This window comes from Equus przewalskii, chromosome 13 (assembly GCF_037783145.1).
Source record: "Equus przewalskii isolate Varuska chromosome 13, EquPr2, whole genome shotgun sequence".
NCBI lineage: Eukaryota > Metazoa > Chordata > Mammalia > Perissodactyla > Equidae > Equus > Equus przewalskii.
Window position 1 is genome coordinate 53,213,045 of NC_091843.1, and position 288,358 is coordinate 53,501,402.

Genomic DNA, 288,358 nt, shown 5'->3' on the forward strand with positions numbered 1-288,358 from the left:
TAAAAACTTTGAGACAAAATTTATGTACAATTAGAGCATCCATTTAAAGGGTATCATTTGCTGAAATTTGACATAAGTATAACTCCTGTGAAACTTCCACTACAATCAATGTATGGAACATTTCTATCACTCCTAAAAGTTTCCTTGAGCCACTTTGCATAGAACCCTTCTTTTGCCCTTGGCCCCATGCAAGCACTGATCTGTTTTCTGTCACTATAATTGGTTTGTATTTTCTAGAGTTTTATACACGTGGAATTATACAGTGTGTCTGGCTTCTTTCACTCAGCATAATGATTTTTAGATTCAACCACATTGTTGCATATGTTAGTCGTAGTAGTTGGTAGTAGCTTATTCCTCTTTTTCTGTTGTTTTTTATTATTCCATTAGTATGGATATAACACATTTTGTTTATCTGCTGGTTTATTGATGAATATTCTTGTTTTTTCCTTCAGTTTTGGATATTGCAAATAAAGTTACCATGAATGTTCAAATACAAATCTTTGTGTGAACATGTTTTCATTTCTTTTGGGGAGGAGTAAACGGTCTACGTGCAAAGGTAGGTATATATCTAACTTTTAAGAAGCTGCCATAGTAGTTCTACCGTTTTCCATTTTTATCAGCAGTGAAAACTCATTTAGGTTTGTACTAACATATATTTTGGGAAGAAACAACATGTTTACTGTATTCAGTTTTTCTACAAAGACAAATGCTATACAGGTTTAGTTATCAAATCTTTCATATTACCCAGTGAAGTTTTATTTCTTTTCTTCATATGGGACTTGCTCACTTCTGATTAGGGTTAGGCCTTGGTATTTTATGTTTCTATCATAAAAGAGAACTTTTTTAGTTTATGTTTTAACTGCTTACAGTAGTCTTTTTTTAAAAATAACTTTATTTTTCAGATGGATTTCAACTTATAGAAAAATTGTGAAGATAATATAGAAAGTTTCCATATATCCAGTACGTAGTTTCCACTATTATTAACATCTGATGTTATTATGGTACATTTGTTACAATTAATAAGCTAATATTAATATGTTACTGTTAACTATAGTCCATATTTTATTCAGATTTCCTTTGTTTTTATCTAATGTCCTTTTTCTATTCCAGGATCCCATCCAGGATTTTGTAATCATGTGTCCTTTGGCTTCTCTCAGACTTTTTGTTTTAATGACTTTGACAGTTTGAGGAATACTGGTCCAGTATTTTGCAGAATGTCCCTCAACTGGAATTCGTTTGATATTTTTCTCATGATTAGACTGGAGTTATGGGGTTTTGGAAGGAAGAGAGCAGAGATCAATTGTGATCTTCATCACATCATCTCGAGGGTACATACTACCATTGTGACTTATCACTGTTCGTGTTGACCTTCTCATCTGGCTGAGGCCGCATTTGTCAGGTTTCTCCACTGAAAAGCTACCCTCCTGCCCACTTTCTTTCCATACTGTACTGTTTAGAAGGAAGTCACTAGGCACAGACTACACTTCAGGAGTGAGGAGTTATGTTCCCCCCTCCTAGAGGGTGTAGTATCTACATAAATTTGGGATTCTACTGCATGGGGGATTTGTCTGTTCTCCCCCATTTTATTTATTTATTATTTATTTATATCAGTATGAACTCATAGATTTTTATTTATACATCGTGTTATGTATTTTGTGGCTCAGAGTGTTCTAGCTTTGGCCATGGGGAGCTCTTTCAGTTGGCTCTTGTGTCCCTTTGTCATACCACCATCATTGTGAATGTTTTAAAATTATTTTTATTTTTATTACCCCATCTTTGTGAATGTTTTAAAATTATTTTTATTTTTATTACCCCATCATTGTGAATGTTTTACAATTATTTTTAGGGGCCAGCCTGGTGGTGCAGCAGTTAAGTGCGCATGTTCCACTTCTCGGCAGCCAAGGGTTTGCTGGTTCGGATCCCGGGTGCGGACATGGCACTGCTTGGCAAAAGCCATGCTGTGGTAGGTGTTCCACGTATAAAGTAGAGGAAGATGGGCATGGATGTTAGCTCAGGGCCAGGCTTCCTCAGCAAAATAAGGTGGATTGGCAGTAGTTAGTTCAGGGCTAATCTTCCTCAAAAAAAAATTATTTTTATTACTTCCTTACTTTCTGGCACTACAAAATGCTCCAAACTCATCTCATATATTTCCTGCCCCAGTCCTAGAATTGTGCATTTTTCCAAGGAGCTCTGGTTCCTTTTATTAGAGAATAGTATTAGCAAGCAAGATCTAGGTGCTAGGTGTGCTCCTTGCTACAAGGATATTGTTCTTCTTGGGCCCTATCAGCTGACAGAGCAAGGACATATAGGGTTATACTAACTTGTGTATACACACGTTTATACATATTTCTCTATATAACCATCTGTATCTATAAACATGAATTTATACTGATGTCTCCAGTTCTGATTCATCACCACGTTTCATTCAAACCTCTACCTCTTGCTTATCTGTAAACTTCTACACCAACAGTGAGTTACCTGGCTCCCAGCCGTTTGCTATCCATTTACTTAATTGTTCAGTTTCAGTATACATGTATAGGAGCATAAGAATTGTTAACCTGTGCTCTTGTAGAAAACAACTTTATCGAGTACAGTGCTTATGTACAGTATCTTTTGCCTTTAGTTTTACACACTGTACTCATTTCCTGCAATGGTCATTTTTTTCCAGTTATTTTATTGAGATCATATTGATTTATAACATTATGTAATCTCAGGTGTACATTATTGCATATCAGTTTCTGTATAGACTGCATTGTGGTCACCACCAACAGAGTAATTTTTTTTTGTGAGGAAGATGGGCCCTGAGCTAACATCTGTGCCAACCTTCCTCTATTTTGTATGTGGGACACCGCCACAGCATGGCTTGATGAGTGGTGTGTAGTTCCACTCCTGGGATCCAAACCCACAAACCACAGGCTGCCAAAGTGGAGTGCATGAACTTAACCACTACACCACCAGGCCAGCCCCAATAGCCTAATTTTTATCTGTCTCCATACATATGTGCCCCTTTACCCATTTTGTCCATCCCCCAACCTCCTTCCCCTCTGGTAACCACTATCTGTTCTCTTTATCCATGTGTTTGTTTATCTTCCACATATGAGTGAAATCATACGGTGTTTGTCTTTCTCTGTCTAGCTTATTTCACTTAACATAATACCCTCAAGGTCCATCCATGTTGTTATAAGTGGGACAATTTTGTCTTTTTTACATATACATTGTATGTATATATCCATTCATGAATTGATGGGCACTTGCGTTGCTTCCATGTCTTGGCTATTGTAAATAATGCTGCAAATGAACACAGATTTATGCAAATCTCTTTGAATTGTTGATTTTATGTTCTTTGGATAAATACCCAGTAGCAGAATAGCTGGATCATATGGTATTTCCATTTTTAATTTTTTGAGAAATCTCCATACTATTTTCCATAGTGGCTGCACCAGTTTGCATTCCCACCAGCAGTGTATGAAGAGGGTTCTCTTTTCTCCACATCCTCTCCAACATTTATTATTTTTTGTATTGGTAATTATAGCCATTCTGACAGGTATAAGGTGATATCTCCTCATAGTTTTGATTTGCATTTTCCTAACAATTAGTGATGTTGAATATCTTTTCATGTGCCTGCTGGCCATCCATATAGCTTCTTTGGAAAAATGTCTGTTCATATCTTCTGCCCATTTTCGGGGTGCCATCCCTTTCCTCTTCTCCTTCCAAGTTCTTATTGTCACAAATTGTTCTTTCCTGTGTTATGAGTTTGTGACTAAATTGAACTGTTTATAGTTATTTTTGATGCTTTCCTTCCTGTTATCTTTTATAAATGTTTACTGACCTATTCTGATGTAGAGCTGCAATTTTCTGATTCTGTTTAACTCCTTGCTTAAGGTTTTATTAAACTTTTGCTTTTTTGTTACAGGTAGGAGGGCTTCCTTCATCATTTCTTATAAGGAAGGTCTAGTGGCGCTGAACTCCCTCAGTTTTTGTTTATTTGGGCAAGATATTTTTCTATGGCTTTCCCCCCCCCCCCATCCATAAAATCTCAGCTCACCTACTGCCTCCTGATCTTAGGGGGTCTCTGACAATTTAAAAACTTTAGCAAATATTTGGTGTCTAGTATGAAATGGTATGCTTGATGCTGAGGAGAAATACCAACAAGTACCAGACACAAGACACAGGTCCCTGCCCTTCTAGAGCATGAAATGGACCAGCTGTGAAACCAATATCTGGTGGGTACAACCGCTCCTTTGTTGGCCCTTAGCAGGTATGCCAGCTGTTACAACTGCTGTGCACACTCACCCAGCTAATTGTTTTTTTTTTTTTGAGGAAAATTAGCCCTGAGCTAACTGCTGCCAATCCTCTTTTTGCTGAGGAAGACTGGCCCTGAGCTTGCCACGTGGTGCCATGTCCGAACCCTGGATCCAAAGCTGCGAACCCAGGGCCTCGGAAGGAGAACGGAAGGGGAACGTGCGAACTTAACCGCGGCGCCACTGGGCAGGCCCCAACATAGATAATTCTTCAACTGCCGTCTTAAGGCGGAATATGCAGGATTCCATTTCACTTTCAGTTTTAAAAGGGTGAAATTAAGGAAGGTATATCCGGTTTTGCTACCTGAAGTGTTTTCCGAGGGAATTCCTTTACCTGTCCCACAGAGGATTACCTAATCTCATGTGCTCCCCAAGAGAAACCCTACTCCTCTTCCTGGTTGTGGGTGAAAGGTCGCGCTGAGTACTGACCAACCAGCTCTTTCCTTCTCCGCTGCGGGGCGGGGCCTCGAGCCCGGCTTCGGAGACCCGCCCCCGTACGTGGCATGCGTGCGTGGTGCCTTGGGGCGCGCACCGGTTTCTCCAGCGTGTGGCGCCCCCCGGCGGCAGCGGGGCCTCCATGGGATAAGCGGACCTGAGCGCCTGCCATGGAGCCGCAGAAAGAGGCGCAAACACCCGGGGACCCCGTGGAGCAGCCGCGTGGGGCCTCGAGGTCTCAGACGCCTAAGGAGGAGGAGCGGCGGGAGGGCGGCGCAGCGCCGGCGGCGGCTGCCCCGGGAGCGGAGACGGAAGGCGCCAGTGCGGACGGGCTGTGGGAGCTGCCGGTGGAGCCGGCCGAGCGGAGGCCCGAGTGCAGTCGCTGCAGGTGACCGCCGGGCGGGGCGGGGCGGGGCCAGGCCGGCGGCGGCCTTCGCGGGCGGCTGCAGCGCCCCCTGCCGCGCAGGCGGTTGCTGCGGCTCCGCCCGGCGCTGCGCTGGCTGTGGCGTCTCGGCGCTTGGGGCCCCGGGGTGCGCTGGTTGGCCTTAGAATCACTGGAAATAGCTGTGGCAACTCGTTGCACAGAAGCCGTTCATCCCGGTTGCTGATATTTAGGCTTGCTTCTTGCAAGACATTGAGCGTGTCATGGGCTGAGCTGACATAAGTTGTGCTGTCAAGAAGCTTGAGTCCGATAGGAGAAGTTAAGGGTAATGGCTAATTCTTGGAATAGTTAACGCTTTTATGCTTAAGTGCCAGGGTTATCTCACAGTAAAGAAACGTAAAATGTATTAGAGAGAGACAATCAAGGAGACTATTACAACAGTTAAGACTGCAGTATTCAGAATTCTGAATTCACTTAAAAACATTTCTTGAGTATCTATTAATGTGCCAGGCGCCGTGCTTTGTCCTGGGAATGCTGCCGTGGATAAAACAGAGCTTGTCTCTGCCTTCACTGGGGCCCTTCCAGTCTAATGAAGACACAATTTATTAAACAATAACAACAACAACTAACATTATTGAACGCTCACAGTATGCCCCATTGTTTAAGGCCTTTTCGGGATTAGCTCATTGTGCTGGTGTCCTTCAGGGTTGTGTGGAGTACTTTCCCTGCTTGTTTGAAGCTCATGCTGTTCAGATATACTATTCTGTCTGCCTGCCGGGTCTTCAGGATCATTGCCCTTGGTTACCGAAGGTCTCTATCTATCACCTGTCTCTCTGTTGCCCTTCACAGTTTTAACTATTAGATAGTGCCTCTACTTGCTCAACTCGGAATCACTCTGCAGTTTATCAGATTCTACACTGCTGTGAATTGACTGTCGCTAAAGTCACCGGTAGTCTCCATGAGAGGAAATCCAGGCGATCCTTTTCTGTTCATTTTTTACTGGACCTCTTAGCATCATTCTGCAGTTGATACTCACTTCTTGAAACACTCTCTTTCTTTGGCCTCCCTTTGATTTATCTAAGTTCTCTATCCTACTCTTCTTTGCCTGTTCTACTGAAACTCTTTTTTTTTTTTAAAGATTTTATTTTTTCCTTTTTCTCCCCAAAGCCCCCCGGTATGTAGTTGTATATTCTTCGTTGTGGGTCCTTCTAGTTGTGGCATGTGGGACGCTGCCCCAGCGTGGTTTGATGAGCAGTGCCATGTCCGCTCCCAGGATTCAAACCAATGAAACACTGGGCCGCCTGCAGCGGAGCGTGTGAACTTAACCGCTCAGGCACGGGGCCAGCCCCTCTACTGAAACTGTTAATGTTGGGCTTCCTCAGGTCTTCACTTCTCCTCTGACCCTACACACTTCCCACAGGTGATCTTGCCAGTTCTCATGGGTAAGTTATCACCTCTGCCCCAATATCTTCAGCCCAGACCTTTCTCCTGAGCGCCAGACCCATGCATTCATTTAACCAGTGTTTATTGAATGCTTTGCTAATCACTGGTGTCTGTATGGAGTGTTCAGTCTGTTATTGGATACAGATAATAAACCAGTAAATAAGCAACCAAACATGTAATTACACTGGGAAAAAAACAGCAGTGAAGGAAAGGAATGATATGCCGTGATAGAAAGTAGCAGGATAGTGTCAGGGAAGATTTCTGGAGATAGCATTTATATTGAGATTTGAAAGATGAGAAGGATCCAGCCAAGAGAAAAGCATTCCAAGAAGGGGAACAGAAGGACAGACTGATTGAATGTCTTTACCACTTGAATACTTGGAGGACATTTTGACCTTTTCCCAGGGCTGGATTGTAAGACCTCAGAGGAGGGGATCTTGCGTGTAAGGATCTTTTTATATTTTCTAAATGTACTGTGTATAGTAGGCACTTGATAGACCTTTGAGGATGATCAATAATTTGTGTCTAGAAAGGACTGTATCTGAACAGAAGGGATGTGTGAATATAATTTATTTAAACAAGTTGTTGGAAGGTGTTAGGAGATAAGACTGAAAATGCTATGAGGGGATCTCAATGTTGAAGGAAAGGATGAAAGGAAGAATGTTGAAAGAAAAGTATTTCAAACGTAAATCCAGGGCTAAATTATGCTAGCTTTATCATATAATTTTTGATCTATTCAGAACTGCTAACTATAGAAGCTGTATATAGTTTAAAAAAAATTAGCCTCCTATGTTTAGCAAATTTTTCTCTTCTGCTCCTCTCCTTTAATAGTCTTTATTCTTTAGAGCAGTTTTAGATTACAGCAAAATTGAGTGGAAAGTAGAGCTTTCCCATATACCCCCTGTCCCCAGATATGCATAGCTTCTCGCATTCTCAATATCCCCCACCAGAGTGGTACATTTGTTACAGTTAGTGAAATACATGATACATCATTGACACTCCATGTCCATAGTTTATGTTAGGGTTCACTCTTGATGTTGTGCATATTTTTAATTTGGGCAAATTTATAATAGTATATATCCACCGTTATGGTATCATATAGAGTATTTTCACTGCTCTAAAAGTCCTCTTTGCTCTCCCTTTTCATCCCTCCCTATCCCCTAACCTCATCTGCTTTTTAAAAAATGAAAACGACTTGCTGAATTTTAGCTTGTTTTCAGATACATTAATTAATGCTTTAGGATTATTATTCATTCCAACATTTCTGCACTTTTCTTTTTCTAGTGAAATTTTCTACCTTTTGAAAGCCCTTCTCCCCCTTGACATGTTGTGCATTTTATTTGTTTTAATTGGTTTGAATACAGTTCTAGAAATATGGAGAATATTTAGGTGTTATCAATACAATATAAACTAATTGATGGCTCTTTATATTTTATTTCATTAGGCTGTTATGGTTTTATTAGTTCCCTGGGTGTGAACTTCTTTACATTTATGCTTATCATAGTTTTAAAAACTAAGATGCTTTGTTAGATTTGAGTGATCAATATGTCACAATTATTTGGCTCTTTACTTAAAAAACTTTTTCTGTTCACTTCTCTAAACATATTGCTGTAAGTGTCGCAGCCTTAGGAGTTCCAGAAATTGGTTTTGTTTAAGAAGTGCAAACTAAATTTAACTTCTCAGCAGAATCTTGCTTATTAGAAATACAACATATCTTAAACATGAGTGGAGTATTCTTTAAAAGATCCCAAACTAATTTGTTACACGATGCAGGTTTTGTGAAAAGTCTGTCCCTGTTAGAGGGGACAGCATGTACAGGAGTACAGGGTGTAGAGAATACTGTATTTGGAGGGCTTGGCAGAGAAGAGACAGTGGTGAGAGATGAGGCTGCAGAGATTAGAGGTGGTTGCTCTGGGAAGGGCCAAATAAGCTATGCTGGAGAGTTTGGGCCTCATGTCCTAGAACCCAACCAACCAGCGCTGAAGTATTTTCCTATTTGAATGTTGGTGACAAGTTTGACTTTTTTTGTGGGTGAGGGAGATTGTCCCTGAGCTAACATCTGTTGCCATTCTTCTTCTTTTTGCTTGAGGAAGATTGTCGCTTAGCTAACATCTGTGCCAATCTTCCTCTGTTTTATGTGGGATGCCACCATAGCTTGGCTGATGAGTGGTGCTAGGTCTGTGCCTGGGATCCTGCAAACCCCAGGCTACCAAAGTAGAGCGTGCAAACTTAACCACTACGCTGCCAGGCTGGCCCCAAGTTTGACTTTTATGGGTAGCTTTTAGCTGTCATAATTTGTATCTATTTTATTAAAAAAATACAAACTGGATGATGATACAGTGGTAAAAGGCTTGACTGGGAAGGGCTTCAATCCAGTAAAGAAGCTAGGCATCTTAATTATATTTTTATATCTTTTGTATATATTGCTGTGAGCCTGTAGACAAGAGTTAGAAACCACTTGCAAATCATTGGTCACAAGAATAATGGAAAATGTCTAAATTAAGAATATTTTTTAATCTGTCTGAGGGAGGGAAACAGCAGGGAGAGCATGCACACAAACTGATGCACATGGACTCTGAGAGAGAAATGTTTCCCTCTGCAATATTTTCTTACCCCCAAAGTTGTAAGGATTGTAATAAACCATTCCAATATATTTAGCTCCCATTTATTAAGCACTGATCATCTGGAGATTACCTACCAGGCCTAGGTATTTTATAAATGATATTTTATTTATTTCTCATAACGACATTCTAGAGTTGATATTCTTAGCTTTTAAATGACCAGGAGGTAGAGGTAACAAGCAGGTAGCAGAGCTGTGTCTCCAGCTCCAGACCACTTGGCTCCCAAGCTCATGCAAGCACTTGACTTTGCTCCGTGCTCCATGCTCTCTGAGTAAGCCTTATGATTTTATTTGCAGAGTGGATGTAGTCACCAGTTGAAGTGGAACCGCTAAGGCTGCAAGCGTAGCTCTGATTTTCATACTTTTCAAGCTAAAGTATGTTTACTTCAAGCTTAGTAACAAGATGCCTGAGCTTTAGTATTCTCTAGCTCCTTTTTAAAAAAACTCGAGATGTAATTGATGTATAACATTATGTAAATTTAGGGTGTACAGCGTGTTGATTTGAGACATTTACATATTGCGATATGATTACCACTGATAGCATTCACTATCATCACATAATTATCATTTCTTTTTTTTTGTGGTGAGGAGATTTAAGAACTAATTTCTTAGCAATTTTGCAGTATATAATACAGTATTGTTGACTGTAATCACTGCTTGTGCGTTAGCTCTCCAGAACTTATTCATCTTCTAGTTCCAAGTTTGTGCCCTTTAACAACATTTAGCTCCTGTATTTCATGTCTTAACCTTTTCATTATTCTTTAGGCTTGGATATTCTGGAGACAAAAGTGATGGGGATAAAATCATGAGAGAGGGAAGGAGGGAAGACTGCGGGGGTTTAAGAATACAGAAGCCACAGACTGGCCGCTTACAGATGTTTTGTTTTGAACTGTTTTCTACCAGTTTTTAAATTAGTTGCTAACAGTTGAAAATCAAGATGTTTTATATAAAAATCTGGGTTTCTGCCCTCTGTGAGAATGGGAAGATCTGGCCGCTTGGGGGCCACCTTCCTGAGCAATACGTAGTTGGCTGAGCTCAGTATTGGCTGTGCGCTTAAATGGGACATGATCTTTCCAGGTCAGCACAACTCCCAGTCATTCCTGCTTAATTTATCTATTGTTAACTGCCTGCCTGGCATAGGGATTTGCTTTTTGATGCTGGGTCTCATGTATGTTATTGTGGCTGGTCTGCCTGAGCAGCAGGGTAAATCAGTGTGCGAGTTTGCTAGGTAAAAGTGAAAAATGGTAATTTCCAAGGCAGTTAGTTTAGAATAATTAGGATTATTGAATTGGTATCAACACTTAAAAAACAAACTTTTGGTAAATTTAAAATCAACTGGATTACTGATGATAATTTTTAGGGTAAAATCTTAGATAATCTGCAAATTTGATTCCTTGTGCATATAAAAAATATCATATTCCGAAGAGAAAATTATTAAGTTAATTTGTTCTTTCCTGTTAGTTTAGAAAATATGTTTATTCTTTGAAGTAGTTCATTCATAATATATGTGGGAAGCTAGCTGATTTACAAATTACTGTGCGAGCTGATCATGTAGTCAAAGTTGAGCAAAGAGGATATATGTCAAGAGGGATTTTGTTTTTAAACTTAATTAAGTCTCCAAAGAGCAGTGACCAGTTTTAAAAACCACATTAGAGTTTTGTAAATGTTTAATTTATTTTCCCCCAAAAAAATAAGAATTATATCATTACTCTCTGAGAGATAGAAGTCTTCTTCAAAGAACATCAAAGCACATTAATTCTTTAATATATTTACCCAAAATTAATTTTTCATAGTTCTGTTAGTGCTTATGTAGTGAGAGAATATATTCAGAAGTAGTCTAGTCTAAAATTTGGTAATTTAAAGAGAGGTCACAGGTTACAAAGTGCTTTACATTTACATTTTTATTTAATACATAAGATAACTTTGTAGTTTAAATAGTTACTGTCTTTTATACTCTCAAGGTCAGGTGACTAGTAAGTGTTCCTATTTTTATTACTGTACCACATAATAATGAATTATACTGAAACCAACAGTATGACTGCCTTTGTTTTCCTATTGTGTATAGTAAGTACTTCCAGTGAGGTGTTTCTTTGCCGCCTTCTAATCTGTAGATTCTTTTCTTTTTCCTTTGTCCCTGGCTATTTTAAATTATTTTTGGATGAGCAGTTTAAATTATTGTTTTTTTTTTAAGGTTGAGCTTTTATCTCCTAACTCCTTTACCTGCCTGTGGTCAGCTTCTCATTTCTGTTGGTGGCTCCTCACTTTTCAGTCTGAAAGATAAATTTGAAGATCTTATTGATAGGAATTTATTTTTTTCCTCTGCTGTTTTTTGTTTGTTTGCTTGTTTTTTGTTTTTCTCTATTTTAAGCCTAGTGAAAGTGTTGTTGGGAAAGAGGAAGCAGTGAAGTGAAGGATGCAGAAGTGTTTGAGGATTACCCAAGGAAAAAAATGAAAAGGTGTGGAATGAGTCTCCTGATCTTGCAGAGGGTTAGAGGGATTGACCTGATAAAAATGTGTTTGATCTGTTTGTTTATGTAGACATCTTACTTGGCAGGCTTATCTTTTTCTTTTAATTGCCTTAATATATACACAACATAATATTTTTCATTTTAACCGTTTATAAGTATACAATTCAGTGGCATTAAATATATTCATAATGTTGTGTAACTGTCACTACTATCTATACCCAAAACTTTTTCATCGTTGCCAACATAAATTCTGTAGCCATTAAATAAGAACTTCCCGTTCCCTTGCTTCCAGCTCCTGGTAACCTCTGTTCTACTTTCTTTTTCTATGAATTCACCTATTCTAAATACTTCATATGATCCTACAAAATTTGTCCTTCTGTTTCTGACATTTCACTTAGAATAATGTTTTCAGGATCCATTAATGTCATTAGTGTTGTTAATTCCTTTTTATGGCTGAATTGTACATATATACCACTTTTGTTTATCCATTCTCCATTCTTTTTTTTATCCATTATCCATTCATTTGTTGATGGACACTTGGTTTGTTTCTACCTTTTGACTATTGTGAATAGTGCTGCTGTGAACATAGGTATACAAATATCTATTCTAGTTCCTGCTTTTAATTCTTTTGGGTCTATACCTAGGAGTTGAATTTCTGGGTCATATGATAATTCTTTGTTTAATCTTTTTAGAAATTGCCAAACTGTTTTCCATAGCACCTGCAGCCATTTTACATTCCCACCAGCAATGCTCGAGGGTTCCAGTTTCTCCACAAAATTGATGATACACAGTTGCTTAAGTAGTTAACAAACAAAGTGTATATATAACCCTTAATGTACTTGAAATTGAGTCTTTAATGCAAACCCCCCATCAGAAGAATTCACTGAAAAAATGCAGTGATTACCATTGCTCTAGCAAATCATGAATTTTTTTTATTGAGGTATAATTGACATATAGCTAATATTAGTTTTAGGTGTGCAAGATAATGGTTCAATATTTGTATACTTGCAAAATGATCACCATAATAAGTCTAGTTGACATCCATCACCATACATAGTTACAAAATTTTTTTTTCTTGTGATGAGAACTTTTAAAATCTATTCTTTTAGCAACTTTCAGATACACAGTACAGTATTATTAACTATAGTCATCATGCTGTACATTACATCTCCATGACTTATTTTATTATGTTATTTTTTAACTGGAAGTTTGTGCCTTTTGACTCCCTTTCATGCATTTCTCCCACCCCCTAACAAATCGTGCATTCTTTGAGAGGAGAACCTAATGTAATATGTACAAATTATACAGCGGCAGTGATGATGCCATCATCATCATCATCATCATTATAATTATTATTTTCTTCTCTTGGAATGGAGTTGGTATTTGGTTACTGATTGATTTAATTTTTAATTTTAAAATAATTTTAGACTTAATAAAAAGTTGTAAAAATAGTACTGAGAGTTCCTGTATATCTTTCACCCAATAAGCCACATGGTGGTTGTACATAACCATAGTACTATCATGAACTGTAAAGGGTTTGAGATTTTATCTTATTTGCAAGTAGACAAGTTAGCCTGCCACACTTTTCATGGATGCTGGCAAAAGACATGAGATTCTTAGGTCAAAGACAAGGGATTTTTTCACTCATGGTGTGGTACCTAGTATGAGCTTTATCTTTGTGGCGATTCCGTTTGGTCTCCCCTACTACCCCAAGTCTTATGAGGGTTTCACAAAGAGGCCTAGGTGGTTGCTGTGGCCCCAGTGGGTTTCCATCATGGCTGAAGAACCCTGAGTTTAGGGTTCCCAAATCTATTATAGTGGCTTGCAAGCAAACCTGCCCTTTGCGCTAGTGGGAGAACTTGTCTCTGTCTTCAGAGGCAGTTCACCCTGCAAACCTCTTTGAAAAGATAGTCCAGAACAAAAAGGTAGTTAGTGCCTCACTCACAAGACAGAGAGAAATGTGAGAGACCTGTGGAGAATTATCTTCCAACAAGTTCAGTTGTCTAAATTAAGAAATGAACGTTGGTACAACACTATTAACTTTCAGAATTCACCAGTTTTCTGATGAGTGTTCTTTTTCTCTGATTCAGGATCTAACCTAGGGTCCCATGTTGCATTAATTGTCATTTCACCTTAGTCTCCTCTAGTTTGTGATGGCTCCTTGGGTTTTTCATGATCTTGATACTTTTGAAGAGTACTGGTTGTTTATTTTGTAGAAATGTCTTTCAATTTGGGTTTAATTCATGTTTTTTCATGATTAGAATAAGATTATGCAGGCTGGCCCGGTGGTTCAGCCGTTAAGTTCCCACGTTCCGTTCCGGCGGCCCTGGGTTCGCTGGTTCGGATCCCAGGTGCGGACATGGTACTGCTTGGCAAGCCATGCTGTGCTCCACATATAAAGTGGAGGAAGGTGGGTACGGATGTTAGCTCAGGGCCAGTCTTTCTCAGCAAAAAGAGGAGGATTGGCAGTAGTTAGCTCAGGGCTAATCTTCCTCAAAAAAAAAAAGAAAAGAATAAGGTTATGCTTTTTTGGCAGGAATAAGTACAGCATGATATGCCCTTCTTAGCACAGAGATACATGATGGTGATATGCCCTATTCCTGCTGAGATTAACCCTGTGAAGGCGGTGTCTGCTGGGTTTTTCTACTGAAAAATTACTCTTTTGCCTGTTGCAATTAATAAGTATCTTGGAGGGGGAGTTACTTTGAGACTCTGCAAATATCCTATTTTTCCTCAAGTTTCTGTCCCCTAATTTTTGCATCCGTCAGTGTATCTTGCCTGTAACAATTATTGCTGTGGTGTTCTAACGGTGATTTTCTGTTTACTCCATTCTTTCTATATTTATTGATTGGGATTTTTCTACATGGAAGAGCTTTCTCTTCTTCCTATTTGTTTATTCAATTTACTTTTATCTGTATGGAATCATGGATATTTATTTTATTTCTCTGGATTATAATCCAATACTACTGTTACTTATTTTGTTGCTCAAATTGTTCCTCTTGGGCCTTTGGGAGCTCTTTCATGAAAGGTTGGCCCCTGGGCCCTTTTGACATGCTTATCCTTTTGTGAGAACTTACTTTCTAGCACTTTAAGATGGTCCAAGCTCAGCTTTTGTTTTCCCTTTCCCAGACCTAGAATCAACCACTTCTCCAAGAAGCTCTGTTTAATGGAGAATGGTATTAGAAACTAAGATCTGGGCTCTAGGTGTGTTTATTTCTACTGGGATGCCCATCTTATCAGTGGACAGAGCTGGGATATTTTTGTATATCTATGACCTGTGCATCCATCTACATCTATACTTATTTCTGAATCTGTGTGTGTGTATGTGTAAATGTGTGTGTGTGTATATATATAATATATATATTAAAAATATATATATATAAATCATGAGTTCCATCCAGTACCACAGGGTTTATTCTATCTTTCTTCCTTTCTTTTTTTTTTTCAATTATTTTTTGAGGTCATAATGGTTTATAACATTGTGTAATTTCAGGTGTACCTTATTGTTTTTCAATTTCTGTATAGACTACATCATGGTCACCACCAACAGTCTAATTTTTATCCATCACCATATGTATGCGACCCTTTATCCCTTTCGTCCATCCCCCAACCCTGTTCCCCTCTGGTAACCACTAATCTGTTCTCTTTATCCATGTGTTTATCTTCCGCATATGAATGAAATCATATGGTGTTTGTTTCTCTCTGGCTTATTTTGCTTAACATCATACCCTCAAGGTCCATCCATGTTCTTGCGAATGGGAGAATTTTGTCTTTTTTATGGCTGAGTAGTATTCCATTGTCTATATGTACCACTTCTTCTTTATTCATTCATCAGTTGAAGGGTATTTGGATTGCTTCTACATCTTGGCTAATGTGAAAAATGCTACAGTGAATGTAGGGGTGCATAAATCTCTTTGAATTGTTGATTTCAAGTTCTTTTAAATACCCAGTAGTGGGATAGCTGGATCATATGGCATTTGTACTTTTAATTTTTTGAGAAATCTCCATACTGTTTTCTATAACAGCTGTACCAGTTTGTATTCCCACCAGCAGTGTATGAGAGTTCCCTTTTCTGCACGTTCTCTCCAACATTTGTTATGTTTTGTCTTGTTAAATATAGCCATTCTTACAGGTGCCTTCTTCCTTTCTTTATTTGTGACTTCTTTCTTTGACAGTGAGAAATATGGCTCTCTTTATCTATAGCACACACCATATTGCATTATCTATAGCATGTAGAGCATATCTATAGCATAATATACTGTATTATTTGTTCAACCTTAGTGTACACATGAAGTTGCCCATACCCCTGTTACTGATGGACTTCTACTGTGTAATTTTGGAGAACTATCAGGGAAAACAACATACCAGTAGATGGATTCTAATGCTGACTACTTTTATTAATTTAATTATCTTTGTATAGCTCCTGATCTTTTCCCTCCATAATTATTTTTGACTTTGTCTTATATATGTCCTGAATAGGTAAGACTGGCATAACATATCATCAACTAATTTGCGTATGATCATAAAAAAGTATTAAACATTTTTTCTGGTGAAAAGGTCTGAAAACCACAGGTTCTTTGAGAAACCTATAGGTGGCATTTATTCAGTGCTTCTTGAAAATGTTTTTTTTTTTCCTGAATACAAAAGTGGTATATGATCTGTAGAAAAAGTTACAGGTTAAGGAAATATATAGTGGAGCATATGGAAATTCCTCATAACCCCCTATGACAACCACCACCTACCCATATATACCAGATAATTTATCAAGTGCTTTTTAAACTTGAACATTTTATAGCCTTCTTTTGAGGTTTACTCTGTAAATCTGCCAGAGTGGTAGAGAAACAGTCCAATCTAGCTATGTATCTAGGAAACTGATAAAGATATTAGAAGTCATTGTGGGAGTTTGATAGTATTAAGATAGCTTTATGGCCAGGGTTCTTTTCTTTTCCTTTATTTTTTATTTTATTTTTGCTATTTTATTGCAGTAACATTGGATTATAACATGTAACTTTCATGTGTACATTGTAATATATTTTGAATTCTCTGTAGATTACATCATGTTCACCACCCAAAGACTAATCACAGTCCATCAGCACACATGTGTGCCAAATCACCACTTTCACCTTCCTCCCTTCCCCCTTCCCCTCTGGTAACCACCAATCCAATCTCTGTTGCTATGTGTTTGTCATTTTTATCTTCTACTTATGAATGAGATCATATGGCATTTGACTTTCTCCCTCTGACTTATTTCGCTTAGCATAATACCCTCAAGGTCCATTCAAGTTGTCATAGGTGGCTGGATTTCATCATTTCTTATGGCTGAGTAGTATTCCATTGTGTATATAGACCACATCTTTATCCATTCGTCCCTTGATGGGCACCTAGGTTGCTTCCAAGTCTTGGCTATTGTGAATAAGGCTGTGAAGAACATAGGGGTGCATGTATCTTTATGCATTTGTGTTTTCATGTTCTTTGGATAAATACCCAGCAGTGGAATAGCTGGATCATATGGTAGATCTATTCTTAATTTTCTGAGGAAGCTCCATACTGTTTTCCATAGTGGCTGCACCAGTTTGTACTCCCTCCAGCAGTGCACAAGGGTTCCCTTCTCTCCACAGCCTCTCCAACACTTGTTGTTTCCTGTCTTTAATGTTAATTATAGCCATTCTGACTGGAGTGAGATGGTATCTCATTGTAGTTTTGCTTTGCATTTCCCTGGTAGTTAATGATGTTGAACATCTTTTCATGTGCCTGTTGGCCATCCGTATATCTTCTTTGGAGAAATCTCTGTTCAGATCTTTTCCCCATTTTTTAATTGGGTTGTTGGTTTATTTGTTGTTGAGACATATGAGTTCTTTATATATTTTGGATATTAACCTCTTATCAGATGTATGGTTTGCAAATATCTTCTCCCAATTGTTAGGTTGTCTTTTCGTTTTGTTGATGGTTTCCTTTGCTGTGCAGAAGCTTTTTAGTATGATGTAGTCTCATTTGTTTGTTTTTTCTATTGTTTCCCTTGTCTGGTCAGACATGTATTGAAAAAATGCTGCTAAGACTGATGCCAAAGAGCATACTGCCTGTTTTCTTCTAGAAGTTTCATGGTTTCGAATCTTACTTTCAAGTCTTTAATCCATTTTGAGTTGATTTTTGTGCATGGTGTAAGATAACCATCTATTTTCATTCTTTTGTGTGTTGCTGTCCAGTTTTCCCAACACCCTTTATTGAATAGACTCTCCTTTCTCCACTGTATGCTCTTGGCTCCCTTGTCAAAAATTAGCTGTCCGGGGGCGTAACCGGTGGCGCACCAGTTAAGTGTGCATGTTCCGCTTCTCAGCGGCCCAGGGTTCGCCGGTTTGGATCCCGTGTGTGGACATGGCACCACTTGCCAAGCCATGCTGTGGTAGGCATCCCACGTATAAAGTAGAGGAAGATGGGCATGGCTGTTAGATCAGGGCCAGTCTTCCTCAGCAAAAAGAGAAGTATTGGCAGTAGTTAGCTCAGGGCTAATCTTCCTCAAAAAAAAAATTAACTGTCCATAGATGTGTGCATTTATTTCTGTGCTCTCAATTCTGTTCCATTGATTTGTGTGTCTGTTTTTGTGCCACTACCATGCTGTTTTTGTTACTATAGCTTTGTAGTATATTTTGAAATCAGAGAGTGTGATACCTCCAGCTTTGTTCTTTTTCCTCAGGATTGCTTTGGCTATTCGGGATCTTTTGTTGTTCCATGTAAATTTTAGGATTCTTTGTTCTATTTCTGTAAAAAATGTTGTTGGAACTTTGATAGGATTGCATTGAATGTATAGGTTGCTTTAGGAAGTATGGACATTTTAACGATGTTAATTCTTCCAATCTAAGAGCATGGCATATCTTTCCATTTCTTTATGTCTTCTTCAATTTCTTTCAACAATGTTTTATAGTTTTTGGTGTACAGATTTTTTTTTTTAATTTCAGTGTCTTTTCATCACAGTGTCATTTTTTTTTTAATTATTATTATTATTTTTTATTGAGTTATTGATAGGTTACAATCTTGTGAAATTTCAATTGTACATTAATGTTTGTCAGTCATATTGTAGGTGCACCACTTCACCCTTTGTGCCCACCCCCCACCCCACCTTTCCCCTGGTATCCACTAAACTGTTCTTGGTCCATAGTTTTAAATTCCTCATATGAGTGGAGTCATACACAGATGATCTTTCTCTCGCTGGCTTATTTCACTTAACATAATTCTCTCAAGGTCCATCCATGTTATTGCAAATGGAATGATTTTGTTCTGTTTTGCAGCTGAGTAGTATTTTTGGTGTACAGATTTTTGACCTCTTTGGTTATGTTTATTCCTCAGTATTTTATACTTTTTGTTGTAACTGTAAATAGCATTGTATTTTTTTTTTTTTATTGAGGAAGGTTAACCCTGAGCTAACATTGGTGCCCATCTTCGTCTACTTTATATGTGGGACACCTGCCACAGCATGGCTTGCCAAGTGGTGCAACACCCGGGATCTGAACCAGCGAACCCTGGGCCGCAGAAGCAGAATGTGTGAACTTAACTGCTGGGCCACTGGGCTGGCCCCAGGATTGTATTCTTTTTTTTTTTTAAAGATTTTATTTTTTTTCCTTTTTCTCCCCAAAGCCCCCCAGTACATAGTTGTATATTCTTAGTTGTGGGTCCTTCCAGTTGTGGCATGTGGGATGCCACCTCAGTGTGGCTTGATGAGTGGTGCCATGTCCGTGCCCAGGATTCGAACCCACGAAACACCGGGCCGCTGCAGCGGAGCGTGTGAACTTAACCACTCGGCTACGGGGTCGGCCCCCAAGGATTGTATTCTTAATTTCTCTTTCTCCTGCTTCATTGTTAGTGTATGGAAACGCAACTGATTTTTGTATGTTGATTTTGTATCCTGCGACTTGACTGTATTTATTATTTCTACAAGTTTTTTAGTGGATACTTTAGGGTTTTTTATATATAAAATCATGTCAGCTGTGAATAGCGACAGTTTCAATTCTTCTTTTCCAATTTGGATCTCTTTTATTTCTTTTCTTACCTGATTGCTCTGGCTGGGACTTCCAATACTATGTTAACTAAGAGTGGTGAAAGTGAGCATCCTTGTCTGGTTCCTGTTCTCTGAGGGATAGCTTTCAGTTTTTCTCCAGTGAGAATGATATTAGCTGTGGGTTTATCATATATGGCCTTTATTATGTTGAGGTATTTTCCTTTTATAACCATTTTATTTAGAGTTTTTAATCATAAATGGACGCTGTATCTTGTCAAATGCTTTCTCTGTGTCTATTGAGATGATCATGTGCTTTTTATTCTTCATTTTGTTAACGTGGTTTATCATGTTGATTGATTTGTGGATGTTGAAACATCCCTGCATCCCTGGAATAAATCCCACTTGATCGTGATGTATGATCTTTTTAATGTATTGTATTCAATTTGCTAGTATTTTGTTGAAGATTTTTGCATCGATGTTCACCAGTGATATTGGCCTATAATTTTCTTTTTTTTTGTATTGTCCTTGTCTGGTTTTGGTTATCAGGATAATCTTGGTTTCATCGAATGAGTTAGGAAGCTTCCCCATCTCTTCAGTTTTTTTTGAACAGTTTGAGAAGGATAGGTGTTAGGTCTTCTTCGAATGCTTGGTAGAATTCACCAGGGAAGCTGTCTGGTCCTGGACTTTTATTTTTTGGGAGGTTTTTGATTACTGTTTCAATCTTCTTACTGGTGATTGGTCTGTTCAAATTCTCTACTTCTTCTTGATTCAGTTTTGGAAGGTTGTATGATTCTAAGAACTTATCCATTTCTTTTGGATTATCCAATTTGTTGGCATATAGCTTTTCATAGTATTCTCTTATAATTGTTTGTATTTCTGAGGTGTCTCTTGTAATTTTTCTCCTTTCATTTCTTTTATCTTTTTGAGGATGATTAGCCCTGAGCTAACTGCTGTCAATCCTCCTCTTTTTGCTGAGGAAGACTGGCCCTGAGCTAACATCCATGCCCATCGTCCTCTACTTTATGTATGAGATGCCTGCCACAGCATGGCTTTTTGCCAAGAGGTGCCACGTCTGCACCCGGGATCTGAGCTGGTGAACCCCAGGCCACCGAGAAGTGGAACGTGCGAACTTAACTGCTGCGCCACTGGGCTGGCCCCTCTTCTTTCATTTCTGATTTTATTTATTTGAGCCTTCTCTCTTTCTTGGTGAGTCTAGCTAAAGGTTTGTAAATTTTGTTTATCTTTTCATAGAACCAGCTCTTGGTTTCATTAATTTTTTCTATTTTTTTGTCTCTATTTCGTTTATTTCTGCTCCGGTTTTTATTATTTCATTCCTTCTACTGTTTTTGGGCTTTGTTTGTTCTTCTTTTTCCACTTCCTTTCAGTGCACTGTTAGATTGTTTATTTGGGATTTTTCTTCTTTGTTGAGGTGGGCCTGAATTGCTATAAACTTCCCTCTTAGAACTGCTTTTGCTGTATTCCATAGATGTTGACATGTCATATTTTCATTTTTATTGGTCTCCAGGAAGTTTTTGATTTCTTCTTTGATTTCTTCATTGACTCAGTCATTGTTCAGTAGCATTTTGTTTAATCTTCACAATTTTGTGGCTTTTCTGGTTTTCTTCCAGTAGTTGATTTCTAGTTTCATACCTTTGTGGTCAGAAAAGATGCATGGTATTATTTTGATCTTCTTAAATTTATTGAGACTTGTTTTGTTTCCTACTATGTGATCAATCCATGGTCATTTGAAAAGAGTGTATATTCTCTGGTTTTTGGATGGAATGTTCTATATAAATCCACAAAGTCCATCTGGTCAAATGTGTCATTTAAGGCCAGTGTTTCCTTATTGATCTTCTGTTTGGATGATCTGTCCATTGGCGTAAGTGGAGTGTCAAAGTCCTTTACTATTATTGTGTTACCATCTATTTCTCCTTTTATGTCTGTTAATAATTGCTTTATATATTTATGTGCTCCTATGTTGGGTACATAGATATTTACAAGTGTTTTATCTTCTTGTTGGATTGTTTTCTTTATCATTATGTAGTGCCCTTCTTTGTCTCTTGTTACAGTTCCAAGCTGGGTACTAGGGGTATTAAAATGAATGGAACTTGACTGTTACCATCAAGAATCTTTAAGGGGAGAAACACACTTAAGCTAGGTGTAGTTATAACATGAATAGTGTGTTTTAGGAGGACAGAATTTGAAGGGACCCACTACTTGGAGTTTCACAGTGGAGGTGGTATTTAAACTATTCTTTACTACTTGGCTTTTCTTAGAGCCATTGCTCTGTCATGAATTTTTACAGTCTTGTACTTATTGAAGTAGTTTTCTAGCCTCCGTTTTGTCATCTATCCAATTCCCTTTCAACAACATTCATTAGATTTTTTAACATCTAGGTCTGCTCATTTTATTCCTTTCCTCGAGAACTTCCGTGCTTGTATTTTACATAAAGAATGAAATCCAGACTGTAGTGTGGCTTCCGAAGCCCACGGGTCACACCTCAGCCTGTCCTACTCTCCTCCTCCAGCAAGGCCTCCACATACCCCCTTCTCCACTATCTGAATGACTCCCTGAAACAGGTGGTTTTATGTTTGCTTTATGCCTTCGTTCTGTTGTTCTCTCTGTATCAAATGCTTCTCCCTCGTCTCTGCTGTCTGAAATCCTGCTGTGTTTCAAGGTCTACCTCGAATACCATGTCTTGCATGAAACCATTTCTCATCCTTCCTGCCGTCTTCCAAGTTTGAATTGTTTCTTCTAACTTCTGACTTTGTCTATTTTCCCCACATACTATTAGCTTCCTGTGAGTTGGCCTTTTCATATTTTTTCGTGTATCTTTAACCACATATCCTAATTACTTGTAGCCATTTTATACTAGAGAATTTTATGAATGTTTTGGCTTTGAACTTTTGCTTGGTTATCTCTTTCAGACTCTTAGGTTTTTTATTTATCACGAAATGTCTTAATTCTTGTGCTAGGCCTTCTGCGACCTAGGGCAGCTGGATATAATTATGTGTTAAAACTTTTCATTGAACACTAAATGCTTATGTGGAATCAACAAAATGTATTGATTAAGGGCATGCGTTTTGAAATTAGACAGAACTGGATTCTAGCCTGAGCTTTGCTTTTTTTTTGAGAAAGTTTCTGAACTTCTCTAAGCCTTGGTTTCCTCAGCTGTAAATTAGGACAGTAATACTTCCTCTCCTTGAAAGGTTTTGTGAGAATTAAATGAAGGTAAAATATTTAGCATAGTGTCTGTAACTTAAAAGTGTGCAGTTAATGTTAAGTTGTTCTTATTTGCCTTTTCCTCCTCATTCTCTTCTTTCTTTTTCTTCTTCTCTCTTCCTCTCCCTTATCCCTTCCCCTTCCCCTCTTTTTCCTCTCTTCTCCCTCTTTCTTTTCCTCCTCTATGAAATATCATTATTATTATTTATGAAGTTGATCTGTTTTGCTGTTAGTCAACTTCTTCCCTTTTAGGGTAGTTTTTCTAGATTCATAGATTAAGGGCAAGTGAATAATTTCACATGTGTGAATGCTGCAGGTCACTGTACATAAATTGCCTCATGATGGAGATTTTGTTATCCCGAGGCTTTCAAAAGAACTCACTTTCCAGCTACAAATAAATGTTACCTTGATGAAAAACGCTTTTTTTAAGGAACATCAGAATCAGTGGCTTATTCATAGCATTATTGTAGTCTCTTATTAGTAAAGTAGCACTAACTTAAACCTTGTTATATCTCTTTCTTATATCAAAGAAAATCCTCAATCTCTTTTACTTTTTTGAGGAAAAGGACATTTCTATAAAATTAGGAGGAATGCTTCCTTAATAAATTAGCTGTACAAAATCTATATTTTAAAGTCTAGGCAGTTTTTAGGTATGGGAAAGGAGAGGAAAGAATAAACAAAATGAACTTTCATAGTAAAATGGTCCCTTCATTCTATGATTTTCCTTGTAAAATATTTCTACTGAGGGATAGCTGTTCCTTGGGATCACTTTAACCTTTGGCTCCTTGCTTGTCAGGATGAACATTCATCCTGTTCCTTTAGTTGGCCGGTGAATAAGGAGCATAGAATTCTGCTACACACAGACCTGGATGCTCACTTTGGTAAATCATGTGGATATTCTTTCTTTATTCAATCATTATTTATTCAGTATTCAATATCCAATAAATGCACAGCTTGAGTGATATAAAAAGTATTAAGAAATTGTTTTCTCTAGTTTTTATAGTGAGTTTAGCGTGAGAGAAAATATGTCTAAGTAACCAGTATTTAAGACAAATTGTGAAAGTATAAAGTAAGAATTTGCAGAGGAAAGAGTGATTAACTTAGTTTGCTATTAAGATAGATGTTTGCTATTTTCTTCTCTTTGTTTACATTTCTGTAGAAGAGGAGAAAGTAAATAGTAGGATAACTGAATATGGATGATTACTTTGTGATAAGATTCTCAGTCAGTTGCTGTGTCACTTTAAGTAGGGGTTTTATATAGCTGCTGTATATAGTCGTCTTTCTGGTCACAAAGCTTTTGTTTTCCAGGCATCTGGCTCCTCTGAAGTCTTCTTTAATTATAATAATACTTAGTAAAGATTTTGTTAATCACAGATCCTGTAGTAGGAATAAGCTTATCTCTAGGCTAGTGATCTCTAAATTATTTTGATTACACACCACAGTTGGTTAAAAACATAGGCTGTAATTCTAATAGATATACATATTTATCTATGATTATATACATTTATTATATACTAATGTATGATGGGCCTCATAAAACAGACACAAAAATAGATATTAAAAAGGAAGAGAATGGTAAAAGAAACTATTTAAAAATGTCTTGCTATATTGTGATGGAGTCATACTATCATTATGCATTATTTTGAGGCATGATATATACTTATGGTGAGGTTCATTGTTGATGATAGTAAGGTGTGAATCCACAGTTCAAATGATCTTCATGATTTCTACTTTTTTTAAGTTATCATATCTGATTAGATTTCTTAACTCTAATGAAGAGTTTGAACTAGGAGTAAGAAAGAAACAGCTCTGCCATGTACTTGTTGTTTGGTGGTGATTGTGCAATCAGAATTTCTTCATTATGGATTCTTTGTGGGTGTATATTGTTTCTTTGTGGGTGCCATTGTGAACACTCCATGTTATGGAACTCCTTTCCTATCAGGATACCACGTAACCATCTGCTTTACCAACCCAATGAGGGAGTGTTATTCTATATACTAAATATTAGTAATGCTTAAGTATAAATAGAAGTGATAATATTTTCTTTTTGCACCCCATTAAGTCATTTTACTTAACTCACTTTGGAGACCACTTCTCAAGGCATGCTCTCTGGGGCACAGGTCTCTGAAGGTGTCATCTAAAGATATTTATTCTCTTTATAAAGTTGCTTCCTCTCTTATAACAGTGATTTTTTTTTCTAAGCCTATCCTTTCTCTACTCCTAAAGGCAGTTATAAGATAAAATAATGTAGTGGTAAAAACAATTTTGGGGAGTATGAGAATATTGTTGTTTACACTTGAAGCAATCGGACATGGTAGATGTTACCTATTTTTCTTCTCCTTATGAGATAAAAGTTTATTATAATGCTATATTAATAATGAAAAGCTGTTTGTTCTTTCTTTGGTTATATTTAATATAGTTTCAGAAATTTAAAAACTAGAGTTTATTTTACAGGTTAAGTTTCTTTAAAACGACAGTAGAGGGCACTGTGGTATTTAGTTTTTCAAAGCCTGTTTTAATATTAGAAAGTTGGCGTTTTTATGTGTAATGCAGTGTATCTATTCAACTAATCTATTCAAAAGCTATGAAACTCTGTTCTTTACTTTTTCACTCTCTTGGGACTATAAAAATTTTGTTGACTATTGGGAAATTTGAGGCACACTGTTTTTCTGGGTTCTATATTTGCTTTTGTTGAGTGAGTAAAAGAAATCCTTTAAAGATAGTAGATTCTTCTAAGTCTATTCACTAATCTTTCAAGTTTCCCTATATGAGATTTTCTTGATTAAAATCAGTACTATGAGAAAAATAACTTACAGTGAATGTTAAGAAATTTAATTAAACTTTTGAAAAATGTTTTTTGTAGGTTCTAGCATCTCTAGTCATAAGTCAGGTATAATTTTATTTGCCTACAGGCTGTCAGAGATAGCATGCTTAGAGTGACAGATTACAGTTGTATTACAGCATTGACTTCGGAAGCCAGTCAATCTTAGTCTGACAGGAAGCCTATGTATTTATTCCTACATCTTTAATGAGAAAAGAAGAAAAAGCTTATTTCATAAAGTTCCCTCAGGAAAATTATTTGAAAATTCCATTTATAGTTTAAGAATATAATTAACATTAATTGGGTTGTGTAGATTTTAAAGAAGATAACCCTCAATGGTGGAAAACAGTATTTATAATGCATTTGCAATGCGTTGTAAATATGGAAGAGGGAAAATTCTCAGCTCTTACTTTGGTCATTCTGTTGTAAATTAGCTGAAAAATAATAGTCACAAATGATTACATTTTTATAACATTTGCCGTGATTCAGTAGTTACTCCCCAGAACTTTCTTGGTGCCTTATTACAGGTTTTATGAAGGAGGAAATTGAAAACCTGTGACGTGCTCAAGATCACATAGCAAGACAATGACATTGTCAATGACGTGTCTTAATAGTTATTCCCCAAACCTATACCTAATTGACCAGTTGATATTTCTTCCGATATTAATTTTTCTTTCTCAGATCTATATAAATTCTAGAAGTAGTTTGATTTTTATTTTAAAATGAATGTTCATTATTTATAACTAATGAGTTTTGATGTGTAGTTGTCCGTATTTTTTTTCCTGTCAATCATAATAGTTCATAGGAAGCCAGGAACTTATAAAAAATTTTCTGGCACAGTAAGAACAAATAAGCTGCATGAAGACAGGAGTCTTTGTTTCTTTATCTAAGTGCCTAATGTCTGGCACATAGTTAGATGTACAGTAAATATTTGAATAAAAATTAATTGAATGTATAAATTCTTTAATCCATTATCGATTTGAAATATTTAAATCTTCAAGAGTTAAGTTTGGGTGTGAGATTTTTTTGTTCTTCGGAAAAAGATTTTATTTTTAGTTTTTAAATTCAATTTATTGAAACTAAAAATAAAGAACAAAAACAGTTCACCCATTTCTTCACTCCCCACCCCCTGCCTCTGGCAACCACCAATCTCTTCTCTGTATCAATGAGCTTAGTTTTTTTTTTTTTTTTTAATATTCTACATATAAGAGAGATTATATGGTATTTCTCTTTCTCTGTCTGACTTATTTCACTTAGCATAATGCCCTTGAGGTCTATCCATGTTGTTGCAAATGGCAAAATTTCATTCTTTTTTATGACTGAATAATATTCCACAGGAGAATTTATATATATATATATATATATATATATATATATATATAATGTTAGTGTTATATATATATAAACACAATTTCTTTATCCATTCATCCTTTGGTGGACACTTAGGTTGTTTCCATATCTTGGCTGTTGTAAATAATGCTGAAATGAACATGGGAGTGCATATATCTTTTTGAATTAGTGTTTTCGTTTTCTTTGGATAAATACCCAGCAGTGGAATTGCTGGATCATATGGTAGTTCAATTTTTAATTTTGTGGGGAAACTCCATACTGTTTTCCATAGTGGCTTCACCAATTTACATTCCTACCAAACAGTGCATAAGTGTTTCCTTTTCTCCACATCCTCACCAACACTTCTTATTTCTAGTCTTTTTGATAATAGCCATTCTAATAAGTGTGGGGTGATACCTTGTTGTGGTTTTGATTTGCATTTCCCTGATGATTAATGATGTAGAGCATCTTTTCATATACCCATTGGCCATCTGTATATCTTATTTGGCAAATTGTCTGTTAGACCTCCTGTTCCTTTTTTAATTGGATTGTTTGTTTTTTTGCTCTTGAATTGTATGAGTTTTTTATATATTTTGGATATTAGCCCCTTATCAGATAGATGATTTGCGAATATTTTTTCCCATTAGCAGGTTGCCTTTTCATTTTGTTGATGGTTTCCTTTGCTGTGCAGAAGCGTTTTAGTTTGATGTAGTCACACTTGTTTATTTTTGCTTTTCGCGTCAGATTCAAAAAATCATCACCAAGACTGATGTCAAGGAGCTTACCGCCTATGTTTCCTTCCAGGAGTTTTATGGTTTCAGGTTTTATGTTCAAGTCTTTAACCCATTTTGAGTTAATTTTTGTGTATGGTGTAAGACAGTGGTCCAGTTTCATTCTTTTGCATGTGGCTGTCCAGTTTTCCCAGCAACATTTATTGAAGAGACTGTCCTTTCCCCATTGTATGTTGTAAGTTAATTGACCATATATGTGTGGGTTTAATTCTGGGCTCTCTAATCTGGGCCATTAACCTATGTGTCTGTTTTTATGCCAATACCATACTGTTTAAATTACTATAGCTTTGTAATAAAGTTTGAAATTGAGGAGCATGATGCCTCCAGCTTTGTTCTTCTGTTGCAAGATTGCTTTGCCTATTCAGAGTCGTTTGTGGTTCCATACAAATTTTAGGTTTTTTGTTCTATTTTTGTGAAAAATGCCATTGGAATTTTGATAGGGATTGCATTGAATTTGTAGATTGCTTTGGGTAGTATTATGGACATTTTAACAATATTAATTTGTCCATTCCATGAGGATAGAATATCTTTCCATTTATTTGTATCTTCTTCAGTTTCTTTCATTAATGTGTTGTAGTTTTCAATGTATAGGTCTTTCACCTCCTTGGTTAAATTTATTCCTAGGCATTTTATTCTATTGGAAAAAGATTTTAGAATAAAGAGAGCAATTACTCTGCACTTATCTGCCTGTTTGGTAAGAGAGAGTTTAACATTTGAATAGCTAGTCACCAGCACAATGCATGCAAACCATTGTGGAGGAGGAAAGTACGAGAAAAATTGCTGTTAAAGTAACAAATAAGCACAAATTCATATTGTTAGAGTGACTTGTTAAATATAAAGTCGGTCAATGGAATGCAAGATGTTTTAAGTAACCATAGTTTTATTAGTTTGAAGTAATTAGAAATAGGTTAATAAAGGGAACACACTTTAAAATAAATAGGTAATGATGTTTTATGGGCATGTCAAAGCATAAGCCAAAACAATTAGTTTTAGCTTGTATCACAGTTATGGTATTTACATATAGTGCTTAGCTGTTTGGTTTTTTTTTTAGTAAATATTTTCTTCAGTAAATATTTTTGCCTCTTATGTGCGATTGCTTACCAGAATGATCACAAATTATAGCAAAAGAAGATCTGAGACTCTGAATTTCACTTATAATAGGAACTAATTGCTTAAGTACTAGAGAAGAAGTGAGGGAGAGATTAATATTTGATATGTAAGGAAATGAAGGGGTAGGATAAGAAATTGTGTAGGAGGAGAAAGGCATCCCAAGGTGGAGGTAAGAGGGAGTGCAAAGGTATTCCTTGATGTACTCAGCAGTGTTTATTGATGGCACACTATACTTGGTGCTGGGATATAAAAGTGAAAAATGTAGGCCATGTCCTTGTCCTAATGTTGCTTACGTTGTAGGGAAGGAAAGCCAGCTTCAGATAACATAATGTCAAATAGTGATACAATGCTTCTCTCTTATTAATTAGGTTGAAGATTCTTTTTCCGTTGCATTTTTACATTTTTTAAAACAACAGCTTTATTAAGATATGACTCACATACTGTGACACTTATCCTTTTAAAGTGTACAATTTGGAGGTTTTTGTTGTATTAGCCAAGTTGTGCAAGCATCATACTATCACAATAGTTTTAGCAGGGTTCTCTTTGAGGGTCTCTTTTCTAGATCTTTCTCTTAAGCTGCCTTCTTCTTTTGGTGTTACATCCTGCCTATTAGACTGCACTAATTACCAGGTGATCATTCTGTTGTTTTGATGCAGTGCCCTAGGGCATAAAGGGCTCAGCAGCTTGATCCAGTTAAATTCAGGCAGGGGTAGCTTTTGAGGGCGCTCGTTGAGGTTTGTTCCCACTGCAGGTGTGCTCTTAGCTGTCTCTTTCCCTAGTCCTTATGATGACCTAGCTGGCTTATGATTTAGCTTGCTGCTCTTAATTAAGAGTAGTTACTGTTTTTGAAAGCACCCGTAGTCTTGAACTTCCTCACACTTTGTTTCAAATAAAACAGTTACTTTGGGGAGCGCTTCAGACCTCTCTTTTCTTACAGTCTGCCTCTCCTCTGGGGCAAACGCTCTGAGCCACTGTTCTGGGTTCAGGGCTTGGCAGTAGCCTCTGGCTTGCTGGTTCTGGTGTGGAATTTCTGTCCTATGGGCAAACTGGGGTGAGGGCATTTGGGGCCCCAGCATTCTTAGCCTATTTCACTGTGGTAAAACTACTGTTTTATAGTTGGAGGCTGGGTGGAGGAAGGGAGCCTTTGCTCCCTTGGCCGCACTCATCAGGAATTTAGCCTCTTCAACATGGACTTGGCGGGGATGAGAAATGCTGATGACATATGGTAAGCTTTGATTAAGAGCTGAGAGGGAGCTCTCTTTTCTTAGCCACACTAGCTGGAGTGGAGCTTCTGTCAGCCTGAGCTGGGGCAAGATAGGAAATGGGTTATAGTTCAAATGCCACAGAGTGTCCCATTACCAAATTTTCATAGATTTTCTTGAATGGTGTTTCTTCATTCAAATATGTCCTTAGGACATTTTCCAGAAACTTTAAACTTTTTTGTTAGCTTTGTTTCGCTGGGGAGTGGGTCTGTGAAGCAACTTTCCTTGTCATCCTGGAAGTGGAACTCTCCATCCCAGGTAACTGAGGTTTTTTTTAATGAACAGAGGTTTTGGTCAGATGTGAAACCCAGGGCTACCAATAGCCGAGTAGTTCTTTGCACTATCCAAACTGTCACACTAAGGACTTTTGTAATCACTATATACGTCACGAGCTTAAAATGTTGTTTTCAGTGTTTATTTTACCTAGTTTTTTGCTGCCCACGGAAGTCTGCAGTGTCTGCCCAGCTTGTTTACTTGATTGGATTTTGCAGTTCTTTGGCTCATTGATATGTGGATGTTTCCTGCATAGGACAATTGATTTTTTTTTTTGCATTCTTTCATATTCTTAGAATCATACGATTTACAGATATTTAAGTTGATATCCAATTAAATTCTGAATTTTTTAAATGGCTTCATCTTATCTTAAATTACTAAAATCTTATCTGAAATTACTTAAGCTTATTCTAAATTATCTAAAATCATCTTATGTGAAATTGTGCATTTCAGTCATATAGAGTTTCATAAAAAAAATCAGAAACTTAAAATTTTAGAGTTTGAATGTAACTCAGCCTCTTCATCGTTTTACTGAATGAGGAATCCTTTCTTTTTTTCTTTTCTTTTTTTGGTGAGGAAGATTGTCCCTGAGCTAACATCCATGCCAGTCTTCTTGTATTTTGTATGTGAGATGCCAACACAGCATGTCTTGATGAGCAGTGTAGGTCCACATCCCGTGTCCCAACCTGGGAATCCTGAGCTGCTGAAATGGAGTGCACAAACTTAACCACTATGTCACTGGGTGGGCCCAAGGAATCCTTTCTGATTGTAGCCCTTGGTCTGTTTATCAGTATACCTAGTGCCATCAATCACTGTCTGCTCCTCTCTGTGTTTGCTCTTCCTGTGACCACTGAAAGACTCTCTCCATCCCTGTAAATCTGCTCACATTCCTGAGAGGGAATCCAATGTAGGGCAGAGTAATCATACTGATCATTTCAGATGTCACTAGAAAGCAAGTATATTGGTTTGTGTTGATTAATCGTCCATTCTAGGTTTGGTGGTGGAGAGGGGAGGTGGGGTTCTGTTGTGCAATACATTTCTACCTCCTTCTAAGATATAATCTAAATAATTTCTTCAGCAGGAACATAGGCTTGACAGTTTCTTGCAGAATGAGGTAGTAGATACAATTGAACCAGTTTACTCACACTCTATGGTTTATTAATATAAGCGTTTCTTACCTCAGGCTCTACAGTAAAATTGAGAAAGGATTGATAGTTGTAAATATGCTGCTGGGAATTCCCTTTAATTTAACATTCACTTGTATACTATAGTAATGGCATGTAACATCTGCCTGTATTAGTGATCTGTTGTGAAAATTTACTTCCATGATATACTGTATCTGGCTGCTTGATGAATTTCATTTTATAAACACACATATCAAATAATGGATTTAATGCTGAAATAAAAATGTATATTCCTACAATGACTTTGGAAGGACACAAATGAAACTGGTCATTGGTTGCGCCTAGGGAAGAGAGTGCCCTAGGCTGGAGGACTAAGATGGAAAGTATACCCTTTTTTTCCATCTGAATTCTGTAATAAGTGTAATTATTACCAAAACAATAGTAAAGCACTAAAAAGTAACAAAACAAAAACAAAGTAAACAGTAACAAAGGGGAAAACAAATGGATAAGGCAGACACTCTGTGGATATAATTTTAACCAAATATAATTTGGCAGTCCCTATTTGGATTTCTTCTCACAACTGGTAAGCTCTCCATGTTGATTGATGGCCAAGGTTGATTAAGAGTCTCTTCTAGGTGGTAATTACGTTCTAATATTTTACCATCATATCGTTCCCTCCAACTCCAAGATGATTTAGAAGAATTGCCAGGTTTCTCTTTGACATGAGATCTGTTCTTTATTTGGAATGAAACTTAGTAGAAGTGTTACTTCATGAATAAAAGAGCATGGTGGTGACTTACAAGTATTCTTCCACCGAAGATAGGTAAGACAAGATTTTTTAAGGTACTTTGAGCTATATAGATGGTAAAGAATTTACTTGAGTCTTTTTCCAAATTCTCATTTATAAATTCTGACTGATTAAATTCATTCTTAGTGTTTCATTTTAAAAGAATGCAGCATTAGCAAATCTCTTTATATAATGAAGTGGGATTATGTTCAAGTTTTAGGTTATTGTTATATCATTGTATTTTAAACATTTACAGGTTTCCTTTTTCTTTCTGCCCTTTAGCCGGCCTCAGAAAGTATGTTTGTGTCCATTTCTACCAGTGCATCCTCTGCACATCTCTACCCACTTGTACATAATTCAGCATCCAGCAGAGGTAAGTTTTGTAAAATACTCAACTTCAAATAGAATATAAGTCCACAAGAGGAAACACAGATAAACATACTCATCCCTCTCAGCTCTTTAGTATTTCTGAAAATAAATTGATGATAAATGCTTTTCTCTTTGGGAGAAAATAATTTCTTTTACATATTATATGATTGTATAGTGTCATATGCTTTAGAGATAAAGACTATGTTATTTTATAAAAGTGTTATTTCATAAAAATGGTCTTATTAAATAGTATAGAAATTTAGAACTCTAACAATTTTGTATGAAGAAAAAATGAGATTTTGTGAGTAAAAAGCTAAGAAAATCATTACTTTCTAAATTTTGATCGTAGCTTATATTCCTTGATCTCTTTTCTTGTTAAAGTAGAAGTAATTCTCAGCATTTTAGTCTTGCAAAATGAATGTATAAAATAAATTTTTTAATTTTCTAAAATTAATAGAACAAATATGTTTATTTTATATTATATATATTGTATTATAAAGACCTTTAATTAATAGTTTCCTATATGCATGTGCTGGTGTGTATGTGTGTTCGTAACTCTTGATTAGCTGCAGTAATGACGAGGGGAGGGAAGGAGGTCATAGAAAGCCACAAAGTATAATCAATAAAAAACTAGTTGATGCATGATACAAAATGGGTTTAATGTAAACTAAAGTTAAAACTCTTCCAGCATTTAGGAACTCAGGACATCATAGATCAAATCAGGCTTTTGAAGAAGGAATCATTTTTTTCTTAGATTTCTGAAGACTATACCACTTGGAGACTAATAAAGAGATGAAAAATATTAATCTTTTTCTTTTTCCAAATGATGCAACACTTATTCTTTTATTCCAAATTATTAAATATTCCATTTGTTGGGTAACCTTTTCTTCAGTGTTAACAAATAACATGCTTTTGTCAGGATTGTGACAATTTTGTTACTAGCATTATTTTACCTTATTTAAACTTACAACACTGTGCAGCTCAAATTTACGTAAAATGATATTATACTAGTCATAACAGTTTTGGCTAAAACCTGACTTTTGATGGTGAATACTGTTTTCATTTTGCCATATACATGGTATGGTGCCTTTTCATTACTGTGTAGCCCAGACATAAGATGGCTTTTAAAATGTAGGTGTTTTCATTGATTTGTGACAGTTTTAATGTTTTTAAGTCTATTTATTTATTTATTCGTTCATTCCTTCTTTCCTTCCTTCCTTCCTTTCATGGTTAATTCACAATTTAGGTGATCCGTCTATAATCTTGTGTGCTATGTAGTTTATGTTTATATAAGTACATTCAGATTGTTTTTCCTTATCACCCAAAGAATTTTCCAGTCTTAATCTAATTTAGTAATACCGGTCTGCCTTGTGCTTAATCTCAGCACACTATTTTCAATAAAAGAATATGCCGATTTGATGACACTCCCTAAAAAGTGATTGAAAATCATTTGGATAGGCTCTAGGAGGGGGCTTTGAGAAAAGAAGACTTAATGGAGTGGATGATAGGGAGGTGGTATGATGGAGCATTTCAAAGAGTAGGGATGTGTGTATAGCAAATTACTTAAGATGAAAACAAGATGCTTATCTCAAAAATAACAAAAAGCTGTACAAGAAGGAAATGTTATGTTAAATTGCTTGGCCTTTTGTGAACAATGTACATGTAGCCATAATGATGTAAACACTTTTTATTGATTTAACTAAAAATATTATAGGAAATGTGAGGGTAAAGAATAATGTAAGAAAGCTAAATCCTCATTTATTATGAGAGGCTTTGGTTATAAAGTGTAGTAGTTAGAAGAGAGGTCTCAGGAGCCAGATTGCTTGAATTTAAATCCTTAATAGCTCTTTAAACTCTGTAACCCTGGGCAAGTTAAATAACCTTTCTGTGCTTCAGTTTCATCATTAGTAAAATGAACATGACAAAAGATGTACTTCTTTTCTGGGCTATTATAGACAGTAAATGAATCAATATGTATATATAATGCACTTAGAATTATGTACATTAAAGTTAGCTATTATGATAATAAATGGTAGTTTGTAGATAATATCTAAAATTGATAAATCAAGAATTAGCAAGCACACATATTATATAGAAATATGGAGATAACTTCCAGAAGAAATAGCTAAAAGAGTTAAATTGATTACCTCTAAAAGTGGTACTGGGGAGTGTATCTGGGAACATTATAAATCTTTTGGCACTATTTAATTTGACGTATATATGCACGTGTTACTTTGATAAAAGTTTTGAAAGTGATTTAAGTATTTGTCAAAGTCTCATAGTGATGGTAAGGAGGGGAGAAAACAGTATGAAACACTGGAAAATGTCCTAAAACTCCCTTCTCACCTTTCCCCTCCTAGTCTCATTCATCATATTGGCTGCTCCAAATTGTTACTTTCAGGCTCCTTCAGAGCTCCAGCATGCTACATATTCTTTTTAGTTAAAATTCCAGCAAATTCTGATTCTTTGGTTTCCTTTTCCAACTTTTTATTAGGTAGATCAATTAACTACTCTCAGCATCTTTAAATGCATCTTTTACATATTATTTTAATCAATACTTCAGAGACCCAGTGGTGAAAGAGATAAACACAAAAATGTCCCTTAAGGGTGTATATATGTGTGTGTTTGTGGTTATGGAATGTTGTCACTATGATATTTTTTGTTTCTGTTACAAACATAATGTAATTATAAATTTATTTTTAATTGCTTTAGTAAATTCATATGCAACATTACTATTTTGTGTATTAATTTGCTAAGTGACTCTGACATTCCTAAAGGAAAGTAAGTAATATTTGACATTCCTTAAGTACATTGTCATTTTTTTGCAGACACAAAAATAGTCAAATTATTCATTGTGAGGATATATAAAGATAACATTGGGCTGTATGTAGGTAAACAGAGTACAGAAGGGCTGTCACTTATTTGATCAAGCATGACATTCCCATTTGGGCCAGTGGAGAAGAGGCAGTGACTGTACACTATACATCAGAATAACCAAGAAAAGTGCGAAGCTAAGGCAGAATAGTTAATCACCTGGCTCTACTAGGATTAAGGTAGAATTCTTGTGACAATACGAAAAGTGGTTTTTAGTGTTGGAAGCTAGGATGTTGAAAAAACCACTGATGGTAGTTAATAGAAGTTACAGAAAGGGTCACCAGACTTCTCCACTCTAAAGTTATTTTTTTTCCCTTCTCATGCTCTTTATTCTTTGGAAGGAAGGCATAAATCCAACCCACACTCAGGTGGGAAGGAGAGATTAAGCTCTGCCCCTTGGAGTGGGGTGTATTTACAGTTATTACTTGAAATTCTCCTAAAAGGAAGATTTATCTTTTCTCTCCCATTTATTTATTCAATCATTTGCTTCTATCAGTCTGGACTCTGTATTTATTTTATGCTTTGGGTTATAATCCAAGCACTATGTTATTTATTTTATTGCTCAAATTATTCTAGTTTGGCCATTGGGAGTTCAAGATTGGCTTCTCTGTCCCTTTGATATGCCCCGTTGTTTAGTTTTTTTGAGAACTTCCTTGCTTTCTTGGCATAAAGATCTAGGCAATTATCTTCAAGCTGACATACTACAAAATGTAATTACTATTGAAATAAGTTTTTCAGAATAAATAATTCGATCTAGTTAAGCAAAATTTACATTTTTGGTAATCTTAACCATTATTTAGATTAACGTTACCTTATTTGATCAGTAAACCTCTAAACATACCCAAATAGAATTAAAATGTACACTTGTATTATATTTAATACTGATAAAAATCAGAGAAACTATAGCTCTTTTTATTAAACTGTAGTCTGTAGTAAAGGACTTATGAAAATTATATATAATGTTATGAGTCAAATGTTCATCATAAAAGTTTTAAAAGTGTGTTTGTCTAAGTAACATCTACATTTTAGTTAATTTTTTAATTAAAGGAAAACAAAGTGTTGCGGACAGTTCCTCTGCTAGCAGCATGCCTCCCTCAGGACAAGTGTAAAGTCAAGATTGGTCGTCGCTTCAGTGAAGAAAGGTAAATAATTTTTAGGGCAATTTAAAGTAATCTTTTCTACACAGATCTTTAAAAATGGTTTCCTTTGACTTATGCATTAGACCCAGAACATGGTACATTGGGAGTGGTCAAAAAATTTAAGTTCTGCCTTTTCCCCTCAAAATAATACAAGACAAAGCAAAACATAAAAACACCCCCCAAAAGCACAGACCAAAATGGAGTAAACAAAGGAATGATAGCATTGTCTAAATTCCACAGTAATAGATGTTGAGCCTAAAAGCTTATATATTTACTGTTTATTTCATTTTTGTTAAAAATGGCTTCAGGATGGTAGGATACTTTTATTAGATTTAGTTCAGTTTTTTTCTCTTAATACAACTATATATGATATACATTTATATAAGTAAACACGTATCTGTCTAGCCCATTAAGGTTTTCCTAAGACGCAGTGACTAGAACTATATTTAGTATTCTGATTTTAGGTACATCTTTTTTTTTTTTTAACTTTTTATTAAGATTATGATAGTTTACAACCTTGTGAAATTTCAATTGTACATTATTTTTAGTCATGTTGTAGGTGCACCACTTCACTCTTTGTGCCCTCCCCTCACCCCCCCTTTCCCCTGGTAACCACCAATCAGTTCTCTTTGTCTATATGTTTAACTTCCAACTATGAGTGGAGTCATACAGAATTCGTCTTTCTCTATCTGGCTTATTTCACTTAACATATTACCCTCAAGGTCTATCCATGTTGTTGTGAATGGGATGATTTTATCCTTTTTTATGGCTGAGTAGTATTCCATTGTATATATATACCATATCTTCTTCATCCAATTATCAGTTGATGGGCACTCAGGTTGCTTCCATGTCTTGGGTATTGTAAATAATGCTGCGATGAACATAGAGGTGCATGGGACTTTTGGAATTGCTGACTTCAAGCTCTTTGGATAGATACCCAGTAGTGGGATGGCTGGATCAAATGGTATTTCTATTTTTAATTTTTTGAGAAATCTCCATACTGTTTTCCATAGTGGCTGCACCAGTTTGCATTCCCACCAACAGTGTTTGAGGGTTCCTTTTTCTCCACAACCTCTCCAACATTTGTCACTTTTTGTTTAGGTTATTTTTGCCATTCTAACAGGTGTAAGGTGATATCTTAGTGTAGTTTAGATTTGCATTTCCCTGATAATTAGTGATGATGAGCATCTTTTCATGTGTTTATTGGCCATCCGTATATCTTCTTTGGAGAAATGTCTGTTCATGTCCCCTGCCCATTTTTTGATCCGGTTGTTGATTTTTTGTCGTTGAGCTGTGTGAATTCTTTATATATTATGGAGATTAACCCTTTGTCAGATATATAACTTGTAAATATTTTTTCCCAGTTAGTGGGTTGTTTTTTTGTTTCAATCCTGTTTTCATTTGCCTTGAAGAAGCTCTTTAGTCTGATGAAGTCCCATTTGTTTATTCTTCCTATTGTTTCCCTCGTCTGAGGAGTTATGGTGTCCGAAAAGATCCTTTTGATACTGATGTCAAAGAGTGTACAGCCTGTATTCTCTTCTAGAAGATTTATTGTTTCAGGTCTAATCTTTAGGTCTTTGATCCGTTTTGAGTTTATTTTGGTGAATGGTGAAAAAGAATGGTCAATTTTCATTCTTTTACATGTGGTTGTCCAGTTTTCCCAGCACCATTAGTTGAAGAGACTTTCTTTTCTCCATTGTATGCCCTCAGCTCCTTTGTCGAAGATTAGCTGTCCGTAGATGTGTGGTTTTATTTCTGGGCTTTCAATTCTGTTCCATTGATCTGTGCACCAGTTTTTGTACCAGTACCATGCTGTTTTGATTATTGTAGCTTTGTAGTATGCTTTGAAGTCAGAGATTGTGATCCCTGCAGCTTTGTACTTTTTTCTCAGGATTGCTTTAGCAATTTGGGTTTTTTGTTGCCCCATATGAATTTCAGGATTCTTTGTTCTATTTCAGTAAAGAATGTCATTGGGATTCTGATTGGGATGGCGTTGAATCTGTAGATTGCTTTAGGTAGTATGGACATTTTACCTATATTTATTCTTCCAATCCATGTGTATGGAATGTCTTTCCATCTCTTTATGTCGCCATCAATTTCTTTCAGGAAACTCTTGTAGTTTTCGTTGTATAGATCTTTCACTTCCTTGGTTAAATTTACCCCAAGGTATTTTATTCTTTTTGTTCCGATTGTGAATGGGATTGAGTTCTTGAGTTCTTTTTCTGTTAGTTCATTGTTAGAGTATAGAAATGCTACTGACTTATGTGTGTTGATTTTATACCCTACAACTTTGCTATAGCTGTTGACTATTTCTAATAGTTTTCCAGTGGATTCTTTGGGGTTTTCTCTCTATATAAGATCATGTCATCTGCAAACAGCAAGAGTTTCACTTCTTTATTGCCTATTTGGATTCCTTTTATTTCTTTTTCCTGCCAAATTGCTCTGGCCAAAAGCTACAGTACTATGTTGGAATAAGAGTGGTGAGAGTCGATACTCTTGTCTTGTTCCTGTTCTCAGGGGGATGGCTTTCAGTTTTTGCCCATTGAGTATGATGTTGGCTGTGGGTTTGTCATATATGGCCTTTATTATGTTGAGGTACTTTCCTTCTATACCCATTTTATTGAGAGTTTTTATCATAAATGGATGTTGGATCTTGTTGAATGCTTTCTCTGCATCTATTGAGATGATCACGTGGTTTTTGTTTCTCATTTTGTTAATGTAGTGTATCATGTTGCTTGACTTGCAGATGTTGAACCATTCCTGTGTCCCTGGTATAAATCCCACTTGATCATGGTGTATAATCTTTTTAATGTATTGCCGTATTTGGTTTGCCAAAATTTTGTTGAGGAGTTTTGCATCTATGTTCATCAGTGATATTGACCTGTAGTTTTCCTTCTTTGTGTTGTCCTTATTAGGTTTTGGGATCAGGCTGATGTTGGCTTCATAGAATCTGTTAGGGAGTGCTTCATCTTCCTCAATTTTCTGGAATCGTTTGAGAAGGATAGGTATTAAATCTTCTTTGAATGTTTGGTAGAATTCGCCAGAGAAGCCATCTGGTCCTGGACTTTTATTTTTGGGGAGGTTTTTGATTACTGTTTCTATTTCTTTACTTGTGATTGGTCTATTCAGATTCTCTCTTTCTTCCTGCTTCAGTTTTGGGAGGTTGTAAGAGTCTAAGAATTTATCCATTTCTTCTAGGTTGTCCAATTTGTTGGCATATAGTTTTTCATAGTATTCTTTTATGATCTTTTGTATTTCTGTGGTATCCGTTGTGATTTCTCCTCTCTCATTTCTAATTTTATTTATTTGAGTCTTCTCTCTTTTTTTCTTAGTGAGTTTGGCTAAGGGTTTGTCAATTTTGTTTATTTTTTCAAAGAACCAACTCTTTGTTTCATTGATCCTTTCTACTGTCTTTTTTGTTTCAATTTCATTTATTTCTGTTGTAATTTTTATTATTTCCCTCCTTCTACTGACTTTGGGCTTTGTTTGTTCTTCTTTTTCTAATTCTGTAAGGTGTCGTTTGAGATTGCTTATCTGAGATTTTTCTTGTTAATGAGGTGAGCCTGTATTGCAATGAATTTCCCTCTTAGGACTGCTTTTGCTACGTCCCAAATGAGTTGGTATGGTGTGTTTTCATTTTCATTTGTCTCCAGATAATATTTGATTTCTTTGTTAGTTTCTTCAATAATCCATTCTTTGCTCTGTAGCATGTTGTTTAGTCTCCACAGTTTTGCCCCTTTCCCAGCTTTATTCTTGTAGTTGATTTCTAGTTTCATAGCATTATGATCGGAAAAGATGCTTGCTATTATTTCAACCCTCTTGAATTTGTTGAGGCTTGCTTTGTTTCCCAAGATGTGGTCTATCCTTGAGAATGTTCCATGGGCACTTGAGAAGAATGTGTAACCTGCTGTTTTTGGATGGAGTGTTCTATATATATCTATTAAGGCCATCTGGTCTAATTTTTCATTTAATTCTGTAATTTCCTTGTTGAATTTCTGTCTGGATGATCTATCCATTGGTGTTAATGGGGTGTTGAGGTCCCCTACTATTATTGTATTGTTGTTGATGTCTTCTTTTAGTTTTGTTAATAGTTGCTTTACATATTTTTGTGCTCCTGTGTTGGGTGTGTATATATTTATAAGTGTTATGTCTTCTCGGTGGAGTGTCCCTTTTATCATTATAAACTGCCCCTCTTTGTCTCTCTTTATCTGTTTTGCTTTGAAGTCTACTTTGTCTGATATAAGTATGGAGACACCTGCTTTCTTATGTTCATTGTTAGCTTGGAGTATTGTCTTCCATCCCTTCACTCTGAGCATGTGTTTGTCTTTGGGGTTGAGGTGTGTTTCCTGGAGGCAGCATATTGTTGGGTCTTGTTCCTTAATCCATCCTGCCACTCTGTGTCTTTTGATTGGAGAGTTCAATCCGTTTACACTTAGAGTGATTATTGAAACGTGGGGGCCTAATGCTGCCATTTTATCGCTTGTTTTCCAGTTCTCTTGCATTTCCTTTGTTTCTAGTCCCAAGTACATTGTATTTTTTTAAAACGTAGAATGCCTTCTCCTGTAATATTTAAAATATTCTTTTTGATGAGGCCCAATATTTTTGTGTGCCGCTTCCCATTAGTTGATATCTTCACTGACAGTTTTATAATGTCCTTGGATCTTATTTTACACTGGATTACAGAACCCAGTATCATAAATATAAATTATATATATGTATATTTAAATTTTTCTGGAAGTCTTTTCTTACATTTGAAGCATATTTGTTGCTTTTCCTCCCATTCACAAAGCCTTCACAAATTACTTTGGTCCTACCTACATAGTTAAATATATTTTTAGTTGCAAAATTTAATTTCTCTTGGAAATATGGAGATTTCTTTTTCAGTTCACTTAGAAAAATGCTAAGTAAGAGCAGTACTAGCACCAAGCCCAGGCAATTGACCACACTTTTTCATTCCGTGGTAATTTAGTTTTCTTTATTATTTAGCTTCATATTATGAAGAAAACTTTATGTTAGAAATTTATAAAATCATTTTTTACCCTTCTCTGAAACTATTGTTTAGGCACACTTTTCTCATATAGAATTTTCTTTTGCAGATTCAGCATCACCTTGCCCCCAGAGGTGAGATTTGTTCTGGGCTTGGTGCTGCTGCTGTGAATTTTGCCATTTTCTTGGGAATGAAAGCGAGATCCAGAGCTCTTCACATGGGGAGTGGCCACATCATTATTTACATTGTGACACTTCTTTCACACAGAAGCTCTTTGTAATGATATTTTCTCTGTAATTCTTGGGTGAATGTGGATGTATAGGTAGAACTGGGTTCCGCCTAATCCACCAATTTGGAGCTAGGTTATTTTATTTCAAAAGTGTTAGCATCTATGGTGGTAGAAGTGGAAACTATCTGGGTTGTCTCTGACATTGAGCTATCTAACTCCTCCACAGATGTGCTTGGGGATAAGAAATTTGACACTTTTTGAAATAGCCCATCCCATTTTGAGCCCATTATGTCAAGTAGTTCAGTTTTTCTATGTTCCTTAATACAGTGCTTACTCAGTAAATTATTATTCACTGATGGATTTTAAACTAAAGCTGATAAAGATTATTGATTTAATATTAAATTGATACTTGAATGATTAATTCAGGCTTTTGTTAGAGTATGTGATGTAATCATGGTGGAATGATTAAGTGATATATTGCTTTTGCTATCTTTTGTAAATAGAATTTAAAATACTTATTTTCAATTTTTTGCTTCTGGTATATAAGAAAACAGTTGGATTTTGTATATCAACTTTGTATCCAGTGGCCTTCTGAATTCATTTGTTAGTTGTGGAAATTGTTTTGTAGATTCCCCAGAACTTTCTATGTAAATAGCATTATCATCTGCAAGTAGGGTTGCTTATATTTCTTCCTTTCTGATCTTTATGTCTTTTATTTCTTTGTTGCCTTATTGCAATAACTGGGACCTTCAGTACAATGTGTATTAGGAGTGGTGAAAGCCAACGTCTTTACCTTGATCCCAATCTTAAGGGACATTTTTAAATATGATATTGGCTGTACATTTTTTGTAGATGCCATTTTTCAATTTAAGGAAGATGCCATTTATTGTTTTTAACTGACACTAACTTGTCTCCTTCCCCCTTAAGGTCGTTTTGTTGCTTGCAGACAGAGATCTCATTCATTATTACATCTCCAGTGCCAAATGCTTTGATATGTAGTTTTGATTGAAGTCCAATAAGAATAATAAAAGTTTTTTTCCCCACAATCTAATAAAGTTTTTCTTTAAACTTTTAGAGATCCTGAACTTTCAACTGTTTGTCGGAAGTCTGGTACATTAATATTGTATCCAGGGGCTGAAGCTGCTAATTTGGAAGAATTTATATTAGATTCTCCTATTTATCCTACCACAATCATCATCATCGACGGTACATGGAGCCAGGCTAAGGACATTTTTTATAAGAACTCCTTGTTCCGATTGCCCACTCAGGTAAACTAATATTTTAACATAGAATAAATACAAATGTATAATTATGTTTATTATATATATTTTTTGTGAGGGAATGCAGTTACTTTTTATATATGAATTTGATAGTATTTGTATGTGTGAGTGTATGTACATAGATATGTATATGCTTGTATGTGTGTTTGATATATATGTAGAAAATTTCAAATTTGTCCTTCTTTCTCAGTTCCTTCTGCCAAACTTCACCATAGATTAGACATTTAGCTATATTAAGAATCTCTCAGACATTTAATCAGAGAAGTCTAAGGATTAGTTATTTCTATATGTATTAGTGTTTTTGTTAAGAAGTATTATGTTTAAATGCTTTTATTTGGTAGCTAAATTACCTTGTTCATATTAGGAATGACTGAATTTTTATGAAATACTTTTTTGTCATTCATTATTATAAGCATATGGTTTATTTTTCAGTTTGTTGATATAATTAATAATGATGATACATTTCCTAATATTGCACAGTTCTTGTGTTCCTGGAATGAACTCTACTTGATCATACTATAGTATTCTTTTTTTTTTGGTGAGGAAGATTTGCCCTGAGCTAAGCATCTGTTCCCAGTCTTCCTCTTTTTGCTTGAAGAAGATTCACCCTGAACTAACATCTGTGCCAGTCCTTCTCAATTTTGTGTGTGGGTTGCCACCACAGCATGGCTCCTGACAATTGGCGTAGGTCCATACCTGGGAACCGAACCTGGGCCACAGAAGTGGGGCGTGCTGAACTTAACCATTAGGCCACGGAACCAGCCCATTATTCTTTTGATATATTGCTGAAGCTTATGCTTTTTTAATAGCATTGAATTATAATTTATATATTTTTTGTACTTTTATGATCAGGTTGGGTACTAAGATAATTTTAACTTCACCAAATAAATAGGAGAGATTTTAATATTTTTCTGTGGACTGGAATAATTTAAATAACATTGGAATTCCTTGCTTCTTAAAAATTAGATGGAACTCTGGTGAAACTACCTGGTCCTGGGCTCTTTAAAAGTGGTAACTTTTAAATCCTTCTTTCAGACTCTTTTGTGGAAATTATGAAATTATTCAAGCTTTCTACTTCTATTTCATTCAGTTTTTAATAGCTTTTATCTTTTCTAGGGAATTATTTCTTTCTTCTGAGTTAACACATTGGTTGCCATATACCTGCATATATTCTTAAATACTGACTTTGGTTTCTTCTGAATGTGTCCTTTCTCCTTTCTAATCATACACTTACAGACACACACACACACACACACACACACACATACATTTTTTTTCTGTGAACAGACTCAAAAGAGGTTTCTCTATTTTGTTGAGCTTTAAAAAGTATTAGCCATTAGATTGTTTTAATGTCTCATACTTTGTTATTTCATTAATTTGAGCTTTTCGCTTGATAAATTTCTTTTACCTTCTTTAGCTTATTTTTTCTGATTTTGTAAGATTTGTACTACGAGTACTACATTCCTTTGTTAAGATTAGTGAGTTCCTTCTTTAATAATAAAGAGAGAGAAGGCTACAATATTTGTTCTTAGTATAACTTTCATTGTATCCTATAGTTTTGGGCTGATATTTTTTGTATCTGTAGCATTGGTATAATTTATAATTCGTTTGTATTTCTTTCTACCCATGGTTTATCAATGAGTTCTATAGTGTTTTAACATTTTTGGTCAGTTTTATTTTTATTTCTGATTTTGTTGGATTGCTATACAAGAACATTGCCTGTGATATTTTGAATAAGTTTATGATTTGTGTGTGGTAAGTACATGGCAAATTTTTGTACAAGATCTATGAATATAAAAAAGTCATGTTCTTTTTTTTTTAAGAGATTTTATTTTTCCTTTTTCTCTCCAAATCCCCCCAGTACATAATTGTGTATTTTTAGTTGTGAGTACTTCTAGTTGTGGCATGTGGGACACTGCCTCAGTATGGGCTGATGAGTGGTGCCATGTCCACACCCAGGATCTGAACTGGTGAAACCCTGGGCTGCCGCAGCGGAGCACATGAACTTAACCACTTGGCCACTGGGCTGGCCCCATCACGTTCTTTATTTAGTGATGAAAGTGTTTACAATTTTTTAAAGTTTGTTATTTGCATTTTTCTTTCTGCTTTTATTTTTGGCATACTTGGGCTGTTTGATAGTGACAAAGGTATGTGAAAAGCTTCTGTTTATGTGTTTTTAATGAAATTAACCCTGCATTTCCAATAGTTTTGTGTTGTATATTTATCTACTCTTTTGTTGGGTGCATGCAGGCCATACATTTAGTTAAAAATAGCACTGAGGGGTTGTCCCGGTGGTGTAATGTTTAAGTTCACATGCTCCACTTCAGTGGCCCGGGGTTTGTGGATTTGTAGATTTGGGTCACAGATATGGACCTACACACACCACTTGTGAAACCATGCTGTGACGCCGTCCTATGTCCAAAATAGGGGAAGATTGGCACAGATGTTAGCTCAGGGATAATCTTCTTCAAGCTAAGCTAAGAGGAAGATTGGCAATGGATGTTAGCTCAGGTCCAGTCTTCCTCACCAAAAAAAAAAAAAAAAAAGCACAGTGAAACCATGATTCTGAGATTTTAATCTCAAATTCTTTACCTTTCACTAAAATGCTGCAGATGTGGTTTTTAGATGAGACTCAAATATGCAAAACAGTTCTGAAACATAGCTAACAGTTTAGTGCTTTGAATGGACAAGTCCCAATTCCAAGTGCTTTACATGTATTAACTTGTTTAATCTTTCCCCAAATACCACAAGGTAAATATTGTCATTATAGGTAACAGATGAGGAAACTGAGGCATAGAGGTGTTAAATAGTTTGCGTTAGATCACATAACTATTTCTCAGCAAAGCTGTGATTTGAACCCATCTAGTTTAGAGCCAAAGCCTCTGGTCTTAATCAGAGAGGTATACTGCTTCCACAATGGAAAACTTCCATCCAGGATATTTATATATAGTGGCTTCTGTGGGCTTATCTAACTTCTTAAATATTCCCTGTGTCCCACAAGAAGCAGCTCATAAAAGGCATGGATACTGTTAGATTGTGGCACATTCCAGGTAAAATTTTATGTTCACATGACATTTAGATATTGCCCAATAGACAAAGTTTAATACTTATAAAATATTTTAGTGAAAATATTGGAATTTTTTTTCTTTTTTGCATGGATATGCAATGCACCGTTTTTTTTTTTTTATTAATGTTATGATAGATTACAACCTTGTGAGATTTCAGTTGTACATTTTTGTTAGTCATGTTGTGGGTACACCACTTCCCCCTCTGTGCCCTCCCTCCACCCCCCCTTTTCCCTGGTAACCACCGATCAGATCTCCTTATCAATATACTAAATTCCACCTATGAGTGGAGTCATATAGAGTTCGTCTTTCTCTGACTGCAATGCACCTTTAATCTTTTATTTTTTGGTAACTACATGGCTGCCACAAAAATGAAGTACATAGTCACATTAAAAAGATTAAAAGGTATTTTAAAAAGTATAATTCACCGAAATTATTTTTCTCCTTTAAATTGAGTAGCAGATAATGAAATAGATAAATTAATTTCTCCAATCCTACTGTGCCATACATTTCTATCACCTTTTCCTGTTTTTATTTTTCCAAATCAGAAGCAAATGTAGGTGGATATTTGTTTAACCTTAAAATGGGTATCTTACAACCATAGGGGAAAATATCACCATAAACTAAAGTGAAAAGGTGGATGGCTTTCTGGAAAACTATGAATGAGATAAAGGCTTCTGATTCTTAGAAATGAGTAAGGTAAAGGTGAAAATCTCAATTAAAAAATGGGCCATAGATATGAAAATAAAGTTCACAAAATAGAAAATAAATATTTTTATAAAAATCATCATTTACTCTAGTAATTATATGACAAGATACTAAGTTGTAAACTTTTATGTTGAAATAACTTTAAACTTGTAGAAAAGTTTCAAGAATAATACAGAGGTCCCTCAAATACCCTTAAATGTTAACATTATGCTGTGTTTGCCTTTTTAGTCTCTCTCTGTATACTTACGTTTTCCAGAACCTTTTTGAGAGTTAGGAATAGATATCCAAATTTTACTTTTTGAAATTGAAATTTTGCCTGCAGAAGAGCATCTTTTTCTAAATATTTCTTTTTGCCTGAAATAAAAAAAGTAATTTAAAATCCAACACAATTTATGAAAACTCATGTTTCTGTATCATTGTCTTGTATTTTTTGGGACTGTATAATTCTTTCCCCCTTTTTATTTTTTAACTTTTATGCAATAAACCACACACGTTTGAAGTGTACAGTTTGCTAAGTTTTGATATATGTATGTACCTGTGAAACTGTCACCACAACGAACATAATAAACGCATATCCATTACTCACCAAATTTCCTCAAGCTTTGTAATTTGTTTCCCACCCTTCCCCCATCCTTAGGCAACCAATGATCTGCTTTCTGTCATTATCAGTTAGTTTACTTTTTTTTTTAAATAAACATTCTTTTTGTTTTTTAAAGATTTTGTTTTTTTCCTTTTTCTCCCCAAAGGCCCCGGTACATAGTTGTATATTCTTCGTTGTGGGTCCTTCTAGTTGTGGCATGTGGGACGCTGCCTCAGCGTGGTTTGATGAGCAGTGCCATGTCTGTACCCAGGATTTGAACCAACGAAACACTGGGCCGCCTGCAGCGGAGTGCGCGAACTTAACCACTCGGCCATGGGGCCAGCCCCAGTTAGTTTACATTTTTTAGATTTTTATGTAAATATAACCATACATTATATACCCTTTTTTGGTATGACTTCTTTTGCTCGGCATAATTATTTTGCAATTAATTCTTGTCCCATGTATCAGAAGTTCATTCCTTTTTATTTGGAGTATTCCATTGTGTGTATAATCCGCGCTTTGTTTATCTGGACATCTGATGATGACTGTTTGGGTTGTTTTCAGGTTTTGGCTATTAACAAATAAAGTGGCTATGAACATTCATTGCAAATCTTTTTATAGACATAGGCTTTCTTTTCTCCTCCTTTCATCTAGGAGTATGTATATTCCTGATAATCTTTTGTTTTACTGGATATGTGTCTGAGAGCAGAGCAACACCCAGTACCCAGATCTTTCAGTTGTCATTGATAATGGCTGTCAGCATAGACTCTCTGCCTGGGGATCATCACATTCCTAAGGACCTGAAAGGAACAAAGTTCTTGACTTATTGCAGCTGAGAGGGGCCATAAAATCTACAAAGCATGTATATCTCCTGGAGGGTGCATATCCAGCTAGGTTAGTTAATCAGATCATTTAACGTTACAGTATGGTTTCTTTTCTACAATATGGCTTATCTCATATCAACTTTCTGTTGAGCTGGTGTCATTTGTGTCTTCAAAAATAGAAACGAGAGTTAAAATATTCTTACCAGGGAAATCACTTATTAAGCAAGACAACTAATTAAAAAAACAGATTTTTTAAGTCCCAGTTAGAGTCATAGGACATCCTGAGATGCTTTGAATCCAGATGACTTGAGAGACTCCTTTGTTACAAATAAACATTTATAAGGATGGTTTTATTGTAGAAAATAGAACAGGATGATTACAGTTGTAACTTAACACACTGCCTCTATACTAGACTTGTGGTGGTCTTGTGAATGCTTTCAGTTTTGTATGTTATCAGGACAGGCCCTCTGACTCAGAATGTTCTGCCTGCTGCAGCTGTAGGAGAAACAGCCTGAGCATCTCTTCTTATCTTTTTTGGGATTCCTTTCACTAGCAATTGCTAATTAGGAGGGCCTGTGTTCTCAAAGGTAAACCAGAAATTCCATTAGTTACTAAGTCCTTGGAGAAAAGAGTAAGGCTGAGAAACTTAAATATTTACAATGTGAAATAGGAAAGGGAAAATTTATTTGAACAAATCAAATGGGTAATGAATGTTCTGCTTTAAAAACATATCCTTGTATAAATATGTATATATGTAAATATAACACATAAATACATTTATATACACTCAAATATGTATAAACTCACACACACATATAATGCATTTGTTAACAGAGGTTGCTTTATCTTTCTTTTTGAGGAAGATTAGCCCTGAGCTAACTACTGCCAGTTCTCCTCTTTTTGCTGAGGAAGACTGGCCCTGATCTAACAGCCATGCCCATCTTCCTCTACTTTATATGTGGGACGGCTACCACAGCATGGCGTGCCAAGTGGTGCCATGTCCGCACCCGGGATTCAAACCGGCAAACCCTGGGCCACCGAGAAGCGGAACATGCGCACTTAACTGCTGCGCCACTGGGCTGGCCCCTGTCTGTTGAGATTGAGATAAAATTGTCCACATTCCTTATCAAGTATGCTGTGGAAGTTTCTGCAAAAATGTTATGGTCACCTGTTTCTGAGTTCCTCCTCTGCTGTACTCTTATCTCCCATGGATGTTCTCTCTTCTCGGCTTCCTGTCTCTCCAGATGTCTCTCCTTTTTCCTACAATTTACCCCACATCGCTCACACAGAGGAGTCATGTGTGTGTATAGTAGACTCTAATGAGTGTTTGGGTAGGTGAAGTTGTGGGACAGCGGAAGGTTGTAACAAGGTGAACTATTTAAAATTGAGTGTTTAATAACCCTCTTCCATCTCCACATGCTCTCATTTCTTGTCTTTTGTCATATTCTCTCTCTCTCTCTCTGCATGTGTGTTTCTTCTGTTATCCTTCATTTTCTTCCCTTTTGCCTCTCAACTTGCCACTGTATCCAAATTCAGGAGAGATTTGGTATGTCTTTGATTCACTGTCTTTTTATATACCTCATTTTGTCTAATGAATTTTCCTAAACACAGGCAGAAACCTCAATGTAACTGGTTAAAAAACAAACAAAAAATGTTTTATTCCTGCTGCATAACTGTGTTTGTTAAAAAAATGGTGCCACATTTGTACATATTACTCTGTAACTTGCTTTTTTTTTTGGTACTTAACATTGTATAGTGAGTCTTTTCCTATGTCAGTAGAGTATGTAAGTATGATAATTCATTTAACCATTCCTTTTACTGGACAGTTAGGGTATTGCTATATTTTAGTGAACATCTTTGAACTCATTAGCTTTTTGAACATATGAGAATTTTTAGTAGATTCTTAGAAGTGAATTTTGGATCAAAAAGTGTGTACATTTTGGACAACAGAGGCGGAGCAAAATGGTGGGGTGAGCTGACCCAGGATTCTCTCCCCTCCAAAATACAACAAAAGATTGGAAGAACTGAATTTCAGAGAATAAACATAATGCCAGCTCGTTAGAGACCTACAATACCAAGAAGGCGGAGATCATAAACCTAGCTTTACACCTTCGGAGGCGCTGGAACGGTAGGAGAGAACATCACTCCCTCCCCTAGAGTCTGCGATCGCTGCGGCGTGGGTCGGGAAGGAGTGGGGGAAGGGCCGCGCGACCGGGGGATCATCCAAGACTCCTGCCGCTGATTCAGTGGAGACCTGCGGACAGGGGGGAAAGCTTCCATCTGCGGGGACCCTATAAATCAAGGGCCTTGGGAGACCAGAGAACGGAACTGATCTGAACCCAGACCGGCGCGTGTGAGTAACAGCCCCTCCCCCCCCAGCAAAGCCAGTGGGCGCAGCCATCTTGCCCCGAAGGCGGAGAGCTAACACACTGCTCTCGACCCCCCATCTAGTGGCGACAGGCTGTAACTGCAACTGAATTCTACCACCATGAGAAAAAACCGCTCCTCTACCATCCAGCAATTTATAAAAGCCCCAGACCAGAAGGAAAACAATAAAAACATAGAATTAAGTCCTGAGGACTTGGAATTAGGTAAACTAAGTGATAATGAGTTCAGAGCAGCTATAATCAAAAAACTCAATGAGGTAGAGAGAAAGATAGAGAAACAAGCCGAGTTCTGGAGTTACTTCACAAAAGAGATAGAAATCATAAAGAAGAATCAAACAGAATTACTTGAGATGAAAAACACAATGGACCAGATAAAACAGAATACGGATTCCCTGAATGCCCGTGTAGACAACATAGAGGAGCAAATCAGCATAATCGAAGATAGACAGGCTGAATGGCACCAGACAGAGGAAGAAAGAGAACTAAAAATTAAAAAAAATGAGGAAAATCTCTGAGAGATAATGGATTCAATGAGGAGTAAGAACATAAGGATCATAGGAATTCCCAAGAATATGGAAAAGGAAAATGGAGCAGAAAGTGTGCTTAACGAAATTATTGAAGAGAACTTCCCAAATCTAGGGATCGACGGAGAAATGTGTGTGGAGGAGGGTTTTAGATCTCCTAGATTTGTCAATGTAAAAAGAGCTACCCCACGGCACATAGTAGTAAAGTTGGCAAAAAGGAAAGATAAGGAAAGAATACTCAGGGAAGTAAGAAAAAAAAAAAGAGAATAACCTATAAAGGAGCCCCTATCAGACTGTCAGTGGATTTCTCTACAGAAACCCTACAAGCTAGGAGAGAATGGAGTGACATATTCAAAGCTTTAAAGGATAAAAATCTTCAGCCAAGAATACTCTATCCAGCAAGAATTTCCTTCAGATATGAGGGAGAAATTAAATCTTTTCCAGACAAACAAAAGTTAAGGGAATTTGTAACTAAAAGCCCTCCATTACAAGAAATCCTCAAGAAGGCTCTCATACCTGAAAAAAGAAAAAAGGGAGAAAGGGGACACAATCCACAGACTAGGGAGACCGATGGATAGAACCAGAACAGGATAGCAAATATTCAATTATAGCATTAGGGTAAAGGTAGGGAAACTACCAAAACAAGGACGATCTTAGCACACTAACTACCAATTAATAAGACAAGTTTTAATAAAAATAATTATTTAGGAGGGGAAGAGCAAAGGGTCTAAATCAGTATTGGTCAAGTAAGTAAGGGACCACCAGAGAATAGACTATATTATACACGAGATTCTAAATACAAACTTCAAGGTAGACACTAAAATAAAGTACAGAACAGAGTCGCAAATCGTAAATAAGGAAAAATCTAAGAAACCCAGCATAAGAAATTGCAGTATTAAATGGGCAGTCTAAAGCAAACAGGAAAAGAAACGCAGGAAAACAAGATAATGAGCGACAGATTGACAGCACTAAGTCCACATGCATCAATAATCACTCTCAATGTGAACGGATTGAACTCTCCAAGAAAAAGACACAGAGTGGCAAAATGGATTAAAGAACACGATCCAACAATTTGTTGCCTCCAGGAAACACACCTCAGCCCCAGGGACAAACACAGACTCAGAGTGAAGGGGTGGAGGACAATACTTCAAGCAAATAGCAAGGAAAAAAAGGCAGGTGTTGCAATTCTCATATCAGACCAAGTGGATTTCAAAATAAGACAGGTAAAGAGAGATGCAGAGGGACAATATATAATGATCAAAGGGACACTTCATCAAGAAGAAATAGCGCTTATAAATATCTATGCACCCAACACAGGAGCACCAAGATTCATAAAGCAACTATTAACAGACCTAAAAGAAGATGTTAAAAACAACACAATAATAGTAGGGGACCTCAACACCCGACTCATATCAATGGACAGATCATCCAGACAGAAAATCAACAAGGATAGAGGAGCTAAATGAAAAACTAAAACAATTGGACTTAATAGACATATATAGATCACTTCACCCTGAAAGAGATGAATACACATTCTTCTCAAGTGCACATGGAACATTCTCTAGGATAGACCATATGTTGGGAAACAAGGCAAGCCTCTACAAATTTAAAAAAATTGAAATAATAACAAGCATCTTCTCCGATCATAGTGCTATAAGGCTATAAATTAATTACGAGAAAAAAGCTGAGAAAGGCACAAAGATGTGGAGACTAAACAACACACTACTGAACAAGCAATGGATCATTGAAGAAATTAAAGAAGAAATAAAAAAATACCTGGAAACAAATGAAAATGATAGCATGCCATACCAACTCATATGGGATACATCAAAAGCTGTATTGAGAGGAAAATTCATCGCAATATGGGCACATCTTAACAAACAAGAAAAATCCCAAATAAGCAAACTTAAAGCACACCCAACTGAACTAGAGAAAAAAGAACAAATGAAGCCCAAAGTCAGCAGAAGGAGAGAAATAATAAAAATCAGAGCAGAAATAAATATTATTGAAATGAAAAAGGCAGTAGAAAGGATCAATGAGACAAAGAGCTGGTTTTTTGAGAAGATAAATAAAATTGGCAAACCACTAGCCAGACTTACGAAGAAAAAAAGGGAGAAAGCTCAAATAAACAAAATCAGAAATGAGCGAGGAGAAATAACAACAGACTCTGCAGAAATACAACAGATTATAAGGGAATACTACAAAAAACTATATGCCAACAGAATGGATAACCTAGAGGAAATGGATAAATTCTTGGGAGTCCTACAATCTCCCAAAGCTCACTCAAGAAGAGGCAGACAATTTGAATAGACCAATCACAAGGAAAGAGATTGAAACAGCAATCAAAAACACGCCAAAGAATAAAACCCCAGGACCAGATGGCTTTCCTGGGGAATTCTACCAAACTTTCAGAGAGGATTTAATACCTATCCTTTTCAAGCTATTCCAAAAAATTAGGGAAGATGGAACACTTCCTAACACATTCTATGAGGCCCACATCACGCTGATACCAAAACCTGACAAGGACACCGCGAAAAAAGAGAGCTACAGGCCAATATCACTGATGAACATAGATGCAAATATTCTAAACAAAATTTTGGCAACCAGAATTCAGCAATTCATCAAAAGAATCATACATCATGATCAGGTGGGATTCATACCAGGGACACAGGGATGGTTCAACATCCGCAAATCAATCAACGTGATACACCACATCAACAACCTGAGGAATGAAAAACCATGTGGTCATCTCAATAGATGCAGAGAAGGCATTTGACAAGATCCAACAGCCATTTATGATAAAAACTCTGAACAAAATGGGCATAGAAGGAAACTACCTCAACATAATAAAGGCCATATACGACAAACCCATAGCCAACATCATACTCAATGGGCAAAAACTGAATGCCATCCCCCTGAAAACGGGAACGAGACAAGGATGCCCTCTATCACCACTCTTATTCAACATAGTACTGGAGGTCCTGGCCAGAGCAATCAGGCAAGAAAAAGGAATAAAAGGAATCCAAATAGGGAGGGAAGAAATGAAACTCTCGCTGTTTGCAGACGACATGATCTTATATATAGAAAACCCCAAAGAATCCATTGGAAAACTGTTAGAAGTAATCAACAACTACAGCAAAGTTGCAGGGTATAAAATCAATTTGCATAAATCAGTAGCATTTCTATACTCCAGTAATGAACCAACAGAAAAAGAACTCAAGAATACAATACCATTCACAACCGCAACAAAAAGAATAAAATACCTTGGGGTAAATTTAACTAAGGAAGTGAAGGACCTATATAATGAAAATTACAAGGCCTTTCTGAGAGAATTGGATGACGACATAAGGAGATGGAAAGACATTCCATGTACATGGATTGGAAGAATAAACATAGTTAAAATGTCCGTTCTACCTAAAGCAATCTACAGATTCAACGCCATCCCAATCAGAATCCCAATGACATTCTTTACAGAAATAGAACAAAGAATCCTGAAATTCATATGGGGCAACAAAAGCCCCCGAATTTCTAAAGCAATCTTGAGAAAAAAGAACAAAACGGGAGGCATCACAATCCCTGACTTCAAAACATACTACAAAGCTACAGTAATCAAAACAGCATGGTACTGGTACAAAAACAGGTGCACAGATCAATGGAACAGAATTGAAAGCCCAGAAATAAAACCACACATCTATGGACAGCTAATCTTCGACAAAGGAGCTGAGGGCATACAATGGAGAAAAGAAAGTCTCTTCAACTAATGGTGCTGGGAAAACTGGACAACCACATGTAAAAGAATGAAAATTGACCATTCTTTTTCACCATTCACCAAAATAAACTCAAAATGGATCAAAGACCTAAAGGTGAGACCTGAAACCATAAGGCTTCTGGAAGAAAACATAGGCAGTACACTCTTTGACATCAGTATTAAAAGGATCTTTTCGGACACCATGCCTTCTCATAGAAGGGAAACAATAGAAAGAATAAACAAATGGGACTTCATCAGATTAAAGAGCTTCTTCAAGGCAAATGAAAACAGGATTGAAACAAAAAAACAACCCACTAACTGGGAAAAAATATTTGCAAGTCATATATCTGACAAAGGCTTAATATCCATAATATATAAAGAACTCTCGCAACTCAACAACAAAACATCAAACAACCCCATCAAAAAATGGGCTGGAGACATGAACAGACATTTCTCCAAAGAAGATATACTGATGGCCAATAGGCACATGAAAAGATGCTCATCATCGCTGATCATCAGGGAAATGCAAATCTAAACTACACTAAGATATCACCTCACACCGTTAGAATGACAGAAATATCTAAAACTAATAGCAACAAATGTTGGAGAGGTTGCGGAGACAAAGGAACCCTCATACACTGCTGATGGGAATGCAAACTGGTGCAGCCACTATGGAAAACAGTATGGAGATTCCTCAAAAAATTAAAAATAGAACTACCATACGATCCAGCCATCCCACTACAGGGTATTTATCCAAAGAGCTTGAAGTCAGCAATCCCAAAAGTCCTGTGCACCCCAATGTTTATTGCAGCACTGTTTACAATAGCCAAGACGTGGAAGCAACCTAAGTGTCCAGCAGCAGACGAATGGATAAAGAAGATGTGGTACATATATACAATGGAATACTACTCAGCTGCAAAACAGAACAAAATCATTCCATTTGCAATAACATGGATGGACCTTGAGAGAATTATGTTAAGTGAAATAAGCCAGCGAGAGAAGGATAATCTGTGTATGACTCCACTCATATGAGGAATTTAAAATTATGGACTAAGAACAGTTTAGTGGATACCAGGGGAAAGGTGGGGTAGGGGGTGGGCACAAAGAGTGAAGTGGTGCACCTACAACATGACTGACAAACATTAATGTACAACTGAAATTTCACAAGATTGTAACTTATCAATAACTCAATAAAAAAAAGGTGTGTACATTTTATGTCTTGAGAGGTACTGCCAGATCAGTTTCCACTAACAGTCTCTGGAGGTGTCTAGTTCCATACTCTCAACAGTTTTGGATATTATATTATCATTTTTATTTTTGCTAGTGTGATGGTATAAAGTGGTATCTGATTATTGTTTCAAATGTCTTTTTAATTGACTTGCCTATTTTTGCTGTAACCTTAGATTTAATGTAGACACTAATGATGTGCATTAAAAGATATTATAATTATATATAATTTAGTTATAATACTAAATAAGGAGATATGGAGATTTTGATCCTCTGTTCTTTGTGACATAATTTCATACTAATAGGTATGTACGATTATCTAACAGAAATGGAAAACAGAATTTTAAGGCAAATGTTATTTCCTCTTAACTCTTCCATTTCATTTGATTGAATTTCAAATATGTGTTATAGATAAGATTATGGTGGTGATAAAGATGGTAGAGAATCTATTATTTCTTTTTCTTGGTACATCATACTTTTTTACATTTCTGAGGAATTCAATTTTTTTAATGGGATTTCATCTTCATAATGATTGTGCATAATGTTTGCAATACTCAACTTTTAAAGAACATGTAGGGATGGTAAGAATCTGCTTTAGATAGTTAGCTAGAGATTTGGAGGTCCTACCCCTTTCCTTGAGCATTCTGATGGGCTTCAGGGGACCAGATCAGATCATACTTGTATTCTCAAAGTACTTTGAATACAGCCAAAGTATTTGCTGAGTTTTTACTGTGTGAAATTGGAATCCTTAACTCCTTAACACTGGTTAGTATTCCTACTAGGTTATAGTTTATAACTAATGTTTTAAGAAAATTAAAGCAAAACAAGCAGAACTATGTGGAGGAGGCTGTTTATTTCTTCTTAGTTACTATGGTATGCAGTGTCCATTTCTCTCTCATAATTTCTGTCTTTACCTTTTTATTTTTTTGTTTTTTTTTTTGGAGGAAGATTAGCTCTCAGCTAACTACTGCCAGTCCTCCTCTTTTTGCTGAGGAAGCCTGGCTCTGAGCTAACATCCGTGCCCATCTTCCTCTAGTTTATACGTGGGACGCCTACCACAGCATGGCTGCCAAGCAGTGCCATGTCCGCACCCGGGATCCGAACCAGCGAACCCCGGGCCGCCGAGAAGCGGAACGTGCGAACTTAACCGCTGCGCCACCGGGCCGGCCCCTGTCTTTACCTTTTTAAAAGAAATATTACTGACATTCTTTGTTACTTCTAAAAACACATTGATAATCCTTACCATTTGTGTAGAAATTTATAGCTTTCAGAGGTATTTAAAATTTATCTTATTTGTTTCCCAGAAAAACTTTTTAGGCAATGTTTTTGTCAACATGTTGGAGGAATACTGACTTAAGTTTGTGTCACTTCTAGCACAGGGAACATTAATAACCAAATTTTTGGTGGAAAAAGTAGAGGTTTAGAATGTATTATTTTCACTATAACTAATAATATTGAAAATATTTTTAATGACTAAGTTAAAAACAAAAATGAATTAGTAGTAAAATCTGGTTTTGATTATGATATGGTATAATGTAAATACACCCAAAAGATATAATATAATGTGAAATATTTAGAAAGATCTTACAGTAATAAAAAAAAAATCTGTTTATGTGGCATAAAAGGATGTCAACAACTTTTTAATGATTTATAAGCTTAGAGCATCTGTTCCTTTGATATCATTAACAACTGTGCATGCAGTCCAAATCTCAAGATCCATATGGCAGTCATTTGTGCATACATGACAGAAGATGTCTCAAAAATTGTTATAGACTCATGAGTTCTAGTAGGTATTAAGTTTACTCTGAGTAATGTTGATTACCATATAAAGGAACAGGCATACTTTTTCCAAATGGTTCCTTGCAGAGGTGATTGTGATCCAAAAAAATGTAGTTCTTGTTTTTACCCTCTGCATTGATCAGAAACGTTTTAAATGTATATCTTCTCTAAGTGTTGAGATAATTATGTTGAAGAAAAATTATGACAAATATTTGGATGTAACTATAAATTTAATTGTAGATATTCAGTCTCAACCTGAAAATGTAGTTCTTTGGTTTATAGAAATCTGGGTACTGTTACCGCTTTTGATATATTATTTCATCTATTTTTAAGTATAAATGAATTATGGTTGTCATATATTAATTTGCTTTATAATTTTAGCTATCTATTCCCACAGATGTACCTCATATATTTTATTTTATTCATCTTATAAATATTTATTAAGTCCCTGTCATGTTTCAAATACTATTCAATGCAAAGTACACATTTTTTTCTTTTTGCCTTTGAACATTTGATAACTGATATTTCAAGTAGCACATTTGCAGTTCTCCACTGTTCAGTACTTCATCAAGTTAAATAATTCCATTTTCATAGATTATTTTGTTTCTCAGAGGGTCACTAGATACAGTAATATATATTTATATAGCATAAGATGAGAAAGGTATTGTTATGTGATCATATAGACACATTATTAGAATATGTTTCATGGTAAATTGCCCAAAACATAGAAACAATGAAAAGGAGTTAAATATGAATCATTAAGAAGAATTTAAGATTACGTTGAACTATCTGATTTAATTTTGAGTTTAACTTGGATTAAAAATAAATATTCCTAATTAAGTCATTTTGATCTCTTGATCTGAATTGATAATCTACTTATTGATAGGAGACCCTTAAAACTTCTCTAATGTATGTTGACGGGTCTGACACATCCTGCAGCCCATTGTAATACTTAACTAGATACAGTATATCTTTCTTTTAAATTCACATAGTATACCATAATATATTGTATACCAATATATAGCATTTTCTTCAACTATATGAAAGATGTGATTTAGGCAAGATAGTGAGCTTTAGAGAAAGAATCATCAGAGGCATTCTGGTCTCTATGTTTTAATTTGATCCTCAGTAAAAATTAGATTGTTAAAAACTGAACTGTGCAGGATTCTGAAACTATTTAGTGTCTGGTTTCCTCCAAATTTTGTTTTAATGCTGCTTCATTATTTTTATTACGTTTTTAACATAATTTGACATTTGACAAGGTTAGATTGACAGGCATACTTTATGGTGTAAGGTATGTAGTTATATGCATTTGCAATCCTTTCCCTTTTTTTCAGTGTTTTGAATTTTGCAGTTTCAAGGGAGATCATAGGTTGTTGATTACATTGTGGCTACCAGAAAATACAGGCAAAATGTCTTAGAGAAAATATATAAACTGATTGGTACTAGAAGTTTTAGCAATCTTTATTATAAATAATTATAAATTTAATTATATTTGCATTTTATATTTTCTAATATAGTTAAATCTTGAGAGAATATAAAATATATGTGAATACATAAATGCTTGGATAGTGATAATGATTTTGAGACCCTCTTCTAGTTAGCACATCAGGAAATAAATTTTTGAGTAGTTTTTCCATCATTGATTTTTATTTAATCTATTAACTCTATTGCCCAGTCCATCTTAAAACAAATACTTTTATCTGTTTTATATCTCAAGGTTATGGCTATACGTAGTTTCTGGATGGATAAAAGTTTTTCTTTTCTGCAAACTGAGCTATCTTTTATTTAGTTCATTGTCACAATTTTGCCCCCATTATCTTCATAGTACCACGTCTGCTAAACTTGTATAAAGTTTTACAGCATTATTTTGTTTACTGTTATTGATTTAAAGATGTTCATATGACAATAAGTAACTTCTCTTATATTTGCATTTAATATAATTTAAGTGGAAACGTTTAAAAATTATTAGGCTAACAAATACAAGAGTGTTCATATTAACACTGTAATAGCCCCAATTCTTATCAACAATAGAATGGATAAATTGTGATATATTCAATGGAATGTTCTACAGCAATAAAAATGAAACTACAAATAACAACATGAATGAATTTCATAAAGATGATGTTGATGAAAGAAACCAGACATAAAAGAGTATGTCTATATTATTCCATTTATATAAAGTTTAAAACTGGCAAAATAGGTTTTAGAGGTCAGGATAAAGGTCACTTTCTTTTTCGAGGGTGAGAGGTTCTGGATTCTGGTTGTATTGTTTCTTGATTTGGGTACTGGTTACATAGGTGTGTTCGCTTTGCGAAATTAATAGAGCTGTACACTTATGATTTGGGCCAACTTCTCTCTCTATATATATGTTAAACTTCAAGAAGAAGTTTATATAGGCAGTTGATTCTTGTTATTTATGATAGTTGAGTTCTGTAAAGTTGCAGTAGACACTGAATTAGTGAATATGGAGCCATTGCCCCTAGGGGAAATACAGGCTTAGTTTCCTGCAAGCCTCTGATCACAACAGTTTTGTCAGTTAATCAATATATAACCTTGTTTTATATGTATTTCTGTTTACATCTTATGTAATATATATCATTGGTTCATTAACTGAACTTAAAACCAACAGCACTTTATAACTCATGCCTGAATGAAGCTTATCTGTCATACGTATTTTCTTCATAAGGCACATCTTCGCCTTTCTGTGCTTAGGAATACTAGATGGGGCTTCAGCACTATGCTGGGGGCCATTTTAAGCAGTGAAATCACCAACAAAAAGCACAAAAATGCACAAAATGTAGCACTAAATACACTGAGAAAAGGACATTTGTTGACAGTATGAGAGCTGAAACAAGAAGACAGAATGTCACTGTGTTCTACCTCAGCTGGGCATGTATGCTGTGGGCAAATCAAATTTTTACTCTTCTGTGTGTGAGCATGTTTGCAAATGACAAATGAAGCCTAGAGTACTGATGTAGGAGTTAAAAATTAATTTCAGTGAGTATGTGAATTTACAAATAGAAAACCGGCAAATAATGAGAATTGACTGTATATGTATATTTCCTACTAGCACTTGAGTAAATATTTCTAGATGAAGTATTCAAGGGAGCTAAGGGTAACTTTTTTCTCCCTTAAACTGAATGTTTTTAATGATAATTTTTGTGATTAAAATTAGAGTAATTGTAGAGTACCAATTTTGTAAATTTTTTTGGTGCCAGATTACACTTTCATAATAAGCATAATTTTTGATGGCAAACCTTATTAGATTTAAAAATTTATCTTCTGATTCTTTACTGATCAGAAATACACTGTAACATTGCATATTAATTTGTTTTTGCCCAGTGGCAACTGACCATTAAATTATTACTTTTCAAGTGTTGTATATTCTTCAGAATAAATTCTTTTCAAGGTCAACCTTTAGGAGACTTCAAATGTACCAGTATAAAAGAATGAGATTAAGGATTAATTTTCAGGTAGTAATTTTACTCTGAGTCTATTTTCAATGATGCCTATTTCAAAAAGAAATATTACTCAGTACATTTTGTTTTATACACTATTCCTTTTAACTTTTTAATTTAATTTTTTCATAGGAACAGAAGACGTGTGATTTTAGGTTAGGTCAGACCAGTGGTTTGTTCAGCCTAGTATATTGTTTTTGAAAGTGATGTGTGACTATTGTTCCAGTTATCTATTGCTGCCTGTGCAGAAAGCAATTAACATAGTAGGTTTGAGACTGCTGGTCCTTAGAAACATGTTTGCAAGAATGGCCTTTGGGTGGCATGTGGGAGTGTGAATGGTAAACAGTTTCCTATAGAGATATAAAACTTTCCTTAAATGATAAGAGTGACCTGCTGTGCTTAAACTCTTTGTGCAAACAATGTGGTACATGATGAACACCTCCTTTTCTCTGAGAGTCTGAAATTTGGTATGTGCCAGGCAGAGGGTGCCTCTGTGACTAGCCGCCAAAGACCTTGAGTGCTGTGTCTAATGAGCTTCTGTGATAGAGAGTACTTCACACAGATTGTCACAGTTCAATGCTGGAGGATTTAAGTGCATCCTGTGTGACTTCACTGGTAGAGGACTCTTGGAAGCTTGTGCCTGGTTTTCTCTGGACTCCCACATGTATCTTTTCCCTTTGCTGATTTTGCTTTGTATTCTTTTGCTCTAATAAATCTTAGCCATAAGTTCAACTATATGCTGAGTTCTCTGAGTCCTAGTGAATCACTGAACCCGTAGGAGGACTTGGGGACCCCTGACACACTGCATAAAAAAATCCCACAAAACTTAGTATCTTAAAATAGCAGCCATTTTATTGTATTTCACATTTTTGTTGGTCAAGAATTCAGTCATGGTTCAAATTGATGTTGACAGAGGTCACTTGGTGGTTTTCATCTAATAGTTGGTCTGGACTGGAGGGTCCTAGAGCTTTTATGTACATATCTGGTACTTTGTCAATGATGGCTGGAAGACTGCTCAGCTGGGACTGTTGACTGGAATGCCTACACGTGTCCTCTCCTGTATTAGCACCCTGAAATGCCAATTAAGAAATCAGACTACTCTGAATAGGTAGCATTCATTCATTTATCTAATACTTCTGAAATAGCTTATATTTTTATTTTTAGCTGGAATAATTGGAATAATGAATTCCCTGTATTACCACATGGTTTATAAAGTTGTTAATTCCTTTTATTTTTCCCCAGACCACCTTCTCCAAATGTTAAGGAATTCTTTTTGTTTTGCTGAGTAATTTTGTCTTCATGTTATGATTTTATTAACATGTAACATCTTCTCTTGGCTCTTATATTTCTAAGAAGAGAAATAATATTTTTATTATAGCCTCTTTTAGAGAGTGACTGTTCTAGTTGTTTTCATCTTAACTATTTCCAGATTCTTTTTTTTCTTTTGAATCACATATGCAGTGTGATCGGTTCAGATGCATCATAATGTTTGTTCTCCAGAAGAACTATGGAAGCATGAATTCCCTTTGCAGAAAATATTACTGCTTTTTATGACTAGAAATTATTCTTACTTAACATGGAAAATTTTCCAACCTGTGATGAGAAATTTTTCTTGTTTATACACTGATTTGCAGTCCTTAGAGAGCCCTTGGAGCCTTTTTTTATGAATAACATAAAAAATTCTTGAATCTTCTCAGTGACTATTACTTATTTTAGCTCATAGTTTGATATTTTCACATTTGAGTTCATTCAGAATTCGTGAGTGAATGTTATTTAATCCTAATTTATTTATATTTATTAATCGTTTATTTTTTAGTATTTAACATCTAAACATTTAATATTAACATATTTTTTAGTATTAACATATGACATCTCTGTGGAGTATTATTGCATGTTAGAAAATAATTTAACATGCATTATATAATTTCGTTCTTTAAGCAAGTTGTAAGGTGGTTTGAATAAGTGTTGTTAATGGTCCCATGTCGTAGATGAGGAACCTGTGGCTCAGGATGGTTTACAAACCTTGAAAATGTAGGAACTGGAATGAGAATGGAGGTCTTAGGATTCCAAATCCCACTGCTTGTCTTTACTTTTCATGAGTGCATATTTAGTATTAGGGGCCCCACTGCTTCTATCCTTAATTCTGGTGTTTGGATTTCTTTTTTTTTTGGTTAATCTTGATCAAGGCAGGCAGGATATTAAAGCATTCCACTTGCATCAGCGTTTGGAACTTTAATGTTATGAGCTTGATATTTGAATACTTGGGGTGAACCCTGAACACTCATGGTCACAGTGAGCTACCCCTCTGCTTTTCCCTCATTTAGAGTGCTCAGTCTAGAAGTGGTAAGTGAAACTGGGCTATGGATGGAATTATTTAGAATGAGAATATACAGTAAAAAGAAAATAGTATTTAAGATTGGACCTTAAGGAACTTGAGTATTTAATGGCCAGAGGAGAATGTTGAAACCACAAAGGAGACAATGTGTAGCTAGATAGGTTGAAGGAAACTAGGGGTGTCTAGTGTCTTGGGAACAGTGGAAGAAGAGTGTCACCAGAGTTGAATGCTCCTGTGAGATCAATTAAGATAAGAACTGAGAAGTATCCATTAGTTTTAGTGATATAATGCTCATTGTTGGTTTTAGTGGATTGATGGGGTCGAAAGCAGGCAGTGTGGCTTAAGCGGCAAGGTGAAGAAATGAATACAGTTAACATGGAAAACTAATGTAGTTTGGGAAGAAGAGAAATGAAGTGGAAACTGAATGGAGTTGTGAAGTTAGTAGAAGGTGTTTTATTTATTATTATTTTTAAATAGGAGAGATTTAAGAATAATTAAAAGTCAGTAGGAAGGATTTAGTTGAGAAGGAGAGGTCAGGTGTATCTTAGAGAGAAGGGATTTTTGGTATTTTAAAATGTTTCCAAGGAAGCAAAAAGGATGAATAAATCCACTCAGTAATCTTTTACAAGTCTTTTTTTGTCATATGATTTCATTTCTCTTGGGTAGATACCTAGGAGTGGAATTTCTGTCTTTTGTTTAACCTTATAAGAAATGGCCAGTTATTCAAAGTGGTTATACCATTTTACTGCCTCAGCAACATTGTATGAGAGTTTCAGTTGTTCTACATCCTTGTCAACACTTGTCAGTGTTTTCAATTTTAGCCAAACTAATGGCAGAGTGGAGATTTAAATATATTCTACAGACAAGTCCTTTCTCAGAGGTATATATTGCAGATATTTTATCCTGGTCTGTGTTTTGCCTTTGCATTTCTTTTTTTTATTGCAGTAACATTGGATTATAACATTATATATCTTTCAGATGTACATCGTAATATATTGTGAATTCTGTGTACATTACATTATGTTCACCACCCAAAAACTAGTTATAGTCCATCATCTCACATGTAAGCCTAGTCACCCCTTTTGGCCTTCCCTCTCCCCATATGGTAACCACCAAACCAGTCTCCATTGCTATGTGCTTGTTTGTCGTCGTTTTTATCTTCTGTTTATGAGTGAGATCATACGGTATTTGACTTTCTCCCTCTGACTTATTTTGCTTCACATAATACCCTCAAGGTCCATCCATGTTGTCACAAATGGCCAGATTTCACCATTTCTTATGGCTGAGTAGTATTCCATTGTGTATATAGACCACATCTTCTTTATCCATTCTTCCCTTGATGGGCACCTAGGTTGCTTCCAAGTGTTGGCTATTGTGAATAATGCTGCAATGAACGTAGGGGTGCATGTATCTTTATGCATTTGTGTTTTCAAGTTCTTTGGATAAATATCCAGCAGTGGAATAGCTGGATCATATGGTAGATCTATTTTTAATTTTCTAAGGGTACTCCATCCTGTTTTTCATAGTGGCTGCACCAGTTTGCACTCCCTCCAGCAATGTACGAGGGTTCCCTTCTCTCCACATCCTCTCCAATACTTGTTGTTTCCTGTCTTGTTAATTACAGCCATTCTGACCGGAGTGAGGTGATATTTCATTGTAGTTTTGATTTGCATTTCCCTGATAGCTAATGATGTCGAACATCTTTTCATATGCCTGTTGGCCATCCGTATATCTTCTTTGGAGAAATCTCTGTTCAGATCTTTTCCCCATTTTTTAATTGGGTTGTTGGTTTTTTTGTTGCTGAGACATATGAGCTCTTTGTATATTTTGGATATTAACCCCTTATCTGATATATGTTTTGCAAATATCTTCTCCCAATTGTTAGGTTGTCTTTTCGTTTTGTTGATGGTTTCCTTTGCTGTGCAGAAGCTTTTTAGTTTGATGTAGTCCCATTTGTTCATTTTTTCTTTTGTTTCCCTTGCCCACTCAGACATGGTACTTGAAAACATGCTGCTAAGACTGATGTCAAAGAGCATACTGCCTATGTCTTCTTCTAGAAGTTTCATGGTTTCGGTTCTTACATTCAAGTCTTTAATCCATTTTGAGTTGATTTTTGTGCATGGTGTAAGGTAAGGGTCTACTTTCATTCTTTTGCATGTGGCTGTCCAGTTTTCCCAGCACTGTTTATTGAAAAGACTCTTCTTTCTCCATCGTATGCTCTTGGCTCCCTTGTTGAATATTAGCTGTCCATAAATGTGTGGGTTTATTTCTGGGCTCCCGGTTCTGTTCCATTGATCTGTGTGTCTGTTTTTGTGCTGGTACCATGCTGTTTTGGTTACTATGGTTTTGTAGTATATTTTGAAACCAGGGAGTGTGATACCTCCAGCTTTGTTCTTTTTTCTCAGGAAGCCTTTGGCTACTTGGGGTCTTTTGTTGTTCCATATAAACTTTAGGATTCTTTGTTCTATTTCTGTGAAAAATGTTGTTGGAACTTTGATAGGGACTGCATTGAATCTATAGATTGCTTTAGGAAATATGGACATTTTAATGATGTTAATTCTTCCAATCCAAGAGCACAGAATATCTTTCCATTTCTTTATGTCTTCGATTTCTTTCAAAAATGTTTTATAGTTTTCGGTGTACAGATCTTTAACCTCTTTGGTCAAGTTAATTCCTAGGTATTTATTCTGTGTGTTGCAATTGTAAATGGGATTGTATTCTTAATTTCTCTTTCTACTACTTCACTGTTAGTGTATAGAAATGCCACCAATTTTTGTATGTTGATTTCATATCCTGCCACTTGACTGTATTCATTTATTATTTCTAACAGTTTTTTAGTGGATTCTTCAGGATTTTCTGTATATAAAATCATGTTGTCTGCAAAGAGTGACAGTTTCACTTCTGCTTTTCCAGTATGGATCCCTTTTATTTCTTTTTCTTGCCTGATTGCTGTGGCTAGGACTTCCAATACTATGTTAAATAAGAGTGGTGACAGTGGGCATCCTTGTCTGGTTCCTGTTCTTAGAGGGATAGCTTTCAGTTTTTCTCTGTTGGGAATGATACTTGCTGTGGGTTTGTCATATATGACCTTTATTATGTTGAGGTATTTTCCTTCTATACCTGTTTTATTTAGAGTTTTTATCATAAATGGATGCTGTATCTTGCCAAATGCTTTCTCTACATCTTTTGAGATGATCATGTGATTTTTATTCTTCATTTTGTTAATGTAGTGTATCATGTTGATGGATGCAGGTGTTGAACCATCCCTGCACCCCTGGAATGAAACCCACTTGATCATGGTATATGATGTTTTTAATGTATTGTTGTATTCGATTTGCTAGTATTTTCTTGAGGAGTTTTGCATCCTTGTTCATCAGTGATATTGGCCTGTAATTTTCTTTTTTTGTGTTGTCCTTGTCTGGTTTTGGTATCAGGATAATGTTGGCTTCACGGAATGAGTTAGGAAGCCTTCCCTCCTCTTCAATTTTGGGAAGAGTATGAGAAGGATAGGTATTAAGTCTTCTTTGAATGTTTGGTAGAATTCACCAGGGAAGCCATCTGGTTCTGGACTTTTACTTTTTGGCAGGTTTTTGTTAACTGTTTCGATCTCCTTACAGGTGATTGGTTTATTCAAATTTCCTACTTCTTCTTGATCCAGTTTTGGAAGGTTGTATGTTTCTAAGAATTTATCCATTTCTTCCAGATTATCCAATTTGTTGGCGTATAGCTTTTCATAGTATTCTCTTATTATCTTTTGTATTTCTAAGGTGTCCATTGTAATTTCTCCTCTTTCATTTCTGATTTTATTATTTGCACCTTCTTTCTTTTTTTCTTGGTAAGTCTAGCTAAGGGTTTGTCAATTTTGTTTATCTTTTTGAAGAACCAGCTCTTGGTTTCATTAATTTTTTCTATTGTTTTTTTAGTCTCTATTTCATTTATTTCTGCTCTGGTTTTTATTATTTCCTTCCTTCTGCTGATTTTGGGCTTTGTTCTTCTTTTTCCACTTCTTTTCAGTGCACTGTTAGATTGTTTATTTTGGATTTTTCTTCTTCGTTGAGGTGGGCCTGAATTGCTATAAACTTCCCTCTTAGAACTGCTTTTGCTGTATCCCATAGATTTTGGCATGTCATATTTTCATTTTCATTGGTCTCCAGGAATTTTTTGATTTCTCTTTTGATTTCTTCATTGACCCAATCATTGTTCAGTAGCATTTTGTTTAATCTCCACATTTCTGTGGTTTTTCTGGTTTTCTTCCAGTAGTTGATTTCTAGTTTCATACCTTTGTGGTCAGAAAAGATGCATGGTATTATTTTGATCTTCTTAAATTTATTGAGACTTGTTTTGTTGCCTACTATGTGATCAGTCCTGGAGAATGTTCCATGGTCATTTGAAAAGAATGTGTATTCTGTGGTTTTTGGATGGAATGTTCTATATAAATCCACAAAGTCCATCTGGTCAAATGTGTCATTTAAGGGCAGTGTTTTCTTATTGATCTTCTGTTTGGATGATCTGTCCATTGGTGTAAGTGGCGTGTTAAAGCCCCCTACTATTATTGTGTTACCATCTATTTCTCCTTTTATGTCTGTTAATGATTGCTTTATATATTTATGCACTCCTATGTTGGGTGCATGGATATTTACAAGTGTATATATCTTCTTGTTGGATTGTTCCCTTTATCGTTATGTAGTGCCCTTCTTTGTCTCTTGTTACAATTTTGTTTTAAAGTCTATTTTGTATGATATAAGTATTGCAACCCTCACTTCGTTTTCTTTGCCATTTGCATGGAATATCTTTTTCCATCCTCTCACTTTCAGTTTTTAAGTATCTTTAGGTTTGAAGTGTGTCTTTTGTATGCAGCATATATATGGGTCTTGTTTTTTTGTCCAGCTGCCCACCCTATGCCTTCTTTTTTGAGGAATATTAGCCCTCAGTTAACTACTGCCAATCCTCCTCTTTTTGCTGAGGAAGACTGGCCCCGAGCTAACATCCGTGCCCATCTTCCTCCACTCTATATGTGGGAGCCTACCACAGCATGTCTTTTGCCAAGCGGTGCCATGTCTGCACCCGGGATCCAAACTGGCAAACCCCGGGCCTCTGAGAAGCAGAACGTGTGAACTTAACCGCTGCGCTTTGGGGCTGGCCCCCACCCTGTGCCTTTTGATTGGAGCATTTAGTCCATTGGCATTTAATGTAGCTATTGATAAATACTTGATAAATATTGATAAAAAAATAGACTTTCTTTAATAGGTTTGATTTCTTTTGTCTTACCTATTTGCTTACTTGTTATAGGTTTGTGATGTGTGATTACCATGAGGATCCTGTATAGTATTCTATGTATATAACTGTCTATATGGAGTTGGTAGACTCTTTAGCTTGACCTCTTTCTAAAAGCTTTATTTTTTCACTCCCTTCCTCCCACATTTTAGGTTTTGAAATCATATCTAATCTCTCATTTTATGTGTGTCTATCCATTACCCTCTTATCATTGAAACAGATAATTTTAGTACTTTTGTCTTTTAACCTTCATATTATCTTCACAGGTGGTTGATCTGCTACCTTTACTATATGTTTTCCTTTACCAGTGATTTTATTGCCTGTTTTTTTTGATAATTTTTTTATCCCTATTTGTGGTCATGGCTTTCCCACTTAAACAAGTCCCTGCAGCATTTCTTGTAGAACTGGTTTCTTGGTGATAAACTCCTTTAATTTTTGCTTGTCTGGGAAGCTCTTTCTCTCTCCTTCCATTATGGATGACACCCTTGATGGACAGAGTATTCTTGGCTGTAGGTTTTTTCCTTTTAGCACTTTAAATACATCATGCCATTCTCTTTTTGCCTGCAGGGTTTCGGTTGAGAAGTCTGCTGATAGCCTTATGGGCTTTCCTTTATATGTCACTTGTTGCCTTTCTCTTGCTGCTTTTAGGATTCTCTCTTTATCTTTAATTTTGGACCTTTTAATTATAATTTGTCTTGGTTTGGGCCACTTTGGGCTTATCTTGTTTGGGGCTCTTTGTGCTTCCTGTACCTAGATGTCTGTTTCTTCCTTAGGTTAGGAAAATTTTCAGCTATTATTTCTCCAAATAAATTTTCTGCCTCTTTGGCCTTATGTAAGAGATGCCTTTTGAGGCCCAGCAGAGTGCTTCCCTCTCGTCACCAGTCCAAAAGATCCAGGAGTGACCCCTTTGTGGGCTGCTTGTGTCCTTCTGCTGTGGCAGGGTTGCTCCCACTGCAGGTGCCCAGGGAGTCTAGTCTTTCCTTTCCTGACTAGCTGTTTGTAAGTCCAGTTTGGGGAGCCTGAGCACCGTTGGCTACGAAGTCTATCGGCACACTCCTATTGCAGTTTTCCTGTTAATTGGGTAGGTACCCAGTGTAGCTGGTTTCTAGACTCAGGGGCTTACAATTGCTATAGGCCTCAGGCCTACAAGGCTGTTGTCAGTTCTCTTAAGAGTGCAGCTGACTGGGACTGCCCGTAGGCATGGGAGCACTCAATTGTTTCAGGTTTTGGAAGGTGGGGCTGATCCTTTTTATGGCTATTTGTGAAGCACAGGTCTTCTCCTACTGATAGGCCTTACCCCCACAGGACCACACACACGCTCAACACAGTCCTGGTCTGTGCACACTTCCCAACCCCCTGGAGCATACCCTGACACCACACTGCACAGTCCCCCATGTCTCCACCAATGCCCCCCACCCACCGACAGTTCACCTGGTCCTCACACAGCTCCTGCCCCATGGAGGCAGACACACTTGCTTGCCCATAGAGGATCCACACACCCAGTCAATGCAGGCTGACATGTAGCCCGAGGGCTTCGTATTGGGTGGGGTGGGTCCCTAGGGCAGGCTGCCTGCCCTGGCTGAACAGGATCAAATCAGTGCTCTTATGGGTGTGGCAGACCCCTGGGCTAACAGGCCAGGGGAAGAATTGCAGTGGCATCTGCTGGGGTCTGTGTCACCATGCCTGGACTATGTGACATCAATGGCCACCACCAATGTCTCAGCCTCTGGAGAGGTCTTTCATCTCACCGAGATGCACCCACAGCCCACCTGGTGAGTCTCTTTTCACCAAAGGACCATCAGCCTTCTCTCTGGTGATTTTAGGTTGCTGAGATGGGTAAGTTTGTGCATGGGCCCTTTAAGGCCTGTGTCTTTTTGGCTTTCCGTCTGATAGCTTTTCTGGGGGTATCCACGCTGCAGTTAATAGCTGGCGAAGCCAGATAGCAAGACCCTCGTCTCAGTTGTGGTGAGTCTGAAGGATGCTTAGAGTAGTATCAGCCCGCTCCAGACCTCACTCCTCCAGGGAGGGCTGCGTGCTTTAGGGTGGCTCCCGCCTGGGTGGCTGAGAAACTCTGCTGCTCCTGAAGGTGGCTTTTTTTCTCTCCAGCAGAAATTTCTGCCTCTTCCGCCTTAGTCAGGACTGTCCCTTGTTGTGGGAGTTCTTTTTATCCAGTTTTCAGTTTTCTATCCATTTTTCTAAATTATTCTAAAATTTTTCTAAAAATAATTGTAACCTGGTTTTGTTTCTGGGAGGAGATGAGTTCAGAGTCTGCTTATGTTGCCGTCTTTGCATTTCTTAATGTTGATTTTGAAGAGCAGAAGCTTCTAATTTTAATGAAGTCTAATTCGTCAGTCTTTTTTTTTTTTATGGCTTGTATGTTTTGTATTCTAAGAAATGTTTGTCTACAAAACAAAGGTCACAAAGATTTTCTCCTACTTTTTCTTTTAGAAGTTTTATATTTTTGGCTGAGTAATGTATTTTGAACTGATATTTATGATCTGAGTTAACTTTTGTGTATTGTGCAAAGAAAGAGTCAAATTTCATTTTTTAAAAATATGGCTATCTACTTGTTCCAACACCATTTGTGGAAAAGATTTGTCATTCCTCTTTTGAATTACTGTGACTCATTTGTTGAAAATGCCTTGACCATGTATGTGTGAGTCTGTTTCTGGACTCTGTTCTGTTTTGTTCCATTTGTGTTTGTGTCTGTCTTTAATGTGAATACCACACTGCCTCGATTGTTGTAGCTTTGTAGTAAGTCTTGAAATCAGAGAGCATAAGCCCTCCAACTCTATTCTTTTCCTCTTTTTTTCTATAAAAATTGTTTTGGATTTTCTTTGCATTCCTGTATACATTTTAGAATCTGTTTTTTATTTTCTAATAAAAACCTGGGGGGTTTGTTTTGGGATTGTATACAATCCCAAGAAGGGGTGGGGAGGAAAAGTGAAGTGGCCTTTTCCAATCAGATTTACATTTTAGAAAGCTCGTTTTTCTGACAGAGTGCTGGAGTGGGTTAAAGAGAGGAAGATTGGAGACAGAACAATTTATAATCTGCATTATAGGTGATGAAGACTAGAGAAAAGGCACTGTGGTGGGCTGTAGAGGAGCAAATACTTTTGAAACCTCTATGTTTCCTATTGCTGCCCTAATAAATTACCACAAACTTAGTCACTTAAAACAACACAAATTTATTATTTTACAGTTCTGAAAGTTAGAAGTTTGGTATAATTCCTAGACTAAAATCAAGGTGTCAGTCTACTGTGTTCCTCTCTGGAGAACCCTGGGCAGAATCTGTTTCCTGCTCATTTGGGTTGTTGGCAAGATTCAGTTCCTTGCACTTGTACATCTGAGATCCCTGACTCCTTGCTGGCTGACAGCTAAAGGCTGTTCCTAGCTTCTAGAAGCTGTCCACATTTCCTGGCTTGCGGTCCTCTTCATCTACTTTCAAAGCTAGCAATAGCAAGTTGATTTCCTGTCATGCATCTTTTTTTTTCAGTCTTCTTTCTCTGACATCGCTGGGAAAGGTTCTCTGATTTTAAGAGCTCATGTGACTAGATTGGGCCCACCCATGTAATCCAGGATAGTCTTCCCATCTCAAGATCTATAACTTAATCACATCTACAAAAATTAGAAGTATATAAAAAGTATACTCAGAGAAGTCTCACTTCTTTCCATATCCTTCTTCCTCATTTCCACATACTCTCTATGGGTAATCACTTTTCCTAGCTAGCTTCTTGGTTATTCTCACGCTATAGCACTTTGCAGATGCATTCATATATATTCATAGTCTTATTTCCACAAAGCTATATAATATATGTATACCTTTGCATTTTTTCAACTTACCAATATTATCCTAGAGATCACTCCATATCAGTTCATAGAGATCTTCCTTATTCTTTTTTATAGTTTCTTTATTCCTTATATCCTTCAAGTGGATGAACTATAGTTTATTCAGTTTCCTTAGAAGGGCATTTAGGTTGTTTCCAGTGTTTACTCTGACACGTAATGCTGCATCAAATAATGTTGTACAGGTGTTGTTTTATATTTGTGGAGGTGTTTCTTCAGGGTAAATTTCTAGAAGTGGGATTGGTAAATCAGAAGGTAAATATGTATGTAGTTTTGTTGAATATTGTCAAATTCCTTTCCATCTATTTTCTATCAACAAGTTCTCAGAGTACCCGTTTCCCAACAGCCTTTCCAACAGAGTTGTTGTCAAGCTTTTGATTTTTTTGTCAGTTGGATAGGTGAGAAATGGTATCTTATTATAGTTTTAAAAATTAACTTTATTGAGGTATAATTTATATGAAATAAAATGAATTTATTAAAAATGTACAGTTTATGATTTTTGACAAATGCATATTCCATGTAACCATCACAACAATTAAGACGTAGAACATTTCTATCATCCACCAAAGGTCTCTCATCCTTTTTGCAGTCAGTTTTCCCATCCATCACCCCAGCCCCAGGCAATCACTGATGTGGTTTCTGCCACAACAGATTAAATTTCTCTCTCTCTCTTTCTTTTTTTTAAGAATGTCACATAAATGGAATTATATAGTGTGTACTGTTTTATGTATGATGTCTTTTGTTTAACAAAATGCTCTTAAGAGTCATCCATATTAATGTGTATATAAGCAGTTTATTTCTTTTTGTTGCTTAGTGGTATTCCATTGTATGGATAATTGTTTATCTATTTACCTATTGATGGATATTTTGGTTCTTTCCAGTCTTAACTATTATGAATAAAACTGCTGTCAACATTCTTGTACAGTATATGTTTTCATTTTTCTTGAGTAGATGCCTAGGCATGAAATTTCTGGTAAGTATATGTTTTTAACATTGTAAGAAACTGTCAGACTATTTTCTAGATATATACTATTTTACATTTCTGCTAGTAGTGTATGAGAGATCCAATTGCCTCACATTGTTGACAACACTCATATAAAAGACAGGTAAAGCTTGTCTTTTTAGTTTTAGCCATTCTAATGGATGATTAGTGGTAACTCATTGTAGTTTAGTTTGGTTACTCACCGTTCATATATCTTCCTATTGGGTTGTCTCTCTGTGATTGAGTTGTGAATATTCTGGATACCAGTACATGGTCAGATATATGCAATGTGAATATTTCCTTCCATTCTGTGGTTTATCTTTCTATTTTCTAAATATTATCTTTTAAAGAGCAAACATTTATAATTTTGATGAAGTCCTAGTTATAATTTTTTTCTTTTATGGTTCTTGTTTTTAGTATTCTAAGAAATTATTACCTACCTCCAAATCACAAAGATTTCTTTTATACTTTCTTCTAGAATATTTGTAGTTTTGCCTATGTAATAGTCAATTTTGAGTTTTTTGTGTAAGTGTGAAGGTTGAGGTTAATTTTTTTTCATGTGAATGTCCATCGTTTGTTCCAGCACCGTTTGTTGAAAAGATTATCTTTTTTTCATTGAATTACCTTAGCATCTTTAAAAAAAAAAATCAATTGAACCTGTATGTGTAGGTCAATTTCTGGCTGCTATATTCAGTTACATTGATCTATGCCTTTCCTTAACTGATAACACATTGTCCTGAATGCTGTAGCTTTATAGTCCATCTTGAAATCTGGTGTTATAAGTCATTCACCTTTGTTCTTTGTGCAAATTCATTTGACTAATTCTCAGTCCTTTGCATTTTCATGTAAATTTTAGAATCCTCTTGTCAGTTTATACCAAAATGCCTACTGTAATTTTGATTTGGATTGCGTTAAATTTCTAGATCAATTTTGGGAGAACTGACATCTTAGCAAAATTGAGTCTTTTCCAATTCATAAACATAAACATGGTATATCTTTTTGTTTTTCTTCCTTAATTTGTTTTAGCAAGTTTGTATTTTCAGTGTTTAGGTCTTACACATATTTTATTAAATCTAAATGTATTTTTTCTTTTTCTTTTTTCTGGTGAGGAAGATCAGCCCTGAGCTAAGATCTGTTTCTAATCTTCCTACTTTGCTTAAGGAAGATTGTCCCTGAGCTAACATCTGTGCCAGTCTTCCTCTGTTTTGTACATGGGATGCCACCACAGCATGTCTTGATGAGCGGCATGTAGGTTCACACCTGGGATCTGACCCTGTGAACCCTGGGCGGCCAAAGTGGAATGCATGAACTTAACCACTCTGCCACTGGGCCAGCCTCTATTTCATGTTTTTTGATGCTATTATAATGAGTTTGTATTTTGTTGATTTAATTTTTGAATTGTTTGTTGCTAATATATAGAAATACAATTCAATTTTCTATATTGACCTTGCTTTCCAGAGATCATTCTAAATTTACTTATTATTTGCAGTAGGTTTTTATTAGAATTCTTAGGTTTTTAAAAACTTACATGATCAGATGAAAGTCATTTTTAGAGGGTGAAGTAGTAGAAGAAATTATTATTTCTGTTGTGGAAATTTTGTTAGAAAATTATAAGGAAAATACTAAAAAGGATATTTTACAAAAAATGAAAGGTTTTCAATTAAGCCACTATACAGTTGCTCATAGGATACGAGACATTTCCCACAATAGCAAAGATCAGTTGATTCAAAATTTGAAAAATTGCAGGTATTTTTATTTAGTTGTAGATGTTGTCTGATAAAAGAGACACAGCCCAATTAATACTTTGAGTAAAAAAAAATTTGGGTAAGCTCAAATATAAGAAGAAAGGTTGTCAATTTGTAACCTAAAATATTGAACTCAGGGCATAGATACTTTTGAATCTTTCAAATCTGTTCAAGAAGAATTTCCACTAAATATGAAAAAATTAGTTTATTTCGTGTGGTCAGTGCCCCAGCTATGGTAGGTCAAAAATTCCGATTTATTGGAATTTTCAAGCAGAAATGATGTTTTCTTTATTGTTTCATTTCATCATATGATACATATTGAGAATAGTTCTACCTTGGTTTTCTAGATTAGTCTCTCTAAAAAGTGTCATGGATACAGTTAAAAATAATTCTGTATATATACAAATGCTATGAATTATCTCTTGCTTGTGAAACTATTGAAGGAACTAGAGAACAATGAATTTAATCATCTTGTGTTATTTGGCACTGCTTGTTGGGTGAGGAGTAGAAGGGTTTTATAAAGAATTTTCTGTACTGTTAACTCCAAGTCAAATGTTTGCCAAATGTTCAATAATCAAAACCAAAAAAAATTGGCATTGTGATTTAAGTTTTTTCACCATAATCATAGTTTATACGGATTAGGTAAACTTGAAGCTCAAGAAAGGGAAACTGTAAGTAAAAATGAAGAATGCTTTGTTGATATTGATAAATTTAGAGTTACTTTTCAATTTATGCAATACTCCTTTGAATTTGACATTAATACAACTGAATTGATACAAGATTTAGTGAATTTACTTACTAGACAGTGATGGTTCTTAAACTGATATGCTTTTGCTTCTGAGTTAAAGCAGTGATTTTAAAAAGATGAAACAGTTTTGTCAATATGGATGCAAATATTGAAGGAATGTGTTTATGTGGTACATCGATGTGTTATTGGAAAACTTTGAGGTATGTTTGGAACAACTTAGATATGTAAACTACTCGTATACTATTTGATAAAATCTAAAAACTGATTAAATATGATTAAAATTTAGCCTCCTAATTGAGATGTTCTGTACATATAATATATACAATGGATTTCAAAGACTTAGTTTTAAGAAAAGAATATAAAATCTCTTAATCATTTTTATAGTGATTACATGTTAAGTAATATTTTATTTTGGATCTTTTTAGTTAAATATATTAATAAAAATAATTTTACCTTTTTTGTTTTACTTTTTAAAATGTGGCTATTAGAAAATTTAGCATTATATGTAGGTTGCAATATATTTTCATTAGACAGCACTGAGCCAGGTTGTTTTATTGTCTTGCTTGTATAGAAGTTTGTGGGTGTTTTCTGGATGCTTGAGGTTAAGAGAAGTTTGAGCGAAGGGCAATTTAATCTTAATTCAGTCAGTAGTAATTTCTTGGTTGTACTGGTCACTTCAATCTGTTAGTAAGATTTATAATGCATTTTATTTATTAAATATTAATTGCTTGATCCAATGGCTCTTAGTAGGTTGTGGTCATACACGAAAGCTTCTTTGTTGTTGTTGTTAGTACTTTCAAATCAATTCTGACTCCTAGTGATGCTGTGTACAGCAGAGCAGAACCCTGCCCAGTCTTTTTGTGTCATCCTCTCACCTTTCTAGTGCTGAATTAGACAATGCTCTGCTGCTATTCCTAGGGTTTTCATGGCCAATTTTCTCAGAAGTGGGTGGCCAGGTCCTTCTTGTGTTGGTCTGGAAACTCCACTGAAACCTGTCCACTGTGGGTGACCCTGCTTATATTTGAAATACCGGTCCCATAGATTTTAGCATCACAGCAACACAGCTGCCACAGTATGACAACTGACAGACAGGTGGTGTGGTACTCTGACTGGGAAATGAACCTGGGCTGTGGTTGTGAGAGCCCTGAATCTAACCACTAGACCACCAGGGCTGGCTGAAAGCAGCTACTAACATAAAATGAATTTGTGTTTCTATATATTAATTACTGTAACTTCTAGTGAGCCCGCATTATGATACTGATGGTGTTTAAGTCTCTAATTGCTCACATTCTTTCAGAGGAGTACATTATTCAGAGATGTTTTGCATAGCCACAATTGAGAGTAGGCTGTGAGCGGCAGTATATGCACTGCAGACTTTCTTGCAACAGCTGTCACAGTTGGCATAGGTAATGCTGGAGAAGCACTGCATTAAATTGGCCCAATGGACACAATTAATTCAGAGAAAGAAGAGCTGTTTGCATAGCAGGCATACTTGACATAGTTTGGCAGCTGGTATGATTATGTGCCTCAATTACAGGGCATGGTGGGTAAAACTGCCTCTGTTTTTGAAGTGATCTGGATTGTGTAGTAGGAACAGATGGTTAAAAAATACTTGACCTTCTAAAACCTCGCCATACTAATAATGAAAGTAATTTTTTTAAAGAATCAGGAGAATTTCTTATAAATTTGGAAAACATCTTGAATATAAGTGGAAAATTTTAGCCAAATTTAGTCAGAAGAAAAAAGACATATTAAAAAATCTCTTTTATTGCATCTAGAGGTCACTAATGAAATCTCATTATTGGTAAAATTGTTGTATAAATATGTAAGGATTTTTTACTCAGCAAGATTTCACATTTAGTCCTCTGCATATTTTTGTCCTATTCTTTTACTTCCTTATAATGAACTATACACATTTTAAAAAACACTTCTTACCTGTGCATTTATTTGACTTCTGAATTAGAGAGTAATTCATGTAATTAGGGCACAAAATGTGAAATCAGGATTTTGCGTTTTAGTGACTTGCTTTAATTTATACTTTTAGGATTGCATTCTGTCTAAAAGTAAGGTGCACCAATTTTCAAAGATAGGTAGAAATTTAAATGAATTAACTAAAAATCTAAGAACTTTAGAGTTAATAAAATGTGAATTACTGATGAGTATATGCAAGACAATCTGCCTAGCACTTTATTGTACCTAGTATAATGAGATGTTTAGGACGGGCCATATGGCACAATGCCAATGAGCCCAAGCACTGATGTCAGACTGCTTGGCTTTATATGTGGCTCCACAGCTTACTTGCTGTTTGACATGGCAAATTACCTCTCTGCTCTTAGATTCCTCGTTTGGAAAATGGAAATAATGATAGCATTTACTTAGTAGATGGTTGTGAGATTTAAATGAGAGAATATATGTAAAGCATTTAGCATAGCTCCTGGCTTACAGTAAGTACTTACCACATATTATTTATTGATAATATATATAATGGCATTTAATGACTTTTGTTGGATAACTAGGGCTTGCCTATTTCAGTTACTTTTTTCTTAGTTAATTTACCAAGTTCCCCATCCTGGAGGTGACCATATATCAAGATTCTTATATATTTTTCTAGATTTATTTTATTTATATACAACTATATACTATATAAATATATACATATATTCCTCTTTTCCTAGATGTGTGGTAGATACCTGCTGTTCTCCTTACTTTTTTCATTTAACAATATATTTTAGGACCTGTTCTATATCTGTATATAAAGAACTTACTCACTTTTAGCTGCCCTGTATTTCATTGTGGATGTACAGTAATTTATTGCTTGATGTTAAATTATTTTTCCTTTGCGACTTGTTTTTCCTGTTCATTTTTCTTCTTAATTTTCTGGTAATAGCTTTGTATGGGTCCTGTGCTGATTTCATTTTTTTGTTTGTCTACTCATCTTGATATGAGGTGAGTTTTTCTTGCCCTTTTATTTGCAGGAGGTACTTGTAAGGGAAGAGCCAGAGCCCTGGAAGGAATTTTCTTTGTCATCTTTGGTTCGTCTAAGATTTCACCAAAATCACCATCCGTAAAATAACAAATTTACTTAGACTTTCATCAACATTAAAAAATTCTGTTCTTCAAAAAACACTGTTAAGAGAATGAAAAGACAAGCCACAGATTGAGAGAAAATGTTTGTAAAGAATAGATTTGAGAAAGGACTTGTATTCGGGATATATGACGAACTTTCAAAACTCAGTAATAAGACAAAAGACATCTCAATTAAAAAAGGGGCAGAAGTTTTGAACACTTTAGCAAAGAAGATAACATGAATGGCAAATATGCACCTGAAAAGATGCTCAACATCATTAGTCATTAGAGAAATACAAATAAAATAACAAGGAAATACTGTTACACACCTATTAGAATGGCTAAAATTAAAAAGACTGTCCACACTATGTGTTAGCAAAGCTGTAGACTAACTGAAACTCTTGTACACTCCCAGTGGCAATGTAAAATGATACAACCACTATGGAAAATAGTCTGTCAGTTTCTTAAAAAGTTAGATATACATCTAAGATTGATCTAGCCATTCCACTCCTAGGTATTTACCCAAGAGGAATGAAAGTAAATGTCCATACAAAAACTTGTATATGAATGTTCATAGCAGCTTTATTTGTAATAGCCCCAAACTAGGAACAGCCCAGATGTGTCTCAACAGGTGTATGGATAAATAAACCGTGGCATATCCGTATAATAGCAAACTACTGAGCAGTAGAAAGCAATGAACTACTGCTATGTATTACAACATGGATGAATCTGAAAATAATTATGCTGTGAGAGAAGCCAGGTAAATGTGAGTACATATGTATGACTCCATTTATATAAAATTCTAGGAAATTCAAATTAATATATACTGTCATAAAGGAGATCATTCCTTGCGTGGATAGGATGGGGCAGGGAGCAAGGGAGACATGAGAACAGATTACAGAGGCTTAAGAGGATGATGACTACATTCATTATCTTGATTGTGGTGATGGTTTCACAGATATATACACATGTCAAAGTTTATCAAATTGTAAATTTTATACATGTGCAGTTTATTCTATGTCAATTTTACCTCAATAAAGTACTAAAAACAAATCTAAATGAAGCAGACAAAAGTCCACATAGCTAGAGTGATTAGCAATGTAGTCCCATACCTCGGAATTCTTGCTAGAGTGTGCACAGTTGCAGATGAAATGTCAAGTGAGTAAGAGTCACACTAAAATGTCTAGAAGTTCAGCCATTCCCCTTCAGGCACAATCTTTTATATACAAAAGGCTAGAGCGGTATATTGATCTGGATATGTGCAGGGAATCATCTTATGTGGCTGGATGTACTCCATCTGTCTCATGGTTAAACAATATGTACTGTGATAGTATAGATCTGTACACTTGGATGTGAACACAGTCTTAATTGATCACCCTTAGCCTTCCCAGACAGTCAAAACCTGGTCCAAACACATGGCTGAACTTACTGCCAGTTATCTAGAACGAGAGTCAAATTAATGGGAAATCTCTGTGAATCATTCTAATAAGGCCCTTTGATCAACTTTATTAGGGTCTATCCCTGTATCTCATATTCTGACACGAACTTTTAGAAGATCAAATGTTGTTATCACAAATTTTAAGTTAAAAGACCACTTAGGAAGTTAACTAAGTGGCAGATCCAGGATTTGAAACTGACCCTAAAGCCTTCATTGTTTCACCATACCATCCAGACGCTCAAACCTGTTAGAAGAAATTTTTGCTAGTAATAGCAATTTCAAATAGTTTTTTCCTAACTTCTTCCTTTTGGGAGAACATCCAGAATAGATGAACACTTTAAAAAAATAAACACTTTATTTTTCCTTTTGTTAATTTGGATTTCTTTATTAATATTAACGTCTTACCTAAATTTCTCACCTGTGTAAAATTATTGGAATCAGGAAATCAGAGGACTATATTTTCTTACTGAACAAAATTTATTTCTAAAGTATTTTTTTTTTTAAGATTTTACTTTTTTCCTTTTTCTCCCCAAAGCCCCCCAGTACATAGTTGTATATTCTTCGTTGTGGGTCCTTCTAGTTGTGGCATGTGGGACGCTGCCTCAGCGTGGTTTGATGAGCAGTGCCATGTCTGCGCCCAGGATTCGAACCAATGAAACACTGGGCTGCCTGCAGCGGAGCGCGCGAACTTAACCACTCGGCCACGGGGCCAGCCCCGTTTCTAAAGTATTTTTAAAAATTCTCACCTAACTTTTTAAAATTAAACTTTTCATTTTGGGGTAATTATAGATTCATATGCAGTTGTAAGAAATACTTCAAAGAAACATTCAGCTTTTTAAACTTTATAATTTCAGTATAAGCTGAATATAGCTGAAATAATATTGAATAGATATAGAACTTGTAGTATATATGGCATCATCTCCACCGTCTCTGTGTCTCATAGTAGATTCTTTGTGGTTCCCTGACTTTGCTATGAGTTCTCTTACCTCTTGGTTTTACATTATATTCCTTGTGTCTAGAAGTCCCCTTCCACATGCATTCCTCTAATTAACTTATATTTGTCCTATAGGTCCAACTTTAAACTTCCTTTCCTCCAGTTGCCTTCCTTGACATGCCTCTACAAGATTAGGCTTTTCATCCAGGTATTTCCATAGCACCCACAATTTACTTCTATCGCAAGGACTTACTACATGCCATAATAATTGCCCATTGATTTGCCCGTGTTTTTCTAGACCGTGTGATAATTGAGATGGACATTGTCTCTTGTCCATCCTTGGATCCCCAATGACTGTTAACTTCTTGATAGCAATTATTCTATTCATTTACTCTAGTGCACAGAACAGTGCCTGTCACATAGAGGAGCTCAGTAGATATTAGAGGATGGGTGAGAAATTATGGAGCAGAGATGAATAGACAATGATATTTTAATTGAAGGGTAAGTCTACTGAATAAATACAGTCTATAGTAAAATAAAGCAGAAACCAGACAGAGTGTATAGTCGTTGTTTATGGGGATCTGGCTTATTAGGAAAGCCTTAGTTTTTAAAAGTTTATTATAACTGCCCAGAGAAATGGTATAGAAAGTATTAGAAGATATTTGAAGAAATAATTTTTGTGAAAAAATAAAAGCTGTGCATAGTTTTTATTGGCTAGAGTACCGATTAGTAGTGAAATATTTTCAGGAAACAAGTTCTTTTGGGTTGGGTAAAGTAATAGAATGCCTTATACTAAAATAAATTTAAATATGTTTTTGATGAATTTTTTATATGAGTATGCTAATAATTTAGTTCAACTTTTGTTGCACCAAACTCGTGTAAGAAGGAACTGTTTTCTAGGTTATTCATGTTCCTAGACATTGATTTCTGAAGAAGGGTAGGAGGTTAATAATATGTTACATAATTAACATTTCAAGGCCTCATATTACGTAGAACAGGATAATATTTTATTTTATGTCTTGAAATAGCCAAAAAGAATGAAGAATTTAGTATTATTCTGGTTCTATTGGTGAGTTTTTGAAATGCATGCAAAAGGAATTTCATGTATATATGTATATATACACACAAATCTGTTAGTGAAGAGAGAAGTGTATGTTTCTCTAAAATGTTAGTGCTTCTGGACAAATTTTATAAAGAATACTCTAGATTTGATTAAACAGAGATGGTGAATGTTCATCGTAGTCCCTGTGTTTGTTCCTTTCTCATCTGGTAACAGCAAAGGCATATCTACCGAAAAAGAACCCTTATAAATTTAGAAAAATATGATATCTAATCCTGAAGTATACTATTCTCTCTCTCCTGCTCATTAGGTATAGAACTGTAAATATTTGTCAAACTCATAGCACCACCATTTTCAAGTGTCATTTCTGTCAACTGTTTATTCTCTCTCTCTTTCCTATAAAAAGATTTTGAAGTAGTTTTATCCCATAAGACCAGTAGTCTTTGATTTTCCTTAATTTTTTAAAAGAAATATTGAGGTTCTAGAAGAATATGAGTTTAAAATAATGCAAGTAGTTTAGAAAGAAATAGTATTTTCAAATTATTAGTACTCTTGCAAACCATGTTATTTCTTAGATATACACTATATCAACTTTCAAAAACTCAAATCTCATCTTTCAAGTAAATAATGAAGATTTAAAAAAAATCTTAATCATGGTATTTGGAGTGATAGGAGTCTATGATAAAAAAGGAAGCAAATACAGCATTTGAGTCATAGTCTTGTAATATTCCTGTCACTCAATAGGTGTGTTTAAAATTGATATGTAGACCTTTGCTATTTGCTTTTTCTGTGTGAATTTGAACGTATGAGAGACACAAGGTAGTTTGCATGTTAATGTTTTGTTGCAGAAATAAAATGTGTATTCTGAAATAGAAGTATATTAGAATTCATTCAAAATCTAACATATACATTAAAATTAAAACTATAAAATTAAATCTGTTGTACAAAGTTACTAATCAGTTAAGATGGTCAAATCATTTGCATATAATATATTTTGCTGATAGCATCAGAGTTTTCAGGTGATTGAAATGATTTTGGGTGTGCTCCAGTAAGCTATACAAAAATACTGAAAAGCATACTTGTTTTACTTGTTAAGAAAAATCCCAAAGCAAAATACTTACTTAAATTAGGGAATTTGAGGTCTTGGTTCATGCATAAGTTTAACTGTGACTTTTGTTGGTTATTTCAGTGTTTACCAGTTTTAGACTGGCCTATGTTAGAAAAGACCATGAATTATAGGAGGAAGGTACTACTTTTTTATGTGTACACAGAAATAACTAGTTAGATAGCATTTTGTTTTCACACGATGAGTACCCTTTAAGTGAAGCTAGCACCATTTGAATGCATTTTAGTACACGCTATTTGCCAGTAGTGTGAGTTTGTAGAGGTCTCAAAGCCCAACAAATATGTGAAAATTGAGGTAATATGTAAATTAATGAATGGAAAAAACCCAAGATGTATTTTTGAAGAGGAAATAAGGAGAAATAATAGCAGTTTAGTTGTGTCCAGAACTGAATAAAAAAAACCCATTCCACTTGAAAATTAGGCACATGCTTTATAGAGATTTTTAAAAATTCCAAAGAGAATCCTAGCTGTTACCATTTGATTATGATAAGTGTTTTTGAGCTCATTAATTTTTAAAACAGGTTGTTTCTGATGTTTGGGAGTCTAAAATTCTCTTTATTATAAGACATGTCCTAATTTTAGGGATGTTAAAATGTGGGGAGAAAATGTGTGTCTGAGAATCAGTGAAATACAAGATTATTGTTCACAAATAGAAAAAGGTAAAAGAATACGTCCCAAGTTAAGAAAAGTGGTTATCAGTCTGAATGTGAATCAAGCTCTAGTCCGGTTTTAGAATTTTTTTTAACTAGTAACATATAGTGCCTCACCTATGGGCTTCTTTGTATGTCAGTACTTCAGCATAAGGTACACAAATGGAAAAAAACCCCTGCTTTGTGGCATTCCATTGAATAGAGGTGCTGTAGTTTATTTAAGCCAGCCCTGATGATCTAGTCGTTAAGATTTGGAACTCTCACCTCTGGGACCAGGGTTCATTTCCCAGTCAGGGAACCACAGCACCCGTCTCTTGGTTTCATACTGTGGCAGCATTATGTTGCTGTGATGCTGAAAGCTATGCCACCAGTATTTCAGATACCAGCAGGGTCACCCATGGTGGACAGGTTTCAGCAGAGCTTCCAGACTAAGACAGACAAGGAAGAAACCTGACAACCTACTTCTGAAAAAATTGGCCATGAAAACCCTATGAATAGCAGCCAAGCATTGACTGATGTGGCGCTGGAAGGTGAGAGGATGGTGCGAAAGACCGGGTATGGTTCTGCTCTGCTGTCCACAGGGTGGCTAGGAGTCAGAATCAACTTGATGGTGCTAGCAACAACAAAGTTTCTTTAAACTATATCCCTACTGCTGTGTATTTAGCTTGTGTCCAGCTCTTTACTGTTATATAAGCAGTGCTACAATAAACATCGTAATGCATGTGTATACATGAATATCTATGGTAGACAACTAGAAGTAAAATAGCTGAGTCAAAGAGTATTTGTGTTTTACATTTTGATAGAAACTATGAAGTTTTCATATCAAGGCTGTGCCAGTGTTTTGGAGGATCTGTTTGTGTACCCCCAACTGAATTAATGATTAAATTCTGACTAAACCGATTGTGGAAAAATAATCTCTCACTGTTTGGATTTGTATTTCTTAATTTACTGTGAAAAGTGAACATGCTTTTATGTTTGTTATTATTATTATCACCTTTTTTTTCTTGAGAGAGAACGGGTTTGGCTTTTAGATTGTAGACAAAAAGCCTCTGCTCCCTAGAGATCAGGATGTAGGGGAGGGTTCTAGTATGAGTCTGAGTGGCTTGGGCTAATCATCATGGGGTAATTAGCCTGAAGATTGTTCTGGGAACCCTCATTGATCTTTCTCTTTTTATTTCGGAGTTTGGAGTTTTGGTGGATCTGCAGTAGTTTTCTCCAGCACTTTTGGGACATGGTTGACTTTGTTTCTACCTATCAGAGCCCATCCGCTTTTTAGCTGTTGTCTATCTTAACAATTTCTGATTAACTGATAGCTCTTTTTATGGTTTTTAAATAATTGTAATAAAATACACATACTGTAAAATTTTCCCTCTTAACCATTTTTAAGTGTACACTTCAGTGGCATTACATTGTTGTGCATTCATATTGTTCTATAACCACCACCATCTCCAGAATTCTTTTTACCTCATAAAACTGAAGCTCTGTACCCACTGAACAGTAGCTTCCCGTGCCCTTCCCCCCGACCCCTGACAACCACCATTCTACTTTCTGTGTTGATGAATTTGACTATTCTAGGTACCTCACATAAGTGGAATCATATGTATTTGTCTTTTTGTGACTTGCTTGTTTCACTTAGCATAATGTCTCCAAGGTATATCCATGTTGTAGATTTTCTTTTGGCTACTTGGGACTCCTTGAAATTCCATATGAATTTTAGGATGGATTTTTCTGTTTCTGCAAAAAACATCATTGGGATTTTGATAGTGATTATATTGCATCCGTAGATCGCTTTGGATCGTATTGACATCTTAACAATATTAAGTCTTCCAACCCGTTGTAGAGGAAGAAAAACTTAGCTTTTTTTCTTTACCTTCCTACTTCTCTGGCTGGGGGCCTGCAAATTAGACTGACAAAAGACAGATTAGCAAGAGAAAAATAAGCACAAGTTTATTAACATGAGCATAGTGCATACAAACGGAAGAACTCAGGGATGAGTAACCTAAAGGGGTGGTTGGAACTTGGACTTATATAGCATAGTGTTTCTTTAAGAAAATAGAAGACAGAGTAGTTAGGTAACTTGCTCAAGGACTTGCTGTTAGAAAGTAGCAGGCCTGGTTTTGATGCAAGAGAGTTCTCTCTCTCTCTTTTTCCCTAAGGAGGATTTACCCTGAGCTAACATCTATTACCAATCTTCCTCTTTTTGTATGTGAGCTGCCACCACAGCATGGCCACTGACGAGTGGTGTAGATCTGTGCCTGGGAACTGAACCCAGGCTGCTGAAGTGGAGCGTGTTGAACTTAACCATTAGGCCCCTGGGGCTGGCCCAAGAGAGTTCTTAATCATTCTATTGTCCTGAAAAATTGTCTTTGTAAAAAGGCAAAAAAGTAGGTAGTGTAAACAATTGACTGAAAAACAGATGTTTAGTAGCCTGTTGTTGTGAGGAAAATATTTTTTTCCTTGCAGAATTGTTTAAAATCTTTCAGAATAATCCTGTCATGGACTTGGGGAGAGAACTTTTTCTTTTTCATCAGTTACTTTGAAGTGTATTAGATTATGTATCCTATTCAGTTTTGAACTAAAGGGCATATTTTGCCTATGAAGTATATAAATCATTACTTCATGCCCTTTATTTTGTTTTGTTGCTCTGCCTGTCTGTTTTGGGCTGTAATAAATTTAGTGTTTTTGGTTTTTTTTTTTGAGGAAGATTAGCTCTGAGCTAACATCTGCTGCCAATCCTCCTCTTTTTGCTGAGGAAGACTGACCCTGAGCTAACATCTGTGCCCATCTTCCTCTGCTTTATATGTGGGATGCCTACCACAGGATGGCTTGCCAAGCGGTGCCATGTCCGCACCCAGGATCCGAACTGGCAAACCATGGGCTGTCGAAGTGCAACGTGCGAACTTAACCACTGCACCACTGGACTGGCCCCTAAATTTAGTTTTTTTAACTATAAGTTTTTAATATGTCTTAACATGTAGTAGAGCTAACATTTTTTGTATTCTTGAGAATTTTTCTGTTTTTTCTGACTGTAAATATTTTTTCAACTATAATAATAATTACAACAACAGCAACATATTCATTGGTTTTTCTTTGAAATTCCATTGGATTTATAGATTAAGAAGAGTTTCTATCTTTACAACATCATATCCTTTCTTTCCTTACAAATTTTATCTATTTCTTTCAAGTCTTCTTTTATGTTCCATTGTAGAATTCTAATGTTCATCTATGTCTTACCTATCTTTTGAACCCCAGCACCACTGTTTTGATCTGTTAATGAATAATACAGAATTTTTGCATCAGTATTATGCATGTAATTGCCGTATGGCAATTTGTCACGTGTATGTATTTCGATAGTTTATCAAGGACTTTAAGGGAAGTTTGAAAAAATATGGCCATGTCAAAATGTGAAGGATCAAATTTTAAGCTCTAATTTCTCTGACTCTAAGTATGTATGTATTTATATGTATAATTCAGTTTGTCTAATACTTTGTTGACATAAGTAACGTTTTTGCTATATGTTATATAAATAAAGTGAAGAGGAAATGAAGATATAAAAGTACATATTTATATTTGTGATCTAAAGAAGTGGTTCTTTTTAAAATTTTTTTGAGTTCATTATAGTTTACATCATTGTGAAGTTTCAGTTGTACGTTATTTCTTGTCCATCCCCATATAAATGCTCCCCTTCACCCCTGTGCCCACCCCCCACCCCCCTTCCCCTGGTAACCACTGAACTGTTCTCTTTGTCCATATGTTTGTTTATCTTCCACGTATGAGTGAAGTCATATGGTGTTTGTCTTTCTCACTCTGGCTTATTTTGCTTAACATAATACCCTCCAGGTCCAATCCATGTTGTTGCAAATGAGACAATTTTGTCTTTTCTATAGCTAAGTAGTGTTCCATTGTATATATATACCACATCTTCTTTATCCAGTCATCGGTCGATGGGCACTTGGATTTCTTCCATGTCTTGGCTGTTGTGAATAGTGCTGCAATGAGCATAGGGGTACACAGTTCACTTTGGATTGTTGATTTCAAGTTGTTTGGATAGGTAATCAGTAGTGGGATAGCTGGGTCATATGGTATTTCTACTTTTAGTTTTTTGAGGATTCTCTTTACTGTTTGCCATAGTGGCTGCGCTAGTTTGCATTCCCACCAGCAGTGTATGAGGGTTCCCTTTTCTCCACACTCTCTCCAACATTTATTTTTAGACTTAGTGATTATAGCTATTTTAATAGGTGTAAGGTAGTATCTTAGTGTAGTTTTGATTTGCATTTCCCTGATGATTAGTGATGTTGAACATCTTTTCATGTGCTTATTGGCCATCTACGTATCTTCTTTGGAAAAATATCTGTTCATATCCTCTGCCCATTTTTTGATTGGGCTGTTTGTTTTTTTGTTGTTCAGTTGTGTGAGTTCTTTATATTTTATGGGGATTAACCCGTTGTCGGATATATAATTTGCAAATATTTTCTCCCAGTTGGTGAGTTGTCTTTTGGTTTTGATCCTTGTTTTCTTTGCCTTGAAGAAGCTCTTTAGTCTGATCAAGTCCCACTTGTTTATTTTTTCTCTTGTTTCCCTTGACTGAGAAGACATCGTATTTGAAAAGATCCTTTTAAGTTTGATGTCACAGAGTGTCCTACGTATATTATCTTCCAAAAGTTTTATGGTTTCAAGACTTATCTTCAATTCTTTGATCCATTTTGAGTTTATTTTTGTGCATGATGTGAGAAAATGGTCTACTTTCATTCTTTTGCAAGTGGTTCTCCAGATTTCCCAACACCATTTATTGAAGAGACTATCTTTTCTCCATTGTATGTTCTTGGCACCTTTGTTGAAGGTTAGCTGTCCATAGATGTGTAGTTTTACTTCTGGACTGTCAGTTCTGTTTCATTGATCTGTGTGCCTGTTTTTGTACCAGTACTATGCTGTTTTGATTACTATCGCTTTGTAGTACATTTTGACGTCAGGGATTGTGATGCCTCCAACTTTGTTCTTTTTTCTCAGGATTGCTTTAGCGATTCGGGGTCTTTGGTTGTCCCATATGAATTTTAGGATTCTTTGTTCTATTTCTGTGAAGAATGTCACTGGGATTCTGATGGGGATTGCATTGAATCTGTAGATTGCTTTGGGTAGTATGGACATTTTAACTATGTTTATTCTTCCAATCTGTGTACATGGAATCTCTTTCCATCTCTTTATGTCATCATCTATTTCTTTCAATGTTGTCTTATAGTTTTCATTGTATAAGTCCTTCACCTCCTTGGTTAAATTTATTCCTAGATATTTTATTCTTTTTGTTGTGATTGTAAATGGAGTTGTATTCTTGAGTTCTCTTTCCATAGGTTCATTGTTAGAGTGTTGAAATGCAGCTGATTTTTGTAAGTTGATTTTGTACCCTGCAACTTTACTGTGGTTGTTGATTATTTCTAATAGCTTTCTGATGAATTCTTTAGGGTTTTCTATATATAAGATCATGTCATCTGCAAACAACGAGAATTTGACTTCTTCATTTCCCATTTGGATTCCTTTTATTCCTTTCTTTTGCCTAATTGCTCTGGCCATAACCTCCAGTACTATGTTGAATATATGTGGTGATAGTGGGCAGGCACCCTTGTGTTGTTCCTGTTCTCAGAGGGATGGTGTTCAGTTTTTGCCCATTGAGTACGATGTTGGCTATAGGTTTGTCATATATGGCCTTTATTATGTTGAGGTAATTTCCTTCTATCCCCATTTTGTTGAGGTTTTTATTTTATCATAAATGGCTGTTGAATCTTGTCAAATGCTTTCTCTGTGTCTATTGAGATGATCATATGGTTTTTATTCCTCATTTTGTTAATGTGGTGTATCACATTGATTAATTTGTGGATGTTGAACCATCCCTTTGTTGCTGGTATAAATCCCACTTGACCACGATGTATGATCTTTTTGATGTATTGCTGTATTCAGGTTGCCACTATTTTGTTGAGGATTTTTGCATCTGTGTTCATCTGCGATATTGGTGTCTAGTTTTCCTTTTTTGTGTTGTCCTTGTCAGCTTTGGTATCAGAGTGATGTTGGCCTCGTAGAATGAGTTAGGAAGTGTTCCATCTTCCCTGATTTTTTGGAATAGTTTGAGGAAGGATAGGTATTAAATCTTCTCTGAAAGTTTGGTAGAATTCTCCGTCTAGTGCTGGGCTTTTATTTTTGGGGATGTTTTTGATTACTGTTTCAATCTCTTTACTTGTGATTGGTCTATTCTGATTATTTATTTCTTCTTAATTCAGTTTTGGGAGGTTGTAAGAGTCTAAGAGTTTATCCATTTCTTCTAGATTGTCCATTTTGTTAGCATTTAGCTTTTCATAGTATTCTCTTATTATCCTTTGTATTTCTGTGGTATAAGTTGTAATTTCTCCTGTTTCATTTCCAATTTTATTTATCTGAGCTTTCTCTCTTTTTTTCTTCATAAGCCTGGCTAGAGGTTTGTCAGTTTTGTTTATCTTCTCCAAGAACCAGCTCATTGTTTCATTGATCCTTTCTACTGCCTTTTTTGTTTCAATTGCATTTATTTCTGCTGCGATTTTTATTATTTCTCTCTTTCTGCTGACTTTGGATTTTGTTTGTTCTTCTTTTTCTAATTGAGTTAGGTGTAGTTTGAAATTGCTGATTTGGGATTTTTCTTGTTTGTTAAGGTGAGCCTGTATTGTGATGAATTTCCCTCTTAGTTCCGCTTTTGCTATGAGTTGGTATGGTATCTTTTCATTTTCATTTGTCTCCAGATATTTGTTGATTTCTCCTTTAATTTCTTCAGTGATCCGTTGGTTGTTCAATAGCGTGTAGTTTAGTTTCCATGTCTTTGTCCCTTTCTCAGCTTTCTTCTTGTAATTAATTTCTGTCTTCATAGCATTGTGACTAGAAAAGATGCTTGTTATTATTTCAGTCTTCTTAAATTTATTGAGTTGTGCCTTGTTTCCCAACATATGGTCTATCCTTGAGAATGTTCTGTGGTCACTTGAGAAGAATGTGTATTCTGTTTTTGGATGGAGTGTTCTATATATATCTATTAAGTCCAACTGGTTTAGCTTTTCATTTAATTCCACTGTTTCCTTGTTGACTTTCTGTCTGGGTGATTTATCCATTGATGTGTTGAGGTCCCTTTCCATTATTGTGTTATTATTAATATCTCCTTTTAGGTTTGTTAATAATTGCTTTATGTACTTTGGTACTCCTGTGTTGGATGCATAGTTATTTATAAGTGTTATGTCTTCTTGATGGAGTGTCGCTTTGATCATTATGTACCGCCTCTCTTTGTCTCTCTTTACCTGTCTTGTCTTGAAGTCTACTTTGTTTGCTATAAGTATTGCAACATCTGCTTTCTTTTGTTTGCTGTTAGCTTGGAGTATTGTCTTCCATCCATTCACTCTGAGCCTGTGTTTGTCATTGGAGCTAAGATGTGTTTCCTGGAGGCAGCATATTGTTGGGTCTGTTCTTTAATCCATCTCTCCACTCTGTGTCTTTTTATTGGAGAATTCATTCCATTTACATTGACGGTGATTATCGATATATGAGGGCTTAATGCTACCATTTTGTCACTTGTTTTCTGATTCTCCTGCAGTTTCTTTGTTTGTCATCCTGTGTATTTCAGTCTACTAAATTCAGTCTACTCAGTTGAGTTACGGAGTTTTTTATGTTGGGTTTCTTAGTTTTCTCATTACTTATTTGTATCTTTGTTCTGCTTTTTTGTTTAGTGCTTACCATGAGGTTTGTATGCAAAATCTTGTAGATAAGATAGTCCATTTTCTGATGGCTTCTTATTTCTTTAGACTAAACCAATTCAGTCCCCTTCCTCTTATCCTCCTGTGTTGTTTTTGTCACATCTTATTTCAGCTTGTGTTGTGAGTTTGTGGTTAAAATGACAAGATTATCTTTGTTTTTAGTGTTTTCCTTCCCTTTATCTTTAATGGTATACTTGAGTATTTGCTAACCTGTTCTGATGTATAGCTACAATTTTCTGATTTTGTCTATGTTTTTATCTCCTTTGTCCAGGCTTTGTAACCCCTTCCTCCCCCTTTCTTTTCAGATATGAGGGCCTTCTCGAGGATTTCTTGTAAGGGGGTCTTGTCGCTACGAACTACCTTAGCTTTTGTTTATCTGGGAAAGTTTTTATTTCTCCATCATATCTGAAGGATGTTATTGCTGGATACAGTATTCTTGGCTGAAAGTTTTGTCCTTCAGACATTTGAATATGTCATTCCAGTCTCTCCTAGCCTGTAGGGTTTCTGCAGAGAAATCCCCTGAAAGCCTGATAGGGGTTCCATTGTAGGTTATTTTCTTCTGCCTTGCTGCCCTTAGCATTTTTTCTTTGTCATTCACTTCTGTGAGTTTCACTACTATATGCCTTGCAGTAGGTCTTTTTACATTGATGTATTGAGGAGTCTGGTAGCCTCTTTCACATGGATTTCCATCTCCTTCCCCAGGTTTGGGAATTTCTCTGCTATTATTTATTTGAAGAAGCTTTCTGCTCCATTCTCCTTCCCTGCTCCCTCTGGAATATGTATAATTCTTATGTTGTGTTTCTAATTGAGTTGGCTATTTCTCGGACACTTTTTTCATTTCTATTTAGTCTTAATTCTCTCTCCTCCTCTATCTAGAGCATTTCAATATGTCTGTCTTCAGTTATGTCTATTCCTCTATGATGTCCACTTGAACATTCAGAGAATCCATGTTTTGTTTTATCTCTTCCATTGTGTCTTTCATCTCCAATGTTTCTGATTGGTTCTTCTTTATAGTTTCAATCTCTTTTGTGAAGTAGCTCCTGAACTTGTTGCATTGTTTCTCTACATTCTCTTTTAATTCGTTCAGTCTTTTGGTGATAGCTATTTTGAATTCTCTGTCACGTGTATTACATATTTCTGTGTCTGTAGGATTGATTTCTGGGTCCTTGTCATTTTCTTACTGGTCTGGAGATTTAATATTTTTGATACTGCTAGAGTTTGTGGCTCTGTGTTTTGTGCATTGTGATATTATTTGGGTGTATTTACCATATATCACCACTGGGTGAGGTTCAAGAGCTGCATGTTCTGAGCCCTCTGTGTTCAGCTAGGATCCCAGGCACTGGAGCCAGGTGCTGGGGGGATGGGGCCCTTTCTTCTGTTTGCTCTTGCAGGCTTATTCACTCTGCTCTTGCTATCTGCTCTCCTGGGGTGTTGTCTTGATGAAGTCACCCCTGCAATAGCTTTCACCTAGGTAGGGGGCTTCCTCCTAGGCTGTGAGGGACTTCGGGGGTCTTTGATGTTCCCACTAATGGGTGCCCCCTTGCCCCTTCCTTCCCTCTCAGGTGTGTGCAGTCCCCTGATTGCAGTCTTTTGGGGAGGGAGCAACACTTTTTCTTACCCCTTTCCATCTCATCCGAGGGGGGCTCCAGTCTCTCTGCCCTCTGTTGTATGGCTGCATGGGTCTCTCAGACGTCTTTTGTGCTGTGTGGATGTTCTCTGTTGGAATATGAGTGCCTTTTCATTGTATTGTGGTGAGGAGAGTTCACCAGGAGAGCTCACTCTGCCATGATGCTGATGTGACTCCTAAAGAAGTGGTTCTTGGGGCCGTCCCCGTGGCCGAGTGGTTGGGTTTGTGCACTCTGCTTTGGCAGCCCACAGTTTCGCTGGTTTGGATCCTGGGTGCAGACATGACACTGCTCATCAGGCCACACTGAGGCGGTGTCCCACATAACGCAACCAGAAGGACCTACAACTAGAATGTACAGCTGTGTACTAGCAGGCTTCGGTGAGAAAGAAAAGAAAAGAAAGGAAGAAGATTGGCAACAGGTGTTAGCTCAGGTGCCAATCTTTAAAAAAAACAAAAAAAAGAAGTGGTTCTTGAGTTGGTAAATGCTTTATTGTTTCCTGCTGTATTTGAATATGGTATAAGATAGTCTTAATGTCACTTAAGATCGATTTTACATTGCCCATATTTTATTTATTTATTTATTTATTTTGAGGAAGACTAGCCCTGAGTTAACATCTGCCACCAATCCTCCTATTTTTGCTGAGGAAGATTGGCCCTGAGCTAACATCCATGCCCATCTTCCTCTACATTATATGTGGGATGCCTGCTACAGCATGACTTGACAAGCAGTGTGTAGGTCCACCCAGGATCCAAATTGGCAAACCCCAGGCCGCCGAAGTGGAGCGTGCAAACTTAACTCCTGTGCCGCTGGACTGGCCCCTGCCCTTATTTTATTTTAAAGTCGTTATTAGTGAAGGTAGAATGAGCCTTAGATTGAGGGCTGCTGGTCGTGAAGGAGTGTTTGCTCTCAAATTCAAATGTATCTTAGAAATTGTAAGTAATCAAGTTTAGCTATGTCTTAAGGTTATGAGATGAATAATTGGTCACTATGGTAGAAAAGTATGTATATTATATACTATCTCAAGGTGTACAGTGCAAGAGCATTGTAATGATTTATTGTCACTGAGTGGCTTCTCAGACAATATCTATTTCTGTAGGCAAAAGGCAAATAATTTGGCATCCAGTAGGGTGCTACTCCTCTGTGTGCCTCAGAAAATACGTAAAAGTAAGCAACTCTGCTTTGGCATCTCAGCAATTAAGAGAGGTGTTTTCAGAAATGAGCATTATGACAACTGGGACCACACCACTATGAAACTTTTACGCATAATAAATGTTTTGGAATTTTAGAATCAGAAATGGGTGATAACATAGCTTTATCTTCTCAGATTTTTTAAATAGCATATGTTTGTTTTGCCACTAATATTTTAAGTGATTCTTAAATTATAATTTCTATGTTACAAACAGCTTCTGTATGGGACTGGCCTGGTGGCATAGTGGTTAAGTTTGCACATTCCACTTTGGCAGCCCAGGGTTTACAGGTTCAGATCCTGGGTGCAGACCTATGCACCACTCATCATGCCATGCTGTGGTGGTGTCCCACGTACAAAAAATGGAGGAAGATGGCCGCAGATGTTAGCTCAGTGGCAGTCTTGCTCAAAAAGAGGAAGATTGGCAACAGATGTTACTCAGGGCCAATCTTCTTCATCAGAAAAAAACACAAAACCCAAACCCCCCCCCCCCACCAATTTGTGTAGTTAAAATATCTGTGCTAATCTTAATCAATTGAAAACAAATAAGTCCTAAGAATGTTTTTCTTTTTTTTAAATTACAGTTTCTCCTGATCTTTAAATGCATTTTTGCTTCTTAGATTTAAAGGTGATTATGGTATAAGAGGCAAGGCTATGAGTCCCTTTTGAGATAACATTTTACACTGTTGTATAGCCTGAAGACTGGAGAAGATAATCAAGACAGAATGGACTTTAATAATCTCTCAGTCCTCCTAGTGATAAGTGGTTGATTGAAAATTCAAATATATATTTAAGAAATATACTTAAGACTTGAACTGCTTGTTTTGTCTATTTCCCCAGTTCTTAGAGGCATTCCTCTAATAGCCACTGTTCATTTCCTTACCCCTCCCATGTAGTGTTCTGACCTCTCCCTATTTCGTGTTCCTCTTATACTTAAGAGTCTATATAATACCAATTAACACTTGGACATTTCCTCTGTTTTTCCTGTATGTATATGTTTACATTTTTCCTCAACATGATTTTAAGTTTCTTGTAATATGCTTTCCTTATATTCTCCCACAGTGTGGAAGGTGTTAAACAACATAGGCAATTGAATTGTACTCTGGACTGATTGCTCAGTAAACATAAAAAATTAAAAATGCTTGTTGATAGGACATTTAAAACCCCATAGCTCTTAATTTTGTAATAATTTGAGGATGTTCTTTATTATGTTACTTTTGAGTTTGTTGTGTCTGAAACAACAATTGTTAAAGATTTAAATCTTTTGCCTGATAGATCTATAAAGAAATTCAAAGATGTAGGCAATTAAAAGGTTGAACTCTTATTTATTTATTTTTGTTGAGGTTGTAATAGTTTATAACATTGTGAAATTTGAGTTGTATGTTATTATTAGTCAGTCATCATATAAATGTGCCCTTTCACCCCTTGTGTCTTTATTTCTTTCACTGATTTTTATATCATCTTCTTTTAAACTTTTTTTGGGAATAATTTACAGAAAATTTGCAAAGAAAGTACAGAGAATGCTTGTATACTACTTCACCCGGCTTTCCCTACTGTTAATATCTTACATAGCTCTGGTTCATTTGTCAAAACTAAGAAAATAATATTGATAGAGTATTATTAACTAAACTACAAATTTTATTTAGATAGCACCAGTTTTTCTACCAGTGTCCTTTTTCTGTTTCAGGATCCAATCTAGCATACCACGTTGCATTTAATCATGTCTTCTTGGTTTCCTGTAATCTTTGACAGTTTTGTAGTCACTGGTTTTCATAGTCATCATTTTTTGTAGTCTTTGTTTTTCGTGACCTTGATACTTTTAAGGAGTACCGGTCAAATATATTGTACTCAATTTGGGTTTATCTGTTGTCTTCTCATGATTATATTTTGGTTATGGATTTTGATAAAGAATATGACAAAGGTGAAGTACCCTTCTATCTTATATCAGGGAAGACGTGATAATAACATGATTTGTCATTGATTATGTTAACCTTGATCACTTGCTTAAGATGGTGTCTGCCATCTTTTTCAGTGTAAAAATCACTTTTTTTTTTTTCATTTCCATTCCTTGTTCATTGGAAATGAACCACTAGGTTCAATCCATATTGAGGGGAGGGGAATTAAGATCCACCTCCAGGAAGGAATATCTAAATATATTATTTGGAATTTTCTGTACAGGAGTATCTACAAGTATTCTTCTCTTCTCCCCGATGTTTTTAGTTTAGTCATTTATTTATATCAGTATTGACTCATGGATATTTGTTTTATTCTTTGGGTTATAATTCAGTTCTATTCGTATTTATTTATTTATTTTTGCTCAAATTCTCTCAGCCTGGGCCGTTAAGGGCTCTTTCAGGTTGGTTCCTGTGTCCTTTGCCCTGCCTCATCCTTTTTTTCCTCTCTTTTCTTAAGCACTTCCTTACTTTCTGTCACTACAAGGTGCACCAGGCTCATCTTGGATTTTTCTTGTTCCAGTCCCAAAATTTTTCCAGCTCAGCCGTTTCTCCAAGGATCCCTGGTTCCTTTTGTTAAAGAATTGTGTTTAGAAACCAAGATATGGGCTGTAGGTATGCTTGCTGCTACTGGGGTGTCAGTTTTCTAGGCCCTCTCAGTTGACAGCCCTAGAAAATTTATCTATACATACTAACCCCTGTATATACATGCCTCTCTACTTATTTCTGTATCTGGCTATCTACAGGTATATTAACTGAGTTCATACTGATATCTCTAGCTCTAATCCCCCACCACAGGCTTCATTTCAGTTTTTCCCCCTTGCTTATTTGTATTTCTTTCTCTGACCTTTCTAACTCCCATTGCCTACAATTTATTATTTGTTCAACCTAATATACATTTAAACTAGTTTCATGATTATTAACTCCTGTCCCTTTAAGAAACACATTTACCAACTAGAGTACTATGTTTATGTACAATTTTTTCAATTTCATATATTTCTGTTTATGCAAAGTAGTCTTTTCAATAGCAAATAAATAATTTGCGCATGAAGTATAAACTCCGGTCAATGTGGGAAGCTGTTCTTTCCTTTCTTTAACTTGTTTAGCACTTTTACTTAAATTTTTTTTTACTGTCATACTAAATCGTTTATAAGAAAATCTCCTTGCTGAAGTTATATTTTAAATATTTACTTAGTGTTTTTAGGGGTTCAGATACCTTCTCCTTTTCTTACTTTTAATAGTAACTCTTATAACAGAGACAGGAAGTGTATCTGGAGCCATGCAGTATTTTATGTTTCAGAGCACTTCTGGAGAGCTGTGCTGTTGAATAATTGTTTTTCATAACTATCCCTAAGTATCCTAGTGTATAAAGCACTTTTCTATTTTCTGTCATTTTCATAAATCTTAGGCATTTTTCTGTCAGTTAATGATACCCTATTCCAGAGTACTTTCCTTAGTGGAGAGGAAAAAGGATAGAAGAATTAGAAGATAAAGTTCCTGCCTGCCCTGGAAGGGGAGTGCGACTGGTTGCCTTCTCTATTTGTTTGCTTGTACATTTATTTATAAAGCAAAATTTTCTTCAGCATCTTTTATGTGCCAGGCCCTTTGTTAGGGACTGTAAAGACAAAGATGAAGAGAAAGCAAGATTTCTTTTCTCAAGGAGGCACAGTTGAGTTGGGGGAACATGATTACATGTAAACATGATTACAGTACTTTGCTCCAAGAACAATGGAAGTAGGTATTTTGGGAGAAGAGAAATATCATGTATCCTTGCAGGGGAAATTATGTAATGTTTCATGTAGGAGGGTGTTACCCACCTACAGAATGTGTTAAGAGTCACTCAGGGGAAGAGTAGCAAAGGGAGGGAAGGACACTTCTATAAAGAGGGGAAAGTGGGAGCAGTGTCTTGGAAAAGAGAAAGAGCATCACATGTATAAGGAACATAAGCAGATCAGGGTCCCTGGAAAATAAGGGGCAAGTAATGAAATGGCAAGAAAAGATGTCAAAGAGTAGGATAGGGCCTAGATTGGGGACAGCTTTTTAATATCATCTTGAATATTAATGCCTGGATTGTTTAATGGAAGAGCCTTTCTGTTTTTTATTCTGTTAAAATACACAAAACATTCACTATTTTAACCTTTTTTTTTTTCAGTGAGGAAGATTGGCCCTGAGATAACATCTCTGCCAATCTTCCTGTTTTGTGTGTGGCACGCCACCACAGCATGGTTTGATGAGTGGTGTATAAGTCTGTGCCCAGGATCCAAACACATGAATCCTAGGCCACCAAAGTGAAGCGTGAGAACTTAACCACTAGGCCACGAGGCTGGCCCTATCTTAACCATTTTTAAGTATACATTTCAAAGTTTTCAACCTTCTTGTTTTAGATGACAGAGGAAGATCTCATTTTAAAATATTGCAAAGCTCTGTGATCACCTTAAGACCAAAAATCTTTTTTGTCATATGAAAGTTTACACAGTGTATCAGTTATATATTGCCACAGTAGTTCTGTGTGACAAACAACCACAAAAGTCTTAGTAGCATATAACAGTAAGTTTATTGCTCACGGGGTCAGCTGAGTGTTGGCTAGGCAGCTCTGCTGGTCTTGGTTAGGCTCACTCTTGTAACTAGTGTAGACTGGCTTTTGGATAGGTCACCAATGTGATTAAACTCTATTCCACTTGCTTCTTATCCTCCTGTAGTCTATCCCAGGCATATTCTCATGATGATAGCAGTTATGTAAGAGGAAGTAAGCAAGTGCAGTTGTACAAACACTTTTCAAATGCTCAGTCTAGGGCTAGTTATTCCCCACGGTGGAGGAAAGATGCTTGTGTATTCTACTCAATACCCTGTGAGTCATGAGATTTTCCAGTCTGGCTGGTGGGAAAAGTCACATCCCCAGCCCTGTGTGTCTGCAAGGTACCGTTATCATTCATCCTTTTAGGTGACTTTGGTGTTTAAGATTCTTTAAACAGAATATGAAAAGCAGTAACCATAAAGTAAAAGCTTGGTAAATTATACTTCATTAAAATTAAGAACTTCTAGTCATCAAAAGATATTAGAAGAGTGAAAATGCAATTCACCATGAGAAGATATTTGTAATACATAATATAAAGTATCCTACAAATCAATAATAGGCAGAAAACCTAGTATTATAAAAAAGGGGACACACACACCGATTATACTTAAGTGAAATAAAAAGCTCACATACAAATAGGAAAGATCACTCACCTAGTTAATAGCAGAGTAGAGACTACTATTGAGGTCTCTTATACTTTTTTAGACTTTTTTCACTCACAGCTTTAATCAGCTTTCTGACTTTTAAAACTACAAATTGCACGATTTAGATGTGCAAGTTTGAACGTTATCAGCATTAATAATAATATTAACTCTTTACATTTGTCAAGCATTTTAAAGTTTACAGAGTGCTTTGTTATAATCATTTTCATTTGATCTTTCTCATAACTCTACCAGGCAGAACAGACATAGAAAACTGAGACTTACAGAAGCTGCGTGGCTTGGCCAGAATCATAAAGATGTATTTGGTGAATTTAGGATTAGAACTTTTGTTTTCTCATTCTCAATCTACTGCCTTTTCCTCTTCATGTGCATATCTTTCCAAAAATGTTCATAAACCTATTATGTTCAAGATAATGTCAGGTTCTTAGGATGCTGAGAGGTACAAATCTGCCCACCTTCATGGTGCAGCAGGTGAGTAGTAAACCAGCAGTAGAATGGAGTAAACCAAGATTCTCCCAGTATGCTGGCTGGGGTTCAAAATGAGATCATTCTTAGTAATAATCACCTTTGTTTCACTGGTTCCTGCTCCTGCCTAATAAGGTCTGACCACCATCACAAGCAAATCTTTCACCATTGGTGATTGCTTAAAACCCTCAAATGGTGTCCTATGTGAGCTCCCAAAACAGTCTAATCTGCTCCCCAGAATTGCTCCTTCCTTACAACTCTGAAGCTTTGTTTCTGGACCAAGCTTGGGCCTATTTTCTTTCCTTTTGGATAGATTTTTTTTCTTTCATAGGTCTCTAAGCCTCTTATATTCATGCATTTCTGTTGGGACTTTTTAAAACTTTTTTAAAATTGGAAAAAAAATGCGTGCACCCACATTTCTTTGTTTGTGAAATGGCTAATACAAATATCTCCTCAGACTCATTGGAATGAAGGTAAAGGATATAGGAAAGCTTTATAAACTGATGAATCAAGTAGAAAAATAGAAAAATACAAAATACCTACAATGAGAAACCATTTTATACCCATGAGGTTGGCAGACATTTTTAGAAGTCTGATAATATCAAGTGTTGGAGATGATGCTGAGCAAATGGAACTCTTACTGCTGAAGGGTATACCAAATTGAGCTACCTTGGAACACAATTTGTCATTGTTTCATGAAGAAAGCATAATCCAATACTTTGATATCAGGTTCACTTGTAGCTGTGTGCTCTGGTGAAGCTCCTGCACTTCTATACTGGGACGCATGAGTTTTTATTACTTTGTTTATAATAGCAAATAACTTTAAACAACTCAAATGCTTCAGTGAATACACAAATAATGGTAAATTCACATACAAGGATACTGTAAGACAGAAATGAAAATGAATGAACAGCAGCTATAGGAATCAATGTAGATGAATCTCTGAAATAAAATCTTGTTAAAAAGACAAGTCATGGAAGAATACAGACCTTTTTAATAGAGTTAAAAATAAGCAAAATTGTGGGGCTCGCCCCATGGTGTTTAGTGGTTAAGTTTGGCATGCTCTGCTTTGGCAGCCTGTATTTGGTTCCTGGGCATGGATCTACACCACTCATTGGTGGCCATGCTGTGATGGCAGCTCACATATAAAATAGAGGAAGACTGGCACAGATGTTAGCTCAGGGCAAATCTTTCTCAGCAAAAAAAAAAAAAAAAAAAAAAGCAAAATTGAACAATGTGTTACTTAGGATACCTAAAAGTAAGAAAAAATTTAGAGTTGTGGTTATCTCAGTGGGTCAAGTTTATTAGGAGAACTTTTACTGTTTTACTAAGCACATTGTTAAGTGAAATTGGTTGTATGGATCTGTTTTGTCTGTCTGTCTGTCTGTCTATCTTATATTTGTGTGAGTGTGTGGAGCATACTGGGAGGAGTATCCTGAGTACGTCAATCATTTTGGTTATATTCCATTTCTTAAATAGTTATTAGAAGATTCAGGGATGTCAATTTTAGTCTTATATTTCATACTCTAATATGGCGTATTTTCTTTTGTAGATATTAAAAATTTCATAATTACATATTAAAAATTAAGGTGTTGGAAGAATAAATACCGTATAGTAAGTAGTCATTATCTCTGGGTGGTGACATTACAGGGCACTTTTACTTTCTATATTATGCATTTCTAAATTTTGTAGGTCTTTTATAATTAACATGTAATTTTTTACATCTGGAAAAGATGTAAATTATAGAAAGTAAAAGCACAAAGGCAAATTTTTTCTAATATTTTGCTAATGAAGATGATAACCTTGAGTTACACGTTATCGTATTAGGCTGTCAGACTTAATACTAAAGATACTCGGTTTTGAAATTCATCAGGCCTAGTATTTACTCTCACTTCCTTTCAGATAAGCATCTTTATCTTTCATCAGAATTTTAAGAAGTCCAAATTTGGGTCAGCATTTTCTACATTGACATAATGTATAGGTAAATTTAAAACTAAAGCTGGCCTTTAAGTGGTCAAAAGACAACTAATATATGCTACATTGTTACAAATATAGTACATATATATATACACTCATATGCAATGTTGTTAACTCCAAAACCACTCACTTTAAGTAAAAGTTTATTTTATAAGTTGTACAACAGATATTCTTTGTCTTCATGACACTTCACCTTTTTTAGAATTTCTTTTAGAATCTGTGACTAAATGTAAATATGTTATTATGAGAAGATAGGGTAAAAGATTATAAACATTTTATTTTTTATTTATTTTTTTAGGAAGATTAGCCCTGAGCTAACTACTGGCAATCCTCCTCTTTTTTCTGAGGAAGGCTGGCCCTGAGCTAACATCCGTGCCCATCTTCCTCTACTTTTTTATATGTGGACGCCTACCACAGCGGTGCCATGTCGGCACCCGGGATCTGATCCGACGAACCCCAGGGCCGCCGAGAAGTGGAACGTGCAAACTTAACCGCTGTGCCACCAGGGCCAGCCCAACATTTTAAAATTAAAGGAACAAAATGTAAATTCTGTGATTATTAAAACAGAGTCTCTATGATGATTTAGAAGTATTTTTAAAAGTTCTAACTTTATATAGAATGTTAAATATCTTAGAAACATATGAATGATATAATTGATCTTGAAGTACTAGCTTCCCATGATATCAAGTTTATACATTCTTCTTGGGTTGGCAATTTAGAAGCTTTTGTTATCTCCATTTTTATGGTAGAATAAACATGTGTGTGTGTGTTTACATATATATGTGATTAGACAAATGTAACAGTGGTAGAAAAGGCTTTTGGGACATCTGTTTTCCTTATATGACTATACAATTTAAAAATTGCATGACATTTATTCCCTTTAGAATTTTTTTCTCCAAATGAGTGCTCTAAAAATGTCACTTTGAATTAAAGCATAAAGTTTGGAAAAGATAACTTATTTATGTTCTTCAAGTGGATTTCAATAATGTGCTGAGTTTTGCTCTGGTTGAATATTTCCTGTATCACAAGAGAAATTGCTGAAAATATTTAGATGTATGATTTTTAGATTTTGCATTATGAAAAACAATGTAAGAATTGCACAGAATAAAAGAAAGTAATCCGTTTAGTATTCCTAGAAAAGGATTGGGTAAGCGTTACATGTTTTATAATTAAACATAGGTCATATTTGATTCAGAAGTCTAAGCGCTTTTTATAGATGTCTCAGCTTAAATGGAGATGTGCTTCTTTTTCTATAATATGAACAACTGGCTAAATTTCTAATTCTTGTAGGATTTGTGTGCCATCAGTAGGCTCTCCCTGCTTCATAAACTTACTGAAGTCTCTCAAAAGAGATAAGTTATGACTAATAATATTTGTTTCCCTATTCCAACTTTCCTTTATAAAAATTGACTAAAACAGTTATCAGCTTCATAAGTTTAAATTCAGACATGAATCCCTAACTTTTTTTATATAGATCTTTCTCCACCTCTCATTTCCACATCTGCTTCCCCAGGAAAGTCACAAAAAAACCCAAAATTTAAGTATTAACTGCTGGGTTTGAATTCGTAGCTATAGTTGTTTATTTTCTGGTGGGTGTGATCAGCGTTCATTAATTTGACCAACATTTATGAACACCAGCCACTGTTTTGGGCACTGTTCTTGACACTAGAATACAGTGGTAAGTAACATAGACAGTCCCTGTCCTAGTGGAGCGTACATTGTATGGAAATAGTCACTTAGATCAGTGTATAATTACAAATTAGAGTAAATTCTGTGAATGGAATACAAGGGATGCTTTAAAATGGGGATTTGATTGAACTTGGGGATTCACAAAGACTTCTCTGGCATTTGATAACTGAAGAATAAGTAGTAGTTAGCCAGGCAAAGAGAATGGTAAAGAAATTTCCGTACTTAGTCTGGCTGGTATGTAGTGAGGGAGGTGGGAAGAGAATGGTATTGATGACACAGGTGATTTATAGATCATGTTAAGGATTTTACTTAGTGGCAAGCTAAGGATTTTAATCTGAGTAGTGAGTAATGTGATCAGTTTGTTTTTTAAAGAATCACTGGCTGACAAGTGGAGAATAATTTATAAGAAGACTAAAGTGGACATAAGATGTCCAGATCGGCATTTGTAGAGATTTAGGCTGGAAATGATGGTAACTTGAATTGAGTGCTGTCATTGGAGAGAAGGTTACTGGGGAAAAAAAAAAGTGTTCTGCTAATAGTTACAAAGGTTTTATATGTTTGTGTCTCTGGCCTAGAATGTTGATCTTATCTAGTAGAAAAAGAACTAATTAATATAAATGGAATTAGGTTCTGGATGTTGCCAGTAAATTAAATATACACAAAAAGCTTTTATATAGATTAAGGAAGTGATGGGAATCTTAATAGGATAATAGTAAGTTCAACTACAGGAGAAGCTTTCCTTGAGCAGATGGTGAAAAACAATATAACAATATACCACAACTTGTGAAATATTATATCTTATCTTAATGATACCTTTATAGTAATTAATGCTTTCCATAAAGAAATGTAGAATTAACATGCCATTATTTTGATTAACCACGTAATACAACTTTCATTTAAATCACTTGAAAAGATGAATGATAAGCTTTGGGAAAATTTAGTTTTAATTTGAAATCAGAACTTTTTCCTACTGAATAGAAAAGAAATCCCTGTAAGTTGATAAAATTCTCTACCTCATATTCTTTTCCCATATTCTTTTCACTCTTTATTGCACTTATTAGTGTTTCACCACTTTTTTGGGTGGTAATTCTTCAGCTTTATATGTATCACTAAAAACTAATTCATTTGTCAAATTCAGTATCTGACATTTATGTAGATATTTTTCATACTACAAAGTTGACAGAATTATACCATCTGTCTGAGTGGAATATATTCTATCATTAATGGCTATTACACAGGATTTTATCTTGTCCAAATTGTGTTTGAATGGATTCATTTAAGGAATAATTAACGCAACAAGTGTAGGCATTATCTAATATCTCAATATGTTGACTACACTTGAATGGACTGTAGTCTTAATAAAATTAAATTCCACAATACCACAAAATATAATGCATGTTATTTTTCTCTTTAATACCTTTTCAGCTCTCACATAGAAAAGTTTTTACTCATCAATCAGCAGCTATCTATTTCCCAGCACTGTGTTAGACTGACAAGAAGGTAGTATATTCAGGGTCACAACTTGGCTGAGAAGAACAACTTGATTGTTCTTTAAATAATAGTGAAATATTATTTTGCATGTGTATCTATTTAACATTTCATGTGCAACTTTTTCCACTTTGCTGTACAATGAAGAACAGAAGAAACATACATGAGATTTAATCAGGTCCCTGATGGTGTTCGCCTGAATTATGGGAGCTAAAGAGACTCTAAGAATTTTTGAACCTGAAGGAATCTCAGACATTGGTTTAAATCAATTATTTCCTGTATTAGGAAAGTGAGACCCCAGAAAGTAAGTAACCTACCCAAGGTCACACAGCTAATTCCCGACAACTATTTTCTGTTTTCCGTTTTGATTTTAGTGTTCTGCATAGCAGAGAAAACTTCTAATACAAAGGAGGGAACTAATACCTATCATGAGAATTTTTAATAATTTCTATCATGAGAATTTTTAATAGCATGTTTTATTTTGAGATTTGCATAAAACATGCATGTAGAGTAAGAAATATTTAACATTCTTATAACCACCCTTAAAGTCAAGAAATAGAACATTGTTGGCACCCAAAGGCCCCTTTTCTGCCATGTGTTACTATCCCCTTCACTACCCTCTTTTTTACCTCCTGAGGTAACCATATCCTGTCCTTTATTGTAATCATCTCTTGGTTTTTGTTTATAGATGTATGTACCCTTAAATAATACAATTTTGCCTATTTTTGAACTTTATATAAATCAAACCATACTCTATGTGCTCTCTTGTATCTTGTATTTAATATATCTTTAAGATTCATCCATGTTATTTTCCATACCTGCACTCCATTCATTTTCATTGCTGTATAATATCCCATTATGTGAATATATCACAATTTATCCATTCTGTTATTGGTAGACATTTGGGTTGTTTTCAGCTTGGAGCTATTATGATACGTGCTGCTATGAATATTCTTGTGCGTGTATCTTGATGCCTATGTGCAGGAGTTTCCCTCAGGCATATACCTCGGAATGAAATGGATGGGTCATGGGTTAAGCCTAGTTTCAGTTTTACTGGGTTTAATAGAACTATTATAAAGTGATTGTAACTGTTTACACTCCCACCAGCAATGTATGGGAGTTGTCCTCTCTAATATTTGGTCATGTCAGATGTTTTAAACTTTTTGCCAAATGTGATGAGCGTTTAGTAGTTTCTCATTTTGCTTTAATTTTCATTTCCATGACTATTAATGTTGTTTAACATCTTTTTCTATATTTATTATTATCCATTTAGATGTTCTCATTTTTGAAGTACCTATTAACGTCTTTTAACAATTTTTATTTTAGGTTTTTAATTTTTTTCGTATTGATTTCTGAGAATTCTTTATGTATTCTGGATATGAGCCATTTGACAGCTACATATATTGCAAATATATTCCCTCTGTGCTTGTCTTTTCACTCTTTTTATGCTGTGTTTTGATAAATTGAATTTTAGATTTTAATATGGTTATATATGTTATGTTCTGCAAACAAGCTGTGGCATGTTATTTCCTTGGATATTTGTTTGTGTTTTAGCCCTAAAGCCTTAAAGACCGTTACTAAACCACTGAACATGCAATGACATCCAAACTTTTAATGACATAAATCACCTGTGGTGACAAAAATAGTAAAGGTATATCTAGGAAGGAGACTTTTGAAAAAACCCTTTTTGGAGGCATCTGAACAGTGAACATAGCCATCAAGCTGTTATCTGTTATTCTTATATATTAAATATATATGTAAGATTTGATGGAAGAGAAGAAAGGACGGGATTATAACAACAAAAGAATTTACAGCAATTCAAATTTTAGCCAATTCAGAGAATCAATGGAAAAGATTTGAAGCTAAGTCTAGAAATAAGATTTGGAAGAGTTGTCTGTTTCTAAAGTGGAAGTTATGTTATAGGCTCACAATTTATACCAGTAGAATTCTAAGCCAACCGATGATTTTCCTGTTTCTGAAGAAGTTATATTAAGAGCACTCAGACAACTTATATCCATAGAGCACGAACTTCCAAAAAAATCAAAATTACTGAAGCATTCTTTGAGTCTGTGTCGCTTCCAAAATTTGGAAATTAAGATTGTATGTATATAATATATTAATTATATAATGTATTAATATTAAAATATATAATTAATATATAATTATAATTAATGTATATATTATATATAATATTAGAATTGATCATTAAAAGATAGGTTTTAACACGATCAGGTCCAGCTATTTGGTTTTTCTAGGTGAGGAGGAACTGAGAAACTAAATGACTTGACTGAGATTAATTAATTATTGTTTGATATAATAATCCTGGTCTTTCAATAGATCCTTATTCTATACTGTACTTTCATTGTATGTTAATTTTTTCCTTTCTTAGAATAGTTAATTTTGCCTTGGAGTTTCTTGAACTTTTATTCAGGAAGACAAGGCAATTTCTGGCAAATTATTTGTTATGATGCCTATGACTTTTCAAGAAGATGAATTAACAGGGTTTCTTTTTGCTCTTGGTCATTTACTCATTGAATCAAGTGTGTTATAAAGGTGAAATAGCACATGAGCATAAAAGGAGGAACTGTGAGACGATCATATTATCATGCTCTAATAACATGTATGTTAATAATATGACAGATCTTAGTCATATACTCGTAATATATCTGGCTACTGGATACTTCCCGGAGAGACTATTTGTGAAGGATATTCTAAAGTTTTTTAACATTCAAAAATTTCAAATTCTGAGTTTTCGTAAGGTAAGAAATAAAACTCCTCCCTAAAGTAGCAAACTGCTTTTAAAAATCAAATTCATTCCAGTAAACAAAATGCTCTGTGAATTTCTCATGTTTCCCAAAGGTTGTGCTGCAATCAGATGTCTATTATAAATTCCTCCAGTGATGACTTGGAATTCAATACTGAAAGCAGTAGTTGGTTGTACTCTGTTCTACTAGTTGACCTGATGAAATATCAAAGCTGTTAGTAATTACAGTTAATCAACGTTATGAATTATTCTTAGTTATTTAATCATAGGCTTTCTTTCATCATTGTGCTTTTCTCAACCATTTTCCTCCATCTCTTTCCCTCCCTGCCTCTACTTTCCATGTTTTTCATTGGTAGAAATGCAGAGTAATTTTAATATGATCATATCTAAAACATTATTAGTCAAATATGCTTTAAATGATGTACTTCAAAATCAAATACATTTTGTAGTGAATCTTTTATGATGCCCTCTTTCCCTCTCTCCCCTCCCCCTCTCCTCCTCTTTCTGTGGAAAGAAATGATATAAGTTGTAGAGGAGAATTCTTTGAACAAAAAGCAATCAGGGTAGAAGAACCATATTTCCCATTGTAGTATGACTGCGTGAGAAACAAAGGAGGAATGGGGTTGAGGGACAGGATGGCATGGATGAGAGAGTTTTAATAAAGGAATGAGAGACTCATAGGACTTTTATTAAGAATATTTTATGAGTGAAAACGGAAATTCTCGTCTACCCACACATCCTTAAATGTGATTCTGATCAGAGTGTGGGCTAGGGAGATGGCTTTATGAGTGTAAGATTTCTTGAGTTTAATTTAATTAAAATAGGAATCAAAAGGCCAACATGTCGGCATTCGATTTTCTATTGCTTTTCTCATGTCTTACTGTGCCTTAGACATCAGGTCTCAGCTACAATATTATCTTCATGGAGACAAGTGTATATAATATGCTACTTTTTATCTAAAAAGAGAGGATATATATACATATGTATGTTTGTGTGTGTATGTCTCTGTGTGTTTATACACAGTCACACTCACACATATACACCTATTAGTTTATATTAAGAAATAATGGAAGAATAACCATAAAATAAAAAAACCAGTTGTCAATTCTCCAAAGTGTTTAAACCATTTTCACGACCGCTGTGATGTATTAGAGTTTCGTTTGCTCCATATCCTCCCCATTCAGTGGTGGTAGTCTTTTTCTTTTTTTTCTTTTTAAAGATTGGCACCTGAGCTAACATCTGTTGCTGATCTTCTTCTTTTTTTTCCTTTTCTTCTTCTTCCCCCAAACCTCCCAGTACATAGTTGTATATCCCGGTTGTAGGTCTTTCTGATTGTGCTATGTGGGACACCGCCTCAGCACCGCTTGATGAGTGGTGCTAGGTCTGTGCCCAGGATCTGAACTGGCAAAACCCTGGGCTGCCAAAGCAGAGTGCGTGAACTCAACCACTAGGCCATGGGGCTGGCCCCTAGTCTTTTTTATTTTAACTGTTTTAGAGAGTGTGAAATGTTACCTCGTTGTGATTTTAATTTGCATTAAATCATGTTGAGAACTTTTACATGTACCTATCTGCCATTGTGATATTTTCTTGTGAAGAGTGACGTGTCTGTTTGCTCTTTTGCTTACTGGGAGGGTGCTATTAGTCTTTTTATTTTTAATTTATAGGAATTTGTATATATTCTGGGTATATTTTCTTTGTCAGATATATGTGTAACTATTGCCTTGCTTCTACTATTTAACAATAACAAAAGGATATTATTATAGAAGATATTGATACATTTAATATTTCTAAACTGGCAATTTTAGAAGGAAATTAAAGTAATTATTATTTAAAACACAGACTTTATAGTTTTAAATTTAAAACAAAAATTGCATTCTATTATTCTGTTTTGGTTTCAGGTGCAGTTAAAAACTAGCATTTCTAGTCAGTATGTAATTCGGACACAGCCAACTAATAGGTGCCTTTCTACACTGGAGTGTGCAGCTGTTGCTCTTTCCATCTTGGAGAAAAATATTTACATACAAGAGGTATGTCTGCGGAAGGTTATATAGTTTTTGAAAGTAGGAATTTGGTTAGCTTTTTCCAGAAAATTTAGATATCCATAACTTGTTAAATTTGTAGCTCAAGTGCCAAGTAGAATGTATCGGGTGATAGAAATTTGTGCACTTTTATAACCTTCTTTCCCCCTCTGGCGTTTTTCTGTGTTGGTTTAGCATTCCAGATTGCATTATTTAAATATTCATTCTAAGCTGTGCAAACAGCATTTGTAATATGCTAAATTGCTTTTAACTAGCACAACAATTAAATATAGTTTTTTTGACTAGATTTTTCTTTTGGTATTTTGTATTTCTCTTTTAGTATATTGTGTTTTCTTGTACTTTTTAATTTTTAATTAAAAGAACATTTTACAGCCACTTTTTTTTCTTGCATTGGTGCTTTGATTTGAGGAGATATACCAATTTTTTGTTTATCTTTTTAGCTTTGCTTAGAGTGTAAAAAAGATATAATTTTTTGAGAAAAACTCCTGCAGAATATGTAAAGGTTATAACCTGCAATCATTATTTTACTTAATTTCCATTAGATTCTGATGATTTCATATATAATTAATAATTGTCAGTAAAGAATAATGTTTTAGTGACCTCACTAAACATCTCAATCTTTTGGAACATGTGAGAAACTTTGCACTTATGGCAAAAGAAAAAAATAGCAAGATAAAACTTAAATTTTTGGAGTTTTTTAATTACTGAAAATTTTTGGTAAATACAACTCAAGAAGAAAAGTCAGAGGAAGCGAACATAACTAAATGGAGTTTTATAACTCCCTCCTCTAACACACACAAACGAACACACACACACACGAAGTACTCTTTCTTCTTTCTCTCTGTCTCATTATATACTATGTCACTATTATAAAAACATGCCTTAGCCATGAAGGAGATTTCAAGAATGGGTAAAAGATCCAGTCTGAGTAGCTGGATAAGTTACCAAGAAAAAGAACAGAAGACTTTGCGAGCAAGGAGAGTTCAGGAATGCCAGGAGCAAGCAGTGAATGGCCCTTTTCCTCTCTCCTACCCAAAGCCATGGAAAATGTCAGAGTTGGAGACTTTTCTTCTTTTGAAAGAAGTTGGCTTTCACTAGTAGGCTTTTTTTGTGTGTATCCGTGTGAGTAGACTTCATTTTTGGTCCAGGGAATTTCTCTTTTTTCTGTTCTCTCTCCTTTGAGGAAAAAAAATTCATGAGGGACCCTAGATCCTTACCTCAAATGCAGGGAGTATTCTCAGACTTTTCTTCCTCCCCTCTAGCCTTGTCACCTACTCCCATGTACTTGGCCATCAACAGAGCACTAAATATACCCATGTGTTTGTCTTTCTATTTTGCTTATTCACCATCATCCCTGTATTTTCTTGAACAAAAAAACTACACTATTTTTACGTGTCTTAAAAGAAAGATAAAACCCAGTGCTATTGTTTAAACTTGCTTTCTGTACAGTCTCTGTATTTTCCTTTTTCTTGATGTAAAACTCTAGGATCAGCCAACACATACCTAGGACCCATTAAAAGTTCAAATCTTGAGGGGAAAATATAATATTCTTTGGCTATAGATTTAAGACTTTCTTTCTTCTCCTGTTTTGGGTGCTGAAGAGAATTCTCTATATACTTATACCTTTATTCCCACAGTTAGAATTGGATCCTTATTGCCATCCTAAACAGCAGCTTGAAGCTTGGTAGTGGTGGTGGATTAATAACAGTAGTTGTGAAAGAACAGGGTTAGGGTTTGGGAAAGGGTTTGTACCACTACTGCTACTGCTGCTAGTGCTCCCGTCTTCCCCATTCTATAAGATATATCATTCTGGTGTTAATGTACTGTCACAGCAGGGATCCTATCTTATGTTCTGAGTATTACATCTAACAACGGGCAAAGGTTAAGATACAGAAAGGTGAGAGGACCCAGCATCTCTTCAGCTTTTGTTATTGTCTATGGGTCAAATTGAACACAAAATCCCAAAGTAAAAGTGAGGTCCTAGAGTTTTCCTTCTGTTTGCTTTGGTCACCAGGAGTAGTCGTACTAAAGTGGCCAGGAGTAGAAAAAGGTTGTTTGATAATGAGATGTGTGATTTGGGGGGTGCTGATAAGGTGGTCAACAGGAGCATGAGCAGAAGAAACACCCCAAGTTGGTTATCATTACAGCTGGCAAAAAATTAGTTTTCTTAGTGGGGGAACCCCAAGCCCAGCCTGTTCAAGTCTGGCTACAATTAAAAAAATAAGTCCATTCCTCTGAGAAACACAGTTACGATCTGCTCTGAACATAGGTGTTTTCTCTCTTTCCTGGGGAGGGAAGCTATGACATACATTTTTTTCCCTAGTATCCTTTTGTTAGGGGCATCCTAATAAAACCTTAAGATGGTGAGGAAGAGTAGCAGTTTTTCAGCTGGCTTCATTCTGTAGAGGTAGGGCTTCTCAAAATAAAGAACTTGGCATAGAATAGTCTTCTTTCTTGACTCTTCCTCATCCTTTATTCTTGAGCAGTGTTCAGACACTTGGAAGTGGCGTGATATGAGCTTTGAAGCAGGTTTGAATTAAAACTTCATCACTTATCATCATTACTTTTTGCCAGTGGGCAATTTCTGTAATCTTTTTATGCTTTGTTTTCTTATCTATAATGTACAAAAAATAGTTGCCTCATAGTATTGTTGTGAGAATTGAATTGGATGATTTGTGTTAATTGCCTGACACCAGGCACTCAGGAAGAGTTGTCCTTTTGCCCCTACTTGCCTCTCTGGTTCTTGATGATAGATTGACAAAAATTATGAACTAAAAGTTGGTGATTTTCATTCAGCTACTATAATATTTACCAGGGCTTTTCATGCCTTGGAAGCTTTGAGCTTGGGGATCTTTTTTCTTATAGAACCTTTTCTCCTTATGCTGTTTTACCTTATGAACTTCTATGGCCCAATGTGGCAAAGGTTTGTGCCCCAGCATAAATACCTCAACTCTACTCAACACCGGAAGATGGGAATGATGGTCCCTTGAAAACTGTCGCTTTAGACCTACAGACAAAAGGATCTACAAAACACTCATTCCCCACAAATAAACTTTTAGAAACAAACTAATTTTGTAAGTGGAAGATTTTCTTTGTTCCTCTAAACCAGTCCGTCCCTCATTTAGCTTCGTTCACATTGCCTCAGATATAATGTTATTAATTTATATAGAAAAATTATCATTTATTATCAAGTAGTGTACTAAACTCTTTAAATGCATTGTTACCATAATAATAACCTTGTAAGGTAGACATTATTTTCCTCATTTTACAGGTGAAGAAAATGAAGCAAAGAGAGGTTATATAACTTATCTGGGAACACATAGCTAGTAAATGATTGCATTAGTCAAGATAGGCTAGATTAGGCTACCATAATTTAAAACTCCAAAATCAGAATGGCGTCACACAGCAAAGGCTTATGCCTCTCTCACGCTGTCTGTCCAGTAGGATTGCTGGGGACCTCTGCTCACAGCAGTCACTTAGGGATCCAGGCTGATGGAGGCATCATCTAGACGCATCAGTTATTCTGCTTTCATCAAGGAAGGAATAAGGGGAGGTGGTGAATCATTCACCATTTTTAAAACTTCTGCCAAGAGGTGATACACATTATTTGTGCTCACATTTCATTAACCTAAGCAAGTTATATGACCATGCCTAACTTCAAAGGAGGCCAGAAAATGCAGTATGATCATGTACCAGTAGGAGGACTGGCATATTTGTGAACAGCCCTGGTGACTACCACAGAGACAGTGGGGATCTAATTCAGATTTGTCTGTCTCCAGAATTGCTTCTCTTAATAATACATCAGAAAATTGATGGAATCTTACCTTCACGAGATAAAAGTTGGAAGCCCTTAACCATGGGAATATGAGTATTCTATCTATGAAGAATCTAATAAATGTCACAAAATAGCAATAGAACCTTCAATTGTCTCAGTCTGTACATAGTCCTAGGTGTGATCTTTCAGCATCCGATCAGTCCATTATGACTGTAAAGTAACATATAGTCATTTTCCCGTTTCCTCTCTTGTTTGAAGTAATGAAGAAACTATGAGAACACACCTAAGGGGCTTTCTACAGGAATGTAATGCAGAGCTTTTCCAAGATATTTGTCTTTTTCTTATAGCGTATAGCAGTTAGGAATTACATTTGGTTGCATGTAACAGAGCCCTTACTGCAGTGGTTCTTTTTCTCCTGTAAATAAGAAATGCTAAAGTGAGCAGTCCAGGACTGGGGATGCAACCTGAAAAGGACGTCAGTGACCCAGATTTCTTCTTTCTGTCCTTCATCATGTGTATTTGGCTTTATCTTCATGTTTATTGCCCTTTAGTCACATGATGGTTATCCGACTTCCAACAGTCATGTTCCAGGCAAGACAAAGGGGTGAAAGCCAGTGCCTGCTAAATTTGTCTCATTTTAAAGGGTATGCCTGGAAGCCCCACCCAAGGACTTCTGCTTACATCTCATTGGATGGACTGTTCCATTAGCCAATGTAATGTTATGAGTTGGACACATTGCTACTTTGAATGAAATTTTTGATTATTTTAACAGAGAAGGAAAGAATGGATATGGAGAAGCAACTCCAGTGACTGCCACAATTTATGAGTTCATTGTAAATTGAAGTTATTAAGCCCTTTGCTATCACTTATGTTGTACATGTGGGGGAATAAATTTTCACGTAGACATTGTGAAATTCTTGTTGTTAAATCATTGAGTGTTTTTGTTTGTTCCTTTTTTTTTTTTTTAGTAATCTGCTCAATCAAGTTTTTGCTGTTGTTTAAGCGATTTAGATTGGGGGTCTCAGGCCCAAGGAAAGAATCTGACTCAAAATATCTTTAAAACACAGATATATTGTTTTTATTTTCTTTTTAACTTTTGAAAATAATAACTTTAGGTAGGATATATGCTCCAGTTTTTTTACAACCTCTTCCATTCTCTGTTATCTTACGGGTCCACTCATTTCGCATGTTTGTGTTATAGGGCTGGCCCTATAGATACTGGAATTTAGACAGGTATATATACAGTTAGAATTATTTCAAATGCACCAAAAACCTGGATATCTTGCTTGTATGTGGTCCATGAACTAGTGAGAGAGAATTAATAAACCAGTTACCCATTGCTGCCATCATCTCATTGTTATCAAGTAGCAGGAAGCTTGCCTCAGTCTGTGAGTGAAACTGAATTAACTAATTAGTGTCTAAAGGTTGCTTTTAGTCTGCTTGTTACAGATTAAATTATTATAATGGCAACAAGTTTTTGTGGTGTTTAGCTATATTAATGTATAAAACTAACTTCAGACTTTATAACCTATATGGAAAATTGTATCTGTGTCTTTTTATTGGAATTCTTTAGTGGTATGTATGGTATGAATTTAGAGAAATTATTTAGAAATAATCATATATTTATTGGAGTGCCTTTTGCTTTTCATAGTTAAAAGCCAATAATAATAAAAAGAAACATAATAATCCCTGTTTCTGAGGAAAATATCTAGACAGAGTATCATGATTTGTCACAGACACTTTTTTAGTATCTCTTTTTATCTTAACAGACATTGCTTCGCCCTCTTCAAGCTTTATGCTCTTTCCAGCTTCAGCATGGTGCTCAAATTCGTCTCAGCAAGGAACATCTTCTGAAAAACGGATTGTATCCTAAGCCAATGCCAAAGAACAAACGCAAACTCAGGAAAATGGAACTGTTAATGAACAGTATTAAAATTTAGTACAATTGTTCTTACGGTGCTAGTTATGGTGTCTTCAGCTGACAATACTAAGTTAAGTTTTCATTTAGTTTAAGTCTGGGTTTTTGGCTGTCTAAAGAATGAGAGTTGCGTACTAAACTTGCCCAGAAGAAGGAAGTAAACCAAATAGCCATAAGAGGAAGCAAAACAAAACAAAAATCGCTGACTCAGTAAAAAGCAAGATTTCATACTGTATTTGTTTTTAAAAATGTGCCTCTACTACATTTTTTAAAGTCTGTAATTTGAAATATGATTAGTTGTTGAACTGGATTGGAAGTTCTTGTTTATAAAATGGAAGGAAATTGTTGTGCCTGATTGGGACAGTATTGTTTCCATTAATGATTATAGATAATTAGGTGTAGACTTATAGTGGAGGATACTTGCATCAGTTTTCAAAATTGTACATGAACTTTGTAGTTTGAAAATAATGATAATCAAGTAGTTTAGATTGAACTTATTTATTTCATAAAATAGTGTAACAGAATAAGGAAACCATTCTTTAGGGACTCAACTTGAGCTCAGTTAATGTGATTAGGTGTTCTATTAATTGCCTTAATTTTTTTTATTAAGGTATAGTTGATATATAACATTGTGTTACTTTCAGATGTGCAACATAATGATTTGATACAGTCATCTGTCACTTAACAACGTGGGTATGTTCTGAGAAATGTGCCCTTAGGCGATTTCATCCTTGTACAAACATCATAGAGTGTACTTGCACAAACCTAGATGGGGTACCTACTACACACCTAGGCTATATGGTACTAATCTTATGGGACCACTGTTGTATATGCAGTCCATCATTGACTGACACGATGTTCTGTGGCACATGACTGTATTTGTATACATTGTGAAATGGTCACCACAATAAGTCTAGTTAACATCTGTCACCATATATAGTTACAACAGAATTTTTTTTCTTGTGATAACTTTTAAGATTTATTCTCAGCAACTTTCAAATATGCAAATTAACTGTAGTCACCATGCTGTACATTACATCCCTATGACTTATTTATTTTATAACTAAAAGTTTGTACCTTTTGATCCCCTTTACCCGTTTCACCCACGTCTCTCCTCTGGCAACCACCAATCTGCTCTCTGTATCTATGAGCTTGTTTTTTTTTTTGAAATTCCACATATAAATAATATAATATGGTATTTGTCTTTTTCTGTCTGACTTATTTCACTTAGCATGATGCCCTCAAGGTCCATCCATGTTGTTGCAAATAGCAAGATTTCCTCTTTTTTATTGCTGAGTAATATTCCATTGTATGTGTATACCACATTTTCTTTATCCATTCATCCATTGACAGACACTTAAGTCTTGGCTATTGTAAATAATACTGCAGTTAACATGGGGGTGCATACAACTCTTCAAGTTAGTGTTTTCGTGTTCTTTAGATAAATACCCAAAAGTGGACTTGCTGGCTTATATGGTAGTTCAATTTTTAATTTTTTGAGGAAACTCCATACTGTTTTTCATAGTGGCTGCACCAATTTACATTCCCACCAACAGTGCACAAGGGTTCCCTTTTCTCCACATACTCACTAACACATGTTATTTCTTATCTTTTTGATAATAGCCAGTCTAACAGGTGTGAGGTGCAGTTTGTAATTGGATTGTTTGTTTTTTTACTATTGCGTTGTATGAGTTCTTTATGTATTTTGAATATTAGTCCTTTGTCAGATGATATGATTTGCAAATATTTTCTCCCATTCATTTTGTTGATGGTTTCCTTTGCTGTGCAGAAGCTTTCTAGTTTGATGTGATCGCACTGGTTTATTTTTGCTTTTGGTGTCAGATTCAAAAAATCATCACCGACTGATGTCAAGGAGCTTACTGCCTGTGTTTTCTTCTAGGGGGTTTATGGTTTCAGGTCTTACATTCAAGTCTTTAATCCATTTTGAGTTAATTTTTATGTATGATGTAAGCTAGTGGTCAAGTTTTATTCTTTTGCATGTGGCTGTTCAGTTTTCCCAATACAATTTCCCAACACAAAAAGAGACTCTCCTTTCCTTATTGTATATTCTTGGTTCCTTGTCATAAATTAATTGACACTGTATGCGTGGGTTTATTTCCGGGCTTTCTATTCTCTTCCATTGATTTATGTGTCTATTTTTATGCCAATCTCTTTTGATTACGATAGCTTTGTAATACAGTTTGAAATCAGGGAGCATGATGTCTCCAGCTTTGTTCTTTTTTCTCAAGATTGCTTTGGTTATTCAGGGTTTCTTGTTGTTCCATACAGATTTTAAGATTGTTCTATTTTTGTGAAAAATGCCATTGGAATTTTGATAGGGATTGCATTAAATCTGTAGATTGCCCTGTCTAGTAGCCCTGATTTTTAACGAGGTGCATGTAATTTTGAAATAGCATATATTTTCATTTGTAATAACTGGATAAGTTTAGATTTTTCAGTATTCATTGAACAAGTTTTTTGACTCTGTGACAAACTAGTTATATTGAAGTTGTCGTATGGAAATAACTGAAGTAGAATATAATACAACTGTAATTTCAAGAACATGTTTCTGTAACTAGAGCTTTTAAATCTTTTTTAGTGGGCAAAAACTTGAATTTAAGAGAATAAATTTTTTCCACACCCTTGGGAAAGTGTCTACTGAGATTTTGTGTAGAATAAGAGATACATATGTAATATATATTTATATCTCACTTAAATCTCCTGCAGAGTGTACACATTTTGGCAAGAAGAGGAGACTTTGTTTTGTTCTTTATTCATGACTTCTGGAGTTTTCTGTCTCCAGTTTTAAGTCATAAGAAAGAACTAAACGTGACTTAAAAGTAAGCTTGATATGTATGTGTGAATATGTGTTACTTGAGCATACACCAGTGGTTATTTCTGACCATTTTTATCCTTTTGTGTTTATTGTTGACCTGGATTAGACCCTTATTAAAAGCTTTAATGCTGGTCATAACTAGGATGCTAATGAATGTGTGGGGAAACTATACCGGAAATATTTAAAAATATTAAAAAAAAGTTAGATTTCTGGGCCTGGCCCTGTGGCTAAGTGGTTAAAGTTCCATGCACTTTGCTTTGCTGGCCTGAGTTCCAATCCTGGGCATAGACCTACTCCACTCACCAGCCATGCTGTGGAGGCATCCTACATACAAAAAAATAGAGGAGGATTGGCACAGGTGTCAGCTGAGGGCTAATCTTCCTGAGCAAAAAAAGAGGAGGATTGGCAGTGGATGTTAGCTCAGGGCCAGCCTTCCTCAGGGAAAAAAAAATTCCTTTAAAAAAAATTAGTTTTCTAACTTCTATTGTTAACTATTTTTTTGCATTTAAAAGCAAGTTAGCTCATTTATAATCTAGAACACCTAATGTCAAATGATTATCTAGGTGTAATAGAAGAGAAATATAGTTTAATGGATTCTTACCAAATAGGTTAAAAATCATCTTGCAATAATTTTTTTCATGTTAAAATTAAATTTTGCAAATTTCCTTTATCCATTATTATTGATTTTTAAAAAAAGGGAAGTTCCTACATAAGACACCATTTAAATCTTAACATATTACTTCAATTTGTGTTGATGTTTTAGAATAATTACTACTTTTATCTTTTAAATACAACATTTTAGGGGTTTTTTTGAACATTTAAGAAAGCTTAAAATTCCGTGGTTTTGGAAATGTATAAAAATTTTAAAGAAAGTACGTATAGTTTTCCAAATTATTTTTCTGACCTCTTGCATTATTTTACAATTTCTTGACTTTTTACTGACCTCTTAACAACATGATACCATTTAATCTTCTCTAGTATACAAGGCTTCTTTAGTCACTTACTTTCATTGAGCAGTTTTAAAAACTATTATTATTACTATTTTTAGTTACTAAAAATTCTCAAAGTGTGTAGTATTATGTGAGGATTTCAACTGAACATTTAACCTGGCTTTTAGAAGTTGTTACTTTTTTATTGTATTAGTTGGCTTTTAAATTCTGATGCTTTATATTTGCTTGCTTTGCCTGGACTAGTACGAGGTTTTGTGGATTTGTAGCTAGTAATAGGCTTTACGTGTATTTTGACTACCCTTTGATGTGGGGTAGATTGTTTTGTGAATTGTTATTTAAACCATGCAACTCAGAGGACAGTATTCCCTTGTATATGAGGTGACCATGCGTTTAATCAGTCCATTTGTGGTGCGTTGAAAATCACTATGTAACGAGTGATCTTATTTTGAGAGTTGCTGCGCATGTGTATAAAGGGTTGAGAACTGCAGTGTATGAAGCAAGTCACAGTGCTTGGCAGCTTTCTATAGCTTGGATTGATTACAAAATGTCTTATGTGGAACATAGGAGTTATGTCTATTAGGAAAAATTATATTCCTCCACTTTAAGACTCCAAACCCAGCTTTCCTAGCTGTGACTCTTACAATGTTAGGGTTTTTCTCCAAGGTTTTAGAAGGAGCAAGCTCCTTACTATCACTATTATTAGTGAATTATGTAGAAGAGCACTTCTGTATAACATCCTCAGCTGCTTCTTCACATATTCCCATTTATTGCCCTAAATTGTCTGGTTAAAAACATAATTGTGTTATTAGACAATCCTTTCCATTGAATAATGCTAAATTTCAGGGAGGTAACTTGTCTGTTAGATACAACTGTCTTTGGTATGTAAGTAAATGTTATTGATGCTCTAAGTAAAAATTAGGTTTGACTTAGTGAACTCTAAAGTGTTATATAACTGGACTTTTATTATGTGGATTTACTCCTTAAAAATAGGTATGAGTGGATATTTTTATAGATAAATAATATTGTGTTTTAGATTTAATGAAACTGCATTTAAATGTGTCCCACACCATAGAATGAATCACTACCTCTCAATTTGTCCAGTCTAAATTTTTATTTACTGGATTTTCTTAGCATATTCTCCTCACTTTCTCTCTCTCTCTCTTTTTTCAGCTTTGTTGAGGCATCATTGACAAATTTGTAAGATATTTAAAGTGTACAACATGATGATTTGATATCCATATACATTGTGAAAGGATTACCACCAAGTTAATGAACACATCCATCACCTCACATATTTACCTTTTTATTTTTTTTTCTGTTAACGTTTAAGTTCTGCCCTCTTAGCAAATTTCACTTATACAATCCACTGTTATCACCTAGAGTTACCGTGTTCTCCCTCCTTTCTCTTCACATTTTCTTCTTCCCAGGTTCCTCCTCTTCCTTTCTCATCACCCTTATTGTCCTCTTTCCTTTTCTACTATCCTTATCCTGTGCACTAGTTGTTTTTATTTTTACAAATTATTTGTGTATCCTTCCATAAGTATTTTTATTTACAAAAGGTCCTTATAGTAGTCTTAGCAGATTACAATTTTATATTTAAAATTTGTGCAGGAAGTCAGGCAGTGCTCTATGCTAATGACTTGGCTCCCTTACTCTATTAAAAAATGCATATTAGAGAAACAAGTAACTGTTTATTAGTCTTTAATAATTGTTCATTTGAGTTAACAACAAAAGAATTATTTATTTAAAGAAACTTTGGGGTTTTTTTTGGAGCAAGGTCATAATTTATTCAGGTAGCATTGGTTTATAACATTATATAAATTTCAGGTGTTCATCATCGTATTTCGATTTCTGTATATACTACATCATGTTCACCACCCAAAGACTAATTCCCATTCATCACCATACACATGTGCCCAGTTACTCCTTTCACCCTCCTCTCTTCCCCCCTTCCCCTCTGGTAACTACCAATCTAATCTGTATCTCTGTGTTTATTTGTTGTTGTTTTTATCTTCTATTTATGAGTGAGATCATATGGTATTTGACTTTCTCCCTCTGACGTATTTCACTTAGCATAATACCCTCAAGTTCCATCCATGTTGTTGCAAATGGCAAAGTTTCATCTTTTTTAGTAGCTGAGTAGTATTCCATTGTGTGTATATGCACATCTTTATCCATTTGTTCCTTGGTGGGCACTTAGATTGTTTCCAAGTCTTGGCTATTGTGAACAATGCCTCAGTGAACATTGGGGTGCGTATATCTTTATGCATTCATGTTTTTTGGATAAATACCCAGCAGTAGAATAACTGGATCATATGATAATTCTATTCTTAATTTTTTGAGGAATCTCCATACTGTTTTCCTTGTTGGCTGCACCAATTTGCATTCCTTTCAGCAGTGTATGAGAGTTCCCTTTTCTCCACATCCTCTCCAACACTTGTTATTTCTTGTCTTGTTATCTATAGCCATTCTGATGGGTGTGAGGTGATATCCATTGTAGTTTTGATTTGCATTTCCCTAATAATTAGTGATGTTGAATATCTTTTCAAGTACCTGTTGGCCATCTGCTACAGAGACTTTGTAACATAAGAGAGTCTTAAAAAATTGAGGTAGATATCCTTTGAATAAGAAAGTATAATTTACTGTTATTGTTACTTAAAAGTATATTTAGGAATTAAAACATGTTAAAAAGTACATCTGCCTCAGGATTATTTTCATCACAGATGTACTCCTCATTGATTTTGTATGTGAATAACATTTACCTATTTCTCTAAATATGGTATTTACAAGGTGAAAAATCTCTTATTAGATTTTTTTGTATATGTGTGATTTTATGGGAAATATTAGTTGATTGAAAAAGAATAATTTACAATATAGTCATCAGATTTTATAAATAGAGTTGTGTGTTACCTTGACTTTATTAAATAGTTTTATTTCTAAAGTTGCTTCTTAATAGAATCAATGAAGAAACATTTTTAAATGTACATGAAAAATCTTGATTTTGGATCTAACTTGCAAGCTTTCCTATTTTCCATTTCTGGAATATCTACAATGGTAGAAGCAAAACCGATGTTTTAATGTCATATTTTAATAGTTACTTTTTTTAGTAAGTCTCAAAACTCTTGCAAATTCAAATTCTGTGTGGCAAACAATGACAGATACTTTCATCCATGACATGTATAGTCTCCTATAAAAGAAAAATATCCATTTAGTGAATAAGGTAAAAGTAAAGATTGGTAGAAATAATGACTATCTTTAAGGTAAAATACATTAACAAATTGATGGTTCCTTTAATTTATAAAGTGTTTATTCAGTAATTTAAAGTAGAAAAAATGGATTATGATGTCACTTTTGATTTTTTTGTGCTAATTGTTTGTTGCTTTTTCTTTTTTAAAGGAAAGCTCAGAATTTTTTTTTTTTTTTTGCAGGGAGACATTCACCCTAAGCTAATACCTGTTGCCAATCTTCCTCCTTTTTTCTTCTTTTCCCCACCCAAAGCCCCAGTAAATAGTTGTGTATAGTTGTAAGTTCTTCTGGTTCTTCTGTGTGAGCCACCACCACAGCATGGCTACTGACAGCTGAGTGGTGTGGTCCCACGCCTGGGAACCAAACCTGGGCTGCTGAAGCAGAGCATGCCAAACTTTAACCACTAGGCCATCAGGGCTGGCTCTGAGTTCATTACTTTTAAGAGTATTGGTTTTCATTTTAGCTTAGAGTTTATTAATCTCTTTGCTGATTAGGTATAGTAATAGTTTTTACTTAGAAGTAAACATTTGTAGTTTATAATATCTAATGTTCTGTAAATTATTAATATAATCTTAATTTCCATTTTAAAAGAAATAAATTACTAATGACTTAATAGTTATTTTGGACAATGCTTTTACTATTTTTTGTTGATAACAAAAGTTATTTGAATTGTTCTAAAAAATATAATGGCTATGTTTTATTTTTGTGGTAATTCTCAATGACGTTATTATAAAAATATCATAAATATTTAATTTGAAGTGTATGGATTATTCCTAATATTTAGCATAAAAAAGCAGAGTCTATTGGATAATATATCTTTCCATGCATCTACTGTTATTTTGGATAATGGGCATGATGATGTTAGTAGTGAAATAGGCTTGGGTATCTATAAAAATATCAGGTTTCAGTATATAGTAAAAGTGTCTGTAAGTTCTGTCTTTTATGTCTACTAATAGATGCATCTTGGTTTACTTAGTGTTTCTCAGTAATCAGTCCAGTAAATTATTTATTTAGTAGATACTTTTATTTAGCTCTTATTATGTGTCAGGCACTATTTTAGGTACTAGAGAATACAGTGATGTAGAAGACAGAATCCCTGTGTCCAAGAAGTTGAAGTTCTGATGGTTGGAGACAGACCTTAGTAAGATAATTTCAGGTATTGACAACTGCTATGGAAAAGGGCCCTGTAGTAGAGTATCACAGTAGTTGGGAAAGGCCTTGCTGGAGGAGGTGACATTTCAGTTTTGGGCTAAATGATGAGAAGGAAACAGCATATAAATAACTCTTAAGGAATTTTTCAGAGAAATAATAGTTCAGATGGATCAAATTAGAGGATTTTTTTTTTTAGAGATATGTGATATTAAGGATAGCTATCTGAGTAGATTAGTAGACTTACTTGAAGAAAAAATGAGATAACTTTTATCTGATTGCACTTTTTTCTGTGAAGAAAGTGGCAAAGTTATTGACTAAGTGCAAAGGGGGATATTGAAATGTGTGTATGGAGAGAGAGGGCATGATATAGTTATCTAGAGAGTGGGTTTACCAGGCAAGGGATTAGGATTGTTTGGCATTGTTGTGTGCCCCTTTCAGATATATGAGTATAAATTTGAAGTAGACCTGGTCAGCATGGTTATGTGATGTGTGTGTGTGTGTGTGGGCACGCACCCCACATTCTGCCGTGGTGCATAGTCCTAGAGTAAGCAGATAATTGGATTGGAGTGTCATGGCTGAGCACAAGGGAAGGAGAGAGAGAAGGGAGTTGAGGGTAATGTGTTACAGTGCTAGACCATAGAATCCAGGCTAGCTAGGAGGGAAGAAGGACATTTGGACCATGGATAATGAAAAATGGGTATGGTCATTGATTGGTGGTCATAGTGAGGTCAGAAAAATAATTGGAACGGGTATTCTGCAATAAAGAAGCTGGAAGGTGAGGGTCAGAGAATAGGAAGCTTCAGGTTTCAAAGGTGGTACAGTTAGTACTGATAACAATTTCCAGTGTGTGACCATAGAAATTATACTAAGGTTTGGTAGAGGACTAGATGTTTAGAGCTAGGCAGTAAAGAATCAAGATGCTATGGAATTGGATGGATAACTTTGGGATGTGGAAGTTCCCAAGAATAACATGAGAAGTGGTGTAAAGTAGGTGCTAAATTCATCAGTGAGTGAGGGGAAGTGGCCAGAGGTAAATCAACAAGGAGAGTAAGGGATAATAAAGTCTGATAATACATCTCAAAGAGGCTAGAAGTTTTTAATGAAAAGGGAGGTGAGAGCAAGTGAGTTGGATGGAAAATGACAATCGCCATCAAAGAGGAAAACTACCTTCTCCAGGCTTTGCATATGAGGGATGTGAGAGGAAAAGCAGCCTCCACTTGAGAGGCCTGCAGGGGAGGCAGTGTCCTGAGGGGACAGCAAGTTGCAGTTATGGTGAGGGAAACATCTAGAAGATAGGAGAGTTTACTGATAATTAGGTTGTTGATCCTCTAATTTATTATATAAATGAGGACACTTTTATCTATTGGATGGGATACTGGAAAAACAGTAAAGTGATAAGAGTAGTGTACAAACAATGCATAGTTACCATATTGATGATTGACCATGAATTTTGCAAGACACAGAAGAAAGATTTGTCCATTGTGTGTATTTTTTTTCCACACCACCAAGCAATTAACTCAATTCTCTGCAGAACTGACCGAGTGTCCACAAATTTTTTTTTTTTATTAATGTTATGATTACAACCTTGTGAGATTTCAGTTGTACATTTTTGTTAGTCATGTTGTGGGTACACCACTTCCCCCTCTGTGCCCTCCCCCCACCCCCCCTTTTCCCTGGTAACCACCTATCAGATCTCCTTATCAATATACTAATTTCCACCTATGAGTGGAGTCATATAGAGTTCGTCTTTCTCTGACTGGCTTATTTCGCTTAACATAATACCCTCGAGGTCCATCCACGTTGCTGTGAATGGGCCAATTTTGTCTTCTTTTATGGCTGAGTAGTATTCCATTGTGTATATATACCACATCTTCTTTATCCAATCATCAGTTTCTGGGCATGTAGGCTGGTTCCACATCTTGGCTATTGTAAATAATGCTGCGATGAACATAGGGGTGCAACAGACTCTTGAGATTTCTGATATCAGGTTCTTAGGATAGATACCCAGCAATGGGACGGCTGGGTCATAGGGTATTTCTATTTTTAACTTTTTGAGAAGTCTCCATACTGTTTTCCATAGTGGCTGTACCAGTTTGCATTCCCAGCAACAGTGTATGAGGGTTCCTTTTTCTCCACAACCTCTCCAACATTTGTCACTCTTGGTTTTGGATGTTTTTGCCAATCTAACGGGTGTAAGGTGATATCTTAGTGTAGTTTTGATTTGCATTTCCCTGATGATTAGCGATGATGAACATCTTTTCATGTGTCTATTGGCCATATTCAGATCTTCTTTTGAGAAATGTCTGTTCATGTCCTCTGCCCATTTTTTGATCGGGTTGTTTGTTTTTTTGTTGTTAAGCAGTGTGAGTTCTTTGTATATTATGGAGATTAACCCTTTGTCAGATAAGCGGCTTGTAAATATTTTTTCCCAATTAGTGAGCTGTTTTTTTGTTTCAATCCTGTTTTCCCTTGCCTTGAGGAAGCTCTTTAGTCTGATGAAGTCCCATTTGTTTATTCTTTCTATTGTTTCCCTCAACTGAGGAGTTACAGTGTCCGAAAAGATTCTTTTGAAACTGATGTCAAAGAGTGTACTGCCTATATTTTCTTCCAAAAGACTTATTGTCTCAGGCCTAATCTTTAGGTCTTTGATCCATTTTGAGTTTATTTTGGTGTGTGGTGAAAAAGACTGGTCAATTTTCAATCTTTTGCATGTGGCTGTCCAGTTTTCCCAGCACCATTTGTTGAAGAGACTTTCTTTTCTCCATTGTAGGCCCTCTGCTCCTTTATCGAAGATTAGCTGTCCATAGATGTCTGGTTTTATCTCTGGGCTTTCAATTCTGTTCCATTGATCTGTGGACCTGTTTTTGTACCAGTACCATGCTGTTTTGATCACTGTAGCTTTGTAGTATGTTTTGAAATCAGGGATTGTGATTCCGCCGGCTTTGTTTTTCTTGCTCAGGATTGCTTTAGCAATTCGCGGTCTTTTGTTGCCCCATATGAATTTTAGGATTGTTTGTTCAATTTCTGTGAAGAATGTTCTTGGGATTCTGATTGGGATAGCATTGAATCTGTATATTGCTTTAGGTAGTAAGGACATTTTAACTATGTTTATTCTTCCAATCCATGTGCAAGGAATGTCTTTCCATCTCTTTATGTCATCGTCAATTTCTTTCAAGAAAGTCTTGTAGTTTTCATTGTATAGATCCTTCACTTCCTTGGTTAAGTTTATCCCAAGGTATTTTATTCTTTTCGTTGCGATTGTGAATGGGAATGAGTTCTTGAGTTCTTTTTCTGTTAGTTCATTGTTAGTGTATAGAAATGCTACTGATTTATGCACGTTAATTTTATACCCTGCTACTTTGCTGTAGTTGTTGATTATTTCTAATAGTTTTTCTGTGGATTCTTTGGGGTTTTCTATATATAAGATCATGTCATCTGCAAACAACGAGAGTTTTACTTCTTCGTTACCTATTTGAATTCCTTTTATTTCTTTTTCCTGCCGAATTGCTCTGGCCAGCACCTCCAGTACTATGTTGAATAGGAGTGGTGAAAGTGGGCACCCTTGTCTTGTTCCTGTCCTCAGTGGGATGGCTTTCAGTTTTTGTCCATTGAGTATGATGTTGGCTGTGGGTCTATCATATATGGCCTTTATTATGTTGAGGTACTTTCCTTCTATACCCATTTTATTGAGGGTTTTTATCATAAATGGGTGTTGGATCTTGTCGAATGCTTTCTCTGCATCTATTGAGATGATCATGTGGTTTTTGTTTTTCATTTTGTTGATGTAGTGTATCACGTTGATTGACTTGCGGATGTTGAACCATCCCTGTGTCCCTGGTATAAATCCCACTTGATCATGGTGTATAATCTTTTTGATGTATTGCTGTAATCAGTTTGCCAAAATTTTGTTGAGGATTTTTGCATCTATGTTCATCAGTGATATCGGCCTGTAGTTCTCCTTCTTTGTGTTGTCCTTGTCAGGTTTGGGGATCAGAGTGATGTTGGCTTCATAGAATGTGTTAGGGAGTTCTCCATCTTTCTCAATTTTCTGGAACAGTTTGAGGAGAATAGGTATTAAGTCTTCTTTGAATGTTTGGTAGAATTCTCCAGAGAAGCCGTCTGGTCCTGGACTCTTATTTTTGGGGAGGTTTTTGATTACCGTTTCTATTTCCTTACTTGTGATTGGCCTATTCAGATTCTCCATTTCTTCCTGATTCAGTTTGGGGAGATTGTAGGAGTCTAGGAATTTGTCCATTTCTTCCAGGTTGTTCAATTTGTTGGCATATAGTTTTTCATAGTATTCTCTTATGATCTCTTGTATTTCATTGGTATCTGTTGTGATTTCTCCCGTCATTCCTAATTTTATTAATTTGCGATTTCTCTCTTCTTTTCTTGGTGAGTCTGGCTAGGGGTTTGTCAATTTTGTTAATTCTTTCGAAGAACCAACTCTTTGTTTCATTGATCCTTTCTATTGTCTTTTTTGTTTCAATATCGTTTATTTCTGCTCTTATTTTTATTATTTCCCTCCTTCTACTGACTCTGGGCTTTGTTTGTTCTTCTTTTTCTAGTTCTGTTAGGCGTCGTTTGAGGTTGCTTATGTGAGCTTTTTCTTGTTTAGTGAGGTGAGCCTGTATTGCGATGAATTTCCCTCTTAGGACTGCTTTTGCTGCATCCCAAATGATTTGGTATGTCGTGTTCTCATTTTCATTAGTCTCCAGATAAAATTTGATTTCTTCTTTAATTTCTTCAATGATCCATTGTTTGTTGAGAAGCGTGTTGTTTAGTCTCCACATGTTTGCTCCTTTCTCTGCTTTTTTCTTGTAGTTGATTTCTAGTTTAATAGCATTATGATCAGAAAAGATGCTTGATATTATTTCAACTCTCTTGTATTTATTGATGTTTGCTTTGGTTCCCAAAATATGGTCAATCCTTGAGAATGTTCCATGTGCACTTGAGAAGAATGTGTAACCTGCTGTTTTGGGATGAAGTGTTCTATATATATCTATTAAGTCCATCTGGTCTAATTTTTCATTTAATTCTATTATTTCCTTGTTGATTTTCTGTCTGGATGTTCTGTCCATTGGTGTTAATGGTGTGTTGAGGTCCCCTACTATTATTGTATTGTTGTTGATGTCTTCTTTTAGTTCTGTTAAGAGTTGCTTTACAAATTTTGGTGCTCCTGTGTTGGGTGCATATATATTTATAAGTGTTATGTCTTCTTGGTGGAGAGTCCCTTTTATCATTATATACTGTCCCTCTTTATCTTTCTTTATCTGTTTTGCTTTGAAATCTACCTTGTCTGATATTAGTATAGCGACACCTGCTTTCTTTTGTTCATTATTAGCTTGGAGTATTGTTCTCCATCTCTTCACTCTGAGTCTGTGTTTGTCTTTGGGGCTGAGGTGTGTTTCCTGGAGGCAGCATATTGTTGGATCTTGTTCTTTGATCCATCCTGCCACTCTGTGTCTTTTGATTGGGGAGTTCAATCCATTTACATTTAGAGTGATTATTGAGATGTGGGGGCCTACCACTACCATTTTTTGTCTTGTTTTCCGGTTTTCTTCAGTTTCCTTTGTTTCTCGTCCCATGGTTTAATCTGTTCTGATGTAGAGCTGCTACTCTCTGTTGTTGTCCTTCTACTTATCTCCTCTGCTCTTGGTTTTGTAGCCCCTTTCCTTTTTTGGATTTTTCAGGAATGAGGGTTTTCCTGAGGATTTCCTGAAGAGGAGGTTTTGTGACAATGAACTCCCTTAATTTTTGTTTATCTGGGAAAGTTTTTATTTCTCCATCGTATTTGAAGGGTATTTTCGCTGGGTAGAGAATTCTCGGCTGTAGATTTTTGTCCTTCAGATTTTTGAATATATCATTCCACTCTCTTCTAGCCTGTAAAGTTTCTGCTGAGAGATCTTCTGATAGCCTGATGGGGGTTCCTTTGTAGGTTAGTTTCTTTTGCCTGGCTGTCCTTAGTATTTTCTCCTTATCGTTGACTTTTGCTAGCTTCACTACTATATGCCGTGGAGTTGGTCTTCTTGCATTGATAAAGTTTGGAGATCTATTGGCTTCTGTCACCTGAAGATCCATCTGCCTCACCAGATTTGGGAAGTTCTCAGCCATTATTTCTTTGAATAGGCTTTCTGCCCCTTTCTCCTTCTCTTCTCCCTCTGGTATACCTATAATCCTTACGTTGCATCTCCTAATTGTGTCTGATAATTCTCGGAGAGTTTCTTCATTCCTTTTTAGTCTTGCTTCTCTCTCCTCCTCTGCCTGCAGCAATTCTATATTGCCATCTTCCAAATTGCTAATTCTTACCTCCATATTATCGGCCCTACTGTTCAGAGCATCTAGATTTTTCTTAATCTCCTCTATCGTGTTCTTCGTTTCCAATATTTCTGTTTGGTTCTTCTTTATCGTATCAAACTCTTTTGTGACATAGCTTCTGAAATCATTGAGTTGTCGGTCAGAATTCTCTCTTAACTCATTGAGAATTTTAATGATGGCTGTTTTGAAGTCATCATCATTTAGGTTATATATCTCATTTTCTTTGGGATTGTTTTCTGTGTATTTGTTACTTTCTTTCTGTTCTGGAGATTTAATGTATTTTTTCATATTGCTTGATGTTGTTGATTTGTGCCTCCACATGGAGATAGAGTTTAGTTGCTCCTTTCACTTGTTTCAGCTGCTGCGGTAGGGGAGCAGCTGTTTATACTGCACCAACCAGGAACTCTGTCCGCAGTTGCTAACTGGGCCTGGGCCCTTCCTCGTAGCCACGGTGGCCCTTTGGATTCCCTCCTCTGCCGTGGGGGCCGTCACAGTGGGGCTTCAGGCTGCTGGTGCCTACTGTTGCAGCCCACCTAGATGTGCTCTCTCCTTGGGGTCTGCAACGGTGTTATGGGCTTTTCCAGCGGCCAGGGGTGGGATCACTTATATTTGTCTCTCCGTTGCTGTCGGCACCCACAAAATCTCACTTGTCCTCTATGGGTCGCAGGAGAGCTATTGGCATCTTCTACAGTCTGTGGTTAGTTCACCTAGCTATGCTGCTTTTGCCCTGGGGTCTTCCAGCCTTATGGCTGGGGGCTGGGTGCCTTCTACTGGTGCTGAGCAGAGGCTTTCCCTAAGGCTGCTGTGAGCCTGTAGGGTTTCCCTCTAGGCTACGAAGCTGGGTCTCTGGAACTCCCCCCAGCCCCAGTCCTCCCCGAGATCTCCGGCTATCCCTAGTCTCACGGGGCGGGCAACAGCTGGGGGTCGCCCCGCCCTCTGGGATTCTCTCCGGGCCTCTCCCGGAGCCGTGAATGCTCGGCGTGGCCCCTCTGCTAATGGCAGACAGAGAGTTTTGTCTGCTGCCCGGGCGGAACTCCGGCGCTTCCCCTCCGGGTCGCAGAGCCGGCCTTTGAAACTTCCCCCAGCCCCGGTCCTCTCCGAGATCTCCGGCAATCCCTAGTCCCACGGGGCGGGCAGCGGCAGCTGGGGGTCGCCCTGCCCTCTGGGATTCTCTCTGGGCCTCTCCCGGAGCCGTGAATGCTGTGCGTGTCACCTCTGCTAATGGCAGACAGAGAGTTTTGTCTGCTGCCCGGGCAGAACTCCGGCGCTTCCCCTCCGGGTCGCAGAGCCGGCCTTTGAAACTTCCCCCAGCCCCGGCGGGCAACGGCAGCTGGGAGCCCTCCGTACCCTCAGCGACTCTCTCTGGGACCCTCCGGGCGCCGCGAACACCAGGCGGGGTCTCCCCACCAATGGCGGGGAGAGACTTTCCCCGTGGGCTCAGGTGTGCAACTCCAAAGTTTCCCTCTGCGTTTAGGAGTAATTGCGGGGGGTTTAGGTAGGGTTCTGGTCACCTGTTTCCACCGTCACTCCTCTGTTGTGTGCTCGCTCCTGCCCTAGATGTGTGTAGATCCTCTGGGGGCGTCCATTGGAAGAAAGCCGCTTGCGGGTACTAGGCTGCTCGTCGGGGTCGGAGAGTTTTCATCTATTTCCACATCCTCCCGGAGGAAAGTCCGTCCGCCTTCCGATGTATAGTCGCGTGGGTATCTCAGGCGTCCTGAGATGCTGTCTGGATATCCTTTGTCAAGTGATAAGTGTCCAAATAATTGTAGACTCGAAGGGGGAGAGACAAAGAGGACTACTCACGGCGCCATCTTGGATCCCATCCTCGAGTGTCCACAAATTTAACGCTAATCTCCAATCCAGGTTGTTGGCTGTGCTTCTGACCAACCAGCTATAGATTGGAAGTTCCAAAGACCCCCTCCGTAGGTTTGATTAATTTGCTAGAGGGGCTCACAGAACTCAGAGGAACATTTTACTTACTAGATTACTGGTATTATAAAAGAATATAACTCAGGAACAGCCAGATGGAAGAGATACATAGGGCAGTGTATGTGGGAAGGGGCTTGCTCTGTTAGCGTACTGCTCTCCTCTAATCTCCATGTGTTCACTAACCTGGAAGCTCTTCAAACCCTGTCCTTTTGGATTTTTATGGAGGCTTCAGTACATAGGTATGATTGATTAAGTAGTGGTCATTGGCTATTGATTCAGCCTCTCCCCTCCCTGGTCTTTCTCTTTCTGGCTTATTTCACTAAACATAATGCTCTCCAGATTCATTTATATTGTTGCGGATGGCAGGATTTCCTTCATTTTTATGCCTGAATAATATTCCATTGTATATGTATATACCACATTTTCTTTATTCATCAATTGAAGGACACTTAAATTGTTTCCATATCTTGGCTATTGTGAATAATGCTGCAATAACATCAAAGTTCTAACCTTCCAATCACATGGTTGCTTCCCCTGGAATCCAGTACCCATCCTTAGGTGCTTTCCAAAATTCACCTTAGTAACATAAACTCAGGTGTGGTTGAAAGGGGTTTGTTATGAATATCACTTAGGAATTTCTAAGGGTTTTAGGAGCTCGGTGCCAGAAATGAGAAAGAAGAACAAATATATATTTCTTTTTATTTTTTCTTTCTTTCTTTTTATTTTTTAATTTTTTTGCTTTTTTCCCCACATCCCCCTAGAACACAGTTGTGTGTTTTAGTTGTGGGTCCTTCTAGTTGTAGCATGTGGGATGCCACCTCAACATGGCCTGATGAGCGGTGCCATGTCCGTGTCCAGGATCCTAACCAGCGACACCCTGGGCTGCTGAAGCAGAGCACACTCAGCCACGGGGCCTGCCCCTATATTTCTTTTTATAAATCACAATATCACAATTTGTTAAGGATAGGAAGAGTATGAAAGGGGGTATATTAGAGAAGCCTAGTGGTGAGTTTATATGATGAGAGATGATCTGAGAGGTTTGCATTTCTGATTGAGTTGAGATGACTAGACTTATAAGATATGGTGGGATACATCCTGAGGTCAGAACGTGCAGTAAATATTTATCCCAAGAGTGATTTTTTTCAACCTTATAGAGGAAAAATTGACAAATATGTGGGACCGGCCCAGTGACATAGTGGTTAAGTTCAGTGTTGTCCGCTTTGGTGGCCCGGGTTTGCAGGCTTGGATCCCGGGCACAGACCTACACCACTCATCAAGCCATGCTGTGGCGGCACTCCACATACAAGAATGGAGGAAGATGGGCATGGATGTTAGCTCAGGGCCACTCTTCCTCAAGCGAAAAGAGGAAGGTTGGCAACAGGTGTTACGTCAATCTTCCTCACCAAGGAAAACAAAAAAATTTACAAATATAATGTATGTATTTAAAGTGTACAATGTGATGATTTGATATATGTATACAAGATCAAGATAATTAACATTTCCATCACCTCACATAGTTAACATAGGTAACTCTTTTTTTGGTGTGTGTGGTAAGAATGCTTAAGATCTAATGTACAACATAATGATTTGATATTTCTATAGATTGCAAAATGATCACCACAGTAAGTCCAGTTGACGTCTGTCACCATACATAGAAATTTTTTTTCTTGTGGTGAGAACTTTTAAGATTTACTCTATTAGCAACTTTCAGACATATAATACAGTATTCTTAACTATAGCCACCATGCTGTGCATTAGATCCTCAGAACTTATTCTTCTTGTAACTGAATATTTATGCCCTTTGACCTACGTTGCCTTATTTTCCCCACCCCCAGCACCTGGTAACCACCATTCTATTCTCTGTTTCTATGGAATTGGCTTTTTCTTTTTAGATACCACATATAAGTGATACAATAGTATTTGTCTTTCTCTTTCTGGCTTGTTATACTTAGCATAATGCCCTTCAGATTAATCCATATTGTTGCAAATGGCAGACTTTCCTTCTTTTTTCTGGTTGAAAAATATTCCATTGTGTGTGTGTGTGTGTGTGTGTGTGTGTGTGTGTGTGTGTGTATATGTATATGTATACTACATTTTCTTTATCCATTCATCCACTGGAGGACATTTAGGTTGTTTCCATATCTTGGCTATTGTGAATAATACTACAATAATTCAAAATTTTGGTTTCAATTCCTTTGGATATATATGCAGGAGTTGGATTGCTGGTTCATATAATAGTTCAATTTTTTATTTTTTGAGGAACCACTATACTGTTTTCCATAATGGCTGCACCATTTTACACTCCCACCAGCAATGTAAAGGGTTCCCTTTTCTCAACATCCTCAACAACACTTGTTATCTCTTGTCTTCTTGATGATAGCCATTCCAGCAGATGTAAGGTGATATCTCATTGTGGTTTTTATTTCTAGTTCCCTGATGTAGTGATAATTAGTGAAGCAACACCCAACTGTATGCATTTTATAAGAAGCACCAAACACTTTAAGACAAAGCTAAAAGTAAAAGAATGGAAAAAGATATACCATGCAGACCTTGATTTTTGTCAGGTTCTAATCCATCTTCTTTATCATTCATTCCATAAATATATGTTTAAATATGTTTAAATATATGTTTAACACCTAGTAAGTTGTTAGACACTCTCTTAAGTACGATTCATGTAAAAAAAATCTAGCTATTTGAGAAATACCATATGACCCAGCTATCCCACTACTGGGTATCTACCCAAACAACTTGAAATCAACAATCCAAAGTAACATATGTATCCCTGTGTTCACTGCAGCACTATTCACAATAGCCAAGACATGGAAACAATCCAAGTGCCTATTGACTGATGATTGGATAAAGATGATGTGGTATATATACACAATGGAATACTACTCAGCCAGAAAAAGAGACAAAATCATCCCATTTGCAACAACATGGATGGACCTGGAGGGTATTAGGCTAAGCGAAATAAGCCAGACTGAGAAAGACAAACACCATATGATTTCATTTATATGTGGAATATAAAAAAATACATGAACAAAGAAAATAGTTCAGTGGTTACCAGGGGAAGAGGGGTGGAGGGTCGGCATATCAGGTGAAGGGGAGCACTTATGTGGTGACAGACAAGAAATAATGTACAACTGAAATTTCACAATGATGTAAACTCTTATGAATCTCAAAAAAATTTTAAAAATCTAGCTATTTGGATTTTCCAATATTTTGGGTTTTCTATAGGAAAATTTGATAGTGATAGGGAATTTTCACATAAGTGATTCTTCCTAAAAATCTTGTTCTTAAAAGCAAAAAGCCAACTTCTGCAGCCTGATTGTCTAGTTAGTTCTCTTTTTGTAGTTATAAATGTCTGTTAGAAAAAAATAGAATACTATTAATCACAGTGGTAGGCATCGGTAGTCTTTAGTAAATCCTTTAATCCTGTCTAGATCTTTATAAGGACGGATACAACAACAGTAATATTTTATATATACTTGTTCGATTAAAATATTAGTCTCAATCCTTGTGATCTAGTTGTTAATTCCTTAGTTTATTATTTTAGAAACCATGTCACATCCACTTCCTTTTTGAATGAGGAATGGAATCTGATTTTTCCTCTTGAGCTCAGGATGTTGCTCTCAACATGTGAATACCTTTCAGAAGTGAATAAAAGCTTCATTGGATGTTTTTTACAAAGAAAATTAATTTTCTTTACCTACTTTATTATCAGAATATAATTCAGAAAAAAGATTGTAATATATGTTGACAGGGCCTTCCTACAGAGAAGGTTATTCCAGTTAACTTGCTGATTTCTGCAGGAAAATGCCTTGCCTAGTGCATAATTCAAATAAGATAGTAGCAAGGCATTGGATTGACCAGTGATTTCAGTGAGGAAATCACGTTGGAACCAAGATATTCTATGTAAAATGTATGATATTCTTAATGCTCATATTTAATATTTTATAAATTCAGTCCTGAAGGATAATCTTTGAAACGCAAGTTCAGCTACCTGACTGGCATTTCTGTTTGCCACAATTAGAGCTGTCAAAACAATCTCTTTTAAAATAGAACCAGAAGGAGCTTGAGTGCTTGTTGTCTGGAGTTGTACCAGCATTACTTGATGTGAATACAGAGTTTTCCCAAAAGGTTAGGCTGAAAAAATACTTTCTGGTTATAAGAACGGCATATGCCAAAAGAAGTGACATATTTTTCAAGGATAATGGTGAGATCTTTTTCTTTAATTATTTAGATATTTATGAATAAGCAGGCATAACCAAAAAATTTATGAAGAAACATGTAGATAAACATTTCTGAAATTAACTACGGAATAGAGAGACCTCAAATATATTGTTACAATATGGAAAAGAAAATAGGGTGACGTATGAAGAATCCTAAAATAATTGTGTTAACAGACATCGTACTCTTGAAAGAACTGCTTTTAATTTTTTTATCTTAGGATAGCATAGAGTAAGTAAGTGGAGTAAGGTAAGAAATGGCTCAAAGATCTCTAATCTCTTCTTTCTGCAAAATATTTTCTTGAATGATGAAATCTGAAATTTGAGTTTCCTAATTCACAACTAAAATTCTCACTGTTTGTTGCTAGGATTCCACCAATCAGCCATGCAAAATTGCAGTAACATCCTGTGATCTGTGTTAAGGTTGCCTTTCTAGATGCAGGGTTTTCCTTACGGTATCTCTGGAGCTCCTGATGAAAAATGGTTGTGCTTTCTCAAAAGGGCCAAACACATATGACTAAGAAAGAAAAAATAAGTGTTCACTGGTCTATGAAGACCCTCATAAATTGTAGGTAGCAGGAGAGAAGAGGGACATAAAGGTAGTTTAGAAGAGAAATAGTTCAAGCCCCCTAAAATGCTGCACCTACAGCCATCAGTCTTGAGAACATTGAGTGTCTCTCTGGGTCACACAGATTCCTTTATGAAATTTTCATGGTAGAAAATTTTTATAAAATTTTTAAAGTAATTAAAAAAAATACACCTGCCTATGTACATCCCAACATGTCCTGTTTCCATCAGAATAATTAGGTCAGGAGGTTACACATATATTCCACAATATTTTAGGAATCTTCCTGGAATTGCTTCTGGAACCCAGATCAATTTTTTTCTATATTCTTAAAGGTAAGAAAATTATCTCTTGATAAGTATTCAAAAATTTTAGCTCAAATTAAGAAGAAAGTGGAAATCGACCTAGTTTTACTGTGAAAATATGGTGAAGAAATTATAGTTTATATCTTTTCCATTAAAAGGAAAATCCAAACACTTCACTGTTTCTGTACATCAAGCCTAATTGCCCATGTGGCATAAATTCTTCACGAAGGATTCCAGTGATTTGAAAGAAAAAGTCAACATTTACATTACTTATGAGTCAGGCACTTAGAGTATTGAGGATTTTTTTCTAATTTAGTTACTGATTAATATTTTCTATAACCTTAAAATTTTTGGCCAAAAAAAAATCAAGGCTTCATTTTTTTGCTCAAAGTCTATGATAAAATTATTGTCAAACTTTTTTCATGTTAATTTTATTTCACAGTTATCTTTCCTTTCATCTAAATTCGACTCCTCAATAATTTGATCTGTCTTAATGAACTCACTCTTACCTTGTCAACATTTTCAAGTTGAAAATTTTCATGGATCTTGCAGGTAATTAGATAACATTACATCATGTGTGTTTGTGGATATCTTTTCTTCTTACTTTAAAACTTTTGGAGAGCCCCCAAAACTCTACCTTAATTCATCTGTATAAGCTTTTAACAGGTCAAAATATCTTTCAAGAAAAGCTTATTATCTTTTTGACCACTATTATAACCAGTCACCTTTATGCTGACTTGAGTCAGCAGGAATGTATAAGAAGGATAGCAAGACTTTACTAACTGATTTTGGCTGATCTTAGAGATGAGCTGCAAGTTGTAATGTTGTAGCATTGTCTAATCAGTCTTCTTTTCTATTAAAAAAGTAATTAGCTTCCCATTGTTAGTTGTGAATCCCAGCCCACTTTCTTTCACTGGACCCTGTTCTGGTCACTGATTACTGAGAGTTCTGACCAAGGGAAGTTGCTAGTAAATGCATTTGTGGCTAGATTTCTGTCCTGCCTAAACCCACATTTTACAGTTAACCCTAGGGAGCTGGGCTTGACCATGTTTAAACCCCAGAGACTCTCCTTTCGTCTTTCTCATCTAAAGCCTAGACCTTGCTTTCTCCCTAAAACCTCATCTATGTCCGTTTAAAGGCCTCGCAAGAGTGGGTGACCAGACAGCACACCAGCCCTGTAATAGCATATGCTGGAGAAAACCCAGAGAGGGGAGGAACAATAGGAGATATGAGTTCCTCATTGCCTTTCACCTTCTGGAGCAAAGCACAGAAATATAACAGGGCTGAATGGCAGGCTTTGGGCGAGGGACCCAGCCTTTGGAATGTAGGACTTTGAAGATGAATTATTGGGGGGAAGCATCAGCCATTCCCCTGGAATGATCAGGAGCTGGGAGCCAAGCCTTAGGGTTACAGCTGTATAACATGGTAGAATGTTGGCCTCCAGCCTTGTTGTATCCCCTCAGCATTCTTTTTTTTTTTTTTCTTCTTGAGATTGGCCCTGAGCTAACATCTATTGCCAATCTTTTATTTTTTTTCCTCCTTCTCCCCAAAGTCCCCCAGTACATAGTTGTATATACTAGTTGTAGGTCCTTCTAGTTGTGGTATATGGGATGCCGCTTCAGCATGACCTGATGAGTGGTGCCGTATCCGCGCCCAGGATCCGAATCAGTAAAACCCTGGGCCACAGAAGGGGAGTGTGCGAACTTAACCACTTGGCCACAGGGCAGCCCGCCCCTCAGCATTCTGTACAGGTGTTTGCTAAATCATCTATCTCCAAAAGCCCAGCCCCGTCAAATTAGAGCCTCCCTACATTCTCAGCCTCATTCCCCTTTTCTCTCACACACTAGGGTGGCTGTTGATAGAAGAGAGTGAACAATGCCTTAGTCCACTTCTAATCATGACCCCATGTTCCTCTTACCAAAGTGTCCAGTCATTAGTCCTAAGGAAGGTGGTCCATGGGCCATCATTCTGTGGTACTTTTTGTGTCTGTTTTGTCACAGACTCGTTCAAGAAAGTTGCTCCCTGATGGTAGAGGTGGCGGGTCTATGATAAACAATTTCTTTTAGATATGTAGATATGACAGACTGGTGACCCATGAACAAACAGGTTTTTTACAGTCTGCACACTGATTAATTTTTTAAAAAAATAGTTGCTAGCATTTCCCATTGGAAAGTTCCCTTAAAAATCCGGATTTATGGCTACTTTCAAAAAATTAAAAGATTTGGCCTCATTAAGGCTGTATTTCTCCATCACAGCAAGAGCATCAGATGGAGGTCGGTGTTGCCTGCCCGGTTTAAATAGGCCTTCTTTAGTTCCCACTTCTGCCTGGCCTACCACAGTCACCTGTGTTACCTGCCTGGCTCCTGTCTTCTTTTGAGCCTACAACTTTTGTTTTAGAATGCCCCTGAGCACTTAAATATAACTCCTTGTAGTTAAAGAGGATACTAAGAAAGGTGTTTTCATGCTCCCAACAGTATCTTTAGGTTGTTTATTGTAGGTCTAGCTGCTGACCTAGTGCTCTCACTGTGTCTGTTTAATCTAATGGTGCAAAAATGAAATAGAGTAACAGTCATAAGAATTTTGTTTCTGGCTGAGATTTTTTTTCAGTTTTTACTGTGAACATGGAAGTTTGCTAGAAGTATTAGGATAAGTTTTTGGTGGGAAACAATTATATTTCAATATTTCAATATGAACTGAGTTCCTTGGCTCAAAATGTTTGTTCCTTGGGGCTGAGGCAGGGTTAGTGAGGACATCTCCTGCTGCTTCTGTCTGCACTTGAAACATTTTACACAATTTCGATTCCAACTAGAGAACTTGAGGAAGAATGTCACTGTATAGGAATGATGAGCAAATTGCTTTGAAGGAATAGTGTTTGTTGGTCTTGAACAGACACCAAGCAATGTATAGTAATCAACTTAAAAATGAACAAACTCTTTAAAAGTTCATTAGTTGCATCATAAAGGACTACACGAAGAAGTAGCAGGTTAGTACCCTACGAAGAACTGCATCTAACTGATCCTAGATTCAGAGGCTGCTCGCCTTCCACTGTTCTTTACACCTTCCTAGAATGTTTATGTCTGGGAGGGAAGTAGGGGATATTGAAGATTCATGCCAGAGACTAAAGCAATAGTGGCTATGATTCTGTTGCTTTCCTATAGATCTGGAGAGTTTTTATGTGAGATCTTGATACTTTGTTTTATTTTTACTCCTAAATTGAGATAAGGTGTTAAAAGCATATGTTACAGAGTGAGCATCTGAGGAAGCATTTTAATTTCAGAAGATGAATGTAACAGTATTGAAGTAGTCAGCTTTTCTGGAGAGCATCACGAGTAGGGTGGGTAAATGAGGGAGAATATGGGAGGGCGGGAGGAAGGGAAGGAGAGAGAGAGAAAATGTGTGTGCACGTGAGAGTAATGTGTAGGATTTCAGGGAAGAATTCAGACTGAATTGGAAATAGGGCACTTGGGAGATGCAACTGAGGATAGAGTTCAAATGCCCAAAGCCTCTTTCTCTTCTCTGCTTTTCCACACATCTGTTCTCCTGGCTGCTACTGACATTTACTTTTTTTTTTTTTAAGTCTTTTGAGGAATTTCAAGGTAGAGTAATTGATCAGATCAGTAAGAATCACTCAAAAGATGGAGCAAATCACAGTTTCATTGACTTTTTGAAAACTGTTTATCTGAATGTGAAGTGGCATCTAAAAGACAAATGGGGCAGAGCTGCTAACAGATTGTAGACAATTCATTTCCAAGGCCATGCAGTTATTTAAGTGTCGACTGAAGTCTGCAAAAACTGCACAAAAGTACCCATTTCCTTTTTATTTTCAATTTCTAACAAATCATTAAGTTGCAGTACATTTTGGAATCATCAATTGCCTTTCATGATGAAGTCAAAGATATATAATTTGAGCTCTTAATATGAAAATCTTAGTGTATTAAATAGTTTTAAATGATTATATTCCTGCAAAACACTCCCATTTATAACTTGAAGATATAAAAATTAACTGATAAGCTTATTTGGTTAGTCATAAAACAATCTAAAATTGACAACACATTAATGGTAAACAATGTGATACAATGTATGTCAGCCTGATCTGTGTATTTTTATACTAAGTATTAAGGGAGGAAAATTTAATTAGGATGTTTAGAAGCTAATCTTTAATTGAAATAGTTGTTAATCTAAATGTGATTTCTTGGAAGGAATAAAAATGCGAGACAGAGAAAATACTTCATCTTAATGGAAGCCTGAAACCTGAGAGAAGAATCATCTAATGTTCTTGTCCAATGAATGCTTCTGAAACCCTATAAATTGTTGTAGAAAAGATCATGGTTATGAAGCCATAATCAATTATAGGGACCAATTTCTCTAAACCAGCTTCTAGTGTATTGATATCTTTTTAACCCTTGATATAGGTTTTTAACCCTATATTGTCACACAATAAATAATGAGAATGAATGATTTATTTAGATGCTAAGATTCTGGTTCTGTGTGATGGTAGCTAGTAATTCAGAGAAGTTTAAACTTAAGCATATTATTGAATGTACAAAACTCGACTAACTTAGATAACCTAAAAATTCATATGGTTAAGAAGACTTTTTTTTAAAAAATTTTTCCTTCTTCTCCCCAAAGCCCCCCAGTACATAGCTGTATATTTAGTCTTGGGTCCTTCTATGTGGCACGTGGGACGCCACCTCAGCATGGCTTGGCAAGCGGTGCTAGCTCCACGCCCAGGATCCGAACCTTAGAACTGGTGAAACCCTGGGCTGCTGAAGCAGAGGACTCGAACTTAACCACTCAGCCACAGGGCCGGCCCCTAAGAAGACATTTTTAAATCCCTCTGAAAGCGTGAGTCTTGAAGGGAGTCCTAACCTTGGAAGGAAAGAAGACTTTGAGGAAATCACTCTCTGTACTTCAACTTTCCCTCCTAGTATTTTTATTTGGGTGAAACGAGATTAATAGAATCATAAAAGAAAGTCTTGAAAGAATGAGGAAGGACTAGGGAATGAGACGAAGTCATAAAGCATTCTCCTTAATGGAATCCGTGTGGAAGAGTGGAAGCACCAATTTTGATCAGTTTCCTTTGTTTGTAATAGGGGTTTTATGGTTGATTTATGTCAAATTGCAGAACTTTTCTCACTGTGGTTTCTGGAGCTTCCTTCTCCCCATGCACTCCTCTTGGGGTTACTGCTCATTCAGTGGTTGTGGAGTGCTTCAAAGCAAGGGTCAGCAAACTGTTGCTCAAGGGCCAAATTGGGCCTCCCACTTGTTTTTGTAAGTCCCTAGAATTAAGAATGGGTTTTACATTTTTAAATGGTTGGAAAAAATCAAAAGAATAATGTTTAGTAACATGTCAAAATTGTATAAAATCCAAATTTCAGTGTCCGTAACTATATTTTTATTGGCACATAGCCATATTCATTAATTTACGTACTGACTGTGGCTGCTTGCACATTACAACAGGGGAGATGAGTACTTGCAATAGGAACTGTACAGTTGTTGAAGCCTAAATTATTAACTATCTGACCCTTTACAGAAAAAGTTTGTCAACCTCTACCCTTAAAGCATGGAACTTAGGAAGAACACCTTAATGTTCTTTCTCAAGATCTGGGCATCAGTGACATAAAATCACCTGTGGCAATTTTAAAAATGCAGATTCCTGGGTCCAGTGCTATGCCTTCTACTAAATAGAAATCCATGGAGCTATGCAAATTATGGACTCTGCATTTTTAAACAGCACTCCAGGTGCTTTTTCTGAGCACTGTGGAACCGGAATCTTTGCTTTGTACAGGGAAAGGAAACTGGGCTTCTGGATGCCTAGAACTGACTTGGTCTAGGCACGCTCCCTGGGCCTACATGAAGTGTCATTTATGGATTATTTGAGATAGGCTAGAGCATCCTCTCTGAATTGTACATTTTTCTCTAACCCGATTCTCACTTGTAGAGCTCCTAGGAAGCCTTGCTATTGAAGTAAGATCTTATTTTTCTTTTTGTATAAAATGATGGTCTCCAAAGTAGAATGTGCATACTCAGAGTCCCTAATCCTCACACTTCCAGGAAGAAAATATTGGAATTATTAATTTTCCTCTGTAACCTAATTTTTTTGTGAATTAAATAATGCACAAAGGTTAAAAATTAAAAAAGCTATAACAGAAAAATACTGTTTTGCAGTTACACCCATTGCCACTCTCATTCCTTTCCCCCTAGAGTCTATTTCCTTTGCCGCTTACCCCAATATTTCTAAATAGTATGCAAAAACTACTATTTCTTGATTTTCATATTGTAGACATTATCTGATGACTTTTATTCTGAAAGATGAGGTTTTTGTTCTATATCTGCTTACTCATACTTTGTCCTACTGCCGTTGTCTCAGTATGGTTATATAAAAATTTGGTTTAATAGTCAGTGTTTGTTTACATTATTATGGCAATGGAATGGTTGCTTTCTAGATCTGCTGCATAGCTATCATCCTTTGACATTTCTTTACCATCTTGGAATTCTCTTTGCCTCTTTTCTGGTTTCCTACTTTGGTTTCCCTACTTTGTTGTATCTCATGTCTTCCTTTTTCTTGCTTTTATCCCTCATTTTGGTGGATCCCATTCTCCAATGTCTTCCTAGGAGAAGGCATTTGGGAGAGAAGCTTTTCAAGAACTTGCATGTCTGAAAATGTTTTGATTAATAGTTTTGATGAGGATAGTATTGTAGTTTAGAAATATTTTTTTCTTTTGTCTACTTCTAACTTCCAGAGTTGCTATCAAGAAATCCAATGCCATGTTGATTCCTGATCCTTTGTTTCTATCTGGAAACTTTTAGAAATGTTCTTTTTCCTCCAGTGATCTGAAATTTCAGGATTATATGCCTTATTGTAGATCATTCTCCGTTTATTGTGCAGAGCACTTGGTGGTTCCTTTCAGTCTAGGCACTCATATCCTTCAGTTTTGAAAACTTTTTTCTTGTATTATTTTTGTTTTAGTTCCCTCTCTTTTCTCTATTCTCTTTCTCGAACCTCTATTAATTAGATATGAGAACTTCTGTATTGATTTTAATTTTCTTATTTCTTTCATGTTTCCATCACTTTATTTTTTAGTTCTGCTTTCTGCAGATTTTCTAACCCTTATCTTCTAGTCCTTATACTGAAGTATGTTTGGTTAGCATTTTTATTTCCAAGAGTCTTTCTTTTCCAATGAATATTCTTTTATTATAACGCATTATTCTTGTTTCATGGATATAATGTCTTCTCTTAGATCTCTGATTATAGTTTGCCTTTTTTTTTTTTTTTTTAAGCCTGTGCTCTATTTCTTCTGAGTGCCTTTTTTTCTCTGTTAGTTTTGACCTCTGTTTTTCATGTCGGAGGCCTTCTTAAAATTTCTGGTGACATCTGGCTCTGTGTTCATATTAAAGAATGAGACACTAGAAAGCTTAATGAAATTTCTATGTGTATGATTGAGGCTTATCTGTTGATGAGCTTCATGATAGGGTAGTAAGACAATGAGCAGGTATTTCCTGCTGTGAAATAGCCAACTAGTGTAACTATTCTTTTAGCAGCACCATTTCCTCAGAGGAATCTCCAGTCTCATGCATAAATAGAATAAACTTGACTTCTAGTATTCTGGTAGCTGGGTAACGGAAGGGGCCTGAAGGTCTCATCTTTCTGTATGTAGAATTTCTCAGTATAGTGTCTCACTCAACCATGGAAAGCTTTCTAGAAAGTAAACTTAGTGTCTTCTGCTAGAATGTATAGGTTGAGGTGAGGTGTGAGGGGAGTCATTTAGCTACATAGGGTGCAGATGGGATCTTCCAACCAATTCTCATGTTCCAACCAAGACTTCTACATGGTGACTCCAGTTTCCAAGTCCTCCTGGAAATCTGTGTTGTGAATTGACCTTTCTAGTCAGTTTACTTGTCTTAACACCCTACCCCTACCTCTATTACTTGCAAGATTTAAGTTTTCTGTTATCTCTAAATTTTTTACTGTCACTTTTGTGGGATTGGGAAGAGAGTAGTGATAATATGTATATATATAATCCACTATGTTTAATGGGTGGTATGGAACTCCATATTTTCCTAAATCATATTATTAAAAATTAATATTGATATATGTTTTATATTAACACAAGAGTAAAGAAACATGTATATCATTTATAAATATATATATTTGAAGGTGTGCTCCAAAATATTTACTGATGGAAGTATTGGATAAGACATTTAGAAGCTACTCATTTTAAGGGTATATAGTTATATATTTTTGAAAAGTATTTATATATAAAGATAGAAGTTGAACTGAGGCTTCCTTAAATCAGATATACTAAAAATTCATAAGAACAGAACATAACAAAGTTTAGTTAGATAGCTTTGTATGCACACAAAAGTAAATGTACTAGATTAATCACAGGCATTTCTGGAAGGTGTCATTGGGTGGAAATTTCAAGAATCATATTTAGCCCTAATTTATGGGAGAATTTTCTTCTAATTAGAACTATTCAAAAATGAAATGTGCTGCTTTGAGATTTTTATTTTTACTTTAATAATCTGTTCAGATTTTATTTTTACTTTAATAAGGTGTTTTTTTCTCTTCTCTTGCATCATGCACATTTATGTCTAATTCCCCGAGATATTGTACATGAGGTTTCTCTTTTGGGTGATTCATTAAGCTAGAAAAGTTTTAAAGTCCCTCCTAAGTCTAATATTCTATGATTTAAAATTGTATCTAAAGTTATACCACACTTGGGGCTGGCTCCGTGGCTGAGTGGTTGAGTTCGCGTGCTCCACTGTGGCGGCCCAGGGTTCGGATCCTGGGCACGGACATGGCACTGCTCATCAGGCCACGTTGAGGCAGCGTCCCACATCCTACAGCTAGAAGGACCTGCAACTAAGATATACAGCTGTGTATGGGGGGTTTTGGGGAGATAAAGCAGAAAAAAAAAAAAGATTGGCAACAGTTGTTAGCCCAGGTGCCAATCTAAAAAAAAAAATAAAAAAAAAATAAAGTTATACCATACTTGAGTCGGTTTTGAATAAGCAAAATAGAATTCAGAGTAATAGTTACATGTATAGTATATTTTGTAGTTATAATTTCATCTTTACTGTTTGTAGCTGAAGATTTATCTCACTGGCGTGACTTAACAGAAGGTGTTTCTCAATAGAGCTTAACACAGAGCTCCTTGACAGTTTCAAAACAAGGGCTTGTCTTAGTGGGAGAGACACCCATCCATTTCACTGGGCTATCTTTCATGTGGAACGAAAGTAATTAGATGTCTGGCTTTAGTAGTAGAGTATTAAGTCTTGTCTTGAGGACACTTAGGGATTATATAATACCTAGGCATCAGTCAATTAGACCAAGAAAAAACAAGTCAATTTTATGAGTCTACATGAGTCAGGCATTTGATTATTCTGAGAAAACAGGGGTCTGGCTCCTTTCACTGAAGCTTTCCTTTTGCAATCGATTAACTGCTGACTCTTGTTCTATTGACCCTCACTAATTTTGTTGCATGGTCTGTCATTCCTTATCTGGAGCGAGAGGGAGACTCCTCTGTAAATATCAACAACTGATGAGTTAAGGGAGACTTCATCTGTTCTGGGGCCAGTGTTTATTGTGTGTGTCTGTGTGCAGGGCCAGGTCTGGAGCTTGCTGCCTAGCTCATTTTCTAAGACCAAATTACAAGTTATAGCTCTCTCTTTTACACATACAACAAATTGTTGGATAGCCAACACCAGTATAGATAAGTACAAATTAAAATTTGATTTTGTCTTCGACTCTATTATTTTATTTTTTACATTATATTCTTACTAATATAAAATCCTGCCTTTATGTGGAATTGGAGTTTAGAGACTCAGTAAATAAATTACACTTGCCAACTAAGGATTAACTTGTGCTGTTTTATTTTGCTCGCAGTTTCTTCATATCAAAAAATTTAGTGGCTTGTTTAAAACAACAACATTGGACCTGATCCTTTAATTAGTATAAACAATTAGTACACTCACTTAAGGTCTAATGCTGCTGGTTTCATGTTATTTGTTGGATGTCATTCAGATCTCTATATCCAATTCCCAAATCATCTAAAATTTGTTTCAGTCATATGAGTTATATTAATTTTATGAAAATTTTTAAAAATATAGGTGAATTATATGATGTTAGATATTACACATAGAATGAAGAATTCACTAGAATGAACTTCTTGATGAATGAGCTATCCAAAGTGGGATATAATACAAAAGTGCCAAATACTTCTCCCCAACTTGATACTTTATCATCTAAGATCAAACTGAAACATGACATTTATAAACCATGATGCATTTAGACCCAAACAAGGTGAACATTCTAGAAAGGTAGGATAGTGTAGCCTTAAGAGCACAGACTCACTTTTCTTCTGACTCTCCTGCGTAATATCTGTAAAATGCAGATCCTAAGAATTTATTTAGTCCTCACCAGCATCTGAAGAACTTCATCTTTTGCTTCTTTCCAACATCTGCCTGTACTCTTACTGGATAAAATCATGTGCAGGTTGCTGAACATCCTGCTTTATTTCTTATCTCTACACCATCATTGTTTCCTCTACCTATTAGAATCTTTTTCTTCTTAGTCTGCCTGGTCATTTTTCAGGATGAGATTCGTGTATTTTCTTTCTTTTGAAACCTCTGAGTAACTAGAGTAGAGAACTCCTTCCTTTGTGCCTCTACCTATCAAATATTACAGCCCTTGTCACAGTATATAGTGATTTTTATTAACACAAGAGTCTCTCTTCAGGACTGTATACTCTGTTCAATAAATGTTGAATGAATGCTATTTTTTATGCCTAGGATGTGTTGGATCAGTTATCAATTGCCGCATAACAAACTCCCTAGATTTATGGATGAAAGCAACACTGATTTGTTGGCACAACTTTTCTGTTGGTCTCACTTGAGCTCACTCATGTGGCTGCAGTCGGCTGGCAACTTGCCTGGGGACAGAGGGTCTAATATGGCCTTACTCGTGTGTCTGGTGCCTCAGTTGGAATAGTTGGGCCACTGACCCTCTCTCTCTTTGCGATCTTTCATCTGGGCATCTTCACATGATGGTAGGCAAGTCCTAATGGACAGGTACTTATAAAGCCTTCACAGTGTCATATTTGCTGCTATTCTTTTGGCCAAAGGAGGTCTTGTGGCCAAGCTCAGAGTCCGCGTGGGAAAGGACTATACAAGGACCTGGGTGCCAGGATGCATGGTTCTTTGGAGGTCACTAATGTAACAGCTTAGCATGTGCACTTACCTCCATGGTCTGTTAAAGGACTTTTGTTCAAAACTTCTTTTGATCGTTTTTTCTAGTTTAAAAAACTTTTCATGTCCCCCCCCCCCCCATAGCTTTTCTTTCGTGTTTCTATTGCACATGGAGTAGTCTTCGATTATCTCTCCTGGGAGCAGCAGGGAGGTGCTCATCCAGAACTTGAAAAATATATTCATTTATACTTTACCTTGTTCCAAAAAAATTTAAGGCATCAACTTGGAAATAGAGGACATAGGGTCACCTTGGAAACTTTAACTGTATAACATTTAAGATATAATACATATCATCTACCAGGTCAAGTTAGTACTTACTGAAGATATTAATATACCCAAAAGAAATAGATTGTTTTTCGAATTTCAATTTTGAAAAGATAAAAGCAAAAAACCCCAATACTCTGTGCTGATAAGGGTTCAGGGAGAAGGGCACTCTTGTGTGCTATGGGATTGAAATTGCAATTGTTCTGTAAAGCAATTTGGCAGTCTGTATTGAGACCTTAAAAAGTTCACATTGAGTTGAGTCCAATGATTCTACTTCTAGAAAATACTCTAAGGGAATAATCAGAGATGACTTTGTGCAAAGATGTTTATTGATGCATTATTTATGCAGAGAAAAGGGAAAAATTAAAATTGGGAAATGATGAAATTATGGAACAGTTATGTAATGGAATATTATGCAACCAATAAGAAGTGGTCTATAGGGAGAAATTGTTATGACTTTGGAAATTGCTTACAATGTAAAATGTAAGTGATTCAAAGGTATATAAAGGATTAATTCAATTCTATAAAACCCTGTGTGTGTAAGTGTATGTGAATGTGTGTGTCTGTGTGTTCGGTGATCAACAAATCTATTAAACATACTCTGCTTGGTAGTGGGGCTCAGATGAAAAGAAGAAAGACAGAGTCACTTCCCTCACTCCGCTTACAGATTAACTGGAAAAATAAATGCTGAATGGTACTGATCCTGATAGGGTAATAGTCAAATTTACACGGTAAAAGGACTAAGAAGAAAATGCAGTGAGCAAGAGAGCTTTTCAGTTTGAAAAGACTGAGTGAGTTGTGAAGGGAGGAAATGTTTTTGAGGGGTGGGAGAGAATTGTAGTTGTGAAACTTTGAGAGAATGAATCAAATGAGGCAAAAAGGTTTTTAAAAATTTCTGCTATATATATATTCCTGCTTTGTCTTTTTCTTTTTTGCAAGAGCCTATTGCAAATATTTAAGTTACTTTTCAGTTATATTACATGCTGAACTGAAATATCTTTGGGTATGATACCATACTGACATGATACATTGCAGAGCTCCAGCTTACCATGGGATGCACATCCATATATGTATATGTATATACGTATATACATCTATCTATCTACAGAAATGTAATGAAGATTGGGGGGGAAATGTGTTCCAAAATCTAGGAGATGATTATAGGTAATTTTAATTTTGTTCTTAATTTGCCTGCAGTCAGAAAAATATGTAAATTGTTAAAACTATATATGTTAAAGCTTTAAAAAAATAGGTCAATAAGGAAGTAGGTTGGTTAGCAGGGAAAGCATGCCATTGCCTGGGCCAGCAGTAGGGTGACTGTTGTCTTACTATTCTGGTATCCTCAGCACGTCTCACTAGTGTGGAGATGAATTCCTCATGCTGTCATAGCCTGAAGTCATCCAAGTTGGATTTCAGTAATTTCCCTTGTTTTGACTCTATACTCATCTAAACATTCTTGTGAGTCTAACTGAGGTTGAGAACGTGTAGGTAGAGCTGTCTTTAGAAGAAAATTGAGCTGGCTGTGTCATCTCAAGTCATTTGTCCGTAATCCTCAAGACAATGCAAGTTTCACTGTAAACTAGTTGATTATAATTAGAATTCCAGGTTATGCATTAGTCTTGGTGAGCTCAGTTAGTACAAGTTAATGTCCCAGAGGCAGATTCATGCTCGGTGTGCTGACAAAATGAGATGTCTGACCTTTCCAGGGAGCAGACTAGGCCATGTACATGGAAATTTACCAAGGTAAGGCCATCCTAAAGCTTCCTGGCAGTTATCCATGTGACCCGTTCTGTTAACATTTGCACCTGAATATATGTTCATTTTCTTTAATCTTCTACATTATTTACTTAAACCTTATAGAACCTCGTGTATTATTTTCTTTACCAGAGGGAGAAACCTTTGAAGGCAAATATCCATTTTTTATTGTTGTATGTACTTAGCATCTACCACAGTGCCTGCATTTAATTAATATTTACTGAATGAAAACATATACATCAATTGAGATTAATTACTAGACATATTTAACCATATATACAAGTACAAATATACATAGATTTTGGAACATCCACTCTTTTGGATTATGTATAACTTACTTTACATACATTAGCCTAATAATCAAATAACTGCATTTCGTAAACTATGATTCCATCTTCTTCTCATCCCCTATACAGTTCTCTGTGTGATCAGTGTTATTAGAAGTGAATGATACTTAAGGATGTGTTAGGCTGTAAATGCCACCATTATTCTGTTCTGACAAAACATCAGTTGTAAGAAATGACAGGACTGGGTGTATATAATCCAGTGCAGCTAGGGTAAGAAATTTGTCTCTCTGTGGATAAAGCTTAAGTCTATTCCAATGACATTTTCTTTTGTTGTTTTAAAAGTCTACCCTTCCATTAAAAAATTTGCAGAATGAATGCACTGAGGGCTCAAGAATGAGGAGAGCATTGGCATTTTCTCTCCTTCTCCATAAAACGGATGAAACAGACGGGGAAGAAAGGTAAATGCCTGTGACCTCCTTTCAGTAGGCCTCTGCTGAAGTCATTTGAAATGAAATGGGGCCTGCAGTGAAGGGTCCTCCGGGAGGCCCTCAGGTTTCCCCTCATCCTATGGGATTTTGTTTTCACTCTCAGTGACTCCTTTGTGCTCTCAGGAGGAAAACAGCTAATAAGCTTAGATGCAAACAATGGGCTCCACATGTATCGTGCAAATTTCTCAAATTTCATTTGCACAAAACCGCTGAATGGCATTTCCTCAGCTCCAACTACTGTCCATACCTCTGGGGAATGTGGGCAGAGTGGTGAGGTCAACCCCACAATGAGAAGGCTTTCTTGGTTTCAATAGACACTTTATGCCCATTGAAAAAGAAACACTTTGAAGGCTTTCTCCATCTCGGGGCCTGTGAGCACTGCTGTGCAGAGAGAAAGAGCCAGCTGAGGCTCAGCCAAGGGAAATTATGCTAACCTTTCCAACTGGTCTCAGGACTGGCTCTGAGGTTGATGGTGGGACTTGGGTTTGAAGCTTATGACCTAAGAGGTGGTCAGTTTAGAGTAACCCTTTGTGCTCGACTCACATTGGTGGATGCAGGACATGTCTGAAATACAACTGACTGTTTTACTCACAGGCAGGTTTTTTTTTTTCTTTTTTTTAATTGGAGACCTACTCACTTTTTAAACTATTTCTATATATTTTATATGCAATTTAATGTTATATAGGTTAAACATAATAACTATCTTTGGGAATAATCCCTAAGAATAATTTATGAATTATCTACCATTTCAAACCCACTATTTTTAGTTATTGCAATTTTCAGGGAAAGTTTTTATTGTAAAGGAAATGTTTTGTAGTAGATTTGAGTGAAAAAAAGTTAAAGAAATTTTAAGAAAAAATTAAGGGAAATTTTAGTGAGAACGAATTTAAGGAAAATTCAGTGAGAAAAAATAATTCTGACTTGGAGCTATAAGAAGACAAGAAGAAATATTCCAGTGTGCTTTAGATTGTAGCTGCAAAAACTGGCAGTCCTATATTCAGGAAGAATGAATCATTTCTGAGTTTTAGCATAAGAGGAAAACAGGATCTAGAGATGTAATGAAGTATTAACTGATGCACAATTATATTGGCTCTAAATTCATCTCCATAGAGTAGCATCTCATTTTACCTGAAATCGTTGCAGCCACTGATTTTAGTGCTTGTTAGAAAACCAACACAAGTGGGCTTAAGCAAAAGGGGAACTTAATGGCTGTTGAAAGCAAAAGGTATAAGTAGGGCTCTTCGTTGAAGGGGCTCGCATGCTATCGTCAGACTCCATCTCTCACTTCTGCTTCCTCTAGATTGTCTTCCCTCCATGGTCAGCAGCAATCCTGCAGCTGTTTCAGCCTCGGAGCTTCACCACCCTCTGCCTCTTTCCCAGTTGATCCTGTAAAGCTTCTGAGATTCTCTCTGACTGCACTGATTTAGATCACATGCCCACCTCTGAACCTTGACTGTGATGTAGGGAAATACTGTGCACTGGTTGACTTAGGCCTCGGTGATTGGCTTCCCCTGGGGCCTGTGGAGCCCTGAACAGTCCAGAAGACTGCAAGAGAGCACAGGATAAGTTCTCAAATGAAAATCAAGGGCATAAGAAGGCATAATGGAAGCTGGAAAGGCAATGATAAATGTCTACCACATGTACCAAAATTTATCTTATTTAAAAGCATATAATTTTTTTGTCTTCTTAAATATTTTATTTAAAAAAGGAATAGTATTTTGTAAAAGCCCTACCTGGGTCAATAAAATTTACTGATCTCAGTACTTGATAGATTTTCAGATTTCCATGCTGACTTGTGTGAGGCTAATCATATTTAATATTCTTCACATATAGGCTTTGCTAGAAAGGTTTACTGAGATGGAGTGAACCAGATAGGAAATACACTTTATATCCTGTCTCCTCCCCATCTCAGTCCTAGGAATCACAGTGAATCTCTCACTGGTGGCATTCCCTGAGCTAGTGTGTCTTTTTGATGTTAACCCATCAGGTGGGGTAGAATGAGCTCTTTTCAGGTGGATGGTAGATTACTCTCTATAGGACTATCACCTATAGGAGTGTGCCTAAGTCAGGGTCAGATGTAGGCAGGTGAATTGGAATGAGAAGACCCTTACCAATGGCCCTGACCACCTGCCTTAGTCAGGAGCCTCCGTACTCTCAGAACCCCCCTCTTGGCTTTAGAAGTGAGGGACGATTGCAGATACTGTGGCTTGATGATTCTCTAATTCGTTCTTTCTGGAATCTTTTTGTATCATGTTATTTCTACAACTAATTCTCTTTCTTTGCCATTGTTGAGAGATACTTGAGTCCCATTCATCTCTGGATTTATATGACATATTAACCCTTTCCACATTTTTTTTTTGCTAACATGGTGACTTCCAATGATCAGCAGCTTTTTTTTTCTGCTGAAGAAGATTCGCCCTGAGCTAACATCTGCCAGTCTTCCTCTATTTTTTAGTATGTGGGCTGCCAGCACACCATGGCATGTAACAGAACAGTGCAGGTCCACGACTGCGAACTTAACCCAGGCCGCTGAAGTGGAGCATGCTGAACTTAACTACTAGACCACTGGGGCTGGCCCTTCAGTGGCTGTTTAATCTTTATTAGCTCTCTTATGCCCTGAGATGCATTTAAGATATTAAATAATTTCGATTACTAGAAGGACACTAATATAGGATGCAGATAATAAAGGTTATGAGGCTTAATTGGAGGTAAGTTTTCCTAAAATCATTTAATCATATTCTGTCTTTTCTTAGTAACTTTCCCTTAATTGTGAACTTTAATTTTCTAATGTCCTGAAGGATTTTGAGACAACTAGAGATTTTTCCTTCTGTGCAGATGACCCCAGGTTGTTAAGCTTTCTTAGTTTTAGGGTATTTCTCTATTTCTAATAACTGTGACTTCTTAGAACTATCAATGTACCTGCTTTTGGGAGTCTCCTGTGCTTCCCTCTTATTTCTGTTTCTAAGGTAGGGTGGACTGCAATGGCTTGCACATAATTCAGATGGCTGTGTTTAATGCACTGTCTTTGGAGTGTTTAGTTTGGCTTCCTGGGTGTCTCCCCTCTTCTTTTTATTTTCTAGTTATTTGTTTGGGTTATGGGTATGAAAAAAAGGTGTGGAGAGGTTAGGTCTCTGCATTTTGCAAAAAGCAAGTGTCTAATTTTTAGTTCAAAACAAATAAATAGAACAATCTAAGTGATTTCATGCTTTATGAATAAACAAATGATTTTCTTTCAGCTATTCTGTTAAGAATAATTTTTTTCAAATGATTGAAGAAACTCACTGAGTGCATGTTCATTTTGCTCTTGGCAAAGAGATGTGAAATACAGAGCAATAGGTGGGCCTGGCCATCAACTGAACTATGATGTGGATGAGGTTTGCCCCAGGGACCCTTGCACATCCCCTCTGTTGCCCTTCTCCTGTTTCCTGGGCCTCATTCTCCACCCATTCTTGCTTCCAGATATGAAGGGCTCTCAGGCCACCCTGCAGTCCAGGCTCCACCCTGATCTGCCTTTCCAGGCCCTCCAGCCCCAGGTAGTACAGCATGCCCTCGTTTGGCTCTCCCAACTGATCATCTAAACTAAACAAAGTAGACTCCTAATCTTGCAGCCTGGATCCCAGCTAGCTGCCTCTACTGGAAATGAGTGCCAATACTGAAACTAAGCTCATTAAGATATTAATGCACTGTGATATTTACTGTATTATTTTTCCCAAGGATGCTTGCATTTTGATAAGGACTTAAGGACGATTTACATTTATGCCAAAAGAATGATCATCCTAAAGTGGAATCTTAGGCAAGTCTGTGGTCCAGTAGGTCTCGGAAGGTGGTGCCTTTCTTGGCTTTCTCCATATCTTGCTCCTTCAGTGGGGTTTTGAGAAATCCTCCCTGATAGCCAGGCTGGCAGTGGCTTGCTTTCCAGCTCTGTTCCTGCCTGGTCCACATCCAGGGTTCAGCTGTGTTTGCAATAATCCCCACCAGTTCTTGGAAGGATCTCCCTTGGATACAGTCCTACTCCAGATTTGGCCCTTTTACCCAACTTGACCATTCTGAAACCACATTCCCTCTGCTTCTTTGTGATAAAACCCTGTTGCCTCCCATCTAGAATTGCTCCAGAAATGCCATATCTAGAATATGAAGTTACTTTGTGAATATTCACACCTTCCTGGGGCTGTTGATTATTGTCCCACGTTTCCTAGTTTTGCTACCTGCTTCTCTCTAGTTCTGCCTCTGTCTCCCAGGATCCTTCATTGCCTACCTTGCCCTGGAGATATTATTGCAAACGATGGAGTTACAATATGGAGCATGGTAAGTGCATGTGGGTGACACAAAGTATTTTGTAGTAAAGGAAGATTCATGATTTGAGCTTTGGTTGCCTCCAAGAGAGTACTCGTTCCACTCTATCACAGATCCATACCTTTCCCCTGCTTCACCGAGAACCTTCATTTTTGTAAGATAAAACATTCCATCCCTCCTAGGATAGGATTACCAGATTCTTCGTCTTTCTGGCCATTTTCTTACAGGAAAATCTACTTTGTCAATGTCTCCCCAAAAATTTGGTGTCCAAAAAGGAACAAAATATAGGCAGCATGAGAGTTCACATAAGTGTTTTATCATACAGCCCACATTTGTCCATCTTGTCCACAAAGATATCATGGGAGACTTTATAAAAATGCCTTGCTGAAATCCTTGTATGGATTCACCATGTCAAAAAGGAAATTGGGCTATTTTACATAAAACATACACACAAACACACAAGCATATGTGGGACAACATTTACACATTAAAACCTAAATGTGCAAAAAAAATTAGTATTCTTTATTTTCCATAAGTGATCTCATCTTTTCCTCAATCTCATATTCTCTTTGGGAGCAGGAAAAATAAATATAAAACTTGCCAATTCATGGTATCTTGGTAACTTGGTCTCTTTTGTTTTTAAATAATCTCTGTTAGGTTAACTCAGTGTCTTTTGGATAAATATTCATTCAAATTCAAGATTTGAACTTTTTACCAGAAAGGGATATTTCTCTCCTTTCAAATATTTGTCCCTCCTGCTCCGTAATAGACCTTGTGGGTATCAGTAAGGGGGGCCTCAAGGAAATCGGTGTAGGGTAGCTAGTCCTTGTCTTGGTCTTTGTGCTGTCTTTGGGGTCTTCTCTGGTTATTGTGGAGATGTTCCTTATCTCTCCTGCTCACTGAATGTCCTGCTGCTGTCTGCTGTAGGAGTCTGTGACTGGTCAAACTCCCTATCAGGGCTCAGTGTATAAGTCATAGTCCCTTTTCTCACCCTGGAAGGGTCTGGGTAAAAGGTGCAGGGAACAGAAAAGATGACAGTGAAGTGATGACTGTGTAGGGCTGTGTTGGACAGTGCATTTCAGGCTGTCAACTTGGCAAGAGTTGGAACAGGTATCGAGGCTCTGGCTGCAGGAAGAGCCATTGCTAAAGCCAGCCCAAACCCACTGGTCCATTTCAGCTGGGAGTCTGGGGGTCAGGAGCGAGCTGTGCCTAGGAATGCCTCTGCAAATCTGTGATCCCAATGTGGAAGTCTGTGATTCAGGTCTTCAGTTCAGAAACGTGAGGATCTCAATACAAGAGCTTAGGTGCAAGCTTTATTTTGTGAGAACAAAGCCACTGCTATAATCCTGGGAGTCGGGGTCAGAGTGGACAGAGCACAGGCTTGGAGACAGAACTGGGTTTTTTTCTCCTCACTCCCTGTTGACCTTGGAAAAGTGACTGAACTTTTCTGAAGCTCAGTTTCATCATTTGTAAAACAGGGGTAATAAATGTCTATCTGTTGAACAAAAAACAGTGTCCATCAATAAATGGCAGCTGTAATTGTAAATCATAGTAGTCTTCTAAACACAAACACTGTTTTTCTAACGTTCTGAAGAGATGGCAGTTTGCTTCCCTCACCATTGGTTAGCTTCATTAAATATGTCATTTCCCCCCACTACGACCATTTTTCTTTGAGACAAATGCCTTTTTTCCTCACAGGGATGCATTTCTCCCTCTTTCTGACAGAGCCCAGAGGATCACTGTGAACATCCTTCCGCTCCCTCCCCTCAGGGATCCTGAGCCACAGTGGCCCTGTGTCACTGCCATCATTACTCTGCCCAGGGAGGACTGGTAGACACTCCCTTTGTGGCTTGTTGACGTCAACTCTGAGGATGTGCAAGATGGATTAAGAAATGGCCTCTAATAGTTTTTACTTTTCAGGAAGCCAAATGTTTTTCAAATCAGAAGCAAAAGGATTTAGCACAGGCTGACCAGGCCCACATCTCTGTCAAGGGAGAGACAGTGAAACTCTCACTTTCCCCCAAGGCCCTGTGTATTTCCCACTGGGCCTCACCTCCCTGTCATGCTTTAAGCTCTCCCTTCCTGATCTTCCTCCTCGAAACCTCTCGGCTGGGCCTTGCTCTGTTCTGTATGCAGAGTGTGACTGAAGATGAAGGCAGGCTAGTCAGAGAGCTCCTGCCTGTGAAGAGCAAGACTGGTTCTATTCTTGTGGTTGTGTAGGTGTGCTTTTCCAGCAGGTTCTGGGTGATTCCTCTGTTTATTTAATCTAATTTCTGCAGCAAGAGTTACAAAACAGAAGAGCAACTACTTTTCCTACCGCTCTTTGATCCCTAAAATACTCTCATGGGGTACCTGGCAGCCTGGCTAAAGAAACTTGGTCCCAAACCTAGGAGTTCCTTTCCTTTTTATCTGGAAAAAGTGGCTGCAAAGAGTAACATACCTCCTATTTTCTCCGATGACTGCCCTTTGCCTGGGTAGCTTTGGGGCATGGGGAGCTGTGAGCAAGTGGAAGTAGTACAATCATATCTCTTTCGCTGACAGAAAATTGTCAAGACTTTGGAGCCAAGAAGGAAGATTAGAAGTGATCCTGGACTTTCCACTGTAGCTAAACTGTGGTCTCAAAGAAGCATTTGTAGCATTAAAAGTCAGTTCAAAGGCAACTTTGTCTGGGATCTCTGTACTCTGTAAAGATCTCTGCAGATCTCTTTTTCTAGGAGTCCATGATTCTACAACACACGTTATTCACTGGGCTGAGGAAAATGAGGCCAACATGTGACTAGGGGCATGCAATAGAATCAGATGACCAGAAGGTGGCACTAGTAGTATTTATAAGGTGCTGCTACAGACCGTTAGGTAACTGATGCGGCACTTGCTTCCTTCCAACTGGCCAAAAGTAAAACAACTGTGTTCTGTTAACACCATGTTACACAGAGCTTTTTTTTATGGATTTCTGCTTTTACCCAAACTATCGCAGCCTACTTTCCTGCGTGTTAGTAGTGTTACTTAGAAGGAATTCAAAAGCCGGAAGGTTTTGTTTATTGAAGTTTGTTCCACGTAATTATGATGCTCCCTATTCTTTGAAGCTTTGACAAAAACAGCGCCCAGTTCTCTGGAAATAAGAGAACTCAATTGTTTAGCAACTGTTCACCCACTTTGGGAATGTTCCAGAGGTCTAGATGCAAGGTTGTTATTGTCTGTCCTGTCAAGCCTTTTGCTTGTCAAGGCTTTTAATATTCTTTGTATGAGTTTAATGTAAAAAGGCACCAAGTTAATGCTGCCTTTACATGACTAATAGACTAGCTCATGAATAAGTAACTCTGTCTATATATTTTTAATAATAAAATAACTTACTTAAAAGGAACTTGAAAGACACCAAGAAACTTGGGAAAACTCAGCCAGGAGCCTCCCTGCCTGTGCTACTTTGTTTAGCAGAGGAAGATCTTCCAGAGAAGTAGTTGGCAGCAGTCCCATTAATGGTAACGTTGAAACTGGTCCTCTTATCCAGTTGCTGGGAGCTTTCTGAAACGAGGGGCTGCCAGTCGGGGGGAACTACAGCAGAGGTTGCAAATTTTTCTTAAAACTCCAAATAGTAAATCTTTTAGGCTTTGTGGGTCATAACTGCTCAGTTGCAGCTATCTTACTCTGTCACTGTAGCTCGAAAACAGCCATAGACAATATGTAATTGAGTGGGCATGTCTTTGTTCGAATAAAACTTTATTCACAAAAACAAGTAGCAGGCTGAATTTGGCAGATGCCATTCATCAATGGGCCATCGTTTGCAGACCCCGGAACTAGAGGAAGGGAGACTTTTCCTTCTCTGAAACAGAGCTTTCCATTTTGATCCTCTTATTTGGTTGAGGATTGTCCTGATGTGTTTGGCCTTGTCCTCAGAGATTTCCCACTGTTACAGGAAAAAAGAAGAGCAGTTTCTGTTTCTATGGCCACTGCAAGTAGGGAAAATCACTGACAAAAGTAGTATTGTCAAACGACCATTTATTCCGTCTCCTACTCAGTTCTCAAAGGTGAGGATTGTATTGGGTCACGTGGATTCAGCGTAATCTTCTGGTGGCATCATATTTGGCCCACAGACATCCTTTAAAATAGGAGTCGGCTTGGGACAGCCTGTGTGTGGGCCAAATCTCGCCCTTTACCTGTTTTGGTAAATAAAGTTTTATTGGAACATAGCCATGCTCATTTGCTTACACATCACCCCTTGCTGTTTTTGCTTTATAGGGACAGTTAAGTAGATCTACAGAGATTTTATGACCCATAGAGCTTAAGATATTAATTGTCTGGCCCTTTCTACAAAAATTTTGCTGACCCGTGCTCTAGAATAGTGCTTTTCAGATTCTGTGATGAAGGACTAGTTTTTCTTTTCTTTTAAGTCCATCATGATGATGTGGGATTCTGCTGTCCATGGCTGGTAGCAGCTTGTGCCACATGCAGGTCACCATACAAGTGCTGAAATCCCACACTGGTCCATTCTTTTTGAAGGACATGATTCCACTGCTGTTGTGCTTGGATGTGGCCACAATGTCAAATGACTATGAAAGTTTTAAATGCTTATATCCAAATTCTGTTACTTATCTAGTAGTGGACTAGGAACAAGCAGGTTGCAGACCAGCAGCATGGTTCAAGGGCAGTGCTACTCAAAGTGCATCAAGCTGTCAACTTATCTCATTAAAATGCAGATTCTGATTCATTCAGTAAATCTAGGGTGGAGCTGGTCATTCAGAATTTCTAACAAACTTCTGAATGATATTGATGCTACTGGTCTGTGGACTATACTTTGAGTGGCACTGCTCTAGAGGTATTTCTAAAGTGGTCAAGTTTGACATCAAATACAGCCTCTGCTCACAGAATGGTGCTGATTTCATTATTCTCACTTGACTGATGAGGACTATGTTACTTAGAGAAGTGCAGCTATTTGCATTCGGCAACCAAGAATGAATGTAGATGCCATTAACCAAGGGATGCCTAAGAAATGTGGATACCCTTATCCTGCCCGATCTATAATATTTTAACCTGGAAATTAGCTTTCCTAGTGCTGACACTGGCCTTGCTTACAACTTTGGCTGAAACCAAATCAGTAGTGATATTGATTATAGCCTGTTAAACAAGTATGGAACATTAGAGAAATGCAAATTGCTCTTAACCTTCCTCTCTTCTTCCTGTTCCACCTCCTTCATTTCCTTCCTCCTCTCACGTTATTATGCGCTGTTTGGAGAGTCTCCAAATCTTCATTTGGACCCGCAGGACAATGGGAAAGAATATATCAAGCAGGAAATGGAATCCTTTTTACATTCTTGTAACATTAACATACAAAAAAAAAGATTTCAGGTAAATGCCTTTGTGTGTCATTTGGGGGCACTGTTGTAGCCACATATGCCAGGGTTTGGATTTGCACTGAGATTTATGTCAGTAGAGCTGAATTTTGCCCATTTCCTGTCCTCCCTTAGCTGCTGTTTATCAGGAGCTTTTTGTGTAGTTCAGCTGCTGCTTATCAGCTTAAATGAACAGAAAAAGAGGCTAATAAGGGGAGCTTAACTTCCTGGGTTGCTTACCATGAAAAGTTTATAGGAACCAAATCTCCTTTTAAAAGATTCATTCCATATAGTACATTAAAAATGCTGATGACCTTTGCCCATCAATTCTACAACAAACATTGCTTTGTTTTTGTATATATGCTGTTGCTGCATAGTTTTTCTTTTACAGAAATGTTTCTATTGGAGTTAATTCATAATGCGTCAAATCAAAATTGTAGCCATGTTCTCCTCTAAGATAAAGTACCAACCTGGGGCAAAGTCATTTGTATCAAATTCTTTGTTAGGAGCATCCTTCTTCTTATAATACCTTGGCCTCTCTTGTGTTTTCTTTTTAATAGTTTGCCAGAGATAATATCAAAAGCACGACAACTTTTTGCTGGTAGTTTGGCCAACGTCAATGTCACAGTGGCATTTGAAATGAAGGATTCTAAACTATTGACAAAGCACAACTATGTTGTTTGTGATGCTTTGTATGTTGAACAAGTTACCTAAGGTGGTAAGGATCAAAATACAAGCATCCTTGTTGCTTGAAATCTCAGAACATTTCATCTTTCGAAAATCCAGAAAACTGTCAAAATGAAATAGATTTCCATAGGCTAAGATCTTAAATTAACCAACAAGAGGAGAAAGAAGATACCCACAACTCAACACATGCAAACTTTTTTCCTTCTTCCCAGCCGTGAAACTTGATTGCCCATCCTTCTTTATACTCTTCTCATCAGCTGCAGGGCCACCCACCTAGGCTTCCTACATAAATGTCAACCTGTTCCTGTCTCCACTGCCACTCTTCTAGTTCAGGTGCTTTTCATCATCTTGCGTCTTGACTTCTGACATAGCTCCTGAGTGATCTAACTGCCTAAAATCTTATTCTTCTCATGTCCCCTTACTGTCTGTCTGGAACTCAAATCTCATATGTCATTCTCTTTCTGAGACTTATCATCATCAAAGGGATGACATTCCTTCACCTATGCATGCTCTGCTAGACCCTCCATTATCAGGCTCCTGTACTTCTTCATTCCCACCTCCCACCACTCCCTGCATTGCACTTCATACTTCAGTAATATGGAACTATGTGTAGTTTTCAGAAATGTCATGCTGTTTCACCCCTTGAGCTTTGGTTTTGATTTCCCCTCTGCCTATAAGACCTATAAGAGTCTACCCAAGTGGTTTTCAACCAGAGGCAATATTGCCCCGCTGGGAGATAGTTGTCAGTGTCTGGAGACATTTTGGTTGTCAGAATTTGGAGAGGTGCACTGCTGTCATCTAGTGGGTAGAGCCCAGGGATGCATAAACAGGCTCCTACAACAAAGAATTATCTGACCTATATGTCAATAATGCCAAGGTTGAGAAACCTTGCTCTACCTCTACATTTCCAGCAGAATAATTTCTGCTTTTCAATTATGACCTAGGTAAGACATTCTCTCCTTTAGCGAATTTCTCTTGATCCTTTCTCTCTTAGGCTCGGTGAACTGCCCCTCCGCTATGTTATGAAAATGTTCTCTATGTATATCTCTACCATCACTGCACAGGTCATATAGTATTATAATTTTTATTTTGTTTTAAAAAAGGTAATACAGATGCAACAAACAGGCTTTCACATCGTCCCAGAATGATGACTGAATACGGCATTCTTGGTTCAGAGCAAAGCCAACAGGTGGTTCAGCTATCTTTCTTCACGCTTAAGACAGAAACAAATTCAGAAACCAGCTCTACTCCGACCACCCTCCCTCCACACAGTCAACACAAGGAGAAGACAGACTATCCCCCCACCCACATTTCTGTGGAGGACATGCTGTCTTTTCCCAAGGCCAAGTGGAGGTCCCAAAAGAATTTCTGTTTAAAAAAACACAAAGTGGGGAAACCTATAAAAAGGGTGACTGTCATTTTTATTCCTTTTTGAATGTCTGCTTTACCAGAGAATTGACGACAATCAGATGGGAGGAGTGAGCATTTTACCAGTAAACCATGTTGGAGTCACCATCTGTCTACAACAGCTACCTGGAGTGCATATACAATGAGGGAGAATGGCAGTTACCACCAACTTCAGGCAGAACTGTGGCCTGGCCCAGTCAGGAAGATATGTTTTGTTCTTTTCCTGCTACCTCAGCCTCACCCTGACAGGGAAGAGAGCAGCAGTGGGTAGAGGAAGGGGAGAGGAGAGAAGTGAAAGTCAGACCATGCAACCCACCCTTCCATTACAGGTCAGTCAAGTCAAAGCTGTGACCTATGCTTGGAGTGGGTGTGGGATAAAGAGAAGAGTTTTGAATCAAATGTAATTTTGAAGTTTTTAAAATAAATAGGGCTGAGTCTTAGAAACTGAAAGGATACTGTTTGTATAAGTCAGAATGTCTGAAAACTTATGGAATTGGGTCAAGATATGAAGGAAGTCATTGCTTATATAAGACATCTAGGCATAGTTACTGGCAAAAAAAAAAAAATCAGGTTTATATCTTAATGAGTCCTCAATAAGCCAGTTGTATATATCCATGATAAAAATTTGAAACAGTACAGAAAGAGATAATAATTATATAATAATGACTAATCTATTTTTCAACACAACACTGGGATCCTTGGCTCCTTCATTCTTCTTATGGGCCAATTTCACTACAGATGAGTGAGTCATGAAGTTTGGAGCTTCTTGGATGCCTCCTGCATTATGAGAGACTCTGTTACTTCAGAAAGCCTCCTGCAAGCCTGGGGGATGAGGGGATAGAGAGGTCAGCACCATTCCCTTTCTCTCTTGGAGCTCTGAAGGAAAGGGACAAAACCAGTTTGCCTATCCCAGCCCTCGTCCCATTAGCCTCCACCGGCCTCACATGGCTCACTCTAAGATCAATATAAAAGGCTCTTTTATGAAGGGTTGAGTATTCTAAGAAAGACTTCGTAGAGGTCAAAGTTCTAGTTAACTCAGAAGTTGACTTATACTCCCCATGGGAAGGCATTTCAAGCTTATGACCTGTATATACTGCCTCCACCCCCTGACTGGCCTCACACCCTATTGTGTGTTCATGTGCATGTGTGTACACACACAGATACAAACACATCCCTTCTCATGCCACCCCATCTTTGTGTCTCTTGATCTGACAGGACAACTCTACTCCTTTCCATGAAAGACTTCTCTCCCTGGCTTCCTTTTTGCTTCTCATAATTTGAGAAATATCTTAGACTATGTCCTCTTGAGCATTGCCCTTCTTCCTCTGCCCTTCACACAGGCTCTGGAGGGAAAGAAGCCGTGTCCTTCCCACTCTGTATGACAGATGACCTACCTAATTTGCTGAGCCTAGTATAAAATGATAATGTGGGACCTCGTTGAAAAAAATATTAAGAATTTCAAGTCAGTGACAAGAGAGCACTAAACCAAACACAGGGCCCTTCTGAGCACGAGGCCCTGTGTGACTGGGTCCTGCCCTTCTGGGAGAGCAGGAGCCCAGCTGCTGCATTTTCTGGGTCACCTAGAAAGGGAGCACAGTTTTCAAAGTCATTAGTTAATTTTCCTCAAAGATAAGGTGGTCATGTACGTCTCCAAGGAAGAACGTTTCCCTGCGGGTATGACTCTGACTTTGCCCTCCAGGAGCGATACATGACCTGTGATGGTGCTGTGATGCATCTGAGTCTTTACCCTCTGCCTGGGCCTGACTGAATCCCAATGGAAAAAACCCACACACTGCTTTTCATACTCCTCTCTTGCTCAAGGAATGATGCTGGTGCTAGCTGATTTATTTTGATTCCTTCTACCTCTGACAGAAGTTGGGGAGGAGAGAGTCTCTATTCCTTCTCTTTTTTTGTAGTAAAATGTACATAACATAAATAGTTAACCATCTTAACTACTTTTTTGTTTTGTTTTGTTTTCTTTTTTTTGAGGAAGATTAACCCTGAGCTAACTGCTGCCAATCCTCCTCTTTTTGCTGAGGAAGACTGGCCCTGAGCTAACATCCATGCCCATCTTCCTCTATTTTATACGTGGAAGCCTACCACAGCGTGACTTTTGCCAAGTGATGCCATGTCCACACCCGGTATCTGAACCAGTGAACCCTGGGCCACCGAGCAGCAGAAGGTGTGAACTTAACCGCTGTGCCACTGGGCTGGCCCCCCCATCTTAACTATTTTTAAGTGCACAGTTCAGTGGCATTGAGTATATTTATACTGTTGTGCAGCTACCAACACTATCCATCTCCAGAACTTTTTCATCCCAAATCTAATTCCTTTTATTGCATCTGTTAGCCTGGACCAGAAGCCCCTTGAAGGCTGAGAACATGACTAACTCATTTTTGAATTCCCATGGCCTTTCATATAGTAGACACTCGATGTGCTTATGAAGCTGCATTTACATTCAGCAGAGGAACACAGAAGGGAAAGCTCTTGAAGTATTACCCATGAAAATGAAACGAAGCCTATGGTACAGTTAGTCATGTCTGACTCTGTTACCAATGCCACCCTTTCTTTTCCCAGGAAATAATGTGTTGGATTTTTTCATATATAGGTTATGGCCTTTATGATGTCCTGCCGGCTTCTAATTATAGAACATTTAGGAATTTCCCATAAATTGAGTAATGTGCCCTAGACATATAAAGCTGTGTCTTAAATCCTTTTATGAAAAAAAAGAAAAAAAACAAGAAAAACCGAGGGAATAATTAACAACCAACCTTGTATTTGCATCTCATCCTGAATTCTTCCATGGGTCCAACCTTTTTCAAATGAACAAGAATTCTATTTTACCTAAAGTTTTTATTGCTTGATGTGAGGAAACCACGTTTTATCTGTTTGAAAACTGTTTGGTCAAATGTGTCTAAAATGTAAGTTTTAGGAAAGAAAGGGCTCAGTCCAGTCAGCGTCTGCCTCTTAAAGGATCGCCTCAAGGAATTTAATAAATATTTTTATATGATTCCTTGAAGCTCAGAGGCGGGGGGGAAGTCTAGTAAATTAGTCAGACCAGATGTTGAAGAAATTTTCTGATGGAAGGAAGGTGGTCAGAGGGTTCTCATAGTCCTTGCTTAAAATAAATAGTTTGAAATGAAAAGTGAAAAGATGCAAAGCAGACAAATAAAGGGAGGGATGTGATTGCTAAATGGAGGAATGGCTAAAAAACTTATCCCTTTCTGATAAATTTAAGCAAATAGATATAGGCCAGAATAAAGCTGCCTATAGGGTTTTTAAGCAAAATTGCTCTGATGTAGTACTGCAGTATACATTTCCTGGAAGCATTTTTGGGAGGTGGAAAAGATGAGGGAAAATAGTACAATTGGGCTCAGGAAAGGATTCTCAATTGCACTGTGGGGGGAGCAGGCTGTAGCTCTTCTCTTCCTCGTAAGAGGAGCCATTATTGCCTGGTGGTCACTTTTTTGAGACCCACTGTTATATCTGGGAATGTGTCCTAGTTCTCAGATGTGTGGGAAGAAAATGGAGGACCATTTGTCTTATAAGAATCACATTGTTGGAGTCAGCAGATAATATTAGTCATATATGACGCTTGCTTAGGAATGTCTTAACATTCGCCCTTGAGTACCAGTCCCTTACATGCTGTTCTAAATTGTAACTATTTTAGGGAAAGATTTATAATTATGTGTGAGTATTTACATTAGGAATTTGTTTCATATTAGAATAACAACTGCCACCACAAATAAGCCGCAAAATTTCAGTTGCATAACACAGTGGGTTTTCCTGGGCTATAGGCAGATGACTTTCTTCCATGTGGTAATTTGGACCCAGACTCCTCCCATCTTGTGGCTCTACTATCTCGTAGAGTCTCAAAGTCCTTTGCATGAAGCCAGTGGAAGGGGGAAGACTATAAGGAGAAAGCACACTCACTTATTTAAATTGTCATTAGATAACACAAAAATGTGATCTTTTACCTTATAAAATAAAGGAATAATATAAATAATTAGATTTTTTTGGCATTCTTAGAATGATAATAAACCCAAAACTACTATGATAGTTTTTTATGTTTACCAAACTTGGGACAAAAAGCCTTGACAAATTTATTTATTTTTTTTGTGAGGAAGATTGGCCCTGAGCTAACATCTGTTGCCAATCTTCCTCTTTTTGCTTGAAGAAGATAGTCCATGAGCTAACATCTGTGCCAATCTTCCTCTCTTTTGTATGTGGGATGCTGCCACAGCATGGCTTGATGAGTGTTATGTAGGTCTGCGCCCAGGATCTGAACCTGTGAACCCTGGGCCACCAAAGTGGAGTGCACGAACTTAACCACTACCCCACCAGGTCAGTCCAAACCTTGACAAATTTAAAGAGAAGTTTGCTTTTCCTAAATTAACTATATATAAGTAAAATGTGTTAACATGTGTTTCAATGCTGGCATACCATTCAAGTTCAAAAAATGCTCATGTTCAAGAACAAAGACTGGAAAAATACCTATCTATAAATTGGTTGCATTTGTAGGTTTCAAGAGCTTTGTCAATCAGAAATAATCATAATACACTTTGTCATAAAAATGAAAAGACCCTGGAGTTTGTCACTGTCCTCACTATTTATTATGTGCCCTTATTTCCAGGATAATCACTGACCAAATCCTTAAAAATTAACTTTGTAGTATGCCTCAGTAAAGGATTCCACTCTCCTCCATGGTTTTATTGTAGTCAGTATAATAAATTGACCAGAACCATTTAGTCTTATTACCCATAGGTTTCCCTAAAGCCTCTGCTATAAGTGGAAGATCAGGAATTCAGACTTCTGGAAGTAATAGCAAGAGAATTGGTATCAGAAATACTTGACTATTGATAATACAGGGACTACATTGGTGGGTACTGCTGTGATATATGGATCTTGTGTAATATACAAGGAGTATATTTATGGGTTCCTGTGACTGAGTCAGGATTTCTGGGATGATTTGGGTCCCATAGCAGGAGACAGGGTGAAGTGGGTGGCTTCTGCCCGAGACCACCAGAAACAGTAACCCAGGGGCTTTATCACTGGACAGGTATAAACAAGTCTCCTCTAATTATTACCTCCACCTTACAGCTAAGGACACTGAGCCTCAGAAAATGTAAGGAACTTGCAAAAATCATTGGTTATTGAGTGGCAGGACAGAGGAGTAGAGGACTGTGGTTTGTCTGATGCCAATTTTGGTTTGTGGTGTTAGCTTTTTAATTGCCACAAGCGCAGAAGAAGAAAGCCTGATGGCTGGTTCATGAGAGACTGGAAAGGATTTCATTGGGGGGAATACTTTGGTGTCCAGAAGTTGGTTTGAAGGTTCCTGAAACCCACCTCAGGGGCTTTGCCTTTTTGTGTCCCTTCTGGTGAGAGTGTGAAACAGGTTAAGGAATGGGGTTCTCTCATCTCTGCTTGTATGCTTCCAAGGGCACCCTGGCTCATAGGCCAGTCTGACTTTCTTTCACATGAACTTGGGATCATTATTCTTTGGTTCTGCCTTTTGAATGCAAAGGAAGGTATGCTTGCCTCATTATGATAATGCAAACAGGATGTTCTTAAAGCCAAAGGACCAACATCACCAGCCTCAGTCACTTACACTAAATTTGTCACCTGCAGTATGTTAAGCTTCTCGTGGAGAAACACCAGCAAAGACAGTTTCTACATATTTTAGATGACAGAGATGATGACAAGCAACAACAATGGTGACAGCAGCGGCAACAACAATAGCAACAACTAATGCTTGTAAAATACTTCCTGTATACCAGGCATTGTTCTAAGCCAGGAGTGAAGATAGCTCTCTACCTGGCTAGGTGATGGGGTCTGAATTTTAATTCCAGCCACATTGTGATATTCCAAAAGACATTGGATGAATTCTTCAAGTAGGATGTCTGTGGCCAGTGTTTGAACAGTGGTTGAGACATCCTCTTAAGTCAGACTGCTTATTTTGTGATGACTCATGGGCCTTTCAGTGGTGTCTGAGCACAGTTCTGCTCAATGTCTCTATTCCAATCATGACAGTTACAGAAAAAGGATGTGTATCAGGTCAGAAGCCCTGAGCTAAGGCAGAGGAACCCTACCATGGAAGGTCTTTCCCTGGGTGATTCGTGATTGCTGGTTCTGCTTGTCATCTTCATTGCTGCAGGGACTTTACTGGCAGGTCATCCAATGCCTTAGAGTCTGGCTCTTCATCTCAATTCATGCTTTCCTTATCTCCTTTTGTTTTGATTATCCTTGAGTTGCAAATATTCCTTGATTTTGTATATTTACTGGGTAGTCTAGGAAGAAGAAACAAAAAAGTAATCTCTTGCACAGCATTTTTCAGTTGATATTCATTTGTCACTATAACCTAGAGGAGAATGGCATGGACAGAGTTTTACTCTCCATTTTCCACATAGGGAAACTGAGTCAAATAAGCAATAACTAGTGAAGACAGTTATAGAAACTAGGCCTGCTGACTTCAGGTGTAGTGCTCTTTCCTGCTGTATCATTAATATTAAAATGTTTTAAACTCTTCATCTTTTTCTTTTCACATAGTCTCTTATGTATGTTTACATTATTATCCATTTACAACTCAAGGCAGCAAAGATCCATTGAGTGCTGGCTGTATAGAAGATTCTGGGGGATATAGAACAATAATGCAAATTCTTCAAGCCTGTAATTTGGTGGGAGTGGAGGTGGAGACAGGATAATATCGGCTACTCTATTCAGTGCCTCAAGTCCAACCTTCAGAGGATTGAAATTAGGCTTGATTTTAGATTTGCTTCTCTTACATCCCTTTCTTTCATTATTATTTATCTTGTGAGTATCTGTTCATCTATCTGAGATCAAGTCAGATGACAGAAGAACTTCTGAGAAGAAGATCCTGCTGACAAACGACTTTGTCTCTTTCCCTAGCCTTGATCCAAAGTGAGGGGCAAGTGGCAATTGAGATTGAGGTGGGTCTTAAACTCGGAAAAGTAAAATAATTATTCATTAATATTTCAATACAGCTTGATGACCTATTGAGAAAACTCTGAGCTTTGTTTTTCACTGCTTCCAACTCATGATGAAAGAACAGAATGAATGTTCACCCTCTGTAGTATAGACTGCCTGTTGCCTTCCCCAATATCTAATCTGGTTTTATGGGATTAAGACTACATTTTCCAACTTCCTTCATAACTAGTCTGACTGTGTGACTATGTACTGGCCAATGAGATGTAATGGAAGATTGTGGCAGCCCTGGGGAATCTTGAAAGGCATCTGGCAGATACTCTTTCCCGTCTTCCATATGGTCAATGCACAAGCAGTTGTCTTAGGTCATGAGATAGTATGCTAAAGCTGGTGGAGCATTAAGATAGAAGCCTCCATACCAGCTCTGGGGGCTATCTTAGAACTTCTTTTAAGGGGAATAAAATAAAAATTTGTCTTTTTTGGGCCATTGTTGTTTGGGTATTTATGTCACAAGCAGCTGAGCCCAATTCTAGCTGAATCCCCCCCACTCTACCACTTTTAGGAATGTCCTAAAGCCTGGGTTTTATTTGTTCCCTGAGAAAGACAATCCAGATCTTTTTGTGTTTCTAAGGCCTGGGGTCTGTCCGTCTACAAGGACAAACTATCAAACACCATTATGAGAGATAGCAAAGCAGGTATAAATAACTTTTTTTTGTTTGAGAGATGGGAAGGGAAAAGACTTAAGAGGAAAATTAAAGGAATTCTGGGATAGTGGATGGATACTTGAGGGCTGGGAAAGAAATTGGTGTTTATAGTTTTCAGTTAGTAGTGGACGTGTGATCTCACTGAAAAGCAATGCCTCCATGGATGCAGGAATCTCACATGGAGATGGCCATATGCGTGTCCATGTAGACTGGGCACTAGATGCTATAGTCTTGGGAGCTTCAGTTAGGATCCCCATGGCTGAGCTTGGGATGAAGGGGGAACTATGGGTGGAGCCATTTCCTTCACCATAGATTGAGACCGCCAGTGGCCAAAATAGAATACCAGGCTCTGTCCCATTTTTCTGGACCTCATGGCTCTAGATTTCTTGTTTGAAAGAATGGAAGGGGAGATAATCCAAGAAGATGACTTTTATTGGATTTCTCAAAAAACTTATTCTGTGGGGGTATTAAGCTAGATGTGATTCATTTTTAAACACAAAGAAACGTTATATTTCTCGCCCATCATGGAGTAATTCATACCATTAGTGTAGGATGGAATGTTCGTGATTTCCTTTTACTTTTCACTCAAAGTTCACAAGGCATTTCTCCATTCACAGTATACATCTTGTTTCAACATGCCAAGTGCCAAAACATTTAGGTTAAACTTCTGTAGCAGGAGATTAATTATTTAATAAACTCAACAGATAAATTGAACTTATACTTTGTGTCAGGCACTATTATAGGGTGTTGAGATTAATCAGAGAACAAAGACAAGTCCCTGCCCTCTTGGAGCTTCCCTTCTAGCTGGTGGACAGACAATAAACACAATATATTCCTAAATAGAATATGCTAGAGAGTGATTTAGTAGGAGTCTCAGAGTGAAGAGACACAACGTACTTTTGTTTCCTGGTTACATTAAACCCAGAGAGAGGCGAATCTGTCTGTGTTAGTGAAAATTTACCAAATGAGAGAGTGCAATCCAGTGCATTGTAAGAGAATGGCCCTTTGTAAGCTTACATTAGAATTCCTGAAATTGGCCAAAACAGTACTCTGAGGTATTACTGAAAACTCTGCCAAAAGTAGCAGATTTGAGGAGCAGACATCTGATCTCAAACATTTTGCAGCTTATAAACAGAGAAGTGCATTGACAAGAGGTAAAGACATTAAAAATACAACACATGAATGAATTTCTTGCTTTCCTGAGGCTAAGAACTGTGGTGAACTTGGGGTGTTAGTGACAGTCTCCAAGGACAGAGATTCATTTCTGTTGGCCTTTGAGATTTTTCCTGTTACAGCAAACTTCCTGAAATGTGTGCAGATTGAGAACACTTTCATCTGTTAGGCTAAGAATGATTATATTGTGTATTGGCTTTAATGTAGGTCAGTGTCTGTACAGACTGAGGATGGCTTGGCAGCTCCTGTTGAGATGGATCTGCTGGATATGGAGTGTTGATTTCAGCAGGTGGCTCTGAGGGAAGGGCCCTAAGGAGTAGACAATTAGGTGTTATCAGAAAAGACAGAATCATTATAAAGTGCGAGGATGTAGAGCAAAGTTTAAGGGTCCCTGGCCATTTTGTAAAATGGAGGGTAGAAGGACTGGAAAAGGGGAGAGCTGGGAAGCCATTATTTAATATGTGCAGAGTTGAGTGGGGCCAGGCCAGGGAGGGTGTTCAAGGGATTTGTGGGGCAAGGAAGGCTAGAAATGAGGATCTTCACCTTGGCATTGGGAGGAGGTGACTCTGGGGGGAAGGAGTGTTTTTTTGAGGAGGATTAGCCCTGAGCTAACATCTGCTGCCAATCCTCCTCTTTTTGCTGAGGAAGACTGGCCCTAAGCTAACATCTGTGCCCATCTAACTCTACTTTTTTATATGCGGGACGCCTACCACAGCATGGCTTGCCAAGCAGTGCCATGTCTGCACCTGGGATCCGAAGTGGCAAACCCTGGGCCTCCAAAGCGGAACATGCGAACTTAACCGCTGCGCCACCGGGCTGGCTCCAGGAGTTTTGACTTGGAACTGAGAGCTAAGTATAAGGACTAATTAAGAATCTTTAGGGGCTTTTGTAGTTCACAGGCTGACTTTGCACATTGCCGTAAAAGGGCAATTTAATCCATGCCTGAAGGGTAAAAAATTACCTGCTAAAGCGTATGCCATGCTTTGGCTGTGATGCTGCTGTTCTAAAGAGAGATGTTGACTTTACCCTGGATACGGGTATCTCAGGATATAAATGCTCCGGCATGGGCTGACTGCATGGAGTAGGCAGTCAAAATTGGTTTTGGAATTTTGGATTCAATGTAGCCATTCAATCAAAGCTGCAATTCAATGGCTCCCTCACCTTTTGGTTATTTTGTCCTCCACTGAGAAATCAGAATTACGCGTTCTCCTGGCATAATATATGAAAAGTTAGATTAAAACCCACAGATTTTTTGTTGTCACTTTGTGTGTGTGTATAGTTATAGTTATATGTGGTATATAGCTATACTATATAATCCGTGAATACATATAGTGATATCTATAGTATATACAGCTATATATATATAGTTATATATGTATAGTTATATAACTATACGTATACAACACAGTGGCAGGAAATACATATGGTTATATGTGTATATGTATATATATGTTGTATGTATATATAGCTATATATTTATATATAAAATATATAGTGTTTTATAACTAAAACATTTCGTGTACTTTTAAAAAAGATTCATTTTACCCTTTAAAGAAGCTAAACTTACAATTTGGAAGTGCTATCACTAAGAGGCAGCTGCCTTGTGTTTGAGCCACAGAATTTTAATTTTTCCCAGTTCAGATGAGGTTTTTTGTTCAACCATCAGAATAGTTTTCCTTATCTCTCTCGCAATCAGTAAAGATATGTATGTATGTGTGTGTGTGTGTATATGCATACACACACACACACACATAAACACCTAGAGATATATGTGCACTCTTATATACACACACATACATATTCATATATACACCTTTAAAAAAACCATTTGAACCTTGGAAACATTGAAAAAAATAGCCTCATTATGTTTAAATACTGTACTTTAGAGTAACTTTCTAATGAAATAATTTGGCACATTTTTCACTAAAAACTTTTATCTGTCACCACTTTTTCTAATTTTAATATATTTCACACCCAGACATGGATTATCAAATTTGATTTAAAGTTCACCCTGTTTCTCTTCCTGGGGTGCTTTCATGACTCTGGGACCTCAAGCTCTTGGATCAAAGCTTTGCGACATCTCAGCAGCTGTCTTAACTACTCTAGAGAGAGCAGTTTGAGTCCTTCCAAGCTCATCAAAGAGAAGGTGTGAGTCTGTCTTCCTCGCACCCCTGCTCTCAGAACATCTGCTTCCTGTCTTCCATATGCAGTAGCCTAATGGGAAGAACGTGCTGTGATAGAGGGCGATTCTGTTGAGGGATAAATGCCCCCTGACCAGATCTTCTTCAGTCCTCAGAGGTCTTCTTTCCCTCTTGCTTTTGCTAAGGTTGAGAGCAGTTGATTGATCACAGTGTACCGGCAGGGTGCTGGGGAAGGAGTCAGGTGATCTTAGTGACTGTCCAACTCTGCCATGAGGTAGCTGTGTCACTTTGGGCAAATCATGGGTTCTCTGATTCTCCATTTCTTCATCTATAAAATGAGACACTGGGATATTATGACCTTAACTTTCTTTAAAATTCTGTGGTACTAATCCATTCCTGATACCCTTCTTATCATATTGATCTTATATATATAGTGATTTTTTTCCCCAACTTATAGCTAACTTCAGTCCTAATCATTACCTTGGTTTACAATCTTTTCCTTATAAAGACTGAAATTACAAGATACCTGCTTATAATTAAAACCCTTGGAACAAATTTAAACAGCCAATTCAGTCAAATTTTATTTTATTTTATTTTTGTTCTAGATTATTCTAGTGAAGAGTCTTTAATCAGATATTTTTTGAAAAGTTGCCTTTACACATTAATGTACTACAGTGTTGAGAACTTGTTCATAGGCATTCACTATAATGTTACAAACTGCCCTTTGAAATGAAAAATCTAAAGTCATATGACTTATAACAAAGTGGTTATTACTATGTTTTTTTGCAGGGAAAGATTCTCCCTGAACTAACATCTGTTGCCAACTTTCCTCTTTTTTTTTTCGCTCCTCAATACCTGAGTGCATGCTTGTATATCCTAGTATAAGTTTTTCTAGTTCTTCTATGTGAGCCGCAGCACAGCATGGCAACTGACAGATGGGTGGTGTGATTCTGTGATCCGTAAGCGAACCTGGGCTGCCGAATCAGTGAGTGCCGAACTTTAACCACTAGGCCATTAGAGCTTGCTCCTGCGTGCTTATTTTAATAAATGCAAACGTGATTTTCCAAGAAAGCATGTTAGTTGGACAGAATAAAGAAAGTCCTGAGAGAGTTTCTGGCTGGAGTGGAGTTGAAGACATGGGAGAGGGTAAGGGCTGCTGGGGAGAGTGGACCGAGGCCAACAGAGATTGGCAGAGAAAAAGGAACCCTCAAAGAAAACTAAGAAACAAGAGGTGGACACAAGGCAGAAGAGCCTCTAGTCAGAGAGGCAAGGAGGGAGAAGCTTTCAAAAAAAGAGGAAGTGGTCAGTAGTGCAAAATGTTATAAGGAGGCAAAATAAATAAGGATTTAAAAGGATCTTTTGCTTGGAAGAAATCCACTCAAGCTACAGTAATTGGGGTTTATTTTAAGGATACTTTATGGAATTTCAGGTAAATTTGAGAACAAAAAGCAAACACAACTGGACCACAAAAAGACTGGCTGCTGGGATCTGGAAAGCCACCAGGAACAAAGCTATTTCCTCCACCCCTTTCCCAGGGGCCCTCCCTGGGCAGCTGCTTCATTATTTGTTTTCAGCCAATACCTTTCTCTGTAGTTTCTATGTGGCCACAGTGGCCTCCTAGGTCCATTGCCTCCCCACCAACTGCCAAATTTCCTTCAATCTTAGTTCAAATTTGTGAGAGAGAGAACCTAGCCAAGCTCTTCTTTTTGAGCCTGTACACACAACTCACAAATTTCTGGCCCATCCTATGGGTTGGCTGCCATTTTCTTTTCATTGTGGAAATAATATTGGCTTACAATATTATATAACTTTCAGGTGTGCATCATTATATTTCGATTTCTGTGTAGATTATATCATGTTTATCACCCAAAGAATAATTACAATCAATCACCACACATGTGCCTAATCACCCCTTGTGCCCTCCTCCCTGTCCCCTTCCCCTCTGGTAACCACCACTCCAATCTCTGTTGCTATGTTTGTTTGTCATTGTTTTTATTTTCTACTTATGAGTGAGATCATACGGTATTTGACTTTCTCCCTCCAACTTATTTCGCCTAGGATAATACTCTCAAGGTCCATCCATTTTTGTCACAAATGGCCCGATTTCATTGTTTCTTATGGCTGAGTAGTGTTCCATTATGTATATATACCACATCTTCTTTATCCATTCATCCCTTGATGGGCAGCTAGGTTGCTTCCAAGTCTTGACTATTGTGAATAATACTGCAATGAAAATAGGGGTGCATGTATCTTTATGCATTCATGTTTTCATGTTCTTTGGATAAATACCCAGCAGTGGAATAGCTGGATCGTATGGTAGCTCTATTCTTTTTTTTTCCTTTTATTTTTGTGAGGAAGATTGGCCCTGAGCTAACATCTGTTGCCAGTCTCCCTCTTTTTTTGCTTGAGGAAGACTGTTGCTCAGCTAACATCTGTGTCAATCTTCCTCTATTTTATGTGGGATGCTGCCACAGCTTGGCTTAATGAGTGGTACTAGGTCCATGTCTGGGATCCAAACCTGTGAACCCTGGGCCACCAAAGCAGTGTGTGAACTCAACCACTATGCCACTGGGCTGGTCCCTATTCTTAAATTTTTGAGGAATCACCATACTGTTTTCCATAGCGGCTGCACCAGTTTGCACTCCCACCAGCTGTATATGAGAGTCCCTTTTCTCCACATCCTCTCCAACACTTGTTATTTCCTGTCTTGTTAATTGTAGCCATTCTGAGAGAAGTGAGGCGATATCTCATTGTAGTTTTGATTTGCATTTCCCTGATAGCTAGTGATGTTGAACATCTTTTCATAAGCGTGTTGACCATCTATATATCTTCTTTGGAGAAATGTCTGTTCAAATCATTTGCCAATTTGTAAACCGGGTTGTTAGCTTTCTTTGTTGTTGAGATGTATGAGTTCTCTCTATATTTTGGATATTAACCCCTTATCAGATATATGGTTTGAAAATATCTTCTCCCAGTTGTTAGGTTGTCTTTTCGTTTTGTTGATGGTTTCCTTTGCTGTGCAGAAGCTTTTTAGTTTGATGTAGTCCCATGTGTTTATTTTTTCTATTGTTTCCCTTGCCCAGTCAGACATGGTACTTGAAAATATGCTGCTAAGACCGATGTCGAAGAGTGTACTGCCTATGTTTTCTTCTAGAAGTTATGTGGTTTCAGGTCTTACATTCAAGTCTTTAATCCATTTTGATTGATTTTTGTGCATGGTATAAGATAATGGTCTACTTTCATTCTTTTGCATGTGGCTTTCCAGTTTTCCCAGCACCATTTATTGAAGAGACTTTCTTTTTTTCATTGTATGCTATTGGCTCCCTTGTCAAAAATTAGCTGTCCATAGATCTGTGGGTTTATTTCTGGCCTCTTGATTCTGTTCCATTGATCTATGTGTCAGTTTTTGTGCCAGTACCATCCTGTTTTGGTTACTATAGCTTTGCAGTATATTTTGAAATCAGGGTGTGGGATACCTCCAGTTTTGTTCTTTTTCTCAGGATTCCTTTGGCTGTTTGAGGTCTTTTGTTGTTTCACATAAATTTTAGGATTCTTTGTTGTATTTCTGTGAAAAATAATGTTGGAACTCTGATAGGGATTCCATTGAATCTGTAGATTGCTTTAGGAAGTATGGACATTTTAACTATGTTAATTCTTCCAAGCCAAGAGCATAGAATATCTCTACATTTCTTTGTGTATTCTTCAGTTTCTTTCAACAATGTTTTATAGTTTTCAGTGTACAGATCTTTTACCTCTTTGGTTAAGTTTGTTCCTAGGTATTTATTCTTTTTGTTGCAATTGTAAATGGGATTGTATTTTTAATTTCTCTTTTTGCTAGTTGGTTGTTAGTGTATAGAAATGTAACTGATTTTTGTATGTTTGATTTTGTATCCTGTAACTTATCATATTCATTGATTATTTCTTGAACTTTTTTGGTGGATTCTTTAGGGTTTTCTATATATAATGTCATGTCATCTGCAAACACTGACAGTTTCACTTCTTGTTTTCCAATTTGCATCCCTTTTATTTCTTTTTCTTGCCTGATTGCTCTGGCTAGGACTTTCAATACTAGGTTAAATAAGAGTGGTGACAGTGGCCATCCTTGTCTGGTTCCTGTTCTTAGAGAGATAACTTTTACTTTTAAATTAGGTGTCTTTTCCTGGTTAATCAGTTGTGACTGGGCTGAAGAGTTGCTTGTGGGGAATCTCATGGCAGAGAGAACATCAAGGTCTACTTGACGGAGCCTGTGGGCCAAGATAGCATAGCAGGTTCATTCACAAGGGGTTTGGACTGGCTACTTCAAGTCAGAAAGAGAAATTTCTCAGCAGGTAAATTGATCAACATGTCCAGTACAGGGTCCATTTGGTTTAGGTACTGCATTGCACATATAATTTTGGGAAGAATGCTTTCAATAAAATGATATAGTGTGGCAATCAGATTATAATGGAATGAAGAATGAATGGGAGGTGTACAAGTGAATGCAATCTGCTTAGACTATATATTTCAGGTAGAGCAGTGGGAATTTTCATATGAGGTAAAGAAATAAAGATGGAAGCTAAAGGAAGTATATAGACCTGATAAAGGACATTTTTAAAAGATTAAAAATATAGGAGTAATTTTAGCAAATTTTTTGTTTTGCTGAATGGAATGAAGGAAAGATTGAAGATAGAGAAATGGAGAGAGAGTATGATCGATGGAGCAGGTTTTCAAAGGATAGAGAGCAAGTGGAAGGATACATCTGAGAAGGCAGGAGAGACAGCACGTTTGGTGAAGTAGCAGGAAAGTATATTAGGGAGAATAGGCTAGATTATGCTGCCATAACAAACACCTCTAAAATCTTAGTGGTTTTTAAAAAAAGGCTTCATTCTCGCTCAGGTTACGTGTCTACTTTTCTTTGCTCATCATAGTTGTCCTGATGGAGCTCAAATATTTCTGATTTCTCTCTCAGAGAGGAAGAGAGCTCTGGAGGGTCTCCCATTGGCAATTAAATGCTCTGACCCCAAAGCAACACATGATTTCCCTTCATGATCATTGGTAAGAACTAGGTAACCACTCTCTAAGTACTAGGGGTCAGATAGTGTGATCTTAACAAGTGCTAGAAAGGTGAGTAGGTGGGATATTTGGTGAACAACTTAATGACTACAACAAATAAAGAAAATGGTAAGAGTGAATGCAGGTAACTGTGAGTGGCTGCTGAGAAATTGAGGGAGTTCTGTAAAGCAGGCAGGGAGGTGTACATCGACAGGGAGGGGTGAATTGGTGAAAGCTTGAAATAGTTGTTGGGAGAGGGAGTAATTAGAGGTGTAAGAAGGATTGTAGGTTATTCCTAAGGACCTGACAGGATGCAGACTGAATTTGTGGCGACACTAACCTGCTGATTCCATGACGTTCTCTAGTAATATTCATGAGCCCAGATGTGGATGGGAAATGTAGATGATTGTTTGATCTAGGATGGGGTTTTGCTGGGCACATGCAGCAGAAGGACAAGTACGCAAGGGAGTTGAGAATATTAGTAAGCATGTGGTTGAATGATGGGTCATGTGATCTAGGCTAATGGGGAAGTTGATGAAAAGATGGTTGGATTAGAGAAAATGGAGGAAAAGCAGGACAGGTTAAATTTAAAAATATCCTTGCCTAGGCATCTAAGAATGGTTTAAGATGGTAAGTCGGTTAGGGTGCTTTGCGGGGCATTTATCAGACAGCTCTACTTTCGTGGCTATAAACCATGAGGGCTTTTATTATTCACTTATTAAAAAGTGTAGAGATGGACCATCTGAGGACAGGTCCAGTGACTCAGTGATATCATCAAGGATCCAGGCTCTATTCATGTATTCACAATGCCAACCTCAGTGTAGTGATGTGCCTTCACAGGCTTGTCCCCTCATAGTTGCAAGATGGCTGCCAGAGCTCTAGGCAGCATATTCCCACACAAAAGTGGGAATAGAGAGTACGGGGTAAGAGATCGTTGTCCTTACAATTCTCTCAGTATCTTGGAAGAACATACTTCCTTTATGTCTATTTGGTCCTAAGTAGGGCACGTGCCCACTTGTAGGCCAGTCACTGGCCGAGAGCAACAGGATTGCCCTGATTGATTTCAGATGGATCATTGCTCATCCCATGGGACTGTTCATGGCTGCCTGAACAACATTGGGGTTCTTTTACAAGGAGAATGGGAGAAATGACTATTGGAGAGCTAACAGTGGCTGCCACAAATAAGGACCTCCCTTCTCAGTGAAGGGTAAGACTACATGCTCCGGATGCAAAGTTGTTATCATTGCTTATTCAGATAAAAAAATGCAGAGATACAGGCTTTGAGCCAGCTAAGACATTTTCACCAAGGGGAAAGCACAGTAATATTGTGTAAAATCTGAATTCATTTTTACAGAATGTTTATTTAGCCCCCTGGGACACCTGATGTTTCTGGATAAAGCCTGCTCATCGGAAGAACTTCTGCCGACTGATTGTGTGAATAGTTCTCCCCCCGTCAGGGTGCTTGAAGTGGCTACCACTAGTCTAGTAAGTCTATGTCCCTGTGGAACTAAAAATACCAGAATAATAAATGTTCACTCATCTAGAGTATTCTTTTAAAAACCTAATAACATATAAGCTTACTTCCTTGCTTAATTTTTTTCACAGAAATGCTGTATGATATGAAGACATATTTCCCAAATTCAGTTCTTCCATAAGGTGTTTGAATTTAAGCGCCCTGTCCTGTCAGATATTGCTTTACAAGTTCTGCGATATATATGGATAGGGATAGAGAATTAGTTTGCTCTGTTTTAGTTCTTTCCTATTTGAATAGGAACAGTGCAGAATTTACCACCATTGTTCCATTCAACAGGAATTTATTTTTCAATTTCAATATGAAATGCAGTTGTTGAGTGCTTCTTGGGACGTAAACATGAAAGACCCACAGTGACTGCTCACAGGGAGCTCATATCTCGCTGCCAGTGCTGCCCTGGTGGGGTGTGGTAATTATTGGGCACATCTTCCTTCACTGCTTGAAACACTTCAGTTGTTAAAGACCCGAGGTGCTCTTTGGGTGTGCCAGCGTATCTTTTTTACACTTTTTCTCATGCTTGGACTCACTTTAGCTTGTTTGTCCTTAAAAACTGAATTTTTTCTTATCTGGGAACTTGTGTCATCTCAATCACCGTAAAATTGTTTGTTTGTCCGTGGTTTGTTCTCTCTTCATGGATTCCTGGTTGTGAAACTCCATGAATATTGACTTAAAAAATCACACACTGTACTGTGAGTCTGTAGGTTGCTTCTTTAATGTCCCTGATCTTTAATCCTCAGTCTCCCAAGTCTGAGGAAAATGAGCAAGTCTTCACCCTGCGTCACCCTGATGCCCAGAGGGCTTGGGAAGGGCTTGATACCAAAGGTCATGCTGAGAGTGCCCTTTGTGAACGACGGATTTAACTTTTAAAACAGGTGCTGTGTTTGAAAAATGACTTCTAGCTGATTACATTTAGGGCTTCCAAAACCACATGTATGGAGATAAGATCTCCCTCTGGGCACCCACAGCCCCAGGTACACTGCTTTTTCATTGCTTTCTAGTTGCTCAATTTTATATGTTCCCCAAAGACAGCAATTTCTTAAGAGCAGGTGCTATTTTCTTTGATTGCGAGCAGGACACTTTAGACGTTATGTCTTTCAAGCTTTGTTCTGAGAGCCACACATGCCAGGTTTCAGTATTAGGATTTGTTCACAATTAGCCTTAGGCTTATCAGTGAAATTGTTACATGTGAACTGCTGCCCCAACTCATACTGTCTCCGCCCCAACTTCTAGGCTAAGTCCAGGGAGACAGATTTCTTTTAATATGATTTGCCTGCTCCCCCCTGAATTTTTCATTCGCTCTAGCCTTACACATAAGCCAGATTTGCTGGTTACCTACCTGGTGTAATTTGACAAACACTGATGAGTTTACCAGAGTCTCTGCTGGATCACTAGTGTCTATAGTTCCACCATTGAAGATGTACTCCTGTCTTAGTTTGTGCTGCGATAACAGATTACCATAGCCTGGGTGGCTTATGAAGAACAGCAATTTTTTTCTGACAGTTCTGGAGGCTGGAAAGTCCAACATCAAATGGCGGCAGATTCAGTGTCTTGTGAGAACCAACTTCATGGTTCACAGACGACTGTCTTCTTGCTGTGTGCTCATGTGGCAGAAAGGCAGAACTCTGGTCTCTTCAGCTCCTTATCAGGGCTTCCACTCTCATGGCCTAATCACCTCTCAAAGGCCCCACCTCCTAATACCATCACATTGAGGGTTAGACTTCAACATATGAATTTTAGGGGGACGTAAACATTCAGCCCATACAACTCTGTTGGGTTAAGGCATTGCCTCCTATTATTATGCTACCTCCATGACCTCCCCAAAGGATAACACGTTTGTCTAAGACAGAACATGTTGGTTTCATCGTGCCTGCTTCCACTAGCTGTGATGATCTATGGCCTCAGGCTGCCCATGGCTTATGCAGATGAGAGCTGTGGGTTGTTGCTGTTCTGGTTCAGTCCCCTGGCCAGTTTGCCGTGCATAGTCCGACCACAGGCTGTCAACATAAGGCTCAGCAGATGAGGGAGGAAAGCTTTGCTTTTTACCAGCCATATGAAGCTTAGTGAGAGTCCTCTTCATGCCACCCTCTCCGCTCCTCCCCATTTCCACCCAGGCCGTAAACGTTTAGCTGACCCTCGCACCACACCTCCCTCTGAGGTCAGCCATCTTTCTGAGAAAATGATGTTTCAGAAACTTCAGTACATTTAAATCTAAATGATATGGTTTGAAGGTAAACATATGTGAAAGTTTGCTTTACCTTGTGCAGCAGCTGTTTACGTGGAAAGCTATCTGTCAGTTGAATTTTTGGAAATGTAAATACGTCTTAAATGCTCCAGGCAAAATTTTTACTTAAAGGAATCCAGCAGTGAGACTTCTAGAAAGTAAAAACTCCCTTTTTGGGATACAAACAATCACAAATTGTCCTGTGAGTTTGGAGTTTAAAGGGAGTCTCTCTCTAATCTTTATAGGTGATATTCTGTTGTGTAGAAATTGGGATCGTGTCCTCATTACTCTGTTGGTGGTTATTTGCAAATTATGAGGCAATAGTTCACAATATAAACCTGAATTAATTCTTAAAATTAATTAATGTCAGTCAATCTCTCTCTTTGTCTCTCACACACACACTTGTGACATATATATATGCTCATAAATTCCCCTGCAGTTGAAGTGTGGAAGAAAGGGAGGGACTGTTTAATTAATTCTGAGTACTGAAGGAGACTGAGAAACTTGAGGAATTTTGAAGAGTAAAAGTTGTAATTGACAAAATGATTTGAGGATCTTGACAGAAATTTTCTCTGAGGACTGTTCTGTCTTTCATTATAGCTAGTTTGAATATTTTTTTAAAATGAAATGTGAATTTTACTTTTAAACCATAATGATTTCAGATACTCTCAGCACAACTGGTACCATCTATGCTTGGTACCTTGTGTTTCATCTACTTAGGGGAATTCATCAGAGAGTCAAAGTCTATTTTTCCTAACTGGTCTTTTTGCTAGAATGAAGTGATATTTCTATTAAAAACAAAGAGTGTATGGGCAAGCTAACTTAATCTCTATCTATTCTGAAGTTCCCTTTTTAAAAAATATTTATTTTGTTGTCTTTAATAACCTCATTGCTCAGACTGTTAAAGAAACCGGGAGAGGAGGATAGGTTTATATTCCAGGTCCTTGGACATCCTGCTACATTTTCCTGTTCCCAGGCACTCAAGGGTTTCGGTGGGAGGATTTTGACAGATGACTGTTGTCCTTCCAAATGAAATTAGTACCTTGTTGTGGCTGAGCACAACTTCCTCCAACGTAGAATTTGATTTGTCTCCTTTAAGTCCTGCAGATTGCTGAGACATAGAACAATGCAAATAAAACCTAAACAGAGGGTGTCAGTCGTATGTGTCCTGCCAAGAACACACCTGCTGCAGAATGAGAAGGATTCTCTCTGAAGTTGCTTTACATCATCTTAGCCACCTGTATCTGAGTTCTTCATGGGGACATAAAACCCAAAACTAACAATAGTATTTACATTTGTTCTGGATTCTGTTTGTGGAAATCCAGAGCTTCTGATAGATCTGAGAATCTCAGGCAAATACTATTCTTTATCATTTTGCTAAGCATAAGTGATAAATAATATTTATTATGTCATGGTGGTCACAGAGACAGACCATAGACTCCCTGAAATTCTCATTGTTCTTAAGTAACCACAAAGAAAGGGGATCATTTTATATCAGTGTTTAACAGGATATTAGTATGAACCCAGTAAAACTAAAAAGATGATAATGGGATATTATAAACCAATGGGAAAACAATAGATTAGTTCACAAACAGCATTGGGGAAATCGGTTAACATTAGTGTCATCCCCTCTTACCTCCTATATCAAAATGAATCCCAGAAAGGCTAAAGAATTTGGAGTAAAACATGAACACATAAAACACACAGAAGAAAGTGCAGGTGGCTATTCATTTTATTCCATTTCGGCTGCTACAACAAAAATGTCCTAGACTGGGTGGCTTAAACAACAAATATTTATTTCTCACAGTTTTGGAGGCTGGGAAGTCCAAGATCAAGGCACTGGCAGATACAGTGTCTGTTGGTAGCTTGCTTCCTGCTTCATAGATGGCCATCTTCTCGCTGTGTCCTCATATGATGGAAGGAGGAAGGGAGCTCTCTGGGGTCCCTTTTATAAAGGCATTAATCCCGTTCATGAAGGCTCCACCCTCATGATCTAATCATCTCCCAAAGGCCCCATCTACTAATACCATTACGTTGGAGGTTAGGATTTCAACATATGAATTTTGGGGGGACACAAACGTTCAGTCCGTTGCACTATTAAACTAAAGGAACAAATTTCCAAGCATGAAAACCAATAGAATAAATGGTGCAAGAAAAATTGCTTTATTTGACATTAACATCTGTCCTGTTTTGGAACCGTGGGAGCATGATCTCTAACAAGTGTGAATTCTATTTAGTTTGTGAGTGGTGGATGAGCTGCTGCTGTTGTAACTTTAAAGAATGTGACCCTCAGAGCCATTGCTGGTAGATCCATTGCTGGTAGACTAAATAAAGGTAATGTGTATGCCTTGGAATGTGAGCTGGGGAAGAGTCATGTAAACAGCCTCATAAGAGTGTTTTAAGTCTATTCGTTTTTTGAAATCTTACAAGAGTAGCAAAAATTATACTTACTTCAGTACCCTTAATTTGTCATTTCTATGTCTCTCCTGTTCTCCCTATTAGAATAATTTGTCACAATTTGACATTTATGAAATCATAGTAATGAAAAGTGAAAGTGGAGAGAGACAGAAGGAGATAAGGGAGAGGAAGCATAAAAGGAGAGGAAGAGAGAGAAGAGGAAGATGAGATGAGAGGTAGGAGAATGAGGAGACAGCCTCTGTGCCAGTTGAAGTTTAGAAAAGCAGGCTAGAGGGTAAAGGAACAGGAGAGATGGAGGGTGATTGAGCAGGTGGGGTGGAACTAGATCCTTCACTGCAGTCTTTGACATCAAGGTGTGTCTGTACAACCCCAAGACACTTGGTCCTATTCTCTCTTCCCAGTATGTTGCATGTGTGTTCTCCTCTCTTGGCATTTTTGGTTCTTTTTTTTTTTTTTAATTTTTAAAAAAGTTTTTTTGGGTGTATTTATTTATTTTTATTTTTTTTAATTTTTTTTTTCGGATGTACATCTTATTTCAAATTCTGTATACATTACATCGTGTTCACCACCCGAACACTAATTATAGTGCATCCCCTCACATGTGACCCTAATCACCCCTTTTGCCCTCCCCCCTCCCCCATTCCCCAATGGTAACCACCAGTCCAATCTCCAATGCTATGTGATTTTTTTTTTGTCTTTTTTATCTTCTACTTATGAGTGAGATCATATGGTATTTGACTTTCTCCCTCTGACTTATTTCACTCAGCATAATACCCTCAAGGTCCATCCATGTTGTCACAAATGGCCAGATTTCATCATTTCTTATGGCTGAGTAGTAGTCCATCATGTATAAATACCACATCTTCTTTATCCATTCGCCCCTGATGGGCACTTAGGTTGCTTCCAAGTCTTGGCTATTGTGTATAATGCCACAATGAACATAGGAGTGCAAGTATCTTTATGCCTTTGTGTTTTCAACTTCTTTGGATAAATACCCAGCAGTGGAATAGCTGGATCATATGGTAGATCTATCCTTAATTTTCTGAGTATACTCCAAACTGCTTTCCATAGTGGCTGCACCAGTTTGCACTGCCACCAGCAGTGAACAAGGGTTCCCTTCTCTCCACACCCTCTCCAACATTTGTTGTTTCCTGTCTTGTTAATTATAGCCATTCTGACCGGAGTGAGGTGATATCTCACTGTAGTTTTGATTTGCATTTCCCTGACAGCTAATGATGTTGAGCATCCTTTCATATGCCTGTTGGCCATCTTGATATCTTCTTTGGAGAAATCTCTGTTCAGATCTTTTGCCCATTTTCTAATTGGATTGTTGGTTTTTCTGTTGTTGAGCTGTATTAGTTTTTTGTATATTTTGGATATTAACCCCTTATCTGATATGTGGTTTGCAAATATCTTCTCCCAATTGTTAGGTTGTCTTTTCATTTTGTTGATGGTTTCCTTTGCTGTGCAGAAGCTTTTTAGTTTGATGTAGTCCCATTTGTTCCTTTTTTCTTTTGTTTCCCTTGCCCAGTCAGACATGGGACTTGAAAATATGCTGCTCAGACCAATGTCGTAGAGCGTAATGCCTATGTTTTCTTCTAGGAGTCTCATGGTTTCGGGTCTTACATTCAAGTCTTTAATCCATTTTGAGTTGATTTTTGTGCATGGTGTAAGGGAATGGTCTACTTTCATTCTTTTGCATGTGGATACCTCAACATAATAAAGGCCATATATGACAAACCCACAGCAAATATCATTCTCAATGGAGAAAAACTGAAAACTATCCCTCTAAGAACAGGAACCAGACAAGGATGCCCACTGTCACCACTCTTATTTAGCATAGTATTGGAAGTCCTAGCCAGAGCAATCAGGCAAGAAAAAGAAATAAAAGGGATCCACATTGGAAAAGAAGAAGTGAAACTATCACTCCTTGCAGATGACATGATTTTATATCTAGAAAACCCTAAAGAGTCCACTAAAAAACTTTTAGAAATAATAAAGGCTTACAGTCCAGTTGCGGGATACAAAATCAATGTACAAAAATCGGTTGGTTCTTAATATTTTAGGCCCTGGGCCTTTTCTATATCAAGGCCTGAGTCTTCCCTGGACATTCCCTTCTCTGACTAAGCTGGTGAACCTTTCCTTTGTACAGACTCCAGACCCTCTCCGGCTCTGGTTTTCAGCTGGTCTTCCCAGGGACGCTGATTTTCCTGATGTCATATATTGCCCATTTGCCTCAAATTGCAGTCTTTTGGCTGGTCTGGCTTGCGCTTTGTTCTGGTGTTGGCCTTTTGGGGAGGGTGTCTCTGATGCCTTGCTGATTCCTTGGAGCAATAGCTTCCTTGACCTCCAGATTAACAGAGGACTTTGGATTTTTTGTGGTCACAAATCAGGCTTTTGGTTCTTTTTCTCTAGTTTGCTTCAGAATTGCCATCCCACTCTTCCTATTACATCCCTGCCTACAATTACAATCAGCCTCATGAAGAGTTGAAAACTACCTGGCTGTACCCCTGAGAGCCTAATTTTCCCTCTAGTTATGCCATCCTACCACCCTGTGTGGGTACCACCCTGAGAGGTGGAGTAACTGGAATGAACAGACGGAAGTTAGGGAATTCTGTGCCTTCCAAGTGACTGCTGCCCATCAGACCATTCTGAACTATGCAAGGGATGGAAGGAGCTAGTGAAGAGCAAGGTGTGTCTGTTCAAATATCTAACATATATATATATATATTTCACTGGTAATTAGCACTGTTGTTTCAATTAACATGATTTTTATCATACCACAGATTGTTTTAGCTAATTAAAAATTTTAGACTTTGACTACAGTGTCTGATGTGAACTAACTGTGCTTGAGAAGGTCATGGTCATAAGGTGCAGTGGCATTGAAGCACTTCCTCTTGGGTGGAACTGCTGAGATTGTAGGTAGAACTTCAAGACCCATTTCCAGTGCCAGCCATGAAAAATGCATTTTTTTTCTTGCCTTTGCCAGTTGGACAACCTTATACCTCAAACTACTTTCCATTCTGGCAAGTACTTTCTTTCATCTTCATTCTTTAATAGACAACGCTGCCTACCCAGTACTTTTGGACTGGCTGAGAGAAGCTGAGGTAACATAAGATCCAGGAGCATTTCCTCTGAACAGAGAGCTGAACATTTATCCTATCCTAGAACATCGCTGGCTGAGTGTGCAAAAATCTAGCCAGGCCAGCAAAGGCGGATGATCCTCTTTCTCTGGAATTGTGTAGCTGGCCCACAGAGAGTCACTCAGAGGTTCTTCCTGCTTTTTTCTGTCCCTCTCCATGCATTTCGTTTTGCTTCCTCTAGCTGTCCGCCCCCTGACACTTTCTAACATACTGTGTTCTCTCATGAATACCTCTCTCTCATGATAGTCTTTTTGATTTCTTAAGCATGACTTGCTGTGAAACTTCAACACTATGGGCCTTTAGTCATGATTTTGCTTTGATCCTGGGCCAAGACTTTTCTTTTGAAAGGATTTTCTTGTATAAATACATTACAATTGCTGAAGGGATCCTCCCCACATTGACGTGGTGAAGACAGAGGACTGTGCCTTCCAGTAACGAAGATTCCCAAGGAACCCTGACTGGCTTCCTGCCCAAAAGATTGCTGTGAATGTTGAACCACAGTGGCTCAAGTATCCACCTTTATCTAGTTAGCAAAGACTGGGCATGTCAGATGGAGGAGTTGCATTGGGTCAATCTCATAAAAGGCAAAAAGCTGGAGACCAGGATAGGATCAAAGAATTGAAATTCAGGATGTAATTTATAGCTCTTGTTTTTTGTGAGAGGAAAAAACATGCCTGTGTTGGCTGGAAAATTAAAAGTTCTCCTACTTGGAAAAGTTATCCAAGTAGGCAACTGATAAGAATATACCCAATATTTCACTCTCTTGAAAATGAAATCGGAGTTATAGTCATCTTCAGAGTTTGGGGTTTTTGAAATTACTTGTGGGGCTCACATTCTGAAAAGGTACCAGTTGATATGCTCCTTCCTCTAGTCTCTTTCAAAATTTGGTTTGCTGATATGTCTGCTTTCTAAGGCATAAGCTAACATACGTGTGAAAAGATAGAATTTTAAAGAATGTAAGCTTGTGTTCAAAGACCAAAGCTACTGATACAGCTACTAAGAGCCATATTATGACATTAGTTGGCATTACTGTTATGTGGCACATTTAAACTAATTTTTAAAAAGGAGAGTTAAAATAGGTTTAAAAACTGGAGGGGCCGGCCCTGTGGCATAGTGATTAAGTTCGGCATGCTCTATTTCAGTGGCCCAGGTGCATGGGTTCAGATCCTGGGTGCAGACCTATGCCACTCATCAGCCATGCTGTGGTGGCAACTCACATACAAAATAGAGGGACATTGGCACAGATGTTAGCTCAGGGCTAACCTTCCTTAGCAAAAAAAAAAAAAAAAAAAAAGAGGATTGGTACAGATGTTAGCTCAGGGGAAATCTTCCTCAGCAAAAAAAAAAAAAAAGGCAAAACAAATGAGAATTTTGTCTGATGTTTGATTTGTATGAATACATTATAAATTCATATTAGAAAACAGCAATACTGAGGTGTAAAAATGTTGGAAATGTGAAGTTAAAACTGAATCACAAATTATGCTGAACTTGAAGTCCAGGTTTTGTGGATGGTAAATAGGACAAAGGAGACATTCAGGAACCTAGACATGCCCATGAATGACTGACTATCATGTTGCTTCTTAAAATGCATGTGAACTGATGGTGAAAATCTATTGTTTTTCTTAAGTTGTATCAATGGTTTCCCATTTTACTTGTTGACCTTAAACAAATAGACTGCAGTTATTTCTCCAGCAAAAATAGGTTTATTCAAGATCAGCAAAGAATTACCATTCGGGGTCTGCAACCCAACCGTGTTAAGCCATGTGCAAGTCCCCAGCAGCAAGAGGAGGAGAGACTCTTTTATAGAGGGGAAGAAGAAGTTGGGAGGGCTGTTGTAAACAAAGAATCCATTGGAAGAGACTGGGGGTTGAAGAGTAGTGGCTTTTCATTGGCTGAGCTGTGACAGTCTCTCATTGGCTGAGCTTCTTGCTGATCAAGAAGAGAAAGTGTTTCTTTTTCCTGTTGGACTCTGCTATCGACCTAGGGTGTGATAGCTCCTCTTTTGCCTTCCCAACTCCATTTTAATGAAGTTTCTGTTTGTTAATTTCCGCATTTCTTCCTTTTGATTGGGATCTTTCTCTGAAAGCATCCCTGATCAAGAGTCAGGTTTTTCTGGTTTCAGCAACCTTTTGTCCCTCAATGCCAAGAAGAACATTTTCTGGCTGTCCTGTTCCATGTTGGAGGCAAGGTGCACAGATTAGAAACCTATTGTGGCCATATTTGCATAATAAAGAGGATAGGAGGGAGAACTCTCAGGCATTTTTCTTTTCTGAAGTCCATATGTTATCAAGATCATAGGCATTGGAGGTCATGCGAAGCATTATGTCATCATCAAAGGTTTGACAGACAAACTCCCAACAGGCCTGGTCCAGACATCTTGACAAAGCTCTCTCATCAGATGTTGTCTGCTTCAATTCCGGGAAATCTTTGCTTTTAAGTCACCAGATGATGTGCGGTTCCCGTCAGGGTTTGGTGCTTTCTATAGGTGTGTCACATGAATTCAAGAGCCTGTTCCCTGCATTGTGGCAGCACAAGGGTTAGTTAGCAGTATCTGATGGGGCCCTTCCAGTGAGGCTGAAGAGAGGCCTTCTGGAGGTGTCTTTTCCAAAAGACAAAATCTCCAGGTTGCAAAGCATGACACTTAAGGTCTTCGTTTCTCTGGAGTGCACTGTGAAAAGATCGCTCTACCAGAACATGGTTATTTTTAGTAGAAGCAGTTAGGCCTTTGCAATACAGGAGTGTGTCTCCTTTTATCAGCTGTGGGTCAAAAGAGGCAGGAACCAAGTGCATTGGGCATCCTGTGACTATCTCAAAGGGTGAGAGTTTATGAGTTCCAGAGGGGATGGATCTGAGATCTAGAAGGACCAATGGCAATGCTTTTGGCCAAGGTATTTGGAGGGTCTCTACAAATTAATAACCATTAGAAGTTGGCGTTACCCAAAGGAATTTCCTGCAGATTATTGCAAGGAGTTAGGGGGTATCTGTCAGCGTAAAGCAGTCCTGAGGGCCTTCATTGGTAATGGAGAGGGGAAGAGTAGCAGGGTTAAGGTTATTACAACATAAAAGAGTTATGTGAGGAGCAGTTGACAAAAGGATTTGATAGGAGATGAGGCGACTGACTGAACTATATTCAGTATGATGAAAACTCACGGGGGCTTCCACAGTGTGAGGTACAAAAATTGTTAAAGGGACCCCACATGATTTTCTCAGTGTCCTTAACCAAAGGGCAGTGGGAGTAATGGCTCTAAGGCAAGGGGGGATCCCCATGCCACAGGGTCTAGTTGCTGGCTATAATGCTCTATGAGGTCCCTGTGTTTTCGGGTGAGTATCACAAGGGCATTCCCTTCTTTTTCATATACAAAACAGAAAAAAGGAAGTTGATAATTGGGATGTCCAAGGGCAAGTGGATTCATCAGACTCTTCTTTAAGGCCTTAAAGGATTTGTTGTCCAGTTCTTCCCATAAAACTAGGTTGGGATTGTTGTTCTTTACTACAGCACATAGAGGTTTGGCCATAGGAGAAATTTGGAATCCAATTTCAGCAATAACCAACTAGCTAGAGAAAACCTAGCAGTTGACTCTTAGTTTTGAGTTTTGGGAAACGTAGGATGCCATGCAGCCTGTGTGGAACTAAGTGGAGGCCTTATTCTAGTATCAGATGCCCTAAATATCAAACCTAGGTTTGGGCAAACTGCAATTTCTCCTTGGTGACTTTATGTGCCTTTAAGGCTAAAAGCTTTAGGAAATGGATGCTGTTTTCTGTGAGGACACTTAAAAAGAAGAGCAAAGAAGCAAATCGTCCACATATTACAACAAAGTCCTTAGGGAACTTCCATCATCCAGATCAGCCTTCAGGATTTGTGAGAAGTAAGACTGAGTTAAACCCTGAGGCGTTACTGTCTGGGTGAATTGTTTTCCTTCCCAAGTGAAGGCAAAAAGGTATTGGCTAGCTTCATCAACTGGAATGCTAAAGAATGCACTGCATACATCAATTACCTTCCGGAAAGAATTTGCTCAGGACAGATGTTAGTAGTGTGTGAGGAGTAGGAGCAACAGGGTGTGGAGGGATAACGATATTGTTTGTTTCTCGGAGGTCCTGGACAAAGCTTCACCCTCAGCCCTTGGTTTTCTCACAGGTACAATAGGAGAATTATAGGGACTAGTGCGAGGGATAATGAGGCCCTGAACCTTGTAATCCTCTATGATGGGCTTTATACCTTGAAGGGCTTTTTTACTTATAGGGTATTGATTAATTCTGGGAAGAGGTTTTAAGGGGTCGATGTGAATTTTACTGGGAGGTGCACTGTGAATTTTACCAATAACAGTTGAAGATTTTGCCCCTAAGGAGGGTGGTAACTGATTCAATGCGGACAAATGATCATTGTTTCCAGAATCAGCTCTAGTTCTCTCAGAGACAGAGCAAATAAAAGGTGTCAAAGGGTCATTTAATTTACCTGGTCGGCCATTTTGATGGCTATTGTCAAATTCTAGAATTACTTCCCCCTTTTGGGAGAAAGAAATACTGGCATGATTCCTTTCCAAGAAGTCTCTGCCTAATAAATGAATATGGGTGGAGGAGCTAAGGGAAAAAGGGTGTGTGTCTATCAAAGGGCCTAAACAAAAGGGCCTAGGTAGAGAGACAGGAACCTTTGAGGTTATAGAGACCCCCACTATTTGAGTTGTTCTAGTACAAAGCAGGGGCTGGTTTATGTAGTAGTGAGGTTGAGCACCGAGAGTGTGGGTCCGGTGTCAATTAGGACAGAAACAGATTCATCTCCAATTTAGAGAAATGTTTCTCCAAGCCGATTAAGAAGGAACATTTGGAAGAGCCCTTGTGGTTTCTCGGAGGCCTGTTACTGAGAATTTGGAGGACAGTAGAAAGGCTGGTTAGAGGGCTGAAAGCACTTGAAGCACTTAAATTGGTAACAATCTCTTTTCCAATGCCCTGGCCCCTTGCAATAATAATAGAAACTAGGAGAATTTTGGATTCGTTTAGGGGCCTTTATTTGCTGGAATCGAAGATTAAGAATTTTGACAGTCTTTCTTTTAGGTGACTCATCTAGAATGTGAGAGAGTTGGTTTGCCAGGTTAACTAAATCTGGAGTGGATGTAGTTTCCCCTTCCATCCTGGTCCTTTTTACTAGAAGAGAAAGGTCCTGGTTCAGTCCATTGATAAACATAGAGTTAAAAGCTACCCAGGTGGAAACAACATGTGAAGGAGGACCAGAATTTTCTTTAAAAACAATCTGAAATCGATTATAACAGTCATGAACAGGTTCATCAGGTTTTTGTGCACAAGTCTGAACTTTGTTTCAATCAACAGGCTTTGGGAAAGCCCTAGGAATTGCCTGATGAAGTCACCTAGCGATTGCCGGAGCCTGATCATGCAACAGGTCAGTGGGTTGGTCTGCTGGTTGTAATTCTAGAGACCTTTTAGGATTTTCCCAGTTAGCTGTTTTCATCCAATGCTGGGCCTGGCCTTCACTGCCAAGCACACGAACTAGCTGATGTAAGTCAGAGAAGCCAGGTTCTTCAGTTTGAATGACTGTATTAAATTCCTCAACAAATCTGCGAGGATCTTCAGTTATTTTGGGAGTCTTTGACTATGGCTCCCTGTTCAGCTTTAGTACAGGGGGTATACGAGATTATGGCTTTAGCCTTTAGATCCTCAGAAGGCTTAATTCTAGACGGACAGCTTCTGATAGGTTCAGAGGAAGAGGGAGCTGGGAGAGGTTCAGGGAAAGGAGAGTTAGTATGGAGGAACTGAGAGTATAGATTGTATTAAAAGTGTAGAGAAGAGGTGTAGGCAGTATAGAAAGGAAGGAGGAAGATGGTGGCAGAGGTGGGGCCTAAGACAAAGAAGCCAGGGAAGTGGAACATGAGGCTTCAGAAGCCATTTTATCTTTCTTTAATGGTTTGTTTGCCTCAGTTAATCTTAAAATTTTATTTTGCAGAGAGGCAATTTTAGATTCCTGGTAATGTTTGGAAGCCTCAAAATACCAATCAAAATAAGCATTTCATTCAGTTTTGGAAATTGCAGAGCTAGGGTTGTCCAATTCAATTTTAAGAAAAGTAGGTTTAGGGAGTTCGGAAGTTCCCCACAACGGCCATTGGTGTTCTCAATTACTTTTGGTCAAGTCGGTCCATTTAGTCAGAAATGCACGTGAAGAAGTGCTGCAGTTTTTAAACATAAAGTCAGCCGGGCTCCCTGTAGGAGGGGCACCTTCAAAATATTTAGATAAATGGGATCCTATTTCTTAGAGGTTTTTCTCTAGAGCAAAGGAATAACTCTCAAACAGCCTAAACAGCTTACAATTCAAACAGCTTGAACAGCTCAAACAGCCTGCAGCCTTAATTCCAGTCAGTTCTCAGGGAACAGTCCAGTTTCCTTGAGGTGGACTGAAGGTTGAATCAATCCAGTTCCAATAATACAGTGTGCTTCCAAAGGGGACTGGCTGAAAGTTGATCAACACAGTTCCAACAGAACAGTCTACTCCAAAGGCAGTTGGGCCAAAGCTGCACAAGCACAGTTTCTCTTTTCTTTTCTTTTCTTTTTTTTTTTTTGAGGAAGACTGCTCTGAGCTAACATCTGTTGCCAATCTTTCTCTTTTTTTTTCCCCTCCCCAAAGCCCCAGTGCATAGTTGTATATCCTAGTTGTAAGTCATCTATGTCTTCTATGTGGGAGGCCACCACAGCATGGCTTGATAAGCAGTGTGTAGGTCTGTGCCCAGAATCTGACCCAGCGAACCCTGAGCCACCGAAGTGGAGCGCATGAACCTACTCACTCGGGCCAGGGGGTGGGCCCCCAGGACTGGCACTGTTTCAACTGAAATAGCTTGCACCCAGGGAGTCAGGCTAGAGTGCTAGCTCAGTTCCAAGTAGGGGCAGTCTGGTTCCAAAGGGATCCGATCAAAGGCTTGGCACAGTTCTGGTAGAAACAGCCTAATTTCAAAAGAATCAGGCTGAAGTGCCAACCAAGTACTCACAGACAAATAAGCCTTAACCAGAAAAGGATGAAGCCTTAACAGAGATCTCCAATAAAGCCTAGAGAGCCTCAAACACAAAAAACAGCTGAAGCTGGGATCCAGGAGAAAAGACTAACCTTCAAACTCCAGGGTTGGCAAGAAAAGCAGTGAGTTCAATGGGCTCTGTTGTGGGTACTGCACCTGTTTCCTCGCCAGCCTCAGAGTCATTGGGAGTCTTCTCTGGATCCCCATATGGGCCACCAAAATGTTGATCTTAAACAAGTAGACAGCCAGTTATTTTTCCAGTAAGAGTGGGTTTATTGATGATCAGCAAAGAATTGCAATTCAAAGTCTGCAAAGATGACAAGTCCTGCAAGTCTCCAGCAGCAAGGGGAGAAGACACTTTTCTGGAGGGGAAGAGAAAGTCGGGAGGGCTATTGTAAGCAAAGAATCCATTGGAACAGACTGGGAATTGAAGTGTAGTGGGTTTTCATTGGCTGAGCTGTGACAGTCTCATTGGCTGAACTTTGTACTAGTCAAAAAGAAGCCTTTTTTTTCCTGTGGGCCCTGCTATGGGTGTAGGGCATGAGAACTTCCACTTTTGGCCTCCTGACTCCGTTTTAATGAGGTTTCTGTTTATTAATTTCCACAACTTCGAAGTACAGAAATAGTATAGGCTCCTAAAACACGTTTTATTAAAACAAATTGTAGCTCTTAGGTATGCTTACATGTATTTATCATATTAAATTTGTGTTTATATTGTTTCCATATCTCAGGAATATATTTCAATTATCTATCACACCTCTGATTTGGTTATGTTGCTCAAATGTCAAATGTGACTCCACGATCATAAATTTCTGTAGAGTTATTTATAAACAAATATAAACATACCTTAACAGATCTCCAGTAATGACAATTGAAGTCACATATTCACAGGCAATGATGACTACATCACAATCCTACCTGGACAACTGTGTTTTTATGATGCAGTCAATTTCAGATATGTTTGAATCTGTGAAAAAACATGTGAGTCATGGAATGAATTCAAAATGGGAATTCTTTTCTTGTCACAAACAGCCCTCCCTCTACCCCTTAACCCAATTGGGCTGGGCACAATGCAACCCACTTAAAAAAATATCTTGGCTATGTATTGTATTATCAAAACTCGTTAATACACTTAGTAGAAAGAAACCAGCTTTGATGGCAATTCCATTGCCTACCCCAGGCTAAGTTGAATATTAGCAATCACTCTTTTTCGCATTTCAGGGGAATACATTTTAATTCAGAGAAGCTGGAGAGTGACTTGATGTGTCTGTCTCAACCTATGATAGGGATGCTGTTGGTTAGACATGCCTGAGATACTCTCCTGGGCCTGTATTACTTGTGGCAAGCCCCCCAGACATTTTCTGGACTAGAACCAATGTTGTGGCTGGACAAGCCCTCATGGTTCTTATTATCATTGCAGGATGTACCTCTGAAACAACCATCAGGGAACTTTGAAAAACCAGGATTTATTACTTGCCAGTCCTGGAGGGTACATGGCATGTGGGAGGGCCACACAGTGAGGTCCAGGTTGCTGTTAGAGAGGGAAGGAGGGAGCTTGGACCTCGCTCGGGCTCTGCCTTTATTAGAGTGGAGGGTAGCGGACCTAGGGTTTTGAGAGTTCACTTTTTATTGGCAAATTTAAAACATAAGAGCAGGAATTAGGGAGCAGGAAGGAAGAAGTGGGGTCACTCAAGAGGTCAGTTATCTAGGTTACCCAGGGCTTTCTAAAAGGGGAACTTCATGGGTGGGTGTGGCTTGGTTCCTTATCTAGTTGGTTTGCCGGTAGCTGTGCCATACACCTGGCAGTATGTTTATTTGAGATGGATGCCTTGGCAATCAAAAGCTTAATATCAGGCGCTTACACTGCGCTTGAAGACAGAGCAAGGATGTGAAGCAGGAGGAAAACCCGGCTCCCATGTCCAGCCGTCTTGAACAGCTCTAAAATCCTCTGCCCTGTCCCCAACACTCACATTTTTAATTTTTTTGTTTTTATTAGAGTATATTCTATGTAGAATTTCAAAGAAAAATTCAAATTAGAATTCATTTTTCAAATTAGAAGATGCTAATTTGCAAGTCATTTCATACTAAACGTTTTTATGTTAGGTTGAACTTCAGATATAAGCAGCATGAGTAAACCATGGCTCAGGTAGATGATTATATGAATAATCGTATGTGTTACTTTTTGGCATGACCTTTAGTGGAAGAGAAAACGGGTTTATCAAATATCTCAGGAGTGGAAAATTCAATTTATAAACTAATTCTTAAGAGGTCAGGATTTTCCATAAAATCCCCTTTACTTTTGCTTTTATGAGTCTGAACAAGGTGGTGTTCTAAATTCATCTATTTTGTGAGGAAAGACTCATCTGTTAGGGTGACAATGATTTTTCCACCCACTTCTTTGCCAGTTTTCATAACAGCTGTGGCAAAGAGCCTGCTGGCAGGCAACCCCAGTTCCATGAATGGGCTTTATTTTTTAATCAGAAAACTTGTAATCCTTGACAGGTGAACTCTAGTGGCTTAGTATTTGACACACATTCTTGAACTAAGGAAGCCTGGATTTTACCCTCTAAAGGGAAAGAAATACTCTCATCAGTGTCCCACTGGGGACTGATGTTCCGGAAGTTTCTATGGTGTCATGGAACTGTTGTTCACCTGTGATTCTGCATGGGGAAGAGGAAATGGATACAGTGTTTTAAAGCTTAGGTGGTTTTTTTGGAAGATTTGCCCTGAGTTAACATCTGTTGCCAATCTTCCTCTTTTTTTTTCCCCAAAGCCCCAGTACATAGTTGTATATCTTAGTTGTAAGTCATTCTAGTTCTGCTAGGTGGGAAGCTGCCATAGCATGGCTTGATGAGCAATGTGTAGGTCTGTCCCCAGGATCTGAACTGGCAAACCCTGGGCTGCTGAAGCCTAGTGTGTGAACTTGACCACTCGGCCACAGGGCTAGCCCCTGGATACAGTGTCTTAATTGATTAAGATGCACAGCCACATTATGAAAGATTTGATTTGTAGACAACCGCTGTAATCTAAATTTCATCTTCTTTAAGGAAAGAGGCATGGACAAGATTGCTAGACTTCAACAGCAACCCAATGCCAGTTCTGGATTGAGAAGACTTTTATGTGTATAAGGGTGGAAAACTCTATGAATATACTAAAATCCATTGGCTTGTATATTTTATTTTATTATTTATTTTTTTTTAAAGATTGGGACCTCAGCTAACATTTGTTGCCAATCTGTTTCTTCTTCTTCTTTTTTTCTTCTTCTTCCCAAAGACCCCCAGTACATAGTTGTATATTCTAGTTGTAGGTCCTTCTGGCTCTGCTGTGTGGGACGCTGCCTCAGCATGGCCTGATGAGCAGTGCTAGGTGTGAACTACGTATCTGAACCAGCCAAACTCTGGGCCGCTGAAGCAGAGCCACAGGGCCAGCCCTGGGCTTGTATATATATATATATATTTTTTTTAAAGATTTTATTTTTTCCTTTTTCTCCCCAAAGCCCCCCGGTACATAGTTGTATATTCTTCGTTGTGGGTTCTTCTAGTTGTGGCATGTGGGACGCTGCCTCAGCGTGGTCTGATGAGCAGTGCCATGTCCGCGCCCAGGATTCGAACTAACGAAACACTGGGCCGCCTGCAGCGGAGTGCGGGAACTTAACCACTCGGCCACGGACCAGCCCCATGGGCTTGTATATTTTAAATGAGTGAATTGTATGATATGCAAATTATGTCTCAATGAGGCTGTTACAAAAAAAAATTACAAAGAAAATTCTCATGTAACTATCTACTAAGTAAAGAAATGGAACATTTATTGTACATTTTCATTTTCATTTCATTTTATTGTACATATTAAACATTTTCATTGTTGCTTCCTATTTATATCAAGAGATACTGGTTTTACATTTACTGTAGTCATATGAAACTTTCTTTCAAAGAAATCTTATTTAGTAAAACCAGTGAGCAATATGGAAAAAAAATGCTATGGGAGAATGCAGATATCTGAAATTTGGGAAACCTAGAGTATGCATGATGTATTTATTGGAGTTCATTTGCTTTAGAATGCAGCATTTTAATTTATTTATTCCCTCATTAATTTGTTTAGTTTTTTGAGTACCTACCATGTATCAGTCATGTGCTAACTGCCTTTCTGGAGCTCAATGTCTAGTAGAGATGTTAGGAAAGACTAAGCACCCTAATAAGACTGTAAATCCTGAGATGCAGGGTGCCCTGTTTTAGAGATTGTTGCAGTGTTTTAAGAATATATGAGACAAATAGCACGGGAGTAAAATCATCAGGGAAATAAACACAGATGGAAAACACTTTAAGGCACAGTCAATGCTTTATGAAGTTTTTCTTCCTTCTTCCTCCTCCCCTCTCTTCCTCCTCCCTTTCTCATCCGTCTCTCCCTTCCTCACTCCCTCTCTTCCTTCCTTCATAAGATAAACTGAGACACATTAAAAATTTTAAGAGTTTATTTGAGCAAAAGTTGATTGGAATCAGGCAGCGCCAAATCAGAAATGGTTAGGAACACTGCCCGTTATAGGAGCCAGGGGAAAGATTTGCATAGAGAGAGTGAAAAGCAAATAAAGGAGATGATTTGATTGGCTATAGCTTAAATCCTAGTAGGCCGTTTGTGATTGGTTGCCCTTAGCATTTTGATTTCGTAACCTAGAGGCATTTACAGGCTTAGTGTCCTCCTTCCTTTCTTGCTTCCTTCCTTTCTTTCTTTTCAGGAGAATCCATATGGCTTGAAAAAATTTTATTCTTAAGATTATTTTGGGTTTCTCATCACTTCAAATAAAGCCCACTACTTGAGCTATAATTTAAAAAGCTATGCAAACAAACAAAAAAACACGTATAATAACCATAAAACCTACTTTTAACCATGGTTGGTGAAACCTAAGGATTCCTTGCTGGTAATATTTCTGGATTCCAGTTTAAGCTTAGCTCTTGACCCTGGAGAGACCAAATGCTGTTACTCTGAGATGTGAAGCGCTGCAGTTCAGAAATCCCTTCCTTCAATACTGAAATATAGGTGTTTTTCTAGGCTTAGTGGTTTTATATGTCCAGCTTTGCAAGAGTGTCTCGGTATTGCAGGTGAAATCAGTTACATTCATTGACATTCCCAGTACCATGAATGGGATAGTCTTGTACATTTCCAAAAGAATTGAAGTCGGAACAAAGGCCAGGTAGCAAATGGTTGTTTTTTGTCTGATTTGGTCTACTAAAATGACAGCTGCATTTTAAAAATTCAAATTAAAAATGTTGACAATTCGGTAAGGAGATTATGACATGTTGTAGTGCAAATATCTAAAATTTCATCTAGTCAGAGCTCAAACCTGTATTATTTAATCAGTCAACAAATATTTATTGCATATTTACTGGTTATGGGAAATGAGCAAAGTGTCACAGAGCTGAGTTCATTTTCATTCCCTGACAGCTTCTCTTTGTTTCTCTATTTCTGTTGCCCTTTTTCTGCTCCTGGAGGCTCACTCTCATGTGTGGAGCTATAGCCAATCAATTAGGTTAATTTTAAATTCTTGGTCTTTTTCTACACATGTGCATTCCATTATCCTTGTCCTTTCATTCTAATTCATACAGTTTCTCCCTTAAACATGGGCCGTTGTGCTTGCTTACCTTACTGGTCTCTGTGCTGTGGGACCAGAGATATTTTTCTCCATGGGACTCACTTTCTGAAGAGGCAAAACAATGAGCCTGGTTGTTGATAGGCCAAGGCAGCCCAGAGGCTGGCCTCAGAGCATGGGAGAGCCTTAAAACAGGGCAAATGATCTGGAAAGGGCCCTTGGGCAGACAAGAAGAGGAAGTCAGGACAGATAAGCTGAATAGCAGGCAGGGTATCATGGTCACAGGTAAGAGGCCGAGGTCAGGGAGGCAAGTTGGTGTCATGGGATCCAGCAGACATTATAGGTCTGGAGTCTAGCATCAGGATTCCAGTTTCTGTGAGGACTGATGAGAGCAAATCCTAGCATTATATATTCTTCTCAAATTAGGCTAATCTCCAACCCTACGCCAATCTGATGTGCCTATCTCTCTCCATATTTACTTTCTTCTTCTCCTCCATGTATTTGATTTCTTTTTGAAATTCTATCTAGCATTCAAAATCCAACTTAATGCTAGCTCTTTCTTTAAGCTTTTCCTGATCACCTTAGCCAGAGAGATTTTTCCCTTTGAAGAAATCACATTTTGAAGAGACAAAGGAATGAACATTTGTTGAGCACCTTTTTGTACAGAATTTTTTATTTGAGCTTTCTTGGTTTAATTCTTATCAGAACCTGGTATAATCTGTCCCCCTATTTTAAAGATGTGAAAACTGATTCTAGAGACTGATAATACTATCTGCTATTTTAAGTTGTTGTGGCCGATCCTTTAGGATTCTGAAATAACATAAAAGTATGGGGAAGACTAGAGACGTCTTAGCTGGATGACTGTTAGGAGATTTTGTTGGCCACATCATTCTCCACTTATTATGGGACTCAGATAATAACCTAGTATAACTTGACTGAAGAAAAGGAAACATCCACTATAGGTTTATAAGCTAATACATACAACTGATATGTATAAGTTAATACACATAACTTATAAGTTAGTACTGACCCGTTGCCTTTATACATACAACCAAAGGGTACAACAGGAGACATTCTGAGATAGGATCACCTCAGGAGGGAGTGAACAGAGAAGAGAGGAGGGCCCACGACTGAATACTGCAGTGTCCTCACATCTAGGGAGCATTCACTTATGGCAGAAGCTTCTCTGAGATTGACTAAAATGAGGGCAGAAAATGGTGTTTGTTAGGGTATAGGTTCATGGTGACTTTGATAGAAGCCCTTTCTATGAAGTGGTGGACAAAATCTTGATTGGAATAGATAAATGAGAGACATAGAAAAGCTTTTCTGTGAAAGGAGGAGAGAAATGGATAGAAGCTGGGGAGAGATGTAGGTCAAGGGATTATTTGTTGAGCTGGGGAATAACACAGCAAATTATTTTTGTCCTTATGGAAATAATGTAGAAAAGAACAATAAAAAACTTTTTTTTTAAAGGCAGGAGAGGGATTAAAATCCTTGAGTAGGAGGGTGGAATGGAGTCTATACACACATTGGGGGATTGACCTTAGACAGGGTCAGGGCATTTTAGACAAGGTCAAGGCCATGGTGCTTATTATAATAGAGGAAAACCAGGTGAGTACAGGTACAAACGTATTAATGGATTTGGTGGGGGAAGATAGGTGGTTCTTATCTGATTGCATTTATTTTATCGTCTCTCAGAGGAATGAAAAGTTTGTTGGAGAAGAGAGGAGAAGGTGTGAAATGATTAACTCAGATAGTAGGAAGGCAGATCTCCTTGGTAAGTGTGACAAGTTTGCTGGTTAAGCCTGAGGGCCCATTTGAGAATTGTGGACATGCATTTAAAAGGAGACATGTCATGGATGATTTTCTCCTGAAATCTTTAGCTGTGTGGAAATAGTCGTATGGTATGTAGAGAGTTGGAATTTTCCAATGTTAGTTTTGCCAGATACATATGATGCCGGGAGAGGGGCAAAAGAGCTAATAGTATTTTCAAGGAAGTTGTTAAAGTTCTAGACCGTGGAGTCTAAGCTGGGTAGGAAGGAAGTGAGAACATGGAAGATTGATGAAAGAAGTGGTAATATCAATGAAATGGAAGTGCCTGCAGGAAGGAAGAATGATTGGAATTGAGCACATAAAGAGGTAATTTGGAAGGGTAGGAGGTAAGAGAGAGTCGGTGCTTTAAATCAAGATTTTGGAGGTGGTGCGATGGCAAGGTCTGGAACCAGTGGATAAGATGTGGAAGAGATTTTTGGAGGTAAGGAAGTTCAGGGACTGAGATGCCAGGATATAGGAAACCTGGTGTACATTGGTACTGAGGTCACCAAGAATGTAGAAAGAGTATGTTAGAGAGAAACACATCAATCCAGATGTTGTGTTCTTTCCTGAATGGAGGGAAGTGACTGCAAGGTCAGTAGGTGACATCAGCAAGTGACTGGTGATACAGCTTTGTGTTGTGGGCTTCAGAGGAACAGAGGAGAGGAAGAAGACAGGCAGTGTCTTGGCAGTGGTAGGTGGGTAGGGATCAAAAATCTTCACTCAGGGTTGAAGGGCTGTTGGAGAAAAAATAGCCACCACTTGAGAAGGCCTCAGGGGAAGCACTCTCTTTGAGGCATAGCCAAGTTGCAGCTGGAGCAAGAAGAGGCTGACGAGAAAGGGAGTTTGTTGATAACTGACCATGAATTTCATATGGTAAGTTGAGGGTTTAGGTGTTTGTGGAAACACAGAAAATGAGGATGCATTAGAGAATATATACATATAGTATTGGGGTAACAAGTGGGGTGAGGATGGATAACCTAGAAGATTATTTAAGTAGAAAATATTGGGACACTGGACAGTGATCATCCTGTAGTCAGGTGGTGTGGGGGCTATGAAGAGGGTGAGGGCCTCTTTCGTGGGACAAGTTTCCTAGGCAGCTCCTATCACTCTGGGGGCCCTGAGGAGGCTGTAATAAGTGATGTGATGGCATCTATGCGGTCTGTTCTGTGCCTTTCAAAGCCATGCTGCCCAGAGGAGATAACATAGATCTTTGTCAGAGAATGAGAGTAGGGGAACACATGATTTTTTTCTGTTCCTATATATGCTAGATATGTGTACACTAATATATACCTCTTATGTTCCTTGGCTTCGCCTCTTGGTCAGAAGAGAGGCGTTTTATGGGCTGAAAAATGGTAGAATTCAGCGTGCTCAGCCCCTAGTGACTTGGCTAACAAGAAGTTCTATCTTTTTTTGCACTCTGCTTCCCAGTTTCTCCTTTTATAGGTCCTTGGGAAGTAGAGCTTCTTGCATGTGAGAGTCTGTCTGCTCTGTGGTCTGCCGTCAGTCACTGCAGTTCATGGTGGGTAGCCTTTGCTGCTACCTGTGCCACTGCTGACCTCCTCCAGGTCCACTGACCCCTGGTGTTCTCTCGCTGACCAACAAAGCAGCCCCTTCTGTTTCTGGCCACTTAGAACTACAGGGTCCCAAGTGACCTTATAGATTTATAGACTCTAGCGGGAGCCCCAGGTTCCCCTAATATTCAGGCCTATTGCTCAGTCTGACCCATGCTGCTGTCCTTCTTCTCTCTGGTTATGTTATTTAAGGAATCCAATTTCATACCCTTTATCTGGCCTAAAACCCAGTTGGAAACTGTGTTCTTATCTCTTCTGTGACCTCATAGACCCTGTGCTAATCAATGCACATGGAGTTATCTGTTTTGGTCTCTCCCAATAGTCAATAATCTGTTAAGAAAGTCCTGAGTAGTTAATGACAGTTGGGAGATGTGTTAGTCTAGAACAATGGTTCTCAGGTTTTGACCTGTATTGGAATTACCTGGAGGGCCGTTAAATCACAGATTGCTGGACCCATCCCTAGGGCTTTTTATTCTGTAGAGTTAGGACAGAGCCAGAAAATTTGATAAGTTCTCAAGTGATGTAATGCTGCTGGTCATGGGACCACACTTTGAGAACCACTGGACTGGAACATATTGAAGACTTCTTTGAAATTATATTGTCTAATGCCAAATGTAAGCCCAATAGTTTCAATTATGACTCAGTAAAAATATGTTATATTATTTTTAATATAATAATATATTACTTAGTAAAAAAATCATATATTATACAAGTTAAATAAAAATTGAATTTATATTCTTAATTGTGATCTTCTTGAGAATAGTTACCCTTTCTTTTTTCGTCTGTGTATCCTTTACAGTACAACTCAGAATCGAAGGAATAAGGTAAAAACCAAGATAAAGGGACATGGTTGGTGTCCTTGTGTATCCGGAAATATGTCTGAAAATGGCTACATCCAGGCAAAAGAGGTTTAACTGGTGAATGGCTTCAGGGCCTACAAGTTCTAGAAGGGCCAGCCTTTCTCAAAGGGGGTAAAGGACTTGACTTTCATCTAGCCATCAGTCAATCCCACCTCTGGGTGTGTTGATTAATCCTATATCTTTCCTTTTCACAGATAGATGAGATCAATTATGTTAAAATAATAGTTTTGCCCACTGAATAATTTAAGTGAGCACAAATAGCACTTACTGCTCTAGTAGATTGAAGCAGATGTAAAGTTTTGCTTTTTTTTCTTTTTAACAAAAGATGGCAATTCTAGAAGGGAGAAAAGAACTAAGAAAATAACATGTTTGTAATCAAAGCGTATAATCATACATCCCAGAGATAGGAATCTTGGGGCTGAAGAGGTAATCTGCAAGCAGGTAGCATTCCTAGCTCCTCTCACCTGGAGGAAAGGAAAAATTATCATATTACCCTCGCAATTCTCAGGCTTCTCATACCTTAAAGATTCCATAATTAGTTATTTCAATGGTTAGTTTTAGAGCCAAGTTCATTTCCATAGAACAGGTTTTTTTTTATTTTGGGGTTTTTTTTTTGAGGAAGATTAGCCCTGAGCTAACTACTGCCAGTCTTCCTCTTTTTGCTGAGGAAGACTGTCCCTGAGCTCCATATAACAAGTTTTATTGTTTAAGAATATGCAACCTGTCCTTGACTCCCTCACCCATCACTGGCCATCAGCCTAGTAGAGTTAAGTCCCACAAAATTGAATAAAAACTTTGTAATTATGCTGAGAGTCATACGTTGTTCAATGAAGATGGGATGAAGTGGAACAGGCAGAGTGGACTCTGAAGTGAGCTGTCGACAGAAGTCTCATGAGGGTGCTAGGGGGAGTGGAGGAGAAGGGAGAGAGGTGTGTATGTGGGGAAGGTTCAGGGCTTTGAAATACATGACTTTGAACTTGGACTTAGTAAATTCTACAATCCCTAGTATCTTTCCCGCTGAGGAAGTGAAAATAGATGGCTTATGTTTAGGAGAATGAATAGCAACATAGAATTGGACAGTGAGTCACTAACTCAAGGGAGAGTCCAAACACTTGGTAGAATCTGGTTTTGCAATGCTTTATTCTGTCACAAGAATTAAATGAGGGGCTGTTCTCCCCTCTCCACTCCCAATATTAGCTCTCTAGAGCCAGTGCAGAATATGGCGCAGTGACTTCCGTTGATATTCTCTTTCCCTTTAGGATATCGTACTCTCTGTTTCGTATTTCCAAGGGCACTTGTTTAGTGGTTTTGAGTTTCTGTTATCAAAACCCTAAGTTCAAAAGACAGAATCAATGTCACCACATAATAGTTCACCAACATGATCCATTTATTTGCAATGCTTAAAAAAGTCCCCCTGAGAACTTAGAACAGTTTGAGTTTCTGTAAGTGATTGCCTGGCATATCTGATACCCTAGCAGAGCTTTTCATCTTAGCTTATATCTTCCTGAGATTACTTTACAGTCCATTTACCTGGGCAAGGGCTAAAATGTCCTGAGTCTCTAACTATGTGTTGAGGGTGAATGTGACTATTAAAGTAGGAGGCTAAAAATGTGAGTTTATTATTCTTGATCTTGTTGTTCTCTGTTATAATTCCTCAGGCTATATATTTAGGAACAAGAAGCAAAGTGCCTTAGATGATCCCATGGTTATCATCTCCACCCCTCAGCAGTCTTGGAAAGCACAGACAGTAATTCCACAATGGCATTGGTGCTACATATTTCCTTTTACCCCATAAGCTTTTAGGTGGCTATGTTTGGGGGTCCACTTATAACTCTGTAAACAACTGTTTTAGCCAAGTGATAGATGGGATGTTTCCATTCAAGGAATGCTATTTGTAGGAGAACTAATTACTCTTTATCAAGCTTTATGCAGATAAAGCCAAATTAGATTTATTAAGATGATGAAAGAGAATAGGGACTTTTTAATGGGTAGCAATGCTGTGTACTGTCTAAATGCAAGGCAGATGTAATGATGCATTAGAAATGCCGAGAAAATTTAATCAGTGTAGAAAAAATATAATGAAATGGTTGTTTAAACACTGTAAAGCTAATGCTAGAGTAATTACTTCCCATTGAGCAAGGCGTGGAGCACATTACCCAGGCTCTGTCTGATTAGTCATCCTGCCTGCAACATCTGGCCCTCTGATCCATTTTGATTTTAAAATAATTTCTAAACTTCTGAATTTAAGCTTTAGAATGAATGAATAAATAAAACAACTCTGTAGGAGATAAAGTTTTTACTAGCTCTTGACAGGTTAAAACCGTGCCCCTCTTGTTTCTTGCTCATTTCTTGGCCTCTCCCTCCCCGTGTTCACGCTAGTGTCTCCATCCTGAAAGAGAACCCTGAAATCCGGAATGGTGGGCTTCCTCACTGTTACCATTAGGTAGCAAATACTTCGAAGTTTTTGGTTTTCATTGGGTGCTCTGGTCTTTCTCTTGATATACAGGTGGTAAATGGAGTGGGGTTTAGAACAATGCTTTTCTTACCTACAGATAGGAAAGGAATGGAAATAATGGGTTATAAAAACTAATATTTCTGTTTTCCCTTTATGAAAGTTTACATGTTTCTTGTAGAAAATTTAGAAAATAAGATAATAAAAATAAGAAAATAAGTATCATCCATAATCCTATTTCCCAGAACTAAACATCATTAATATTTTGGGGGAATTTCTTACTAAAAACTGAGTTAATCTACTCTCCTCCTCTAATCTAATAATTCTGTAACTCAGAAATTAACATTGTGATTAAGAGTGCAGGAGCTGGAGTTCAGTGGCCTGGGTCCAGATCCTGATTTCACCTTGGGCAAGTTACTTGTTTTCTTAGTGCCTCATTTCCCTCACTTATAAAATAAAGAGAGTAATAGTAACTTCTTCCTCACATTGTTGTGAAAATTAAATGAGAAAATATATGCGATGGACTTAGAACAATGTCAGACCATAATGAATATTTATAAATGTCAGCTATTACTACTATGATTACTGTGATTCTTCTCTAATTATAAGAATTATATTCTGCACATATTTTTACAAGATACCTTTTTTCACTTAGTAATATAGCGCGTCTACCTTTTATGTCGGTAGATGTTCTTTTACAATACTTTTTCCTAATGGATATATTGTATTCCATTATAAGAACCATAGTTTGTTTAATTTCTGATTGATAGGTTTTTGGGTGGTCTACAATTTTTTATTTTATAAGTAATGTTTTCTTAGATTCATTCTTAGGAATGAAACTGCTGGGTCATAATGCATGAATATGTAAAAACTTTTGATAGGTAGAGTGAAATTGCCCTCTATAAAGGTGTGAGCATGTCCTTTTCTCTCCTCTCTTCCCAACACTGGTTATTATTATCCCACAGAAAAAAAATTAACAATTTAATTCGTGAAAAATGGTATGTCACGGTTTCTTTAATTTTAATTAATTTTTTTTCCTGTACCCTGGGATTTTCTCTTCTGTCAATTTCCTATTCCTATCCTTTCTTCATATATCTTTTGGGAAATTAGTCTTTTAGTTTTTAAATTGCTGGCATTTTTTAGAACTTAAGGAGATTACCCTTTTGCCGTATATATTGCAAATATTTTCTCCAGTTTATAGTTTGTTTTTAATCTTGTTATATGGTTTTTACTTTGGTTATGCAGAGGTTTTAAAAGTTTTATGTAGTCAAATTACTCATTAGTTTTGTTTATGATTTCTAATTTTGGAGTCAAATTTAGAGAGTTTAGCAAGTCCTTACATGTTTTCTTAGGTAAAATTTTTAGAGTTTTATTTTGATATTTTAATCTTTTAAGTCTATTTGAACTTGTTTGTGTATAGAGTGTGCTGGGGGATCTAAGTCAATCAATCAGTCTGTCTGTCTGTCTATCTCAGTTCTTTTCATTGTATTTTCTTATGTTTGTTCCCTGCTTGATAAGTTTAGCAAACCGCTTTACTCATTTGAATAATTTCTTTTCAGGCAATACTACTGGGATTTCAGGTTAAAATTCTGAGAATGGTTTTACATATGCTATTCAGAGACATGATTGATTACACCTTAAGTGTGTACAGCATCTTCCAACCAACTGTGAGAACCATATTCCTTGAAATTGCATGGCAGAAGAACCGGTGGTTGAAGAAGGGAAGATGTTATGAAAAAAATAGAAGTAGGGAGCCAGTTTCCAAGTAAGCCTGTGAAAGTCCTTTGGAATGGTTTTTCCATTCACCAAATTAAAACAAGTAAGTTCTTATTCAAAATAATGACAAGACCAATGACATTAATACCAAGGGCCTAGTGCAAATCATTATCATTCGCTTCCCTTCAACCTTGGCAGGAGCTCCTTTTCCTCTGGTTTCATTGAGATTCATGTATGTTTGTTTTACTCTGTTTACACAAGATAAATTCAACGAGGAAAGGAATATTTCCCCCTCAAGGATGGATCCAGGTTCTATGGGGCCAGAAGATTATGCAATGTTGGGGGCCCTCTTTAAAAAAGTAGTCCAAACTTAAAAATACACTATTAGGGACTGATTAGGTATGAATGCTTATTTAGAATGAGAGAAGAAATCAAAACAGCACATTTAAGAAAAGCTGGCCAATACTACAAACTTTACAAAATTCAAAAAATAAGATAATACTTTTATTAATAAATTGCATGATACACTTTGACTGCATACTTTTGCCTGTATTTTATATGTCTATTTGATAATCTAGCTTTCTATTTAGAGATATTTCAGTCCTTCCTCTATCATGCTTCTTTTACAGAGAGGTTTGAGGGGGAAAGGGGACACATAACTAGGAGGGGTAGAGGTGGTATGACAATATGAATGTGGCCTACAGTAGCTGGCACTGGAAGTGTAGACGATAGAAGAGATACATGGAGATGACTGTGACCCACATAAATATATCCCAGTGATCCCCAACTAAACATGTCCCTACTCCGCTTTTCTGTATCCGGATCCCCAAAATGCCAGTAGCAACTCCAGTGCCATCTCAAATAAGAAGAGTGATGGCAGGAAGTCTAAAGGGAAGGGACACCAGTCTTAATCAAATGTTGTTAAAAATACCTTACTTTTGCCAATTTTACAAAAACATGTGATCTTGTGAATTTATTACCAAGGCTCTTGCCAGAATCTTGGAAGGGTCCCAAGCAGTGAGGGGCACTGAAGCTTAAGTTTCATTTGCTTCCTAGTAAATCTGTCCCTGTGTATCAGATCTTGCATCCAAAGGTTTAATGGCTTTATCATTTCATGTCTGTCTTACTAACAAGTGACGGCCATTGTAGTTCTTGAGATGTAAAATAACTTGGATAATTGACATAGAAAATACTTTAACTATATCACCTCAAATGAATAGATATTCCCTAGTATGCAGGATTCTTAGGTTTTAACTGTTTCTGAAAACCCTTTCTGCAGGAACGTTAGGAGGATTTATCAGAGCGCAGTGAATTACCTCCTTTACCTCCTCCTCCTGTGCTTCACACATGGCCCAGCTTTACTTTTTGTTTTTAAGATTGTCCTCATTTTGCTTTGTGTCTTTTAAACATCAACTTTGTTGAGATATGGTTTGCATACCATACAATTCACCCATATAAAATGTAGAATTCAGTGGCTTTATTATATTCACAGTTGTGTATCCTTCATTATGATCAATTTTAGAGCATTTTCATTACTCTCAAAAGAAATCCTGCACCCCTTCTCCATCATTCCCCAGGTCTCCCCATCCCTAGGTAATCACCAATCTACTTTGTGTGTCTATAGATTGGCCTATTTTAGACATTTCATATAAATAGAATCTCACAATATGTGGTCCTTTGTGACTAGCTTCTTTCGCTTCACATAATGTTTTCAAGTTCATCCATATTGTAGCGTGTATTAGCACTTTATTTTAATTGCTGAATAATATTCCATTGTATAAATATACCACATTTTAAGTATCCAATTATCTCTTGATGGTCATTTGGGTTACTTCTACTTTTTGACTATTATTAATAATATTTCTATGAAGATTTGTGTACCCATTTTCATGGAGATTTATGTTTTCACTTCACTTGAGTATATACCTAGGTGTGGAATTGCTGGGTCATAAGGTAACTCTATGTTTAACATTTTGAGGTACTGACCAACTGTTTTCCAAAGTGGCTGTGCTATTTTACATTCCCACTTGCAGTGTATGAGAGTTCAGTTTCTCCATATCCTCTGTCAGGGAAGTGGGAGAATTCCCCCCACCGCTTTTCCTTGAGGTTCTTATGGCTGGTTAAATAATCAAAGAGGCAGGTTAGCAAGAGAAAGTCAAACAAAATTTAATAGCGTTTATTCATGGGAGAAACCCAGAGGAAACTGAGTGACTCAGCCATCTGACTGAGTCTGCCTGTTTAAGTATCCTCAGCTACAGACAAGGAGGACATGGTGACCGGGGACTTCAAAGGGGAGGAAGACATAGAAATGGAATGCAAATGTTTGTTAAACAGGTTTTGCTAGGTCCAAAAAAATGGGTTTGTTGATGTCCTTTTATCACACCCATTTTCCATTCTACTATAGCTATCATATGATGTGAGCTCCTTCCTGGAACAGGCCTTCTACGTTAAAGTCCTTTAGGCAGTTTTAGGGGGAAAGTCGGATGCTCTTCCTGAGTCTTTTGAGCCTTCATTGTCTTCAGCTCAAAATAGTCTGCATACCAGAGTGGCACATTTTTTTTTTTTTTTTTTTTTGGTGAGGAAGATTTTTGCCCTGAGCTAACATCTGCTGCCAATCTTCTTTTTTTTGCTTGAGGAAGATTAGCCCTGAGCTAACATCTGTGCTAGTCCTCCTCTGTTTTGTATGTGAGATTCCTCCACAGCATGGCTGATGAGTGGAGTAGGTCTGCACCTAGGATCCGAACCTACGAACCTGGGCTGCAAAAGTGAAATGTGCAGAACTCCTACTGAGTGTGAAGTGGTACCTCATTGTGGTTTTGATTTTCGTTTTCCTGATGGCTAATGACAACTTTACTTTGTCACAATTTTCTCTATCTTTCTCAAAGGTGCCAGCAGGGTTAGGATTGTGTCTCAGTATTGTGTCTCTCAGAAACTTACTGAAGCTTGTAGCCTTGTGTTAATTTCTCTCTTGAGAGCAGTTTACAAATTAAGACTTTAAAATACAATACTTGACTCAGTTGTCTATTTTTAGTTTGGCTCTCAATTTGTCATGTTTAAGTTTGAAAATACCTGAGTTTTAGAAGTGTTCCCTACAAGTTTTTTTTTTTTTAATTTCTTTTCCTAATAGACAAAGGTGGCAGTTGCTTATGTAGAAGAGGGCTTCTCGTCCAAAGATATCTTACCAACCAGTCCATCACCAGTGTCTGAATGCACCAATTGAGAGCTAATCCTTTGATTTCAGCTTTTCTTCATCTCACTATTTTTATTTTAAAATTCATATACCCTTGGAAGGGATAAAGGAAGGTAAAGTGGGTATGAGAGTACAATTTTCACCTACTTGATAATTTTCTCTGCATTCTGACGTTTGGAATGTTGGCCTTCAAGCATTGCAAGGTATTGAGTCATTACTTTTATTCTCTCTACTCCTATTACTAAAGCAGGTTATAGTTCTTAAATTGGATACTGAGTTTATGTGTCTCCTTTTTATTATTACATTTCCCTAACATATATATGTTTCACACATACTCTTTTTGCATGTATCAAATGATATGTATTTATAAATATATTTATTTATCAAATTTATTTAAATAATATTATAAGTATTTTATTATTATAAAATATTTTAAAAATTAAGTTATTGGATGCAACAGAGACTTGAGAATAGGGATCATTTAAAATTTTGATGTGTGTATTTTAAACAAAGCACTTAAAGTATCTTGGCCAAAAGCATGTCAAACTTTGAAAGCTAGCATCTGAACAGGAAGAATCTTTTTTTATTTTTTATTTTTCAACTAATGATTCTTGTTAGGGTCCAGTCTAGCTGGATACTACATTATATGATTTAGTTAAATGAGTCACAGTGGTTCTGGGGACTTCTTTTTTTATTTACTTGTTTTTTAGTATTTTAAAATTTATTTACATTTCTTTTCTTTTCTTTTTTTCCTGTTAATCTGTCATATGTCATTTTGTTTTATATTTTATTTTTTTTATTGAGGTAACAATGATTTATAACATTATGTAAATTTCTGATGTATATCATTATATTTCGATTTCTGTGTAGGTTACATCATGTTCACCACCCAAAAACGAATTACTATCCATCATCATACATATGTGTGAAGCACCCCTTTTGCCCTGCTGCCTCCCCCTTTCCCCTCTGGTAACTACCAATCCAATCTCTGTTTTTAGGTGTTTGTTGTTGTTGTTATCTTCTGTTTATGAGTGAGATCATATGGTATTTGACTTTCTCCCTCTGACTTATTTTGCTTAGCATAGTACCTTCAAGGTCCATCCATGTTGTCGCAAATGGCAAGATTTCATCTTTTTTTATGGTTGAGTAGTATTCCATCGTGTATATATACCACATCTTCTTTATCCATTTGTCCCTTGATGGGCACGTAGGTTTCTTCCAAGTCTTCACTATTGTGAAAGATGACTATAGAGGTACATATATCTTTACGTGTTTGTGTTTTCATATTCTTTGGATAAATACTCAGTAGTGGAATAGCTGGATCATATGGTAGTTCTATTCTTAATTTTTTGAAGAATTTCCTTACTGTTTTCCATAGTGGCTGCACCAGTTTGCATTCCCACCAGCAGTGTATGAGAGTTCCCTTTTCTCCATATCCTCTCCAACACTTGTTATTTCTTGTCTTGTTAAGAATAGCCATTCTGATGGGCGTGAGGTGATATCTCATTGTAGTTTTCACTTGCATTTCCCTGATAGTTAGTGATGTTGAACATCTTTTCATATGCCTGTTGACTATCTGCATATCTTCTTTGGAAATATGTCTGTTCAGATCTTTTGCCCATTTTTTAATTGAATTGTTTGTTTTTTTGTTGTTGAGATTTCTGAAAACTTCTGAAATGCTCCATGCAGATTTCAGACTGGATATGTGACTCCTATTGGCTTTACATCCAAACTTGGTTGTAGAATTTTCAAAACAAGAGAGATCTATTTCAGAAGATTAAAACTAATAATTCGTTTTGGAAACACTTTGCATGATATTTAGTTGATATAAAGTTCTGGGTTTTAATGTGGTTGGAAATGGGGCCCTGGGTGAGGCCTTTCTTGCTCTGAGTTGCTGAGGCTGTGGAATCACAATGCCGGTTAAGTCCAGAAGTACTCAGATGGAAATGATGGCTAGTTCTATTCTTCTTTGATCTATTTTGAACAGATAACCCAGAGTTTGAGTGTTGCCCATTGTATTAGTCAGGGTTTCCAGAGAAAGAGAACTAATAGGAGATATACGTGTGTGTGTGTGTGTGTGTGTGTAGATAGAGAGACATTGAGATTTATTATGAAGAATTGGCTCATGTGATTATGGAGGCTTAGAAGTCCCACAATCTGCCCTCTGCAAGCTGGAGACCTATAAAAGCTGGTGGTGTAATTCAATCTAACCCTGAAGGCCTGAGAACCAGGGGAGCTGAGAGTGTAAATCCCAATGCAAGGATAGGAGAAGATGAGATGAGATGTCCTAGTTAAAGCAGTGAGGTGGGGAAAAAAGGGGGGAATTCCTTCTTCTTCTTCTTTTGTTGTATTTAGGCCCTCAGTGGATTGGATGAGTCCACTGATTCAAATGCTAATCTCATCTAGAAACACCCTCATAGACACACCCAGAAATAATATTTAATCTGGGCACCCTGTGGTCAGTGAAGTTGATGCATAAAATTAACCAGCACCCCTGTGTTATGACTGCAACCTTCCCTGGGACAATTGATATCATTGGGTTTTTCTGTACTTATGAGTTTTTCTGTCAAGCAACTGAAGTGAACTTGTCATGAGTGCAAGGCATCATATGAAACTGTCCACTAATATTACTCTTCTACATAGGAGAAGTATTTTACCTCCTGCTAAATATGTTCTCATGGTTTATTTTGTTGAATCCTCCATCAACCCTAGTAGTTATGTGGCCCAGTTTTTCTTATTCCCATTTTCTGGATAATTAAACTGAGGTTCAGAGAGGTGAAGTGATTTGCCCAAGATCACTTGGCTATTAAGTGGCAGAGCTGGGTCTAGATTACAGTTAAGTCTTCTGATTCTTAATATTGTTCTCTGTTCTCAATAACAATCGTAAAATCATGCTGTTGCTGAGCTGACCACTTTGACTATATGCTCCAGTAACTCTGCTTTCTGCTTTCAGCTTCTAAAGGGGAGCAGGGAAAGGTAGAAATGCCGCTTGAACCTGATGCTTCTTTAGACTAAGATGCTCCACATACTTTCTTGTATAAGTATAATAAGGAACAATTTAAATTTTTGGAATTTCTGCAAGTACTTAGTGTAGAACCATGGAGATTTTGGTTTATAGGAGAGGTTAGTCAGCTTGTCTTCTGTTTTATGGTACTACTCTCAGGGCCACTTAAAGTGGATTTGGGCCTCAGTGGAAAAAATTGCGAGTCTTCCAGTAAGGGAGAGGCATGTATTGAAATGAAAATAGTCAATCAAGACCACCTTGTTGGTTTTCTGGGTCACCCCGAAAGTGTGGGTTTGTACTGATATGCCACACCACCAAGCGGCTATCATCAGCGAGGCCTAATAATTTGTACCTGCTTCTTCCCATGCCCCTGTCCTCTTGGCCCTGATATTTTTTTTAGGTGGGTTTGCATAATCTGCTTTTCTCTAGGGGCTAATTTATCTCTGTTTGCAGGGACAGTGGGTGCTGGGTGTGTTTGTATATCCTGAAAGACCCAGACATTCCTGCCTGTGCCTTCCTGCAGCTCTGCTTTGCTCTGCAGCTGTGGTCAGCATTGCAGCACTTCCTAGATCCCTGATCTGTCCTAACTCCAGAAGCCCCTTGTTCTTTGTGACTGCCTGCTACTGGCAACGCCTGTTGGTCCCAAGTAGACCACAGCTGCTCTGAGCTGTTGCCTCGTACGCTTCCCTGCATCTGGTCACCAGCTTGTGGTCGCCCATGACAGCTTCCCAAAGAGCAGCTGCTCAGGTCAGATGTTAGGAAGGTCAATAAAAATAATAACAAGAAAAATGAAACATTTAAAAGGGTCATTGAACTTCTCGAAATGAAACTGTTATGTAATCACAGATTCTTGTTTTATTGTTCTCATTGGGCTGGAAATGATAAATGTATGCACATAAAATTAAAAGCGTAAGACAAGCTAGGAGAATTGAGTAGAGCCTGTTCCTACTCCTATTTCTAGGGTGAAAGGCTACCCTGCCCCCAACCACCCACCTCATTTGTGGTCATTTATGGTCATCTCTATTGTCTTCCCAAAGGTACAGCAAGGTTACCAAAGTCAAGTACTGACAGAGGACAGCAGGCGGCATATGTGAATGGGCTCACTGGGCGGGGCCACTGTGAGCTGCAGAGCACTACCCCACGCAAGCGGGCAGTGGCTGCTCTGCTCCAGCAGACTCTCGTCCGTTAGTAAACCAGGCCCCATGTTGCCATATCTTCTGATTTCAACTCAAATCAGGAATCTGGGTTTTAAATGTTAGTGACTAATCCAAATTAAAATAATAAAAGAAAATTTAGTGCAGACCAACCAGAACGCATCTATGGGCCAATGTCTCCAGTGTGCTATCTCTGGATTTTGCTTTTCTTCAGACTACAGCCTGAGAAATTCGTTGTTTCCCTTCTCAAGTGGCTATGTGACAGTCAGTGATCTAAAGTGCAAAGAAAATTAATGTAGGAGCGCTCTGTACAGTGTTTTGGTGCTTTCTGGCCTATGCTTTTCTCTTCCCTGCCTCTGAGCATGGCCTGCTTTTACTTTTTAGCTCTCTCCTGTTTCACTGCTGGTCTGCCCAGATCCCTCTCTCTCTGTAGGCTCTGAAAGTTCCCAGGCCTCATACCTGCCTGCCAGTTGAACTGCGTGGCCTGCGGCATTTCCTGAGCGGCTCGAGGTTTTCGTCTGTTAGCTCTTCTCCCCTCCAGAACTCAGAGCCTCTGCCTGTCCCAGAATGAGCACACTTCTCTCTGTTGGTCTTTCCTCCCCACAGTTCTTCAGCTCTCTGCTGCCTGGGTCTCTCTCTCCCCTTTTTTAATCCGTTGTTCCATTTCCTGACCAAAGTTCTCTTGGCTCATGGTCCGAGCATTACAGATGCTGAGACACATTATTATTATTGTTATATATCTAACATTAGGTATGCGTTTTTATATATGCATAATTTTACATATGATTAAGAGTTAGATTACAGAGTTTCAACATCACAGACAATATCACACTATCCCTACATGTAGATGGGAAAGTATTACTAACCGGATCTAAATAATTTTATTAAATACTGAGTAGGTACATACAATGTATGTGGAAGATATTGAAAGTAACACCATAACACACCCATGGGGGTCCTACCTGGTGTAAAATATGGAATGTTCCTAGTACTTTTGAAGGCCCTTGTGTGTCTCTCAAAAACCCATACCTTTCCCTGGCCTTTCAGAGTAACATGTGCTTAATTTTGTGTCTATTTCCTTTTGTTTTCTCTGAATATGTAAAAATTTGTTGTTCATTGCTGCAGGTTTTGAACTCTGTGTATGAGAGATTATACCATATGAAGTCCTCTTGACTTATAGTTTTGCTGAGTTTTGTAGTTTTCTGAGATTTATCCATGTTGGTGGGGCTACCTGTAATTAATTATTTTCTGTTGCTGTATAGTATGTCATTGATTAAAAATTCTACAATTTCTCTCTCAATCTACCGGTATGAATATTGGAGCTGTTTCCTTTTTTTTTTTCTGTTATAAAAACTGTTGTTATGAATTACTCTATAGGTCTCTTGCTGTTGCTAGCTAGGAGTGAACTGTATGTAGATACCTAGAATTGTAGAACATGCATATATCCAATGTATATGAAACAATGCCAAATTGTTTCCCAAAGCAATTGCACAAATTTACACTCCCATCAGAAGTATATAAATTTCTATTGCTTTAAATCCCTGCTAACTTTTGGAATTTTTAGACTTTTTAATTTTTGCCAGTCTGATGGGCTTAAACTAGTATTTGCTTGTGTTTCCTCTTCTGTAAGGTGACTGCTCTTGTCTTTTGCCTATTTTCCCACTTTTGTGTTTTTCCAGTTGCTTTGTAGTTCTCCATATATTCTGAATATGAATCCTTGGTCAGTCCTTTGTGTTACAAATTTTCTTTCAGTTTGTAACCTATCTTTTTATTTTCTTTATGATATCTTTCTACCAACAGAAGTTCTCAATTTTAATTTAGTCAGATACAGTAATCTTTTCCTTTAGGACTTGTGTGTGTGTGTGTGTGTGTGTGTGTGTGTGTGTGTGTCTTTTTAAAGAAATATTTCCACTCCCAAGATCATATTTTTCTCTTCGTAATACATGTTGATATCTAGTGGGGCATCCCTCCACATTGTTCTTCTTCTTCAGGAATGTCTTAGCTACTTTTGACCTTTTGTTTTTTATACAAAATTTATAAACTTTACAAAAAGCCTGGCTTTTTATTGGAATTAACCTCAGATCGCTTTGGGAAGAGTTTACTTCTTTATGATTTTAAGTCTTCCTCTTGGTGAACATATTATATTTTTCTATTCATTTAGATCTTCTTTTATTTCATTTAATGAAGTTTTATTGTTTTACATGTAAGGTGGTCACATATCTTTTATTACATTTATTTCTATGTACCTTGTATCTTTGTTGCTATTGTAAATGGTGTTTTGAAAAACCACGTTGGTTAAATGTGGGGTTTTTTTGGTATAAAGTAAAAAAATAGAATTATATATATTGATCTCTGTCTAGCTACTTTGCTAACCTAATAAATCATCTGCTTCTCTTGGGTTTTGTACATGGAAAATGAAATTATCTGTAAACAATGACAGATTGTTTTTTCTTTTCCAGTCCTTATCTATTTATTTTCCTTACCATAATCTGCTGACTAGGACCTGCAGCACAATGTTGAATAATAATGGCATTAAAGGGCATCCTTGTATTTTTCCTGATTTTAATGGGATTGTTTTCAGTTTTGCCATTATGTATGATGTTTTCTGTGGGCCTTTTGCAGATTCTTTTTATCATATTAAGGAAGTTTCCCTCAATTTGCTCTGATTAAATTTTCTTGATGTGACAAAGAGATGTTGAACTATATGGAAGGTTTTTTTCTTCATCTGTTGAGATGTACATTAGACCTGGAGAATTGCTACCAGATCCGTCTTCAAGGAAGGACTTGCTCTCTAGCTAAGGGCATACAGGTAGCAGTGGGTGTCCGTCAGTCAGTTTTTTTACAGCCTTCTGGCCCAGGCTCACACCCCTCCCAGAGCAGCCTGCAACCAGTGACGGAGCAAGGTAAAGGTAAAGGCCCCATTTCCTCTGATGTGGGATAAGTCTGATGGAGCTTCCTGCTGGTTGTCCTAGGTTTTGTTGGGTCTGTATTGCAGTTCAACTTCTTCCTTTGCCCAATCTTGCTTTTCCTCCCTCCTTTTCACAGGTGTTGACTTCTCATGAATATCCAACACCCCAAACTCAGTGTCTGCTTTTAGGGAACCCAGCTTGTGACAGCATGATTTTTTCCCCTTTACTCTGCTTATGTAATGAATAATATTAATTGGCTTTTCTGATATTAAACCAACCTTGCATTTCTGTGATAAACTCAAATTTATCACTTTCCATGATCTTTTTTTATAAATTGATGAATTTTGTTAATTATTATTATTTTAGATTTTTATCGTCTATAATTATGAGTGAAGTTGGCCTGACATTCCTTATATGTAGTGTCCTTTTCTGCTTTTGTCATCAAAGTTTTTGTTAGACTCATTGAATGAGTTGGGAAATTTTCCCCTCTTTTTCTTTATTTTAGTTGAGTTTATGTATGATTATAATTTTTAAAATAATTTACCTCTCAACTTATCTATCTGATATTTTCTTAGAAGATTTTTTGTCAGATTATTTAGTGTCCTTTATGAAATCATTTTAAAATTAATAGATCCACAAAGAGGAGGAATTTCCCCAGTGATTCTCCTTAAACTGAACCTAGTTAGAAAAAAATGAGAAACATTTTCCAAGTTGATCAACTAAGGCAAGGTTAGCAGGCAACTCTTCTGTGTGGTTATCATAGACAGTTGTTGTCTGGGAATTCCAGGTGTTTATCCTCATTCCTTTCTTGTACTCTATAGGGACTTACTGAAGTTATGTTCCAGAAAATCTCCCAGTGAGCATTGTTTAAGGCAGACATTTCTTCCACCTTGAACTCAAGGATCATGTGCAATGCACTAACCCAACACTACTCAGGCATCTGGAAATCTGAGGTCTAGTCTTGGCTCTGTCATGTGGTAGTTATTGACCTCAGGCAAGTGGTGAAACCCTTACATGGGCTTCTCCATCTGTGATATGAGATATTGGATTAAATGTTCTTGGAATATTTTAAGGTACTGATTCGATTTACTTAATGGTTAGGAGAAATCAGATTTTCTATATATTTTTGAGTTTGTTTGGTATGTTATATTTTTTCTAGGAATCTGACTATTTTATCTGTGTTTGCACGTTTGTGGGCAGAAACTTTTTTTTGTAGTATTCTTTTATTATGTTTATAATTTCCCCAGGCATTCTATCTCCGTTTTCATTTGGATTATTATTATTTCTACCTTCTCTCTTTTTTTCTCTTATTCATGATGGACCTTGTTAGATGTTTATCCATTATATGTTATCTAAGAACCAGCTTTAGCTATGTTGATTTTATGTTTTCTATTTTGTTAATTTATGATCTGATTTGTTTTTTTCTTCTATTTATTTATTTATTTATTTATTTATTTATTTTTTTTTAAAGATTTTATTTTTTCCTTTTTCTCCCCAAAGCCCCCCGGTACATAGTTGTGTATTCTTCGTTGTGGGTTCCTCTAGTTGTGGCATGTGGGACGCTGCCTCAGCGTGGTCTGACGAGCAGTGCCATGTCCGCGCCCAGGATTCGAACCGACGAAACACTGGGCCGCCTGCAGCGGAGCGCGCGAACTTAACCACTCGGCCACGGGGCCAGCCCCTCTTCTATTTATTTTTTTGAGGTGTGGTTGGAGTTCTTTTTACCAAATTCTTAAGCTGGATGCTTAGTTCACTAATTTTAAGCTTTTCTTCTTTTCTTCTTTAAGTCCTTAAGGCTATAAAATTCCTTTTAAGTACCGTTTAGCTACATCATACATATTTTGATATGCCATATTTTGATATATGGTAATTTAAACATTTTATGATTTATTTTAACTTACATATTATTTAAAAGTCTATTTTAAAATTTTCAAACCTGTGCAGTTTTTCTATTTATCACTCTGTTATTGATATCTAATATAATGGCATCATAGTCAGAGAATATGCTCTGTGTGAAGGCTTTGTGATAAAAGATGCTCTGGTTTTATTTCTATCAACTTGTTTTGTACTTTCTATTTGTCCTTTTCTGTATTTCTTTTTTTTTCTTTTTTCTTCCTTTCTTGTCTTCTTTTGAATTGACTGTTTTTCCTTCTTTCACTTTTCCCTTTATATTCTAGTTTGAAAATTTTATATTCTATTTTTTTTAGTAGGTAGACTAAATATGCCTGCTTACCATTGTCTAAAATGGATATCTTATTCTCCTCCAGAACAATGCATAAACCTGAGGGTGCTTTAATTTTGGTTATCTCCCATCTGACTTATCCTTTATTGTTGAACTGTATTTTAGTTTCTTTTTATTTAAAACTTTCAGTTTAGACAAAATTGTTGTTATATATAGTTTGTTCAGGTTTGTCCACATATAGGCCATGTTCTTTATGTACTAATTCCCGTTTACATTTCTGACCTTCCTACTGGTATTGTTTTTTCTTTCTGCCTGAAGTAAATCCTTTAGAATTTCCTTTAGAGAGGGTCTATGTTGGCAAACTGAGATTTTGTTTGTCTGAAAATGTCTGTATATTACTCTTGGTTTTTTCAAAGAAGCTTCACTAGGTACACAATCTTAGTTTGCAGTACTATTCTCTTAGAATTTTAAGTATATTATTCCACTGTCTTCTGGCTTCCATTATTGATATTGAGGGATCTTCCATCAGTTATTAAATTGAGTAGGTCCTTTGTAGATAATATATATTTTCTCTCTGAGTTTTTAAATGTTTTCTTTCTCTTTACTGTCCTCAGATTTACCTATGATGTATCTAAATGTAGATTTTAAAAACTTATTCTTCTGAAAATTCACTGGACTTCTTGAAGCTTATTTATTTTCTTACTTCAATTCTAGGAAACTCTCAGCCATTCTCTCTTAGTATATTTTGTCTCCCTCACTCTTTCTCTCTTTTCTGCTGGATATCTTATTAGGGTATGTTAGACATTTTTCACTCTCTCCTTCGTGGTTTTTAACCTTTGGTTTACTTTTTGGAATAATCTTGACTTTTTATTCTTCTTTTTTTTTTTTTTTGAGGAAGATTAGCCCTGAGCTAACTACTGCCAATCTTCCTCTTTTTGCTGAGGAAGACTGGCCCTGAGCTAACATCCATGCCCATCTTCCTCTATTTCATACGTGGGATGCCTACCACAGCATGGCTTTTGTGAAGTGTTGCCATGTCTGCACCCAGGATCTGAACCAACGAATCCTGGGTTGCTGAGAAGCGGAATGTGTGAACTTAACCGCTGTGCCACCGGGCCGGCCCTAATTTTGACATTTTGTGCTGCACTTTGGATATCTTCAAATCTATCTTCTAGTTTGCAAGTCTCTCTTTAGCCATGTCTAATCTACCATCGATCTCATGCATGGATTTCAAAATTTCAATTATTATATTTTTTATTTCTTAAAGTTTTATTTTTTCAATTTTTCTTCATCTATTTTATATTATTTTCTTCTTATATTTTAAGTACTCTCTTTCCAATCTTTAAATACATTAAATATACTTATTTTGTAATCTGAATTTGATAATTTCAGTGTATAAAATATTTATAGCTCTGACTCTATAGTCTGTTGTTTCTTCTGGCTCTTGTTTCTCTGTGTGTTTTATGGTACAGTTCTGTGGACTGTGAGCTTATATTCCTAAGAAAGTTATTTGATGGGATTTTTGTAGTTGAGAAAAATGTGCATTCCTCCACATAGAGTTCATGTTTGTTTTTGATAGATGTTTGGTGACACTACTAATCTAGGAAGTTAAGTAATTAGGTTGATGTTTTCTGGATCACAAAGGTAGTGCTAGAGCATGCGCAGTGGCTGGTTGTGATGATGAAATACAGATGAGACCAATGCTCAGGTTGGGAAATATTAAGTTTCTTTTCTGTCCACTTCTGAATGGAACATTTGTTTCTATTTCACTCTTACATAGGCCTTTGAAATCCAAGCTTGTGCAAGTGTCTCCTATTAGACTGTAGACAGCTCTAGGCTTATTCCCCCCACCCCCCTTTCAAAACTGAGGCTCAAGGTCACTGGGTTAATTTGATGACCTCAGAATGAAAACCTCCCTCAGAGCTCTGGATTTCAGCTTGACTTTTTTTTTTTTTTCTGCTCTGAAGAGTCCTTATTTTCTTGCCAGGGCAGTGATGAATTTTAAGCAATGTTTTTCACGTATTATTTAGTACTTTTGGTTATTGTCAGTGGGAGGGCCGTTCACAGTATCTGCTCCACTATACTGTTGGAAATGAAGTCCAGTTATTCCCATGTTTAAAGATGAGGAAAACCAAGTTCAGAGAGGCCACGTGTCTTCCTCAGGTCACAGGACTTGAAGGTGTCAAGAAGGAGGATTGCTGATACCATACCAATTATTCTTGTCATTTCCTGGCCCTCTGAAGACTTCAACCATCAGTTAAAAGGAGTACACATAATAAACATACAATTAGAGAGATCATTTTCTACAAGATTTTAAAAGATTTTTTCCTATCTGGGAAGATGCTCACAAATTAATTCTTAAAGAATCTTTTATTAAGAAAACAGAGTAGGGGCCGGCCCGGTGGCGCAGTGGTTAAGTGCGCACGTTCCGCTTTGGCAGCCTGGGGTTTGCTGGTTTGGATCCTGGGTGCGGACATGGCACTGCTTGGCAAAGCCATGCTGTGGTAGGCGTCCCACATATAAAGTAGAGGAAGATGGGCATGGATGTTAGCTCAGGGCTAGTCTTCTTCAGCAAAAAGAGGAGGATTGGCCGCAGTTAGCTCAGGGCTAATCTTCCCCTAAAAAAAAAAAAAAAAAGAAAACAGAGTAGGCATTAATATCTTTTGATTTAGAAACTGGGATAGCAGGAATTCAAAACCAGCTAAGGAAAATGTGTGAGATTTTTTTTCCAAGTCAATTTTGGGAAGTTTGAAAGTAGCTTATAATTTTTGAATAATTTAGAAAAAAGTCTTTAAAATAGTGCATAATGATTATTATGTGATTTTGATATTCCCCCTCGGAAAGCAGGAAGCAAATCATGCTGGCATATTTTCTAAACAAACAACTTGGCAGTTTTTGAAAGTTAAGTTTTGTGACTTTGAGGAACACTTCAGATTGAAGAGTGGACTAGATGACCTCTTTAGTAAATCTGTGGATTTAAGGCAAACTTTTCTTAAATAATTCTATAAGCACTGATCAGAGCATATGAGGTGAGGAAAAAGGGAGAGCCAATCCATGTTCCTGATGTCTGGGTGCCAGTTGGTACAGTTGCTACTTCTGGTATAACTCTATAATGTGAAAAACAATTATAGGATAATTTGAGATGGGAACAGGTGAAGCTCAAATAATTTCAGACTGAGAAGAGATGAACAAATGGCAACTATTCCAAGCAGCCCTGGCATAGTTACTGTGGTGTTTGGACAGGCATGTCTCCTAACGTGATTTCATTATGCTCAGGTTAAAGACTTGGGTTTTAGATCAACAATGTACAAATTTGGTTTATCATCTGTGTTCAGAACAGGTGACAGAATTCTATCCGGAGACCTTCAGTGTTTGCCAAGAACACCAGCAGAAACATTGTTCAGTTTAGGTTTGCCATAGAACAAAAACTCTAACTAGAAATGTGAAATTATTTGTATTGGAGAATAAGGAATGGCTGACATTCTAAGAATGCTCTTGAAACAGTACTCTTCATGTGTGTGCATCTTTGTGTGCTTATATATTTAAAAGTAAGCTTTGCTCTCCATTCGGTGAATTTAGCTCATCCAGGACTTTGTGATTTTGTAATAATTGTACTCAAAGTGAATGAATCACTGAGAAATACTCACTGCTGATCCCACCCAACTGATGCTGTAATCATTGGCACTGCAAAGGATAGGGAACAAATCCTACAGCCCGATTTGTCCTTGTCGGAAGAGCGACAATGCTTAGGACTAAAACCCAAAGTTATACATGACTCTAAAAAGAGCGTTTCCTTGGCACAAATTGAAATGAAATGAGGTCCCGGGCTCTTGAGGTCACTTTGCAACAGGAAGAATTCATTATCTAACTATACACAGAGGAAAATGCCTCACAATTGTATTTGTTTGTAAGGGATGAATGCCCACACATAAAGCCAAAGCGACAGAGGTCACTTACAAGAAATAAACTGCATGAAAGCAAAGACTCAAGTGTCCCCTGGCTGATAGCCTTTTGCTTTTTCCTCCTGGTCAAGGCTGCTTTGGGACATATTGCTTGATGTTCTGAGAGAAATGCTTGGGGAGCTCTTTGTTGTTTATGCAAAATCACTTGCACAGATCCTGCTGGTTTGTCTACTGGAAGCGCAACGCAGTCATGTGTCTTCCATCCTTGGGGTGGGAGGAGTTTCTTCCCCATCCCTCTCTATGTTCCATATTATTCTGAAGTTTCCTCTTAAGGCATTTTCTGTCATTCTCCCCATTAAGTGGAGAAGGTGCAGCCTTGAATATTTAACAGCTCATTGAGTGGTGACTGATGGGAGATTGGTTTCAGTTTAAAGAGTGGAGAGAAGGGAAGTGCATGTTAAACACATCAATTCTGAGGATTGCATTTTTCAATATATTTATAAATAACTTAGAAAAGAGAATTGATTACTACATTTTCAGTTGGGCAGAGCTGATGACAGCTGGGAAGACAACAACAGAAATCAAAGTCATTTTAAATGAAAGAGAAAAATAGCATGCCTAAAGAAGATGCATTTAAATGGAGACAGGGGCAAGGAAGTAGTTGTAGAGACCAACTCTCTTAATCTCTTCCCACACCTCAACCCTCCCCAAATTCAGACCTCAGGAGGGAAGGACTAGAGAGGCTCACATGTCAAGTCCAGTGGCCATTTTTTACTCCTGCCTATTTCCTCTCATCCAGTCAATCTCCTAGACTTTTAAGGCTTTTTTTCAAATTCTTTTCTAATAATGTGGCCTCTCATGTATTCTCTTTTCCACCTTTTTGTGGCTGCCACCTTGATAGGGATTGTATTAAATCATAGATCACTTTGGGAGGTATGGACATCTTAACAATATTAAGTCTTCCAATCCATGAACATGGGATGACTTTCCATTTATTTGTGTCTTCTTTAATTTCTCTCAGCAGCATCTTCTTATGGTTGTCAAATGTTGTTATAGATGACTGCATATTTGTGTTATAGTTTTTCTTGAGTGATGGGCAACTTTGGGCACAATCCTGGTACTCTTCATTGAGATATAGGGTGTGTGAAGAGAATCAATATGCAGGGCATGGGGAAGCCCTTGAGCCCACTGCTGGCCCTGGTGAGTTTTAAGTACTAGTATGGCATCTACAAAATGTACTTGGATGCCCGGATTTGGAACTAGACATTGAGGGTGGATAAAACCATAAGAATGGGTGAAGATGCTTAGGGAATATATATATATATATACAGAGAAGGAGAAAAAAATCAGTTTTTCCTTCATCCTCATTCTCGCCAGTAATAAACCGTCTAAGTGAGACAGTATCCCAACCTGCGAACCCTACTTCTATGTTGAGTGCAAGCCACAGAAGCCAACAGGAAAGGGGGTGACATTAAAAGGAGAATTCAGAGAAATAGTACTAGGTATCAAGGTAGCAAAAGCATAGATACCTTCTTACTGCTTCCTTCTAGCTGCTTGAAGACCATATTTAACAACGATGTTTTATCCATTAAGAGCTCCCTCCAAAGGCTTATAAGTCATGTGATTCTTTTCCTATTTCCCCTGACAGAAATAACTGGTCTTGAAAGCTTGGAGGAAGACACTTAGCTCCATTTCTCCTTGTCTAATCATTTTCTCATTATTCTCTTTGGGCTCCATTTTAATTGACATGACCAAATGATTTCATTAAGACATTTTTTTCTTGTCTAATAGAACCCAATCTCCTTATAATGCCATGAAGACATTTAAAAGTGGAATAGAGTCTCTCTAGTCTAGAATGATTTAGATGTGATTTGGCATTGAAGGAGACTGGACTGGATGGACAACCAGCTCTGTCATTTCAGTCAGTGAAGGGAGATGGTGGGAAAGAGAATGAGCCCCTTCAGATTTCCTCAGCCCCTGCTTCCAGGGGAGTGGTGGAATTTCTTAATTCCTAAGTATTTCTTGGTCTAAATTGCAACCCTTTTCATCATTTTCTTATGATTTAGATGTGATTTAGGTGTGAAGGAGATAGAAGACATATGACAATGGTGATCATTTTCTTCATAGCGCTTATGATAATGGAATGTTATATTTTATATCTAATTGTTATTAGAATGTAACTTCCGTGAGGGCAGGGACCTTGCCTATTTTGTTCACTACTTCATCGGCAGTGCAGAGATCAGTGCCTGGCTCCATAGTAACTCAACAGAGAGTTACTGAAGCAATTTTTATGGTCATAGCTTGTGTGAGATAAGTGTTCATTTTTGGTTTGGAAAATATGGTGAGTGTGGCCACATGATTCTGAGTTAAACACAATTACTAACACATTTTAATAATTTATTTTATGGTTGCTTTGATAACTTCTCCTAATACCTTAGTTTACCGTTGGATCTTGGGTCTGCTATCAGATGTGAAAAGGGAGTGGTTTTTTTTTTTGGCAGGTTTGATTTAGACCTTGCATTCATTGTTACTTGTCTGGTTACAAAGAGACCTTGATAATTGACAGTTGTATTCAAGTCCTGAAAGAACGCAGCGAGCTGGTGATTAGGGGTGCCTTCGAGCTGTCATTTTGATTTTGGTGGAATTGTACTTCAATGCTTTGCCTAGGAGCACTAGGAGAGACAGTTTTCCTTTACAGGCTCCCTGTAGAAAAACTTCACCGGCGTGAAAAAAAAAATGATACCTACTGACTTACTTTTCATCTGAAATTAATGTGAACAGCAACGTCTAAAGAAGGCAGATAAGACATGTTTTCACTTCAGTGAAATCAAGATTTTCAAAGCTTTTGAGCTGCTAATCCCTCTCCTTCATCTCTGCTACTTTTTCCTCTTTTCTCCAAAGCAATGTCTGCATCAAAGCTACATCTCTGACATGACCAGAACAATCAGAGGCAAGGTGAAAATGCAATGCGTGATGATTGAATACTGTTACTTCACAGAGCGGCAGTAGGTCCAGGACGGGGTTTGCAGTAGTGCCCCATCCTGATTACCAACACACCAGGAAGTGGAATGAAAGGTGCCAAATTGATTTATCCCAGGGCTCCTTGGCAGCCATGGAACTTGGTATACCCTTTCATGAGAGATGAAACCCTTAAAAAAAGTCAGATGCTGGAAAATAGTGAGGACATGACTGTTTTTTCTATGGTCAAGACCAGTTTCCAGGTCTCTTGTCATGGTTTTTGGCAATGACTTTGCTCTGACAACTGAGAGAAACAGAGCTGGGGGTTGTGGCAGCGGGATAATGCTCTCAGGATCAGGTGCTCTGGCTTGCTAATTAGGTTAAATTTAGATAGTGTGACATGTTTGTAAGTGAAATACTGTTACAATAGAAGAGGTGGCTATGGATCCCACAGCAGAAACAGAAAGAAACAAAGTTAAACAAGGTCTTATATTTGGGAACTCACAGTTGTTTAAATCAACATCAGGTAGTTGTAACCTTCTATATTGTGGAAATTGGGCTCACTGTTTAAATTGAAGATACCAACAGAGTGGAAGAAAATACTAACTTGGAAAATGTTTTAGCCTGTGCATTATAGAAAATGATCTTTTAGAAAATTAGCTTTTTAGATTGAGTGGAGAATCTCTCACCAAATTTGGAAATGGTCCCAGTTTTCAGCTGGGAGAGCCAACGGGGGAGCTGGCTATGTGGACTTTAGTTTCTCTCCTTTTAATCTTCACATCTAGGGCTCAGGAAATCTTAACTTCTTTCTGCATCACTGACTTGGCACGCCATTGAAAATACGTTGTAAAAGGAGAGATAGGTGGAATTAGGAGAGATTCTCTTAATATGAGATCTAATTCCCACGGATAGAGGGCTGCATGCCTTTCTCTTGTTTACTTAAAATTCTGTGTGTCACTTTGGAGGCAAAATCTTTAGTGAGCCATCTTTCTAGTGAAAAGTAAGGCCTAGATAAGAGGGGATGTGTAGATTATGGTAGGAGTCATGGGGTAATGAAGTAGTAATGGCTAATGGTGGAAAATAGTGGGATGGGGCATGTAAGAGCTCAGGCTCTGGTGACATTCTGCTTGGGTTTGTATCCCCACCATGAGTCCTCGGGTCCTTGAGCAAGTTACTTAGAGTCCAAGGCTGGATTTTCCAGGAAGTAGACTCTGAGATGAGTTGGTCATTTATTCTGGACTGTTTTTGGTCCAACATCTGAGGGAGGGAGAGGACAGAAGCAGGATTCGGCAGAGACAAGTCAGCAGCTGTGCAGTAGAGGGAAGCTCTGGAGCTAGAGTGGCCCTATGGAATTCTACTGAGCTGGGCAAAGATACCTCACACCAGAGGTGGGTTACTCCTGGAGGGCGAGTGACTTTGGACAAGGCAGTTCTGTTCTGAGGCATCCTTGAGTGGCCAGAAGTGGAAGGCTGTCTGCCAGCAGCTGGGGCGACAGGTCCTTCAGTGAAGGGAGATCTGGGGCATCAGTGTTCACAATGCTTAGCTTCTCTGGGCCTCTGTTTCCTAAGAATATTTTTTTGATAATTAGGTGAGATGATATATGTAAGGTGCTTAGAACTCTGCTTGGCAGGGAGTAAATAAGTATTGCTCTGTATCAGGCATAGGTTAAATAGTTTTCCCAGGGTCTCCCCGGTGGTGAGTGATAAAGATGGCTTTGGAACTGACTCTCTCCAGTCTGCTTTTAGTTATGACGTCAAATATCTAACATGCTACAATCCATATTGGTTTGAATAGGTTTATTTCAGCCCTGTTTGCTCCATAACTGTATCTCACCTAAGAAAGACCATGTCTGGTGTTTTTGCCATAAGTATCTTTGTCGTAGACATTTTTGCTGCAAGCATTTTTGCCTCATAACTAATTGGCCAAAAGGCAATTTTGCCATAAAAGAGAAAATAACTGGTTGACAGTTTGGTTTGACAATTTAGCTTCAACTAGAAAAATACAGTGATCAAACTTAGTGGAAGTGTGAAACAAGAGTTGAAAGCCAGACTGCATACTATACTAGAAAATGACAACATATCAGTGTGCAGAGCCTTCGATGAGCACAGTCACCCCTCCCACCTGTCAAAACCAAAAGTTTCCGAGCTATGGCAAATATAAAAGAGGCAGCTAGCCATTCATAAGAGTCTTTGAGAGCATTAATTATCGATTCTCTAGCTAATTTAGATACAATGGTTTGTTCTCTAATGCCGTCTTTAACAAATTTATCATGCAATATTAGAAGTTGGAGGCAAAAGAAGAGTCAAGCTCCTCTTATCCCCCTCCCTCTGAAAAAAGAAATGGTTACATGATTCTGATGAGTGTAAGTTTCTTGAAATTGGTGAAAATTTTTTGCTACTTGATAGTGGAGAACATGATGTGGACAGAATTTTGGTATTTGGTATAGAATCTGGCTTAGATGATTTGGTGAAATATAAGGGCTGGGCATGTGATAGAACATTTAAGTGTAGTCCAGATATGTACCACATGTTTCATTATGTCTTTTTTAATGTCCATCTTTTATTTTGTTTTTTGTTATTTTATCTTTTATGGCAAAATTGCTTTATAGCCAATTAGCAAAAATGCTTACAACAAATCTGTCTACGGCAAAGATGCTTACAGAGATTACCTAGAACCAGGAAAGAGCTCCCTAGCCAGGGCTGACTGCAGGACCCTCCTTCCCTTCACTGTGCTACGGTGCTTCCCCTGTCTCTTTCCTTCTCCTCTCCTTTCCCTCTCTGGATTTCTCTCCTCCCACCTGTAGCCTCCTTCTCTGGCTTCCCACTTGTCTTTATTGATGGGTGGGACCTGATTTGGAGCAGGAGAGCTGACTAAAGTAGCAAGAGTGGAAGGAAGGAGAGGTGAAAACCCTGGAGTACTCTCGTGGTCTCCAGACTCATGGTGCTCTGCCTCTCTCTCGCACATTCCGGCCCCCATTCCCATTCCCCTAGCCTCTACTCTTTACATTTAGTGACCCATCCTAGGTCTACAAATGAAATGCCAGAGTATTCTTTGTGGGGTAAGACAATAGAACTTTCATCTGAAACTTAGATAAATCTTAATTCTAGTTTTTCTGTATCCAAAGCTCTGCCTTGTAGACCTTCTCTGGGAAAATCCTTTCCTGTCACCCCAAACTGACATATGAATGAATGATTAGAACACAGCCTGTTTGTTGCCCTATATTTTCTTCCTCCCCAAATTACAAGTTGAATAGCCAATGAAATTGTTTATTCTTTACTGTTTCTTCCTTCATGTACCCATTGATGGGAAGCATTTGTAAATAAATTACTGTATGTGTAGTGTTCTAGGGAATACAATGAAATAAAAGAATCAGTATTTTTGAGGAGCTTTACAGCCTAGTTCAGGGTGAGGCTGAATTTTTAGAGAACTTTGTTTATGTGATACTTAGTTGTTCTGAGTTCGCAGCACAAACTTAAAACAGAAACATTTTAATTATTGATGTTAAATGCAACATGTATACATTTTACAGATAGGAGAGCAATAGGAATGTAAGTAATTTGTGGTAACTAAGTGTTCAACCCAATGATGAAATCTATCTGCTGTTCTCAGTCCCTCCAGAGCTTTCTCTTCATGGCGTCCAGGTTCTCATTTATCCAAGAGTCACAGCAGGTAGAGGGCCAATCTTCTATGTCCTTTTTCCGCCCTCAATCACTCCTCCTCAAGGGACAAAGAGGGATTTTATTTTACTGGTGACTTGGAAGAAGATAATGGGCAGGGACAATATATTCTTTCTTTTCTCTTTAGGGGAAGACATGCTCGTAAAGTGCCCAAGTTCTCCTACCAGAGGAAGTCCCGTCCTGCTGCAGCACTTCCTAGAACTGAGTGTGTAAGTCTGTCTAACTGTGGAATTCAGTGTTGTGAAGCCTACTGACCCACAAAGATAAACTGCATTCTCCAATACCAGCTTAACCAGTAAAATATTACTGTATTTAGACTCCTTCTGCCTTACTCTTTCCTTATTCCCAATTTAAACCTGATTGGCTCAAAGCCCAGGTGGGATTAGGGATGTCATTTATCAGTCTGCACTCAATCCTAAAGGTCAGGTGTTAGGGTTTCCTAAGGCATTAACTCCAGACCCAGACCACTCTGCACTAGATGGATCAGCATTTATTCAACAACATTTTGTGTATATGTGCATGTGTTTCTTCCAAAGAGAAACTCTTGGGAGGCAGGAATTAGGTAGGAACTGCTGACTTGGGCAGACCCTCTTCAATTCAGCTGAACAAGTCATTATGAAGCTCCTGGGATGGGCTAGGGGGTGCATCAGGCCCAGAGGACACAGATACTAATGGGACACCTCCAAGAAGCTTTGGATCCTATAAAAGGTAGGGGCACGGGGAAGTGGAGGGATGGTAAACCAGGCTGCAGGGTAGAAGAGTGGTTATTCTTTTTCTCTATTTATAACACTGTTACTGAATGAGCAGCATTTGGCTTAGGCTGTAGGGTCGTGCCATCCTGACGATAAGACCACTGAAAAGCAGGCTGGTGGTCTTCCTCCCATGCCAAGTTTTGTATAATGGATACAGTGATCGTATTAATTATATAGAGCAGTGTAGATGAGAGATAAAGAATATGTGCCTTGAAGCTTGCCTTACTAGGTTCACATCCTTGCCTTCTAGCTGTGTAACTTTAGGTAAGTTACTTAACTCCTCTGTGTTTCTGATTCCTCACATGAGAAAGAGGGATAATAGTACCTGCATTGTAGTGCTACAGTGAGGATTAAGTGATCTGGTAGAAGTAGAGTGCTAAGCATAGTGCCTGGCACCGAGGGTCCTCAATAGAGGTTAGCTCCTGTTGTTATTAGCTATTATCAAGAATGTGCATGTGTATCAAGAATTTAGCTAAAGTGCTCCATGATACTGCTGCTTCAGCATCTGTTTTGTGTGGTCAGGTGGCCTGCAGCCTGCAGGGGCCTTGAATTGACACTAGCCCATCCTGCGATCACGTGCCTAGGTAACAGCCCATAGAGAACAGCCTGCAGAGTCACAGCAAATGCAAGTTCCTGATATAACTTCCCCAGCAGCCCTTGGGAGCAACAGTCTCCCCAGGGCTCCCCTCTGTGCCCCTTAGATAAGAACCCCTTGGAGCTTACCAAAACCCTATGCTTTTTGGTTTGAATTGATCAATCTGGCCTTAGCCTGGGAACCCCAAAGCACTTCACCCATGGTCCCTAATAAAGGCATGTGCCCTCAGTCCTGTCACTCTCTCGTCCTGCGCCCTGACTTGACCTCCTGATGTGGCACCTCCAGGCGTGTGCTGTGTACATCCTCCAGGACCTGTGAGTAATAAACTTCTCTGTTTATTTCCCTTGTGGTCTTTTGTTGAACCTAGACTCACCATCTCACATCCTGGGGTTCTACTTAACAAATGTTAATTTAACAAAGTCATAACAATGTGGCACGGGAATGAGGACTAGAAGATAAACCAGGAAGACAAGAGGAGTGGTTCTTTATAGCTCATTGAAAGGCTTTGGGTCTAAGACTTTCTTCACTGTCATGGTGGGAGCAGATACAATTAACAGCCAAAGAGGCTTCCACATCCAGAAAGGAAAATCTACTGCCCAGCCTCTTCATTTCAGCCCAAGGATTTGCTTGCCATCTACTTGACATAGCAGGAAAGTGTGGTGCTTGCACCAGTGGTAAGAAATAAGGTCAACCTGTGGCAGCAAGATGCAGAGTGGTTTGCAGTTTTGCCGAATCCCACCTGTTTTGGATGAGTGGTGAAACATGAGGCCAAACCTTAATCTTCTTTATTCACTTGGGGGCTAAGGATATTTATTTCAAATGCTCGTTCTGGTTGTGTTTGAAAAGTTGGACAAAGTGCATATCATTGAATTAAAAAGTGTTTATTGAATGCCTACTAGGTACATGGGTCCATACCAGGAACTTAGTTATTGTATAGTTTAACCTCATAAAAATCCTTTGAGGTAGATGTTGTTATCTTGGTTTTATAGATGAGGAAATTAAAGTTTAGAATCTTTCTAAAGACAATACGATAGAAGTTGCTCGAATTTGAACTCAGGTCTTCAATAAGATTTCTTAAAAGTTACATGGATTCAATTATTTGCATGTCTACTACTTTATGAATTTTAGAAATACAGAAAATCATCAAGAAGAAAATAAAAATCACCCACGATGTCACAACTATTTAAATTTTGGAGTATTTTCATCCAATTTTAATATGTATGTATATGTTTGTTTTTTTCCTACAAAAATGAACTGCTTTCTATGTTATTTTAAAACTCTTCTTTAAACAATGTTATGACGGCTTTTTCTTATTATTAAATAGTTTTCCAAACCTGATTTTTAATTGCCACATTTCATTATGTGGCTGAAGAAAGCCCTTATTGTTCAACTGTATGTTTTCCATTTTCCCCTATTTTAAACAATGATGCCATAAAAATCTTTGTATGTAATTCTTGTGCATGTCTCCAATTATTCCCTTAGAATAGTTTCAGAAGAATAATTACTACATAAGAGGTTGTTCCAGTTATCTATCGCTGTGTAACAAACCAGCCCAGAACTTAGCTGCATTAAACCACCACCATTTTGTTATGCTCGTGGATGCTGTAGGTTAGGAGTCCGGAAACGACGCAGCAGGCATGGTTGTTCTCTGCTCCATGATGTCTGGGATCTCAGCTGGGAGACTCAAAGGCTGGGCTCAGCCAGCACTGTTGACTCCTCTTCCTACATGTGGCCTCTCCAGCCTGGTGATCTCAGTGTAGTAGCACTTTTATGACTTGGCCCAGGGCTCCAAGAGTGTTTCAGTGGCACAAGGCAGATGTATATGAGCTTTATGAACTAGGCTTGGGGGTCACCTGATGCCACTTTTGCTGTGCTCTATTGGTTGAAGCAGTCACAATCCGGCCCCGATTCAAAGAAGAGAGTATATAGACCCCTACCTCTCAATGGAAGGAGTGTCAAAGAATTTATAGCTGTGTTTTAAAACTACCAGAGAAGACATAAACTATTTTCAGGATTTTGACATATATTATCAGCTTGCCCCAGAAAAATGTTATATAAATCAACACTTTTTCCAGTAGTGGCTCTTACCCACTCTTACCCACAATGGATATTACAGTTTTAAGAGATATTTGTCAGTTTGATAGGCAAAAGATAGCATGTCATGTCATTGCAATTTTCAAGTATCTGAATACTAGTGAGATTTTATATTTTTTTTCAGTTACTTGTCAAAATTTTATGTGAATTTCCTGCATTTTGCTTATTTTTCTGTTGGAGTAGACATCTTTTTCCTCATTAAAATTGGTAGGTGTTATTTATATATTAAGGCTAAATCAAGGTGTTCTGACTCTAAATTTAGTTTTTTCACCACCACTCCTTAGCAACTCTAATCAATAAACATTTTTAGTACGATGTGGAAGGCGCTGTTTGCTTGTAACCCCACTCTGCCTCTTTCAAGCTGTATGACTTGAACAATTTAATCAAGCCTCCTGGGCCTTCATTTCCTCTCCTGTGATGCTGGGATAATAATATTCCTAACGCATTGGTTATTGTGAGGATTCGGTAATGTCCAGTTAAAATGCTTAGAAGAAGGGTTCTTACATGCCAACTGACCCATAAAGGAAGTGTTTATTCTTAATATTATTACTGTCACCGAATGGATGAGACCTGGATACTTGTGGGAATCCTAGCGATTATCTCATTCTTTCTGTTGTCTGATTTGTAACTGTACAACTGCAGATCTGCTGGTCATGTCAAAGCCATTTGGCTTCTGAATTCAAATGAGTCATGGTTACTCTGAGAAAGATTTCATATTTTGCTTATTATTTTAAATTTGATTCTCAAATTTCCCAAAGGAAGTAAGTCACTGACAATGCGGGACAGGCTTTGAAGCAGGTTGTTGAGGCATCTTAGTTAATGGGTGACATGCTTGGAAATAATCACCATCCTTGATTGCCATGCCAATATAATTAGAAAGAATGGGGGAGAGAACACGTTTCTTTGTGAAACGCCTAAGATAAAAATTTAATTAAAAAATTAAATTTGACGGCATTTCCTCTGCCTCTTTCATTTGTCTTTCCATTCCATCAGACTGATTGAGCACAGACTCAAGCATCGTAGAGCGTGTTGTGGAGCAGCATTGATGAAAGAAAAATAAAACCCCTTTCTTTAGAAGGCTAAGTCTCAAAGAGCTCTCATTGCTTCCACTCAGGAGAGACTGTGAAAACAAAAGGCCAGGGCCTGGGTCTGAAGTGATCATAGCAGGGCTCAGCTCCCAGGCTCTCATTACCTCCAAGTGTGTGCCTTCCTCCCAGCCCAGCAGCCTCCTTGTGCTCTTTCCTTTCAAGGCCTCATGGGGGTGTTGGAGTGCCATGCGTTGATATATGGGGGATGGGGATTCAGAGGGGATGGAGAGGCCTGGTGGCCCCATCCTCACCACCCCCAGGACACTGAACATTTGTTGTCTCCAAAGAGGGCTTCTCTGGCTTCAGCCCAGCTGTCCCTGTGTGATAACCAGCATGGCTAATGCTCTAGTGATGAGCCACTTTGAGTCTCTGCCTCAGCACTTCTGATCACTGTGAAATATGAGTTGGGGGAGTTCTCTGTAACACACGCCTGTTTGACTGAGCCCCTATTCAGGCATCCGGTGTCAGCACTTGTCGCAGACAGCTGCTCCAGCCAGACAGTGACAGATTCAGCCTCCTGCTCAGACTGTCAGGGGAGTCTCCCCCTCAGGCTTGGGCTTGTCACAGGAGCGCCTGGCCGAATCCTGCCAGGGCTCTGGGCTGCACCTGTGCTTCCAACTGTCAGTGGGCTTGAAAGCCAGCCGCTTTCCACTAGCCTTCTTGTCAAGGTCAGCTGGCATGGTGGGGGAAGGGAGCTCCTGAATGGAGACAGACTGCCTCTTTTGTCCTTTGCCCCTGCGTCAGAAGTCCAGGGGGGCCAGGATTTGTCAAAGAAAGCATTTGAGTAGATCCTGGGTAAAGTTTAAAAAAAACTTGCCTGGAGGTAATTAGTCTAGACAAGTTTACTTCTTTGAAATGCCCTTTCCAGTTCTCTTTAACATTATCTTGTTAGTCTTGGTGGAACATGAGGTGAAGGAGAACAAAGCTAGTTATGTGTGGTAAGAGAGAAAGGGTTCATGTTAGTGGCTACTTCAGAGATTCTGCCAGGGTTGGCCATCTGGTGATCATAATGATGATTTATAAATCAGAAGTTGCAACTTGATGGCCCACGGACTGAATTTGGCACAAAGGATTTTTATTTGGCCTAGAGTGTTTGTTTGTTTTTAATAGAACTTGATGCCAATTTTTAGAATTCAGAATATTTTACATACAAATGTCATTTCTGGCTTCTCTTCAAAAATCTAGCTCTGGCAACACTGTACGTGTATTCTTGTATAGGGACAATTGGGGTAAACCACACTGTTGCCACTGCTCACTTTAGAGAGGGCACATACTCTCTAGATTGCCACAGTCCTCACCTCTCCCTATTGTTCCACCCAACCTTTGTGACAAGTTTTGGTCTTTCTTCTGAGAGAGGAAGAGAAATACATTAATTGAAAACTATTATATTATTTCTTCCCCCCCACCCCCACCCCCTGCCCCAAGGAAGATTGTCTCTGAGCTAACATCTGTGCCAATCTTCCTCTATTTTGTTTGTGGGTTGCCACCACAGCACAGGTGATGAGTAGCATAGGTCCATGCCTGGGATCCGAACCCTCAAACCTGTGCCACTGAAGCTGAGCACATGGAATTTTAACCACTGGGCCATGGGGCCAGCCTCATATTATCTCATTTTTAATCCTTCCAAGTTAGTGATATGGTCTCCTTTCCATGAATGAGGAAATGGATCTCAGAGTTAAGAACATTTCTCAATATTTTAAAGCTGGAAATTAAGGGAACCAGGATTTATATTTTTGTAAAAGCCCTTGCTCTTCTCTACAACAAACTGGCGCACCCAGTGGAATCCTGTGGCATCTGTTTAGGCTAAAATTCAAGTATTGCTGAAGAGATAAAGTGTGGTAGCTCATTAAATAGGCTGCATTTGGACTTTAGAAGCATGTGTTTAAGAGTCTTTGATAAAAAAATAAAAAAGCCTTATTTATGATGAGGATTTTATTCCTTAAAGTAATTTTTTTAATCCACCTGATTTGCTGATGAAAATGGTGCTGTTTTGATTTTAACAATGAAAATAATAAGATCACACCTTACAGAGCACCTACTAAGTGTTTATATAGATTACCTTATTTAACCGTCTCAACAACCGTACAAAGTAGGTAAATTTATTACACATATTTTATTGATGAGGAAACCGAGGCAGAGAGGTAATGCTGAGAGACTTGAATAAACTGTTTGATAAACCATTAGGTAGGTTGGGATCAGAATCGTCAATGCAGCTTAGCTTTCTACCTTTCTGACTCTTGGTGAATATTAGTCAAGATACTGGACATGCTGTAACCACTGACTTTCTACAGTCTCTATCTAGCTGTACCAATCAGCTGTTTCCTGTTCTCTGGGATTATACTAGAAAAACCCCTTGAGAACTTGTTTGCCCACCATAGAAACCTTAAAGGTGCTTCCATGAAGGATGGTTTAAGAAGGTCATTAGTAGTTCCGATAGCTGTAAATAAATTGTTTTGAAGTGATGGCTATGGGATGGATCACTTATCGTTAAGTGATATGGGAATTGTCTGAATGTTCAAATATAATGAGTTTTATTGATTATGAGGAAAAAGATGTTTTGGATGATAATAACGCCAGAGTACTGGTTTGCTGTTGAAGTCTCCATAGATCGGGTTAGTTTAAATGTCTGAAATATTTGAATTGAATGCATTTGAGGTGTAGGAAAGTGATTAAATCCTCTCTATCCTTGTTCCTGAGGGACTGTATGGAGCCACGTTGCTCAGCTTGAAGTGGAGAAATTACCTTGAATAGATTTGAAGGATTAGTTCCCAATGCCTATCTTTGAAAAATTTCTTGTTGCCGTTCACTCTTAATGCAGTTGGAGGCTGGCCTATATCTTTTGGAGCCCAGAACCCTGTGACTACTCTGACCCTCTGCTGTCATCGAGAACATGTGAGAAATAATTATATCATCCTGCTTCTCCTGTCACTCATCCCCACATTCCTGCACTAAGTTGGGATCTAAGAGGTGTTCATAAAGCTTGTGCGCATGCAACCACACCAATGGCTACTGTGCATTCCTTTCTAGTGACAAAAGTCGTCTTGTTTGGGGGAGTAATTAGGTAGAAAATAACCCGAGCAACTCATGGCTAAGGCATTATGAAACCTCTCACTACAGATTTAAATGGTAGCAATCTGACATACTCTCCTTCCCTCTTTAGAGATGTAATGGATTAGAATCATCAGAAAAGCTATGCTTACTGCTATCTGTGCAGCTTTCTCTGCTAGTTGAGTAAAAGCCAGGCTGAACCCAGTACTTTTTGTACTATTACCTGCCATGTTTCCTTGTGGGCTACTTTTCCTCTGACAATATCCAACATCTTCATGTCCCCAGGCTTACTCTCAGGCCTTTTTTTGTTGCTTCCCTTCTATACCTTCCAGGGTGATTTTCCGTAAAAAACACCTGTATCTTACCTACCACTAAAAGCTGTTGACTCCTAAAGAAAACAACTTTAGACTTTTTCTTTCCCCTGAGCTGAAGTCCTATATTACCCATTGCTCACAGAACCCGTCCTTGTGGATGTTCCGTTGGCTTCTAAAAAAACCCAGGTTTTAAACTAAGCTCATTACCTTTCTTCCTCTCTCACCTGCTCCTCTTCCTGCAGTTCTTACTTTGTGTGTGCATCAAATTTCATCATGCATAGATTCTGACTCATTAAGTCTAGGATGGAGTGAGGAATCGATATTATTTGCAGACACCTCTAGTGATTCTGATGCTTGTGGTCTACATACAACACTGAGAAAAGCAGCTTAGTGAATGTTTCTCTTTCTATTGGTCACGTGACCTAGAAATCTTGGAATCACCCTAGACTCATCCTTTCTGCTCAACCCATGTCCACAGGGCTACTGTGTCCTGTTGATTCTACTTCCTCAGTGTATTTCAAATCAGACCCTTCCTCTCTGTTTGCACTGTTGCTCTCTTCCTTTTATCCTAGATCATCCCGACTATCTCCTTCTTTCTCCTTGGCTTACTCTTTTCCCCTCCAGTCCACTTTTTACTGTGCCTCTAGAGTGATCTTTCCAAAATGCAAATATCATATTGCTACTTCCCCTTCAAAAGTTTTCAAGGGCTCTCTGTTCTAAAGGATAAAAGCTAAAGTCCTTAGTGTGGCATATTAATTCTTTCATGATCCGGTCCTGGCACGTGCATCCAGCTTTACTTCTTTGTCAATTCCTTATTTCAACCCATATTCCAAGTATGTTAAGCCATTTGTAAGCCTGAACATTGTTTAGTCTCTATTCTCCATGCTGTTATGCAGGCAAATCTTTTTGCTTCAAATACCCTTCCTTTTCTTTGGCTGGCTAAGTTTTACTCTGTCATCCAGTGAATCATGTCAAGAATTTCCAATTTGGGGAAGACTTCCATGATCTTTTCTGACTGACTTAGGGTTTCTTTGGTTGAATTTCTCTAGAACTCTGAGTCCATGACGTCAGAGTATATGTTACAGAGTTATATATATATTGGTTTACTTCTTTAAAACTAGAAGGTGAGTTTCTTGAGAGCCTTGACTATGTCTTCAGTTTCTGTACGTCCAGTAGTGATGACAGTGCCTGGCATTTAGTAGGCATGCAAAAGATACCTAAGAATGGATGAATGGCCAAATGTTTTTAAAGAACGTGGTAAGACTTTAGCCACATCAAGACTCAGAATGAAAAGGAATGTCCTTTTGTCATGGCCCTTGCAATGCAGGTGACTCTCTTGCCTTAGCAATGGAGTTTCCACCAGCTTCATTTTGTTCCTCCCAGATTGGGGAGATATATTTGAAGATCTTGTTACCTAGTTTCCCTTCTCGAAGTTCTTTTACAAGGTCCAAGTTCTTAGAGTATGCAAGGAAGGTGGTGTTCCACTGCTAAGGTCAAAAGCCAAGCAGAGCCTCCAAGATGATCTTAAAGTGTGGATTTCAAGTCTAATTTGTAGTGAATCAAAAGGGAATTTCAGGGAAGCTATTTTCAGTTCTATATAAACAGTTGGATTTTCCAGAGCAAGGGAGTGGGCCCTAAGTAGTGAAATAACTTCTCATGGAAGTTAGCTCATTCAGAAGCCAGGCTGTTGTAAAAGTGTTTTCTCCTTTGGGTGGGAGTCTGGGGGTGAATGGCAACTTGCTTATCTAAACGTTGTTCTCATCCAAACATTATGAGGATCTCTGTGGCTGTCTTTTTTCTTATTCAGTATAGTCATTCAGTCAATAATCCACAGCATTTGTTGAGCAACTATGAAGACTCTGGAATTGTGTCACAGGTTTAGTGTACAAAGATGAACAGGACCCTGTCCCTATTACAGAAGAGACCAGCATATAAACAAGCAATCTAGTTTTTAGAAGTCCCTTGCTGGCAATTGCTCAAAAGCCTCCTCCGTATCGAACCAGTAAGAACAGAGTTGGGAATCAGGATGAAAGAAACGTCTGTTTTTTTGTTGTAAGAGAAAAATTCCTTTAAGGAAAGATGACCTCTGCAATGTTTTAAGTGAGAATGTATCAGTGCTCTGGCGACACCTCGTTTTAGTTTTTTAAAAAAGAGCATTTCAGAGGATAGGTGCGTTTGCTTGATACAATAAAGGTGTCCTAAGAAAAAGTCATGTTCATGGAAGCAGAAAACCAGCGTGTCTTCTATCCAACCCAGGCCTTTGGATGGAGAGCAGTACGGAAGGAGCTGCCTCAATGTGGAAGTAGCTATAGAAGCAGCTAGGGAGTGGGCTCAGAGTCCTTTGAGAGCCACCCCAGCAGAATATGTGAGGAGATGAAATGGCTAGTAGGGTCTGCTAGGGGATATCTTTGGTAATGGAGAATTGCATCATCTGTAACTGAATCCTATTCTAGATGTTAAAAGTATGCTATTCCTTTAGTTTAAAAACCATTTTTAAAGAAGTTAGTTTAGACTACCCTATCCAAGAATGTAGAATTGTTAACTTAAATAAAGGAGAAGAAAGTGGAACAATGGTTATGTTTCTTAGCCTCATATCAAACTTATTTGTTTATTTATCATTTTTTCCCCCAGAGAGCAATAATTCTATTGTTTTCTCCATAAGACACATTTATGTCACTGATGAGTTGGTTGCAGATTCTTTCTCTAAATAGACCGTTCCTTGAATATGATATTACCCGCTCAAACATCTGGTGTTTTCGGGATATTTCTGGAGGCAAAGTTGCTCTGTTTCTTCCTACGCTGAGGAGCAGGACATATCTAAGAGCTTCCAACATTGCTGTCTCCTGGGGGAAGCTGTTCTGAGTGACTGTGTTTAGATGATGGAAGCCAAGGACTTTTGCTTACCTGGAACTCAGCCCAGAGGAGCGGACTGTGCTGCTGCCCCTCACCAAGGAGCCAGGAAAGCCTCTATCAGGGAGTGGAAATCAGATTCTTTTAGAACTCAGGAAAAGCCTCAAAGGGAGATTATTTTGAACAGGGAAACTTAGATTTTTAAAAAAGTTCATGATACATTTTAACTCTCATTCTTGTCAGTACCAGAGACCAGGAGCTAGGCTCAGTGGGATCCTGGGTAAGCTTATTAAGGGCAATCACTGAGGACCTTCTACCAAACCCAAAGGGCAACATAGTGTCATTCATTCTTGGGGGGACTCAGCCAGCTGGTGCCGAGCAACCAGGGGCCTCTGATTGTTCCTGTCTGCTCTCATGTCATGGCAGCATGGAAGGACACTGGGAGTTGAGTTCAGCTTCCAGATGGAATATTTGTAAAATCCAATCCACTCAATTTCACCAAATAAAGCAATTTGGATTATAATATGCCGTTAAAATAAATCTCCACAGGAAGCAAATGTAGCATTATGAATTTATGTCAGTTAATGTCCTACACATAATAATATTATCATATATCAACTTGTCATAAATTACTCAATAAATAAGCAATAGAACTCAGACGGGACAGCCCAAGATTTCTCTCTTTGCTCTTTATTATGCTAAACCATAAAGGGATTTTGAGAGTACTGCAATGGACTAAGTCTGGTTGTCCATGTCCATCCTTTCAACACAGAATAAGAACTTGAAAGAACAGTGTGAATCCTTAGAGTGGGTCTCTACTAATATGATGTACCCAGCAGAAGAGGTTAAAGCTGGGGTTTCGTCTGGAGAGAACACCACCGTTGTGCTGTTGAATTTTAGTCTGATTCGAGGCTAGAGTCTTAAGGATCCCAAAAGAAGAAATTATCCCCTTCGTGGTAGATTCTTGAATTTTTTTGTGTTTATGAGGTCTTGCTGGGGAATTTAGGGACCTAGGTTTTACTCAGGCTGGGATTCTAATTGTCAACCAGGCAATCACTTAACTTCTGTGGGCTCCATTCCCTACCTTTAAAGGAAAGAGGGTTGAATTGGATGTTTTATTAGATCTCTTCTTGGTCCAAAGTTTACCTTAGTTACAGGAAAGTCTTTTCCTCACTGTTGATGCTGGTTCACTTTCCTATCATTCAATAGTTATTTATACATTATGTACTTATGTTTCAAGCACTATGCTAGGTTAAGGGATGTGCCTATAATGGTGACTAGAAGAGTCTTGCTTCCAAGGAGCTCAACATATAGTGTGTATGTGGGAAGCGGGGGGTGATAATGGATACAGATAAATCAATAGCAAGTATACAATGTAATGCATGATAATCTATGAGAAGCAGAGGGTGCTTTGGAAAAGCAAAGAGGGATACCTCACTTAGTCTTTGGAGGTGGGACCAGATAAAGACAGCTTCTAGGAGGAAATGACATTTAAATTTGGACTCAAAAGAGTTCTGCTGAGCAGGAGGATGAGGGGTTATAGCTGCGGAATGGGTCACATCAAGGAAAGCATTTGCACAAGGATTGAGAAAGAGAGACAGAGAGAGAATGAATCACGTTCTTGTGGGACTGGAGGGAATTCAGCATGAAAGCCACAGCATAGAGAGAAAGGGGGAAAATGGCAAGAGACAGCTGGAAAGTGGGGTGAGGGCAGGTTATGAAGTGCATTGTACCTGAACCAGGGAGTTTGGCTATTGGCAGAGAAATGGGAGCTTTCAAAGCAGGGGAGTGAAGCTATCAGCACTTTGCTTTAGAAGGATCTTTGGCCTGTGTGTAGAAGGTGTTGCAGGGATGGGGGAGGGGCTTGGCTGGGGAATGCTGCACTGGAGGGGGAAACCGGTGGAGATGCTTCCATTTCTTGACAGGGCCACCAGCTGTGTAATCGGAGGAGTTTTCCAGGCTGGTGGATGCAGATCCTGAGGCTGTGGAGCTAGGTGTGAATGATGAGAGGGCACCAGATGCTGCTCTCTAAACCTGGGCCCCCTCTGTGAGTGCCTCAGCAGGCCAGAGAGGAGCTGCTCACTGCCTCTTCTAACCTGGGTGCTAACCGAGGCGTGTCTTCTGTCCAGATTGGGGCTGGCATTTGCAGCCTCACCAGGAGTGGAGAAAGAAGAGCCAACTCCCTTGCAGGCTGATAGGAAGGAGCTGAGGCTCCACGGGACACCATCAGTCAGGATTTGCTCATTTCTTGGCTGAGCTGTCCAAATGGGCCCATATGTCCCATAATTCCTGTCCATGCCCTTGAATGACCTTGTCACTCTCAGCCTTTACTTTATTAACTCATACGACACTTGGACTTTTGAAAGAATGTGCAGACTCCTCCTTCGTTGGAAGCAGACGTCTTGGTCATGTTTGCAAAGGGCTGCAGGGTCCTGGACGAGGGGTCTACCAGACATCCAGAAAGACGCAGGGCTACAGAGGAAAACAGGTTTGGCTGTATGTCTCAGGGCCTTCCTGAGTCCAAGTAGATGGAAGGCACATGTGGGAGAACACAAATATTTGGCAGCTGTACCATATCCCACTCACACTCGGAGAGCAGAAAGTCCAGTAAGGTGGGCTGGGGTTGGGGGATGAGGGTTGTCAGTTTCTCTACCCAGAGGAGTTAGCGCTTGTATCTCCTCTTTGCTGTGCTTTACTTCTGGGCCTGAGGCATAACCCGTGGGTGTCAGTCCTTGACGAGCCCGTGTAAGGCCCATGGAGGGCTGTGCTTTCTGAAGGGGCTCTGTGGATCTGTTATTTTGGATTGCATTTTTCTGTCACCATTACATATAACTGTATGTTTAATTCCCTCAGTAGATTATAGTTCCTTGAGAAAAGCAAATGTACTTTATCAGTCCTGGCTTTCCTAGAAGCAATAAGCAGAATGCCTTACATCCAGTTCGTGCTCAATAAATGCTTCTTGGAGTAATAGGGACTATGTGGTATGTGCTTAGGTTTGCTCACTCAGCTTCTAAGAGTTTAATGGGTTAGGGAGTCATTTAGTCAGGGTATGCTGCCATGAATCATGTGTTTTAAATTGTTGGATTCTAACCTTTGGTGGTTTCCTGAGATAGGCGAAATCCCAGACACAGAACAATTTCTGGGGGAGCTCACAGCTCACAGCTATGGGCAGGTCTATGGAAAGCACAGTTTCATGTATTCACAACAGCCTTGGAGACCATTCACTGATCATTAGACGTCAGGTGCTGTGTTCAGTGCTTTACACCCAGCATCTCTATGACTCCTCACCACAATCTGTCACAGTAGTAGTGCTATTTTTAAGATGTGGACACTGGGCCCATGGAGATTATGTCTTTTGTTCAAGCTTAAGTCATGTTAGAGCCGGGACTCAGACCTAGATCTGCCTGACTCTAATCTCGTCTCCTGTTATTGCACAGCTTTACTGGTTGTGTTAGTGGAACTGGATCCTGGGCAAGTGGACCAGCCTCCTCGGAAGCTTCACTGACCCTAGAGGGCTGAGGATAGGCATGTGTGTGCAGGGATTTGCTTCTTGGAAGAAGACCTAGCAAGTGGAAGAATATCACAAACTGTAAACTCCCTCTGCCTAGCCGGGGGATAATGACAGATGGTTGCCATAACTTCCAGGTGTGTCCAGGTATAATCTAGAACAGAAGGAAGAGAGAGGTGATTCTGGCAGAGGGGTCATTTCTGGGCAGGACAATAGAAAGCAATGTAGTGAGTGTCTGTTGGGGGGTGTTGCTGACTGCAGGTCTCTGGGCCCTCTGGCTGACAGCTGTAGAGATATAAACAGCAACCTTAGAGCTTGGTGAGTTTGTCTGGACTCTGAGTAAGGTGACCTGAACAGATGGTACTAGTCTCTACCAGATAGTTACATCTGAGTTACTGACTCAAGAATAGTCCACTGGGGCGGGGGGTCAGCAAACTACAGTGTGTGGAGTAGAGAGCTGTTTCCCTGAATGGTTTACCCAGACTGAGGAGTTGGAGGGGAGAAGTGCAGGGAAGGGGAAGGTGTAGAAGTCAGGAAGTCTAGAAACAGCAAGGGATAAAGCAATCCAAGAGCTATTCATTACTTGTGTTGTTGAAATATTCTGTGTTTCAGCTTCAGAGTCTACGACAGGTAGAATCATTCCTTCCTCTTGGGGTCTTGGGGGCATGAAAAATACAATATTCTCAAATGCGCTTGATGTTGGCAGAGTTGTATGAACCCAAGGGGTTATTACTATAATGTAGCAACTTTTGCTCTGCCAACAACCCTGATATTTTCTTCTGAACATGGTCATGAATTTGAGACACAATTTTTCAAAGATCCTGAAGTTTTTATTGAAAAAGTAAAAGATGCTCCTCAATATCACATTTGTGATTCTAGTGAAAGTTCCCCTTTCTGCTCTGCAAAATCCCCCACGGACTATGTTTTGGACGATGAGGGCAGAATTATAGAATTGCGCATGTAGCTTTGACTTACCTGTTTTCCTTATTTTTTCTTGATGGGAGGCAGTGGGAATTTTTGTTTAAAAAGGATATGGAGAGCCAGCCCCAGTGGCCCAGTGTTTAAGTCTGGCATGTTCTGCTTCAGCGGCCTGGCTTCATTTTCTGGGCACAGACCTACACCACTTGTCTGTCAGTGGCCATGCTGTGGTGGTGGCTCACATACAAAAAAGAGGAAAATTGGCAGCAGATGTTAGCTCAGGGTAAATCTTCCTTAGTAATAAAAAAAAGGGGGGGGGATCTGGAAAAACAAACCCCCAATATAATTAAAGGCATTTTCCTGGTTTCCATAGTTTCTTAGAAATCTTTGCCATTGGCAGAAGAAATGGTTGGAATTTTGGGGGGTAATCTACCAAGAGCACTGCATTGCCTGTTTCTACCTGCATAGTGAGGCTGTAGTCATCCTTTTCATCACAGCAGGCTTAATTCATCCAGTGAGACTGTGAGTGGTCACTTTTAGGTATGGCTCTTACATGATCAAGGCTGCTGTGACAGGGAGAAAACAAAAAAGATATATTGTGGTCATGCAGCAGAACAAATGATTATAGCCCTACCTGGCATCACTACTATTCCCCCTAACAAAACAAGTGCTGTGAGAAATTGATCTGTTTACAGAGAGTGAACTTTAGAGTATAATGACCCAGTCCTGGCTTACCACATATCCTAGACTCATTAAATCCATTTCAGTCTTCTTTCTCCTTTGTTGGAAAAGCTGTCAATAGCACTACTAACTGAAACAACTCAAATTAGTAACTTGGCTTTTGAGAATCTGTATTATTTGGTTGGTATCTGCACAACTCACTTAACTGAGTTCAGTTAAAGAAAATTGCCCAATGTTAACCTTATCAAACAAATAAGCGTGAAACCAACTTTTTGATTGAATTTTGGCTGCATTTTACAAACAGCATCTCTTATCTTGAAGTCCCGTTCAAACTGAATAAAATCCATAATTCTGAATGGCACTAGTTGCAGCAACCAGGGCTTATTTGGATGAACTCTTAAGGGCAAATGTCCACTTGTGGCCCAGGCTTGAAATCTGCTGTTTGTCCTTTCTGTGGAGTCCGGTAATCAGCAGACCTCAGACATAGGTTTTAGGGGGAGAAAAGCTGTACTCCTGAGATATCTTGAAATAAAGTTTTGCTCAAAGCTCACTATGGGGTGCTTCTTAACCATTCTCTTGCAATCATTAAAATGATTCTTAGCTGAGAAGTGGATCCATTGAAATGGTATGAACGTGAACTTCTGGCTTCAAGTTCAGTGAGAGCCTGGGGGCAAGGACGCATCTGTGACATCATCAAAATAAAAATTTTTGTGTTTGAAAAAACACCATAAAGAAAGTGAAAGGACAACCCACAGAATGGGAGAAAAGTTTTTCCAATTATGCATCTGATAAGAGGCTTGTGTCTAGAATATATAAAGAATTATTACAGCTCAGTAATAAAAAGACGACACAATTAAAAAATGGGCAAAGGATCTGAATAGACATTTCTCTAAAGAAGATATACAAATAGCCAATAAGTGCAGGAAATGATGTTCAACATCATTAGTCATCAAGGAAATGCAACTCACAATGAGATATTATTTAGTATTCACTAGGATGGCTATAGTAAAAAAGACAGATAATAACAAATGCTGGTGAGAGGTAGAGAAATCAGAACCCTCATATATTGCTGGTGGAAATGTAAAATGATGCAACTGCTTTGGAAAACAGTCTGGCAGATTTTCAAACGGTTAAACAGAGAGACTTAAAAAAAAATCAATTTGAAATCTTGAAGGGAGAAAAATACAAAGATTATGTGTGAAACTTACAAGGTTCACACTTCTGATTTGACCAAGTACAGCTAAATCCCAGAACTGGGTGAAATGGCAGAGGGGAATTGTCTTTCAATACTTTCTGCTTTTGTAACCAAGGAACAAATTTTATAAGAAATGTGATAGTTAAGTAATCCCATAATGGCCAAAGCAAGTAGTGCACAGACCTGGAACTGAAAAGAAAAGAAAAACAAACAGAGAGGAAAAGACCCATTTCTAAAGTGCAAGAAGCCTTTGAATCTCATGTTTTTGTTCCGCCCGATTCAGGGGCTGGTGGTGACTTTCTGCGGGCCTGTTTGTCTGTCGTTGGGAGATAAAGAATCAAAGTTCTGCCCATGGCTACTCTCCTTAAAACTACACCTTACTGAAGGTTTTTATGTGTCAGCTGCCTCTGTAGTGTGTTTGGGACAGGAATTGTTAAAAAGAAAATACAACAGAGAGTATACAGGCCGAGGCAACATTGGAAATTGTCCAATTGTCCAGCCATCCCGCGGAGCACGCACAAAAGAGATGTTTAAAGCAAGGCTTCATTTTGAAAGAAAACCCTTAAGGGAGCATGTTTTAAAATTCTTTAAAAAGTCTTTGTTTGGCTCATGAAAGTGAAAGGACCAGAGGGAAGACGAAGTTAGACGCAGCTGAAGTCCGAACTTCAGGGCAGGTAGCTGTTTTCTGTTCTTGCTTATTGTCTTCCTCACTGGATTGGCGATCCTATTTCCATTCACTGCTTTAGTGAGTGATGAGGGAGAAAAAGGACCCTCAGAAGAAAATGGCATAAAGTCCCTATCAATGAATTGGATTTAAATAGCACCCAGGTGGCTGGCAAAGAAAAAACCCAAGTAGCACAATCAATCAGAAACCTGCTCTAGTTTGGAAGCACTATTTATGCTATGGCTTAAGCAAAAGGGTCAGGATTATTGGAATTTTTGCCCTCCTAACCTCCCTCTTTATTTGGTGCAAGAGTTTGTTTGAAGAACTTAAAAAATATAAAATAAAATAAAAAGTACTGAGGGAGACTGAAACAGAAGTCCTTCAGAGCCAGAGCTCAAAGCTGCTTGCCGTCTGCCTTCCTAATATGGCTTATCTATGCTGTGTGCTTGCTTTATTAGCTGGGGCTGGCTTTTCTGCACTCTAATCAGTGGATACATGCAGATATTGACGTTAATTAGTGTTCTGTTAAAAAAAAAAAGCAAAAGCAAAACCTTTCTTATGTGAGGCACTCTTTGGAATGTGCATTTATAGTTAAATTGGCCCCCACTTGGGCTGACCTCTTTATGACATTAACAGACAGCTTAGTGTAATACCTTTCATGCTATAGATGTTTCTACAAAGGAATTAACAGCAGGACTGTGGAAAAGCCAAGTGGCATGTAAATATTTTCTATGCACGTTGAAATAGTTGTCTACAAGTTGTGTTTTTACTCTTGGGAACAGACAGCAGAAGTGATATCACACTATCTCATTTCAGCAAGAACTCAAAGAAACAGGTAGACACCCGTACTTCAAGATCACATTGTCATATCCACCTTAGGCCTCTGGAGTACATAGCACCTGCCGATGGGGAATTGTTTCTGGAGGAGAGAAACAATTTAGAGAACGTGGATTCCAAACCTTGACACTTTGATTGTGGACAATCAAATTCCTTAATCTTTTTTGAACCCTTGTTTCCCTTTTTTAAGTAGGAAGATTGGACGGGATGAACTCTCACATCCTTTCTAGCTCTCAGATTCCATTAGTCTATGGTTTATATGCTGCTGCCATTCTTATAACAAGCTAGGTCTAATCACATAAATTAAAATGTAAAATAGGTAAAGAATATGGGGCAGGGACGTTGCACTTCTCTTTATTCTCCTTAATAAAAAAGGAAAATATGTTTGCATATATGCAGATACCTAAAGACACATATACACAACACATTAAAAGACTATCTTTTTTTATTAGTAACTGAACTGAACTCTGCAGGTAAATTTTCATCTCATTAGCCCAATTATTTGTGACCCTGTTATAAATTTCACCAGCCTGCAAAACCAGTAGCCCACCAAAGAAAACCACTATCAATCCCTTTCTCAATTAAGAAGCAATTATTCTGGGGCTGGCGCCGTGGCCGAGTGGTTAAGTTCGCGCGCTCCACTGCAGGCGGCCCAATGTTTCGTTGGTTCGAGTCCTGGGCGCGGACATGGCACTGCTCATCAGACCACGCTGAGGCAGCGTCCCACATGCCACAACTAGAAGAACCCACACCGAAGAATACACAACTATGTACTGGGGGGCTTTGGGGAGAAAAAAGGAAAAGAATAAAATCTTAAAAAAAAAAAAATGTAAAAAAAAAAAAAAAGAAGCAATTATTCTGCATCCAATATGTGTTCACATTGTGCTAGGCTACTCTAGGGTGATTGATGAAATTTAAAACTTAGTACAATTAAGAACAAAGCAGTGCTACATTCTTTGGTATTAATTGTGTGCATAATAGAGATTTAAGAAGGAGGAAAAAAATACAAAGTGTTTGTAGTTAGAGAAAGCTTCATTGGGTTTGTGACACATAAGTTGGACTCTTATGTGTTGGGCAAGGTACGGGCATGCCAGTAGGAGGGTGGAAGAAATTAACGTAAGCAAATGAATAGAGATGGTACCAATCATCCTATGAGCAGGGGAAAGGAGTGGAGGGGGTTTACTTAGACAATCAAACCACTTTACTATGGGACACCACCATAAAGGTGTTTTGACTTGAGCTAGTGGCCAACATGGACAAGGTGGTTTGAAGACATCACCAAGGAGTTGTGTGCAGGATGAATCCTCATGTCCCAAGATTACCTCTTCTACGGAACATTCCATATGTTCCCAGATGGAATTAAAATGTCCATTGCATGCTCTTCTTCCACTTATTTCATAAGTGTTGGGTTGCAATTAACATGGTTTTTGTTGAGGAAACCTAAAATATCTGAGAGCTACCTTGGCCCAGCCTACTTCTTTTTGAGATTTTTAAGGGAGATACAATGCACAGAGTGGTCTTTTAAAAACATAAAGCATATAACATCACTCCTGTGCTGAAAATCTTCTAATGGACTTCCACCTCTACTCTAATAGGTAGAGAGCTTGAAAGTCAGCACTTTCATCCTTACAACAAGAAAAAGCTGGACATACTGAAAATCAGTGACTTTTATTGGACCCATCAGAGAACAGAGGTCTCAGGACAAACTACCACCATGAAATCTAGAGAGACAGGCACATCCAGAGAGCCATAGCCAAGATCTGTTTACCCTGAGCAGAAGCTGCAGGAACCATAGAACACTTGTGTGGCATTTTTGATGAATTGTCAGAGGCTGAGTGTGGAATAATTTGATAGTAAGAAACACCTAGGGTACCACACTTGATGGACTTTATATTCGGGAACCCCACCAGGATCTTATGGTGAAGATCTGAGAAAGATCCTCTTATGGCTATGACAGGCAAGGAAAGAGTAATTATTGTGAAATATGCCCAGGGCCTTCTCCATAACCAAGGGAACTCTCCAGGGGAAAAGACTTACTATATTGTGCCTGGGGTAAGGGCATTCCCCTCACTTCAGCTCCCTCTAACCTTTCTGTCTCACCTAAGAATGGGGTAAGTGTAGTGGTGGACACAGTTGACAGGGTGAGGGAGAAAAAGAGTCTGTATCTGTGGAGAAATTCTGTGAAGATTACAAGCCTAAGATGCAGACCAACCAGAACACTAGTGAGATTTAATTGGAAGATGATAGAACACTTCCCCTCTCCCAGACTTTACCACACATCAATAGGGATCCAGTATGATAACTGTCAATTACAGGTGAAACAGCTGTAAGACACAGACTCTTTCTGGGGAAGAGAATTCTTAGTGAAGCCAAGGTCAAGAGGGGAGACAAAAACAAGGATACTGTAAGAATTGGAAGCTTCTGGCACCTATAGCTACAGCATACATTAAACATAGCCCAACTCCTTGCCAGATTAATATAAATACTCACACTGAAGGCCTATATACCTCAGTTCCTATTACCTGATGCATGTGAAACATTTAACAAAAAATTACAAGGCATGCCAAAAGTCAAGAAAAAACAGTTTGAAGAGATAAAGCAATCGTCAGAACCAGACTCAGATGTGACATAAGGTATCAGAATTATCAAATAGGGAATTTAAAATAACTCTTATATGTTCAGGGCTCTAATGGAAAAAGTAGACAACAAGAGAAAACAGGTAATGTAAACAGAGAGAAGAAAACTCTAAGAAAGTATCAAAAGGAAATGCTAGAAGTCAAGACAGAAATGAAGAATGCCTTTTATGGGCTCATCAGTGGACTCAGCCTGGCTAAGGAAAGATCAGTGAACTTGAAGATTGGATGGTGGAACCTTCCTAAACTGAGATGCAAAGGAAAAAATGAAAAAGTCAGAACAGAACGTCCAAGAACTGTAGGACGATTTCAAAAGGTATAATATGCATAATTGGAATAACAGAAGGAGAAAGAAGAAAGGCGCAAAAGAAATATTTGAAGCAATATGATTGTAAGCTTCCCAAATTAATGACAGTATCAAATCCAGATCCAGGAAGCTCAGAGAACCCTAAGGAGGATAAATACCAAAAAACCCGCACACCTTGGCATATTATATTCAAGTTACAGAAAACCCAAAACAAAGAGAAAAATTTTAAGCAGAGTTAAAAAACAAAACAAAAAAAAGAAAAAATACCTCCACTTACAGAGGAACAAGGATAAGAATCCATGAAAACAGAAGAGAACAAAGTAAAATATTTTAAGTATTGAGAGAAAAACTCCCACCAACCTAGAATGCTACATCCAGTCAAATTATCCTTCAAAACTGAAAAAGAAATAGATTTTCTCATATAAACACAAACTGAGGGAGTTCATTGCCAACAGACCTGCCCTACAAAAAATGCTAAAAGATGTTCTTCAGGGAGAAGAAAATTATATAGGTCAGAAATTTGAATCTACATAAAGAAAGGAAGTGTATTAGAGAAGAAATAAAGGTAAGATAAGATATTTTATTTAAAAGATAGCTGGTTTTTGTAAAAGTGATAAAAACAATGCATTGGGTGATTATAACACATGGATAAGTGAAATCAAGGACAGCAATGTCACAGGAATGGAAGGGAGCAATTGGAATGTTCAGTTATAAGGTACCTGTACTACATTGGGCCCACCTGGATATCCAGGTAATCTCCTCATCTCAAGATCCTTAATGTAATCATACTTGCAAAGTCCTTTTATCAGGTTAAGTAACACATTCACAGGTTTTGGGAATTAGGACATGGACATCTCTGGGACAATTATTCAGCCTACCCAAAGTAGTTTTCAACCTTGGCCGAACAGTAGAATTCCACGGGGATCTTAAAAATTCTTATCCAGGCTGCATCCAAGAACAATTAAATCAGAGTTTCTGGGCTGGGACCCAGGCAGGCTTATATTAAAAGCTCTTCAGGTGATTCCAACGTGCACGCAGTGAAGACTGAAAAACACTGGGTTAGAGGTGCCAGGATGGGATCTGGGATGTGTGTTTAAAAACATCTCCAGAGGTGAAATTTGAAGAGCACCCTGATTTAGAACTCCTTCTTTTAAAACTAAGAGGATTAATTAATTTATATTCTGCTCATGTGTTGGTTTTCCAACCTAGAGAGACTGTGAGTTCCTCAGGTTCGGGGCCATGTTTTGCTTATTTTTGTCACCACAGGATAATGTGTGATAAATATTTGTTCAATGTATAAATAAATACTTTTAAAGAAGCTCTTATTTATTCAGTTCTTCGCCTCAACACTATCTACTACAAGATGCTTGCAATATTTCTTTTTTTTTTTTTGAGGAAGATTAGCCCTGAGCTAACTGCTGCCAATCCTCCTCTTTTTTGCTGAGGAAGACTGACCCTGAGCTAACATCCATGCCCATCTTCCTCTACTTTATACATGGGACGCCTACCACAGCATGGCGTGCCAAGCGGTGCCATGTCTGGGATCCAAACCGGCGAACCCTGGGCCACGGAAGTGGAATGTGCGCACATAATTGCTACACCACTGGGCCAGCCCCGCTTGGAATATTTCTAATGTTGGTGGACCCTTACATACTTCTTAGGGGCGTCAAGAAGGGGTGGAGAAGGACTGAGTTGTTTCAGTGGGAGAGGAAGATTGCGTTGCCCCTATCTCACTTGCTTGGTGGCTAACCCATTTTCTTCACACATTTCACCTTCTATTGTGCTCCATCAGTCTCTCTGCCTCTCCTAGTGCATCCTATGGGACATACAGTCTATTCATTCAGAGCAAGGATATTCCATATTCCCTAGAAATGTGAGTGTTGTAAGTTTAAGAAGATAGTCCACAGCTAGAGGAGGTGATGCAAAGTAGGCTGTGTCAAGATTTTTTTTTACTAACTTGGGGCAACTACCTTTTTAAATGTCTGGGTACTACCTATACACAGATGCATATTGCGCAGTTTTAAAGGGATATGATTTTACTTTGAGTAGGAGACACTGAGTCCATCATCAGCAAGTAGAGAAGGACAGGTGATATTCAAGAGGGGTCAGCGAATCCCTACTCTTCCCCTCACCCACACTGCTCTGGTGACTCTACAGCCACCTTGTTCATTGAATATTCCAGGCAAGGCCAAGTACCTTTCTGCCTGAGAGCCTTTCGTTGAGCTGGCTGTTTTTTCCTCTTGGATGCTCTTCCCCAGGATATCTGCTAGCTAACTCCCTTGCAAAATTCAAACCTTCTTCCATGAGGTTGCCCCTACCATACTCCTGTTCTCCTTGTCCTGATCTCCTTTTTCTTTTTTTAAAAGTATTAACCACAATCTAGTAACATTTAAGTAGGATGCTCATTTTTAAAAATTTTTTTATCTTCACCTTCTAGAATGTAAGGCAGGGATTTTAATCTGTTTTGTGCACTGATGTACCTCAAGCCCCCAGAACAGTTCCTGGCACATAATTGGTGCTTAATAAATAGTTGTTGAATGAGTGAATGAATGGGATAAAAGGATTCCAACAGCAAACAGAAAAACACAGAGGTTGAGGCTGGAGGAAAAAATTAGGGAACTGGGCGGTAAAGGCATGGTATGGAGAAAATAGGACCCAATATCCAGGATCTGTGGAGAGAGCAAAAACTTACTTCCTGACCAGTGAAAGAGGAGACATAGAGAAGTCAGCTGTGAGAAAGGAGGTGGAGATGTCAATGCAGTTTTGATTAAAGTTAAAAGGGAGGAATTATGGCCCAATGGAAGAGACTTATTACTCCCGAGGAATCCAGAAAAAGGCTAAAGACAGTAATTTAACTTGGGAATTGGAGGTGGAAGCGCGTAAGTACTAATCATTTATGAGCTAAAAGTTCAGGGCTTTGGAAGAGGCTAGAGAAGACAAAAGGGCATTTGAGGAGAGTGCTGACAAGCAGTGCCTGGAAAGAATTGTGCTTAATATATTTATACCTGAGCTGTCACCAAAAATGGTAATGGTGCGATTGAGTGCTTTAATTAAATCTGAGCTGTGCTGACCGTACAATGTGAAAGTGTAAGTATGGTGGTACTTCAGTGGAATATGATTTGTGTGAAATTCCCTCCCTCGCTAGCTTTTCATCTGACTTGTGTGTGCTAGACCCCTCTGAATTATCAATGATTGTAGCTGGATGGTAGAGGAGGCCATCTAGAAGGAATAGCTCTAGGGATATTAGAAAGGGGAGCAGGTCAAATCCAAGGGTATGGGGTAGAACAGCCACATATACACACACACTCTCCTATAATGCCCAGTCAGGACCAGTAGGGACCATATTTTATACTCTTCCTTTTTGCCTCATGGAACTTAGAGTGGTAAGTAAGCACTTGAAATCAATAGCATTGATGTTTGAGGACGGCTAGTGGTACAGAGGGCATTGTTTTTGCAAAGGGTTCAAGGAGGATAGGATTTGAAAGGTAGTTGCTATAGTTCCCGACCCTAACCCACCTTGTACTGGAAATGAGCAGGCAAACTGACCCCAGGACTACTAGGTAATACCACATGATTGACCATGTAAACTTGGCTAGACATCAGTGCTTTATGTCTTACCGTGGGAAGGAATTTCTTTAAAATATGTCCACCATGACTGGATCCTCAGTAAACATAAGCAGCAGTTGTCTTTTCTCTTTGCTAGTCTGAGCAAATCAGATATTTCTGATAAGCCAAACAATTCTACCTCTCTCACAGGCTTGGTGATTTGGGAGGGGTGGAGGGTGAATGGATCAATGTGAAGTGGCACTGGCATATGGCTCCAGCTTCCTCCTTCAGGTTATTCTTCAGAGGATTCCTTCTGAAAGGGCTCTGAAAAATATGCAAGTGGCTGCTAACATTATCATGCAAAGTCCCTTGAAGTCACAGCCCCCTTTTCTCTTTGTCCCTGAATCTCACTGATGAGCTTTGATCCCTGGCATCATCCCACTCTTGTTTGGCTTTGATTGCTGACATAATGGATATGTTTTTATTTTCTGTAAACTCTACAAGCAGGTCTTAACTAACATAATTAGCATTGGGGTTAATTAATAGGGAGGAAATTTGCCTCATAAAAAAAGACAGCTATGTATACAGAGTCATTATGCACTGAAGGCTGGACACTGAAAGAGGAAAATACAGACTGCTAATTTTTAGGATTATAAGGCTAGGCTCTATTTATGTATTTATTGAGAAGTGGAATACTTACTCTGATGTGTCACATTGTGAAGAACATTCTGAAAACAGCCGAAATCCTCTTCATTAGTAAGATGCTGTGGCAAGGTTTTCTCTTCTGAGTTGTTTACTCTTTAGTGCTTTGGGGAAACAGAGCTTTAAAAGCTGGAATACAGAACATCATGCTCTCCCTGACCCAAAGACATATACAAAGGATAAAAAGAGACCAACCTAGATGCTATCAGTTGATTAAACACCAAGCACATTAGCGCTTTGAGTATGTACTGTACCAAAAGACAGCAAGAGAAATATTGGCTTTGATGAAACAAGAATACATAGAATTTGGAGGCTGGCCCCGTGGCAGAGTGGTTAAGTCTGCACGCTCCGCTGCAGGCGGCCCAGTGTTTCGTTGGTTCGAATCCTGGGTGTGGACATGGCACTGCTCATCAAACCACACTGAGGCAGCATCCCACATGCCACAACTATAAGGACCCACAATGAAGAATATACAACTATGTACCAGGGGGCTTTGGGGAGAAAAAGGAAAAAAATAAAATCTTTAAAAAAAAATACATAGAATTTGTAATGTTAGTCATTTATATCAGTTCCCAAATGAAAATCACTCAGTATATTTTTTAGCTCTCTAAATAAAAATTATGACAGAAAAATGACTCCATATTCTGGATGTCATACTGATAATTCTAAACAAAGGGCACAGTCCAACATGTAAAAGGACTGGTTTGTAAGCCTGTGATTTCATTCTTTACCTGACAGGGAACCAAAAGGACAAATGTTTTCCCATCCTGTATCCTGCCAGGCTTCTGGTGTGAACACTTAATATAAACAATGGACAATTTTATTAGTTTTATTGAGTTCCATGAGAGCTGCCCATTAGTGCATACTTCAGGCAGTCTGTCTACAAAAATCCTGATGATGGAGGAAACTGAAGAGCAAAGACTAAAAGATGTCCCCAAATCTGAGGTACTAGATAAAGATTTTGAGTGTGAGAGGTTCAGGAAAATGGAAACAGGAAGTATAGCAAAGAAAGGATGTTATAGGAATTTTGCAGAAATTATTCCATGTCTTGGGCAATTTTCTTTTCAGCTGACTCGAAAAGGTAGAATGAAAATGGTAGCTATGGATCTGGTCCCAGAATATCTAAGCAGAAGGCTGGCCAGGAAGACGGCTGGAGAAAAGATGTGGAAGCAGTAGGAAGAGAGTCCAAGAGCCAAAAATAGATTTGATTTTTCTGTTTTGTCCAATTTCTAGGTCAAACGTCCTTTTGTTCTGGGAAGAGATGAAAACACATTTCTTGTTGCCAGGCTGACTATTTGGCCAGAATACAACTCACCTTAGGCCGCTAACAATCCGTACACCTTTAGCAAACCCAGGTCTTGATAGTCCAGTGCATTGGGGATGGCTGGCTGCCTAGTGCCTCATCTTGACGCTTGGAATAGTGAAGTTAAAGCTATTGACTTTCTCAAAGAACAGTTTTGGGAAGGCAAGAAGTGGTATCTGCTTGTGTTAACAGCCTGCTTAGTTTTGAGTTGCTCTCAAGGGCAGTTTTTGAGGCTTCCCACCATCTCTGATGGCAACCATAAAGATACTTGCAGCTTTATTAAATTTTCTTCTTTTTTTTCCTTTTGGCTACTCTTTCAGTTCAGGGTTTATTAGGGCCCATTACCTGCTATTTACATTGGCTTGTTACTGAAACCTTGGGCCTTGAAAATGCGAAGTCTTGAGAAGAAACAAATCATAGAATTTTAGGGTTGGAAAGAAACCATAAAAGGTCAACATTTATCATTTTTATTTACTGTAAGTTTTTAAGACATTTTACAGAGATCATTGTGCCAGAGCTGGAGAATGAAGTGGGGCTAAAAATAAAGATTCTAGCAACTATGAGAACTGAATTTTCTCTAAGGTCTGTATTCTCTACTTTGGGTTTTCATTGCTTAGAATTATTAACAGACTCCAATCACCTGGGATAACCTTCACAGAATCACTGGGTCTTTCAGGGGCAAGCATGGCAACATGCCAAGCTGCCATTTGAGGGGTTTGCTCTCTGCAGGCAGTAACTGGGCGGTGCAATGTGATGGGAAAGCAATGTTTACTATCAGCTCTTTGATGCTGAAACATAGGGGAGAACAAAGAAACTTTAATTCCAACGAGAGTCTCTTTCTTCCTATCTCTGTCTCTGTCTTTCTCTCTGTCTCTGTCTCTCTGTTTCTCTTTCTTTATTTCTTTTTCTCTGCCACAATATGACAATCTTTTTGAGGAAACTCTTTCATAAAGCAAGTCTCTGTAAAGCAGATCTCGTTTTGCCATAGGAGATATTATCGAAGTGAAGTAATAACATGTACATATATTCAGATAGACAAACATAAAAAGTCACTTATTTTTTTCTGTAAATTTCTTTGTCCTCCTGAGCCCCGCCCTGCTGAATACATGAAAACAAGCCAAATTTAATCCAACACAAAGATTTTAGACTCTTCAAAAACTTAAGACAGTGGTGACTCAGTCTCTTTCAGATAAATGCTAACATCTTTCAGATTTTCTTCCCCTTCCAGACTTGTCTCCAAAATGGAGTCTAGGAGTGGGACTTGGACACTCTTGAAGTGGTGGGAAGAGGACGGCCTGAGACCCACGTGGGGCCTTATCTTTCCCTCTGGACCTCTGGTTTCTGAGGTCATCCTTGTCTATCTGGTGCTGTCATTTAATCCTCTTGTCTATGACTGGTGAATTCATGATGGATTCGGTCAGCCTCATCAAGCTTCAGCTTAGTCCTTGCTGGCTCTTCCCCACCCCTGAGGTCTAGCTGTGGTTCCTTTTAGCCCCTAGGTTGAGTAACCTGTTCTACAGCCTGAGTCACAGGTCATTTCACCCCAGCACAACAGATGCTCAGATAAGCTCCTGAGATAGACCATCCTTTATTTCCCCTCTGCAACTGCTCGATATGAAGACTATCCACACCCTTCTATTCCACATGGGACCCCAGGGTGGCTGGGGAGCCCTAACTCAGATGCTCTCTCTTCTCAAATACACCGTGCTATCGCTCCCAATCTGAAGCAGCATGTTGGGGTGGGTGTGTAAGTGTGTATGCTCTCTTAGTCACAAACAAGAACGTGGCCACAGTTCCTCTCTGCTTTGAGTTTTCTGTTCAATCTAATTAATATAATTTCTTCCATGACTTGAATCTCTGGAGTAGGTGGTCAGGAAAGCCTTGTCTCACTGCCCACCTTCCTTTCCTCCTCCTCCCTCTTCTCCAAATCCAAAGGAGCCTGGAAGAACAGGCTTTTCATCTCCCTTTTTGTGGGACAGTCTCCATGTCATATTCACTTCCTTAAAGAGGTGATCTTCCTCATTCTCACTTCCTGGAGCTAAGAGAGAAGTGAAAATACATTGATTATTACAGTGAAAATAATGATGGGAGCTTGTGTTTCTGATCAAAGACTTGGCCACTGATATAAGCCACTATAACCCTTGAAGGAAAGAAAGGACAACCATAAAACTCTACAAAAGCTTATGTACTAAAGCTATTCTAAATCTTACAAAATCATTTTATTACACTTTATACCTTGGTGTACGTAAGGAATTCCACAGTATCATACTGTTACTTTAGCATATAAAGTGAAACTCAAGTGTGTCATAAATTGGACTTCTTTAAAACCAATATGCAAATGTAATAAGCATTTATTAAATATTTAATTAGATAAAATTTAGTTTGCTTTTTAGAGTGTGGTTAAGTTGCCTATGGACAGGATAGTAATTAATCCAAACTTATTAACAATGTGTTTCTAGAAAGGTTACTTAACTCTTTGTACCTAAGATGCCCTATTTGTAAAATGGGAGTGTTAATAATACCTACATTATAGGGTTATTGTGAGGATTAGATTAGAACAGCACCAGCACATAGTAGGTCCTATAATAGCATTTGCTACATTCTTTATGGGTAGGCTGAGTCTTAATGTCTTAACTGATGCTTTTCCTTTAATGCTGCAAAGTGGGTATTAAAATTTCTTTTTGATCACTATTTTCATTTGTTTTTATTATATGTCATTGCAGCAGCTGAACATTAGAAGTCACCTATGATATCTGGAGTTGTGAGGGTTTGGAAAACAAAGGTACCTTGCACTTGTGTACAGGTCCATCTTCATGCCTTCATTGTTTTTTAGATGTCTAAGGTCCTATCTATTCAGGAGTGCCATGATTCTTTCTGCCTCTTTCTCTCTCTCAAAATTCTTTGAGCTCTAAATAATTCAGGTATTATGGAGATTTTTGTCATTTTTGAATCTATTCATATACAGAATTCTTTCAAATGGCAGACAATATGATGTCATAGCATTCGCTAATCATAGCTATACCCTCAAAGGTTGTATCAAAGATAAGAAAGCTTAGAAGAGGCAAATGCTGGATTTCGGAGGAAGGAAGGAGCATTAAACTGTCTTTTTGTTTAAATTTGCATTTCTAGGATTACTAGTGAGGTGGCTTCTCCTCCGTTTGTCTGTTTACTAGCTGATTATTTTCTTTTCTAAATTGCCTGTTTCTGTCCTTTGTCCATTTTATTTGCTGGGGTTCTTACTGGTTTGCACCTTGATTTACATGAGCCCCTCAAAATTATTAAATCTTGTTTGTCATATTTGTGGCAAATATTTGTTTTTACCAGTTGTTTTTTGATTTCAGATATGAAAAATGTTTTGAACTTTTACATAACCAAATCTATTGGCCACATGTTTCCAGGCTTCTTACGTTGCTTTTAAGATTGGAGAATTTTCTTCTCTGTAGAGATTTGGCAGTCACTTGTATTGTTCCAAAGTTTGTAAATTTTGACTTTTTAAAATTTTTAACTCTTTTATCTCCTTGGAGCTTATACTGTTCATTGTTTTAGATATGTCTATAAGCTATTTTTTTTTCCCAAGGAGAAACTGTTTTAATACCATTTATTGAATTCATGGTGCTCCTTTTATCATGTATTAATTTGCTGTATACGTACACTGTCCAACACAGGAGCCTGTAGCTGTGTGTGACCACTGAGCATCTGAAATATGGCTAGGCCAAACGGAGATGTTCTGTTTAAGTGTAAAATGCAGACTGGATTTCAAATACTTAGAACAACAACAACTACAACAAAAGAATGTAAAACAACACAATAATGTTTTGATATTTATGATGTATAGAACTGATAATATTTTGGGTGTAGTAAAATATATATAATATGATATATAATATATTAATGATAAATAATATAATAAATATTCTTCAAATTAATTTCACTTTTTAAAATGTGGATATTAGAAAATTTTAAATTATACGTGTGGTTCACATTACATTTCTGTTGGACAACTACTCTATACATTAGAGTTTGTTTCTACATAATTGATTTTTTTCTCAATGCTGTTTGCAGATTTAATAATTGTAGCTTTATAATATGTTTTCAGATCTGGTTGAACTAGTTTCTTTCGTTTCTACTCTTTATCAATTTTTTCTTATTTATTTTTGCCTGTTTTTTTCTTCTAGATAATTTAAACATTTTTGCTGTATTCCAAGAAAATTAAATCCCTCTGGGACATTGATTTAAATCACTCAAAATTTGTAAATTGATTTTGAAAGAAGTGACATCTTTAGAAGACTGTCTTTTTTTCCCACGGAAATGTCATCTCTTTTCATTTTTGTCTTCTTTTTTTTACATTTCTTAGCAGACTTTGTGTTTTTTTCATATAAATTATATACTTATGTTCTTTGGATTATCCTTAGGTCTCATGTTTTTATTGCTATTGTAAATGTGAGTTATTCTTCAATACACTTTCTATCTGGTTTATGTTGGTTTATGAAAGGTTACCTTTAAAGATGTACGGGGGTGGAGGGGGTGCCGGCCCGGTAGCATAGTGGTTAAGTTTGTACGTTCCGCTTCTCGGCGGCGGCCCGGGGTTTGCCGGTTCGGATCCCAGATGGGGACATGGCACTGCTTGGCAAAAAGCCATGCTGTGGTAGGCATTCCACGTATAAAGTAGAGGAAGATGGGCACGGACGTTAGTTCAGGGCCAGTCTTCCTCAACAAAAAGAGGAAGATTGGCAGTAGCTAGCTTAGGGCTAATCTTCCTCAAAAAAAAAAAGTACCTTGTAACCATTTTTACTGAGCTTTTAAAAAATTAATTCTAATAGTTTTTCAGCTGATTCTCTTGAGTTATTCTCCTTTTCAACTTAGTATGCCATATCACGGTAAGCTCCAAATGACCTTCTATAGTTCTCTCCAGAATTCTAGCTGTAGAAATCTAATTTTTGAAAAAAAGCAGAATGTTCAGTTATAAAGTCCTGTTGTTTATTTTAGGTGGAATTTTATCAGAACTTGTCTGTAATATTGGAAATCACAGAGGTAGCGTGTTTTTCTTGTCTGTCTTTTCTTGTTTCCAAGGACTTGATTCACGCACTAGGAGAAAAGGGTATGTGATTCACGGAGCACAGCTAGTAAATGCACTTCGGACATTATGTGCGTGTGTATAAGACTAGTTGTAAGAAAAAGTTGTTGACTTCTGAGAGTTGCCTTCTGCTGGGGGTTTGAAGTTGCATTCATCACCCCAGATGGTTATGTGGCTAGCTGAATATCTTCTCATTTGGGATTTCAGCTTGAAACTCTCAGCCTTTTTCTTGGATCTCTGAGAGCCTGGGGCTTAAGTTTCATTCTTGCTACGTGATTATAGGAATTCAATTTTTATTTGGTCTTAAACATCTTTCTTTTCTGCTCTCTGCCCGTATCCTTTTACCAATGCTTTCAAAAAGCTTTCTTTCTTTTTGGGAAGCATGAATAACATTTTCTTTTATTTCATTACAAAATAGTAGTTTATTTTTAACAAAAATCTTTGAGCACAAAATTGCTCAGGTATTACAATGATTTTGGTCATCTCTGACTCTACTTATATATAGAATGATTTCTAATCACAGAAGTTATGATGTCATTGCATTCTCTTTTAGTACTGCACCCGTACAAGGTGAGGTAAGAAAGAGAAGGGCCTGCGAGGTGGCACGCCCTCATTACGAGGAGTGTTGTTAATTAACACTATCAGAGATCAAACTAAATTAATATAAATCTTTTAAAAGGTAACGTATTTGTAGATTAACTTCAACCCTTGCCTTAAGGGGGAAAAAGAATTTTCTCTATTGATGTATTTAACCAACTTACCTGACTACCCACAACAAAATGTTTCCTCTCTAGGTAACTTGTGGGGCAAAAGACAGGCTCCAGACTTTTGTTGTGTTCATGTGGGTGACTTTCCACCACCCCTGTCCCCCTAGCATTCCATCAGGGTGCTGCCAGATGGCTGGCAGAAAACATGAAGGTGACATTTGGAAACATGAAATTGCTGCTATGTTATATAGTGTGTGTTAAGTGCACACACTCACACACACACATACACTTAGTGTGGAATGAAGTCTTCCCTGAAAAATGTTATATTGACGTGGTACAGGTGTGTGTGTGTGTGTGTGAGTGATGGTGAAGGTGTACAATTCCCACCTCCTGGGACTTTTATGTAAAGGGAGATTATTTATATGTGTTTGGTGTGTGGAATGTGACTCTCTTGCCAAGCACTCAAGTTGTTTAGCCTATTTCCTGGGTAATATAATCAGAAAAGCAAAGCCCATAGAATTTAAGGTGTTACGCATCTCTTCAGCCCCGAGTGAGAAATCACTTTAAATGAGACAAGAATATGTTCATTTGTATTCCAACCAGAGATGGAAAAATATCTTATAAATTTTTAATCCACCAAGTGGCATGTATTATCCTGAGCTATTGTCCTGGGTCAGGCTGCATTTCATACCTGTTCGTTCTCCATTTGAAAAGGAAGCTGCTGTGATGCAGAGGTCAGAGCCACTCCTTCCTGCCACTCTCGACCCCAGCAAATACCAAAATGATGAATTTTAATGAAGGGGCAAAATTATCAGAGTTTATTCTTATCCACATCCTATTCCCCTAGTGAGCTTCACTGAAGCAACATGGATTTTTCGTTCCCCTTAGACCAACACTGAACTCAAAGTGTATTTTCAACTGAAAGAAAAAAACAACTCATAGTAAAGAAGGAAAGAAAATAATATATATAAATAAAAATGGAGTATATTTAAAAACAGAATATGTTATATTATTACAACAGCAAGACCCATGACATTGGGTAACTTAAGGTACGAAATATTGAAAGCATTATTAACAATTATTTATCAATGATTAATTTTAAATTATTAATATTATTTTTTAAGTTTAAGCATAATCTTAATAAAATACATCATATTTTTGTAACTATTCAGTACTATTGCACAAATAAATCTTTGCTAATTAAAACCTAAGGTTTAAAGTATAAATTCTCAAAGTTACTAAAAAGATATGTAATGTCAAATAGATTATTAATTTTCTCCTGCCTACTTGTTTATGGCCAGAAGGAGGAGATTAAAACATCTTGGGAAGTATTGTAGGTGACTGTGAATATATCTTTCAACCAAATAGCGTAAGTGAGGCTGTAAGGGTCTAGAATTGTTTTTGGCTAGGATTGTTTATATCTTTCAGGTGTGGAGTTTACGTATTTCAGGTAGAATTTGTGTATTTTAGGGAGAGTTTGTGTATTTCAGGGAGAGTTTGTGTATTTCAGGCTTAAGAGTATTTAGCCAACTGGACATGTATCTGCACTTGATACTACAGTAAAAATAAGACCCTCTAACTAGTTAAGTGGTTAAAATTCTCTTAACCTCTGTCATATACCAAATTCTCCATTGTGAATTAGTGACTTAGGGTAGAGTGTAGTGCTAGTATATTTAGTTATTCAGTCTTTTACTATCAAGGATTCAGAATATTTTCAGTGTGGAGAAGGGTTTCTCTGGGTAGACTATCGAAGTAGGATCCAGGATGAATATTTCCTGCATGAAATGTCTTGTTGAGTGATCCTGCCCATGAAGTTCATTCGGTGAGCTCTGACGATGGCTGCAGTTAGAAAAACAGGCTGTTGTTATAGCATAGTTTTCTTAAAAAGAGCATTGTCTTAATAATAGCAGTTGGCAGTAAAACTCAATATGCAGTAAAATATTTTAAAATTGTACTGATTAAAGTTCAGTAGGCGCCATGGGTTATGACATTCTTCTCCGAGAGAGAAGGTCAGCATTTCAGTGGTGCCAGAAATTAAGACCTACTGAAGTGTTAGGTCATGGGAATGGCCTGGTCCACAGTAGGGAGGGGAACCCCCTCATGGCCAAGAGGACTTTTGATGTTTTGCCCCCGCAGGCTCTGCCTCACCTCTATTTCTGATCTAAACTGAATAACCTCCTAACTAACCTAATTGGTGGTCCAGCACACTCCTCCTGCTGTTTAGCCCCAATTTGAATGAAAACGGCTGGATAATTAAGCTCTTTCTTAGCTGCTTCTAGCCTGGCCTTTGTGACAGCTCTGGTGGGCAGGCTGGCTGACCCTGCAGAGCCCCTTTGCCATCACCCCCTTAGTTCATTGGGGAGGGTTTTTAACATCCTTACATTGAGGTCTCCTCACTGGGTGCATTCATTAGCTCCTGCCTGGTGCCAAGCAAACCGCTCTTAACACTGGACATGCCCACACTATTAAAGCGCCCTAAATTACATCCCAAAGTGCCCTTACAACTTGACCGCCTCCTCCCCTTACCTTGTTCACCCCCTTTGACCCCATTTGAACAGCATTTCTTCACACTACATTCTTAACGAGGTTATTTACTCTGCATGTCGAATGAGATTGTGCCTTACGTAATAAGAAGTTCTAAGCTTTGAGGTATGCCTCGGAGGGTCGACTTTTCAGCTGCTAAAAGAATTAACCTTTTAGCTGAAGATGGCCCTTATTGCTCGCTGTGCTTTCATAGCCTAAGTCTGTGATCATTTAAGAATGTCACAGTAATAAATGGAGATTTTTACATCTACATATAGATCAGTTTCACAAGTCAGAGTAACCAAGGGTGAGTAACAACCTATGCCAGCTGTGTAGTTGAGAATGCCAAGTTATTTTTAAAATGGCTCTTTGCAGTCAACTGGATTATTTATGAAAATGTGAGGAAGGAGTCACAATGATAACCAAAATCCACTTGTAATTTCAAACCTCATTTGGATGAGCCTCTCTGTGCCTGCTAGGGGGAAGAGGCAAATGGGTCAGAGAGTGGACATGCTAGATTCTCAGGATATCGAGACTCTTGGATGTGAGAGAAAATGGTTCTTAGTTTTATAAATGTTTACTGAGTTGATTGGACTGATTTCATAAGTATATCCAGGGCCTAGCACAAGGTAGGTGTTTGCCAAATTCTGATTCCCCTCACCCTTAACGGTTCCTGCCTTATTTATATGTGTCTGCTGGATGTATTTATTCACATTGACAGCACCTGCATCCCAAATACTCGAGGCTGCCAGCCTTTTTCTCTCTCTCTCTCTCTCTCAAACGTGCGCGCACGCACACCCACGGACACACACACACTCCACTTTAAATACTCTGCGCAAACGGGGCACTCTTACAACCTTACATGCCACCCTTCTGTTCTCTTCTCTTCTTTCCCTTTGTCCTAATGTATTTTCACTTTGTTATTTCTTATTCTTCACTGCTTGTCTTGAAGTAGAGGACTTGGTCTCAATAAACAGCATTGAGAAAGGAGGACAAGAGATGGCAGCAAGAAGTAGCATAAAGGCCTTAAAACTTGGCACTGCTGAAGGATTTTTATATTCAAAAGGTACCTCTTGAACGTGGATCAAGTGGCAGTTGTATGGTGCCCTGCTTTTGATGGCACTTGAGGATACAGTCATGATTGCAGGGTGAAGGGAGAGTAGAAAAATTGAACAGAATTATCTCAAACACAAAATATGAAAACAGAGTGACTTCACAAAAATACTGCATGAGAAACACTGAGCACAAAACTCCAGTATGCTACCATGGAGCCCTCACTTAAAATGGAAAAAGACACAAACCCTTGAGCTCTCTCGGCTTTTGCCTGTCTCTCTATAATGAAGCAGGGCATAGGACTGAAGGCTTTCTGAGAGGAAGGAAAGCTGGGCCGGGCGGAAGGAAGAAATGGCCTCAGCGCAGTGCTGCTGTAGGGAAGGAACTGTACTGGGGCTGCCTGCAGCTTCCTTGAGATTCGTCTGAAATTTTCCCATCTCCTGAATAAGAGGGTTCTCGTGCCAAAATAAAACAATCATGGTATCCCTAATTTCTATTGAAAAATAAGTTCATAGATAGAAATTTAGACAGTCAAATCTTTGGCTTTTGCTGCTGCTTATCTGTGGTAGAATCTGGAACAAGATGGTGTTTACCTGAACCCCAAATGACAGCATTTTACTTTCAACAGATTGTCATTGCACAGTGCTCTGAGAGAGCTCTCTGCCATCATGAGTCCTGCCATTTTGGAAAGCAAGATGTAGTTGCAAGGGCACAGATCTTGGAGTTAGAGTGTTGGTTTCATACTCAGGCTCTTCCACTTCCTAGTTTGCTCATCTTTGGGGAGTCCCTTCACCTCTCCGGTTTTCACTGAGATTCTGTAAACCGCAATGCTAGCAACCAAAGCATAGGGGTGTTATGAAGATTAATTGCAATTATGAACGTCTAAAGTGCCCAGCCCTTACCATGGAGTGCGACACATATATGTAGACAATATGTTTTTCTCTTTCTTTCTTTACTTTTCCACAAGTAGAGGAAACAGTTTTTTAAAGCAATATGATGTCTCTCAAAGTAACCTAGATCAGTGTTTTCAGACTTTCAGGAAAGCTTACCTGAAAACTCTCTATAAAACAGATAAAATGGAGCTTGGGTAGATGCTTGGGGTTTTCACTCTTTAGTTCCCCAAGCAGCATTTACATCATGTCCTTTTGTGAACAACACCGCCAATTCCATGTAAACAGTGACCCCTGGAGTTGTACACTGAGGTGTATTCCCTGATATCTCCATGAGCTACACCAACTTTGTGCCACTGGTAATTTATTAGAATTACTTGTTTTCCCCCTAATTTGCTTATGTATCTGAGATATTTTAATGGTATCACAAAGTGGATTCACAAAGAATATATCAGAATTCTGCACCACACCTTCTCTCTGAAGCCAGAGGGAGAGAAGCACGTGCTTAGGGGATTCTGAAGCATCAAGTGTTTGGACCCAAGATATACACAAAATTTCCTTGAGGCATTTCATTGTGAGAAAGGGCCTTCCACTTTTAAGCAATGTGAGCCAGCTATCAGCACACTTCTCAAGGATTATTGCTTGTCCTTGGGTGTACTCTGATGCCTGAGGTCAAGATGAACTGGAATATTTACTCAAATCCCTGGCGTGTAGTGCATTTCCTGCTGATAATTTGTAAACAATAGCTTTTAATAGAAAGTTACAGGAAAAGTTTCTTGAATAACTGAACTCCCTTCTATGTGCTCATTGATGCTTAACTCGATAGAGCATCAGTACCCAGAATATTAAATCCTTTTTACACAATTAGGTTGTGCGCTTATGCATACTAACAAGGTGTGAGTGTGGGATGTTTATTTTCTTCCTGAGGATTATAAATTCTTTTGGCAGGTACTGTCTCTTTCTATTTCACTGTGTAATACGTGCCCAGAGGCAGCTATTCTTCGCCAGAGTGCATCCTCCAAATAACAACCATTGGTGAAGTAATGAATGTATGTCTCAAATATGTTGCTTTTTCCCTCACCAATACGTGCACCAACCACTTGGTTGGTCCACCTGCATCTGTTATATTTATTATGTTGGTTTAAAAAATAGATCCTTTATTTTGTAATCACTTACAGAAGAGAAATGAAAATTGGTAGAGTATAGAATGTCACGCTTTGTTTTTGATTTGGGAAAAATACTTAAATGTGTAATGCAGGAGCCAAATTTTCATCCTAAACTGCAGTTGACAATATTTTGAGATTTGGAAAATGTCCTCATGCTCTCATTGTATTTGGTTTTTGTTTGTTTGTTTGTTTTGCTTTTGCTCATCTTGTTATAACTACAAACTGAAGTTAAGGGCTCGACCAGCACTTCCTTTGATGTTTCCAACCCAGTCTGTATCAGGCTATTGAAGGAGAGATTGTACCTCTGCAGTCTGATTGCTGGATCAGAGAGCTTTGAGGCTATTCTTATTCTCAGGAGGGGAGCAGTCCTGGGTCACAGAGAGCTAAGGAGCAGAAGGAAGAAGGAGAGGAAAAAATTTCCATGTCTCTGGATTATCTGAATGTATGGTATGACGGTACCAGCTGTTTACAAGTGATCAGAGCTCTGTTGTGGATATTTAAGTTTACACCTGCAAGTGTAGTTCTATCAGATATTTTCTTTTCATCTTTATAATTTGAAATTGAAAGCAATCATATGCTTTACTCTCTCACGACTTAGTAATAGATGCTTCATAATTGTCTGCTAGGCATCCGAGGTTGGGCTTCCACAGTTGTGGCAGAGGCTGTGTGCTTCCTACTTGCAGTACATCAATTTGACATACTGGTTATTTGCTTCCTCCATTCTGCTAACCACAGTGGATCTCAGTCCTTATCGGTGAAACCAAGAAAAGCGATTTGAAATGAAAATGAGTGTTAATAATCTATCATATAGGTGGCTGCTGGCTGTAATTCATTCTGAGTAATGCTACTGAGGACTCTGAACACATGCCCGAGAGTCTTCAGACAGATGACCGATTCTATCACACGGAAGCAGCTGTGTGCAACTGCACCCCAGTGAGCTTCAATGTATGCCTGTCTACATCTTTTATAGCAAGATTATTTTCCTGTGTCTGATATCACCAAAGTAAGCATGGCATCCATTGAGCCTGGGTTATAGTTCTGTCAGAAAGATAGATTTTGGGGTGTGGTGGTATTATACCTCCACTATGGGTGGCAATATGTTTTAAATGAAGGGCTGATAATTCTTGACATTATCCTCATTTTGTAGATGAGTAAGTTGGAGGTTGTGTGGAAATATTGCATGTCATCATTTTATATATATATATATATATATATATATATATGTATTTATGTATCAAAATTGCATGTTTGGAAAAAAAGTTCAAGTTTCTTTTTCTGAGGTTCCATTCAAAGGTCAGGAAAAAAAGTAGAAACTTGCTTAACTTATTAGCAAAGAAATAGATTCAGTGGTGATTGGGCTTTACTTTGTGAAGAGGATTCTAGAACGAGTTGAGAATGTTAGCTGCCAAAGATTTGGATGGGATAAAGGCAGGGAGAGGACTATCCTCAGAGTGTCTCATAGCCCCAGGGAAATCATGTACCCTCCTGTCTCTTCTGTGCAGAGGTTGGCAATTCTTTTTCTTCAAGGCGAGAAAGAAATGTGTGGAACAGAAAAATGGTGCCAGGGAGGTATAAGCAACAGGGAGAAATCTGAAGGTAAATCCTTGTAGGTTGTTAAAAGCCAAGAACATCCTGCTGAAGTGCTGGTGCAAAGTCTGTGTGGTGGACAGCTTGAGGCCCTAAGGAAATTCCAGTCCTCTGCAATAGAGCAAATAATGATAACAATAAAAATGACAGAGATGGCAGTGGCAGCAATGAGAGTACGGACAGCTGACATTTACAGAGCAATCTCTAGGTGTAGGTTACTGTGATAAGCATTTGATATGCATAATCTTATTTAATACAGTAGGCACAGAAAGATGATATTATTATACCCATTTTGTAAATGAGGAAATTGAAGTATTCAGAGGTTAAATCGCTTGCTTAAGGCCACACAACTAGTATTAGTCAGAAGTTAAATTTGATCAAAAAGGAGCCAAATTGCTCTTAGGTGTTTGTAGCTCTGTAGTTGTTTTCAGAAAGAGTAAAGCTGTGATTCTTGATCTTGACTTTGCTGTAGTATCATTTGGGGCCTTTACAAACTGTGCCTGCTCCTACCTCCCAGACATTCTTTAGCTGATCCAGACGTGACTTGGAGTTTTAAGAGCTGCCCAGGAGATTCTAACGTGGTGGCCAGGGCTGCAAATCCCGCTCTAAGGTAAGTCCTCTTCTATTTGTCTCGAGACTTTGATTTCATCATTTAATTTAATCACAATTTATGAATATTTTATTTATTGTCTGATAACTTGTTTTGTTTTCTCCTCCTAGCAGAACATGGGCTCTGTGAAGGCACAAACCATGTCTACCTTATCCACTCCTGTATCTTCAGAGCCTAGCATAGTGCTGGGTAAATGAAAATGAATGTGTCATTTCTCTGTAAGAATAGTTATTCACCAATCAGAGAGCATCCATGCTTCAATTTTTAAAGCCAGAACTTAACACTTTTATTGCAATTGTAATTTACTTAAGGTGTGAGGGGTGCTGGCAATTTCTTCTTACAAGTGACCACATAAGACAGTCACGTGGAGGAGGAGAAGAGGAAGAGAAAGAATAGGAGCCCAGTGAGGTCAGTGAGGTGGAACTGGGCTCCTGAGAGCAGCATTCTTTACACAAGGATTTTTCAGGGTGAAAAGTGGGCTTTTATTTGGTTAAAAATGACATTTTAAACTTCAATCTAACTTTAAAAAATTTTTTTTGTGAGGAAGATTGGCCCTGAGCTAACATCTATTGCCAGTCTTCCTCTTTTTGCCTGAGGAAGACTGTTGCTAAGCTGACATCAGTGCCAGTCTTCCTCTATTTTATGTGGGACACTGCCACAGCATGGCTTAACAAGCGGTACTAGGTCCGCATCTGGGATCTGAACCTGTGAACCCCAGGCTGCTGCAGTGGAGTGCACAAATTTAACCACGACACTACTGGGCCAGCCCCTCAAACTTCAATCCAACTTTTGATTCAAACTCTTAAAATCAATGTAAACAAGGAACCTTGATGGACACTGCAGGATGGATGAAGACAACCTGGGTAGGGAACCTTTGATTTACCCAGTGCTGCCGGAAAAGGATCTGTTTCACAGAGTGCCAGCTGGTGTGGGCTGGGCTGGGCTGGGCTGGGCTGTGCAGGGGATCATCAGAAGCAAGGCTCTCCTGTGTCTACTTTAGTTGTGGACTAGGTGATTAATATAACCAAAAGGCATCTTTCAACCTGGAGAATAATTCAGGCCCAACAGCTCATCAATCTGCTATTGCTTTGCAGAGCAAAAATTTAATACATAATAAATAATTTTTCACTGCCTCAAAAGGAATGAAAATTTCTTTGTAAAAATATTTCCCATTTTAAGGTTAGCCATCATTATACCATTAATGCTTGATCATACACTTAATTTTAAATCCAAATACTGAAGATTTAAACTGAAATTTTTACCTATAAAATGAAATGAATAACTTGGTAAGTTGTGGTCTCTGCATGCAGTTTCAATACTTACACAGATAGGATGTGGAGGAGGAGTTGGAAGTTAAGCTGAGTAGGAACACGAGTCAGGGTATGTGTTTATATAATCAGTGTCATGGACAATTTTTAATTTTATTATCAGACATTATAATAATACTTAGTATGTACCAGGCACTGTTATAAGCACATTGCAAATAATATTAACTCATTAAATCATCACATCAGCTTTACGAAGTAGATACTATTGTTATCATTCCTACTTTGCAGACAAGGAACCAAGGCACAGAGAGGTTAAGTAGCTTGAAGATCACAATAACTTGAAGATCACACAGCACATGAGTGATATAGCCAGGACTCCAACCTCCATGTCTGGCTACAGAACCTGCATACTTAATGCTGTGTATATTACCTGTCTAGGAAAATGCCTCCCAGATCCATGTGCTGTCTTCTTAAAGGTGAGAAACTACTTTCCAAGGAAAAAGACCAGGCTTGCCACTTCAACTGAGAATTTTCCATGCTCAAAAGGAAGATGAAATTTTTAAGATTGTTGCATGGTGACAAGTGGCACCATAGGTACATTCTGAAGGAACGGCCATTCCGGCCATCAGACATACACTCCTCTGACCAGCCCTCCCAGCCATGGTAGGAGTTGGCCAACTCAAATGTTTGTTTGCATCTGTGTTAAAAGAGAAGGAAAAAATTTGTGAGAGGGATGCAGAAATAATGGCCTCTAGGGAGTGGGCTCAGATGGGTGGCAAGTTGGAGACTCACTTTTCCTTATATTCTTTCTGGGCTGCACAAGTTTTTCTTTTTCAATACTGTGCAGGTGTTAGTTTCATAATATTTTCAATGAAAAGGGATATCACTCAGTAGATGTATCAACTGGGGTAAGACTGGAGTCAGGGAGACGAGGTGGCCTTTGCAGTGACACATGTAGAGACTGTAAGCCTCTGCGTGAGCAGAGACAGCAGGCAGGACAGGAAGGTTTGGGTTTGGGGGCTGTTAGGGAGAAGTAGCCTTTAGTCGTTGGTGACCTGTGAGTTCTACCTCGTTGGGCTACACAGCCGCTGATGGGAAGGTGAAGTGTCCCTGCGTGGGCTGTAAGTGCTACTGATGACAGAGCAGATGGAGGCTGAGGAGATTTGGGAGAAAGGGGTGCCGCAGTTTAGGATATCTTATATCTGCGGTGCCCATTGAGCGTCTGCAATAGCAGGAGAACCGAGATGCAGAATGCCCTGAGCTAACATTTGTTGCCAATCTTTTTATTTTGTATTTCTTTTCTTCTTCTCCCCAAAGCCCTCCAGTACATAGTTGTATATTCTAGTTGTAGGTCTTTCTAGTTCTGCTATGTGGGGACGCCGCCTTACCATGGCCTGATGAGCAGTGCTAAGTCCACGTCCAGGATCCAAACCAGTGAAACCCTGGGCCGCTGAAGCAGAGCACGTGAACTTAACCACTTGGCCACGGGGCCAGCCCCCAAGATGCAGAATCTTAATGCCAGGTGGCATTGCTACCTGATGCACATATACTTGTTGGGATGCTGAACCCTGGCTGGGCCTTATTTTGACAACTTGCCAGTAGGAAATGTCCATAGGGGATAGTCTGTGCTTATCCAGGCTGACAGACATTTTTTGCATGATACACATGTCTTTAGGTCTAACAGGAGAATTAGATGTCATAAATTAAAATACATATGATTAAGTGTTTTTTTAAGCTATGGTTAATCAGATAATGACAAAGTTAAATGAATAAATTTTAAACTTCCATTAATATTTCTAACTCAAAGCATTTACAGTTAAAATCAATATTTTTCTCAAAGTAATGACTCTAGATGCTGGATTATATCATTTAAGCATAAAACTTTGTGTGATAAATATGCATTGGGAAATGATTTCACATATAACTTTTCTTTTAGGAAAAGTGGAAAAGTTAAAGAGTTTGGACAAAACCACACATAACAGTTTATTATTTAATGTAAAAATAAATGTTTTTCCATAATAAATATGCATTTAAAACATTGTGAAAGTATGAATTCTATAATACTGTATGAATTCTAAGAAGGCAAGAAAAATGATTGCTAATCCACTCTTGGATTAATTTATTATAACTAGCAATTTATAATTGTCAAGATTCTGGTGGAGTAGACTTGTGTATTTTATACGCTGTAGTACTTTGGGTACCCTCATAGAAGTAATGTGTCAGCGTTAATAGGATCATCCTTTAATATGGAGATTAACCATTTTATTGTTCTTTCCATTCTTTGTTTCCCTAAGAGAGTCTAAGGTATAAGTTCTGTCTGCCTGCAAGGAGAGAGGAATTTGGAAAGTTTGTTTAGTGTAATGATTAAGAGTGTGAACTCTAGAGACAGACTGTATAGGTTTGAATCCCAGCTCCAGCACTCATTAGCTGCATGGCCTTGGGCAAGTTATTGAATTTTTGTGTGCTAAAGTGTCCTAATCTATAAAATGGGAATAAAAGTTATACTAGCCTCTAGTAGACGTGGGAATTAAATGAGTCAATATAAATAAAACAGTTAGGATAATGCATACATGTGGTAAATGTTCAATTAACATCACATATTATTAGCAGCTTTTGACTAATAATAATATCTCAAGATCTTGGAATAATGTGCTATCAAGACCTATTATGAAAGACTAAAGAGAGAGAATGATAACAACTCATCCTTGTTGAGTGCTTACTGTGTGTCAGGCTCTTTTCTAGGCACTTTGCATGTACACTTTTAGTACATGTCAAGAGAGAAGGCAGAAAAAAGAATTAACAGGCATAGAAAAAATTTCTTCGATAAACATGATGGGGAAGTATTTTCCTTTTAGCTAAAAGATCCCCTAAGTTGGTGTGACAGATCACAGGTTCTGAGAGGAGAGTGGCCTCTTGTCCAGCTTCTTAGCAGCATGGCCCTGAGAGAAATGACTGATTGGTGCTTCTGGGCCCATGAGATCATAGGCACTTTTGTAAAAGATTCCTGATAGAAAGTTTTCCATCATGGAAACATCAAAGGACCAGCAAAGTAGGGCCACTGTTAACAACTTGAGTCATGTCCTGCAGATTGGACAGCTGTCACTAGAGGGCGCACTGCCCACATCTGTGCATAAGGACTAGGCTAGCTTTCCTGTCCATGGACCTCTCTGGAAGATTTCATTGAGAAATCCAGAGCAGTCCCTCCACCAGGAGAGGTACCTTCCCAGTTACAGTGCAGAGACTGACCTACTCCTCTTCTCACAGCATCCTCTTCTCACAGCACTCCAGCATATCTGTAAGACCAGAAAGGGTGGTGAGGCCCTGATCACACAGAGGGGCGGGGTGGTGTTATTGTGGAGCCGAACTGAAGCCTCTTAAAACACACAGCTGAAGGTTAATGATCCCTACAGTGCATTAATATTTGGCGTATATTTGTGCTTATTTCAGACTTTAAGACAGTATACTATGTCAATAGCAAGACAGAAGAGGTAGATTCTATGCTTAAAGTTCCCTAAATGTGTGAACATAGGCAAGACATTTAGTATGTTACCCATTTCATCATCTGAAGAATCAAGAGATTGGATTACAAGATGATGTAAAAAATTTCGAACAATTATGAATACTCTGACAGAACTCAATTTGATGATTTTGAATGCTTATAGGAGATCACGGTTAAATCTTTGAAGCAAGGTTGTAACATAGGGCTATGATTTGCAGACTGACTGGGATGAGGGCTGATAAAAGGAGAGAGGCCCTTGGAGCAGCCTTTGGGGTTGGGGGTGAGAGGTTGGTCAAGGAAAGAAAAACAATAAGCTGGAGAATAGAAACAAGATGGTGACTGCCAGAGAAAGTAATTAAGGTCCTTACCCTCTGGTGACATCAGGCAGGGGTTTGGAAGTCTTTGTACCTTGGGTGGATTTGCAGGATGATTTTTTGTGGACTAAACTCAATAATTTACAGCTTATTTCTGTTTTCCTTAAGTTACTTGATCTCCTTAACCCTGAGAACTTCAAGAATAATAGAAAGCTATGCATTGGGTTCCTGGACAAAAGGGAAACGATGGAAAGAGTGGCAGAAATAGTTTCTTAGCTTTCTGGTCCCCAGGTTCTTGGCTCCAGGATATACACTTTCACAAATCCAGGCCTACTTTCTGTAGGGAGGAATATGGCATAGAATGAAGAGATATTAATCACTCCTTGTGGACTATGGTTATAGCTGTGTGAGTGGTACATATAACTGTGACCTTGACAAGAACTGTGGAATAGAAGTGGGTCCCAGGGGATAGATATCACGCCAGCTGTAGCAACTGTGACTCTTCCAGCTTCTGTGCATCAGAGCAGAACCATCTTCTCACAGGTTTCTCTCTTCTAAAACATCAAAAGAGGATATTTATCTCTCATTGTTTTATTTCTTCCTCGGGTTCATAAAATGGAGAATGCATCTAATTACTTTCTCTTACATAGGGACACATATTTTATAAATTTAAAAAGCACTTTTTTGGGAGTTTGGTTTCAGTATATCAGAGAGTTATCTTTTGATATATAACACACTTTTTAGGTTTTTCACAATATTATAGTTTTGTTTGTTTTTTTTAACAAAAGGAGGAGATAAAAAAATCTGTAGAGGGATGTCTCCTTTCCTAGGCTGGAATCTCTTCGATATTTTCTTACTCTAAACTTCTGAGGCAGAGGTTCTCAAATTTTCTCAGATCAAGGTGCCCTTAGCGTTCCAGTATGTTTTTTATAGCACACCTGGGCCAAAAGAAATACTTAACAGTTCCGTTTATATAGTTGGGTCCAAATAACTTAAGTATTTATATCCAACAACTTAGCCATTTGAAAGAATAATATACATGAATAGAAAATTAAAAAAAATTTTATTCTTAAATAACCACAATTACTTACTAATACGATGTCTGTATCTGTTTGTCAATTCCCAGTTTCTCAAATTTTGGAATCAGATTGAACCATTCTCACTTCCTGTTCCATATTGATTTTCATGAAATACTTTCTTTTTATCATAGCAACTGCCCAAAACTTAGCCTTGCAAAGATGTGACCATCATCAAAAGGAATATAGAGTGACCTAATATTGAAACTATGAACTATCTTGAGCCAGGAGTTTATGCTATGTCTGAAAGATGTCGAATCTCATGTTTTCTTCAAAAATTTAAAACACCTGGGATCATTGCAGTGTCCCAGAGTGCCTTGGTGCACAGTTTGGGAACTGTGATTCTAAGGTTAGATAATGGAGAGTCAAACAGCTAACAACTCCTCTACTGCCTGTCACTGTCCAGATGGTGGGAAGTTGAGAAATTACTTTGAGGAATTAAATTTGAGGAACCAGGAAGGCAGATGTGGTACTAGCAGGGAGAGGATGATGGCTGTCTTGGGAAGGAGCTGAGAGAAAATTCTTGGCTTATTCTGACTCAGGAATACAGTGTTGGTCCTAGGAAGACAGAGCCAAGTTCACTCCAAGTGTCCAGCCTCTGTGATTGCTGGTGAGGTGAATGGGTTTTACACACGTAAAGTGACCAGATAGGCTCAGTGTCCATAGAGCTTCTCAGTGTAATGTTTGATATATGCATTATAATAAATTTCATGCTACTTAAACTTGCTAGAGTTTATGAGTTTGGTTCTCTTTCCTGCATTTCATGTAACCCCACTAGTACGGGGAAAGGGCTGATATGCTATTTGTCATCATTCCTTATAGGATTCAGGTGTTACATTTTAATGGCACTTTCTGTTATAAGATAGCACTTCCCAAAGTGTGTTCCATGGGAATTAATTGGTGCTATTTGAAAATAACGTTCTGTAGTTAGGTATGTTTGATGAATACTGGATTAAAACAAATTAAGCAAGGCTTCATCGAGCCTTTAATATGATAGTGGACATTGTCAAGCTTTAAGAGGAGAAATAATAGCATTATGTGTTCTCCAACATTGATTGACCAAGGAAACTTTTATACTGAAAGAAACATCTTATGAAAGTCTTGTTTCATAGAATACTCTTAACGAAAAATAGCTCCAACATATCTTTTCAACCTGCATTTTTAAAAAGTAATATTGAATAGATCCTTGTTGATCAGGTCTCATTTATCTGATATTGTCTTCTGGGTAGGATTACAGCTTGCAGCTCTAACACTATATCTGTGGGAAAGTACAATCTGTTTAAAGTTGGTTCTTTTGCATCCTGGTTTTCCGGAAGTCACTATGGTTAAACTATGGATCATCTGTATAGTATTATTAGGTTTCCAATACACTAATGCTGAGTTCTGTCTGTAGCATAATCTAGAATTTATTGACAATCTCCTTGTAGGTGAATGCTTCTAGTCATTAGAAGATAAGGCATATTTATTTTCAGGCATGTGTAAAGTCTCCAAAACTAATAATAAATGCATATTTTTCCTTTGAAGTCCTAATTATATTTTATACCATATAAGTTTGGGGGACCCCATTAAAAACAAAACAAACCTTCTTCGTTTTCTATCTTTTAGAAAAATTGGGAAAGAAACAGAGAAAATATAAAGACCAAAATATAACAGATATGGTTTAAAGTCTGTTAGCTAAATGGTCAGGTTAATATTGAACGCCAAATTAGACAGACGTAACCAGTCTATTCAAGTTAGCATTAGAGTGAGGCAGGCTTTTCCCTGAAATTGGCTCTGCACAGTTCATGCCACGGGGGAGTAGAGAAAAATGTGTGCTCCTCAGCTAAAGCCCATTCTACAAAAGAAGGATGAGGCTGAGGCTAGCATGCTTCTTATTGCTCCCCAAATTTACCGGTCTCTAGGAGCAGTGTGAGTCTGGGCCAGCAAGAGATAAGGGATTACACTGATTAGCACCCTTCAGAGGAGGGAAATGTCAGGAGCAGGGAAGAAGTCTTTCCAGTAGCATCTGAGAGTTAGTAAGAAAGGCTCAGGGAGTCCCCGTTTGGTGCTGGGATCATCGTGTCACTGGTTGGAGACTTGAGGTTCATGACTCCATGTACGTTTAAGCGTTGTTTGGGAAAGCTTGCTTTTACAATTCCAAACTCTTACAGAAAGCAGTTGTGTATCGAATCTTTTGTTTATGGTGGTGAGTAAGGGCCTACTCAATCTAAATCAGACAAAGAACGAGCTCTAGCTGCAAATAACTGAGATGAAAAGAAATGGAAATAACTGCCTTGTGCGTATAAAAAATGGCGATCGTGAGATTTCATGTTAATGACTATAAGGGCATAGTATCTGGCTTCTATGTTTCTCTTTCTCACAGAAGGGATGTCCAGCCTGGTGTTGATGGGAAAGCTAATTAAGAGCACTGATTATGTGAATAGCTTGGGCTCCGGCTCTTCGTGTCAGGCGCACTGGAACACTCAGCCCAGCTGCCGTGGAGGATGTGCCATTGCGCATGCTCACTCCAGTAACCGCCGGTTCCTGGATTTAAGCGGGGACGCCGATGCCTAGGCTCTCATTCCACAGGAAGGCGATTAAACACCTTATTTAGGACTCGTTTTAAACCAGCTAGGTCTTTTTCTAAAATAAAAACAACTAAATAGGGAGGAAGGATGATTTAACATTATGAAAGCAATTTGAAGGGATTTTGATGTGAAACAGTTCTAGAGGAGCTAGAACCCTGGACCGCTGGGAAGGTTCCGTCTCCAAGTTAAGAATTCAGGGCAAGTTAAAAGAGGAGTCTATCCACGCCTGGAATAGGAACCCCGGGTTAGAAACAGCATTTGTTACTAGCTGCTGAGAGTTAATAACAAAACTAATAGTAGTCCAGATATTTGTATTTCTTTACATTTCGTTTTAATTGAATTCTTTAGAAATGTATAGAGACGAAGAATATTGTTCCAAATAAATTCTAGTAGGCTTAACATTGAGGCTTTTATTATTATTATTATTATTATTATTATTTTTAGGTGAAAAGGATTATCGGGTAGCAAAAATATCCCTTCTCTCTTCTCTTTTTTCTCCTCTTCAGTTCACCACACTTATGGCTGTACTGAATATACAAATTTTGATGAAATAAGTGTGTACCCTGCCTCTTTCTGATGGCTGCGTATCCAAATAATAGACAAAATATCTAAGAAAAAATAGGTATCTTCTTGAATGTGGAGTTTTCTGTCTCCAATGTACATCATGGAAATGTATGGCTAAATAGTGGCAGTAAGGATTTCCAGGAATTGAAATACCAGATGTGTAGCCATGATTATTTTTCTGGATAAATCTAGGGAAAATAAATCGATTTATTTAAAGAAATGAGGAAAATTTAAAAAGGGACTTCTTTAAGTAAATACTTTATTTTAAAAAGTCTTATTTAAGGTAATAGAGGTAAAGGCTAGTTAAAGACTCGGGAGAGTCTGTTTCTGTGGAAGTAAATTCTCAGAGTGCAGGATTGCTGAAAGAAGGAAGAACTGTGAGTTTTTGCTACCTAGGTTTGATACAGCAGCGATTAATTTTGGAAAGTGAAGGGCGTTGTCTCAACCAGAGCTTGACCTGTAGAGAGGGGACTGGCAAAGAACTGGAAGGACAGAGGCTGCACCCAGCACAGCTGAAAGAACCTCAGTTCTCCCACATGCTGGTGATACACAAAATCAAGCATGAAAACAGGAAAAAGTGGTTTTGAAGTGGAGGCAGTCCAAGCCACCCACGATCACTTTGAAAAACCTTCAACGTTCACCTCAGGAAATGACCCTTCACATTTCTTGTTCACAATCTGGCTGGCAGCCCAGAAGCGGGGGATCAAGGAAGATGATTATAAAATTCAGAACTTGCTTAAGTAAGGCCAGATTAGTTTGCAAGTTCAATACTAAATTGGTTCAGTGGTGTGGTAGGGTGGAGGTAATGGGGAGCAGTGGGGAGGAAAGTTGTCATGATAGTGATGTTTTTTGTTTTTAAAAATAGGGCTTCGAAAATGCTATAAAGTCTTTTGAAAGTTTGCTTTGACTAACTGAAACAAATTATAAAATGCTTCAACTTTGATACATTTATGACACAGTTTGGGGTAAGATTGATGGAAATGTTAAATCTGTAGGTGTCAGGTGCTCAAGTGGTTATCCGAGACACAGAAATTATGTAGTCACAGTGGCATACACTCTACCCACTGTCCAGTCCAACTAATATACTTTTGAGTTGTGGAAATCATATCCCAGAGAAGTTCAATTTCCAAAAACCTTACCATGGCTTTAGAGCAACTAAGACTAGCACCTGAGTTATTTGTCTTGACATCTGGTGCTGTCCTTGTTCTGAAAGGCCTGAAACAAAGGTACTGTAACATTGTATTACAGACTAAGAAATGGCATCTACAACGGGGGCCACAGAAGTTGATCTCAATGAATTCAAATGAATTTGATTGCAAAGTTCCTAAGGCTATGTGGATCTAAAGGTAGTACTTTAAGTAATACGATTTCTTTGGATAAATTTTTAAAAAGTTGAATAGAAATCACTTTTCCCAAAGTTAAGCAGGAAATTTTTTTGTCAGTGGGTCAAACAGGTCACCTGGAATAGTGATATCTTATTGAATGAGATAGCATTTCTGCCAAACCTAATTAGTTTACCTTGAGCCGTAACTGTCTTTGACTGAAAGTGATAACTAAGAGCACTTCTGTGAGCTTGTGATTAGCTCACTGGGGTATGCGTTGTGCACATCCCTGCATCTGTCGGTAAATGTGTCTGAAAACGTAGCTCTGGCTTTGGCAGGACAGCACTAACAAGCCGACTTTCCCGTGGGTCAGGATATAGATCCTGTGCAGATGGGCAGCACTCTCACTCTTGGCTCATACAGTGGACTCGTGAGTCCTTTCCTTCCAGGAATCTGACCAAATTGCAGGTTTCCTTTAAGTGAAATTCAGCCTATTGCATATTAATTTCTGATACTCTTTACTGAACTCTAAGATATTTGGTTTTAGAGCCTGTGAATTGCAAGGCTGTCCCTGTGGGTGACTAGTATAAGAAGAGGGAGCTTGGGGCTGGCATAGAAAGGGATGTTGAAGGTGATAGTAAAGTTAACTCAAGACTTTTTGCAGTGAAGCCTTGGGAGAGAGCGTTAGCTAAGGGAACATGAGGAGGGTAAGGAGGAGGAAGTGGTGGGATGGGAGAGGAGTCTAAGAGGAGGAGAGGAAGGGAGTGGAATGAATAGAAAGGCACAATAATTGTTGTAGTAATTAGACTGCTTTTGACTAAGTTTTTCTAGCTCTCCTTGCCTGTGAAAATGGCATTTCCATTTTCTGATGTTAACCTTGGCCTTATGGCTTACTTGGCTAATATAACATGAGTGGACATGATATGTGCCATTTCCAGGGAAAAATGTAAAGACTGTGGTTCTCCATGTTTCCTTCTTTCTGCTGTAATCGTGGAAGTGCCTGCTGAGATGAAGCCTTGTCAGCTTGATCTCCAAGTGACAATGATGAGCAGAGGCCCTCTGCCAACCTACATTGGACATGTTGTGTGAGACAGAAAATATGCTTTTGTTAAGGCATTGAGATTTTGTTCCCATAGTATAACCTAGCCTAGCCCATCTAATACAGAAATTAGGACCTAGAAAGAGGGAGCTAGCATGACAAAAGTATAAAATAGGTGACATTGGCCTATCTGATGAGTAGCAAAGAAACTTGTCAGAGGCTGGAAAGACCATGATCCATATTATATATTGGCAAAACATTTGGTTGAAGTGTTGCTTGCAGTAACTTTGAAGGCAAATCATTTACCTAATAAATTTGTAACCCCAAGAAAAGAGGTTGGAAAACAGAATCTTAGTATGTGTTGGTGGCTATTGACTGTGCTTAGCAAGCTCAGAAAAGAACTGGTAGACCCAAGCAGGAGTGAAAGGAAAGAGAAAGAGATACAGAGGGAGAGACATAGAGAGACAGAAACAGAGAGAGGGAGAGACTGAGACAGAAAGAGAAGGGGTTGGAGGCAGGGAGGTGAGAAAGCAAAGAAAGCCAGCAAGTTTAAGTGTGTCTAGAAGAGAACCCATAGGCATGGCTATTGGCACAAGGAATTGACAGGCCTCAAATAATAACAAAGTTAAGTTTTTAGGGGAGTGGTACTGTTAAAAGAATTACTAGCCTGTACTAAGGGAAACTGTGACTGTTGAAAGCCTAAAATGACTTTTGGGCAGAGAAAGCTGCTTAGTCCTCATTGAGAGTATGTTCTTTAACACTCATATCAGAGATCTCCAAGGATGATAATGGAAAAAGAAAAAGCCCCCAGAGGATGAGAGCCAAGGGCTATGGAGAGGAGAGACTGGAGAGTTCCTCCCACAGAGCATAACTGGCGCCATTCAAGAAGCATTCTCCACACCAGAGTGGGGGACCCTTGCTATGCCTGCGCAGAGGGATTTCAGAACTTTTGCAGACCAGTGACTGCTATAGGTTTTCCATTCTTCCTCTCATTTCACCTTTGTATATTGATGTGAGTTGGGCCTACAACTTCTCATCCTTTTGATTCCTAGGTTTCCAGATCAAGAGAAGTTACATCTATACCTATTATAGAGACTCCTGTGTGTTGCCCGGAAATCCTATACATGCTTTGACATGGAGAAAATATCAAAAACTAAGCCAAAGATCTAAGATCACCTAAGGAAAGGTGATTGCAATACATGATAGAAAAGGGTTAAGCCATTGTTGTATTAGGAACATCTATAAGTCAATAAAGAAAAGTCCAAGAGAGCAATAAAATGATGTGCAAAGGATATGAACAGTTAGTGTGTTAGTCTGGGTCCTCTGAGAAGTAAATGCCAAGACAGAATTCAATGTGCAAGGGGAAATATGTTGGCGAGGAATTGAGGAAGGGGCTGGGAGAGGCTGGGACAGTTCTCAGATCACAGACTAAGTGCGGTGCTAAGTGAAGGAGAGAGGAAAGGAAGTTTGAGCAGAAGTTTCCTAGATCACCGTGCAGTCTAAGGAAACTTCTGCAAGTTTGTTGGATCCTTGAGCCAAAGTCACTACTGGAGAAGTACTGTGGAATGGGCTGCCTGAGTATCTCTGTCATACTCACTTGTTGGCTGGGAACAGAGGACAGCGGGGACCCTTGATCAGTTACACCCCCTGGAGTTGAAGATCTGCAAGACACCTTCTTGTGGTCACCACTGTTAACTTAAAGATGTTAAGCACATGAAGAGATGGACAATCTCCCTTCTAATAAATGGATTTTAAAATAATGTAATGACAAGAAATTCTTTTTTTATCCCTCATATAGGTAAAATATTAAAACAATTTGGTAATACACCATACTGACAGAGATAGGGGAAATAGCACTCTCACCCTTTAGTTATGAGAATGTAAACTGGTAAAACCTACCTAGATACAATTTCCATCTCTCTCAAAATCACAAATGCATATACCTCTGGCCCAGCAATTCTATCTTTCTAATGTATCCCAGAGATATATCCACACATGCACAGAGTAGTATGTCCCAAGATATTTATTTAAGTAATGATTGTAATAGCAAAATATTGGAGACAAGTTAAATGTCCATCAATAAGGAACCAATTATATAAAGTATGTCTCTCCATAAAATTCAATGTGCCTTTAGAATAATGAGCCACGTAATGATAAGGCACACTATCTAAGATACAGGTTTAAGTTAAAGAAGATGCAAAACAATGGTAAAATATGCTAACATTTGTGTTTTAGAAAGAGGAGTCCTGTATATACATATCACTTGTATCTCTGAAAGGCCACACAAGAAACTAAGGACGGTGGCTGCCCCTGGGGGCGTATCCAGTGGGGGGATTGTAGGGACAGGAATGGAAAGGAGACTTAACTTTCCACTGTGTTTCTTTTAGCACTATCCAGATGTTTTACCATGAATATGTATGACAGTAAAAAAATTAACAATTAAAATATAAATAATACCGTAGAAAAATTTCTTTTCCTTCCACCACCCACAACCACTATGAGTCAAATTCATTTCTTTCCTTTTTTTAAATGAGAGAGAACTTTATTTAATTTTTTTCTTAAAGGTTGGCATCTCAGCTAACATCTGTTGCCAATCTTCTTTTTTTTTTCCTTTTTCTTTTTCTCCCCAAAGCCCCCCAGTACATAGTTGTATATTCTATTTGTAGGTCCCTCTGGCTGTGCTATGTGGGACACCGCCTCAGCATGGCCTGATGAGCAGCGCCATGTCCGCCCCTGGGATCTGAACCGGTGAAACCCTGGGCTGCCGGAGCAGAGCGGGCAAACTTAACCACTAGGCCACGGGGCCATCTCCTCAAGTTCATTTCTTATTCATCCTGTTATATGGTCATATAGAGCTGTCCTTAGCTGGCACTAGTACAT

At 37.9% G+C, this 288,358-nt stretch overlaps 1 protein-coding gene across 2 annotated transcripts; it reads left to right on the forward strand.

Annotated features, from left to right (window-relative positions):
• Positions 1-4,769: 4,769 nt before the first annotated feature.
• DTWD2 (DTW domain containing 2) lies at positions 4,770-235,982 on the forward strand. 2 transcript variants are annotated; one of them, XR_011525183.1, is made up of 7 exons: positions 4,791-5,124; positions 32,641-32,731; positions 36,649-36,743; positions 43,032-43,224; positions 110,781-110,909; positions 194,526-194,595; positions 233,312-235,982. XR_011525183.1 is itself a non-coding variant. In XM_070569495.1 (6 exons), exons 1-6 carry the CDS (start codon positions 4,907-4,909, stop codon positions 116,634-116,636), a joined length of 897 nt encoding a protein of 298 aa, XP_070425596.1. In that variant the 5' UTR covers positions 4,770-4,906; the 3' UTR covers positions 116,637-119,265. The 2 variants fall into 2 exon arrangements, 1 of the variants encoding a protein (XP_070425596.1); XM_070569495.1 differs by lacking the exons at positions 194,526-194,595; positions 233,312-235,982 and adding an exon at positions 116,466-119,265 and having other exon boundaries at positions 4,770-5,124.
• Positions 235,983-288,358: the final 52,376 nt, after the last annotated feature.

Bases quoted from the DNA above. Each gene is read 5' to 3' on its own strand.
- DTWD2 (XM_070569495.1), top strand. From the start codon at position 4,907: ATGGAGCCGCAGAAAGAGGCGCAAACACCCGGGGACCCCGTGGAGCAG. The intron at 36,744-43,031 runs GTAAATAATTTT...TTAAACTTTTAG, and splicing joins CGTCGCTTCAGTGAAGAAAG to AGATCCTGAACTTTCAACTG. The intron at 43,225-110,780 runs GTAAACTAATAT...TTTTGGTTTCAG, and splicing joins TGTTCCGATTGCCCACTCAG to GTGCAGTTAAAAACTAGCAT.